At 38.8% G+C, this 288,358-nt stretch overlaps 2 protein-coding genes across 42 annotated transcripts in view; both read left to right on the forward strand.

The window, feature by feature from the left end:
* Nucleotides 1-811: 811 nt before the first annotated feature.
* map2 (microtubule associated protein 2) lies at nucleotides 812-150,270 on the forward strand. 17 transcript variants are annotated; one of them, XM_031892776.1, is made up of 19 exons: nucleotides 820-873; nucleotides 16,030-16,074; nucleotides 66,654-66,712; nucleotides 66,840-66,902; nucleotides 86,969-87,029; nucleotides 95,341-95,624; nucleotides 112,535-112,648; nucleotides 116,309-116,386; nucleotides 119,037-119,264; nucleotides 121,488-125,015; nucleotides 130,281-130,487; nucleotides 130,673-130,807; nucleotides 134,194-134,249; nucleotides 136,354-136,498; nucleotides 137,034-137,374; nucleotides 138,850-138,942; nucleotides 140,773-140,854; nucleotides 143,058-143,170; nucleotides 146,496-150,270. In XM_031892776.1, the coding sequence occupies exons 6-19, from the start codon at nucleotides 95,363-95,365 to the stop codon at nucleotides 146,709-146,711; spliced, it is 5,598 nt and encodes a 1,865-aa protein (XP_031748636.1). In that variant the 5' UTR covers nucleotides 820-873; nucleotides 16,030-16,074; nucleotides 66,654-66,712; nucleotides 66,840-66,902; nucleotides 86,969-87,029; nucleotides 95,341-95,362; the 3' UTR covers nucleotides 146,712-150,270. The 17 variants fall into 17 exon arrangements, 16 of the variants coding, with proteins under 16 accessions (XP_031748637.1, XP_031748642.1, XP_031748641.1 ...); XM_031892777.1 differs by lacking the exon at nucleotides 66,654-66,712 and having other exon boundaries at nucleotides 812-873; XM_031892782.1 differs by lacking the exons at nucleotides 66,654-66,712; nucleotides 119,037-119,264 and having other exon boundaries at nucleotides 813-873; nucleotides 121,500-125,015.
* A 9,664-nt stretch (nucleotides 150,271-159,934) lies between these two features.
* The window catches only part of unc80 (unc-80 homolog, NALCN channel complex subunit), a 139,955-nt gene continuing 11,531 nt past the window's right edge, over nucleotides 159,935-288,358 (forward strand). For 2 of the 25 annotated variants that reach the window (XM_031893907.1, XM_031893912.1), the window contains exons 1-61: nucleotides 159,936-160,136; nucleotides 162,914-162,962; nucleotides 174,265-174,421; nucleotides 174,540-174,799; nucleotides 174,891-175,014; nucleotides 176,247-176,320; nucleotides 177,353-177,492; nucleotides 178,324-178,585; nucleotides 179,731-179,856; nucleotides 180,436-180,652; nucleotides 182,628-182,768; nucleotides 183,367-183,635; nucleotides 193,145-193,501; nucleotides 196,124-196,255; nucleotides 197,857-198,004; nucleotides 198,394-198,542; nucleotides 198,921-199,087; nucleotides 200,465-200,563; nucleotides 205,281-205,522; nucleotides 207,509-207,615; nucleotides 208,814-208,970; nucleotides 212,336-212,508; nucleotides 223,777-223,989; nucleotides 224,315-224,486; nucleotides 231,291-231,424; nucleotides 231,881-232,046; nucleotides 239,572-239,775; nucleotides 240,930-241,030; nucleotides 241,597-241,797; nucleotides 243,355-243,462; nucleotides 244,277-244,415; nucleotides 248,223-248,404; nucleotides 249,152-249,304; nucleotides 253,832-254,018; nucleotides 256,331-256,462; nucleotides 257,002-257,145; nucleotides 259,264-259,364; nucleotides 259,569-259,655; nucleotides 260,573-260,756; nucleotides 260,841-260,935; nucleotides 261,029-261,118; nucleotides 262,173-262,274; nucleotides 262,407-262,587; nucleotides 263,141-263,409; nucleotides 263,616-263,750; nucleotides 264,044-264,185; nucleotides 264,785-264,881; nucleotides 264,959-265,129; nucleotides 265,535-265,627; nucleotides 265,723-265,941; nucleotides 266,156-266,356; nucleotides 267,671-267,794; nucleotides 269,980-270,105; nucleotides 270,679-270,802; nucleotides 270,981-271,187; nucleotides 272,019-272,203; nucleotides 276,341-276,506; nucleotides 278,272-278,451; nucleotides 278,735-278,873; nucleotides 280,246-280,302; nucleotides 287,798-287,879. In XM_031893907.1, coding sequence (XP_031749767.1) covers nucleotides 160,045-160,136; nucleotides 162,914-162,962; nucleotides 174,265-174,421; nucleotides 174,540-174,799; nucleotides 174,891-175,014; nucleotides 176,247-176,320; nucleotides 177,353-177,492; nucleotides 178,324-178,585; nucleotides 179,731-179,856; nucleotides 180,436-180,652; nucleotides 182,628-182,768; nucleotides 183,367-183,635; nucleotides 193,145-193,501; nucleotides 196,124-196,255; nucleotides 197,857-198,004; nucleotides 198,394-198,542; nucleotides 198,921-199,087; nucleotides 200,465-200,563; nucleotides 205,281-205,522; nucleotides 207,509-207,615; nucleotides 208,814-208,970; nucleotides 212,336-212,508; nucleotides 223,777-223,989; nucleotides 224,315-224,486; nucleotides 231,291-231,424; nucleotides 231,881-232,046; nucleotides 239,572-239,775; nucleotides 240,930-241,030; nucleotides 241,597-241,797; nucleotides 243,355-243,462; nucleotides 244,277-244,415; nucleotides 248,223-248,404; nucleotides 249,152-249,304; nucleotides 253,832-254,018; nucleotides 256,331-256,462; nucleotides 257,002-257,145; nucleotides 259,264-259,364; nucleotides 259,569-259,655; nucleotides 260,573-260,756; nucleotides 260,841-260,935; nucleotides 261,029-261,118; nucleotides 262,173-262,274; nucleotides 262,407-262,587; nucleotides 263,141-263,409; nucleotides 263,616-263,750; nucleotides 264,044-264,185; nucleotides 264,785-264,881; nucleotides 264,959-265,129; nucleotides 265,535-265,627; nucleotides 265,723-265,941; nucleotides 266,156-266,356; nucleotides 267,671-267,794; nucleotides 269,980-270,105; nucleotides 270,679-270,802; nucleotides 270,981-271,187; nucleotides 272,019-272,203; nucleotides 276,341-276,506; nucleotides 278,272-278,451; nucleotides 278,735-278,873; nucleotides 280,246-280,302; nucleotides 287,798-287,879 — 9,435 coding nt within the window. In that variant the 5' untranslated portion in view covers nucleotides 159,936-160,044. Of the gene's footprint in view, nucleotides 160,137-162,913; nucleotides 162,963-174,264; nucleotides 174,422-174,539; nucleotides 174,800-174,890; nucleotides 175,015-176,246; nucleotides 176,321-177,352; nucleotides 177,493-178,323; nucleotides 178,586-179,730; nucleotides 179,857-180,435; nucleotides 180,653-182,627; nucleotides 182,769-183,366; nucleotides 183,636-193,144; nucleotides 193,502-196,123; nucleotides 196,256-197,856; nucleotides 198,005-198,393; nucleotides 198,543-198,920; nucleotides 199,088-200,464; nucleotides 200,564-205,280; nucleotides 205,523-207,508; nucleotides 207,616-208,813; nucleotides 208,971-212,335; nucleotides 212,509-223,776; nucleotides 223,990-224,314; nucleotides 224,487-231,290; nucleotides 231,425-231,880; nucleotides 232,047-239,571; nucleotides 239,776-240,929; nucleotides 241,031-241,596; nucleotides 241,798-243,354; nucleotides 243,463-244,276; nucleotides 244,416-248,222; nucleotides 248,405-249,151; nucleotides 249,305-253,831; nucleotides 254,019-256,330; nucleotides 256,463-257,001; nucleotides 257,146-259,263; nucleotides 259,365-259,568; nucleotides 259,656-260,572; nucleotides 260,757-260,840; nucleotides 260,936-261,028; nucleotides 261,119-262,172; nucleotides 262,275-262,406; nucleotides 262,588-263,140; nucleotides 263,410-263,615; nucleotides 263,751-264,043; nucleotides 264,186-264,784; nucleotides 264,882-264,958; nucleotides 265,130-265,534; nucleotides 265,628-265,722; nucleotides 265,942-266,155; nucleotides 266,357-267,670; nucleotides 267,795-269,979; nucleotides 270,106-270,678; nucleotides 270,803-270,980; nucleotides 271,188-272,018; nucleotides 272,204-276,340; nucleotides 276,507-278,271; nucleotides 278,452-278,734; nucleotides 278,874-280,245; nucleotides 280,303-287,797; nucleotides 287,880-288,358 lie in introns of all 25 variants that reach the window. The other 23 variants (XM_031893920.1, XM_031893926.1, XM_031893921.1 and 20 more) reach the window with 19 other exon arrangements.

Consider the following 288,358-nt stretch of genomic DNA (forward strand, 5'->3'; position numbering starts at 1 on the left):
TGGAATTCCAAGTTGTGGCAATGCAGTCAAGTTCAAGGCCAATAGGTAAAGCCATTTAAACTGTAAGTTAGCCAAATCTCCACAGAAGAACTTAGAGTGATAAAGATCTACAAAGAAGGCATTTAACAGTTGTTGTGTAACAATTGTCATAATGTACAAGAAAAAAGGCAGAGTTTCAGTCTCAGCAGGATTGTAATAGGCACTAATAGTAATAATGAAAAACTCTCTGCATCTGATAAAACCAGCCCCCTACTAGCAATCTGCTGATCATCATTTAAAGCAATAACAGTTTTCCAGAATAGTAAGGTGACAGCAGCCCATTAAAACATGATTAAAAATAATACATACAATAGATCAACACCATTTAGAGTTCCTTAATTTTCTTTGCAGCCGTTTATTTAATAACGGAACTATGAAAATATCTATTATAATAATTTCAATCCCCATTACTTTACCGCACATTTATCAAAGCGCATAATTGTAGCTCACTACAGAGGAACCCAACCACTTTATGTTCTTTTAGAAGCGTATTTATCAAAGGGTAAATGTTAGAGTTCACCATTTGATAAATACGCTACACCTAGATAAAACTACCCTATATTGAAGTACATAAAGCCAGCACTATGTGAAACTACCTCAGCTTAATGGTCACAGACACACACACACACACACTCACACACACACACTGAGACCACACCCAAGTACAGAGTCAGGGACAGCACTTGACAGAGAGAAAAGAGCCGACTCAACAGCACTGGGCGGGGTTATGGTAATTGCGGGCGTGTCCTGTTTCTACTCGGACTTCTCTGGAGCTACATGTGATCAAAGCGATCTGAGCATCCCTGGTGCTGCAGCCGGAGAGTGACTGATCCGGTGAGTAGAGCGATACAGTCGCTGACTGACGCTGGTACAGAGCATTTCATAAACAGCCTGTAAGGATCATCTGCACTTCCTAACACTCCTTTTGTACCATACGATCCAGTTGCTCTGTTGCAGCCATACATATACTCTCGTACTAACCTTGAACCGCCTCTTGTACCTAATATCCGAAGCCGGTATCCTTAACCATATCCTACTTTATCTAACCTCTACCTTCCGACCACTTATTCTATCCGCTCTACTACTGCCAAGCAGTTCTTCTTACGGCTGCCTGAATCTTTTTGTGTAACTCATCTGCTCAACCTTTTAACCAGCTAAGGTAGTTTATATCTAGTTATCTAGTCAATTTTAATCAACTTTGTCATTTCAGCCCTTTTAACATAATTACCTCACCTTCCAATCACCCCTGCCCTCCAGCCAAATAACCATATTATCGATACAAGCAGTCTTCCAACTGCCCCTTTATTTTATATATACTCCCATCCAGATCCCTGCCCTGCATACATGCCAATGACACCTGCAGTGTTTTTCATTCATTTATCTGTAACTTTGCATTTCAACAGGTCCATCTGTTTTACACTTACATAAGTCTTTCCATTTGACTCATGTATATCATATATTTTGCATCATTGATGCTAGCTACACCTAGAAACCAAGCAGTTCTGTACAAATACTCCTCTTCCCCGCCCTATATGTTTGATCATTTTTGGTTGTGGCACTGATCTAATCACATTCCTGTTACTGAATACACTCCCCTATCCAGCCTAAACTTTACATGTTTCAGATCTTTGTTCCTTTATGATATTTTATAATTGTTTAAAATAATTATCTTTTTATAAATATGTATTTCACACTAGAATAAGTTGACCGCATGAGCTTGTAGATTGCTATATACCAATAGATTGATATATACCAATAGGTACTTGGTTGCCTTCACCTATATCTGGCTGAGCACTGCAGTCTGCATTGCAGTGTGGGATTTAGCAGCATTCGCATTACAATAGTGACTTTATAATCTGCATTTAGCACTTGTATATAGCACCACTATAGCTCTTGTACCTGGACTCTTTTCATTTACTTCCCTTTAGTGCAATGTATCTGTATATCCACCCCAACCCAGGGTGCATCATGCCTGCAGTGCAGCAGTGCTACACACTGACAGACCAGAGAAATGATTGCTTATACCAGTTTGTAAGGCCAGGAACAGTAGCTGTCATGATGGCAAATGGAAACTTTACAATATATGCAGTCTGCAGTAGAATACCTGTATGTCATTATGAGTTATGGCAACAGATCAAAAAGCTTGGAGGGTGCAGCCTATACAGTATAGAATATGAAAGAATGAATTGAGGAGTTTTATGTGGCCGATGAAATGCAGTGGGAGGATGCAGCTAGCCTCCCTTTGTTTAATGCATATGCTGATAGGACATTTATATGAAGTAATGCATGGTCTGTGCCCCAGCTCAATTCATAGCAACCCTGGCAGCAAAATTATGTGCTCAGCATTTGATTTAAAATGCTGGATGAGATGGTTTAATATAATACTGGTACTATGGAAAAATGCCAGGGATATACAGAAGATAAAATGCTCCCTGGCACTCGCTTCTTGGAGATTTATAGCCATTAGTGTAGAAAGCTAGGGGTTATTTTTAAAACAAATCTCTTTTCATTAGGCTTGTGCATGTAAAAGCCAGTGACCCATACAACATCCATGTCTGATTTTCCAAAACAGTGATGATAAAATGGAGCGGTGTGTAACTGTGCAATATCCTTTCTTTAGTTAAAAGGAGCATGTGTAGTTAAAAGGTTTAGCATGCATTTTGGTGGCGGAAAAGGTTTTTTCTAAACACAAATATTGTTATTGACATTTACAGTACTACAGTTATCCATTCATTCTGAACTATCAGTTCAATCTTCCTGTGGTTAGGTAATTAATATTAGAAAATACTATCTGCCATGTATGTCTGATTGAAATTTACAGTTGCTTATTCATTTCACCACCAAAATGGGCTATATGAACTGATGGCTGCTGTGATTGTACTAACAGAATATTCTAGACTGGAGTTCTTGCTACAAAACAATCAAAGCAAAGGATGTGTTTATACAAAATACATGATCTGTAATGTCTAATACAGCTCCCATCCAGTCTCTGAAGTGGCCCATCCCACTGTTTTTTTATGCTACTTGAAAGTGTGGGGGTGTCTGAATGACGTTCCAGTTATTCAGTGTTGCATGTATGACGCTTTGACAAATGATTTGTTTTGTGCCTTTACAAATATGCATGAACTGCCTTTAGACTAAGGCTTTCTGATGTACTCATAGGTGCTTCCCTTTTGTGGCTGGGTGTTACGGATGAATATTGTATGTAGTAAAGAATAGAAATTACAGATTATGTTTGTATGAGCTGCTGCAAGTAGTTATTCTTTACCAGAGCGGAAACAAATCATTTCATGTGTAATGCGCCTTTAGCTTATCCCTGGCTCTGTTGCAAAGCAGAAACCAAAATGTTTATCCAGTGCTAAGTCCAGAAATATTTTCACCTTTCTAAATAACCATTTCTAAGCAATGTTTCATTTAGTTTTCACCATTTATTTGGGCTGGTTTTTGAACTAATAGCATTCCTATTCTAACTATTTTAAGTATGTAAGTGAAAATGCTATCTAATTGTTGTGGTCAAAATAAAAACATTGTTGTAATTTCAGGACCTCCCTATAGGTCTTCCATTTTATCTTCCAACCTGATGCCTGGTGTGTAGTGTAGCCCTAGCAACTGGGTAGCAACCCCCCCCCCCCCCCCGTGTTTACACTGGTGGATAGATGTTTTCTAAACTGGCAGAAAAAGCTCCATCAGTGCCTTTACCCTAAATGTTGTAGGACAAAAAAATTGAAAAAAATTAAAAAATGAAGACTAATTGCACATTGTCTTAGAGAACTAAATCATGCTAAAGGTTAATTTTAAGGTGAACGCCCCCTTTAAATGTTGGAATGTTCAACGTCCAATCTAGAGAATGTAAAACTCACAGGAATTTTTACCTGAGGAACTTAAACAAATACCCACGTTTACACATACAGTATATTCTGTGATAAATCACTTTTTATTTTCTACTTTAGAATAATTAAGGGGTAAATAAATACATATTTTTGTCATCCCTTAGGCTAGGGGTCCCCAACCTTTCTTACTTGTGAGCCACAGTCAAATGTAAAAAGACTTGGAGAACAAAACAATCATCATAAAATTTTGTGGTGCCAAATAAGGGCTGTTATTGGCTATTAGGCAGCCTCTATGCACACTATCAGCTTACAGGGGGCTATATTTGGTAGTAAATCTTGTTTTTATTCTCTAACTAAAACTTGCCACCAGGTCAGGAATTTTAAATGTAACTACTTGGTTTGGGGGCACTGAGAGCAACATCCAAGGGTTTGGTGAGCAACATGTGGTTGGGGATCACTGCCCTTTAGACTGATTTGGCAGCTTATTGTCCCATGTATGGGCACTAACGACGGGCCTTCCAGACCAACATCTGGCCTGAAATCGGGCAGGTTTGATTTTTCGTCGGATTGGGACCGGATCGGCTCGTTGATGCAACTCTTGAACCAATGGGCGCCTATACCTGCAGTTCCAATTTGATCGTTTGGCCCCAGGGCCAAACGACTGAATCAGCTCAATATCGTCCACCCATAGGACGATTGGATGAAGATCCACTTGTTTGGCGACGTCGCCAAGTGAGTGGATCTTACAGTGTATGGCCATCTTTAGATGCTACTAGTAGCAGCTACTTCTCAGGGCTAATAAAACAGACAATGTTGATTGTTTACTGATAATTGTCTCTACATGTGTTTTAGCAGAGGCAATTCTCAATATTGTATATGGCAAGGTATTTTCTGAAGTTTAGTAGCCGTAAAAAAGTAGCTGCTACTAGTAGCTCAGTGTGTCTTCACCCTTGGGCATGTGCAGCTCTTTTTATAGATGGGGGTCTTATTTTCTGTGGCATCCTACCCAGGCTTTCGATAACCTTTGCTATCAGTGATCACTTATCTGCTATAAGTTGTATACAGCAATGAGAAAAATACATACTGAGGTTCTCAGATAGATAAGTACCTTTAAAGCTCTGTTGTTTAAATTGGTAAGAGTACAGGTATTGGTTCAGTGATATATAGTAGATAAAGATGTAAAAAACATGGTTCTGTATAAGAACACCAATGGACTTCACACTTTTTGGATTTCACATATTGACTTACATTAAACTCAATCAACACTAAAGACTCTGTACTCTAGAAAAGAGTTCTCTATGGCAGACGAAAAGTAGAAGGCTGCTTTGCACCTGCTCCTACTGCAATATACACCTAGTGGCAGATTTCCAAAATAATGAATGCTTTTTTGCACACTTTTGGGCTCTAGAACTTATACTGCATTTTTTATAGAGGCCGAAGCATAATTGCAGTTTAGTTTGCTGTAGGTTCCTCAAGGCAGTATAAATGAAAGTGTTTTTGTTTAAATATAAGGATAGGAAAACTGCAGCCTGAGGATGAGATATGATCCCAGTCTAACTTAATTGTATTAGGAAACATTTTGTGGCTTGCAATAATTATAATCTCTATTCACATACCTGTATATCTTGTTCTAGTGCACTCTCGCTATGTTAATTTCTGTATAGCAAAGTTAGAAAGAGACAGGGCACTTTCTGCAAAACACTTTGCTAGCAGTGGTGTAACCACAGGAAAACCTGGAGGTACAGGGGGTCTGGCGGGGTTCTACTTTTTCTGTAGTCACTGCGATTTTGTGCAGGATGGTTGAGGATAACCCGCTATGGGAACAAAATCATGGGTCACTCATTAACTGCCCCCCCCAAAATATTAAATGGGCCCAGTTTTTTTTGTGTGTGTGTAAGCGGGCCCCTGTTTGCAAGGTCACATGTCATGTGAAGAGACACCTTAGAACCTCACTGCTTACCACATGGATAGTTTATTGCATAAATCAAGAACATACAATTAGTCACACTTTTCCAGTCCCAACCTAGGCTAACCACTGCTACTAAAATTAAGTGTTAATTTGCTGCAGTGTTTTCCTGCACGCATAATTTATTTTGTGAGTCTCTAAGTTGTTGGGTAAACAAAGTTGCAGACGCTGCACATCTGCAAATGATATGTGCCCTGACATATGCAAGAAAGTTTGTCTACTCAAAGCAGCAGTCCTTTCATAATTTACTGCTCAAATTCTAGCTATTTTTATGGCAAATTATTTAGGCCACACTGGCTTAACCCTTTCACTGCCAGCCGTTTTGGTCAAAGCGGAACTTGTATTGCCAGACAGTTTTTGAACATTTTGCACAGTTTCACTTTAGGGGCCTTTCCTCTGGGGTACTTTTAGTTTACCCAGGAAAACAATATATTGTTTTTTTCAGGACAAACTAAGCTTTCAAAATATGGTAGAATTTTGGTGTAATTCCAATTCTGTAACAAGATATAGGCTTCTAAATGTCTACATTTTTAAAAAAAATCATATTTTCCATAATATAAACACATATACCAGAAACAAAAATTATTTTATGCACAAAAATACAACTGATTTGGAATGTCCCATGTCTCCTGAACGTGCCAATACCAAATATATATAGTTTTATGGAGATTTCTCACTTGTATAGGTCAAAAACTCCCAGCAGTACATTACCAAATTTCCAAAGCACTGCTTCACATAGCTGCATATTTTAGATTTCAAGGCCAAAACTTCCACTCACAGAAGGTTTATCCCAGAAAATTACACATTTCTGGAAAGAACAGATTCTGGGGAATCCAGAATAGGCGCAATTGTCTGTCTACTCCAAACTATCAAGTCACAATGCTTTCCTAAAGTTATAGGTTTTTATCAAAATTTGTGAAGTTTTTAAAAAATCGCTTCAAAGCTTCGAGTCTATAGTATCTTATCTCCTACAGGTCATAAAGTAACCAAATAAAACACCCTAAATATGAACGCCAGGGGTCCACTGAACAGTTTGATGCCCAATATGTATAGGTTTACATAAGTATGTGGCATGTAGGGGCCCCAATGTGAACATACCCCCATATGATCTATCATTTCTGTCATTTCAGCTCCTGCAAAATCAACACATTTACATCATTATATGTGGGATAAAGCTAGTAAAAAGTATGCTCACCCCAGAAAGTCATATATTTTTGGAAAGTACACATTCCCCCGAATCTAAAATGGGTACCCGTGTCTTTCTACTCCAAAGTACCAAGCCGCAAAGCATTTCTAAAGTTTGCAATTTTGATGAAATTTCCAAAAATCCCTTCAAAGCTTCCAGTTTCCAGCACCTTATCTCCCACATAGCATTAGGTATCAAGATAAAACACCCTAAATTTGAACTCCAGGGGTCCACTGAACAGTTTGATGCCCAATATGTATAGGTTTACCTAAGTATGTGGCATGTAGGGGCCCCAATGTGAACATACCCTATAATGATCTATCATTTTTGTAATTTCAGCTCCTGCAAAATCAACACAATTACATACTTTATGTGGGATAATGCTACAAAAAAGTATGCTCACCCCAGAAAGCCATATATTTTTGGAAAGTACACATTCCCCCGAATCTAAAATGGGTACCCATGTCTTTCCACTCCAAAGTACCAAACCGCAAAGCATTTCTAAATTTAGCAATTTTGATGACATTTCCAAAAATCCGCTCAAAGCTTCCATTTTGCAGCATCTTATCTCCCACATAGCATTAGGTACCAAGATAAAACACCCTGATTTTGAATGCCAGTGGTCCACTGAACAGTTTGATGCCCAGTTTGTATAGGTTTACCTAAGTATGTGGCATGTAGGGGCCCCAATGGGAACATACCCCCATATGATGCGTCATTTCAGAAAATCAACACATTTACATCCTTTATGTGGGATAATGCTACAAAAAAGTACGCTCACCCCAGAAAGCCATATATTTTTGGAAAGTACACATTCCCCCAAATCTAAAATGGGTACCCATGTCTTTCTACACCAAAGTACCAATCCGCAAAGCAGTTCTAAAGTTAGCAATTTTGATGACATTTCCAAAAATCCGCTCAAAGCTTCCACTTTGCAGCATCTTATCTCCCACATAGCATTAGGTACCAAGATAAAACATCCTGATTTTGAATGCCAGTGGTCCACTGAACAGTTTGATGCCCAGTTTGTATAGGTTTACCTAAGTATGTGGCATGTAGGGGCCCCAATGGGAACATACCCCCATATGATGCGTCATTTCAGAAAATCAACACATTTACATCCTTTATGTGGGATAATGCTACAAAAAAGTACACTCACCCCAGAAAGCCATATATTTTTGTAAAGTACACATTCCCTCGACTCTATAATGGATACCCATGTCTTTCTACTCCAAAGTACCAAGCCGCAAAGGTTTCCTAAGTTTGCTGATTTTTGTGATATTTCAGAAAATCGCCTAAAAATGTTGCAGTTTGCCGCATTTATCTCACACAATATCTTGCGTACAATGGCAAATCACCCCCAATAGGAACACCAGAGGTCTACTGAACAGTTTGATGCCCAATATGCATAGATATACCAAAGTCTGTGGTATGTACTGACCCAAAAATGAAAATAGCGTATATGGATTTCTCGCCTGCCAACCCAGCTTTTGCACACAGAGCCCCCTGTCAGTGTATTATGTGCAGTAACACCCTCAAACTATACAGAAAAACCCAGAAAACCATATATTTTTGGAAATTACACATTCTGACAAATCCAACATGGATAAAGAGTCCTTTCTACACCAAAGTACCAAGCCGCAAAGCTTTTCTAAAGTTAGTGGTTTTTATGATATTTCAGAAAATCGCCTAAAAATGTTACAGTTTACCGCATTTATCTCACACAATATCTTGAGTACAATGGCAAATCACCCCCAATAGGAACACCAGAGGTCTACTGAACAGTTTGATGCCCAATATGCATAGATATACCAAAGTCTGTGGTGTGTACTGACCCCAAAATGAAAATAGCGCATATGGATTTCTTGCCTGCCAACCCAGCTTTTGCATAAGAGCCCCCTCTCAGCATATTATCTGCTGTAACACCCCCAATCTATACAGAGACCCCCAGGAAACCATATAGTTTTGGAAAGTACACATTCTGATATATCCAACAAGGGTAAAGAGTCCTTTCTACACCAAAGTACCAATCTGCAAAGCTTTCCTACAGTTATTGGTTTTTATGACATTTCAGAAAATCGCCTAAAAATGTTGCAGTTTGCCGCATTTATCTCACACAATTTTTTGCGTACAAAGGCAAGTCACCCCAAATAGGAACACCTATGGTCTACTGAACAGTTTGATGCCCAATATGCATAGATATACCAAAGTCTGTGGTCTTCACTGACCCCAAAATGAAAATAGCGCACATGCATTTCTCGCCTGCCAACTCAGATTTTGCATACAGAGCCCCCTGTCAACGCATTATGTGTCGTAAAACCCCCAAACTATACAGAGACCCCCAGAAAGCCATATATTTTTAGAACGTACACATTCTGAGGAATTCAAAATAGGTAAAGTTATTTTTCTACACCAAAGTTACACGTGGCAAAGCTACGCTAAAAACAGATCAGGAATACTAATACAGGGATAAAAATGCAATAAAACCACAAAAATTGTGCAAATTAGTGAAACAACAAAATAAGTCACACAACAGTGTAATTAGTGGTCAGAATATCTGATCCAGTAGTCACGCTGTCATAATAAACAGTTTTTAAGAAAAAGAAACTAAAAACAAAGTGGTAAAAAAATAAATAAATAAATAAATAAATAAAAAAAAAATATTTGTGTATACATGTGTGTACATGTGTAAAAGTTGTGTGACAGTGTGTAAGTGTGTATATTAGTGTGTATAGGTGTATAAAAGTCTATATAGGTGTATATGTGTGCAAAAGAAAAAAAAAAAACCAAAAAAAAAATAAATGCAAAATTGTGTGCTGTATGTGTGTGTAAATGTATGTAAGTGTGTATAAATGTGTATAAATGCAAAGAAAAATCACCCTTACCTGTCCTGAAGCTTGCCTGGTCCTGGTGCTGCAGTCCGGTCCTCCATCTCGCGTGAACACGCGTGGGCGTGAGAGCAGGAAGCAGGAAGCAGAAGGGAGCCGGCAGGTAAGAGCAGCAGACGCGATGCGTCTGCTGCTTGGGGGGGGGGGGGCCCTGCGACGATCGCGTTGCAGGGCCGGCCTGACAGCCCCCCTGGCTCGTTGCCCAGGGGGCTGTCATGCTTAAAAGCTCTCTGCCGAAGCGGCAAATGCCGCTTCTGCAGAGAGAATGCTTATCTGCCAAACAACGTACGGCGCACGTTGTTGGCAGATAAGCTCTTTCCCTGCAACAACGTACGCCGTACGTTGTTGGCAGGGAAAGGGTTAAAGGGTAGTCCACCTTTAACTTTAAGTAGGATGTAGACATTGCAATTTTAAGACAATTTGCAGTGTGTCTTCTTTTTCATTTTTTTTTTTTTTACTTATTTAGCTTTTTCTTCAGCTGCTTTCCAGTTTGGAATTTCAGTAGTTATCTGGTGGCTATGCTCAGATTTACCCTTGCCAGCAGGCAGTGGTGTGAATTATACATGAATAAGAGAGGGTCTGAATGAAAAAATAAATAATACAAAAAGCCACAATACCAATAAAACTATAAATAAAGCTTTAGCCATAACAGAAAAGTAATTTTTTGCTGCCATGGTCAGTGACCCCCATTACAATGCTGGAAGAGGACAACTATAAATAATATAACATTAGGATCAATTTAAAAGATGCTAAGAATAGGACATTCTCTAACATAATAAATGTTAAGGTGAACTACCCCTTTGAGATCAAATCTGAAGCTCGCTGTTTACATAACTCGAATTTTAAGCCATTAAAATGGGATTACTAAGAGAAAAAGGTTAAACATGCAAAAGAAACGATTCCACTACATTTCATGAAACATAATATATGTAGTACCACAGCTGAACAAAACTAAAGGTGGCCATACACGGGCAGATTTCAGCTGCTGATTCAGGTCCTTCAGAGCGATTCAACAGCTTATCTGCCTGTGTATGGGCACCCCCGATGGGCCTACCTGACTGATATCTGGCCTGAAATTGGCCAGATCTTTTAGATCAGGAACTACATTGGCTTATAGATGTGGCCCTTGGTCCGACAGCGCCTATGCCCACTGACTTGATCCTTTGGCCCTAGGGCATGATGCATTTGTAGAAGAAATATTTTAGAAAAATTACTACTGAGAATAAGCCTATGGTGTAACTGAGATAGGTAGAGGACGGATGGAGAACAGTAGTCGAGTTTACATAATTAATGGTGTTCTTTCTTTTTCATTGCAAAAAATGCAGAAGCATTTGGATTGTAGCAATCCAACAGTGATTAAAGAGCAATTGAATGCCAAATCTGTCTTTATTTTTACACCATTGTGATACACCGCATCTGGCTTTGGTTTTCTTACTATTCATTGTACATAAATCTGAATCTTACTGCACATAGGAATAGAGCATTTGGGAGGAGGGGGGATCTAGTGTCTAGACAGTGCAGCTCATTGGTAATGCAGCTATTACACTTTCCTACAGCTGCAAACTCTGCTTGCAGTTGAAGAGTATTATAACTGATGTAGTGGATGGATGTTTCTTCATTCTGCAGTGTGTTTCAGAATAATATTGGATGTGACTTAGGGATACCGTCCTTGTTTTACAAGAAAATGGCATGATGGCCTTTAGGAAAACCTCTGAACATTCTAGACAGTCTCTGTTACCTATTAGAGATGCCATAAAGTTCTAAAGGGGTCATTAAAATCTTACTTAATGAGGACTGCAGAATGTATGTACATATGCATTATTGTTGGACAAGCTTGATGTGTCCTGATATTAGTTACCGTTATAATTAACTTGACACTTTTTCTAACAATACATTTTTGCAATTAACAAAGCAAGTCAGTGAAATCAAAGTTAGTACACTTTTGATTCTTCTAATGTTGAAATGTTGCATTAAGACAGAGGTTTCTGTTTTCTCTCATAAAATGTTATCAATAAAATAGGTACAATAATGGTTTTAGTTCAAAAGACTGTAGTGTTTAGAAAAAGGTTTTAAATGTAAATAAGATTTTTAAATAATTATATCATTTAAGTTTCTAGCATATAAGCAAAAGGTATTATTATATACAATTATATGGTTTTAATTTAGGAATGTATTTCATTGCTTTCTTTTAAACCTTAATGGTGATTTGCAGATTATATCCCAGCATGTCTATTATGTGCAATCTATTAAGGATTACTTACTCTTTTATTTCAGTAAACAGCATTGGCCTGTTATACGTTTGTCATTGCAAACGACTCAAACATTGAGTCCTGGCGCAGTAGATTAGAGCGTCTCTCTCAGGGTGTATGCTGTGAACAGTGTGATTCACACTTCTGAATCATCTACTGTCTTCTGGGTACTAAGGCACAGAACATGCTAATGTGCAGTATAAATCAGCACCAAGAAATAATACAGCAGTGCTTTGTTTGAAGGAGAGCAGTATCCTCCAGTGTTATTTAAATAATAAAAAAAAGAATTAGGGCTTTGATAAGTCATGCTTTGGCAACCCTCTTAGACATCCTCAATATGGGATTTGGACTGACACAGAAAGAGTTTTGTTAAATTCCCAATTAAAGTTAAATGGACTTTTTCATCAAGTGGGTCTGAGAAAAAAAGTCATTACAGCTGGCCATACATGCACCGATATTATCGCACAAAATAAGGTTTCATGTGTGAATGGTGGATCGACGAGACGACTGATCGGTCGTCTCAACGATTGGGTGGGACAAAAGATTTTGATTGGGTGCTGTTGAAGGCGCGCAAGCAACAGCTGCTTTTAGGGCTCAGTCCGCCATATAGGGGTAGACCAATGGTCGCAGGAAAGATTGCAATTGTTATGTGTATGGCAACCTTCAGTCAAGTTAAACCTGCATTTTAGTAGTCTAGTTCTTGTTTTGAAATGATGTCCTGTCTAGTCATATGTCATTAGGGCCTTGCTAAGCAACTACCTGGATAGTTTGGCAAGGTTTTACTGTACTACTGGCTGGATCTTTCTGTTTCTGAGTCTATTCTGCATAGACATTGAATTATATTCAAACTCCAATAAGGCAACAGAATCACAGAAATTATCATTATTGTAAAAAGAATCATTGGGACTATGGTCCTTGCAATCAATTACCAATATTCCTTGGCTTCACATTTTCTATAATAGGATGGATCACAATTCCTAGTTTTGCTGCATTTTGGGCCAGATTTAAATAAAAGAAAAAGCTTATCTTCTTAATCAATTCCAGATTTTCCCACAGAGCCAGATGCAATTCAGTGAAAAAACTTATCACTATTGAAGTCTATGGGAAAAAAAAAAACTATAGCAAAAAGTTTATACACAAAAGTTTTTTCTCCTCAAATTGAAACTCATCCATAAGTTTTCACGTGATAACCCACAAAATAATCAATTCTCATGGAACTGAATCAGGCCCACTGTCTCTAATGTCTTAAGAACTCCACTTGAGTGATTAATTTAGCAAATCATTCTGTTGTTTGTATCAATTATATTATCATATAACTTTTTCAGTGTAATAGCCCAGTTATCTGAAAGGGTTATTATGTACTGTACTGTTATAATTCATACAGAGACTATTAAACCAGTGGGTAGGCTGAGGCCATTAGTTGGCCTTCAGTGGGACAGCCATGTATTTAAACATATTCAGTTGTATGGTAGAGCTTAAAAGAGCTATTCCATGAAAATGCTAGCCAAAACATAGAATGTAAATGAAAATGATTTTCATTATTTATTTAAAAAACTGTTAAAATTACACTTGTTCTGAAACAAAAGTGGCTTTTACATACTAAAGCATACTTAAAGTTAAAATATGTGCTTAGGCAGCTCTTTATTGCTCAAACAAATCTGAAAGGAGAGGAAAGTGTTGATGCTTAGTTTATTGTACTCATTCTTCGTTCTGTCTCAGGTTAAAGCTTTTTTTGAGCCAGATACAAGAAATACTGCCTGGCACAACTACCAACCATTTTAACAACCCCTTACCTTTAGTCATATGAAGAAAAGATAAGCAGTATTAAATATGTTCAAAGGAACCTTTTAAAATACATCTATTTTTATGTAAAGCAAATAGACTAGGACAAACAAACCTCATAAAAAAAGAATTATTATGCAATTATCTTTCCAGGGACAGACCTGTAACCTGCATATACAACCTAAGGTTATCAATTACCTGTTGCGAACTGGTACCTGAACTGCTGAGTTGAAATACAGAGTTTTACATATAAAGTAAATAATGCTTAACCCATTTATTGTCCCCAGAATGTGGGGTAACAGATAATGTCGTGGGTGTAGAAGTCTTCCTTGTCCATGCGTTTATTGTTCCTATTTTCTACTCAGCACTGCATGTTTGATGGCCTGCAAGCATCTAGGGGCTACGTTTACAACCTTGTGTGCAGAAACCAGTCGTATAAGTTATCACTTTATATCTGCTCAGTTCTGCTCCCTTTTTCCCAGCACCCAATAAAAGGCCCCTTGTGATTAAGGTAATCCCTCCTATTAGATCTCTAATATACAGATTCCAGTATCAGTGCAAACAGAAACCAAAGGTTGTGTAAATATGTGGGTGGCTCAGATTCTTCTGGAAAGACAGGCTGTGTTGGACTGGAATCTTGGATCCACCTAGAAAACAGATACCAATGTATTATCCTATATTTCCTGCTTCTTCTGCCATATCCTCTGGTCATTTCTGTCACCCTTTTCTGTTCTCTGCATATCTTCCCTACTGTTCTATATCTCTTCATTTCCTGTTTTTATCCACAACTTTTCTTTCTTAATACCTTCCCTTCTTTCTTACTTTTCTAAACATCTCTTCTACTACTTTTTTCATTTTATATCCTAATTCTTTTCTTTCTTTCTTGGAAGCATATTCATGAAGCTAAATGAAACATTCCTGTTGTATGGAAGAAATTTCTAAAATGTAATTAAGCTTAAGCCAGTTGAGCACTGGACTGGCTGTTGTAGAAAAGTTTATTTTCCTGTTTTCTCCATGCCAACATACTAGTTAGATATTTGTTATTCTTTAAAGACAACAAAAAGCATCTTCTGAATGTAGCGCTGAATGAAACAGAGGGAGCATCATATTTTAAAGCTAATCGTGTGGGAAAAACTTGTGGAATTTCTGAAAACTGCACTATAATTCCCTGTGGATTTTATGGTGAGCTGAAATTGTGTAGATTCCCAGGACCTCCCACCAGCTCAGCATCCCAATCTGTTGTATAGAGAACAGTGTGCAATAAAGTGTGTTTGCACTCCCGTTTGTTCTGTTTCACAGTACTCTCATATTCTGCTGGCAGGGGAGGGGTTAACATTTCTAGCTCTGTACAACATATGTCTTCAAACAATAAATATGTGTAGATTGTTGTGTATACAACAAGCCCACATACAGTCTATTATGTTTAAATGATCCTTAGATAATACATTTTGATGAATACATACAGTACATAAGTATATATTATGAATGACATGCCTCTCCAGAAAATCTTTCAAATGTGTATTGTTGAATAAAAATGCCATGCAGCATTCTCTGTAGTAGTGTAGCATTATATGTAAATACATAGAAGAGATTTTCCTGGTGTTAGTTGACCTTTAAACTGATTGTGCAACACTTTTCCTTACATTTTGGTTACTACATCAGTTCTCAAGATGGAGCCAACCTTGCTTGCCTTGTTGGTTTACCTTGCTATAATGTGTTAAGTTGACAGGCTTTAGATGAAGCAATGTTTGCTCTTGATCACTACCCACTAAACTGAAATTAGATCCGTCAACTAAAATAAAATGTTATCATTTCTGGAATGTTAGAAATTACCACTTTTTTCCACTTTTTTGGCAGCCTTATGTCAGGCATGTGGCCCTGAAATGATTGTTGAGAATAGTTGGGGATAGTTTGCTTACAAATCTTGAAGGATGAAATATCAGACATTATGTAACACAACTAGGGACTTAATAGCCATACAATAGTTCCTTTCTTACACTCTAGAATAGGTTTTAGGCATGCAGAAAGGTAATACATCTGTAATACTGTATTTTAGCTTTTGGAATAATTATAGTTTTGTGTTTTTCAGAGGACTCCCCTGCTGGACTTTTTTCTGGAACATCACTAAGAATTGGTAAGCTCTTTATTATTTGAACATTCCCTCCATTTCAGATTAATGGGGTTTGCCATAAAAACCTTACTGCATGCACGGAAGGCAACACTTACATATGGAGCAGTGGGGAGAAGTCCCCATTGTTCCGTATGGGAACAAAAATTTTAAGATTTTGGTGCGGCAGGGCGGCATGCCGCCCTAGGCCCGGGCCTTTGTGGCCTCTCCACAAATCTGGGCCTGCCAATCCCTTGCAAACTGGTACAATACAAGGAAGCCCTGTCTCTAAAGCTGGCCAAACATTGCAAGTTGTACTATGTTGGTGATATGGGCAATATCGGACTGATCCGATCATTTGGTCCTAGAGCCAAACAATAAGATCACAGCAACTATGATACAGGCCATCAGAGCAAGGACCTTATCTAGTCTTCACTAGATTTTTAAACCTGTCCAATCGATATATGGGCGTTTTTTTAGGCGAGATATCAGTTGGGTATACCTGCCAGAAGCCAATAAGCTGCTGAATCAGCCGGAAGAAGCTGAATTGGCAGCTAAAATCTGCCCATGTGGAACAGTACCACCAACATTTTTTTAAAGTAATTAAAATATAATGTACTGTTGCCCTGCACTGGTAAAAGTTGTGTGTTTGCTTCAGAAACCCTGCTATAGTTTATATAAACAAAGCTGCTGTGTAGCCACGGGGGCAGCAACTCAACTTGGAAAAATAGGCTCTATAGAATACAATGGGAATCTATACAACTTATCTGTTATCTGTATTGTAACCTGCACCTTTTCTCCTTTTTTAAATTTGAAAAGCTGTAGTAGGGTTTCTAAAGCAAACACACAACTTTTACCAGTACAAGGGAATAGTAAATAATATATTAATTATTTTGATACACTTTCATTTTTTTGGTGTTACTGTTCCTGTAACTCTTGCTGAGTCAGCGGCAAGTACAGGGCTCTGGAACACCGTGCAGCCCCAGGTTCCCTGCACCTGGAATTTGCACTTTCTCAATGCCTCTCCTTTGATAAATGTGCCATGCAAATGTGCCATTTTGTGAAAGGCCAGAAATTGTCTGCATGATGCTAATATATACATGATATGTTTGGAAGACAGTGAAAGTGTAATTGACATCTCATAGTACAACATACACTAGTTCCTGTGATATCCCAGTGCTTTCATAATAAAGGGGTAGATCACTTTCACAGAACTTAAAGGGGTGGGTCACCTTCAGGTTAACTTTTAGTATGTTATAGAATGGCCTATTTTTAGCAACTTTTCATTTGGTCTTCATTTTGTATTTGTTATAGCATTTGAATTATTTGCCTTTCTCTACTGACTCTTTCCAGCTTTCAGATGGGGGGTCACTGACCCTGGCAGTAAAAAAAACCTGCTCCATGAGGCTACAATTTTATTGCTATTGAACCTTTTTTATTGCTTATCGTTCTATTTAGGCCCTCCCCTAGTCATAATCCTGTCTCTCTTTAAAACCACTGCCTGGTAGATAGCTCCTTAAGTTCCACACTGGAGAGGTAAAGAAATAAAAAAACTGCAAATAATGAAAAAAATGAAGACCAACTGCAAATTCTCTGAAAATAGCCCTCCCTACATCATACTTTGTGAACTCACAAATGAACCCCCCCCCCCCCACAAAACTCTAAAAGACACAAATTAAATACCGATTGTTACAATTTGCCTAAGAAAGCTTTCATTGACTTCTACAAGACCTCAACAGCATTTAGATGACAACATTTTTTTATGCTTAATAAATCACAAAAAAAATTGATTTTGTTTTACACAAACAAATTAAATTTAATGCAAAAAAATACATCCTGCGGAAAAAAAAGAAATATGAGCTGCTGCTGAGAAATGTATGACTAATGTATTAAACTGTAAAGTTTACGCTGCACATGGCTTACTGGGCTGGTACTGAGAAATAAGAGGCGGAGAGTGAAAATGAGGCTGATTTAAAAAAAAATTTAAATAAAAATAGTTAAAAATTGTGAAGGTGAACTGCTTCTTACGTGAAAGCACTGAACATAAAACAGGCATCCTAGGCACATGAGAAAGTTGTGCTATGAGGTACCAGTAACTGTCATCAAAACTCTCAGTTTCAGTTCACTGATATCAATCTGTATCAGATGGCTTTTCAATACAATCATGCCACTATATCTTTTTGGGAGCCTCACAGTTAAAGGTGCATAAACTCTTATGTGGACATTGTTTATTTACTGCATATGGTATACAATAAGAGTGATCAAAATAAACAAATGTTTTTACTACTCCGGAGATCTTAAAATTCTAAAAATATATTTTTGTAAAACTTGGTTCCTCGTTAATAGACATTGGCTATACTGTTGTTATGTTTTTAAGTCATATGAAAGTTATTGTTTGTCTTAAACCATTCCCACTTACTCTAGTTCCACCTTAGGACACAACCCCCTTAAGTTTCAACCTCGTAAAGCTGCATTTAGCCATTTTTGTGTGCTCATTGATGCCAGTTGGATTATTAATTCTGGTACCTTGTCCTGCTAGTGAAAATACTGTGCGAAAGCTGTACTGGAACTGGTCAAAGACCCATTTAGTGTTTGTGCTGTAAACCAATAAGGAGTCAAAGAGCCCAATTTTTAAAATCTGGGTCATATGGTGCAGCACAGAGATTTAGTACAGCTTTGTTAATGATGAGTAATGTAGTTTTAATTTATCATTTCTATAGCATCACAGGGGGATAGTTACCTGGAAGTTATTAATTATACTTAGCTGCAAGCAATTAACAGTTTAAATCAGGGCAGCAAAATACTTTGTTGTGAAATGAGATTTATTAGTAATGGGACTAAAAACTGATTAAAAAAGCAACATGACTGTCTAAACCGTTTCCTCTGGCCGTAGGGCTGCCTCCTTAGAAGGCTCAAACAGTGGCAAGGGGTTCAGCCTGAAGGCAAATTAGCGAAAGATTTGGAGTAAATACCTGTAAGATGATTTTTATGTGGTTTCCTCTACTCCTCTTGAATGGTTGGTTGTACATATCTCTGATTTCTTATACAAAAAGAAGAGCTTGGCAAAATGTGGTCAGATTCCTGAAGGAAATAAGAATCTGTTGGGTATATGTTAATATAAAGAAGCATAAAGCATAGTACTTTATTTTATTGTCAATTCAAGCATAAACTTCTTACTATCACTTACAGGAAATAAAATGAGGGTAAATTAGACTTTAAAGGCACATACATAAATGTAACCAATAACTGAATAGTTACAGTATACTGGTAAAAAGGACAACTAGCATTGATTTTTACTCATCATTGCTAGGTATATTCATTGATCTAGTAACCTCAGCAGTTACCTTGAACAATGCTTATTTAAACATAGTTTTGCACTGTTTTAAACAGCATGATTTGCTTAGACAAAGGGGTGGGGGAATGAGCAGACAAGAAGAAAAACAGAGGGCTCATCTGTCAGAGTTGTTGCTTTGTGTTGCCATGCACCTGATTTTAAATATCTGAGATCTAGGAGGTTTCCTGCTATTGGGCAATGAAGATCTTACATTTTGGAACACTGGCTGTGATGCGTAAAAGAGCAATAAAACTATGCACCTCCCAAGATGAAGACAGACAGGTTGGATGAGATTTATAAATAGAATGCAGGAAGATGCAGACAGGACTGTGCTGTAATTCAAGCCCTACCTTACTCCTGTCTGAGAATATACAGTTTTGCAGATGTATTTGGGAAATTGCCAACTATAATGATGAAAGAAAATTGATTTTTACCTTTAGTGCTACAGTTGTTGCTAAATTACAACTCCTGGCATCCCCTTAAACATCTGCTGGAAGTTCTTTGTAAGGAATATCAATGGTTGTCTGTTCTGGTGGAAAGCTTGAACGTGTGTTGCTTAAAGGAAAAGTGTTCTAGTTCTGGTTTTACAGAGGATGGGTGTCCATGTTTGGAGTCTTTGGGTACTTTATGTTTCATGGCTGGTATTTTTATTACACTTTCTTTACATTTTTTAACACCTATATTTTCCTGTCAGCCCATTCAAACACAACTGTAATCCCTGGGTTCTATAATTGATTAGGCATTAAATACCCCTATGATGAATACAGTTTTGTGTAGATGTACTCCCTGCTATTTGTGGTCAACAGCCTTTGTGTGCAACTGCATTCTTTCTCTCTATTAGATTATGACCAGCTGGGTCACCCAGCTGGCCCTATGAGATATGTCTTGCTCCAGGTGGGAGCTGGATGCATCAAAATCTGATATGGCTGCTATGTTTATATAAAGATGATTGGCTGCACTGCGAATAATCACATTTAAGCACCAATGTGCTCCTATGTCCAGTACTGGACATATACATAAATTCTTTCAAGCTAATATTATCATGTAAATCTAAGCCATCTGTCTATAACTATGGAGGAATGCTGAAGGACACATCAAAACGTTTGCTGTTTTAAGCTGCATACATAAATGGCCCCAGCCTTACATTAAATTCCTGACAGCTTATGATAATTGTCTGTTCATCATCAGCTCTTTCCTTTCTTGCCTTCTTTCAGCTCACCATAATACTCTGCCCAATATTGTACCTACTTCTTGTCCTCTACTCCCTGTTAGGATAAGCTTTTTAGGGTTTACCATGATGCCCTTATTGTACATCACTTACATATTGTGCAGCTCTTTACAGAGCTTATACTCACATCAGTGACTGCCCCAATGGTGCTTACAAATTCTCTGTATCGCTTTCACACACATTATGGTCAGTTTTATCAGAAGCTATTTAACCTGCCTGTACATTTTAGGAGTGCATGTGAGAAAACAGGTGTACATAGAAGAAACCCACTAAAACACAGTATTTTATCTGCCTTGTACCACAGCTTTTATTTCCTCACATGTCAAAACTATTTTCCTTTATATTTTCTCATTTATCCTTTACTCTATTTAATCCATTTATATATTTCTGTCCCCTCTCCATTAAGGTCACATATTTTAATTTAAACTCATTCTTTCTGTCTCTCCTGACATTTATTCTGCCCCCTGCATCCACTCCCCTGTTCCCCATTCACAACCAAGCAAGGACCAGGAGTCTCTTTATTGTTTCAAATTTAATTGAATCACAGACTGACCATGTTTGCAGCATTTTGTGCTAGATCTGCTCTTCTGCTATTGCGTTGTTACCGATATACAGAGCATAGAAAATGATGTGAGGATTGCTGAGTAAGTGTGCCTGCTGGCTGCTTAAAGATAAATACCAGGTTGTTAAAGTAGAGTCCTAGGGGGTTAGAGAGTTCAAGAGTGATGCAAAAGAAAGTACTCACAGAAAATGTTCTGTGCTTAAAAATCTGTTCATTTGGTATGCTTCCTATGCTGATTATGTAACTGTCTTTAAATATATTTTTTTTTTAAAAAAAGCCTAGGTTCTTAATGTAAAAGAAAGAAAACAAATGACTCAAACACTAATGTTTATTGTCATTTTCACCAATTGTTGAGCAACCTGGCATCAAGGTCCTTAACAAGACTAAACATTGTCCTGACAATATTCAGGCAGTAAGTAAACAATCTAGACATGATACCAGTGGGTTTTTATACCCATCTGGTAAGTCTTTTGTTGATTAAGAAAATGTTTATGGAAACATTAAATTGTAAATTGTACGTTTTTCTTTCTCATTTGCAAACAGTTTCTGTACCAAATACTAGTTCAGAAGTTTGGAGTTTCAGTAGTCAAACAGGACAGGGTTTCCCTATCATGCTATGCTGTTCTGTGACTTTTTGTTTGCTGATAGCAAGCACCATTTCTCACTAACTGCATTGCCCTTGGGCTTCCACTTGTTTTATTTGTTGTACCAAAAGATCCATATCTGGGACACACTAGTAATTTATATCAGCTTTTGACAAAATGATTCTTAATCCCTGTGGTCTGTTCCTGTGATTTGTTTTCTGCATACTCATACAACTTACAAAAATAACACACCTCTACCTGGAGTCATTTTTATCAGCATTCTGATTTTTGTGGTGTTAGAGGTTTCTAAAACCAGAAATAAACTAATTTCCACTAAAAGCATGAATGTCTAGTCATTTTTTAAAACAGCAGAATTGAAAAAGCATGAACGAATTAAATTGCGGAATGAAAACGAACAACGAATGTTGTTTTACATTTTCCTACAAATATTCAGTTACAAACAGAACCCCCCCAAACCTCAAACACTACAAATTAAATAAAGATTGTTACAATTTGCCTAGAACAACTCTCACTGATTTCTGCACGACCTCTACAGCAGTTAGATAGTATTTGTAACCTATAAAAAATGGCAAAAAAACATAAATCGTGGAAAAAAAGATGTAACATTTTAATAGTTATAGATTTGCATTGCCTTTGTGGGCCTTTGTAGCTGATTTTTTTCCGATGTGGAATGTGCAAAGCAGATTCTTGAGCAAGCACAGTTTCAGTGAACACACCACTTGCTATCATAGAGGGCATTTTCCCAAGCAACCATTACAAGACAAAGGATCAACAGTAAACATTTACCTCCATGTTGTGTGTAAGCTAGTGATCTAGGTTTAGTTTTGCAAAGTAACTTTATCTTTAAACCATGTGTGAAGTTCAACTGTTCTGGATAATTATATGTAATAATAAAGCTAACTAATCTTTCCTCCCAGTGGGAAAATAAATATTCCATGAAGAGCAGACAAACATAAAAATACAGTAGAAAACATATGGTATTCATGACCATGCTTTGAAAGAAACCCACCATTTCATATGGATTCCTTAAAGCTGAATTGTTTCCTTATGTGCTATGAAATAGTACACTGGCTTGATTGTCTTAAATAACATAACATTGCCAAATACAGATAATAAAAGCAGAAGTCAGACCTCTTAAAATGACAGCACTCATAGAAAACAAAATGCTACTGCAGCTCAAGCATTTTATTGTAGGGTTTTGCGTATTCTGAGTGGGAGACTCTCTATCCCAAGTGATAGCTTACAGGAACATTTCTGGAGTAAACCTCCATGCACACACAATTGGAGTCCAGTAGCAATAGAGACCAATATCAGAATATATGTCTTGTACATTCCTACTATAGCAAATAGAAACTCAATAAAAATGATTGAGACAGATATGGCTGTAATGTATTGTAATGTCCTGTAATTCGCAGTTGCAATAATAGTTCAAGTTTTAAAAAATGCAGTCATGTTGTGCTTTTATATGGCATCAAAACAAAATCATTTACATGCATAGGGCCATTGATACTCATGATCATAACACTCATCATATTTGAATATCCTATCATGTATCTTATCTGAATATCCATAACAGTACATACTAATACACTAATACACATGAAATAGGTAAAAGGATTTCTTCTAGTTGTGGTGAATTTAAAATACTTGTTGGCTGTAGAAGGATGGGTAGTTGTTAGGTTGCAATAGATTAGCGATAACTGTGTGCTACTATCGTCAATAGATGAATGTTATCATTTATTTCTAGGCTAATTTCTCAGCAGAACTTTTTGTGTCTAGTTTAGTGTCAGCATAGATATTATCAGTACGTTCCCTACAGCATACTTAATGAAAGGGGTAGTTACCTTAACTTTTGGTATGAGGTAGTTAATGTTATTCAATGACATGCAATTAGTTTGGACTTTTAAAGGCTGTCTGGTTGCAAGGGTTTCAAATAGACTAGTAACCAAGCAACAGTTTATCATTTAAAGTAGAAGGATGGAGTCCAAGGTTAAAAATAAAAATTCAAAATACGGGGCAGATTTAACAAAAAGTTAGATTAGAGTTTACCATGGAAAAACTCACCCACTTTATATTCATTCCCATGGGATTTTTAGAAGTGAATTTATAAAATGGTGGACTATCATTTTTACCCATGAATAAGCAGTTAGCAGTTCTGTAGTAGAAGGGGCGCCCAACGTAACTAATAATAACGATAGGAAAAAATTGCTGTCTTAATTAAAATGCAATGTCTGAGGCAAAAATAAATTTAATCTAAATGGTTGCACACATTAAATATGTGGTAGAGAATATATGGCGCTAACGATCAATGGTCAATGCATTTACGGTGCAAGAGGAAGAAAAGACCAGTTTCAGTTAGTGCACCCTTTCTTTTCTGCCCACCACCTATAAAAATACATATGGCATTTTACTTTCAGTTTATTAAAAATAAACTTATTATTTAATCTAAAAAAATCATTGCAATAGATTTAAAAAATATATATACAAGACTGAATAACATTTAAAAAATGTTTGCAAGGAGTGGTGGAAATTTGTTCCATATGCTAACCAAAACCATGGTCCTTAGAATATGGTAACATATGTGGGTTTAGAAGTAGGTTTCAGTCAAGTAAGCCCAGCTTGGAGGAGGGGCAGCATGACCCAGGCTCAGCCCATGCCGGAGCCCAATAGGTGGGTTTAAGTGAGTGGGCAGGGTTAATACTGGGGGGAGGAATACGTGGCCATTTCACCGCGTGGCAAGGTTAAAGCTGGCCATACACGTGGCGATCTGACGATGTTTCGTGCGACCATCTGTCGCCACACACCATCGGTCGCCACAAACCATTCAGGGCTGAATCGGCAGGTAAGGAGGTAGAATCAATAGGATTTCTACCTCCTTCTGCTGATTCAGCGCTGAAGGGAGATTTTGGTCAGACGCCTTCTATGGCGCTCGATCAAAATTTTCAAACTGGTCTGATCGGCGAGTCGGCTGATATCAGCAGCTTCCTGCGATATCGGTCGGCTCGCCGACATACCATACACGCACCGAATATTGTACGAAACTAGGTTTCGTACAATATTATCGGTGCGTGTATGGCCACCTTAACTTGCCACCATTTTATGGTAGCAGGTAGGAAAGTAAAGTTCCCTACCCGCCCTCCCTAGATGGGGGTGGTATTTACGATCGGGTTTGTTGTTTTCTTAGTTGTCACAAATGTGGACAAGGAGGGTGTGAGGAGTGCCGGGAGACCGGCGCGCGTTCTTACCTTCAGGCGCGCCGGTCCCCGGTCTCCTTCTGTACAGCACGCTCCTGCGCGCACCTCTCCTCGGCGCGTTCCGACGTGCAATGGCAAGGGGAGCGCGCGCGCATGTGCAATAGCTTTAGGCTATCTGGGCACTGCGCGATGACGTCAGCGGACGCGCTGACGTCACTATGGCGCCAAATTCAAACCTTAAAAGCGTCTTCCTTGCTAGTTTTCCTTGCCCAAGCTGGTCCTGTATTCCTGGTGCCTTGCTAAGCTGTCTTGTATCTGTTTCTCTGGGTTTTGACTTCCTGCCTGACTTTTTGACTACGATCCTTGCCGCCTGCCACCGACCTTTGCCTGACTTTCCACTACGATCCTTGCCGCCTGCCACAGACCCTTGCCTGACCACGACTCCGATTTCGTCTTAACCCTTGGTACCGCATTTGAATAACCTTGGCCGTAAGTAGGATCCCCGCTTCTCCCGCCGCAGAAAGTCCGGGGCCCCAAAAGGGCGTCGGTGAACACCGGGGTCAGCAGGGCTCTCCTACTTACCTAAGGGGTTATTCCAGGCAGTTACCGGGCTCCTAAGCATACAGACTGTAACAGTTAGCTTGGGCCTACATGGAGCCCTCTCATGCTGCCCCTACTGGTTCCCTGGAGAATGTCCTGGAAGCACTCCTCAAGCGCTTGGAATTTCAAGAGGCTCAACAGGCTCATCTCTCCCAGTCCCTCCAAGGGGCGCAAGGTGGTTCTGCTTCGCCTCCACAGGTTCCTGTCTCAGTTGCTCCTTCGGCTGTGGTACAGCACTTCGAGCCTAAGATTCCTGCTCCTATGCGCTACGCAGGGGATCCTGAGGTTTGCCGTGGTTTCTTGAACCAGTGCCTCATTCAGTTTGAACTGTCTCCCCTCAGGTTCCCCTCTGAGAAATCCAAGGTGGCATACATCATTGCATTGCTCCAGGGTAAAGCACTGGCCTGGGCATCACCTCTGTGGGAACGAGACGACCCTTTAGTCCACAACTCCTCGGCTTTTATTGCTACGTTTCGCGAGATCTTTGATGCCCCTGGCCGAAAGATCAATGCCTCTACCCGCCTTCTAAAGATAACTCAGGGCACTTTGTCTGCTGCAGAATATGCCATTGACTTCCGTACCTTGGCGGCCGAAGTTGCTTGGAACAATGATGCCCTGGTTGCAGCTTTCTGGCAAAGGTCTGAATGAAGGCATCAAGGATGAATTGGCCGCTAGAGATTTGCCCACACAGTTTGAGCAGTTGGTGTCTCTCGTCATTCGCATTGACTCCAGAATCAAGGAAAGACAGTCTCAGAAGTCACAGGTCCGCAGATCACCAGCTTCTTCTGTGTTGCTTCCTGAATCCTCGTCTTCTCCAAGTCTTCAGGCTGAGGAACCCATGCAGCTAGGGGCCACTCGTTTGTCTCCAGAGGAAAGAACCCGAAAAAGATCTGCCGGTCTCTGCTTCTATTGCGGTCAAAGTGGTCATCTACTCAAAGCTTGTCCCGTAAAGCCACAACGTCAGGGAAACGCACCCGCCTAGGTTCGAGTGGGGAGTCTACCCTAGGCAGAATCATTTCTCTCCCAGATGCTCAAGCTACTAGAGTCTTCGTCCCTGCTACTCTGTCTTATGGCGCCGAGTCTTTCCTGTGTCAAGCATTCCTGGACTCCGGGGCAGCAGGAAACTTCATTGATTCTTCCTTCGTCAAGAAGTCTCGCTTCCCTATTGTGTCTCTTCAGGTGCCACTCTCTGCTTAAGCGGTTGACGGTCGCCTGGTGTCTCCTGGGTTACTAACTTCCTCCACTGAGCTGTTGCAACTTCGAGTGGGTTGGTTACACTCTGAAGAAATTTCTTTCCTAATTATTGAGTGTCCTAATACCCCACTTATCCTTGGTCTTCCGTGGCTCAGGCTACACAATCCTACTATCAATTGGGCCACCGGTGAACTCACTGCTTGGGGTTCCTCCTGCCGTTCTAAGTGTTTGCCAGCTCCAGTCGTGCCACTCCATGTCTCTTCTGTCGTGCCTGACCCTTCTCCTTTGCCTAAATGCTATGAAGACTTCTGTGATGTCTTTGAGAAAAAGAATGCTGAAACTCTCCCTCCACATAGGCCTTATGATTGCCCCGTTGAACTGATCCCTGGCACTATGCCTCGGAGGGGCAGAACGTATCCATTATCTGTCCCGGAAACTCAGGCCATGAAGGAATATATCCAGGAGAATCTCTCCAGGGGCTTCATCAGGAAATCCAGTTCTCTTGCGGGCGCTGGCTTTTTCTTCATCCAAAAGAAGGATGGGAGTCTCAGACCATGCATCGACTACCGGGGTCTTAACAAAATCACTGTCAAAAACCGTTATCCTCTCCCCTTAATTCCCGAACTCTTTGACAGATTAAAAAACGCAAAGGTTTTCTCCAAACTTGATCTTCGAGGTGCTTACAACCTGATCCGCATCCGCCAGGGGGATGAGCGGAAAACTGCATTTAATACCCGTGATGGCCACTATGAGTATCTTGTCATGCCCTTTGGCCTATGCAATGCTCCTGCTGTCTTCCAAGACTTCATCAATGACATCTTTCGTGATATGCTGCAATCCTGTGTCGTGGTTTACCTTGATGACATCCTGGTGTTCTCTTCTTCGTGGTCGGAACACATTCCTCAAGTCAAATCTGTACTACAACGTCTCAGAGAAAATAATCTCTACGCTAAGCTGGAAAAGTGCGAATTCCATTAGACTAAGATTTCCTTCCTTGGGTATATTGTCTCTTCCTCCGGTTTTGAGATGGATCCTGCCAAGGTTTCTGCAGTGACTGAGTGGCCTACCCCTGTAGGCCTAAAGGCCATTCAACGTTTTCTAGGCTTTGCCAACTTTTACAGAAGGTTTATTAGAAATTTTTCCCAGATCGTTGCTCCCATCACTGCCCTCACTCATAAGGACTCCAAGTCACTTTGGTCTCCTGTGGCCCAGAAGGCCTTTGCATCTCTAAAGTCGGCTTTCGTCTCTGCTGCGGTCCTGATCCATCCGGATACTTCTCGGCCGTTCACCTTGGAGGTTGATGCCTCTGATACTGGGGTAGGTGCTATTTTATTCCAGCGAGTGGATTTCCAAGGCCCTCTTCACCCCTGTGCCTTTTTCTCCCGGAAGTTATCATCAGCCGAGAGAAATTACGATATTGGCAACTGTGAACTATTGGCCATTAAACTAGCCTTGGAGGAATGGCGTCATCTCCTAGAAGGTGCTTCTCAGCCAGTCACAATTCTTACTGACCATAAGAACCTTGAATATATTTCTTCCGCTAAGAGACTGAATCCACGACAAGCCAGATGGGCGTTATTCTTTTCTAGGTTCAACTTCTTTATTTCTTACAGACCTGGCTCCAAGAATGTCAAAGCTGATGCCCTATCCAGATCCCTGTCTCCAGAAGAGGCTCCTTCTGTTCCTACTTGTTCTATTATTCCCCCTGAACGAGTGGTGGCCCCGGTATCCTTAGCTCTGCCGGCTACTGAAGCTACACCAGTGTGCCCACCTGGTAAGACTTTCGTCCCTCAGGCTAAGATTTCTCAAATTCTCTGGTGGGGTCATTCCTCTAAGATTGCTGGTCACCCAGGGGTAAAAAAGACACTTGATCTAATTTCCAGATACTTCTGGTGGCCTTCTCTTGTTAAAGATGTTTACCAGTATGTTTCCGCATGTTCTGTCTGTGCCCAGCAGAAGATTCCTCTGTGTCTCCCCTGTGGTCTTCTTCATCCACTACCTGTTCCAAGCCAACCCTGGACAGATATATCAATGGACTTCATTGTAGATTTACCAAGATCGGCAGAGTTTACTACTATCCTGGTTTTTGTAGATCGATTTTCCAAAATGGCCCACTTCATTCCTCAAAGGAAGCTCCCGTCTGCAGTTCTCCTGGCAAGTATCTTTATTAAGGAGATTTTCCGACTCCATGGTTTCCCGTCATCTGTTGTATCTGATCGTGGGGTCCAATTTGTCTCCCGCTTTTGGCGGGCCTTTTGCAAATTGTTAGGAATTGGACAAAATTTTTCTTCTGCATACCATCCTCAGAGTAATGGTCAAACTGAAAGAACCAACCAAGTCCTCGAGCAGTTTCTTCGCTGTTTTATTTCGCAAAACCATGACAACTGGGCCGAACTTCTCCCTTGGGCTGAATTCGCTCATAACAATCTCCAGCATGAAGCCTTAGGTTACTCTCCATTTGCTTGTGTTTATGGACGGAATCCTCTGTCCCTACCTCCTTCCGTACTCAAGGTGGATGTGCCTGCTGCTGAGGCTGCCGTTCATGACTTCAAGTCCGTTTGGTCATCTGCTCATCAAGCTCTGGTAAATGCATCTCTCCGTCAAAAGAAGGCAGCAGATAAACGTTGTAGACCTGCCGCTTGTTTCACAGTTGGAGATTCCGTCTGGCTGTCTTCTAAGAATATCAAGCTTCGTGTTCCTTGTCCTAAGTTAGGTCCTCGTTACATTGGTCCTTTCAAAGTCAAGGAGGTCATCAATCCTGTTTGTGTCAAGCTCGAGCTCCCTCCCAGTATGAATATTTCGAACTCCTTCCATGTCTCCCTCCTCAAGCCTGTGGTTTGTAATGCCTTTTCTTCTACTTCTCCTTCCCCTACTCCGGTTTTGGTTGGTTCTTACCTTCAGGCGCGCTGGTCCCCGGTCTCCTTCTGTACAGCGCGCTCCTGCGTGCACCTCTCCTCGGCGCGTTCCGACGCGCAATGGCAAGGGGCGCGCACGCGCATGCGCAATAGCTTTAGGCTATCTGGGCGCTGCGCGATGACGTCAGCGGACGCGCTGACGTCACTATGGCGCCAAATTCAAACCTTAAAAGCGTCTTCCTTGCTAGTTTTCCTTGCCCAAGCTGGTCCTGTATTCTTGGTGCCTTGCTAAGCTGTCTTGTATCTGTTTCTCTGGGTTTTGACTTCCTGCCTGACTTTTTGACTACGATCCTTGCCACCTGCCACCGACCTTTGCCTGACTTTCCACTACGATCCTTGCTGCCCGCCACAGACCCTTGCCTGACCATGACTCCGATTTCGTCTTAACCCTTGGTACCGCGTTTGAATAACCTTGGCCGTAAGTAGGATCCCCGCTTCTCCCGCCACAGAAAGTCCAGGGCCCCAACAGGGCGTCGGTTAACACCGGGGTCGGCAGGGCTCTCCTGCTTACCTAAGGGGTTATTCCAGGCAGTTACCGGGCTCCTAAGCATACAGACTGTAACAGAGGGCAGGGGTATACGAGTTTATAGTTAAACATAGGCAAATTGGTTGGCCTGAAGTTTGAAGGATATTTGTCACAGCGGTGAGCGGGCCCTTGTCAGTCTGCCGGGAAAATATTTGGGCTGGTAAGAGAGGCTTACCTTGGTGGGATGGTTTAATCCCTAAGGTGGGTGGCCATTGTTGCAGATGCATTACAGGGGAATAAATTAAAAGGTGATGGTGGAGGGCTCCAGGTAAGGTGGAGTAAGTATGGTTTGGCGGCCTATCCTGTGGGCTTGGAGGCTTTACGGCTGGAGGATAGTGCTTCAGGTAAGGAGGGGCAGACTGACAGGGATTCAAGTTATATGGATGTTATATGATGTTATATGTTTATATAATATTTATAATGTTTAAGATGTTTGATATTATAAATGATGTAATGAGAAGATATTATAAATTACTAAATTGTAATGTTTGGAATTGTACTGCTGAAATTAAGAAAGCTGGGGCCAGTATCATTCCAAGATGATACGCATTTTATTGGTTAGTGAGTTTAGCGTGAGGATGTTGTGTATGATGCCTGGGTCATGATTGCTATATATCCAGAGGAGGGGATTTACCCCTTATTAATGCTTAAATGGCCCTGTTCATAACTGGGTTTTTTCCCCGATCCCCAATCTCTTTTGTTAAATGGGTTAATTGCTAAATAACTCTTTGTAGCCTTGTCAGGAACCCCTGCTTTTATCCTATTTTATGTATCTTCTAAGAGTTTGGCATGGAAGATGTATGTAAGAAATAGCAAAGGTCAGTTTTGTAATCATGAATCATTTTCATAACTGTAGAACCTGATAGAAAAATAAATAGGCCATGTGAAGCGATGCCACTCAGGAAGGTGTGGAGATGCATGGAGGAAGGGTGAGGCTCACTAATAGAGCATTACAGCTTTATGTCATCTAAGCATCTGTATTGTTGCTTTAATCCTTCCTCACCTTGTAAATATATCACTGACTCAACCAGCACTACAAGGGGTCTAGAATAGTCTAGGTAGTTAAGATGAAAACCTTTATGCCTTTTAAGCAGTGAACTATTTATGTTAATGTTGTGCAAATATCATGGTGTATTTCCAGCAGCACAAAAGCTCTTAAGTGAGTTCATTTTTCATCACATTTTCTTAATCATTATTTAAAATTCTTTGTGGTGAATGGGACTGACTGTAACACGGAACTAATGTCAACAAGCAGACACTTCTCATATAAACCTCCTTTCTACAGATAAACCTCTGAAATGTTTCTGTTATTCTAGAGTAAATAGAAAAAAGATTAGAAATTTTAAAACCTATTACATTGTTCTCTTCTATTTTCTGCTTGATTGCATATTTTTATGTTAGGTAATTATGTCTAGACCCTACAGAAAAAAGGAAGGAACAAAAAAAAACTGTTGTCTGGGGATGTTTTGTGACAGGAATTTTAATGTTTTTACCCACAGGCTCATATTGACCTTGGGGTCAGTGAATGGTCTGGTTTCTGAATAGTAACACCCTACTGTAGCCTCATAATTATTTTTTATTGGGAAACACTGGGAATATGTACAAAAGCATGCCATAGCATTATAATATAGAGAAGATTAAATATGGTGAAACAGACCTGGAGTTTAGTTACAATGATATTGCCAACAGGGAGCTGAAAAATATACTCCTTAAGGGTAATTAAAAAAGATGATGGGAAAATGATGGGTCTACCACTAACAACCATTGCCCTTAGGTAGAGACCCTTGAGAAATGGAATCAGGTTTTTCCACCCCCCCAAGGCACAGGCCTGTTTATAGTTTTGCTCTTAGTGCAGTTAAATGTATTTATGTAACATGGTGATATTGCTCCTTTCTTTTAAAAAAGATGTTTTCTGTTCAGTTTGCAGGCGTGATTGAAATTCTCTCCTCCCTCCCCCTTCTTTTTCCTGAGGAGCTTTTAGGTTTTCAGATGCGCTCCGTTAAGGCACGGTAACCGTTTCTATGGCAACTGACAGGGAGGTAATTTGGATGACGGCGAGTTAAGCGCTGTTTACCCTTTGAATGCCAGGGATGCTTTATTACTATTATCTGATCGCAGAAACAGTATTTTGTGCTGCCTGGAGATTATACATCATTCACATTGGTTGCTTCCCAGTAGCACTACAATGCCCCACATCTGGTAGATATGGCCGCTGCTACATCCTTACTGGCAATCAATTCTAGTCATAGGAATATCAATCCTTAGGGACGCAGTTTTTTGCCCTGTGATCCCAGGCCCAGTTAGTAGAATTAAAAAAGGGTTATTATGATTGCTACATAAATGCTGCTAGGGCATTTATTACCATATACTGTACTTGTGGAATTAGGTCTGTCTTATGCTATTTTTATTCTGCAACCCTTATTCTAAACCCCTGTTTATTATATATTAATGTAAAACAATGTGTAACTTGCTGGTGTCATATAAATTAATGATAATGATGAAAATTATGTACTTGAAAATACCAGGGCCTCACTTCTACAGTATATCTGGCTTGGGCACTGAAGTGGGACATGTGTATGAAGGAATTTGGGGCATTTTAAGGGTGCAGCCCCAGGAATTATCTGTTGTCTGGGGCCATTGATTCAGAAACTTACATATATTATACACAAACAGGTTCCCTTCTATCCCTACATAACTTTATTTCACTCATTGAGCTGATAGAAACCATCCCAGGCAAGCAAATATAAAATCACACTAGGGATACTTACATTGATAGACATATGCTTAATTTGTGTGCTGCATATCTGAAAGGCAAAAACATATTTTCATTTATATTTTTAAAGCTTAATTAAAAATGTTTTTGCTTTAAACTTTCTCTTCTCCTGAACAGAATGCTGCCCCTGGCATAGTACTGTCTCAATATTTGCAAGATATAATTATACTATAGATCAAGCAGTTCCACCACATAGTTTAGAAATATGTTTAATTATGCAAAACAGGAATTTTAGCTGTGCTTACCTTTAGGTATAATGCAGTGTGAAGTTTGACGCATTCTGATCTAGCCTAGCAAACAAGATATACTGAAGCAATGTGTTTTTGTGACTAGAAGTCAACTCAGCAGCTTGTGTTGGGGTGTTTTGTCTATTATCATCACACGTTTATATACATTACTGCATAGGGAAGATGAAAAGTAATCTGGTGCAATAATATTTAATAATGTTCGATTCTTGGCTCACACAGAACCTCTTGGGAATCTGTTTGGTCACAATATTCAAGAAGCAGGAAGGTGATTAACAGTGTTAAAGCAGGATCTTGTTCATCCTTAATTACTGCAGCTTTGATTTCTGTATACAAACATCCTCCTACAGTCACTTAAGAAAATCAAACTCTCACCAGGGAAATATAACCTCTCTGATACCAACCGTAACCTGCCCCCACCTTTTGAAATACTGGCTAGGAAACATGAAGAGCAGGAATGCCTGAGCAGAAGGATATTTGTTTGCTGGAAGGCTTATCCGCAGCAAGCAAGAGAGCACAAGTGACATATTTTTTAAGAGCTGTGTCTGTTTTAGAAAAGAAGTTTGGCAGATCTCCCACGAACATATGCACTTCTTTTCTACCACGTGTTGCTGTGCCATATGCTGCTATAATTTATACAGCTAATCACTAGTTATGATTTGCTTAGGATAGGGGTTGTATTTAGGCTTGTAATAAAATGCATATGCATCATTCCTTTTTAATGCATTGGGTACACCTTAGCATTCGATACAGTCCATTGGGAACTACACATGACATCCAGTCTGGCATAACCTGTATCACCTGCTTGTGTGTGCCAATGCTTAATCTTAAATGGCCTTTTAAGGTAGACTTTTTACAGAGGCTTTTTGTGGAATTCAGCAGTTTTGCTTAGTGGCTTCAGCTGGTGCCTGATGGTTATTTTTGTATTTTGTTATTAGTTTGTTTTAATGAAGTCTGTGCTATGCAATTATGCAGGACATTTGGATAGATTGGCAATTTATAAGTGAAAATAATATGATGCTTTCAGCACTGATGTTTTAGATTCAGAACTTTCTGCTGAGTAAGATAAAACCAATATAATTGGCTTACATAACAGTAAGGCATGCCATAGAAAGTGATGTGGTTTTGTGTTTTAGTTGTACTCTGTAATAGCTGCTGTAACAATAACCAAACTACCCTGGTATTCAGCTAGGTTTCATAGTTTCTTGGGCTAGGGACACCCTAGATTTAATAGCACCCTTAGCTAATACCATCTCCCATAGAATTAATTTTTATCAAATAATTCAAATTTTTAAAAATAATTTCCTTTTTCTCTGTAATAATGTAGTTGATACTAACTAAGATATAATTCATCCTTGTTGGAGGCATAACAATGGGATGGAGATCCAAATTAAGCAAACACCCCTTATCTGGAAAACCCTAGGTCTTGCATATTCTAGATAACAGGTCCCCTACCTGTATAAGGCTAGCCTGAGTATTCCTTCAACACCACTAGGTGGAATGGGCATTGGCTCGAGTACCCATAAAAGTCATTAAAATTAATTGTGTGCCCAGTCTGTTTTAATGTACAACACGTTCAGCATTTAATAGATGGGGGTCTTAATTTCATACCACATTAATTTATTTACACACATAGGAAGATCATTCTGCCAAAATATTATTTTAAATGTATCTAATTTATTTAAATGCATATGTAAAGAATTCTGCCAAAATATTTGCCCAAACCTCTTTCTTTTCATGTATTAATATCGAGAATGGTCCTATATAATCTTGTCCAAGCAAAGAAGGGACAACTTGGAAAATAACCCCAGGGTCTCAAATTTCTAATTATTGCAGTCACTACAGCAGCAGTCGAAATGATGGAATCAGTAGCAGGGGAAGTGACCCAGGATCAGACATAGCTTCCACCATGAGAAGGCATACTGGGATATCTGTCTGGCTGCGTGTGTCATTTTGTCAACATAATTAAAGGCAACTTACTGAGTCAGGGAAATAATAATGCAAACTGTGTACCCACATACAGAAATCTGAAAAGGATAATGTGTAGCTGACACTGAATATTTGGCTCCAGTTTCCTTTCTCTGCCTCTATGTAATTATCTCTGTCTTTTCTACAAAGAGGAAGCATGCTACTGTACAAAAAAAACTTAGATATATTTAACAACTCTGTCGTTACTAGAACTGGCACCTGTCTCGTTGGCTGAACATTTAAGCGACAGGCAAAATCTTCAGGGGAGGATATGTCCCTAGGTCGTTGCTAAGGCATGGGGTAATTTTAAGTAATATAAGCAAATAAAATGCCTGCTTTTTGATGCACTGCACAGTTTGCCCCTGGCTCTATGGCAGATTAAATCCTGAAACACAAGTGGAATTAAAAACCAGGGCTTATTTTACTCTTTCATCTCAAACAGAACAAGGTCACATTCTGGTTCCCACCACCAGGTAGTGTCCTCCAAAGATCTTTAGAAATGTAAGCTTCAAGGACAAGAGAATACCCCTGTTACATTGCTGCTACAAAACTAACTTGTATACAACACTGTTTAATCACCTTAAAACATATATTTATATAGTGAAAAATCTACCCCTGTTGTAAAAGACAAGGATATTATAAGTCAGCCATCGAGGGGTTCCATGACCATATATCCTTCTGCCTTGTATTTCATGCTTTTGTACAGGTCATGGAATTCCGAGGTGACTTCTAATATCATCATATTGTACAACAGGGGTACATTATTTATTATAATACACACATTTTAGTTAGTTGTGACAGAAATTACAGCACTGATTATAACTGATCCTATCATTAAGCACCATTTATAAGGGTATAATTTATAGGATATAATATATATATTTATGTACATCTTTATCTCTAACTTTATATATATATATAAATATTTTCCAATCATTGGTCTAATATGATTTTGCACAATACATTGTTTTTTCCATTCACTTATGGTGAAATGTAGGCACCCAATGAGTTTTGCAGTAAAGTATTTCTAAGCTGATTTGTGTTACCTAATGCTACAAAGTGTGGAATGCATGCAGCCATATGACATGAGTATTTCTTCCTGGACAGCTGCGGTAGCTCTGATAAACAGCTTGCATTTACTGCCCATTTTTCTTCCATATTAAAAGGTAATTAATGGAATAATCTCTTAACAGTAACTCAGCCCTCCTTGCTACAATACTGATGTCAGCTTTGCATCTGGTGTATAAACAAGTGCCTGTGCAACTTACCAGATGTCACAAGAAGCTAACACGGGACCCTAACTCTGGATTCCTCAGGGTGCTCAATTATTGCATAATAAAATCAAGTAAGCATAGTAGTATGTACTATGATAATTTGGCAGCAGGGCCACTGTTTCATTATAGCCTATGGCTCATATAGTATTTTACCTGTGCAGATGAATGTATCTGCCAGCTGGAACTCATCCATAAATAAATTAGGTTCTCTAAACAAAATCTATTTCTATAGACATGAATGGGAAAATAATAAGAAACTATGGATATGTATGGGAAAATAAAGGGGAACTGTAAATAAATATATATAAAGATATAAAACAGTTTTTTACAATAAACTTTTTTTTGGAAAATTAAGGACTAGTAATATGTAAACTCCAGCAGGAAGAATATTGATTTTGAATGGAATTGTTCAGTCAGTTAGATTAGAGAGAGAGTCACCAAGCAAAGTTGGTTCATGGCATATCTATGCAAAATGTATTATGAAAAGAATTCTTTACCTTCAACCCCTTCGGACAGATGTGATGGCCATATCCTTATTGCTATAAAGTATGGTTAGTTTTATGCATGGCCTTAGAAAGAATTTCTCAACCGTAAGGGGTTCTTCCATGCAGGAACTACAGTACAATATTTTTTCATGTCCTAAAGGAAATGGTAACAGTTGATTGAAGTTCCCACTAACATAAAAAACAATTTGCTCCACTATGCATTCATGAAAAAATATTAATAGGAGTATAATAAAAAAAAAAAACACCTGTGAGATTGTGCTAGATGGGTGTACATTATTTATGCCCCAGGAACCTGAAATTACAATGCTTTTTGATTTTCCTGTCATAATCAGTTCTGTGATAAGCCTTAGAGTATTCATGAAGCAGCTTTGTCTAGGTAATATATTATACACATAAAATTGACTGTATAATACAAAGCAACTCATCGGGTGTTTTGATTAAGTATATAAAACCAGAAATGAACTCCTGTGTTGGACCCTGATGGCTATGAACAGGTACAGCAGTTCAAGTATCTGACTGGCGGGATTACAAAAGACGGAAAAGTGCCAGTGGCTGCAGGAAACTGGCGCTACTTCTGCTTACAAAAGTTGTCCTCAGTTGTGAAGAGACCTGTTAAGTTGTTCGGCTTCAGACTATAGGTAAACTTGTAGTAATATACAATGCTTACACCAGTGAAAGACGGAGCTTTCCATAATAATAACAGCTGGAGGATATGGATGAATACAGAGTTGGAGGGGCTTTATGAAGGGTCACTAATGGCCATGGACAGGGCCGCCATCAGGGGGGCACAGGGGGTACAATTGTCCCGGGCCCGGATGATTTTAACTTTAAAAGGGGGCCCGGCCGTGCTAAAGTTTTCTTAGTCGTTCAGGCCCCCTTTAATCAATTCCGGGCCCTGTCATTGGTGGCCAGCGGGTAATCCTATTGGCTGCGCCCCGTGCGTACATGTACGTCAGTACGCACGGGGCGCAACCTTATAAAAGGGCCTGTCTTCTGTCGGCTCTCAGAAGCGCTGCGGTGTCATCCAGGAAGGACCTTGCCGGAAGGAGTCAGAAGCCATCGCGAAGGAGCCGCTGCCGCATAAGACGCCGGAGGTGCTGAACAAGACGCTGGCTACCAATGTACTGAGGGAAGGGGGGCACAGCTGGCTAAAAATGTACTGGGGGAAGGGGGGCACTGTTGGCTACCAATGTACTAGTGGGGCACTGCTGGCTACCAATGTACTAGGGGGGCCCTGCTGGCTACCAATGTATTAGGGGGGCCCTGCTGGCTACCAATGTACTAGGGGGGGCCCTGCTGGCTACCAATGTATTAGGGGGGCCCTGCTGGCTACCAATGTATTAGGGGGGGCCTGCTGGCTACCAATGTATTAGGGGGGGCCTGCTGGCTACCAATGTATTAGGGGGGGCCTGCTGGCTACCAATGTATTAGGGGGGGCCTGCTGGCTACCAATGTATTAGGGGGGGCCTGCTGGCTACCAATGTATTAGGGGGGGCCTGCTGGCTACCAATGTATTAGGGGGGGCCTGCTGACTACCAATGTACTAGGGCGGGCCTGCTGGCTACCAATGTATTAGGGGGGGCCTGCTGGCTACCAATGTATTAGGGGGGGCCTGCTGGCTACCAATGTATTAGGGGGGGCCTGCTGGCTACCAATGTCTGATGTCTGTGAGTCCTTTGTACTGGTGGGAGGGGGGCCCAGAAATTTTTTTGGTGAGGGGCCCCGTGATTTCTGATGGCGGCCCTGGCCATGGACATCAATGTTACTATGCTTGGGCATGTTAAGGTGGCTCGGGCACATTGAGGAGATGATGACCACATTAAAAGAATGTCTGCCATCACTGGCAGAAGGTCACCTCACAGTGGGATGTCCTAGAAAAAGGTGGCTGGATGACATTGAGGTATAACTGAGAAAGTTCAGACTATAGAGTTGGAGGCAGCTGGTAGTATCACAAGAAGACTTGGCCAGACCTGGATATTGGACAGGACTAAGTTCTTGCATAGGCTGTAGTGCTAGGAGAGATAATAAGCCAAATTTATTTGCAGTATTCTTCTTGTCTTAACTTGGTCATTCAAGCAACACTAAAGTTTTTTGTTCTAATAGGTCATAAATCATTCTAATTAACCCTTATTTACAAAGTGCTAAAAGTATGCATCACTATTGAATATTTTAATCAGTCCCTGATGATTTTATCTTAGATTACCTAGCATTCATACTTACACAAGGGACCACATTTATGTATGTGTGTGTATATTTTAGGGTCTGGCATATGGAGTAGGGCAGTTAGTGGCAGGAGAGGCAGACCTGGAGGATGGGTACTATGTTCTGCAGCGCACCATGCACCAACCAGGTGGGAGATATTTGCACAGTCCCTATACAGTGCTCCCGCTTCCCTGTAGCTTGGCGGAATGGCAGGGCCAATGGGAGAGTCCGAATTTCTGTGACTATAGCACCTTTGTGGGTAACCCAGAGGGGGAATTCCATACCCTCTATGCACAGCGCTTCTTTTATATAGGAATGAATGATACAGAGGAACGGAGGGACTGGCTTGCTGACCTTGTGTATCAGGAACTGGAATTGATAAAAGAGTATGGAAGTATCCAGGAATTGGAAAACCAACGCAAGGAAGCACTGAGGGTATGTGCACCATCTTTGTGTAGTTTTCAGCAGGCACAGCCATTCCTTGGTACTGCAGGTCCAAAAGACTTTCAGTTACCCCCCAGTACAGTCAGTGCTGGGGTGGGGGAGGAACAAAAAGCTTCCCAAACAACTTTATTTTGGTCCCCAAGTGAAATCCCTGTTTGTTTAGAGTTCAGTGGTTGTGTTGCCCCTGAGCTGGCAGAACCGGAGAGTGGGTGCTGCCATGTTAAAGGCTTGGCAGAGGCTGAGGCCTCCCCAAGTGAAAACCCTGTTTGTATGGAGTCCAGTAGTTGCGTTGCCCCTGGGCTGGTAGAACCAGAGAGTGGGTGCTGCTATTTTAAGGGCTTGGCAGAGGCTGAGGCCTCCCCAAGCCAAATCCCTAACTGTGTGGAGCCTGGAGTTGCTCAGTTTGAAAAAAGCTTCAAGGAGGGAAGAGATGAGGATTCCCCACTACCTGAGTTGTTGCTGGCTGGAGAGGCCCAGGAACAGGACCAAGAGGAAAGCATTGCTCAGGATTCCCCAATGTCTATCAGAGCAGTCAGTTCTGGGAATGGAGTAAGGGGTACCCCAAAAGCACAACGTGTAACCAGGGCAGTTGTTCCGGAAACCCCCTCTGGCAGACAACAAGGCCAGAGAATTACCCCACAGAGAAATACAATATTGGTGAGTCCCTGTGCTGTCCCTACAATATTTCCCAGATGGAGGGGTCCCCCATTGTGTAATGTTACAGGGACCGGGGCCTTGAGAAAGGTTGGGTGGAACTTAGAATTAAAGGAAAAGCAGGGGGGTAAAAACTTTGGGAATACTCTTTGGGGTCCACTGGTCATTGGGGTCACTTGAAGATGAGTCACCTTGGCCTGACTGCTTGGGGAGGGGAATACAGACTGTACCACCTGTGATTGTTCCCTTCTCCCTGGAAGGCCCCTTTATTGTCCTGGAGGCCAGAACTGTGACATTTACAGGGTCGCCCATATGGAGGAGAGAGGGTTAATGATGGCCACCCGGAAATATCCCTCTTAGATCCTGTGGGTTCTGTTTACACCTCATCTTGTTATTCCTGTTTTGCCAATATGCACCCCCCCAAGGAACTAAAGACTTTTGCTTTATGGGAATTGGCTAGTGAGGCTGCTGGGAACCTGTGTAGGCCCCCAGCAGGCTCACTATTTGGGAAGGGGGAGAAATGTGACATAACAAACTGTATAAGTTGGATGAAACTATTAGATATTTCTGTTTATGCTGAAATGTACCCCCTGCCCCCTCCTACCTGTTATAGCAAATGCATTGTGTAGGTTAATCTCATCTAGGTGTGTATTGTGTGTAGCCAGCCAGCTCTGTCTGGCCCTTCTAATGTAATTGCCCCTATTGTGAGGGCACACAAAGCCAGACCCCATAGTGACACAATACACATAGTTACCCCTTGTGAGAGCAGTGCTCTGTCTGGTGGATACAATGGACTGAACTGGGCATGCTCACTAGGTGGCTTCCCATAGGCCCAGTGGGATTAGCTATGATTGGCCCCTCTGGAAGCAGCCTTTGGGTTGGCAGAAGGGATCAAACCCTGTTCTGCATTTATGACAGGGGCTGCTCCCTTTCTGGCTACAAAGGTGGCTGCCAAGAGTTCCAAGGGGTTCTGGGGTGTAACCTCGCTGCGGCTGGACACCCTCCCCTGTGTTTCCCTGGAATCTACCTTAGCTGCGGCAAGAAGATTCCCCCCAACTGTGTGTATTTCCCTATTCCCCTAAGGAACAAGAGTGCAGGCTGGCTACCACCTACTGGCTTATGGAAACCTGCTGATGGCTACTTGCCATTTCTCCAATAAACGCCTCATCCTGTGACACCAACTGTTTGCTCTTTGGGTCCTGCCCTATGTCTGGGAACTCACGGCCCTGAGGTTGTGACATGTGGGATGAAACTGAAGTGCCTGGAAGAAACCAATACAGATACAGGATGAACATACAAATGGCTGGCAGATTGTGCCCTGGTGTGTATCAGTGGTGTAAGATAGTGGGAGAAGAGAGCATAGTAAAGACATTGAAGCTACAAAATTTGGCCTCTTTTTCTGCTCTCACAGGATTAAATCCAGAGCCCCAGCACTGCAATATCTGGGAATTGAAACAACAGTGCCGCCATGCTGGCCATATATATTAACGGAGGTAATACTTCATGGAAATAAGTCATGTACTGCTAGGTTGTTGAAATATGAAATATGTATTGCGCTGAACAAATACATGTATATTAAAAAATGTGATAAAATGTTGGATTTTGGGTGAATAATGTAGGCATGTGTTAGTCAAAAAAAGCATGCAAACATTGCTAAAGAAGCAAAGCAATTATAACATTGAATCATTTCTCCTTTGCCTTTTTTTCGCAGTTCTGGTTACAATACAGGCAATGGCAGAAGTAGGAGGCAAGTGGTGGTGAAATGCATTATGGGTATTGTGTAGGCTGTTAAAGTACTTATAGTTTTATTTTTAAAAACAAAGTAATTATTCTTAACCTCGAAAATTTTCTGAGTCTTTTGGTTTGGAAAATATGAGAGCAATTACTTTACTCTGCCTTATCCAAGATAGGAACAAATAAAGGTGCATTTACTTACCAGGCACAGTTTGTAAACTGCAATTTTTGGATACAATGTGTATGTTTTTTTAACCACAGTGCAGCTGTTTGCCCGTGTACTTTATATGCATATTTGTGGTTAAAATTTTCAGGGTTGGCATAATAAATCTATTGGGAAATTTGGGTCAGAAATTGGCACAAAACTGAAATTGCATTGAAATGAATCACAGGTTCAATAACTTTATACAAAGTCAAAGACAATGGTCACTGACACCTTAAGTGCATACCGCCCAACATTTGAAAAATAGAAAGAGGGACAAAAAGAAATGGCCCGCATAATGTGGCAAATTTTTTTTGACCTTGCCCATTTTGTGACCACTAAAATACCACTCTCATTGTAAAAAATTTGGCAGGTTATTTAAAGTTTGAACACATTTTTGGGGGGTTGGGGTCTTGTTTTCTGTGTTATTACAGTTTTGCTAATGCAGGTGAAATTGCCCTTTAAGCTGCAAGTCTCAGTTCCCCCAAGAGACCTGTTTAGCTTATTAGTTACAATTGTATCTAAGTGCAGGTGTAGCTTGTTAACTTTTCTGGGCTTTCTGCCAAAGCTACTTATTTAATTAAGTCTGAGAACAATGTTTCTAGGTGCAGGTGAAGCTTGTTAAGATTTCTGGGCTCTCTGCCAAACGCTACTTTTTAATTAAGTTTGTATATTTTTTATCATTCAGTGCAGGAGATCAAAGGCAAATGACAGACTTTTCAGTAAGAATCTGGGTTGAGCTGTTACAAGAGGGACAGTTGGGAGGCATGTAAGAGCACTATGTACAGTGAGAGGTAGTGCATATTCGTACCCCAAAGAGACTCTAGGTACAATAGGAAGGTGGGTACTGGCACCCCAATCTGCAGTCTACACCAATCTATATTGTTTATTTTATACAGTGAGAGGCAGTGAGTACTGGCACCCTAAGCACTGCCTGGCTCCCTTCCACTATAAAGAGCAAAATTTTAGACCTTGGAGGCCTGGATCGCAGTAGGTAAAGTCATGCAGTGACTGGATTTTTTAATGTGGGAAACAATCTCCTGATGGTTAAACAGAAATGTTGGATTATAATGGTGTGGTTCCACAAGCACAAGCAATCAAAGACATTGCTAAGTACTAAAAACAGCTAGGGCACAGGCTCTAGCTTTTTACTTTAGCTCTACCTTGCCAAAATGCCAAACATTGGAATCGGCATAAGGCTGGCCTGAATAAGAAAGAACTTCACATGCAATGTGAATTGGCATAAGCAATAGATACAAAGGTGTATGAATAGTGGGAGGAATTGCTTTAGGGATTGGGCAACAAGCAGCTCTCCTGTCAAATTAACCAGACTTTAAATGGCCCATTTAGTAATGGTAGATCCAGAAGGGCCCATCCACTGACATTCCACCTCTACAGTTGCTTGTAACCCTTTTCTGTTTATGGAAGATTTATAGCTAATTCTTGCCAGGTGGCTTTAGAAAGATCAGGTTTACCGATCCGCAAATGTGAAGTCTTTTGAGTAAGAAGTCACATGCTAAACAATTATCTTGGGGGTGGCCAAGTCTCCATTCTGTTATACACAAAAAGTATCCTTGTTCATGAACCCTGCACTACACTGTGACACTTAAAAATGGAATTCTATTCACAAAATACTTTATATCAGGATGGACTTTTCTTGTTGTTGCTGGATAGTATTCTGTCCATGTGGGACTATTAAAAAACTGGATCTTGCAAATTATCACTACAAAATAATGAGGATTTTTTTTAATGGAATTAAACAGGCCTCGGAGATGCTTATTCTTAGGCTTACAGATTCTGTCTCTTTAAAACAAAAACTGTTTCCACCATTAATTCTAGATCATTGTAAGAAAGGTTGCAAGAGTAGCCTGAGAGTATAATATGTGTTACTTTTTCAGTGGAAGGTATTTATAAGTATTAATATAAGTAGCATTTTCCTGAGGCATAATCCTCTGTAGTGTCCCCATGAAATTCTGAAAGTAATGACTGGTTTGTGTTCCTCAGTATAGATTAAACCCTCAAGGTGTTGTGGTGGTAATCTCTGCCCTGCTCTTAAAAGATTAGCATCAGTGGATGTACTATTTGTATTATACTTCAGCAAAAGTGGACTTTTTTTAAACATGTCCCTAATGTAGCATGTACCAAATATATTAAAATCAGTTATATTTTCTGGTTCACACAGTTCTGCAACAAATGCATTTATTGCTTCCTACATGTGTTAAAAAAAATAATTTATGGTTATTAGCAAATACAGGGAAATGTATATGTGGTGATAAAACAAGCCTATTAAATATATAGGCAACATAGCAATAAATTGTATTTAATGTATGTATTTTATAGTACTGTATTTCAAGCATGGTAAGCCCCTATTTGAAGCATAGGGAATTAGTGACTTTACTAATTCAGAGTCAGCTTTGATGGACAGTTATCTTCAATACATCATTGGTTTGTGCTTTCTTTGCCTACAGGAAGTATTTGAGCTAACCGTCTTTCAGAAAAACAGACTCTAAGACAAAACCATGATGCAGACAGACAGTCAGAAAGAATGCTGAGAGAGGGACTATATGGGCTATTTAAAACACCATACCTAATTTTAACTGAATATCTATGTTTGCATAATAGCAACAAATCAGCAAAACTGGCCACCTCTTGGTGGTACTTCAAATAATCATGGAGGGCCAAAGTTGCAACCCCAGAGCTAATCTTTTCTAATACCATGAGGTGAATATTATCAGGTTATGGTCCTTTCTTTCAGTGAATCTAGTTTTTTTTAAATTTCCTTCTGACAACTTGTTTTCTATACTTGGGATGGGGGGTTATTAACATTCAGATTTTCATGGTGTTATATATTATTTTAAAACCATGACTAAGCTTATTTCCATGAATGTTAATCATTTATCAAAAAATCTGAATTGAAAAAGCAGGAACAAAAAAAAGTAATAGGAGAAACACAAATACAGTGATTTTTTTTTCAATTTGTTGTCATATTGACGCTCAAAAGCCAGTGTAAAAAGAACCTGAAAACCTCCATTTGTAAAAGGAATATCTGCCATTGACTTCTACATGATCTTGACAGCTTTTAGCTGGTTTATTTTTGCATTTGGAATTGTTGTGGTGTTGTCGCATAATAAATCAGGACAATCACTTATTCCACTCTTGCTATGAATGTGGAAAAAATTACAGAAGACCCTTCTCTTAGGAGATTATAAACTAAAGGTTACAGTATCTCCTTCTAGTTCAGTCAGCTTTTCACTCTCACCTCTTTACAATATAGATTGTGATGGCTAAGAAGAGATTGAATTTAAAGAAACACTGTGAAATAAATATACTGTAACTAATGAAGGCTAAAGAATGATTGTATATATAATTTTCACTGATATTGCTGTTCAGTTGAATTGTAGTTTGAGTAATATGGACCAGACCTAAAGGTGCTCTACAGTGTTATACAATTTTATCAAGGCATTTGATGACTAAGAAAAGAAGAGAACTTTGCTCTTCAATATCAGTTGCTGTCTGAGCTTTATTTATTTGCACCTATAGATGACCCAAACAACTTGTTAGAATAGCCATGCCAGCTGCAGACAGTCCTGCTCAATATATTGTTTTTGCTCCCTGGTTTTCCAGCACTACAGCAACAACACAAGCTTATTTAAATGCTAATACACTGCCATCTGCTACTTTAACATGACTGTGCACTGTGCCATGTGACATCAATTAATATAATTGTGAGCTTTTCATCAGCTCAGCCAGTATGTCACATAGGCAGGCTAGCATCTGCTCTGCTTTACCATCAGTATCCTCCTCAGCATCACATCATAAAGTCAGCAGGGTCTGGCCTTTAATGAATGGTCTCTGTCAATCAAACCCTTCTGTTAAGGTTAAACAGCAAATCCTCGCTTCCTAGTTTTTAGGGATGTGCACAGGTAGCTAGGATACTGCATTGCCCATTGTTGGCTAGCACAGATGGATAGGCATGTTATTAACAACAGCCACTAAATACAGTAGCACAACATGTTCAGCACTAAAAGGTGCTAAGGTGGTGTTTTAAAAGTTGGAACACTGAAGAAAATTAGAAGAAAAAACACACTATTGCTGGTGCTATGTTTTTTAAATCCCCTGCTTAACCTTTATTATGCAATCTGGGTTTGCACAAATTGCAGACTGGCTACAAACCACTCTTTGTATTCATAATACGGAAGCTTAAAGGAGAAAGAAAGGTAAAAACTAAGTAAGCTGCCATAAGCACTCACAGAAACGCTGCACTGACTTCTCTGTGAAAAGATTTCTTGTGTCTGCAATTCCTCTGCCAAAGACACACAACTCTCTGTTGTCTCCTCTCTACTGCTCCCCCCTCCCTCATGAATGCTAAGAACTCACTCCCCCCCCCTTAGGAATGTGGATCTGAGCCAATCAGCTGGAAGCTGACTCATGGTCTAACTAATTGAGCATGTTCTCTTGGTCTGGGTCTCGGTGCAGGAGTGAGGCATTATGGGAACTTTCTTTACACAGCTCAGCGTTTTTTCTTCCTGTTTGGCTTCTGATCTGATCTGAACAGGTGAAATATGGGGAGATTTAATGGCACTATTGAGAACTGAAGGTATGCCTGTAGCTTGAGATTAACTCTTTATTAGCCTTTCCTTCTCCTTTAATGGCAAATAAATGCACAAGTAATAAAGAAATACTGCACTCCTTCATTAATTTCAAAGTGCCCTTGATTTATAATTGGCTATTGCTACCCATTGAAATTATTTCCTTGTGGCAGATATATATAAGTGGATTGCTGTAAACTTAGGTCAGTTTAATATTTTCAGAATCCCAAGGTCAGCTCAGTATAATACTAGATGGACACATATTAAAAGCTACAATGTAATCAGTGCATATTGTATTGATATTTTTTAAATTAAAATGTAAAATCTGTGGGATGATGTTGCATATAAATGAAAGGAGGGAATGAATGGAGGAAAGCTGTATGGACACATTGGTATTGCCAATTTTGAACAGCTGAAAAAAAATTGTAATTGCCCAAAATGGGAAGTGATCTCCAGCAATTCCTTTTTCTTAAGAAAAGTAACCACAACAAAATGGTGTGACATTAACCTTAATGTAATTTACAGCAGAGCTGTGCTGCTAATTAGCTTTTTATAGACTCACCATCCCAATTTGAAGTGTTAGCAGAATAAATAAAAATGCTCAGAATTAATTTATGCTTTTTGGCCCATGGATGGATTGTCCACTGCTGCCATCTGGCAGGCAAACAGTAGTGGACAAAATGCCTTTTGTATAACCCCTGATAGGAGTCAATGAAATGTTAGCTACTGAGCACAAACAAAACAGTGAATTTTAGCACAGAGGTTGGCCTGCCTGCATGCATTTATTAAGATGCTTTACATTCAGTGCTATCAGGAGCAGTGATGGGAATGTTTGGACGACGGAGGGCAGTTGTGGTCATGACACCTGTGTGTCATTTGCCTTAGTCTGTACTTTTGACAATGCTGTATCCTTTTGAAGATGTGATGTAACTACTACCATAACTACTAGGGGAGCAGACCCTGTGACTGCAGTGGGTCCCAAGAAGAAAGGAAGACCAGTAAAGCAGAGTCTTTGTCCTTGGGTCATGCACACATAAGGTGCGGGTGGGGCACCAAGCCATGACAAAAGGTAGAGGGGCCCAGTTATGTGCTTTTTGCTGGGATCCAAGGCCAGGAAGTTAATCTCCTGCATGTAAATATCTTTAAACAGGGCTTTCAGTGAACAGCGGCCATGAATATAAATATCTAAAGGCACACTTACAACTTTAGCTGCAGCTCAGGTCGCAGGAAAATGGATGGACATTTCAAGGACAGTTGCACAGAATTCATGTCAAAATGCAAAATTCATGTCAAAAGTTTTAATATATCAGTTGTGGTCATATGCTATTCCCCTTTACTGCATCAATTACATTGGAACTGGGAGGGGAAAATGCATTCTGGGTAAAAACATGACTTCCTAAATCACACTTTACAAACTGCACTTTCTTTCATAAATAAGCCCTGTAGTATCTAAGGTTATGCTTAACACAATAGCACAAGGAATGTGCATGGACAAGAGGAAAATGATGCAATGACAGGAGATAACAGCAGTGTTGCTGCAATAAAAAGAGGACTCCTGCTTAAAAGAATATATTTTACATATACAGATAGAAATAACTGGTGTATAAGTTGAAATGACTGTATTCATTTTTGTTGGTAAAGTAGACTTTGATAATAAATAATTCTCTTCAGCTGACTCCTTCAGGCCTGGACTTGCTGAATTTCAGTGGAGATCCCTTGGAGAGCATCATGCTATGCATCATTGTTTTTTTCAGAACAGTCATCATGAGATTATTCACTGATTACAGTACTGTTGCTACTGGGTGTAAGCTATGCTCATACACTGTTCTAATCTGTTTCAGCACAGTTGCACATTTAACAAGTAGAGCAGCCTTTTTTTAGATCCTGTCACATTTATAGAATTGTGTGATAAGAATTAGAGTAATAGTGACTGTGAGATTTTCTTAGGAGTGTGGGACATGCCCTGCGTGCCTTAGAGATTCTCTGGTCATTAGGGAGGAATTAACCATAATTGAAATGACAAATCAGAATGTGCTGTCTACAGCAAAACCAGCAGGGGACCAGAAAGGCACAGAAACTCCCCCTCTAAATGGACATTCCTGAGAGAACTACACTGGGTACAGACAGTTTTTTTCACCTATAGCTGAATTTCAGCATTTTATCAGAGATTTGGAAGTTATAGTTTAGCAAAGAAACAAAAGTACAGCCATTTTGGACAAAGCAGAACTTCTACTGCCAAACAGTTTTTGAACATTTTGCACTGTTTCACTTTAGGGGCCTTTCCTCGGGGGACTTTTAGTTTTCCTGGGTAAACTAAAAGTCCAATTCTGTAACAAGATATAGGCTTATAAATGTGTAAAAAATGAAAAAATATATATTTTCCATAATATAAACACATACACCAGAAACAAAAATTATTTTATGTATGAAAATACAACTGATTTGGAAAGTCCCATGTCTCCTGAACATGCCAATACCAAATATATATAGTTTTATGGAGATTTCTCACTTGTATAGGTCAAAAACTCCCAGCAGTACACTACCAAATTTCCAAAGCACTGCTCCAGAATGCTGCATACTTTAGATTTTAAGGCCAAAAATTCCACTAACAGAAGGTTTATACCAGAAAATTACACATTTTTAGAAAGAACAGATTCCAGGGAATACAGAATAGGCACAACTGTCTGTCTACTCCAAACTACCAAGTTGCAATGCTTTCCTAAAATTATTGGTTTTTATCAAAATTTGTGAAATTTTTTAAAAATCGCTTCAAAGCTTCCAGTCTATAGTATCTTATCTCCTAAAAGTCATAAAGTAACCAGATAAAACACCCTAAATATGAACGCCAGGGGTCCACTGAACAGTTTGATGCTCAATATGTATAGGTTTACCAAAGTATGTGGCATGTAGGGGCCCGAATGTGAACATACCCCCATATGATCTATCATTTCTGTCATTTCAGCTTCTGCAAAATCAACATTTACATTATTATATGTGGGATAACGCTAGCACCCTATAGACTTAGTGCTACTTTAACCCTTTCACTGCCAGCCGTTTTGGACAAAGCGGAACTTCTACTGCCAGACAGTTTTTGAACATTTTGCACTGTTTCAATTTAGGGGCCTTTCCTTAGGGGGACTTTTAGTTTTCCTGGGTAAACTAAAAGTCCAATTTTGTAACAAGATATAGGCTTCTAAATGTCTAATGGCTAGTAAAAAGTACATTCACCCCAGAAAGTCATATATTTTTGGAAAGTACACATTCCCCCGAATCTAAAATGGGTACCCAAGTCTTTCTACTCCAAAGTACCAAGCTGCAAAGCTTTCCTAAAGTTGGCAATTTTGATAACATTTCCAAAAATCCACCCAAAGCTTCCAGTTTCCAGCATCTTATCTCCCACGTATCATTAGGTACCAAGATAAAACACCCTAAATGTGAATGCCAGGGATCCACTGAACAGTTTGATGCCCAATATGTATAGGTTTACCTAAGTATGTGGCATGTAGGGCCCCCATTGTGAACATACCCCCATATGATCTATCATTTCTGTCTTTTAGCTTCTGCAAAATCAACACAGTACTTTCTGCAAAAGTACATTCACCCCAGAAAGTCATATATTTTTGGAAAGGACACATTCCCCCTAATCTAAAATGGGTATCCATGTCTTTCTAGTCCAAAGTACCAAGCCGCAAGGCTTTCCTAAGTTTGACGATTTTTATGGCATTTCCAAAAATCACCTCAAAACTTCCACTATGCAGCATCTTATTTTCTACAGGTCATTAGGTACCAAGATAAAACACCCTAAATATGAACCCCAGAGGTCTACTGAACAGTTTGATACCCACTGTACATAGGTTTATCAAAGCACATGGCACTTAGAGACCCCCCAAATATACCTTGTGCACACTAATTTCATGGCTTATCTTTACCTAATTCATAAACACATGGCAGTTTTATGAGGGGTAGAAGCTGCAGAAATATAGGGTGACCCCTAAAAACCCTATATTTTTGGAAAGTACACATTCTGACAAATCCAACATGGGTAAAGAGTCCTTTCTACACCAAAGTACCAATCTGCAAAGCTTTCCTAAAGTTAGTGGTTTTTATGACATCACATAAAAATTTTGCCTGCATGTTTGCTGCATTTATCTCACACAATTTTGTGCATATAATGGCAAATCACCCCAAATAGGAACACCAGAGGTCTACTGAACAGTTTAATGCCTAATATGTATAGATATACCAAAGTCTGTGGTGTGTACTAAACCCAAAATAAAAATAGCGCATATGGATTTCTCGCCAACTCAGCTTTTGCTCACAGAGCCCCCTGACAGTGTATTATGTGCCGTAACACCCCCAAACTATACAGAGACCCCCAAAAAACGATATATTTTTGGAAAGTACACATTCTGACAAATCTAACATGGGTAAAGAGTCCTTTCTACACCAAAGTACCAATCTGCAAAGCTTTCCTAAACTTAGTGGTTTTTATGACGTGAAATGTTGCAGTTTGCCGCATTTATCTCACACAATTTCTTGCATACAAAGGCAAATCACCCCTAAATAGGAACACCAGGGGCCTACTGAACAGTTTGATGCCCAATATGCATAGATATACCAAAGTCTGTGGTGAGTACTGATCCCAAAATTAAAATAGCGCATATGGATTTCTCGCCTGCCAACTCAGCTTTTGCACACAGAGCCCCCTGACAGCGTATTATGTGCTGTAACCCCCCTAACTATACAGAGACCCCCAGAAAACATATATTTTTGGAAAGTACACATTCTGATGAATTCAAAATAGGTAAAGTTATTTTTCTACACCAAAGTTACACATGGCAAAGCTATGCTAAAATCAGTTTAGGAACACTAATATAGGGATAAAAATGCAATAAAACCACAAAAATTGTGCAAATCAATGAAACAACAAAATAAGTCACATTTAGTGGTCAGACTATCTGATCCAATAGTCACGCTGTCAAAATAAACAGTTTTTAGGGGAAAAAACAAACAAAAAAAAGAAGTAAAATGAAAAAAAAACAGAACAGTTTTTGTGAGTTTGTGTATACATGTGCACATGTAAAAGTTGTGTGACAGTGTGTATATGAGTGTATATGAGTGTATATAAGTGTATATAAGTATGCAAAGTTGAAAAAAAAAACCTGTGCTAAATTGTGTGTTGTATGTGTTTGTAAATGTATGTAAGTGTGTGTAAAAGTGTGTATAAATGAAAATAAAATTGCACTTACCTGTTCTGAAGATCAGATCACTTGCCTGGTCCTCCATGCTGCAGTCCTTGGGAGGAAGTAGGTGTTAGGCGGCGCTGGGGGGGGGAAGGAGGAAGCAGTTTGCCGCCGGTGCAGAGAGAATCGCTTAGGTACCAATAATGTAGGTACTATGTTGTTGGCACTTAACTGCTTTTTTTAAAACAACGTAGTACCTACATTGTTGGCAGTGAAAGGGTTAAACTAGATGTTTTTACCTTTTAATTGTTCTTGGGGGTGGCAATAAAAAAAAGGTTTTAATTGTAAAAAAAAGGCTCCCCCCCAATCTTTGATCCCTCACCCCTTACTTGATAGAGGTCTGGTTGGCTAAGTATTGAAGTCTGGTGGCCTAAGTATTTTTCAGCTATTCATTCATAAATGACCAGCATAATTACTTTGCAGAGACTCTCAGTTTGTTATGCACAGATAAAGGATCTATTATCCAGAATACTTGGGACCTATCCGTTATATGGATCTCCATACCTAAAGTCTGCTAAAAAAAAAACACATTTAAACATAAAATAATCCCAATAGGATTGCTTTGCCACCAATATAGTTTCATGCAGCTTAGTTACTATCCAGTACAAGGCACTGTTTGGTGTTTACAGCAAAATAGGAAACAATTTTTAAACATTTCTGTAATTCTAAACTTTCTTTATAATTATATACTTCTGGATACTTACCTTAAGTATGAAACATAATATATGCCTGTACATTCCTGTATTGGAACTGGAGACTTTTTTATTATCTCAACCCCATTTGGACATATTCAAGATGGTGTTTACTATTATAATAGAAATTGGAGCCACACAAAGATTCATGAAACGTTGTGATGGATGCGTTGAACTACCAGAGCACTACATATTCAAACACGCATATTGGTTGATATCCCAATATACATAATTTTGGTGTTCTGTCTCAATATGTATAATTGACATCTAAAGGCAAAATTGGATGTCTTAGGTACTTAATGTAGTTACGCATGGGATTTTGGTAACTTTATCTGGTCACAATTACACGTATGTACAAATAAGGGGTCCCTCACCATATGGTAGTCTATCTGTGCTTTTATTGGTTAGGTTTTTTTAATTGTGCTGGCAGAAATGGACAATAAAGAATGGTGTTTTTACTGGTATCCCATTTTCATGATTGTGTATTATTGCCATTGAGGTTACTAAGTCCTTTATGTCTTTATGTTGGAGAATATTGTTTTTATTTACTATATATTATGCCACAGTACTTTCATGCTGGTTTAAGGAAAAACATATATTACGTTAAGCATACATCAAAGGCAAGTTTTCCCTGCAAGAGGGGGAAATGTAAAAAAATCACATAAATATGGACTAGAATTTGCATTTTGCAAGGTATTATTCTTCATTTGACAGTTGTTATAACATATTATTACTTAAGGCTTGCATCTTTTGAGTCAATATAATACATTTTTGTAAGAATATTTTTTTCATTATTTCTATTAGTTTTTACAAGTTGTGAAGGAAGGTATGTCTTCACAATAGCTAAAGGCTCATCTTACTGAACTAAAATGTAAAAGGTTATTTTCATAGTTGTGCTGGAAATAAGGAGAAAGAGAATGAAGAGATTTAATCTAATTAGAGTTTAGGAGACAGGGAGCCAATAAATGTATATGTGAAGTAGAGTGGGCAATCTGCATCTCTAATAGGGTCAGGCTTGAAAGCAGCTTGTATAACAACATTTTCATAGATTGCAGGGGACCCAGAGGACAGTATTCACCCCCTCAGATTTATGTTTGATCGCAGCGCTAGCAAGATGTGTTTCTTGGGGTTTAATCATCTTCTGTGTGGGTAGCATTGAGTGGCGATTAATGTTGCACTACATTTTATTGCGATGCTTACCAGAAAAATCTGTTTTTTAAGGACTGGAATCAAGTTCACTAGAGCTGTTTTTAAAGCTTAGAGTTTGGGTTTTATGGCTGCACATTCTAATCTCAAAACTCAGGATGCTCACACACTGTGTTGGTGTCTCTCAAAGGGAGCCTCACATGACAGCACGAGGAGAGTAAACCTTACGCTGAGCCATCTGCTGTAAGCCAGTAGGGCCGAGCTTCTACTGACAAGGAATTAGGGATGCTACCCAACTCTATTGACTTCCAGTCTCCTCCAGTGACTTCTCTTGAATTTCCAGTGCTGAAATTGGTATTCTGTACTTGTGAGTAGACAACTACAGTAGCCCAGCAGGGCTGAGCATGTACTGACAACAAGGAATTAGGGATGTTACTCAACTCTATTGACTTTCAGTCTCCTGCATCAACTTCTCTTGGTATATTGAGTGCTGAAATTGGTATTCTGTACTTGTGAGTAGATATCTACAGTAACCCAGTAGGGCTGAGATTGTACAGACAACAAGGGATTAGGGTTGCTACCCCACTAATAATAACAAAGATAGAAAGGCCGATACTTTGTTTTGTTTTTTTAATTCATTCAATTCAAGTCAAAGCTTTGATTATGCTTATGGTTTACTAGATTGTAACATACCATTTGCATTTTGTCATATTACCATAAATCTTTCACATAATTTTTATTTATACACTTTGGGCATCTTCTTACTAGTGTTGTTCATAGTAAATGTACTGTTAAAATATCCGTTATGATGGGTGACCCCTTTGATGTTACCAAGCCAGTTGAAAAATATAGGAAAACTGAACATGGTGTGCAGCAGTACATTAAACTTCAAATAATAGGAGCCAAAATGCTTACTCACTGAAGCTTGCCAACTGCGTTTAAAGGGATATAATCAACTATAATTGGGTCATAAAGTGTTGAATTGACATAATAATATACACAGGCTATTCAGCCTTAACTATTGTTGATTTGATTTGCAAAAATTGTGTGTCCAATCAACATCTGTCATCAACATCTTTACAGAACAGAAGCCAGGTGACCTAGGATTAAGTCTTACAATAATGTTATATATACTGTATGGGAGAGACTGTGATATATAGGACCTTATTTATAAATGTCACACTCATCATTAAACAGTAAAGTGTACGGTATTAATTATCATAGTATATTTACAGATTTCACTATCTTTAATGGTGTTTGGCTGTAATCTTCAATTGTGAGTATCTTTCCCTACAGTATTACAGTGTGTATAAAGGGGAAAGACAAAAACATTAATATGAACTCACTGAAAAGTCCATTAAAAATACAGCTTTTACTCAAGCAACAATTGTCTCACTCCATCATCAAGTCATGCTTCTTTTGTTTTAACACCATACTAAATGGAGTTTCCCTGGATTTACTGTGTTCCAGTCTACCCTGTTCCAGCTGCCTGATTATTTGGTTCACCATCTGGTTCCCTTCTGTCACCAAAATGTTGTTAGCAGCCCTATGTTACCTTACAACAATTTTAAAGCATTTCATTAAACACTTGAAAATTTGGGGGGAAGAACTGGCATAAACTTACAGAAGTATTGAAAGATACAGTGCTTCCATTAAGTTCATAAAATGTTATCAAATCATTTAAAAACAAAGCAAAAGCGCAACCCTTGCAATGGGCAAGAGCATGATTAAAGGAGAAGGAAAGGTAAAACCGCTGGGTGTGCCAAATAGTAGGCTCCCCGATTGATTATAATCACTGAGACTCTGGAACGGTGCTCCTTAAAACAGACATACCCAGAGTACTTCTGAGAGAGCACCATGTAGCTATCATTTTCTTCAGTTCTTTCGTTCTTCAATGGCAATGGGCTAGTGCATGCGCATTTGAGTAAACAAGAAGGAAGAAGCAGGAAGATTATCATAACGTGGTGCTTGCCCAGGAGAACTGGGGCAGTATTCTTCTAACCGGAGCAGGTAATTTATTATAATTACTGGATGGTGCCTAAAATGTGCCCTTCTTCTTTAACAGGTTTTATGGCAAATGGTAACCCTCCCAAAAACACAACTTAAAAAATTTGTAACACCAACCAAGTCTGTAATTACAATATGATGTACTGTTGCTCTACACTGGTAAAACTGGTTTGTTTGCTTTAGAAATATTACTATAGTTTACATAACAAGCTGTTGTGTAGCCATGGGGGGGGGGCAGCCATTCAGTCTAAAAAAAAGGAGAAAAGGCATAGGTTATATACCGGTAGTAGATAAAAGAAAAAGTTCTGTAGAATGCCATTGTATTCTACAGAGCTTATCTGTTATCTACTTTGTAAACCTGTGCCTTTTCTCTTTTTTCAGATTTGAATGGCTGTGCCCATGGCGACACAGCAGCTTGCTAATATAAACTTTAATAGGGTTTCTGAAGCAAACACAAATTTTTACTAGTGCATGACAACAGTACACAGTACAACAGTACTGTTCCTTTAAAGTTTCCATATAATAATTCGGTATGCAGAAACATCCAAAGGATGACCATGAAATGACAATATTAAGTCATGCAATAGGAAAAATATTTACACCAGCACACCCTTACCTCCTCCAGAGAATTACTACTTGGTGCACACGAAAGTTTCAGGGTAGACTGTAACTGGTATACATAGGTAGGACAGAGTGTTTGCAGTACATTAGGAAACTTTTAAATATTGCTGGGTAATTTCCTTTTAGTTCGTTCAATCTATGTACCATGAATCACCCCAGCTGTGTATTTTCAAGTATCATTGTTTTTTTGCTCATTCTCACTCAAAATGCCATGATTTTTGCATTTTGCATTTAGCTGTCCCCCAACTGTGCAATTTGCTGCAATTGTTGTTCCCCTTAGTTCTGTTACATTCAAGCTTTTCCTTGTATACAACTGTAAGTTAATTATTAAATAATCAACCACTCTTGTGTATGACTGAAACATCAGCCCACTGTCCTCCTACCCCCGGCGCCTGCGAAGGTTCGGCATGGACTCCAGAATACTCACAAACTTCTATCGATGCACCATTGAGAGTATTCTGTCCGGCTGTATCACCACCTGGTATGGCAGTTGTAATGCTTTGGACCGCAAAGCTCTGCAGAGGGTGGTGAGATCAGCAGAGCGCATCACCAGGACTGAACTGCCGGCCATGCAGGACCTGTACAGACAGCGCTGTAGGAGGAAGATGCAGCGGATCCTCTCTGACCCCAGCCACCCCAGCCACAGACTTTTCACGCTCCTACCATCAGGTAGGCGGTACAGGAGCATCCAGACCCACACCAGCAGATACAGAGACAGTTTCTACCCACAAGCCATCAGGCTTCTGAACTGCTGACATTCTACCCAAACCAACACACACTCCCCATAACTACTGGACTCTTCACAGTGTCACTTTAAGCAAAGCCACTTTAAATCCTCACTGCACAATTTCAAATATTGCATTGCATTTTATTATTGTAAATACTTGTACCTTTATTGCACACTTTTATTATATTTAATATTTGTATTTTTTTTTGTTTTTTGTTTTGTTTGTCTATGTAAAGTTGGGAGGAACACGGGTCAAAAAAATTTCATTACAGTAATGATGCTTCATTGTTATTTGTATATGACAATAAACTTGAAACTTGAACTTTCTCACCACCTTTCCTAATATCTGTATTATAGTTGCTGTAGGATATCTAGATAGGTGTGCTTTGAACTTGGGACATACTATAAGTAAGAATAGCCATAGAACAGCACCAAACACACTAATGCATAATAGTTTCAGAAAATGAAATGAATTAATTGCCAGCCTGCATCTGTCACTGTACCAGCTTTTCAGAGTACAAAAGTCTGAATGTGGCTTTTTTATGACATTTGTCCCTGCTTTCAAAAGACTGTTTTTTGCTGCTGCACCCAGACTGGCTGGGGTAACTTGTTTGGATATATTCACTGTACTGTAAATTTGCATTTACTTGATTTAATTTGCAGAGGTTGTTGGTGACTGAGTGAAGGACTAGCGTACACATACATGGATCTTTGAGCCCTCCAAGGTCATTCTTATGCATGTAACATCTAAACAGCGCTGATATTTGATTTCAGGTCTATCTAATATAGCAAGTGACTAGTCACATTAAATTCTCTGCTTTATGCATTGGTACAGGTCTGCTTAAACTTTTTTTTCTCGCCATGGTCAACAGCCGTATCTGCATACATACAAAAAATAACTTAATGACCAAAAAGTCTATGTGTGTAGACCTTAATGGGCCTATATGGTCTTCTGTTACATGAAAGATACAGAATATATAACAATTCAGAAGGGCCCGTACTCCAATTGTAGTGAATAAAAAAATCTTTAATTATTGCATCTGTACATGAGCTGCATCTATATATTTTTGAAACAGAGTATTGCTCATTTGTTTGATGAGCTTTTTAAAAAAGCTTTTTTATGTCAAAAAAGTCACAAAATTGGTGACTGAGCTTGAAATTATTCATATGTCAAAATGCAGTAACCTAAATCAACAAATGAGCAATTAATGCAAATAACTTTTCTACCGTCGGTAGAATAATAACAGTTGATCTGATTGGTTACTATGGGGAACTGCAACCTGGCAGATTTGCCTAGCATAAGTGAATAAGCCCCAACATGTATTTTTAAGCAGAAGCTGAAAATGTCACTAACCAAACATCTTAGCCTTATTCAGATTCAGTTGGGGAAAAATATAAAAGCAGCAGTACACCATCTGTTACTGACATTTTTGTAGAGAAATTAAAATGATGTAGCAGTGTTTAAAAACAAGCTAAAAGGCCAGGTACATTATGACAATGAAAGCAGATCTTACACAGCTCTGATTTTCTGCATTAGGCATATTAATGGGCAAATAGGCATCTGGGCAGTTACCTTTGGCACCATCTGCCCTCTTATAGATAGCAGGATGTTCTAAGCTGCTGATGTTAAATTGTAGGCTCCATCTGATTATAGGCACTTTGCTCCTAACTCATCCTTGCTGGACACACTCAGCCTTGGTCTGTTACTATCCTGTTTTTTCTATAGAGGTCTTTCATTTTGGGGCACAAAAAGGCTGTAAGTTAAAAGTAAATTACTAAGATGACAAGGTAGATGTGTACAGGAACTAATAAAATGATGGCTGCTCAAACAATGTAGGATTCAACAAGAGTTGGAAAGTTTGCATTTGTGAATATTACTAGATGCATGTTCATATTTGACAAACCTTTGTTTTTAGAATTTTGACCCCATAAAAGAACAGATGAAAAAATCAGGGATGTAAGTCAATACTGATATATGTTTTTTAAAGGACATATGTTGAGGACTTCCCATACAAGTCAGTTGAACTGAAGAAGCTGCTCGGATGAGTAGTGAAACGTCTTCAATGATTACTTAAAAAGTCCAATTGCATTAGATTTATTTTTACTAGATATACCATGACCTGGATGAATGAAAATCTTCATAGTTTTTTAAAGGAAAAACTATGCACATATGTTAAAAAAAATGAATCCTTCTGAGCAAATCAGAGAATCACTACAAGTGTATCTAAATTTAATGGCCAATAATAAGAGCTTTTTTTTGTTTTTTAACTTTTAACAAACACTTATGGCACTCAAACAGCAGTTCTGTTAGCAGCATCTTAAAGACTGTTTGCTGAGTAACAGTTATACTTGGAAACATTTGCTCTTCAGTCCTCAAATAACAATTACTTTTTTTTGTGGACCGATTATGGCACATCGTCTATGGTTGTTTGAAGTAGTTAGCATCAAGGTAAAGCTAGGGTAGAACAGTAGCTTTATATGTTACAGCTATCCAAACCCACAGGAATGACACTTAGGACCTGGACAACAAATACACACTAAAGTATGATAATACAAGTTATTATGATGTTTTTCAACTTAAGACAGTCCTTGGTCAAGTTATGGGCTATGGAAAACCCTGAAAAGCAGCATCTGACCCAAGGGCTTTCAGATTAACAACTCTGAATTTGTTTGTTCTGCTTCTGGACCTTCCTGGTATTAGCACATGCTCAGATGTTAATTTAAACACGTTTAACACAGATAAGCCAAGGGGGCTCGGTTGGCGATTTCACATCTCCAGAAATATACTTTGGGCTGCAGCTATGGGGAAGATGTCACTGACTGCTGTTACTAAAAGGATTTTCAACTCAATTTGAGTTGAAAAATTTTGTACAGAGATTCAGCTGCTGTTTAACATCCAAAAGGTCTTCATGACCTATCTGCATTTAGAGGAATCGGCATTAATGTGCTGTGATTAGCCTGACCAACAAAAGTATATCTGGGAAGTGAAATGTTACCAAACATGCACCTGATAATAAATCTGCAGCAAATGTTGAGGCAAGAAACAACTGATCCACGAAACGGCAATAAATTCCTTGTTGGGTAAAGTGTCAATCTTAATGTTTAAAGAAAAAAACCAAAAGCTAGAATATCTTAGCCTACAGACATCTCTACACTAGAAATTATTTAATTATTCACATATCCTGTACAAGTAAAAATATTTTCTTTGACGGGAAAGTTGTGTTTTTATTTAGTAATGTGTTTATATTTCTTTGCTGCTGTGCAAAAAAATCTGGGATCTTATTCAGTCTTATGTCCAGCCTTTTCTGTGGAGTTTTAGATACTAAATATTTATGAAGTGGGCCCAAGTGACCTTTGAAGTAAACATAACGATATTATTAATATATATTATTTATCTAATCAAAACAATAATCTGGCCTAAACTAAAAGTACAATCCCAATATCAATAGGTATCTTTTCCTTATAAATCACAATTCATAAACTTTAACTCTTTCAGGACTGGCTTGGCAGAATTAACATTTTTGCTATATTATACATCTGCCAGGTTTGTTGCATCATGGTAATGGTCACTATCCTCATCCAAACCTGTAGCTACATCTTCTCTACAGTGGATGAAAACATATGAAGAAAGGGAGAAAGGCAGAAATAAATCTGTTTCACAGGCCCAAGAATCAATGTTCCTGATATGCCCCTTTATGGCACAACTCCTGTCTGCAACATCTACAGTATCTTCCATACCAATTCTACAAATATGGGCAAAATATAACATTAAATATATTAGTGCCATCTATGACCAATAAAATCCTCACTTTCTTGAGGATATGTTTTATGTACCCTAAAAATGTTATTTTATTTCCTCTCCTACCATAGGAGGTACAGGACATGACCTTCTATACAGCTTTTATACCCAACTAATTCTATGCTACTTCCCTGCCTACTTTAAATTTCTAATGGATCCAAACCAATTAGATGGTTATTCTCTACAAATTAGTGTAAATAATACAGGGTTGCCCAGACACATTTGAAATAGGGTGAAAACTCGATTTGCCCCAAGCAGTGCTGAACAATAGCAACACCTGTCTAAGGCATGAGAATGTGGACTGTAATATCCTTATCAATGGTGTATTGGCTCCAATATATGAACCATTACATCATATTTTTATATCAACCTTTCTGAAGTTGCCAGCTGAAGCGTTTGAGTCTTATATTAATTTTTAAAATCAGTAGAGGCACTAAAACAAAACACTGACTTCCTCTTATTCCACAGACAATAGAGAAACATCCCAAAAGTCAATTCCGCTGCTCTTTTCCTCTTTGACCTTTTCAGTAAAAGATGAATGACAAAGTTGAAAAGAGGCAAATGATGAGGCATGCAACATAAGGGTGAAGACACACGGAGCTACTAGTAGCAGCTACTTGTCACGGCTACTAAAACAGACAATGCTGATCTTTTACTGATAATTGTCTTAACGTGTTTTAGCAGAGGCTATTTTCAGTATTGTCTATGGCAGGGTATTTTCTGGCGTTTTAATAGCCGCGACAAGTAGCTGCTACTAAATAGCTTCATGTGTCTTTAGCCTAAACTTTAAACTTAATTAAATTTAAACTCAACTCAGATATAGATAAGTACAAGTGCATATGTCAAGGAAATAAAACTCTTTTTCTTGTTTACATCAGATTTGAGAATGATTTTTCACGTCTACTCTTCAGTGCTTTTCAGGGCCCTGCTGTCTGTGACATAACTTGCCTGTCTATTCTTGCTTTTGCTTAAAGAGACAAGCAAGCTCTTGTGCATACCTGTCATTTTTACCAGGCATTCAATAATAGGCTCAAGGACACAAGAGAGAAAGTAATTGATGAAACGCTGACAGTAGGACTGAGAAAGACAAAAGCTGCTGGCATAAAATGGCATTTGGAAGAGCAACATAAAATAATCAGAAACAACCGTTGCATACATTTCTCACTCAAGATAATGGCGATTCATTGGCTTTTTTTAATTATTTTAATTAATGTAGAATTCCAAGCATTGTAAGATGGTAGTAACTACTGCTTGCAGTTCCAAGACCCTTATCTGTAATGGGTAGCTCTAAAAGAATATAAGAAGCAAATCAGAATACCATTGACACTACCCAAATATCTTAGCAGGCATTTTATGCAGTTGTTGAATCATCATGATAGAGGTTTGCTTAATAGATAAGTGCTAGAAATGTGAGGACTTGCAGAGAGGTCTAGAATGTAGGTAATTATGATTGTGAAATCCTGTGTTGCTGCTATACCATAGTAAACCATAACAAATAATAATGTGATGATTATTCTGCAAGGCTACAATTTTATTGGTTATTACTTACCTTTCTTGCTATTAGAAGTATAAAACTGTCAAAAACTGCTAATACCCCAAAATTGACTTACAATTAATGTAAATTGCAAAGGTTTTCAGAGGAATACTTTTAGCAAGTTTACACCTTTGTGTTTCCAGGTACCGTAAGAGTGGAACAACTTTCCAGCAATCCCTTACAAACGGATCATATTACATATGTAAATCTTCCTCCTTATAGCCACTCTTCAGCGAATACATGAACATGCACTCTGTGTTTGCTTTTACTATGGTATAGAGTAACCAGCTCTTAGCAACTTTTCAATTTGTCTTCATTTTCTATTTTTTTTTTTTTATCACTTTTGCATTTTTTGCTTTCCCAGGGTAGGACTGGGCTGCTGGGACACCAGGAAAAATCCCGGTGGGCCCTGGTTCTAGTGGGCCCGGCGGCCCAGACCCGACCCTTGCCAGCACTCCTCCTGCCCAACCGCTCCTGCCCTGACGTGCTATATTTACACGCTCGGGGAGGACGTCGGGTGGGGGGGCCTGTGAGGGGGGGTTAGGGGGGCCACTCGGGGGGGTGCGGGCACCTGCAGGGCCCCTGGGGTGGGAGCCTCGGTGGGCCCTTCACCCCCAAGCCCGACCCTGTGCTTTCCTCTTCTAAATCTTTTCAGCTCCGTGAGGCTACAATTTAATTGTTATTGTTACCTTTTATTGCGTATCTTTCTATTCAGATCCACTCCTATTTATATTCCAGTTTCCCATGTAAACCACTGCCTGATTTGGACCCTAGCAACCATATAACTGTTAAAATTCCAAACTGGATAGCTGCTAAATAAAAAGCTAAATAATTATAAAAACCACAGATAAAGAAAGATGAAGACCAAATGCTAATTGTTTCAGAATAGCACTCTCTGCAGCATACTAACAATCAATTTAAGGCTCAGTTATGCAATAATTTACTATTCTATAAAAAGTTAATTCATATGACATGATTATGTTCATCGCTCTTTCTCTTTAGCAAGGATGATATTTGTAAAGACAAATTATAACCTGTATAGTAGTAGATTGACTGTCTTTTTAATTACATAGGTCAGGGATCCTCAAACTACAGCCCATGGGCTGGATCCTGGCAGTGAGGGAGCTGGGAGAGGCAGGATGGAGCAGGGAGCGGGAAATAGCGGGGAGCGGGGGTGCTGGGAGAGGGAGGACGGAGCGGGAGTACAGAGCGGGGGAGCAGGGAGGACACAGGAAGGGGATGGGGGCCGTGTTTGAGGACTATCTGAGAGATCATGAACTGGCCCCCTGTTTAAAAAGTTTGAGGACCCCTGATGTAGCTTGTAAATTATGGATAAATTATATATTATTTAATCGTTGAATTACTTTTTGTAAAGACCATGCAGATATTCATGGAACACCCCCATAGGAATTTTTTCTGCAATACAGTGGAGGTATTTTGACTGAAAGCTTGTGACCTTGGGTGTATGAGGGTATCTCTACCCTAAGCACACTAATTGATTGACCCACCAAAGAGATTACACACTAGGAAACAGGCTTGGCGGAAAAGGTCACAGTATATTTATTGAAAACTCTGTTAACAGAATTAACTTGGTTGTCAATAGAAGGAGGGGAAGATGCATGGCTTCATTACCCAGTCCATGGCTCCTATGCTCAAATGCTGTCTACTGTTCAGGGTCAAAATTAGTCTGCAATTTGATCCTTAAGGGAAAAACAACATGTGGTGATTTGTTAATGTGTATTGCCTCGGTTAAAACTGTGAGGATATGATGCCTAGAATTTCTGCAGATTATGGTGCATCAAAATGCCATGTATACCATGTATACCATTGTGCTGAAGAATATTTCCATATCCCCACTTCCTTCCATTCTGGAATTACAGCTTTGATTTTGACAAAGGCATGCTTTGACACCCCATGCCAAATTATATGCATAGCAGTGTCTTTCTATCACTTTTTTGTTCCCTGCACTGCTGGACCTGACTATTGAAATGATGTAGAAGGAGTCAGCTGTGTAGAAGCATGCAAGGCATTGTGGGGTTTAGTCACTCCAAGAGACAGACTGGCTTCTGCAGCATTGTTTAAGACTCAGAACCAGCATCGCAAAAAGGGGCACAAACACCCACATGTAATAAAAGACACAAACTTTGCCCAGGAGCAGTAATCCATAGCAACCCATAAGATGTTTTTGCTTTTGAACAGGAGTAGAGTAAAGAGTAAATTCTACCTGCTGATTGTTGCTATGGGTTACTGCTCCTGGACAAACTTTTTACATAACCCCTAAAGTGCAATTACATTTACTAGTAACTCATTTACAAATTATGTATATTGGAAAGCTATTTCAAAATATATTTTGGTTGCCTAATGAATGACATACTACCCCTTCTTAGACCAGGTCACTAGCACAGCCCTGCTCTTTTATTCTTAAAAACGTTTGATAATTAAGTGGATAGCACTCCAAGCCCCCACTGTCCCTGCTTGGGTATGAATGGTTAATAAGACTCTTCCCTTGATCAGACTAATCTACGAAGCCAGAGGGTGTCCCGAGAAATTCAACAAAGTCTGGACCCCCTGGTTAGACACCAACCCAAAGGCCCAGATCATCTGATAATCTATAAGCCATATATACCTGCTATTCTCTTTACCCATAGGGAACCAAAGGACAAATGGTTAATATATACAAACTGTACCAGTGTATAATCATAACTCTGTATCTGAAGGTATGCATTCTGTGTTGCATATATGTATACCCGCTGTTCTCTACTCTTTTTCCTACTTCCTTGTATTATAGATGAAAATGCATAAATAAAAACTATTACAAAGCTGGCATTTTATTCATTTGCATTTTCTGTTCCTGATTTTTCAGTTTTTATAGTTAAAAAAGCTATTACTTACTGTAAAGCTTTCTTTCACAAATCGGCATGGATTTTTACCCACAATGCAGCATTTTTCTAACTTTTTTTGACATCTGGTCAAAATTGAGTGTAAGTTGTGCTTAACATTTTCAAAGTGGGGTTGCGTCTTTCTTGATATATAATTAGCTGCATATCCAAATATAACTACATATCTAAGCAAAAGGCCCTAATAATATGTGTTTTGTACTTTTATCATGGAGAGTTCATTGACAAATATCTTAAGGCAAGAGGGCCCAGGGCTTATGTGCTTTAGTAAAATTGGCTAAGTGATATGCATTTTTCATAGAGATCAGGAGCATGCACACATCTTTATCTTTGCACAGGGTCATTCTGGCTGATCCATTGGGATTCTTCTTCTGCTAGATAATATTTGAGTGGTACAGCTATTTTTTGCTATAAGGTCAAAAAGACAAAACCCAACATTTATTTCCTGAAGAAGAATAGATGAGTCAGTATTACCTTTTGCTACCTATCTAGAGGTGTTTGCATGAGTATATTTCAAACACTGCAGTCTTTACTTTTATTTATCGGACTAAAAAGGGGTCTAGGTGCTGCAATGTTGTACTAATCACTGTGGCATTGATGGCAACATTTACTATAAGAGAAAGGATGGATGGTCTTTGCAGCATTTGATACGATGACACATCTCTAGTTTCTGCTACTGTATCTTCTGGAAAATTCTAGTGGTAGGCTCAGAATAATGTTTCTTTTACTCTCTTCTCCCTATCGTTGTAATTATTTTTTTATCTGGGCATTGTATCCTTTGCACACTGTCTATCACATGCCATTCTCATTTTCCCCTATGCTTTGTTGCCTTGTTCCACTTCCTTCCATCATACCACCTGGTTGCTCATTCCTCATCTCTTTCTGTGCCTTTATTTCTTTCTCTCCTTCTTTGTCTCTCTTGCTTTCCCCTCCCTCCTCCTCGCCAAATAATTTTTCTTCTCTCTCCTCCAGCCTTTCTCCCCCCAACTCCCCACCTCTTTTTTCGCTGCCCTCCCTCTCCCCCTTCTCTTCAGTACCACTGCAGGCTTCATAGTGACTGGCTGGTGGGTGACACAGTCCTGGGCAGAGAGCTGGTGTAAGGAAGGGAGGGGGTGAATAAAGCAGATCTCAGCTTCTGTATTTCACAGCCTGCGTGATATTAACCACTTCGAATTTTACCTTCTTCCTAAGCACGAGCTTCATCTGAATTAAAACAAAGAGCATTATGCTGCAGTGCCAGGCAACAGAAGGTGCGTTAAATCTTCTTTGCTGCTGTCTGCAGAGCACGCCTCAGCTCGGCGAGTGCATCTTCCCAATCCTTTGTACAAAAACCTAATGCATCGCTTCTCTTCTCCCCCCTTTTCTTTATCTCGCCAGTTCCTGCCTGATCTGTGTGTTTGCTCCTGTGTCCCCTTCCTGGTGCACCATCTGGATTAAAAGGTAACAAAATATTGAAAAGTGCGTAATTGACGTGTATATTGCACATTGCAGTTTATGTCATTTTATGCTTGGTAGATCTCAGATGTTCTTTTAAGGTGGTTACCCGAGCCCATAAAGGTGATAGAGATAGGGACATGCAGTGCTCTGCATTAACCCTATTATTTTGGAAGAAAAGACAAGGAGAGGAAATTAACATCTACATCAAATCCATTTGTTTTAGTCGCTCTCTAGCTGCAAGGGCCACAGGCACGTCACAGGCCATTGTAAATGTATCTAGGATTAACCTATTATGCGTTCCACCATGTAGCTTTATTCTTCACTTGTTCTTTGGAATCAAGTGGTTAATGAGGGGGTGGAGGGGGAGGCAAGTGTTATCACTATTGTTTGTGGTTTTTTGTTGGTGGTGTTTTTTTTCGCTGCATCATCAGTATGTTGCAGGATTGGGAAGGTGCAGACAAATCTGATTTAGCATCTCCCAGAGGGCCTTAATCTCAAGAAAAGCTTCCTCATTGTATATGATCACAAAAGTCATCAGTGGTGCGTACCGCAGTTCATAAATACATAGTTATAACAATTAGAGGGGCAGAAGGTGCAAATATGCCTAGTAACCATCACATCTGTAATATAAACTGGTTAATCCCTGATAGTGGGGGGGTTTCGGCTTTGGAAAACAGTTGTTGTGTGCAGATATGAGTCAATACATTTTACAGAGTCCATCAGTTACTCAGTAAAGATGCAGTATTGTCACAGTGTAGGCTATTACTCAATGGTTTCAGCCATAAAACACTGTGCAACCTGTAAGCAGCAGTGGAGATAGTGTGGCTTTGTCATGCTAATGTAGAAGGAAAGGATGAGAGGCATGTAAGTACCATGGATCTGCAAAGCAAGTAATAATACTGAATTCAGCAAAACAGATTTGTGGCAAGATTTGTACAAGAATGGATATAGTATACATCCTTTCTTTGTTTAATAGCTAAATGAAGCCTAAACAACATGTTTTATATTGATGAGAAGTAATGCAATTGTGCTTCAGGGCTGTGCTTTTAAAGATTTCCTGCTCTTCCCTCCCCATGATGTCAGAGACGCAAGCAGTGGGCTGGCTTAGATACCCAGAATACTCAGACTCAGCTCATAGGGGGTGGGAGGCTTTAATAAATATTAACTGAAATCAGTGCGTCTTTGGAGCATGAGGCACAGTCTCATAAATATAGTACATTATGCGGCATCAAAATATTTAACTGACTAACAATGGGTACAAATGTTTGCCCATTAAAACCCCTGACTCAAAGTACAAGTTCAAATGTGCACGGATAACATGCAACTATTTTGGGGCATGAGGCACAGGGCAAAAATGCTCCAGTGCATGGGATCCTTGAGAAGGTGGTAAGTACAGTGCCATTTTGTATGTTATACCAATAGGAGTCAATTTATCGTCCACCAATTGAAAGTCATATATCTGTGGCACCAAATTCTATCCACCTACTGCCTCTTGTAGGTGCAAACTGCAGCCATTTGTGCCCGATTTTCTAACATGTCTTTCTGTGCGCAACTGTGGCAGGCACTATTGCTCTGGAATTCCAGGACAGAATACAACAAGCTAAAGAGAGCCCAAGTGACTCGTATTGTTGCAGTGATACAAAGGCCATTTGCAGACAAAATGAATCAACAACAGAGTAAAGCAGCAGTATCACAAGGGCTTGTAAATATTAAACACGTAATGCTTCACTGCTGGCATATTTCAGCAGCTGGACAAATGGCAAGATACTTTTCTGTCTTTTAGGTGAACTGAAAACACTAAAGGCTCCAAAAATGCATAATTGCATGTTTTTGCAAAAACATCACAAGGGGACAACAACGGCAAGGAAGACTGTACTTTCTGCCTGCTAAAGGCACATGTACTGTATTCCCCTTTATTTAGCCCATAGCATCCTGATAGAATCAGTATAATATAGGTACCCTATGTGACTTGCTATCAGAATTTAATGCCAAGCTTTATGGTGACAGGGAAAATAAAAATTAAAAAAAAACAGATGTAGCCTTTTTCAATTGATAGTTATACACACAACACGCCCCCCCCCCCCCAATTCCTCATTTAAAGTTCATTATATCTAACTAATTGGCTAGCTTATCACTTCCATGTTAAGCATATTACAGGACATGTAAAGCCTACATTTGCCTACAATCTATATCAGTTGGGCATGTCTCCCCCACCCAAATGGCATCATTTGTAATGTATATATCCCCTGCGCTTGCCAGCACCATCACATTTTCCTAAAGCAAATAGCAGCTTTCACCCGGTGGCCATTTTCCCTCTGATACATAATCAGTTACATTTAAATTTACAAGCAGCATACACACACAGACCCTTATTCAGCATACATTTCATCAAGAATACAGGCTCACACAGGCAGAATTGTCTCTGATAAAAGTTGTGCTTTGTTTGAGCTGAGCTCAGGAGAGAAGGTTAGGAGAAAAAAATTGAAGCAGACAGCTAGAGCTGAGTTTCTATGGGAACCAGCAATACCATCTCTTTACTGGCTGCTAGACTGGGGGGCGTGTTTAATAATCTGAGCATGCCCACAAGCCAGAAATGGGGCCGAGTGGGTTACAGGAGGAGAAGGAAATCTAAGTGATTAAGGAGATGTTGCAGCCTTACTATTAATCTGGAAAACCAGTGTAGCAGGTATTGAAAGATTTCAAAGCGGCTGGTCACTGATTACATTTTTGTGTGTGGGGTTTACATGTCCTTTAAGCTCCAAAATCAGGAATTATTTATCAAACGATGATATCAGGGCTTGCCAGTCTGCCAGAGTGAAGCCACTGATTTAGCAGAATATAAACACCTCGTGTAACACTTATATGAAAAAGATACTTGTATCTGAAATCCCTGTTTACTTTATAAATATCATAAGCGTTTGCCCAGCAGTAAGTATGGCTTTAATAAAATGGGTAGTTATGTTATAGAATAGTGTATTCTTAGCAGATTTTCCATTTTTATAATTTTTGAACTATTTGCTATTTCTGCCTGTTTCCAATCCTTAAATGGGTGGTGGGGGGGGGGGGGGGGGGGGGGGCACTGACACTGGTTGCTATGATTAATTGGGCCCTAGCAACCAGATATCAGCTAAAATTCCAAACTAGAGAGCAGCAGAAAAAAAACAAAACAGGAAAACCAATTTCAACTTGTGTCAGAATACCACTGTCTACAACATATTAAACCTCAAGTTAAATTAGACCTTGCCCTTTAAGACATGGAATTTTCCTGTACTTCACACAGAAAGGTGAACCAGCTATAATGAAAATATACTTCTTCATGTCCATTATAGGCTGTAATATATAAAAAAATTAATAAAAACAGTATTCTGTTGCTTAAAATGTCTAGTAAGGTTAAAAGGCCACTTTAACCTTAAAGGAGAAGGAAAGATAAAAACTAAGTAAGCTTTATCAGATAGGTCTTTGTAAATACAGCCATAAGCACTCACAGAAACGCTGCACTGAGTCCTCTATGAAAAATGAAACACAGGATATCTTTTCTCTTTTTTTGTAAACATGTTTTTGGGTGTCTGACTGTCTGACTTCCTCTCTCAGAAAAATCCTTCATTCCCAGGGCCAGAGTCTGGGCAGCTCTCTCCTCTCTCCCCTCTTCTGTTCCCCCCTCCCAAAAGAATTCATAAAACTCACTCCCCCCTACCCTTAGGAATGTGTAATCTGAGCTACCAAGGGCTAGAGCTTCAGCAGGAAGCTATTTAAAATGGCAGCTGCTATCTTAAGCAAACAGAGAAAGCTTCTGGGGCTCTTTAATCAGGTATGGTAATGCTTTCTGCAGAATAAATAGTGTTCTAGGTGGCACTGATGTGGTGAATCTATTGGCAGTAAAATGCCAAAATTACTTTTCTTCTCCTTTAACCATTTTTATACACCTCTCTTTACTATATGTCAGGACCTGCCTGTACCAGAACTCTGGACTCTATGTTAGGCAGGTTCTGCATTACCTCACTGAGCCACTGGAGACCTTGGGCATCCAGCCCTGTACATTCTGTTAACCCCTCTTCTTTGCTTCTGTGTTTATGTTCACCTTCTCCTCCCTTAAATAGCCCAGGTGGTTGCAATCAGTCAATTAACGGGCTTTATAAGCCTGTCACAAGCAACCCCTGGTTGCTTGATCATTGAGCCTTTTACGTTCCAGTGACCTTACCTGCTTGTTCCAGTCCCTTTTCCTGCTTGACTCCTGCCCGCATACCTGCCTGATTACGTTACCTTACCCTGTTCCACAACTCCTGTTACTGACCTCTGTTTGATCTCCCGGTATTGACCTCGGCCTGATTATTGGACTCTCCCTGCCTTCAGCCTGCCTTTGACCACTGCCTGTTATTCCGGACCCTCCTTGTTTGCTGCCAGTCCAGACCCTCTGCCTGTTTTACGGATTTGTTTTGTCTTCTGCCTGCCTCTGACCACTGGCCTGTTGTAAGGACTTCCATATTCTTATTACTCAATTTTCATTAATAAATCATGTTTCAGCAACATAACTTGTTTCCTGGCTATCCACAAGCGCAGTACCCCCTGTACCTATATTACACGGCATATAAGCTCCTACCTGCCAGCCACCCACCTGTGGCTGCGCCTGACACTATAATGGAATCTTTATGTTGGGTCAGTTTTAAGGTATCTCTCTATATAATCTGTAAGAACAAAGAGATGCTTCAGCTATTGAGGGTCTCTATGGCCCTGTTTGTTCAGTAAAATCATGCCTTCTCCCTTAGTTACTAGTTTATTCCCCCTACTTGGTTTCTTTTGTTTGTTAAATATACCTCAGCAGGAAAAACTTGTGAGCACCTGGCCTTGGAGACAATTGCAAGCAAAAATAAACCTTAAAATTTTCACAAGGAGAAAAGTACATACAATTTTTAATATTTCAATTAGACAACTATAAAGAGAATAAAACACATGTATAGTGTCTCTTTAACATCTAGAATGTGGGCATTTAACTGCAAATCATTTGTGAGTTCTCCTGGTCTTTCACAATGTGTTTTGTGCTATAACCAAGGCTGGAAAACAGTGTATCAGCTAATCATTTGCATTAGATCTCATTCCTCTGCTGTTAGCACCTCTTGGTAGCAGGACTAACAAAACAACAAGTATCACAGTGCATAAATTCACTATAGGGAAAACACAAGCACAACAGGTGCTAATTACACTGAGATCAAGACTGTATGCTTAAACCAGAATAAAAGGAAAATTACTAATTTCTAGATTCCCGAGACAAATGCTATAGGTGAGTAAAATAAGTAAACGTTGGGTCCTCATTTTTACATCTTAAAGGGATAATGAAATTTTAATTATCATAAACCGAACATTTCCTGCAGCACAGAAATCCAAGCTGTTAAAATAGCTGCCTGAATTCAGCACAATGTATCCTGGCTTCCACTGCAAGAGTCAGCCTGGAAGATTGGGTTGTCCCTGCCATAGAAAATGCTGAATATGTAAAGAAGAGGTGTCTTCTGGGCATGTAATGAATATAAATGATGATATGGAGGTTTTGTTTCATTTTGTTTTGCATCTTTTAGATATCTGCATGCACTTAGCTGCTGATTTATGTCGTTTATGTATAGGTGCATAAACCAGGTTGCCACCTATCTGAGTTTGGCAGGTGCTGTGTTTTTCTGGAGAGACTGAAAATGGACAGAATGAAGATATAAGGGCTCATTTGCAAAGCTAAACACAGTTGGCCAATTTTTTCACTTTTCATGCTGCATCGGTGTATGCACAGATAGCTTCCCCTGTTAGTGAGGGGCGGGTGGGTGGAGACATATATATGTCAATCTAAGGTAGGAGTGGTATAGGAGTGGAGCACAGGTTTGAAGGGCCACAAGTGCATAGGAAATGAGCACTTGCACCCCTTAGGGCTCTTGCGCACCTAGGTGTCATAAGTGAACCCTATAGTCATTCAGATTTTGTGTGCCTCAGTAGAGATGTAGCGAACCTCACAAAAAAAGTTCGCGAACCCGTTCGCGAACTTTTGCGAACTCCATAGACTTCAATGGGAAGGCGAACGTTAAAACCTAGAAAAGCCATTTCTGGCCAGAAAACTGATTTGAAAGTTGTTTAAAGGGTGCCACGACCTGGACAGTGACATGCCAGAGGGGGATCAAGGGCAACAATGTCTCTGAAAAATACGTTGTTGACACAGCGTTGCGTTTTGTGCTGTAAAGGGCAGAAATCACACTACATTTCTACATGCTCCTTGCACTCCTTTGCTGGCCTTTTCTAAAGAATAGTGCACAAGTGCATGCAGTGGCTTTTGGGAATTTTGGAATTACTGCCAGCCTGGACAGGGCAGTAGTTAAGGGTGCCACTGTAGTAGTACAGGTATGGGACCCATTATCCAGAATGCTCGGATACCAAGGGTATTCTGGATAAGGGGTCTTTCCGCAATTTGGATCTATATACCTTAAATCTACTAAAAAAAACAATAAAACATTAATTAAACCCAATAGGATTGTTTTGCATCCCGTAAGGATTATTTATATCTTAGTTGGGATATAATACAAGGTACTGTTTTATTTTTACAGAGAAAAAGGAAATCAATTTTAAAAATCTGAATTATTTGATTAAAATGGAGTCTATGGGAGACAGGCTTTCCGTAGTTCGGAGCTTTCTGGATAATGGGTTTCTGGATAACGGATCCCATACCTGTATAGTGTATGGCAGAGTGTAGTTCACCTGATGTAGTTTTGTCCATTTTCTAAAACTCATGCAACGGCATGTGCGATTCGCCACAAATTGGGGGCAGTTGTGGTGAATATTTTTGGAGTTTGTCTGGCAATTTCTGATGGCATATGAGTAATTTGAGCTCTATTCTTTTGGTGCAACTGAACAGGGCACTAAGGGAACGCTGGAGCTGATGCCTGGTCTGCAGGTGGCATTAGCTCCAGGGTCCCTGTGAATCAGTAGGTGCAGCAGCAGTACTCAATTTGGAACAGAATGCAGGAAGGACTAAAGCCATACACGGGCAGATCCGCTCGTTAGGCGATGTTGCCAAGCAAGCGGATCTTCCCCCGATATCCCCACCTACGAGTGGCGATATCGGGGAGGCATGTAGGCATGTTGGGGCCAAACGATCGAATTCTGCACGTGGCAATGGGGCAGTCGGTTCGGGGACCGCATCAACGAGCCGATGCGGTCCCCGATCCGACTGGATTTTCTAACCTGGCCGATCGATATCTGGCCAATTTCAGGCCAGATATCTGTCGGCCAGGCCCCTCGTTTCTTCCCCTACACGGGCCGATAAGCTGCCGAGTCGGTCCAAGGGACCGATATCGGCAGCTTCTATCGGCCCGTGTATGGGGGCCTTAAGTGGTACTGAGCCCAACTAAGTGGAAGTGCAAGTACCTTTAATAAAAGTGGTTTTATGCACAACTGACTGAAGGAGAATTGTGGGGCCACAACTGCACTTGGGGATGTACTTGAGCCTTCTAGCCCTTGACATGGAACTAGATGCCTGTTGGCTTAAAACCAAGGTGCAGCACACTAAAACCTAAAATATTGCTAAAACAGTGAAAAATAGTTTTGTTTGAAAGTATTTAGAAAACACTGAGAGACAATTTACTTGAACCATAGACAGAATAGTTATATGCCAGATCTGTTAACCACCCCCCCCCCCCCAATTGTCACAGGGGGTTACCAGATTTACAGCCACTCAAGTGCAGTTAATACTGTCAATTTTAACGCAAAAAATTGTGATAAAACTTATTGACCTTTAGTGAATCAGCCCAAATATGTGCAGAAATGGGTAGGGAGCTATATGTGCATGCACAATGGGTGTCTAGAGGCTTTAGAAGCATTTGTGCTAGTTTGCCTGTCACGTAAGTTGAAAGCTCTGGATATAAACATAGTAAAAAAAAATCTAACTACCCATGGAAGGGACAGACCACTTCATCTGAATAAAGAACATAAATCTCTTGTAAATAGTCACCATCATCACTTTACAGTGAGCAATTAGGAGCCATAGGCACTTGGGTCACTTAAACAGCAGGTGAGGTGAGTTGGTGATAAATGGCAGATCAGAGCACCATTATTCTCTTGCTGCTAGAAGACTACAGCATCTCTGAGAAGTGAAACCTTCCTGTCCTTTAACTGCAGAGAGCAAGTGTCTCCAGCTCCCACAGGAGGAAGTGAGGGCTGCAATTTCATAGCCTGGGTTCCCTACTATAATAGCTGAATGGCCTATAGCTCTGGGTATTATTTGAAAGGTGTTTATGCCTCTAGCAAGATATCTAATTATCATTCCACACACATGTTGTGTGACAATAAAGAGAATCCAGGAGCTTAGGCTGAGTTTAGGCCAACAATTATGGTAACAGAAAAGGTCTGTGCACTTCTCCATTGCAAAATAAACAGTTGTTTCCCTACATCCCTTATACTAAATAAATGGCTGTTTCTCCACTGTGCTGAAACATTTCTAGTAATAAGCTAAAGCCAAAAACTGTATAGCTAGCCATAGGGCTTATTTAGTAACCTCTGCAACACATGGCATCCAGTCAGTGAAGTAAATGAGTCAAGCTTGAGACATTAAAAAGCTTAACTGATGTTCATCTATGTTTACAACGTTTTTGAGAAGCATAAACCCTTTACATTTCTGACTTAAGGCCCAACACTCGTCTATACAACTAAACCTCATCATGTTTGTTTAATTGTACCTCTAACCAAATATAAATGTAAGAAATGATAAAAATATTACATAGTTCTTCTAAAATAATGTAAGAAAAATGCTGTTACAGGTCTTCAGAATGCTCATAACTTTATTTGGACAGCTAAGAAAGTCACTCAACTATACTGCTTATTTGTTCTCTCGGATGTTCAGTAGAGGTCACTGCATTATTAAAAAGATGGAAGGAGATAAGAAAAGTATGATTTTCTGGTTAGGTCAGGAATATTAAAAACAAAAGACTGCATATTTTATTATAGAAAGAATTATAGGATATCCACTGTGTACAATCTATGGACCCATGAGGAAGGAGTACCCTAGTGGTTCTTTTGTTAATGTGTACTGGAATACTTTTGGGGTAATTTACAAATTTAGTGAACAAAGTGCAATTTTGAGCACAATCACCATGCTTTTCTCCAAAATGCAGTGTCAGCTACCACCTGATCCGAAGGTGGCAGTTGCTCTAGGGTTTCTCTGCGTCAACAGGTGCAACTGTGCTCCATTAGGAACAGAAGGCAGGAAGGACTGAGTGGAACTGAGCACAACTTTACAGAAGTGTTTTGACACAAGCACTGCAGGGAAATTTGTGGGATTACAACTGCACTTGCTGTCGTAAATGACACCTATATTGTGACAGATATACAGATAGAGTGAATGCAATTGCATAAGAGAATATACAAAATTCCTTATCAGACTACCAATTTTTCACTACCCCTAATGATTGCTCCTCATTCTGCAGAGTTAGCCAGTAGAACACAGGTAGGAGCAATCTGAGAAAAATATCTGTATTATAGGACAGACATATCTTTAGACAAATGTTCACTTGGACTGCTCTAGGGTTATAATGGTGAATATTTGCCTAAGAAAGTGAACACATATTAATACAAATGTACCTTCAGGATTTTAGAGTACTACAACGTTTGTTTGAAATACTACAAGGGTGCTTCTGCAACTTTGAAACCTTGTAGTCTTGGTAATCCATCACTGTGCTCTAGAAGGTTCTGCAGATCATCCCCCACACCTTTATCTTAAGCACTCTGAGCCAGAGCAATTCAATTATAACTGTTTGGCACCCATACTTTATATCCTGGGTTATGTCCTTAAAGCAATTTCAAGATGCTTTTATGCAGTTCTGCTTATGCAGCATAAAATGTACCAATTTAATGAAAGTGAACAGTAATATAGAGTATTTCATCCCATTCTGTAAATACAGATGGTACCCTTTTTAAGTGAGCGCATATATTGCTCAGTTTTTGGTGATAATGCAATTAAGGAACTAAAAATTATTTTCCCACATATAGACTTTTTACTATTTTGTTTCCCTGTGGGCTATCTCTACCCAAAGCAAGATATCATATTACTTTATTTAAAGTGATAGTGACCCTTCACAGAGTTGTATTCTTCATCAAAATATGCCTATATGTCCTTTAAACTATCATCTTCAATTTGACCTCAATTTCACATCTTGATTATCACAGTGCTGGCTCTTTCTTTCATGTCCAGGTATGTGACTATACAATAATGATCCTCCACTGCACTACAAAACTTTTCTCCTGTCCTTATTTATGTGTGGCCCTTGCCTGACTGCTTGCTTTTTCTAAACTAATCTGTGCTAGAATTGCTTTTAAGATTAACCCTTCAACCCCCAGTGCTGGAGTCAGGGTTGGACTGGGTTTTTTTACAGCAACATATTTTACTATTTTGGCGGGTTTATGTCAAGGATAGTGATTAATACTTATTACCGCTATTAAAGAAAATATCTAATCATAAAACTATTGGTGTCACTATCTCTTTAACCTTACTACATATTACTTAATATTGCCTTTATCAGGTAACATACTTAGCTGAAGGCTGTTCTAAAGTTTGTATCCTCTCATATAACCCTTAGGCTATAGTTACCATGGCAATTTGAACATTACCGAGTGATAGTGCAGCATGAATGGGATACTCGTATCTGATAAAGAAATATGCTGCTAGTATAGCTTCTTTTTGTATGGTTGTGTGTACCATAGGGGTTGGACCACTGGGGCCACAGCACAAAAATGCATTAAAATCTGCAGGCATTTTCTATTAAATTAAAAAGGAGGCATTTTCTATTAAATTAAAAAGGAGGCATTTTCAGACGCTTCTTTGCCTGCTGAAATACACCAACATAGTATATAGATAGTTCAAATCTTGGGCAAAGGTAAGGGTATCACTTGCATTTCATCTTGTGAAGCCTGGGGAAGGTTTCGCATTTTCTGGAGATTTTGAAAATTTCCTTTCTCTTAGATACAACAACCCCTTCAAATATCCCCAATTTTCTCCCTTTGTTCTTTTGCTCACAATTCGACCTGTATGTGTTATAACCTTCTGTTTAATGCCCCTTTTTAAGACTGTAAGTTTGCCTAATTTTAAGAAATCTACAATAATCCATAAATGGCCAAGGCTGATATTTATTTAAGCCACCTATGACTATGGTTGCATTATTCTGACTTGAGACTTTTATTGAGAGAGAAAAAAGATTTGAAACCTGCCGTTCCTTAATTCTCTTGGGTATATCAACCATGCGTTATGGATTGTCGGCATTTGCAACTATCTGATATCAGATAAGCTATTGCTTTCTTTTGCTCTCTTCAGCCAAGAAATGCTCTTCACAAGCAATTGCCCACTCAAAGTCAGACTGCCGAAAGCAGAACCAGACTGTAACAAATTCTGTTCAGCCCTATGAGGATCACAAAATGACTTAAATATATGTGTGGAGCTCTACTCCCAAGGTTACTGCTAAAAACAGTTTTATTTTCCTATAATTTTGTTATTATAATATTTAAAAGTTAAAATGTAATACTTTACTTTTATGACTTGAATGACTACATATTCACCTTGCACTCATTTTGGTGCATATACCGGTTTCTTTATGTCCTCTCCAATGAGCCTTTCAAAATAATAACAGTTTAATCTCAGTGTAGCTTTTGGTAATTACTTTCCAAAAGATCTGCAGTTAGTATGTTCTTCATTGTAAAAGGCTGTTAGAACAGTATAATTGTCCATTCCCAATCAAAACAATTTTCTGCTGTCCTGAGAAAAATATTGCAATAACATCTCCACGTCATTGTGGCAGAAAACTTAACCTACTATAATAAATACTAAAGGATTTCACATGCAAACATCTATATCTACAGTAAATATATATATATATATATATATATTGTGACACTTGAACCTACAGGGGGATCTGGTTCAGTGTCTTAGGGCCGCTTCCCACAGTCTTTTAGGGTAAACATAGCAGTCACAGAGGTTGCTCTCTTAAAGGCAAGTGCCAGCAGTTTATTTTGTTACAAAACTTCAGTAACAAACACAAAATAAGAAACAGGAAAATAAACCCTTGCACCAGAGCGCTGGCTAAACACAATTGGCAGCCTAACTACAGTTGGGTGGCTTTTCCAACTCCAACTTAATAGAAGCAAACAAAATCAGAAATCATAAGTACCTTTCCCATGCAGCGCAGCTCCTGCTACCTGTGTAGTGGGGAAGAGACTCTCCCTCCCCCCACTGGAGTCTTTTTAAAAGGCTCTCAGCTGCAGCAATCACCTTGCTGCTAAGGTCTGTATTAAAGGGCTGGGTTTGTGATTAATTATTCCATGTTCCAGGGTACCAACTATGCAAAACCCTGGGAGAAACATATCGTCCATCTACAACTAACCCAGCCATTTTATTACAATATATATATATACATATTTATATTTTAGCTTGCCCTACTTCCAGGGACACAGATGTCTGGTGTTTCCATAGACTTTTACAGGTTAAATGTTGTGAAGGCAAGTGGGTGTGGGTTTGCTTATGTGACACACAGCTAGTAATTATACAACTGGAGAAGAAAATGGGTGTAATTACATAGCATAGCACATTGTCATTAAACATGGCAGGTGGCCACTGTAAAGACTACATGGAGTGCAGACTAATACTGTTTAGCACCCAGAGAGGAGGAAGGAGCTGTCCACTCAGAGCTGCTGAAACCACACAGTAGTTCAGTTGTAAAGTACAGTACTTTAATTATTATAGAATCATCATTTTAAAAAAAACCTTTATGTGGCTTTTATTATGGTATCACTGCCCCCTTAGCCCAAAAGATTCTGTCGTAAGTAGTATTCTATGTTAGTGCTGTTTCCACTGATCTGCAACTGAACTGTTTATAGAACATCTCATTCATGTTACAGCATGCTTATAAGACCTGTAAGGCCTGCATATAGAAAACAAAAAAAAGGGTGGGTATTCCAGTGGGGTTGCCACTTGTCCTGTTTTGACTGGTTTTCGGAAGGGCTGTCCAGGTCAAAACCGGGCAGAACTCACTTACATCGACGCGGCAATCAGTCTCATAGCCCCACCCCCATGATGGCACAACCCCACCGCTTCCCCGCCCCACAATGTTGCGGCCCCACCTCTTTCCTCTCCATCTTCCCGGCTAAGAAAGCCGGCAGAGGTGGCAACCCTATATTTAGGTACTCAATTTATTCCATAATCATTGGAGACAAAGATCACTGGTGATGTTGCCCATAGCAACCAATCAGCAATTAGAATTGTCACCTAAAAGTTAAGGTGGCCTACCTATGGTTGGGCGATATCGGGCTAATTGGATGTTTTGGCCCTAGGGCAAAACAATCAAATTAACATTGTGGCCATAGGTGCCATCAGTCCGGGGGCCGCATCTATGAGCCGATCGCTGATTTCAGGTCAGATGTTGGTTGGGAGGCCATCATTGCTGCCCGTACATGGGCAGATGAACTGACCGATATCGGCAGCTGAAATAATTTTGCTTTTCTGAAAAATTTGTGAAACTGCTGAAAAATTCACGAAATGGCAAAAAAATTGAGAAATTCAGTCAATAGGCAACACATTTTTTTATGTGCCACAATTTTTTCTTACATGCAACAATATTTTCTTACGTGCAACAATTTTTCCTTATTTTTTTTTTTTTCAAATTTTTTTATGCGTGCAACTTTTTTTTACTCCAAACTTATGCTCCAAAAATGCGCAATTTTGCTGCTGATCCATGCCTGGTGAAAAAAATCACTCATTACTACCAATTATTTATTAAGATGTTAAATGGCACATTCCTTATATAATCTAGTGACTTTGTATTATAACTACATGTGTTACATGTTCTACTGTATCCTATACTGGGTGCTTCCAGCACCCTGGACAGTGATCCTCTCTTATACTCATCAACTGTTTATGGAAAACTATACCCCAGAATGAATACTTAACCAACATATAGTTTATATCATACTATGTGGCCTATTAAAGAATCTCGCCAAACTCTGACTGTAACAGGAAGATATATGGAAGCAGGAGCAGGCAGAAGTCTGACCATTAATTGGCTCATGGGGCCTAGCATGTACAGTGGTGTGAAAAACTATTTGCCCCCTTCCTGATTTCTTATTCTTTTGCATGTTTGTCACACTTAAATGTTTCTGCTCATCAAAAACCGTTAACTATTAGTCAAAGATAACATAATTGAACACAAAATGCAGTTTTAAAATGAAGGTTTACGTTATTAAGGGAGAAAAAAAACTCCAAATCTACATGGCCCTGTGTGAAAAAGTTATTGCCCCCCTTGTTAAAAAATAACTTAACTGTGGTTTATCAATTTCAATTTTCAATTTCAATATCAATTTCTGTAGTCACCCCCAGGCCTGATTACTGCCACACCTGTTTCAATCAAGAAATCACTTAAATAGGAGCTACCTGACACAGAGAAGTTGACCAAAAGCACCTCAAAAGCTAGACATCATGCCAAGATCCAAAGAAATTCAGGAACAAATGAGAACAAAAGTAATTGAGATCTATCAGTCTGGTAAAGGTTATAAAGCCATTTCTAAAGCTTTGGGACTCCAGCGAACCACAGTGAGAGCCATTATCCACAAATGGCAAAAACATGGAACAGTGGTGAACCTTCCCAGGAGTGGCCGGCCGACCAAAATTACCCCAAGAGCGCAGAGACAACTCATCCGAGAGGCCACAAAAGACCCCAGGACAACATCTAAAGAACTGCAGGCCTCACTTGCCTCAATTAAGGTCAGTGTTCACGACTCCACCATAAGAAAGAGACTGGGCAAAAACGGCCTGCATGGCAGATTTCCAAGGCGCAAACCACTTTTAAGCAAAAAGAACATTATGGCTTGTCTCAATTTTGCTAAAAAACATCTCAATGATTGCCAAGACTTTTGAGAAAATACCTTGTGGACCGACGAGACAAAAGTTGAACTTTTTGGAAGGTGCGTATCCCGTTACATCTGGCGTAAAAGTAACACAGCATTTCAGAAAAAGAACATCATACCAACAGTAAAATATGGTGGTGGTAGTGTGATGGTCTGGGGTTGTTTTGCTGCTTCAGGACCTGGAAGGCTTGCTGTGATAGATAGAACCATGAATTCTACTGTCTACCAAAAAATCCTGAAGGAGAATGTCCGGCCATCTGTTCGTCAACTCAAGCTGAAGCGATCTTGGGTGCTGCTGCAGGACAATGACCCAAAACACACCAGCAAATCCACCTCTGAATGGCTGAAGAAAAACAAAATGAAGACTTTGGAGTGGCCTAGTCAAAGTCCTGACCTGAATCCTATTGAGATGTTGTGGCATGACCTTAAAAAGGCGGTTCATGCTAGAAAACCCTCAAATAAAGCTGAATTACAACAATTCTGCAAAGATGAGTGGGCCAAAATTCCTCCAGAGCGCTGTAAAAGACTCGTTGCAAGTTATCGCAAACGCTTGATTGCAGTTATTGCTGCTAAGGGTGGCCCAACCAGTTATTAGGATCAGGGGGCAATTACTTTTTCACACAGGGCCATGTAGGTTTGGATTTTTTTTCTCCCTAAATAATAAAAACCCTCATTTAAAAAATGCATTTTGTGTTTACTTGTGTTATCTTTGACTAATAGTTAAATGTGTTTGATGATCAGAAATATTTTGTGTGACAAACATGCAAAAGAATAAGAAATCAGGAAGGGGGCAAATAGTTTTTCACACCACTGTATGTGTGCCTTGGCTTGTTTGTGTACACAGTGGATCCTATGATCCCAGGAGGGATGGCAATTTTCTATTTAGAAGTAGTCAATAGTACTTACTACATATATATATGTAGTAAGTACTATTATATATATATATATATATATATATATATATAGAAAATAATCATCTGTGGCCAGCACACCCTTCAATGTTTCATCAAAATTTTTTATTGTAGATATATTGTTAAAACCAACGTTTCCGTCCTTATTAGGACCTTTCTCAAAAAAAACTTTTTATCCTTGAGAAAGGTCCTAATAAGGACCGAAACGTTGGTTTTAACAATATATCTACAATAAAAAAATTTTGATGAAACATTGAAGGGTGTGCTGGCCACAGATGATTATTTTCTATACAGACATAATTTTGGCTAGCACCCCGCAGAATATTGAGCCTTGGAGTGCGGACACCATTTGGATTGATATATATATATATATATATTTCATTTTTTTTTTATTAAAATGGATTATTTAGATGAATAAGGGTTTACATAAGAGCTTGTTTATGCAATATATTTTTATAGAGACCTACATTGTTTGGGGGTATAGTTTTCCTTTAAGTATATCTGAATAACTGCCAGTGTAAACAATTGATGTTTAAATTCCTACAGCTACTGTACTAAATGGGACTTGCTGGTATATAAATAGCAACATTGTCCACTAAAATGAGAAGTAAGCTTCATGGAGAGTCATGTGGCTTCTTACAATTTTAAGTATTAAGATTTATTTAACCAAATGTTGTTTGTTAATATATGCCTTTTGTTATAGTTTGATCCAGGGTATGTTTTTTGGTTCAAAGGCCAATTTTACCTTTTCCAAAAGGTGTACCACAAATTAAATTTTTCAACTACTTTTAGCAAGCAATGTGTCTTTTTTTACTATGACTCTTTAATAGACTGTATTAGTCTGAGAAGCAGACCCAATGGGAACCGAAACTCGTACTTCTGATCAATGTATCTATATACTTTTTTATCAGTTCAGAAAGTCACATATGTGACACACTGAGCAGCTACTGGGAGAACTAAACCAGTTTAAATAGTGATAACATCATGCTGTTAGGTTTTTATCAGTAGGGTCTGTGCATCATGTTAAAATAGAAGGAAGACTGGGTGGTGCAAAATACGGTGAATTACCAAAAGAAAACCTGTTTTAATCCACTGAAATACTCAAGCTTGGGTGTAGTTCATATTTCAGCAGGAGAATGATCCCAAGATTAAGGCCAAAGTATCTTTGGATTGACTTAAGTAAAAAAGGTAAATATCTTCAATGTCCCAATCAAACCCTTGATCTCATTCCAACTGGGAATCTACTTGAAAACTGAGGCATAAAATTGAGGCATCTGACTAACCTGAACCGCCTGGATCAAATCTATCTGGAAGAACAGGTTAAAGGAACAGTAACACCAAAAAATGAAAGTGTATAAAAGTAACTAAAATATAATGTGCTGCTGCCCTGCACTGGTAAAAGTTGTGTGTTTACTTCAGAAAGTCTACTATAATTTATATAAATAAGCTGCTATGTAGCCATGGGGGCAGCCATTCAAAGGAGAAAAGGCACAGGCACATAGCAGATAACAGATAAAAACTATTGTATTCTACAGAACTTATCTGTTATCTGCTATATAACCTGTGCCTTTTCTCCTTTTTTCCAGCTTGAATGGCTGCCCCCGTGGCTACACAGCAGCTTATTATATAAATTATATTAGTGTTACTGTAGCAAACACACCAGTTTTACCAGTGCAGGGCAACAGTGCATTATATATTTATTACTTTAAAGCTCTTTAATTTTTTAGTGTTACTGTTCCTTTAAAACCACTTCCACATCGTGTGCAAGAATTGCAAGAAGAGTGTAAATAATAGGGTGGGGGGCATACTTACTTTGATACAGAGCTTGGAACTTTTTGTTTTTAAGCTACTCCTGGTGTTTGGGATCATTGTCAGGCGGCACCGCCCCCAAAATTACCAGGGGCGACAAAAAGCCGCTCCTAGTAACTTTAAGAGCCAAGATTCCGGTTTTTAAAATGGAAATTTGTCTCTGCTAGTTTAAAGAGCTCAAATGCACTCTCTACACTAGTGATGTGGCCCCCCTTGACCCCCTACGGTGCTGTAAATGTTACTCCCTCTATATTATTTTTATTAACAGTGTATATATTAAGCTTTTTCTTTTCTGAAGATTATATATATATATATATATATATATATATATATATATATATATATATATATAAAATAATCATCTGTGGCCAGCATTTACAGTGTATATATTAAGCTTTTTCTTTTCTGAAGATTATATATATATATATATATATATATAGAAAATAATCATCTGTGGCCAGCACACCCTTCAGGGGTGTGCTGGCCACAGATGATTATTTTCTATGCATACATAATTTTGGCTAAGCACCCCGCAGAATATTGAGCCTTGGAGTGCGGACACCATTTGGATTGATATATATATATATATATATACACTATACAGGGAGGAGCACACCCTATACAAGTCCAAATGCCCTTGGTGCAGGTCAAAAAACAAAAATATAATAGAAAGAGTGCCGCACACATAGGGGCACATTTACTAACCCACGAACGGGCCGAAAGCGTCCGATTGCGTTTTTTCGTAATGATCGGTAATTTTGCGTTTTTTTCGTATTTCTTGCGATTTTTTCGGCGTCTTTACGATTTTTGCGTAAAAGCGCGAGTTTTTCGTTGCCATTACGAAAGTTGCGCAAAGTCGCGATTTTTTCGTAGCGTTAAAAGTTGCGTTAAGTTTTAACACTACGAAAAAGGCGCGACTTTGCGCGCAAGTGTTAACGCTACGAAAAAATCGCGACTTTGCGCAACTTTCGGAATGGCTACGCAAAACTCGCATTTTTACGCAAAAAATCGTAAAGACGCCGAAAAAATTTCAAAAAATACAAAAAAATCGCAAACTTACCGAAAAAGTCGCAAAATGTTCGTTTCCAATCGGAATTTTTCCAATTCGGATTCAAAATCGTGTCTTAGTAAATCAGCCCCATAGGGAGTTGATACAAAAGAAAAAGTGGTTTTATTGAAAAAATTCCAACGTTTCGAGCACAATCTGTGCTCGAAACGTTGGAATTTTTTCAATAAAACCACTTTTTCTTTTGTATCAAGTCCCTATGTGTGCGGCACTCTTTCTATTATATATATATATACACTGTATATATATATTGAGGTTTTAGTGGTTTTAACTCCAGGACCAGCACTCCCTTCGTGATAAAAAAATATATATTTTTTCACATTACACAGAAGTCTTCTGTATAATGTGAAAAAAAAATTTTATCATCATGAAGAAAGTTCTGGAATCAATAATTCCAAACCAGATATATATATATATCAATATATACCCGGGTACAGTATATCAATCGGTAACAAATGCAAATGCAAACATTGTATACATTAATCTTGTACTTCTAGACAACAATGAGAAGTATTTAATTGATCTCAGGTGATTACTTGCCTTTGTTCATGTTGTAGAGCAACTGTTAATTGGGGCCTATGTATTGAGAAAGAATTTCTGCATATGTTTTATGGTATGAGGGGATCAATATATATCTATTTTTTAATTTTAGATTTAGGAGACATGTCAGCAAAGAAATAGGAAAATGTTTTAGCTTATATTTTTTTCTTTATTTACCTACAGACTTATCTAGCCATTTTAGTATGAATTTACCTATATTAGACTGTATATTTATTAATACATGGTCATTAATGTACTTCCCTTGTTGCTAGTTTTACATTTTGTTTCCTCTGATCAGGTTATTGTATTATTAATCCTTAAGGAACAATAATAAAGGGAGGATTTGTATAGTCGTGTCCACATTGAGCCCTCCCATTGGATACACCTCATGATTCCAAATGCCCTGATTGATCCGAATTGAGAGTCATTAAGGCAGGTAGAAGGTGTCCAGGTTATATCTAGCCTCACCAATTGTGTGCCCAAAAAGAAAGCATAAGTAAACATTGTTTCTCCACGAAAAGAAAAATGTTAGTTCTTTTGAACACAATTTATTGTTCTTAATTAATTATACTCAACGTTATTAGCTCTGTAAAATGTAAAAATGCCCAAAAATCAATAAAATGAATAAGAAAAACATATTTGGCAATATTTACGATATTTATGATGCAACATAATAAGCAAGATTTACTGGTTCTGCTTTGACAATAGCAACCATCCAGTTCAAAAATAAAAGGCAGACCTGTATTTTCTGGATACTTATAAGGTCACTGAGAATTAAAGTTAGCAAATCAGTAAAGAGAAGGGTACTAAACCATACTGTTATCCTTTATTTTCTGCAGGTGATATTTCTTTGACCTCTGATATTAACAGAGCTTACTAAAAGAAGTAGACAGTTGCCAGGTAAGCCTTTCACATTCAGACCATTGGTCATAATAATGTTTTATTTTAATAATTCGATGTTGATCTTGTGTTTTATGTATTGATGGAAAAGTGGGAATATCAAGCATTGAAGAGACAAAGGAAATAAAGTTTATGTTTTTGTATGCAGGTAGAGGATCCGGAATACATGAGATTTGGGACATTTTGGAGAAGGCTTTTTTTATTAATGTTGCGTACTATGCCTTAGGCTAATGCCACATGTACCGTATGGCGTATATTTTCGACAAGCCGAAAAAAGGTTGCCGAAAATAATGCCATACGCTCCTACCTGTTCCTGCACCAGAATGAATGGAATACGCTTGGGTGCAGGCACAAGTACGTGATATCGAGCATATTCCATTCATTCGGGTGCAGGCACAAGGTAGGATAAATTTACAGTAGCGGGGCGTATTTTCAGCAATCGTTTTCTGGCTTGCTGAGAATACGCCTATATGGCATTAGCCTTAGAGCTACAATAAAATAAATATAATAAAATATATGGATTTATGCTAACTTTGTTATTGCCAAGGTACTGTCATATTATACACAAATCTGTAAAAAATAAAGTTGTTTTTCTCAGGACTGAGAAATGGCAAAGCTGTATTCCTCACCCATTATCAATATACATATATAAATATATATATATATATATATATATATACAACATTCTATGCATTAAACTACTAGGAAATGTCCTTCCCTTTAAACAAAAAAGTTCCAAAATATATAGTCCCTATATTGCAATATATTCAAGCTGGCCTACTACATCAGTATTACCCCTGCTCTGGCCAGTTCTACACTCTCTGATTCATTAAGAATTCTACTGCTTTATTATACATTTTATGCAGGGACTGAGTTTTACCTGCAACTTGCTTGCTTTCAAGGTTAAAACTCAGTATATGAAAAACTTGATCATCCCATAAGAAGGAACAACACCAGACAACTTGCCTTGAATAAATGGACCAGATCGGATCATTTGCTCTTATAAATGAATGCAATTATACATCAGACAACTTCCCATATGAAAAAGTCCAGTCACACAGTTTACATGAATGATGGAACCAGAACAGAGAACCTAACCAAATTATACACATGTCTATATACTACTTTCCCCTATGAAGGAATCCAATCATATACTTTGTCTGTATAAAGGAATATGATTAGACAGTGTGCAAATTGAAACCTCTTTAATTAGTATATTAGTTCTGCTATTCCTTCATGCTGACACTGAAAACATTCTGCAGCAGTACAAGTACCTACACAGACTTTATGGTAATAAAAACTGGTTTGTATATGCTGTAGTGTATTTCTGATCTATCTTTATGTTCGAGGCAGTTTTTTCCTCCTGTCAAAATCCAGGAATGATTTTCAGTCTCTCTGAAAATGTCAATTCCAAATGTCATCATTACTAGTCTTCAGGCTACTCCCATCCACTGCACTGAGCTGCCAAATAGGGGCCAGGCCTGCAGTGTGGGCACCATTGGACCACTGTTATTCTTCTTGCACCTTGGTTCTCAGCTGGTAAATTTACCCTCTTTATCATGATAGTGAAATTAATATGCACAATGCCTGCCCAGGGTGAGTAAAGAGTTGTAATACTGGTTCCTTTTGTTGTTATCCAGTTGCTGCATTTAACAAGAGAAAGGTCTCACTGCAGAACTGAAATACTGCATTGCAGTTATCGTGCCAAGCCTTAACCATTTATCTCTTATTATCAAGGTACAAATTAGAGTTCTAAACCCACATCATGGTTTGGTTATAGAAGATCACATAGTTAAATTGTTAATAATAAACATGAGTCACCCAGTCTTTCCTGCTACATTAATGCATTAGTAATCATATTTGTCACTTTGTTAATGTGTTAATGTAAATTAATGTTAAAATGTTCCAGGTATTAGCCATATTGGCCTAAAAATGATCTTAGCTTAATATGTATTAAGGTGTGTTTTTGTGTTCATTAAGAGAGTGAACTTCATATGAACTGTGGAACATTGCATTAAAGATATGCCAGGCCATTTTACATTACAGGTATAGGATCTATTATCCAGAATGCTTGGGACCTTGCCTTAAGCTGACTAAAAAACATTTAAACAATAAATAAATTCCTCAGAATTGTTTTACCATAAATATGGCTTTAATACTTGTTTTGTAGAACAGAAATTCAAAAGTGCAGGGCTCTTTTCTAAATAGAACTGATTTCTTCTAAGGAATGTCTAATTAGTCAAATTGTTGATCAGCGGCAACACTAAGCCATCCCAGCCCGATGTTGCCAAAGGGGGCAAGAAGGAACTGGGGATATCAGGCTGGCCCATACACTGCTACAAATGCAGTTTTACCCATTTCCATTTCTGTGAAGTTGAGATTTTTTTGTACTATATATATGTTTTGTATTGTGTTTGTATAATGATATAGTCTTTGACCCCTACTAAGTAAATTCATACTATTTTCATAGTACTTGGCCAAGACGCTGGTAATTCCAAGTGTAGGCTCTTTATTTTTCGTTTCTGATTGAGCGCCTAATTGTTGCCATTATAGTATTGCTTTAAATGCCTCACTATTAGCAATACACACACCTCTTTAGATTCTCATTTAATGAAATAGAATGTTTTTGTCCATGCCCCCATCCCACCAAATCCATTCCCAGTTTTGCTTAGCCAAATTCCCAAACTGACTAGTGGGTGAAACTGTTATATATATTGTTAGTGCCTTTTAGCAGCAAATGGGCTTTTTTTTGTTGTACTGTACATTACCGGGAGCTGATTCGGTTACCCACATCTGCATGAGAGGCTTTTGCTGAGTGGTCTGTGTATTTAGTTCATGTAAAAGAAATAGGCCCAGCACCAGTGTTCCTTCTAAGCTATGCATTCGCACACACATTTTGAGGCCAGTGCGCACAACAAATTGTGGCATGCACAAAGAATGTTTTTAAAAAATGCGCAGATGGGTTTAAACCGTGTGTTCAGCTCCCTGAGGTTGATTGGAGCATTTATTCACAGGCTGAGAAGCATCCTTGTGTGGTTGTAGCAAGTTGCAAATGAAACAAACCCAAGAATAAGGTGCAAACTAGTGATGGGTGAAATGTTTCGCCAGGCATGGATTCGCGGCGAATTTCCACATTTCGCCATTGGCGGATTGTTGCGTGAAACGGATGAAAAAATTTGCCGCGGAAAAATTCGCCGCACAACCAAAAATTGTCGCCGGCTTAAAAAAAGAATTGCTGCGGGCGTCAAAAGAATAGCTGCGCGACGAAATAATAGCCGTGTGCGAAGAAACAATAGCCGCGCGACAAAATAATAGCCGCGTGCGACGAAACAATAGCCGCGCGACAAAACAATAGCCGCGCGACAAAATAATAGCCGCGGGCGTCGAAACAATAGCCGCGCGACAAAATAATAGCTGCGGGCGACGAAACAATAGCCGTTTCGCGAATTTTTCGCCGTTTCGCGGATCTTTTTAAAGATTCGCTAATTTTTCGGCAAAGCGAAACGGAACAGATTCGCTCATCACTAGTGCAAACTGACCATTCCTAGATATCAGGTGAAATGGGTACCTATGTCTAAGTTTATTGTTCTAAACTTCTGTCTCCACATAACTGCTGAATTTGCCATTTGCTGTGGAAGCTGCCAGATACACATAGATTTAAAGGGAAAGTAGAACTTACCAAAGCTATTTTGGTTCCTTTCTTTTTAACTTTTCACAATGAAAGTATTTTTTTTTTTTTTTAAACTTATTGTACCCACTTTACTCCTACATTTATTTCCACCTGCAGGCTTTTTCCTTGTTCATCTGTAGGGTTGAGCAAATTTTTTCACCTGATGCAAATTTGTGTTGAAATTTTGCGGTTTTTGCAAGTGGTGAAGTTTCATGAATCTGTGCTAGAATTTTGCTGTATATTTTGTTTTACCAGGAAACACATCATGTTTTTTTCACGATTAAAAGAGAATGCAAGAAAAAATAGTAATTTGCTCCAATGCATAGGGTGCAAGAAAAAACTCAATTTACAACACCTATAGACGTTAATGTATTTGGCACAACTACTTAATGATCCCTGTCTGTAGTTGGGACCTGTCACCCACACATAAAAAGTTGTATAGTAAAACTCCCTTAAAAATTAAACATGAAACCATAATTCTTTTTTTATTTACATCATCTATACCTGTTATAAATGCATTTAAAAATCTGAGCTGTCAATCATATCTTGCCTGCCCCGCCTCTGTGTCTGAGGCATAAAGGTGGGTCAGACAACATATGATTGACAGCTCAGATTTTTAATTACAATTACTTTAATTACTTTTCATTCATCATTTCCTAGATGTCACCTAGATGTCAAAAGCATATGATTTTGGGGTGATACAAAGGTTGCCTTAATAACTGTGTACATAAAATGGCGCCTGCCTTCTGGATGTGACTGTAGATTCCAGACTAAAGGAAAAAACTATTTATATAGTGTAAATAAAGTTCATTTTGCTCAACTCACATGATAGAAAAGGATCTGGAATTATTTCTTAAGGTGATAGGTCCCCTTTAAACCTCTGTACTTTTATATTATCAAAGCTTTAGATGATACATGTTTTCATGAACTACCCCTAAAGCCCTGCTAGTTAGACTGCAGGTCTTTCTAAATTAAATAACATGCTGTCTAGAAACAATTTGAAATATAAATAATTCAGTCTAACATTAAAAGGCTGAACATTATGTGTACATGCATTTATAACATTTTCATTGCCTGGTGTTACTGGCCCTTAAATACTTGATCACATTGAGACTGTATTGCAGAATCTGAATCACTGAGCTATGAAATAAGCTGCATTTTGTAGCCAGTTGGAGTAAACTGATATAATTATAACAGATAACATTTTCCAACAAACACCTGTATTCTGCAATGATGATTTGTATAAATGAAAGGAAATCAGAATATTTCAGGTATGAAATGTTATTAAAGGCCTACTTAACGCTAGGCTGGGTACATTTTCACAAAACAAGTTATAAAATAATATTTTGCTCACTTTACAACAAATACAAAGTTTCAGCTCTCTGAGACATTGAGATTTTAGTGCAATTATTTTCATAATGACCATTGGCAGTAAATGTGCAGGCACCAACAGGTGTGTAGTAGAACCCTTAGATGCCATTGGTCATAAAATAGAATATATATTTGAGATTGTTTGTAAAGCAAAAAGGAGCTCAAGAACGTAATCTTTAGTTTAAGTCTAATGTCACACCAGGCATAGGGCGCTTGCCGAAAATACTGCCATACGCTTCCTACCTGTGCCTGCACCTGAATGAATGAGATACGCTCAGGTGCAGGCACATGTAGCTGAAATACGCATAAAAACACGAGAGAATGCAAAGTCTTGCGTTTTTATGCGGATATCGGCTACATGTTCCTTCACCCAAGCGTACCTCATTCATTTGGGTGAAGGCACAGGTTTTTTCGTTTGCTGAAAATATATGCCCTACGCCTGGTGTGACATTAGCCTAAAGGTATCACATTCTGCCTCACATTTATATGGTATAGTATATTTGTTTTGTGTTGCTTGGATGAATAGGAGATCATGAAAGAGAGCTTTCTGGAGGTTCTGGAGATAAAGAGTGTGATTTACTACCCCAAATACCGTACACATATTGTACGATGCCCTCCCATTCTCCGCTGAGCATGCATACCTTGTACTTAACTTCACCCCATTTGGGCGAGGCAGGTGTGCAGAGGGACCACTTGCCCAGTCCAACCCTCAACGGACATGTTCGGATTCAAGTACCTTTATTGTATGGGACTGATTTACATAACTAATGCATACGTTTTAGCACAACCACAACTGTTGTTGTAAATGAACCTTATAATGTATTGTACATTATAGATATTCTTACATTTTGTTGCCTATATTCTCCAAATCTGTGCCCCTTAGAGTGACCAGATTATCTACCATCTGTAATAGGTCATATTCTTCCTGGTATAAGTTAGATACATTTAAATAAGGGCAGGGTTTGTTAATCGTTATATAGATTGTGTCTCAGTAGCCTTCCGGGATGGACACAGACTTGTGACATAGTTGATTTCTGGCAAAAGATGATTAATTTACTGTCCAGCTAAAAGTATTACATCCTTCCTGTGTAAATTCAGACCTTTACAGCAGCTGGTGTTGTCAGCTATGATTTCTGAAAACACAAGATCTGCCTTTACTAATTATTAAGGTACACTGTGGCCATTTTATTTTTCAATATTAATAACTAAATCCATGTTTTTTTCAAGTATATTTTGCTAGAACACATTCAGTTGAAATCAGAAAGGATGCTGATCCTTATAGTTTTTCATTATCACAGACAGTAGCCTTGGCAAGACAGAATGAATCCAATGATGTGTAGCCTACTGTATCATTCCAGAAAGATCATCCCTGCAGGTGTCATATGCTCAGCAGAAGCAAGTAGTCAGCAGTAGCGATTAAACAGAATGTAAAAATTGACCTGATTTCTGTAAATGTGCTTTTCTATCGCACCAGACTGTTATATAATGACCTAGCCCTGTCTAGCCTTAGGTTACTGTAAGCATATTCATTTCCACCATTATATGTTGAATAGGAGTTTGAATTAGAACCAGACAACCATCAGGGCAGTGGGCTAAGTGCAAAAAAACAGGGGCAAATGCAGCTGCAGAATTGGCGCAGGTTTCTGCACTCTGTTTTGGAGCCAAGACACCTGCGGCTCCCCCCTTGATTAGAGCGAAGGCAAGGGAGCTGGGTAGGGTTTGTTACTCTACATCGGACACCTTCAAAGGTTTTTTGCAGGGGAACTACCCCAGAGTATGCCACTGCAGCTAATATTCAGAACAATTATTTTTATCATGTAGTTTTTACATGTAGCTTTTAATTTTGTGTTAACCTAGAAAGGTCATTATGGCAGTTCAGCAGGACATGAAGCAAAATATCTGACTCTTCTGCAGATCTTTTTAGTGCTTATCACAAAGGGCATTTACTGAGTTCAAAAGGCTTCTTTTTGAACTGTAATAAATCTATAGGCAGTTTGTTTACCATAACTTGTTAAAAGTGGTCACACTGTCTTAATTGTTATCCATTTTATTGAAAGTCATAAAATAATGTATAATGAAAGACTCTGACTTCAAGCTATTTTCTAGTCTATAATTAAAGGACCATTTAATATTGTTTAAGCATAGGTCGCAGAGGTTAAATTCCCTTAATGGGGTAATAAAGAGCAAACCTAATTTGAGCAACTTTCATTCTTATTTCCTCCACAGTACTGCTTTCTCTTATTTTGTCACACAATAGCGCTCTTTCACCAGATCACCAGCCCAGTTTTTCGACTGATTGCAGGCTGTTTATCAAAGATGGGAACGTTTACTACTTATAAAACAGTCTGTAAGGAGCAAATTACAGTGGAACAAAAATAGCCGGACTGGGACTGGGACACCAAGGGCCTTCTCGTTTATTACGAGAAAAAACATACATGGACTTCAATGTATTTGGAATGAGAAAAAAAGGCCAAACTTGCAAACTTGTTGCACGTAATAAAAATAAAATAAATAAAATATCTGAAAAAACCCAGATCTCAGAAACAATTATTTTTAGTTACAAGTGCAACTACAACCAGTTGATTTGTAAAATATTTCTGTGTTGCCACTTGGCAATAATACAAGATTGTAACCTATAACCATATTTTGTTAGTGTCATTTGGATTACTCGGTTTCACTGCATGTATTGCATTGTGAGGAGTTCTTTGGCTCCTTAATACTTCTCACTCTCTGCTTTAATGTTCTCCAAGCCCTACCCCTCAGAAACCATGTTCCAATATCTTGTATTCAGTTGCAGTAAGGAGATTGAAATAGGCTGTCTACAAGTTTGTATATATGGCTATAAAGTTGTAAATAGTTGACCACAGGGATATTAGGAAGCCATTTCTATATCTCCACACATAAGTCGATTACCTCAGTATTATAAATAGAATATTATTTCTCAGTCCTCCATACTGTAGCACCCAAGCAGATCTGGACTTGGATTTAAAATAGGCCCTGGCATTCCAAGTACACAAAGACCTAAACTGCTCCCACAGGCCTAATAAATAGTGACTGGCTATGGCATCTTACAGCAGCCCCTCTGGCATTTGCCAGAACCAACAGTTTGCCAGTCCTGGCCTGCATCCAGGGAGCAGACTGAAGCGGCCTTGACAGCCCTGACATCATTTTTGGCAAAAATATAATCACTCTGACAAAAGGTTTTTATGTTAAAGTCTTAAACAGCCGTAACAGTATTCTCCTTACCTTGCCTTTTTCTTACTTTTTCAGGTCTTTTGGTGGACAAGGAAGTATGACCGACAATAGGCAGGATGAGCCCAAGGCCACCCACTGGGCACCTGGGCAGCTTAGTGAGGCCTCACCTCTCCCACATGCCACAGATATGAAGGAACAAGGGGGAGCAGGGGAGGGACTGGTCCACAGCTCCAATGGAATTCCTTTCCGAGAGGCTGAGGAAAGAGCATATGGGGAACGGGATCTGCAGGCCTCTCATTCCACTGGTAAAGAGAATGGCATCAATGGAGAAATGCCATCAGCAGACTCAGAAACTGCAGGTAATAACTTTTATCCCACTGGGATACTATATATATATTCCCAGATGAAAGTATTACTTATGTAAATGCTCTAAAACATTATCATTGTTAAATGGAAGTTTACCTTTTAATTAATTTTTAGTATGTTGTAAATGGACCTACCCTATAAAATGATAGTAGTTGATCTTCTTAAAATAGATCTTCATATTTTATTTCAGATAGTTTTTGATTTATTAGCTTTCATATTCTTTTCTGCAACTCAAAATGCTAGCTGTGTTTTTAACAATTATTCTTACTTTACTTGTATTCTTTATTTTTTTATTCTGGCCCTAACATATACCTCTTCCAAACTGCTGCCATCCCACCGGCAGCTTACATTCTAGCCGGTGGGATGGCATATCAAGGAGATTAGTGGCCCGTGACAAGGGAGATTTGTCACGCGGCGACTAATCTCCCGTGTGTCACAGCCCTTAGGATCACAAACACATATGGTATCAGGGAAAAAAACTACTTAAAATGAAGACTGTAATTGCCCAGCCATATAAAACAGCTCATAAATGTAAAATTTAGCAGTACAATAGTATGGAACTTAATAGCTATATGATATATGATCTATGATATATGATCTATGATATATGACAGGGGTCTCAAACTCGCGGCCCGTGGGCCATTTGCGGCCCTCTGTACAGTATTTTGTGGCCCGCACCAACGCCTTCTCAAAAGCAATGAATGGATCGCGATTTTTATTGCGATTCAAGGGATAATGCAAAGCACGGCGGGCGGGAGCTGCTGATTGCGGAAATGACGTTATGCCATCAAAACAGTTATTATGGGAAGACGTTCTGTGTGCACAATTAGCTGCTAAGGAGCTAATTTCTGCACACAGAACGTCTTCCCATAATAACTGTTATGATGGCATAACGTCATTTCCGCAATCAGCAGCTCCCGCCTGCCGTGCCTTGCATTATTCCTTGAAAGCCAATTTTTTGTGAAATCCCTTATGCGGCCCAGCCTCATCCTGACTTTGCCTCCTGCGGCCCCCAGGTAAATTGAGTTTGAGCCCCCTGATATATGATATTATATATGATATATGATCAGTGCAAAAATTGTGCCAACAAAATAATATGTTTTGCTATAGTAGTGTAGCTTGGTGGAAACCATGTTTTGGTTTAGAAATAAATAATAGTAATATTTAGTGTTTTCATAGGAGATTGTTATAGTATATTTAAAATACTACCTCTACTTCCCTCTGGCTAAAAATTCCTGGGTTATAGCTCATAATTGCCTTACTAGACCCTAAGCAATATTTCATTTAGACATGTAAATCCACTACCTCTTGCCTCCTGGCAAAAAAACAAAACAAAACTTTTTAGGACTGGCACTTTTCCATCACAACACACAGAACCCCCACTCCCCCTCCTTAATTTTTGCATATACATATGATGGACCATGGTTCCAGGCCCTCCACCAGGTCTTCCCCACTCCCATTATGCCACTTAATGAATTTACACAATTGCAACAGTAAATGTCTTTAAAGGATGTGCAAGCAGAATAATAACATTTTAGATAAACCAGAACAAACATTTGAATTAAGTTTTAACAGGTAATTTTGTCATAACACTCCTCCACTAGAAACAGATGCAAAATATTTATGTATTCTTTAAGAAAAACATGGCCATTAAAACACTATTGGAGCCATTTACTATGCACCACGCAGTATTCACAGTGCAAAAAAAATCAATTTTTTTACATACATTGCATACTGGAAAGTACATTTGAGGAATGGCCACATGTCTCTGCACTCCTTTCCAAAGTATAGAGACCTTTGGTTTGCCCTTTAAATCAAGTGCTTCCTGTGTTAGGCAGTGCTCGATCCAAGAGGTATGCACTCCTGCCCCATAGCACTCTAGCACTTGTGTCCTGGGATATAGTAAATGACCCCTCTTGATGTGTCGTGGGAGCCTCATGGAGGTATTTAAAAATCTATATTTACTCTCTATGTACAGTATACACTCTAATTTAGACACAGCTGCCTAATTCTCCGGTGCTACCATATTATGAAGCTCACTGAGACTGCAGTAGATGAATTGTTCAAATGAGTTCACTGCCAGAGGCTTTAAACTACATTGCTGGAATTCTCTGAAGTATGAAAAGGTCACCATTGGTGCTCTTATACATTTTCTTCAAATATTTGGCTGGAGGGGTTGCAATATGCTAGGTGCAAGGATGTTAGGGTACCGTTTGGTAATTTGAAATTTGTTGGTGGCAATTGTCGTATCAGTTCAGGGTGACTGGTAAGAAAAAGGATTTTTTCACAAAATGGGTAATGTAGCTCAGAGTCAGTCTTAAATATTGTCCTGATCTCCAGGAACACAATTTAAAATGCTGCCTTTTATGACAATTTACATCAAAACATTTACAGATACAAGCATTTACTTTTGAAACAGAATTAGAGATTTAAAGAGGAATATGCAATATTTATTATAGTTTGCAATATAGTGTTTGATAATGTTTGCCCTCTACCTAACCATTTTTCCCCTATGGGCTCATACTCACAAATTGAAATATTTGAGGCTCTTGCTTTATAATTTAGTTGGGAAAGTTTCTTTGTATGTGGCTTTGAAAAATTGCTTTTATTTTCTATTTTTTTATTTTCTTTATTTTTGCTATTAAACAATTTTTTGGTGGGCAAAGCAATTTTTACTTTTTATATTTAATTTATAATATTAATATTATATAAACAGCTGTAACATAAATAATAAAAGCTACTTTTTAGGTAAATGTTGCATAATTATACACAACAGGGTGTTTTTAGCTTCACTACTGGCATTTTTAAGCAAACTCCTGTTCAGTGCCGAGAGGGAAGGTAGGGGTGATTTTGTGTTTTTGAATGCCCAGTGGGCATGTGCATTGTGGGCAAAAACATGATGAAAAGGGGGGTTGGGAAGGGGAGGGAGAAATACAGTGATAATGCAATATAATAGTAACAATATTACAATTTGCTGCACAATTAAAGCAGCAATATTGTGTCACCCCAAACAGCCCATCTTGTTTAAATTCTAGTATTCTATTTTTATTTATTTTCTTAACTTAAAAGTGGAGAGATCCTACCAATGTTCTGTGTGGGAAATAAGTCATCAACATACTTTGAAGGATTAGTATAAATTGCCTGGATGCCGTGAAGTAGTTCAGCAATTGCTAGTGTGCCAGCTCTCACAGGATGTCAGAAAAATCCAGCTGGCTTTTCTCTGATGTCCTCTGAGTGCTGGTCCTTTGCATAATAGAGGGATAGATAGACATAGATAGATATATAGATATAAAGAATTAGGAACCTATTCAGAAATAAAAAGATTAACTTAGGTACCTTTTTTTTTATTAAGGATTAATAATAATTTAATCCCTATTGTTGACTATAAGAACTGATAACAATTTAGAAGCTAAACGAGGGAGAGACAGCAAAAAATACATTCAAAGTGTTGTCTACAAACAAAATAAATAAACCAAGGGGAATGTTTTGTCATTGTACTGGGAAAAGCTTCTTGTGTTTAAAAAAACATTTTTACACCAATATTGCTCTCATTACTGTTCATATTTTGCAAGTGTACCTAACTACCATATTACATAGGTATCTTCTCTATTTGTTTTCTGATGACTGGTTAGTTTCAGGTAAAATCTTCAAGTAGTGGTCTGTGGGATAATGTATAAGTCAGAAATGATCAGGTTTCTAGAGAAAAGGCATTTGTTTGCAGATTTTGGTGGGACTGGCTACACATCTGGTGATCAAATTGAGTATAATGTGTTCTTTGGTTACCAAAATCACTCACGGAATAACTAGATCTGTGTGAGTATGGACCCAATAACATGTGCATGGTCACATACTATATAAAAATTGTATTTATACAGGTATGTGATAACATTAAATGATTGTACCTAGTAACAGCTAGCATAAATTCAAATTGGTGGTAGTATAATCTTATTAGTTTGTTTGTATTTAAATGCACATTTTCTAGGTCTCACATTAATGGATACAAATAGTGCACTCTGGCAAATAGTGCACTCTGGCATTCACATGGTTAATCATAATTTTAGAAAACCCAATTTTTGTGTTTTTTTTAAGCACAAACAACAAGAAGGGTTGCAGTGAAATAGCAATGCAATAGTATTTCAATGAACACAGAGTTCAGGTTGGCATAGGAACAAGAGATTGGAGGTATATCTAGATGTCGCCTGGGAAATCTATTCTTTTTATGTTCACAAAAGCTGTGCGTGCTTATAATGCAAGTGAATTTTGCTCATATAATAAATGTGGTTGTATGTCCAACCCCTGTTTTCTTTTCTCTTTTCTACTCTTCTCTTCTGCTTTGTCCTTTCCCCTTTTCCCCATGCAGAGTAGAGCAAAGCTTCTGTTTTGAAGCACTCTGCCCAGTCTTTTCTTTTGGCACTATAAATTTTTGGTTTTTAATGTCTGAACCCATATCGCATGCATTCAGTCTGGGATGATTGAGCACTCACCCAGCACCTGATCTGGGAACTGGCACTTATATTGTAGTGTCACCCACTGTGACCTACAGCACTTACATTTGCCCATTTGTGTCTGTTAGTTACCCCTCCCATATAGATTGTAAGCTCTACGGGGCAGGGACCTCCTTCATCTTGTGTTTCTGACTCTTATTGCAACTGTACCTTGTATTTATTTGTATTTATTGTTGTACTTTGTATTTATCCATTATCTTTAACCCCCTGTTTGTATTAATGTATTCTACTGTACAGCGCTGCATACATAAGTAGCGCTTTATAAATAAAGATATACATACATATACATACATACATACACTAATTCTATAAACCATTTAATAACATTTTTGATTCTTTTGCATCATAAAACAATTTAGGTTTTTAACAAGCTAGACCTGCCTGTATTCGTAATTAAACCATTTCCTGCAGTGTTAGTGGGAAATTGATTGAGGATGAAGCAATAAGATTAAGGTCTGATTTGTTGCCCAAACCCAGATGCTTTGCTGATCTGTTGTCATGACAACCTTCTGCAGAGCAGTGGTCTTTTCTTGCAGTAGGAGTATAATAATGGGACGCGGGCTCAGCTGGACAGTTAAGCACATTATAACAATGTCTCTGTTGCATCAGAGAAAGAGACGATGAGCAAGGCTCACAAAGCTTCATAATTAACTGGACCAGTGCTGCTAAGTCTTTCTCCCGAATAGAGGGCACATACTTCACACAAGTGACAACATAATAGTAGACAATCATGTGCCTCATCTTCCCTATAAAATTGCTTTCCTTTTCAAGCGAGTTCTCAACCCCCTAGAATATATTGTTTGGGGTGCTGTCATATACTGCATGAAGTTTTTTCCAAAGGATCTGTGAATTCACTGTCTCCATTGCTGTGTGACATATTGCGGTTTTAAGCACATGGTGTTCAATGACTGATGCCTGTATTCAATCTGTGCAAAATGTGGAAGGTGCTGAAGAATTACAAAATGCCAGAATGCATTACTGTTGCCACATGAGATAAAGAAACATACATTATGGGTTGCTGCTGTTCACTGCAGTATATGGTTTTAATAATTATACATGCCGTATATATTTATCTCTGATTCCCTAATATTCTAGACTCATTGTTGATTTAGTAGGGCTTTCAAATAATACCATTCTTTTGGTCATGCACTGTATATTTTGCCAGATCAGTTGAACTGAAGAAGCTGCTCAGATGAGTAGTAAAACCATCTTCAATGATTACTTAGCAAGTCCAGTTGCTCTAGTTTTACTTATACAAGATATACCATGACCTGGATGAATGAAAATCTTGATAGTCATACAGTATATATGTATACAGCAGTATATACTACTATGCATACCTCTTCCACTATGGAGCGGGTCCTGGGGGGCCGCATGGCTAGTGCAGAGAGCGTCATTACGTTCATCGCATAGAAGAGACAAATTTCCATTTCAAAAAATGAAAATTCGGCTCTTAAAGTTACCAGAGGGGATTTTTGGTGCCCCCAGTAACTATCTGCTCCTTGTTGCCTGAGGCAAGGCTCTCACCTTTCCTCATGGCAGGAGCGGCCCTGGTTTGAAGCATTCTTGGCATGACTAGCAGAAAAGAAGGTGACTTTTGAATACATATTGGTGCAAAAGGTAAAAAGGCAGTTATTATTAATGCATTAGGGGAAAATATACAATAAAAAGTACAGAGCAGAAGCTATTGCAATTTATTTTGTGTGTCATGAGATGCTGTTCATAGCAATCTGAGGTAATTGAGTGAAGCCTATATTATAGTGAAGGTGTGTTGTATTCCATGATACAATATGTACTGTATATAAAACTTATTCATTTGTTTTTTTTTCTCAGAGATGGTGCTAAATTAATTTTCTTTAAGTTCAGTAAATTATTTTTTGTATATGACGCTTTAGACTTTACCATGCTAAAATCAGCAGAATACATAGGAATAAATATAAAATAAGGTCAGTGTTTATTTCCACTTCCATTATTTGCAATATGGGAGCAGTGGTGCAGCAAAATATATTTAGGAATAATTTAAAATATAAAGCTTATTTAATTGATAATAGATATAACTTGTCCATTATCTTTAATTTCTAAATAACAATGCCCCCACCTCCCCTCAACTCGGCTGCTAGATTTAGTCATAAGTATCCAGCAGCAGGCTTGGGGGATTCATTTATTGGTGCATTTATTTTTTATTTATCATCTGTGCCTTCCTATACAGTATATACAACTGTTTTGATAGAAAAAAACATGTAATAAGTAAAGCAAATGGAAGACTAAGTTGATTAACTTTGAAAGGTGTATTTATTAATGCATAAAAAACTGTGTGAAATATTGCATTCCAAATAACATCATATTTGTCAATGTTGTGAACCAGCAGTCTGCATCACAACCACAAATATAATCCATTACAAGGAGATAACAAAATTAGAAAGGTCTGTATTTCTGTATTTTTTTTTTTTTTTTGTATATAATTTTTTACCCAGACTAAGGGGGAGTCCATTCTAGATTTAGCATATTCCAATAATGTTGTGACAAGTGTAAAATGATGTGTATAAAACTTAATGTTTCAACACCACAGGAAGTGTGGTTGGAACAGTATCATCACAGTCATATTTTGCTCTTACTAAGGCCATCTTGGTTATTTCTGATGCTTGACTTCTTTACAGTATATCAAATTCATTTTGGTTTGGAATCCAGTTCAATAAGGATTCGTTTATTTTGTGTACAAAAAAAATGGACTTCTGCAGATCTGGTTTGCCTGGGTGAGGGCCAGCTTGGAACCAGTTGCGCAGTTGCCTTGGAAACATACTGCACCCTGCTTGCCAAAACTAGGCATGTTTTGACTGTGCAGCTCTGATGATAATTATATCCTTGGACTTACATTTGCAAGTGCCGTTTTTATATTTTTATATCCAAAGCAGCCCCACTTGTAACTGCTGTAAAAACGCTAAATCACAGCATGACATAAACATTACCTATCATCATTATTTATTTATGTGTTTTAAAATAGAGTTTAGCATCAGCTATTTAATGCTTGGGGATTTATTGCATCAAATTCAAATCATCACTTTTCAGCATTTAATTGGATTAGAGCATTAATTCTTAATCTACAGCCTCCCTGCTGTTGTTTTAGACCAAAATAGAATTTATTTACAAATGGGTAACACTCTCTCCTTCAGCACTTTCTTAAACTAAAACTAAGCTGATAGGTAAAGGCTAAAGTTAAGTATCTGCTGTGTGACTGAGCTGAACTGCTTGTACAATGGCAGGTTTAGGCTATTAGCTTTGTAACATTTTATATAACAGGAGGGTAGAAGTGTAGCTGTAGCCCCACAGGTCCCACCACAAGCCACGCTCACACTCGTACCATCATGTAATTACGTAAAGGATCTCACACCTACTTTCCCACCATTCCCCCTCACTCCTCACTATATGTAATCTTACATAGCCTGTGCTTTGGAACCTGTGTCAGGTCCTTCTTTCTGGTGCACACGTGAGATTAAGGGGAAGCTTTCCTTGATAATAATGTCTACAAAACGGAACCTGCCTGTTTGCAATGATTTTGGGTAGAAAGCAAGCTTTGATGCATTTATTTGGTGGCAGTAATGTTTGTTCTGCTTGATTAACATGACAGATGTATCTTTTTAGTTATTTCATAGAGTGACGGATTCTCTTTTAGTTCCCCTTTGAAGTGACACTCATAAATCTGAATTCACACACTCACTTTACCAATGCACTCACTTTACTAATGCTAGTGAATAAAATAGCACATGTTCAGGCTTGGTCCCAATAATAAAAGCAAGTTTTTACTGTTAATTTTGTTACCTAATTATTTTAATTCTAAAAACTTTTCCCAGTTATTACGCTAGTTCTAACGCAAGGCATGCTGAGAATTGTCAGCAGCTGCTATAAAAAAGCCACACAGGCATAACCAGATCAGATGATGCTGAGGGTACTTATTATAAACACAATTAGCTGGGAGTTCACTGATTGCAAAATGACTGCATTTAAACTGCTCTATTTCACACATGGCATGCTTGCTTGCAATATATGTTCCATAACTCCTAGCATTTTCCCTTTAAATGTTTATACTTCCAAAAATATGGTAGCAAAGACTGTTTGAGCTGAAACAGTCTGAGGGTCCAAACCATGTATTTGTTAATCTCTAGGATACCCAACTTAAAGGCCTCTGACCCCCCCCCCCACCCATGTTACTTTTACAACCAACAAACTACCCAAGGGCCACACAAGTGTTGTTATATAACATTAACAATTTAGCATGTTCAGCATTGGTCCAATGCATTGGGCTCATAGGGACTTTTCTTCTTTTGTTGGAATTGGTATAATTCTTGTATATGCAGTTATGTGTATATTTTAGCTAAAAATATCAGGAGCTGAAACCAGTCATACCAATGGGCACATCAAATCTAGTTTGGATGAAAGTCTTTCAGTTCCATTTTCAAGAGTTCTGAATTCTGAATTTGCTTTGACACTATTCAATGTAGTTGCAATACAATGTAGAATGCAAGAAAAACATTTCTTGGGAGCTTTCATTCTTTCATTCAAATTCATATGATACATACCCAAGTCCAAAAAAGTTGGAAAATTGCTGCAACTTTTCCTTTAAGAAAATCAATGAGAACAACATTTTGCTAAGCCTGCTCTTAATGTTTAAAAAAAGGTTTAAAAAGGTGCTTTCCTTAAAATAAAAAAAAAAGGTCTCAGATCACTGATTTAATAAAGTCCAAGAAAATAACTGGTGAGAGAATGCTAAAACCTTATTTCTCAGCCCATTTTTGTATATTATTCTTGATTCTTTTGTTCAAAAATGCAAGAAAAGACATGGCTTTGACTAATGTTGGATTGTATAGTATATAGCAATAAACTAAACACTTTATTTACTTCCTGGTAATCTCTTTATTTTATGAAAATACATCATTACAATGATTTGTCCATGAAGTTGCTTTGTTTCTGTTTACAAACTTTATGATCATTTTTGCATCTTTTGCCTATGACAAGTTTGAGATGCATCAAATTGGCATTGGGTTGTTAAAACCTGTAAAGAAGATGTGCACCCAAAAATAGTGCTTTACATAATTAAAGAAAATGTAATTGCATTCAACTTTCCAATATACACTGATTAAAATGAGTAGTTAAAAGTTACTTTTAAATGTATTAGTATGCAAAAATACAATTTTTGTGTGGATATTCCCTTTATAGATTATGCCTCATTAGAAACTGGGGCTTACAAATACAGGTGCTAAATTCTTTGCTTTAATTTTCTAACTTGTAGCAGACTGTTTAAAGCCATTTGCCTATAGCTGTTTGCCGCAGCACTCCTGTAACTTAGCACCAATGTTACTGCATGAGCCCTATTTTAAACAGGGTCGGACTGGGGGGTGCAGGGCCCACTGGGGCTCCCGCCCCAGGGGCCCTGCAGGTGCCCCAGCCGCGTCCCCTAACCCCCCCCAGGGGCCCCCCTAACCCCCCCGCAGGGCGTAGGGGGAGCACCGGCAAAGCTCGGACTGTGCCGCTGGGCCGGCGCTGGGCCGGCGGCCCAGTCCGACCCTGATTTTAAAGGTAATCAAAATACTTATTGCTTAAAAATGTGTTCCTGCATAATATGGGCCATAATCACCCCAGCACATCCTTTTAGGCTGATGTCTCACTGAAAGATTAATCGCCAGTGATAAATCTCTTAAAGTCATTGGTGGAATTTTAATAAAGCTAAGGGATGCTAAAGCTCCCCAAACCTGGGTGACAAAAAATAATAATGAGAAGGGTATAAAAAAAAGAGAGAAAAAAGTTGCTTTTACTGTAGGTTTTTTCCCTGAAGGTGTACGTCCCTGTTCTACCTTAATGGAATTGCCTAGGCTGTAGAGGAAGAAGTGTGTACTTTCCTCCAGCCTAGACAATCACCTAGCGGCAGGACTGGGACTTTAACCTTCAGGGGGAAAAAAGCTGAAGTTCCTGAATATTCTTTTCCATTAAGTCCCCAGCTGCTGACGTGAACAGTTAAACGCATCTGCAATAGGGACACCACCCAGGTACTCAGCTTTCTTTTTGCTTTGGCTTTGAATTCCTTTCTATCCCTTTTCCCATCAGCCAGGAAGCAATAGAATAGATTAGACATTCCTAGTTAGGAAAACATAAAGTTAGAGTGCAGAAACATGGGGAAAAGGGGCACCGAAATGCAAAGTTAGTAGAAAGGAAACTACAAGGGGACTAGAAAGTGATAGAAGGGAAGATTGATAGAACTGGAATGCATAAGTAATGGTGGAAAGCAGAATAAATATAGAGAAAGTGGATATCAAAGAATATGAGAAGTAGAGGCAAGAGGGAAAAAAGCAGGATAGCATGGAGAGCAAAATGTTCCTGAGATAATGGAAGTATCTGTTCTGCAGCTGCTGTCTGCTAATCTGCAGTGCGCATGGATTGCCAAGCGAAAAACTGCATACAATAAATTCAACAAATTAATTACAGGTACCCCTGCTCTTTGAAGTTACTCTCATATTGATAACATTCTATCATACTTTTTTTTTAAGTATCCAAGTGTCAAATCCACTTCCCCTGTGCTTTAAACACTGTCTCTTATGGTATATAATTTACTTGGAATGTCAGTACCCACAGTTTTCACTGATTATTATGGGTTTGACATGCCTAAACCCAATGTTTTTCATTACATGATGTTCCTAGGAAGTCATTACCCACACTGCACCTGAGATGCCTTAACTCATTGTCTCTCACTATATGATATACTTGGGATGGACCCACCTTGTGCTTGCGGTGCCTGTATCCGGTACCTACTGTTGAATAGTGTATAGAAATGCTAACTGATCTCATATTATAAAGTGGTGGGGTGCTATGTCACTACACAGTTCTCCACTTTAACTGCTTCCAGGGTTTATCCTCCAGCCCCAAGCTGGTGTTGAACTACACCTCTTAAAGGAAATGTAACACTAAAAATTTTTAACAAAAAAAAATCTATTCTACCCTCCCCCCAATAATTGCCCTATCCTGAAAACCATTTGTTATTTTGAATGCTTTAGAAGAAAATACCTGTTAAACTTGACTTCCTGTCATTTGAACAAAGGCGATACAGCGATGCCGGGGAAAGTATCAGAAGATGCATCAACTATGCGCCGATCGATTGATCGAGCCTAGCCTGACTCCTTCCTATACAAAAGGAAGGCTAGGCTTGATCAATCAATCGCCGCATAGTTGATGCATCTCCTGATACTTTCAGGCAAAGGCAAATAGTAAGTTTTGTCTGAGAATAATGGGAGATGAACTCAAACAGTGAAACAGAAGCTGCTCCATGTTTGTTCCTTCTGTACAATGTCCTTTCTTTACATTTTGTCAGCAGCAGTCTATTATGCAGGGATAATTTACATTTTTCTTATCTCTGACATGCCCTATGTTTATGGGACATATGAAGATGGCCAAGACCAAAATGTCCTGGCAAGAAAGGAGTTAAGTAACCTTACTAAATACAAACGTCACCCTCCTCCCATGATCATACTAATCAAAGTACATGATTAAAGCCATTACCCTTATAGATACACTTAAAGGAGAACTAAAGGTATAATTATTGGGGGTGCCCAAATGTTATAATCACTTACCTGGTACCAAGGGCAGGTACTCCTTTTAGCAGAAAACTGCACTGGGCCTTCTGTAATGTTTTCTCTGGACCTGGGCAGGCACGTACACACATGCACCTGTCCAGAAGGAAGAAGCAGAGGAAGAGGGCGATAAGAAACTTCTACAGAAATACCCTGAGCCAGTGCAGTTTTTAGCTAACAGAAGCACCATTCCAGGCTATCAGGTAAGCAGTTATAATTAGTGGGGGTGCATTTTGGTGCCCTACAAAAATTATACCTTTAATTCTCCTTTAAAAAGACAGCAAACTAAATAAATAATATTTTGTTTAATTTTTTCAAGAGCAAATTTATTTCCAAAAATTTGTCAAGGCATTCCTCAGTAAGAGAATTTGCTCAGCAATCTGCTTGATGTAAGAAGGATTGGGAATTGAGCTGTAAAAAAGTTAGTGACAGAATGTCAGCACATTTCCAGTATTACATTGCTGATATATATTCCCACTGACAGATTGAGAACACAGGGGTAAATTTGTGATTCCCAAGAAAAACTGTGCAAGTGACTTGGAGCTTAATGTTCTCATGCTTATTTTTGCACTTAGAATCTTACAATATTGATTTATTGACTTCAGAAGCTTTAATATGGAAGGTTTGATCCTACAAAGCAATAATGAAAAGTCGCACTTTTTTGCCATTTTCCTCTTAACGACTTGAGGTTATTTAAAATGGATAAATATTATATTAGGCTTTCGTCTTTTAATTTCATTTATTTTAATAAATGTATCCAAATGTCTGTAAAGTAGAATGGTACTGGATACCAATACAAATCCTTGATGATAGAAGACCTTGCTTGATGGCCACAAAAGGGCTTTGTACCAAAATAATCCCAAGTCTCCGCTTGTCAGTGTCTTTACTCTAATTAGAGTGGAGTTTTATAGGACAAGCAAGAAATATAAAGATGTGTGTCCTATATAACCACAGGGGAAAGTCTGGTCTGATTGAATAATCATGCAAATGTGAGCTCCAAAATAATGACTTATTTCAAGCTAAACGCTGAAATATCACTTAATAGATAGCCATTCTTTATTGTTATGGATTCCTTGAATCGTATGGTTAACTGAAGCAACTGCAACTAAAAATCAAACTAATTTGGAAGTAATGCAATTAGACTGAATGAGAGGAGAAGGGATACAGGCAAGCATGAACTTTTAAAAAACATTGTTTTTTGGGTAGATTTAATGTTCTTGTGGTACAGACTTTTCTTTTCCTTGAACTTTTCATGAACCCAAGGAAAACTTAAAAGAAAGTAAAAATTGAGCCTTGGAGCTTCAGCCTGAGTTTCTCGTTCTGCTATTTATACATCTTATCCATTAGTAGAGAAGTATTTGTCCCTTTTTGAAAGTCATTAATAGTAAATTACAGTTTCTATCCCAGTGCTCTTTTCTCTTGTCTGATGAAATGAACATCAAAGTGATATAACTGAAGTATTGTTGCTTTTTAGGAAACTACTAAATGGTGTCTGGGTACTTTTGCCTCTTGTTAAAGGAACAGTAACACTAAAAAATAAAAATGTTTTAAAATAATTAAAATATAATGTACTGTTGCCCTGCACTGGTAAAAGTTGTGTGTTTGCTTCAGAAAGACTACTGTAGTTAATAGAAATAGCTGCTGTGTAGCCATGGGGGCAGCCATTTAAATTGAAAAAAGGAGAAAAGGCACTGGTTACATAAGAAGATACCAGATAAACTGTGTAGAATACAATGGGAATCTGCTACGTATCTGTTATCTGCTTAGTAACCTGTGCCTTTTCTCCTTTTTTCAATTTAAATGGCTGCCCCCATGGCTACACAGCAGGGTATTTATATAAACTGCAGTAGTGTTTATGAAGAAAACACACAACTTTTACTAGTGCAGAGCAATAGTATATAATATATTAATTATTTTTATACACTTTCATTTTTTGGTGTTACTGTTCCTTTAAGCCCTTTATTTTTCCTGCTATTGTATAGCGTGGTTCATATACAAGTGTCACTAAAGAATGTGTTCATTATATGGCTAAATATATCTGTACAACCCTTGAAAATGTACATGTCGTTTTCTGGAACAATACTGATGAGTTCTTCACTGTCCTTGGAACCATCACTTTTAAAAAAAATTGTTAGGAATATGGCTTATTTTATAGGGGAACAGCTGCACACTGGCCGAACATTACAATGCAAAGTGTCACTAAAAGGTAGAGGTCACCATCACTGGACAATGGAAGTGTGGAAAGGAATGACCAACTGCCTGTCTGGCAGGAGAACACAATCTTTGTGAATGTAAAATGCCTATAACTTTACAAAATTGTGAGATGAATTGGTATCAGGCCTAGTCACCCATCATCTGTAGCCAAGCTCCTGTGGTTGAATACAAGTGAATCTCAGCAACAACATTCCCATATCTAATGAAAAGCCTCCCCTGATGAGTAAATATAGCATATATATATATAGCAGCACCACCCTTGGTTTCAGAAGGAGATGTTTGACAGACAGGTGTAAGCACCGGAATTATGATCTGTATTTTATATTTAAAAAGATATTTTCACGTCTAGGTAAAAATTGACGAATAAACTCTCTTATAAGCTTTTCATGCTTTGCAACATAGTGGCAATTTATTTGCATTTCTCTTGGTAAGATAACTGCCATGAAGGTTGCCAAGGAGAATGTACTAAATGTATTTAGTCCTAGAACATTTTGTGTATGGTCTCCTTTGTGTAACTCCCTGTGGACAGCCTCCTTTTTTCCGCTATGATGGATATACTATTTTTGTCAAGGGAGAGCTTTTGGACATAGCACTCCTACACAAATATTACTCAAATTGCTTTGGCAGATTTAGCTGTTGTTATAGCTCAGTTTGCCCCCAAGTTGTAAATGCAAAGCTAGTGTGTATCGATGGTGCAAACTAAACAGAGACTTTGGAAGGCAACTGGACAGTCCACCTTTAGAACTACTGGTGAGGCATTTGTGGAACATGCTTTGTTCCGTGTAAAGTGTTATTATCAGGAGTATGGTTGCTTTCTTAAAACTTTGTGTCCCTTATTATTGTATTATGGCTGGATATAATGGGCTAGACTTTGTTCAGAGGGACTTACTACCTGTCTGGTTTTTGGACAACAAGCTATTTCTAGTCACAGAGAAAAATACAATACAGTAAATTTAGCTTGGAGAAATCACCCGGTATGAAAAGGGAAATACTCATTTATTAGCTTGGCACACCTTCTCCCTTACTGTAATAGCTTGGCATTCCTTCACCTTTATTTGAGCGTCGCTGCTGATCTGTCACAGAGACAAACAGATATATATGAGCAGAGCTAGTTATTACCATAAGACCTTTCAGCAGTGTTGAGACTTGCCTAGAAAGAACAACTGCCAAATTCCTTATGGAACTGTACTTTCAATTAAGTACTGTATTTTGTATCCACTATAGCAATGTCACTGTGGAGCACAAAGGGCTGAGGCTGTTCTTGAAAGTTCTTAAAAGTACAGGGCAGGGTACAATGGTTTAAAAAACATGGAGGCATGTGTCTGTTTTTTTTTTTTTTTGTAAAATCTGTAAAAAGTCTTTAATGTGTTTACACATCTCTGATATCATCTGAGATCCAAGTAGCATGCATTTAGGGGTCTGTTGCATTATTTATGAAGCAACTTCTAAGAATCATGTATATCCCAGGATAAACAAACAGTTTGCTGGAAGAGAACTCTATTCTATTAAATGATTAGAGCTGGAGAGTTTTGCTGTCACAAACTGTCTGCCCTAATATACAGCTAAGTAAGAAGTGGGCCTACATATTTCTGTCTGTGTTGCTTTCTGTCTCTCTGTCTGCCAATATCACTGATTAGAGATTTGTGTGTCCTTATTAGCCCAGATATTAGCATACAGTATGCCCAGTTGGTGATTGCCCTGGATTGTCTGCCCTCATAATTGCCACATCCCAACTCTACTGCAAAAGTAATTATATCCAGTTTATGCATTGCTTATCTACATTACTGGATGATAATCAGGTCTCTTATAAGTATACATGGGAACCCTATGCATGGCTAATGCCACCCAAGCACAGCTTCTTATCCGCTGCCCCTCATTTTCTTACCAACTTATCAGATCAACAATAAAAAGAACTTAATAAAGGACAAATATTAAAATAATCTGGAGGGCCTGTGCATTTTTTATGAAAAGGCTTGTTTACCATGGGGTGAACAGACAAGAAGCGAACTATAAAAATCATGTAAAAGTGAAAAAAAAACTGGGATTTCTAGACTGTTGACTTGTTAATAAATATGCCACTAAGCCTATAACCCTCCCTCAATAGCATTTTATACCCTGCAAATCAAGGCCTGGCTCAATATCTGTGGTAAAATTGCATATCCAGTCATATAGAACATTGAAATTCCACCAAGAAAGCACATCTAAGTTAAATCAAATATGTAGAAATATATGTAGGCTCAAGAGGTCACGTACAGTATGTTTCATTACTTAAAATACAGTGTAAATACTACAAATAATGCATTCCTTTGTTAATACCTTTGCCTCTTGTATACTTTTTCCCCCAGTTAAATCACAATACATAAGAATTCTGGCTGGTGGGGAACAACTTGCTCACCTCATAAAGATGCTAAATTCTGATAGTTCCTCGAAATAGAGAATATAGATTAATGCCCCAAGCTGTGTTTTTCAGTCTAAGCGAGCGCTTCAGTATATAAAGCCCCAACCCTTGCATATTAACATATTCTGTATTGTTTGCTTGTCTTGTTTTGCCCCTTTTTGATGCTTCGGCAGAGGAGGTATCTGCACGAATAGTCCAAGTAGTAACTGCTGATGCTGTAGCGGTCCTGAGAGGTGAACAGGAGAAGGAAGCCCAGCTCAGAGGCCCGCCAGGAGATCTTCCTTTAGGTAACACAGGGAGTAGTTGGGGTTGTGCGGGTGTGACTGTGCTGTGCTATAGAATCTTTGTACCCTACTTCGATGTCATCTCCTTAGACATATTGACAGTGGCTTTGTTTATACAACTGGACCTTTTCTGTTTTAAAAAGTAGTTTTTCAATTTAGTGCATATTAGACAATTGGAATGTAACTGAATGGTTACATGCATGGGTTTATATATGCAGCAGAAAGGAAGCCAGATCTGTTGTAGTTCAAGTGGAGGAGTCTGCAGACTGCTACTACAAGTCTGCATTTTTTATTTAATATCATTGCTTGCAGACCCCTATATGTTTAAGAGTTAAATGCTAAGTAGCATTAATTCTCAATAAAGAATGCTCTTCATTCTTTATTTATGGTGTACTGAATATAAATGTACTTAAGTTGCCATCCTATACCTTTAATCGGTTATGCTTATTAAACATGTGGTGTGCAGAGTTACATTAAAACCATGCTGTACCTTAAATGGTATTCATTGTATTTAATTAGCATCAGTAATTAAGTTGAACAGTTGACAACACTGTCAGTACATTTTACTGACAACACTGACTTAATATTTGCCTAAAGAAATTGGAAACACTGACACCTTGTGACATTGTTGAAGAATGCACACGCTCACTAAATAAATATTGGGTCCTACAAGAAGAGGAATGTGCTGATACTGTGAACTTGTAACTGCTTAGCAAACGTTATAATATAAATGAGTTAGAATAGGTAGTCTGCATTGTCCACTACTTCATCTGTAGATAGAAATAACATGAGTGTGCTCATTTGTATAAATAAGTGTTGGTTGTTTTTGTTGCCATAAGTCAAGAATAAGTATTGCCAGCGGTGGCTATTCATTTCATGTATTCTCCTTCTTTGCATTCTGGTTTTCTGACTATGATACAGAGACACTTCAGTTTTATAAGTAACATTTAATTGTGTGTTAATATGACAAGGGGACACCTTAATTGACCCTTCTGAGCTTTGCAGTATATAAATAAGTATATATAAGTATATATATAAATACAAGTTTATACTGTATAAAGATACCAAAGAAGATATAAAGAAAGCCTTTAAAGAAACCCCAATATAACAATGCATTCAGGAAAACACCTACATTCAGTTATTAATAGATTATATAATAAAATATACAAAAAGGGGGGCAGGCGGGATGTTTCTACCTGCTCAGAAGATAAGGAAGTGAATGCTTCTTTCCCTGCCATCACATTCTCACATCCCATTCTCTCTCTGCCCCCTGGCCCAGCTTTCTCCTGCCTTAACTGTTCTCTTCTCACCTAATTACAACTACATCTGATTCTGCTAATCTCTAAACTCTTGCTGCTGGTCATTCGGATCCCTTGTCATGCAGCCCCTGTGCTTATAGCTCCAGGGCTTTCCTTGACTAACAGTTGGTCAACTTTAAAGTGTCAAGTGGTAATGTCATTGGTTAAAGAGGAGGAACTGCTCTTTCTTTACTTGTCAGTTTAGGCAAGCAATTTCAGATAATTATGTTTTTAAATTTAGCATCTAAATCTGAAGTTTGCATACTAACATTTTTCATAATGGCAAAAAAGTCAAGTAAATTATCTGTTCTGGATTTGTTAACTGGAATTCTCACTTGTGTGTGTGAAAGAATATGCCCTATATTTATCATGCAGTTGATAGAACATAAATATATATATATATATTTTTTTTTTTTACAAATTATAAGAAAAAAGAAGCTCTGTGGTATACAATGGGGAGAATTTTGTTTTGAAATTAATTTGGATAGTATTTCATATTTTTGGCTTGATTTAAGTGAAGATACTCTATATGGTGAGAAGATTGTGAATAAAGAAATGGCAATGGAAAAGCAGATAATGTTTGACTTAATCAAAGTAAAGTGACTTCACTTGTTGAGCCTAATGTACACTGTTAGCAAATACTCAATGGTAAAAGATTTGATGTTTTAAATCAGTGCTTATATTAAACATTGCTCATATGAGATACTTATGGGGCAGTTGGTATGTAAGTTTCAGTTACTTATAAGATGGTAATTGGATTTGTCGTTGAATCCCCTGTAATAACAATATAGTGTTGTCTTAATATGTCTTACTCCTTTATTGCCTTGTTTTACAACTAGTGATGAGCAAATCTGTCCTGTTTTACTTTAAAATATGTGAAACTGCTGAAAAATTTGCAAAATGGCGAAAAATTTGTGAAAGTCATTGGGTGACAATTTTTTTTAAGCGCAACCATTGTATCTTATGCACGACAATTTATTCTTACATGCATTATTTTTTTTCTCACTCCAAATGCATTAAAGTCAATGGACATTTTTTCTCAAGCCTACAGTGTGACTTTTTGGGCAACAAATTTTTCTTATGTGCGACAATTTTTTCATACATGCACTACTTTTTTTTCACTCCACATACATAAAAGTCAATGGCCATTTTTCTTGCCAAATCTTTTGTAGTGCAAATTTTTGACACCAATGGCAAAATGCAGAGCTTTGCCACAAATCCGTGCCTGCCTAAAAATTACGTTATCGCTATTTATAACCAGAGTATGGGATTTTTTATTATTTTGTAATAATAATTAGTCTTATGTAGTTTTGCTTTTATTCTACAGACATATGTGTTTACCACAACAATGTAATGATTTCAAACATTATATCCTGGAAAATAAATGTTGACGTTAAAGTAGAAATTTCATTAAAATAACAGGACTGTACTGGGATTCCGTTATGGTATCTTTTAAATATCTTCAACAAAATTGTCTTTCTAACAATTTGCTTTGGAAACTTTTCAGCCTTCCGTAGGAAATATTGGATTTTCACCCAATATGAGGTGGACAGGGTGTCAATAGTCTTCATAGTTGGGAAAAAAACTTTGAAATAGAAATGTGTTGAATGAAGTTGAAAAAAAAGTAATGACCTTCTCCTTTTATATTATGACATTGGTTATACTGAAGGGGAGAAAGAATGTAAAAACAAAACTGTGATCCAACAGTGATGGAGTTTTGGATGAATTTTTGTAGAGAGTATATGCCTGTTTGATTTGCACACTTGACTTGACTCCTCCAATGGCATTGTAAGCATTAAATAATTCAGGTGCACTTTCTTTGTTTTACAAAATGCAGAGATGCTTTAATAATGCAGAATGAATTGTTTACTCTCTCCAATTCATCTTCAAGTCTGTTCGACCATGAAATGTTTTCTAAATGGGATAACTGATATACAGTATATGGCTCCTGTTGGTTTTTATTAAAACATTATAATTCTTCTATGTTTTATTTACTTATATTTCTGTAGCCTTAGATCAAAATGGCTTTGCATACTGACCAGATAGATAGGCAGATAGATAGATTATCAACAACTCTGCCTACCAGGCTATTAAAGAACTACAAAATACTGTAAATGAGAACTGTTTGCTATATTTTTGGTATATAATATACTGTGAGGACTATATGAAACTTGTGGCACAAAAGAGTATAACATTTGTGGATGAAGACTTAGTGGGCTGTTTCAGTTGTCTGTCTTTGAGAAACAGGTCATCCTCTGCAAGGTTTAAGGGCCCCAAAAATATATTTCTGTGGGGCCCTGGAACCTGCTTGGGGAAATTATTGATTTTGATTTCCCTCATGTCTTTTTTTTGTTTCTGCCTTTAGCTGTTGAAGATACAACCAACCTCCCTCCTTCTCCTCCACCATCTCCAGCTTCGGAACAGATGGGTACAGTGGAGGAAGGTAAGAACTTACTGTTAGGCCTCTTGTTGCTATATATACATGTAGTAGAAGAACTGTAATAAGGAAACCTTCAGAGCTGATGTGGATGTTCAAATTGCAGTTAAGGTTTGGGTTCCAACAGTTGCTGCTCATCATGCCCAAGCTACATGTTACTTTACCAAGCTATATGATTGTTAGCTTGAAGGCATAATATATCTACACTGACTCTATCTCTCGTTAAAACAGATTTCCCACTCTAGTTGAGATTTACCTATGGCTTTTAAAACAACCTATGAGAATGTGCTGTTACTTCTAATATACACATTTAAAAACCACATCAATCTTTATTTGTTAGGAGGCAACCGTTGCTGTTGCGCTGGTGCAGGGTGGCAGAGGGAAATCTTGGAATATCACAAGTACTAAATATCAGGAAACTGTATTTTTTTAGGCTCAAATAATCATTTAAAAAATAGTGTCTTACTGAAATTGTTACTAAAAGGTAAAAACAAGGAAAGAAGGATACGCTGCATCTCCTACAACACACAGAGATTAGTGAAAATTTTTTAGCTTCTGCTAGTGCATAAAACCTTGATGATGCAGGAAAAACAGAGAAGGGAAACCCGTTCAACACTTTACCATATATCTATTTCTTCTTACAACCTTCACTTTGTCCATAAATTAGGCTTGTTGCTTATATGATGGAGGGAATTGAAGAAGTAAAACCTGAGAAAATGGGAAACACTGCATTTACCTGCAACTTTCAAAATATTTTAAGGAAAGAAGGTGAAGGACCAGTAACACACAAAATCAACTATTTTCACTTTATGGGTTACTGGTTCTTTGGTGTGCAATTTTTAAGCTGTGTTCCAAACACAATTCCAGCTAAGTACATAATGGCATGTTACCTATTTTATCTTTATTAGATCTAGCCTTTAGTTAACTTCAGTAAGGAGAAACACTAGCAGGGAAAAAGAATATGTCAGTGTCCTTATTGCATTCTATGTTCCTAGTTCTTTGCTGTGTCTGTTCCCATTCATACTTTTATGTCTGCATCTTCTGCAAAGAGAATATATCAATTGAATTCATATTGAGAAGAGAAAATTCATCCAAAATATGTTCTAGTAAACTGTTTTGAATTAGCATTCTTTTTTTATGTTTTGAGAAATATCCACCTAAAGAACCCAATACGAGAACAAATTAGGTCCATAAAGAGGGAGAAGAATGTGTTTTTAATGTTAAATCCATTTACTTCAGAATGACTATGCTGTAAATAGTAAAACAACCTTTTAATGTAAAAAATACTTCAACCCCTAAAAGGTGACCCTATCAGAGTAATGCAGTAAAAATACTTTATATTGCTCTATAAAAGATATCCCTATTAGAATGTTAGAATGTTTTAGATCTGGAAACTTTTCAATATATTGAAGGCTTTGAAGGCTTTCTTCATCTGTTTAATTGTTCTAAATAGTCATTATTTGTAATTGATCTTCATTTTCTTTTTCAATTAATATTTTATTGTTCTGTGACTCTCTACTGTAAGTTGAAATTTGTTATTAGAGAAACCCATGCCTCTATCCTAATTCCCCAATGTATCCTAATTACCCTAGCAACAAGTTTTAGAGTAATTTAGAGTGGAATATAAATAAGGCAATCCACAATACCATATAACAAGTATGAAAATTTAGTCTTAAGAATACATTTTTTTTGGTGTGGGTTTTAAGAAGCTGTCAGTGACTCCCTCTTGACAAACTACCAAAAATGTAATTCAGCAAATAGGGAGAAACAGGGTTGGACTGGGCCGCTGGGGCACTGGGAAAAAATCCGGTGGGGCCCGGCAGTCCAGACCCAATGCTTTCGCTGCTCCCCCAATTGCCGTTGTCCCTTCCCTGACGTATTGAAAGTAAAATTCTCAGGGGAGGTTGTCGGGCAGGTGGCGGGGGCCCCTGCGAGGGTTTAGCTGGCATGACAGGGGTCCCTTTGGGGAATGTAGGGGACATGGCAGGGCACTTTGGGGGGTGCTGAGCCCCTGGGGATGTAGCCCTGGTGAGCCCTGCACCCTCCAGTCTGACCCTGGGGAGAAATATCAAGGCAAATAATAAAATTTAGTACCAGTTGATAAAATAAGTCCAATCTCTAATGTACTTAAAGATAAAATCTGACTTGCAACTCACACACACTGCATATAATTTATTTAAGTAAGCAAAAGGGTAGGACGTATTCATATGTCAGATGTCTAAAATATGCTTTGTCATCCATATTTTATATGGTTTCCTATGAATAACTATGGACCCACTGAAAAACAGCACTGTCATATAGCCAATAAGAATTATATCTTTTATAACTCTATATGAGACCAGTAGGCCAGAGACAATATGAGTATAGGAACAATTTTGAATTAATATTCTGCCTAATGCCTTTCACAAACAATTGCACATTTAATCATAGGCATTATTTCTTACAGTTATTTGCTAAGCACATTTTAGCAGTAACCTTTCCTAGGAAGGGATCACTTTTGATCCAGTTTTTTGTGTGCTAAACCTCGTGTTACTAGAGTTACAGTAGAATCTGGGACTTACCTCATTTCACTTGTCCTGTTGAAATCACCGTGCATAACATTCCTGTGGGTGTCTTGTCTGTTCTCTTCATGTCACCTTGTTTTTTAACCCCAAAGAAGAGAGAGTTAAGGGACCTATTCATGAGGAGGAAGAAGAGACAAATCAGGGCGCAGAAGGCAGTGAGACCTCAGTCTTGGGACTCAGAGAGAACCAAGCAGATTCAGGCTGTGATGTCAAAAAACAACATGAAGACAGTGTTGTAGATGAAACATCTGATGACAAAAGCATATCAAAAAGCACTACAGAATCAACAACTGTGGTATTGCCTTCCTTACCAGAGGAAGGTGTGTTCTGCATGCAATAATGGCACAGACCTGCTTCTGTTCAGTGTTGCCATAAGGCTGTTCCATTCTTACTTGTTGTCATTATGATTGGCTTTGTCGTTCTGCTGAGCTGAATGCAATCCTTTAATTGTCACAGCGCAACAATAACATGGTTGTTAACACTGCTGTAGCTGGATATGAAAGTTACTTTGCCATGATACAATTATGCTTTGCTGCTAAGCCAATGCTTCATGTGAGCCTTCCTTTGCCATGTGAGATGTGTTTGCCAGTCACATTGCTGATAACCGTATTCTCTATTTATTTTCATTCATTTATTTTTAATGCTGAAATTGTTTTTAACTCTTTTCCAATAGAAGCGCAATCTATTTTATTTTATTTCTGTTGTCCTGTGAGTTTATTTTTTGCTCCAGTACTTTCTGATTTTTTTTTTAACTAGCAATATACTATTTACTTCCTCTGGCATGTTCTTTCGCCAAACCATTGCAGTCTGCAGCTGCCCATTATCAAGCTATATGTTTGCATTTTTTTCTTGCCTATATAATTGTTTTTTTCCTCTTTGTACTGTATGTGTGATGTGGATAATGAATGTTAATATTGCCATTTCAAATTTTGTTCCAGTAAAAACTAAAATTTGGACGTAAAAATAAAATAATGCAACATACACTTTCTAGTATAAAAATATCTACTAATTCAGTTAGAAAATTCCCCGTAGAATTCAGTTGAGTTTCCATGAGATAAACAATTTTTTCTCACTAAACTGGATCAGACCCAAAACGTTAATTTGTCAAACGGTGTTATTGAAGACACTTACATTGCCAGTAAAATACAAAAGATCAGGCAATGGTTGAAAGACCATAAAAGTTCTGCCAAATGTTATGTTCATTTTGTTACTGTAACTAGACATAGCAACTGTATGGTCACCTGTTCTTGTCAGTTCAATGTATATCCTGCCAGTCCGTCTACTATAGGTACCTTTAGTTGCTTGCCTAGTCTCCTTTCTCCTAGACTTGTCATACAATCCAGGTCAGTTCTACAAATGCACAGAACCTGCAAATCAAAGCTCATTGCACAGGTGATTGAATAAGGGCTAACTAAGGGAATGGACAAGGGAATGGACCAGACAAGTTGCACACTGGCTGAGAGCTGGGGGAGGCTGGAGTATCATGTTTTTGGCAGCATATGGATTGTTGCACCTAAACTGGTACAGCAGACATATATATATATATTATTAATAATGGACATAACATTTATTGGGGTATTGGATGCCCTTTATTAGCGCACAGTTTTTTTGGGTAAGCATATATTTGAGGAGGCATATTCTAGAGTGCATTTATACCTGACTGCCTTATGGCAGCTTTTTATATCTTAAACATTTAACATAGCTATAATGCTGCCAGGTATTTTGCACTGGACATCCCTATTTCCAGTGCCGTTTCAGTCATATATGGATCATTACACTTAACTTAATTTGTTCTATTTTTCCTGTTATATTGATAGTCATTCATTTTGACTTCTGAAGCATACATTGAAATGTGTAAGATAAAGTCATAGCATAAAATGTCATAGTTTGTTAAACTGAAATGCACTGTAACCTGTTTAATGAGAACAAAAAGTACTTTGACCTACCAATGCATAGTTGAGTTTGTGTTTTTCAGGTGGGCAAAGCAATTTATATTAAAAAGTACAACATATCACTTTTCTATTACTTGCCTTGTTATAATCTCGACTCTACAAAAATATATAGAGAATAATGTACCCCCTATTGTAAATATAAGGATATTACAAGTCACCAAGGAGTTAGATGGCCAAGTGCTTTTATACAAGTCTTGGAACTCCAAGGTGAACTCTAATACCCTCATTTTTAATAACAGGGGGTACATTATTTATTATAATACACAAGTTTTAGTGAATCTTGTGACAGAAATGAAATCACTAAGCGATGATTGTAACTAATGATATCACTAAACACAATTTATAAGGATATCATTTACAGGATATTCATATCTCTTGTGAATTATATAATAATATATACATGGTTTAAAAAAACATCTTTCATTAACCAGGGATTCGGTGTATTCTTTTGCAGCTTTTTGTACTGATTTGCAAACATGCTGCTTTTTAATTTGTGCTTCTTTTTCATTAATTTACAATGCAGAGTTTCTAAGCATGCTGTCAGTATTTTTTTCTGATTAAATTCTGTGACAAAAAAACAAATTGCTTTAGATCTGCTTACAGCCTCGAAGATGGGAGCACAAGAAACATCAGAATCTACTCCTTTCTGTGTTGAAGCCATACATACTGCTGAAGATGCATCACCAACTAAAACTAGGAAAGATATAAAGCAAAACACTCTGGATCTGCATGCACCTGAGATTGAAGATAAGAGACTGCCTTCACTACCTTTAGAGGAAATTACAAGTGGGCAGATAGGATTTGAACCCCACCACGTTCATACTTTCTCTATTGAGCCATGTACCCCAACATCACCTAATGTCCCCAAACATAACTTGTATGAAATACCAGATGACAGCTCAACACTGGAGTGGAGTACAGCGCAAGATACAAGCAAAGATTCATTTATGAGAGGCAAAGAGGACTTTTCAGCTGTTGCAAAAAATATAGAAGCTGACATTCCAGTATCTACTGTAGCTTCAAAAAGTGAAATCCCTTCTATGCCACTAGATAAAGATGAGGGTCAGTATATTGAAGATGAGTTTTCCTTACATTCGTCGTTGCCTGTTACAGATTCAGTTTTGAAAGATAATTCAAACATAGCTAAGACAGAGGTGTCTAGTATTACCTCAACCAAGGACAGTACCATGGATATATACAAAAGTGTAAATGTTCTTTCAGATGAGCAAGAAGTGATTTCTGAAAAGACTAGTTCGGAAGAAATACCTTCAGCATTGGTTTCAAGTGATCTAAGCAGTAAAGCTTGTCATCCAGAAGCGAAAGATGATGAAGATGTTAAGTCAGATGTTCTTAAATCCCATCCAACAGATGCCATAGCAGTTCCACCAAAACAGGATAAAACAGATACTTCCACATCTAGTGACAATGCAGAGCAAAACAAAGATACATTAACTAAAGAATCTGACAAAACATCATTGGGCAGTGGAATGGAGGGTACAATAAGCCCAAAGGAATCTGCCAAAGTAGATGAGGAGCTTGTTACAGATAGTTTTAATGTGACTTATGATTCAGCAAGTAAAAGTTGTGAAGTCCCATCAGAAGCTCCTGGTATGAAAGGTGAAATGTCTGAGCTCCCTCTTGAAAAGTTAATGTCTCAACTGAAAGATGAAAAGGACAGTGAAGAACAAAAATCTCCTGTAGCTGAGGATAAATCAGGAATGTCCACATATTTTGAAACATCTGCTTTAAAGGAGGAAATCGAAAGAGATATTCAGCAAAGCAGTGATTATTATGAACTTACTGATGTCAAAGAACCAGAATATGAGGCTTGCTCTATCCCTCACATAGCTAAAGATGAGGAAGATGAAGAGAACGATGACTTAGAGCAAGCGATTGAAGAGAAGGTCAGTACTCCTGCTCATGAAGTAGGCTACAGCACCCTCACTTCTGTAAAGCTACAAGCAAGCATTTTACCAGGGGATCGGTTGTTCACTATAGATCCAAATATCTATGCAGATAAATCAGAGTTCCTAAGTAAAAACAAGGATGATCTAACACTCAGTCGCAGTTTAGGACTTGGAGGAAGATCAGCCATTGAACAAAGAAGCATGTCCATAAATCTGCCTATGTCCTGCCTTGATTCCATAGCACTGGGATTTAGCTATGCTCGTGCGCATGATCTTTCTCCCCTAGCTACAGATATTTTGTCTAACACAAGTGGGAGCATGGATGAGGGGGATGAACCTGAGTTACCTGCCACAACACCAGCTCTAGAAAAAACTATTTCTTTCCCAGAAGAGCAAGAGCAGGAGCAGGAAGAAGAGGAGGAGGAGGAAAACAATGATGCAGAGAAATCCACAGAAAAGGAAACATTTGAGTTAGAACCACTATGTGAGTCAGATTATCAGGCTAAAGAATATTACAAAAATGGTACCATCATGGCACCTGACTTGCCTGAAATGCTAGATTTAACTGGATCACGATCCAGGCTAGATTCAGCTAATGCAGATTCTGAGGCAACAAGAAGAAAATCTGGACCTTCTGAAATTGTTATTGATGAAAGTTTTGTACTTCAGTCAACTGAAATTGCGGGAAGTAGCCTTTTGGTAAAGACAGATAGTCAGCAAGAAGAATTGGGCTACTGTGTTTTCAATAAGTACACTGTTCCATTGCCTTCCCCTGTACAAGACAGTGAGAGTCTTGGTGGAGGGATGTCTACCCTTTATGAAGGCCTTGCTGTAGATCCTTTCATTATTGAGGTTAAACTGGCAGCTGCTGAAAAGTTTGTAATAGAGGGACAAGATATATCCAGTGAAGAAGTTTGTTGGGAGTCAGAGTTGGAGAAGAAAGTCAGTGAGATTAAGCTTGACACACTTGTAGAAAAAAGCGAGGAGCAAAGTGATGTAAAAGAGGTATCTGAAAACACAGATAACCTTTTAAAAGAAAATGTAGGGAGTCCAGAAGAAGAATTTTCCATAGCACAGTTTGACAAAAAATCAGTAGAAGAATCAGGAGAACAGTTTCCACAAGAAACTGAAGAAAGCAAAGTCTCCCTTGCAGATATAGCTGGGACAGAAACAGAGGAACCATCTGAAAAAGCAAAGGTTTCTGCTGAAGAGTCACAAAGTATTCTTGAGACTTCAGAACTAATTGAAGATATGTCACATCTCAAGAATGAGATTCAAGAAAAAATTGGCATAGCAGAGCAAGATAATGCAATAGAACTTGATTCTAGTTTGGTCAAAGATGTCAAAGAAACAGCTGATGATGAAGAGTTTGCAGTTTCTAAAGATGGGACAAAGCTTCTTGAAAGTGACTTGAAAGAGAAGGGTGCAAAGCCTGACTTGGTGCATCAAGAAGCAATGGATAAGGAAGAATCCTATGAATCTAGTGGTGAACATGAGCAGTCTCAGGAACCAGCAGGGGACGTGTCTAAGGATACATCTCTTGTAAGTACAGATGTGCAGAAGAAAGACAAAGAAGATACAGCACCAGAACCCCAAGGGGAACTTACCCAAACAGTCATTTATTCTAAGGATGATCTTAAACAAGAGGAGGCAGATGAAATGCAAATTATTCAAGATGAGCAAGTGGTAGAGGTCAGTGTTGAGAAGGAAATACCAAAGGAACATGAGACACAAAAGCAATTAGATGAGGAATATGATGAAGAGAAAGAGGAGACTGATGAAACAGAAGAAGGAGACATTGAGACAACATCAGATGCTCCAGAACAAGAAATAGAAGCAAAGATACCTGATGAAGAACCAGCTGTAGGTTTCACAGATGATGTAGCAGGAGTAATTGAGTCTGTAGTCACAGTTGATGAGGACTTCATTCAAGTAGTACAGACTGCTGTAGATGATAGTGAAATTATGGCTCATAGTGTGCATTTTGCAACTTCAGCACCTGTAGAGAGTGAAGAAAAACTTGAACTGGATGAAGACATTGAAGAAGTAAAGGACGAACCAAGAGAAGGCTCACCTTGTGCACCAGCCTCACCACAGAAAGAGGACACACAGTTTACAGACTACAAGACAGAGACACAGGATGATTATAGAGATGAAACAACCATTGACGATTCAGTGTTAGACACAGACAGCATCTGGGTGGATACACAAGGTAGGCATTATTTTGTTTATTCTGTTTTTTCTTATTTCTTGCTGTTATAAAATTACCATATTTATAATTTATAAGTACATTTTAACACTGTTTGGAAAGGAAAGATGGAGAGACTGCTTTACAAAATTAAATTAAATTACCATGCTGCAACAATCATTGTGCCATTTGGCTGGTGACTAAATGCAGCTTTGTAAAAGGCATATATAAAATATCTGTAATACATTTTTTCCATCTGGGTACTTTATATAACTGCTTTATGTGAAATATGTTACTGGACTGTACAGTAGGACTGTGAGACATCCCATTAGAACAGGCCCCCTTCTTTACATCATAGGTGTAGCATTAGCTAAGATGTATAATTCTATTGGTTATATCTCCAAGTAACTTAACTCATCATGGTACCTGCAAGTACTTGCTTTCTGCTGGTTACATTTTTCATTCTCCTACAACATGGATTTTTTAAAAGTGTATGCATTGTCCATTGTCAGTCAGAACGTGACAAGTTATATTTTAAATCCTAAAATGCCATATCTTACTGATCTACTGAAGATCTTACTGAAAATCTTATGAAGCCTTAGTGCAGAAGCCAAACAGATAGCACTGGTTCTAAAAGGGCAACATATCACTCAAGTGCAATGATGTTAGTTGTCTGTAGGCTTATGTAGTAACAATGCATTAAACTGCAAACACTTACAAAATAAAATGTGTTATTAGCTACTATAGACTACAGCATGCTACTACATAATCCTGTAATGCTTTCCTTTTGTGCACTTACCTACACATGGCACATTCCTTTTAATAGAGATTGATGGAATATGGATGTATTAATAGTTAAGAAGACATTCTTCTTTATTATTTACAAACCCCCACTAATCCTTCCTCAAGAATCCATGGTAGCATTGTAATCCTTTAGTAGACTGGGGTTATGTTTACATACAGTATCTACTCCAGTCAATAAAGTCATCAGACCACTCCCAGCGCAATGTGACTGATGGAACATGTTTCTCCTTGGCAGTCTCAGGAGTTTTAAATTCCACTGGGCTGAGGGTGACTTTGTGAGTCTTGTTAAAGGAGAAGGAAAGGCTAATAAAGAGTTAATCTCAAGCTGCAGGCATACCTTCAGTTCTCTCAATAGTGCCCTTAAGTCTCCCTATATTTTGCCTGTTCAGATGATCAGAAGCCTCATAGGAAAAAAAAACACTGAGCTCTGTAAATAAAATTCCCATAATGCCTCGCTCCTGCACCGAGACCCAGACCGGTGTACACGCTCAGTTTGTAACACTATGAGGGAGCTTCCTGCTGATTGGCTCAGATCCACATTCCTAAATTACCAGCAAGAAAAAATGCTGCTTACATTGGCATTTTTCACAGGTGAGGATGAAGTTTGTATAGCAACTCTTTACATGCTGTAGTGGAGGCAGAACTCCTGTGGGGCAAGATAGATTGCAGACAATAAAACATGGCTTTGCTCCTGTTTTTACAATTTGCCCAAGATAGTAATAGAGCTCTATAGTCTTTAATGTAGTGCTATAATTTACTGTATCCTGTGTTCATAGATTACCTTTTTCTAATCTATGATATACTGTAGCCTTTGGCTGTTTTGCATGTTCAGTTACATTTAATCACTTTCCTTGTTATCAGGCTGTGAATAATCTATTTAATGAGGAAACTGATGAGTAAAGATAGAGACAATATGCTTGCACATATTTTTTTCCATTGAGCTTTTAAAATTAATTAGACAGCAGCATAAATAATGTGGTATGGCACCCCATTAATTGTAGTGGTATGGTAGGGAGAACAATGTAAAAAAATTATTTTTATAGGAATGATTCTAAGCTGAAATTCATTTCTTATAAAAAACATTTGGCAGAAAAGCTCACTAAACTCGTTATAGAGGGGACTGTAAAATAGTTGCTGTATTGCAAACCACTTGAGGCCTTGCCTGTTATACAACGGTACAATGCTGTTATTTATCATATTCAGTTAAGGAACTATGAAGTGGAGAGAAGCAACTGTTTAAATTGGTTTTGTACACCCACTGATTTATCTTAGATTAAAATATGCACAACAAACAATAAATGGAAGGTACATTTATCAGTCTAGAAGGTAAGGGTGTTATATCATTAGAGTACAGTAAAGGTTGTGTGTTTGTTATTGCAGTATTTGCAATAAACTGCTAATTCACCCCAGTGACAAATATTCCAATAAGGGCCAGAAGCAATTTTTCACAGCAAATGCCCTGTACAACCCTGTGTACATAGAAAAGCTCAAGGAAAAACAGATTTGGGTTTGTTAGGCATATTAACCTATCTTTAAAAAATTGCAGCATGAAACAATATAGTTATGCAAAGTAATACTTGTTATGTTTCTAAATTCAGCAAATTAAAGTGATGCACACTAAATTCTTCACATTTTTAAAGCAGTCATACTGTACATTGAGTTTTAGGATATTAAACAGAAATTGCAAATGTTCACGTATTTCAGTGTGCATTTGATACATGCTTAGTAGTGTGTGGAGTCAACTGCTATAGAAATTTTATAGTTTAGGGGAGAGTTTTAGGGTCACAAATAGAGCAAAGTTGCCGCTGTTGTGCAGAATCTCTTAGCATATGGCAAACTTTATGCTTAGGTGAGCTTTCCCTTGCCTTAATGTCCCAATGTACTGGGAGTGAAGGGGGGGGGGGGGGGTCTAGCTAAATATATTGCAAGAACAGAGTGGACATGGCAGGCTAAGGCAAAACAGTCAGTCTGGACATGGTAGTCTCTGGCATTCAGTCTCTGGCAGGAACATGACTAGGAAGCAAGGTCAAAGAGGAAAAATTTGGGAAGCAAGGGGAAAAACTTGAATCAGATTACAAATTGGAACAAGGCATCTGAGTGGCTGGTAATGAAACAAGACACTTGGCAGAACTGGAACAGGAATAACTCTTGAAGGACTAAGACAGATCGAACAGAGAGCATTATATATGTTTGTAATGTATGCAAAAAAAAGCTTTTACATCCTGTGCAACAGTTGTTCCTGGCTGTCAGTTTAAGGATATATAAATCCATGCACTGGCATAATTAGATATTACTGGGTCCCACGGCAAATTCAAATTAAGGATCCAAAACATGAGTGAGCTGACCTGTTCTGCCAAGATATATTGAAATTGCTCAAAAGTTAGGGCCTTAGTGTGCCCTCTACACTCCTGGGCTCCTTGCAATCACAGGTTCTGCATTCTCTGTAGTTACTCCGCTGCATCTGTGAAGAATTTAGTGTGCTCCCATAAAAGTCTAACTTGACCTTTTCATAAATTTGGTTAATTATATGTTGTTCAGTGGTCGACATGTTTTTTAATGTCATAAAGTACATCATCTAAAATATATTCCCTGTTATATTCACCTTTGGGAGGGGTAGGAAATGTCACCTACATTAGGGGGCACATTTACTAATCCACGAACGTCCGAAAAGTGTCGAATGCGTTTTTTTCGTAATGATCGGTATTTTGCGACTTCTTCGCGAGTTCGAGCGCTCAATATGAAAAAGTCGCGACAATTCGCGAAAGTCGTAATGGCTATGAAAAAGTTGCGACAATTCACGAAAGTCATAATGGCTATGAAAAAGTCGCGACAAATCACGAAAGTCATAATGGCTATGAAAAAGTTGCGACAATCACGAAAGTCATAATGGCTATGAAAAAGTCGCGACAATTTACGAAAAAGTTGTAACGGCGACGAAAAAAATCTCAAAAAATATGAAAAAGTCGCAAAATGTTCGTTTTCCAATCCGAATTTTTTTTCTCATTCGGATTCGGATTCGTGGATTAGTAAATCAGCCCCTTAGCCCCGTAGTCTTTTTTCTTCATGCAATTTTTAGTAGAAATGTACAGCATAGCAGGAAAACAGTAAAACAAATGGTACTCAGCGCTATTACTGGTCTGTAAATAGTCTGTATGCTTGCAGCTTCCTCTCAATAAACCCCCTGTGAGCAGGTCTCAAAAATATCTGTAAGCATAGAAATAAGAAAAAATATCAAATTATAGTCCAGTATGTTTTTAAAACCACATAAAATCCATAAGTGCACTTAAATACAATGTGAGTGACTTGTAATGTGCAAAATAAGTGTCCTCCACCTCCTCAGTTTGGTGAGACAGAAAACTCACCAGACTACACAATGTAGCATGCCAAATGGCACTTATGGATTTTATGTGGTTTTAAAAACGTACTGCACTATATTTTGATATTTCTATGCACTTCCACTATTTGCTTTACGGATAGCAAGAAAACAGAACTGCAGAATTTTAATTCTATCTCTGTGGTGAAATAAACATGTTAACAAAACTAAGGGGCAGATTTATCAAATTGTGAGTTTAGAGCTTAATAAATAAAAACTCACCAACGTTCTATTTATTCCTATGGAATTTTTAGAGCACATTTATCAGTGGGTGAAAGTTAGAACTCACCATTTCATAACTATGCTTCTAAAAAATCCCATAGGAATAAATAAAACATAGATGAGTTTTTATTCACCTAAAACTCACATTTTGATAAATCTTCCCCTTTAAGAGTTAACTAATGTGTGCTTTTATCTGGAATATAGAACTGGCACCCATACAAAGATTTAGAAATCGCTTCAACACTTCCTTAACAGGGACACTGACAGTATGTAGGTTCTTGCATATACATTAGAACAGCTAGAGTGATGATTTAAACAACTGGCAACAGTTTAGTTATTTCACAACAATGAACAACTGTCAGCTTGTTGAGTAGATGACAATGTCATAATTTGTAGTTTGGTAAGAAGAGAGGATGTATATGATTAGGCAGCAGCAACAAAATAATTACTGCTTTTTATGTATTTTAGCATTTAAACAAAGATGCAGAATTAGCAGAAACATGAAATGTAAACTGGTGGCCTGAGAATTTTAAAGACATTCTTACAGCTAGGGATCCATAGCTTTAAAGCGATTGGAAATCCTTAGCTCTTTAGGGAAATAAGTAACTAAATATCACAAGGATATCATTAAGTTGAACATAATATTATTTTTTTTATATAGCCAGTTTTCAAAGTACCGTAATTAAACCCTTTGCATTTTCTGTTGTCTTCTTGAAGACCCTTTAGGTCATGAATCTTAAAATAAAATTAATAATACGTGAACTTGCTTGACTTTTTGGAAGGACGTAACCGTTTTTGTGATTATTTTATACGGTGTTATACTCATGGGGTTTGTAGGGTGGCTCTGGTGAGAATCTGTTCTGCTCTCCTAATTGTCTCTGACTGTGCAGATGATGACAGGAGCATTATGACTGAAGCAATAGAAGCCATCCCTAAGGAGGACAAGGCAGAAAGGGAGTTGCAGAGGACGTACATCGACAAACATAGAAAGGAAAAACCTTTAAAATCTGGGCGTGCTCGAATTTCTACTCCTGAGAGGAAAATGGCTAAAAGGGAACCAAGTGCAACCTGCAGAGATGAAGTGAGAAGGAAAAAAGGTCCATCACTTATTGATCATATCTATCAATAAATATTGGTTTAACTAGCAAACAATGGCTAATTGTTCTGTTCCTGCGAATATTGTATATAAAAATATATGTCCATAATATATCAAAATGTTTTTCCCCCTGACCATGTCCTCTTTTTCTCTCCCTGTTTGTTTTCTTCTTTTCCCTGGCTGTAGCAGTACTTAAGAAAGCTGAAACCACTAAAAAAGCAGATGTTCAGCCCCACTCCCCTTCAAGGAAAATAATTTTAAAACCCGCTGTCAGACAGTCTAGACCCACTCATCAGTCCTGCGTGCGGAGGAAGCCGGCAGGTGACTGCTCCGTTCATGATTATTTTTGCAAATGTGGCTGGCAAACATGTTTTGGTTGGTTCTCATGTTGCGTTGCTTCCAAACCTCATCTCTGCAGATTTATTCCTCTTTTTTCTCATTTTTTTTTTATTGGAAATTTTTTTCAGGCTTCCAAAAAATAACTATCCCATGTCAGAGCCTTGCAACATTATTTTCATCTTATCTCTTTTTATTTTCCTGTGCTATTTATTTGTTTGTTTATTTATGGATTCTTGTTCATTTCTTTGCAGACATCATGATCACATTCGCTTGCGAGAGCCATAAGATTGCATTGGTTGTATCTTGGCATAGTGACTTAGTGCTTTCTTAGAAGTTTGTATATCCATGTCTCTGTTCTGGTGGAAACATCATGATCGATTGCAGCCATGGTACACATTTCCATTGAATTGCTTCTGTCTCATGCATTTTTATAAACATTCAATTTCAATCTACATTTGGTCATTGAAGGGGGTCAGTAATGTTTCCTCTGTTGTACTTTTGAGCAACTACATTTCTTAATTCTTTTATTCTCACTTCAGTTTCAGGTGACAGTCCTGTTCAGTGCTAGGCACTTCTGTATTTAAATAGATCTCTTTAGAAATGATATGCTTGGTTTTATCTAAAATTATTGGTAGTGTTGTATTGTTGATCATTGTGATCCGCCAAGAGTAATTAGCGCTAGGTGCTATTTTGATCTTGAAATGGAGGGGCAAATACCATAGTCCTGCCTTAAGGGTAACTTAATAAGCACCTTGCAACATAGGAAGTTTAATTTTGATGACCCTTTCCAAAGAAAAGCTAAAACCTTTCACACTATAACTTCTGTTTTTACTTGCACGGAATGCTTATATGTTGTAAAGTCAGCAGGATAGCAAAGATACCTTATTTATCTATGCAAGACATCAACATTCCCACTAAATCTATTTATATACTAACTTAGTTTGTGTTCCCAGCCATGACTCAGTATGTGTCCTGCTAAGGAATTGGTTACTATACTGGGTAGCTACTATCCCTCGAGGTGCAGCAAGCAGTAAATGAAGGCACATTAGCCAAACCTGTAGACCATTTGAAATTACATTTATGATGTATGCTTATTTGCTGTCTTGGATGCTTCTGATATATATATCATATAACCATGTAATGAGCGTCATTATGCATCATGACTCTATAAGGTGAAACATGGGCATCACAGTTATAAAAAACTAAAGGTGTCATTTGGCACCAAGTCTAGGCAATTGCACCAATAATGCCTTTACCATCTGCATGGAGCCAACAAATGCCAAACCCAGGCAGGTCTATACAAGCATTTGATTGCCCATTACTGTTAAGACTTAGAATAAATAAACCTTTGGTGGTGTGGGTCCATGACATGACAAGTAGAGATAGCTGATATACAATGTATTTATGTGGAGGCAAGGGTAATATACTATGCTGATATTATGGTATAGAAAACTATATTTTACTGAGAAATGCAAATTTGCCCAGGTGTAGTAACCCATAAGAAATAAAGTAACATTTACATTTTGAATATGGAAAGCCAACATGTCATTGGTTTTGTTGGAATATTATATCTGGACAAACTTTGTCAGTATTCTGCAGTTAACCTGTAATTGGTACCCAAATGAGTGGATATGAATGTTCACGCATGTCTTGGAAATATTCATATTTCTGTATTATTTGGATAAATGGCCATGCAGTAGTACTGGACGTCACAACAGAGCTATGGCAGTTCCTTTACTTATTTGATCAGAGACATCTTTTCTCTCTCTTTTCTTAAAATAGATCAATTTTTATTAATTGTAAATTGCAACCTTCACTTACTGTAAATACAATCTAGACAGTGTCGGACTGGCCCACCAGGACACCAGGAAAACTCCCAGTGGGCCCAGGTATAAGTGGGCCCTTCTGCTCCTTACCATTTGGCTTGTTTCATGGTCATTCCCTATTTGTGAATGGGAAGAAAGAGGAGAAATAGATGCTAGCATGTAAATAAAAGAAACTAAGAGAATAAAGAGGTTGGGTGAGGAAAGGAGGAAAAATAGTTTGGAAAGCTGGCCTAGGGTCTAAGGTTGTCTGTGGGCCCCTGGGTTCCCAGTCCGACACTGAAGCTAGAAGATAGTGTGTTGGATAAAGTGTGTTTGGTGCTTCACTTTTATTATTTTTATACTGTAGAATAGTGATGGTCAATCTGCAACTCCCAGTATACTTCTTATAATACCTGGTGAGCCAAATGGGGGTATGTCAGAACATACGTATGCCTGCTACTAAATTGGAATAGAGTTATAACAGAGGGCATATAATAGCATTACATTTAGAATAATGCTCATATTGTGTGCATTTGCTTTGATTGTAAGTGTAGAAATAGATCCAGTTATCATATATATTGTTTAAATAATGGAATGGGTCTTCTCACATACAGTTTGCAATCTGCTTTATAAATCAAATTTTTTTCCGATATAATGAAACAGAATTAGAACCCTTTGCCTACACAAAACATTGCAGGTGTTTTGGAGTGCATCGCTAGTCTGTATGAGAAATATTCTGCTAATTTTCATATATGGAGTAGAGTTCATTCCACGTTAAAGATTGCAGGACTTGTATGAACAATGTAATTTAGAAACAGAGCAGAAAACAGCAGTACTTCAGTCTACTCAGGACTATAAAGCCATTTGGCATGTTTGTACCAGGTCATATTAATAAAATATATACATATGTACACAACAAATAATTTGAAATAGTGTTTAATTGAAACCAAGATAAAATAGTGTGATACAATAGGATAATTGTATATGCACACTAAAAGCAATGTCTGGTAACACATAACTGGCCATCTGTTTTGATGATAACACATACAGTGATTAATCACGTTGTCCAGTAATTGTCTGAAATGGAATCCAAAGGTCGGTGGTGTCTGATTTGTGCAGTGATTATGGAATCCTTATGTGTACATTTTGTGTTGCTTTTCCTGTTCTTTAACCCTTAATGAGTGACTTACATTGCGTATTAGTGACCAGAGCAATTTGGAGTGAAATTACATGTCAAGGTGCAAAAATGATCACTTATCAATTGGTCGCCAAGGGGCAAAAAAAAAAAAAAGAATTTAATTAGGAAAACAAGTTAGGCAAAAGAAGAACCTAAGTGACCAAGATCAGGTAATGTTTAGTAATACAAGAATGAAGTCTGGAAGAAACAAAACCTTATTAGAAGTCCTAACACATAACACGCCCAAATCTGTTATTGTTGGTCAGTGCGGTGTAAATAGGAGGAAAGGTCTGTCTATTTCTTACAGGAGCAGTGCATGGCTCTTAGTCACTGGATATACCCATTCAGTTTTTCCTTTCTTTTTTTTCCTGGATGCGTACCTATAGGGGGAGAATCACAACAGACCCCCAGTGCCCACCGACAACCTAGAGACCGAGTTATGGTGAGTATCAGCTAAGTAAAGAGCTGTGTGTTTACTTTAGGGGCACATTTATCAAACTTTAATTAACTCAGTTAATTCTCCAGGGGGTTGGTACTTATACAGGTAAAGTTCACCTTTATCCGGAATGCATGCACCCTGGAGTTTTCTGGATAAGGATCACTATACTTAAATGGGGGAATGTAATTTTGTAAATGGAAAAAAATGCGCACAAATAAGAATAAAAAGTTGCATTTTGCAATGTAATATTGTTCATTAGACTGTTATTGAATTGCAAATTTTAATTGCGAATCGTGAACTTTTAAGGCATGCTTGAAGGTGGCGTAATCTTTTGGAGCAAATTTAACAACTTTTATTGCATACACTGTGCACTGTTGCAAACAATAACATTTGCAAACTTTCTTCCACTGTCGGAAGTGGTCGCCAGGCAAAGGCAAATCTGTTCGCACAGAGGTAGTGATGAGCAAAATTTTTCGCCATTCATGGATTTGCTGTGAATTTACGCGTTTCGCCATTGGCGGATTTTTTCGAGAAAAAAAACCTGCAAAAATTGTGCAGAAAAAATTAGCTATGTGACAAAAAAAAGTTGCAGGGGTCAAAAAATAATTACACGCATAAATTTTTTTTTTTGCCTAATCAACTACTTTATATGGACCAATGATAGTAAGTTGTAAATTGTATCTATGTAAGTAAATACAAAATGTTGCAACTTGGTGCTAAAAGGAATTCAACATGTGTAAAGTAAACTTTTTTGTTTTCTGAAAAAAATTTTTGTTTACTTTGGCCCAGATTGGCAACCTGTAGATTCTGTCAAATGCAAGAGAGGGTACTGTAAGATGCCATAGACAGTCACTATTTATTGGGCCTCTTTGGTGCTGTTTGGGCCTCTGTCTACGAAAAATGACAAGGCCTATTGTAAATTCAAGTATGGACCTGAACACGTGTTTAATGGGGCAAACAAAAATAAAAAATGCCCCAATACTGCAAAAAGAAAAATGAATTTACTAAACATTGTATGTATCTTTTATATATAGAATGAAAATGGCCTAAAATAATTATGGTGAATTTAACAAGAAGAGAGGCCTAATTTTCTTGAAGGTAGAAATTGGCAGTCAAGAGACCTTAAAGACTACTACACAGTACATAAGTATAGACCATCAAACACAAGAGCAACTATTTCTTGTGACAATCCGTTGTCAGTATTTGCTATAGTTGCGGCAGCTAAAACTACCAGAATTATTGAATAGTCCTCCCTAAATAAACAGGCTGGAAAACCTAAAAAACAAATGCCGAAGGAAATATAACTAAAATAGATGCCATGCATTTTAGCTTCCAAAAAACCCAGAATTTAGAAATGGACAAGCGCTCAGTACTAGTGATGAGGGAATCTGTCCCATTTTGTGAAAAATTAGCAAAACCACAGAAAAATTTGCAGAAAATTTACAAAATGTGGGTGTCGCGACGGCGCCTATTTTGACACATCTGTGCCCATTTCGACACAATCATGCCCAGTTTGCCACGGGTGCACTTATTTTGCAGTGACCGCACCCAAATTGCCAGTCGCGTCAAATTGGGCACGTTCATATCAAAATAGGCTTGGCCACGTTGAAATGAGTGGTAAAATGGGCACTGTCTTGTCAAAATAGGCACAGTCCCGACACCCGCGTTTCGTGAATTTTTCTGTAGTCTCAAAATATTTTCAGGGAAACAAAATGGCCTATTTTGAGGCAACCGCACCTGATTTGATGCGGCCGCCAAATTTTTTTGATGCATGGCAAGTTTTTTTGCAACAAATTTTTGCTGACATTTTGCAAAACAACTACTCAGTACATACCAAGGGGTAAGCTGCAAAATTAAACACAGCCCATTAACCTTAAATATCAGATAAGTACCCTTTCCATCTTTGTTTTCTCACAGGCTCCATCAGATACAGATATTCATTATATACTGAGCACTAATATAATGACTATACATAGACTTCTATAAAAGAGAAAAGGAATAGCAACTATTCCAGATGTTGCCTAATAATCTCTTAGATTTTATCACAGCTAATTCATGCAAATGGATTTTTATCACTTAACCTTGAGCTTTGTAATTTATTGTGTAGGATGGGGTTTCCAGAAGCCCAGAAAAACGATCATCCTTGCCAAGACCTTCCTCTATTCATCCAATCAGGAAAGTGTATGCAGACAAAGAAGACAACTCCTTATCTACCAGCACATCTGTCTCCTCCTCAGTGCGACGCACCACAAGTAGGTTCCAGACAGAAGTTGTGAAGTGGCTTCAGGCCTTTACTATATACAAGAAACATTAAGAATGAAGACACACAGATCTACTAGTAGCAGCTGCTTGTCATGGCTACTAAAATAGACAGTGCTGATCATTTACTGATAATTGTCTCTACATGTGTTTTAGCCAAGGCAATTCTCAGTATTTTCTATGGCAGGGTATTTTCTGGCGTTTAGTAGCCATGAAAAAGTAGCTGCCCCTAGTTGTTCTGTGTGTCTTCACGCCTATTCAGATACTTCCAAGCAGGCATTGAGTCCAGATGCCCAAACACATACAATGGACAGCTTTATTAGGAAAATATCAGACATGGGAAACATACAAACTTCTAGTAGGTCAGGTCAAGCTACAATTTAAGACACCAGGTTAAAATCCTAAATTATTTTTTTTTTTTTTTTTTTTTTTTTTAATGTGGAAATTCTGGCAGTGAATCCCCCAGCATACAGGACTTGCTTAAATCCTAGTACCTGTTTAGTAATTTAATTTCTCATTTGTGTTCAGGGTCTGAGCCTATCTGGAGTCGAACAGGAAAGAGTGGCACCTCAACGCCAACAACACCAGGATCTACTGCTATTACGCCTGGGACACCACCCAGTTATGCCTCTAGAACTCCTGGCACTCCAGGCACACCCAGTTACTCACGCACGCCACGTACACCTGGAACACCCAAATCTGCCATGTTGTACTCTGAAAAGAAAGTGGCCATGCTTCGCACTCCTCCAAAATCTCCAGCAACGCCAAAACAAATTCGAATTTTTCACCAACCTCTGCCAGACCTAAAGAATATTAGGTCCAAAATCGGTTCAACAGACAACATGAAATACCAGCCGAAGGGTGGTCAGGTGAGTACTTGCTATTGCTTATGTCATATTACAAACAAGTCATGTCTATTGTGTTGCATGGTAACTTGTAAAAACTACTTCTATTTGTTATCTTGAATTTTTTATAGAGATGTCATTGACACTGTACATGTACCATGTTCTCTGGGAAGTTGTTAAGATTCTAAGCTTAGGGGTTGTCACAAATTATCAAACAGAAAATGAGGTTTGCCTGTCATAGCAGCTGATGCCCAAAACATAATGTACAACATTTCTGCCCCACTTCTTTAGTTCTTTTTTAAGTAATTTGACTTTACTGCTCAGCTGCAAGTTGGAGTGGTATCCCCCCCCCCCCTCCCAGCAGCCGATCAGCAGAACAATGGGAAGGGAGCAAGATAGCAGCTCCCAGTAGGTATCAGAATAGCACTCAATAGTAAGAAATCCAAGTCTGGCTTGGGACTCCTCCAGTTACATGAGAGTAGGAGAAATAATAGGTTACCTGAAAGCTCAGACTTGGGCACTGCACTGAGATGGCACCTACAAAAAATACATTTGTTGGTTCAAAAATAAAATTTTAAATGCTAGAGTGAATTATTTGCTATGTAAACAGTGTAATTTAGAAATAAAAAGTACACCATAAAAATCATGACAGAATCCCTTTATGATGAAGACACCTGACTTTTACCTTTTTTTTCTTAAAACTTTTTTCTCATCTCATTTGAAGATGACACATCTTATCAGAAGCAAAATGGGAACAGCCTTGAAAGGGTCCCATAGGTGTGAAAAGGTCTAGTTTTTGTAAAAAAAATCAAACTTGACAATATGTGAAGTTTAACCATGAGACATTACTTCTTATAACATGAAACTGTGGTTTTTGGTAACCAGTAAAGGGCTTCTTCTGTAATGAGGCAAGATGAGATCTCAGGTGGCAGTTCATGAAAAACTGCCCCTCTGTGATAACTTTCATATCTTAATTGTTACTTTATTTAACCTGAAATATCACTTTTAGCTTAGGAGGGCCTAAAGTGCCCCTTTAATAATGTACATCATGTATTTCAGAATCCTTGTCCTAATAATTTAGCAAGTTTCCCCTTCAAACTTTTTTAAAGGGGTTTTCCACCCATAAACTTTTGCATAATAAAAGAACATGTAATTCGACACCACTTTTATTGGAAAGTACATTATTTACAAATTGCAATGGTTATAAATGTATTAAAATTTTATTTAGGGGTGAAATCAGTGTTTATCTCTTTCTGTTCTTAAAATAATGTGACAGGACTGTTCTGGTCAGCTGGCTTGCAGCATTGTTTCAGAGGTCAGAGCCAGGGGGGCAGAGAATATAAACACTAAATTACTTTGAAACCATTGGACATTTGTAATTAGTGTATGTAATAGTTGTCTAGGACTGCTATTGTCTTTTACTAGGCAGATTTTTGGGTGGAGGATTCTTCAAGTGAATGTAATAGAGTATGACTTACTCTGCCTCCCATTCCTTTAAGGTTAAAATATTAAATGAGAAGATTGATTATAGTGATGTTCAGTCTCGTTGTGGTTCCAAGGATAACATCAGTCATAATGCAGGGGGAGGACAAGTAAGTAAGAGCACACCTCTGTTTTGGGACCTCCTCCCCCAGTTCCTTGATACTCCCTCAAACATTCCTTCCAGGTTTCACCCTTTGTAGCTGCATTTTATATGTCAGCTCTGTCTTTAGTGTTTGTCTTGTTTTCACTCCCCTGTGAACTTCCAAACCTTTTCTGTTGACCTGAGCAAATTTTGTACAAACATTACCAAGGGAACAATATGAAACCTATTATGAACTTTAACAATATGAAGCATCTCCATTTACATCAGTAGTTGACTAGCTTTAATAGCATCCCTCACAAGCTGGTTAACGAAGGGCTTATTAATTAAAGCACGATTGACCACGAATGAGAAAAATACGTATTTTTTCCAATTGTTCATACGACTTTTTCGTGGTTTTCGTTATTTCCACTAAAAAGTCATATTTTTGGCATTCAAGCTTTGGTATCGTGACTTTTTATTTTGGCCAAGCTGTTGCTGCAGAGTGCCATTGAGTCCTATGAAAGGCTTCCAAAATCATGCTTTGAAGTTTCAAAGCCAGACCAAGAAAAGAATTTTCACGTAATTTTCGTGCAATCGGAAATTATCATGGTTACTCCAGATTTTTTCCAATCGTGCTTTTAATAGGCGAAAATTCGTGCTTTAATGAATGGGTCCCAAAAGGCAAATTTTATATGAAAAAACTCACCTGCATTAAGCCAAAAAAACTCAATCACAATGGAAATCACAATGTTTGATTCATTTTTAACCTTTTGGCTGTTTAAACAAATTTGAAAAATAAAATAGCTCAAATGTACAAACACACCTCCCACTGACTTCTATTCCAAGCTCAGCAGGTTTTATTTGCCAAGTTTTGCCATTCAAGATTGCAATTTTTGATTGATAAATCTCAATATCTAGATATCTCGTTGGAAAATATTTTTATTGAGATTTTCTCAAACTGCAGATAAAAAGTGATCTTGAATTTTAAAAAGGCCTAAAACGAAAAATAATTTACAGAATTTCCATTAGTGCTCATTAGTTCTACAACACCTGTCTGTAGTCAGTGCAATGGGTGAGACTTTAAAAAAAAAAAAAAAACTGGCAAAAATTTCTCCCATCACTACTCAGCAACACAGCAAAAGGATTCTCTGCAATTGTCAGACATGCTGGGCTGGAGGCCCTGGGCATTACCTTTACAGTGCTGAAGGGGGTATTGCAGGGGCCGCATCGCTAGTGTAGAGAACACAATTGCACTCTTTGCACTAGCAGAGACGAATTTCTGTTTTAAAAAACAAAAATTCGGCTCTTGCCAGGAGCGGCTTTTTGGATCCATCCCAAATTAATGGAATAATGTGATTTTGGCAAAAACTTTTGCTCCCACAAATTGGCGTGATCACGTTTTTTTGCAAATATGCTAGCGATCAATAAAAACAAATTCCATTTGTGGAAAAAAAATGATCGAGTTAAAAAACTCATATTAAAAATCAGACTAAACTGATTGATGTTTATGGGGGTGCTGCCCTTGGAAAATAAAAATAATCCAAGTATGATATTATTTGAGCTTCTTAATCATCAATGTTTGCTTAAGGTCAAGGTGCTGGGAATTCTTAAGACTGATCCTTTTGAACCTTTTTACTAATGCTTTCAAGATAAAGACTTCTTAGGTCTCCTCTTAATTCAAAGCTATTTGCACAGTCCTAATGCTTAGTGGAAGCTTGCTGCACTGGAGTCTTGTACTTTCACTCCCTCAATAAAACAATACTAACACTTTTTTGCAGATACTTCACCAGTTTCACAACTTTTTTTCAGTATCTGTCGCTTTTGCATTTATCTAATGCTATCCTTCTGTGTATGTCAGGTCCAGATTGTAAGCAAGAAGATAAACCTTAGCCATGTTACATCCAAATGTGGGTCACTGAAGAATATACGCCACAAGCCAGGTAAGACATGGGTATTAGCACCAAAATTGTCAAAAATAGTGTGTTTGGAAACAGACAAAACAGTTTCAGTCCGAACAACTTTTGAATATAGTTTTAAACAATGTCTTATCTAAGGCAGTATTATAGTTTCTGCTCCTGTTCTCCTCCCTATCCATCATGCAATCTTGTATTGTCTAATAAAAGAAATGGCACATTTCAATAAGCTCAGAAGGGAGCAATGTGTTGTGGGGGAAGTGGCGTTGTTGCCGCAGAGATGAGTCATTAGTAGCTTTTGCTGCTAGTAAAGATCTGCCTGATCCCTCCTACGCTGCTGGAGGATCAGACTGCTAAGTCTTTAAAGGACACGTCAACCCAAAATATATTGTTTTTTGCCTAATAAAATAGAACCTAATTCTAAGCAATGGTTTGACTTATTTGTATATATAATTGTATTAGACGTAGACTTTGGCAGTCATTTTCTGTTGTGGCTTTGACATTTGTAACAACAAGCTACCAGATTGACATAGTTACATATAGTTACATAAAGTTGAAAAAAGACCCATTAAGTTTAACCCTTCCAATTGAACCCAGCACACACAAACCTATACTTTGTACCTATCTATACACTCACATACATAAACCAACATCATACATATCCAACATCAATACTAACTGTATTCATTTAGTGTATAACTTGCATTTATGTTATTTCTACCAAAGTGCATAACTTTGCACTTTTCAACATTGAACCTCATTTTCATTTTGCTGCCCAGTTTTCCAATTTTGGAATGGAATGGGATCCCTTTTTGAATAACGGCACCGCATTAGCAATTCACTAGTCTCTCGGCACCATGCCAGACCTCAATGAATCCTGAAAAATTAAGTGAAGAGGCTTGGCAATCACAGCGCTCAGCTCATTTAATACCCTGGGATGAATCCCATCCGGTCCTGGACCTTTGTTTACCTTTATATGTTCAAGTCTCTTTTGAATTTCCTCCTGAATGACCCATGTGTCAGTAGCTATATTACTAGAATTGGGTCTATTTAAAGGGAAGTCTTCATTAGCTGGCTCCTCAGATGTATAGACAGATGAAAAATAAGAGTTCAAAATTTCTGCTTTTTTCTCATCAACCAACTTGCTAAGCAATGTTTTAAAGATATTCCATTTTCCTTCTGTGTCTAACCCTATGAAAAGCCTTTCCCAGTTGACACATTGCAGAGATGCCCTTATACTGGCAAAGTCTGCACGTCTAAAATTGAGTGTTTTAGTTACTCCCTTATAGCGCTGTCTCTGCAGCATTATCTCAAAGGAGACCATTTTGTGGTTACTGGTCCCTAAATGCTCACCCACACAAATGTTAGAGATGAGTTCATTATTATTAGATATCACCAGGTCCAAAATAGAATCATTCCTAGTAGGTTCTTGAACCGCCTGAAATAAAAAGTTGTCATTTAGCATATTTACAAACCTACTAGCTTTTTCAGACTTGGCCATCCCATTACTCCAGTCAGTGTCTGGATACTTAAAGACAGACCTGCCTTGCTGGAGGAGACTGACCTTTGCAACATTGTTTAAAAAGTAACAACCAGGAGTTCAGCAAATGTTGCTTTCAATAGCAATTACATTTACAAATAACTTTTAAACCACTAAAAATTTTCAATAAACTCACATTCGAAAGGTGCTTGGAATTATGTTTTCTTTTATTTGGCAAAAAGTTATTTTTGGGGTTAAGAGACTATTTTCTCGAAGGGAAAAAAGTCAGTATAATTAAAATTTATCAAAAAAGTAGATGTTATCATAGAAAGTTGGTTGGATTGATAGATATTTTCTTATTTCCTATATGAATGAAAATGTTTATTTGCTGCAAGCGAGGGAAGAAGAATCTATATTTTATTACCAGGTGATAAACTAGTCATTAAAAGCCCACTGATCAGTTTTCTATCACTGCGTTAATAACTATTTAACTTTTTTGCGACTTTTAGGTGGTAGATATTTGGTGATAAGAGATATTTGGTACCGTACACAATACAGAGCCACAAAACTGTGTGAAACATCTCCCACGTCAGTGTTAGATATATTACCTTAGCAATTTACATTGTTATAATATGGCAAATTATATACTACTTTAGGATTATTATTACATAATAATCTGAGGGACATTCTTTGTTTCATGGGGCCAGTTGTGTCTTACTGAGAAGCCTGAATTTCATGTTATTTGCACAGGTGGTGGACATGTGAGGATTGAAAGCGTAAAACTTGACTTCAAGGAGAAAGCGCATGCTAAAATTGGCTCTTTAGATAATGCCCATCATACGCCAGGGGGAGGCAACATCAAGGTAAGAAAACGTTTCAGTAAAGAAAGTAATACTTGTGAAGGGAAATGACAGGATTTTGTGACAGTGTTCTGTAAGTCATAGTAATGGGCCTATTTACTAATATTTTTTGTTTTCAAGAATAATGGTTTTTAGCACTATAAATCATATTAATTACACAACAACACATTGGGGGTCATTTATCAACACTGGGCAAAATTGCCCATGGGCAGTAACCCATGGCAACCAATCAAACCATTGCATTCATTGTTCTACCTGCAGCTGGCTTCGATAAGTCACTGATTGGTTGCTATTGATTACTGCCTATGGGCTACTTTGTGTTTTTGTGTTCTTTTCGTTTTTGTTTCTTTTGTTCATGCCTTTTCAATTTGGATCTTTTAATAAATGACATTTGTGGTTTTAGTGGAGATGAAAACCATTAAACCACTAATATCAGAATTTTGAAAATGAGTCTCTAAGTCATAAGAATATGTTTTTTTGTGGTGCCGTTTATAAAAATGCAATGACTTTCTTTGTGTGTGTCTACAAAGAATTTCCCAGAGGGGGCAAAGTCATCAAAAACCACCTGTTTTTCTAAGACAACAACTAAGTGCCAAGTTTGTAGGAAATGCATTTATTGCCAAAGCCCATACAGTCACGCACAACTTACATAACTGTATAACTAGGGGGGCCGTTTAAGTAGAGAGTATAATAAAAGACAAACCCCCATATGTAATTAAAGTTTGCGTAGGTGCAGAAATCTGTAGCAACCAATAATATTTTTGCTTTAAGACTAGTGCTCCCTGGTGATTGGTTGCTATGGGTTACTGCATCTGGGCTAAATTAGGGTCTTTTAGTTGATAATCCCAAAAGGTGATCATATAATAAAAGGTGCAAAGTTTTTTTTTCAACACTCTAATTATCTCTATAAATATATGTATATACATATGGAGTGTTCTATAAATGTATAGAAATCATTTTTCATTTTCTTTACTTTCTATGCAAACTGTCATTATCCACAAGCACAGTTAGAAGTAGGTAGCCAGTCACCGCTCAGCTTTCACACAGGAGAAAGCAGACAGCACTCGTGTTCATCTAGTTGCTGAACGGCTATTATAGGTTTTGCTATGCCCCTGGCGATATTTATCTGTCATGGTGATGCTGGGACCATGGGTGTCCACAGAGAATAACCTACGGGGAGGGCAAAGATAGCAAAGTTATGGGGCAAACAGGAACAGAACTGCCAATCACTGGAAGAGCCAGAACATAAGAGACTTTGGGGCATATTTATTTTAGTGTGTAAGCCAACATCATCTGTGTTGTTGCCCATAGCAACCAGTTAGTAATTAGATTTGAACATTCACCTACAAGTTGGAAAACAAAAGCTTGGCTTACACACTATAATAAATATACTCCTAATGGGAAAATACACACAGAATAAATAGAGGGGCTCAGACAGGGATTTGGTGGGTTTCTTTGGTGCAGCAGCTACAAATAACCATGCTCCCCCCCCTTACTTATGACACAATAATGCACACATGCATGCATGTCAGCCAACTCACACATATTTAGCAAAATGTGAGATTAGATTTACCACAGAAAAACTCACCCACCTTCTTTTCATTCCTATGGAATTTTCAGAAACGCATTTATCAAATGGCGAATTATGACTTTCATCTATTGATAAATACACTACTGAAAATCTCATAGGAATGAATAGAAAGTGGGTGAGTTTTTCTGTGATGCAGAACCATATTCTAACACAGTGTCATGCAGTGTCTCACACAGAAACCCCAGGGAACCACCATACACATAAGTGCACCTGTTGCTGCAACCGCCACTAGCACCCCTTACAGGTTTTGCTGCCCCCATTTCCCACTATGTACATGGATCAGCATGGATGAGGCTGTCTCAACAAAATGTGGGACCTACTGTACGTTGCCTGAGATACCCCCAAAACTGCATTGTGCTTTGCCCCACCCTTTAGCCATAATTACCCATACCAGTAAGATCACTGCTGAAGAAATGCATTATAAGCACATGAACTACATCCACACACGGCAGAAAGATCCCTGCAAACAACTGACAACATACCCCACATAACATAGCCCCAAATACACCAGGGAGAGCTCTGCTAAAAATGAATAGATTAAAAGCATTGCCTAGCATGACTACTGTTGCTTGTCTGGCTCTGCCTCCTGCATAGCTGAAACTTCCTTAATGGCTAAAGATGGCCAGGCATTGTACAGTCAAACGAGCGGCCATCTTTACATTTTTTCTTGCTTAAAAAGAAAGAGTTTTCGGGCAGTGAGCTGCCAGCAGGGCCCAGAAGAGAGGTAAGGGGGCTGTCAGCTATCATGTAGGGTAGCTAGTAAATGGGGCCACTGGCCCTGTTTGAATCCATACCTCCCAACATATAAAAACAGAAAGAGAAAAAAAAAGATCAGCTACATCCAGCGCTGTGAAAAAATTTTGGCCCCAAAATACCACACCAATTTTACAAAAACATACCCCAGATTTGCCAATATAATTATTATATAAAGTAGATAACAAGCATATTAACCCCAGTCCGTATAATCACTAAATTAAAAAATCTAACTAAAATATTATCCTTAGATATGCCAGTATAATTACTACAGAAAATAGAATATCTGCATATTTACTGCAGACATGCCAGTATCACTGTAGAAATGGCCAATGAACACTCCATTAACTCCGGCCATGCCAGTAAGATGAATGCGTAAATCAATCGATTGAAAACATTCCCTCATCTACACTTGCAGAGGCAGAATTTCAACAACAAAGTTCTTTCGTGCTTTTGCCACATTTCTTGTCTTTCTCACACTCTCTCTGCCTGGCTTCCGTAAAAGATCCAAGATTGCTATGTGTTCCACAGTGTAATATATGGCCATCTTGTATTTTTTCTTGAGGCGCAAGAAGCTTAGCGGAACCAAAGACAAGCAGAGCAACATGGGACATTTAAACAGCTGGGAACAGTGGGCTGTGAGCTGTAAAACAGCTGAGAGTTATGCAAAATTCCAGGGGGAAGTTTATTATCTACAAGGACTCCAAGGTCTTTCTCCATTATGGATTTGCCTAGTGCAGTCCCATTAAGGATATACGGGGCTTGCATATTTTTACATCCCAGGTGCATGACCTTACATTTATCCACATTAAATCTCATCATCTGCCACTTAGCCGCCCAGATTGCCAGTTTGTCAAGATCCTGCTGGAAGGATCCCACATCCTGGTTAGAATTGACTGGTCTGCAGAGTTTTGTGTCATCTGCAAATATACAATTATTTAGTAAGTCTGATTTTGATGTATCTTCATTTTTTCTCCACTGCAGATTGACAGCCAGAAGCTGCATTTCAGAGAGCAAGCAAAAGCCCGCGTAGACCACGGAGCTGAAATCGTCAGCCAATCCCCAGGCCGTTCAAGTGCTGCCTCTCCTCGACGTCTTAGCAATGTGTCCTCTTCTGGAAGCATCAATCTCTTAGAATCTCCACAGCTTGCTACTTTAGCAGAAGATGTCACTGCAGCCCTGGCGAAACAGGGCTTATGAATGTTCCACTTTAGCAGTGAATGAAATTAAATAATTATAAGAATATTATGAATATTAATGATTATATTTAAAGCATGAGCTCTTGGCAGGATTTGGGCTCAGAGCAGGTGTCATCCATTTCTTACCAGATCCCTATAAAAAATAAACCAAACACTAAACCTAAATAATTGTAGGGTTTTTACATGATATTCATAATGATCTCTCATATGCTACTCACAGAGTAGAGTTCCTGGCAAAATAATTAAAGGTATTTTCACAGTAGTTTATCATCAGTAATTGGAAGAATAGCAAGCTTGGAAGACAATATTAGGAGAATCCCAAAGCATAACCTAAATCACTGCTCTTGACTATACTTGCATGGAGCCCTACATTTCTTGTTGTAAGTTCAACATGTGCCTGCCAACCATCTGAACAAAGTTTGCATAAGAGCCATGTATAGTCAGAAAGGCTGCTCATCTCCCTGTTCAGTTTGATACTGGTCCAGCTCTTGCACCATTGAAACAGTCCCAGTAGGAAAATGATCCTATTAATGCTTTCTGCTTTTGAGGCTGAGAGGAGAATAGGTACACAGACACACACACGTTCAAATAAAGATGGCCGTTTCACTGTGGTGAAAAAGGTACCACCAACATGGAAAATGTGCATCAAAGGAAATAGGGAGCCAGTGTTGTAAGGGGAGACACTGCCAACATAAAAGCACTTGTTTTAAGACTGGAAACTATATATATTAGGTAGCCTCTTGGCTGCTCAAAAGGCCTGTGCTGCGTTTCAAGGCAATAAAGTGCAAGCCCTTTCAAGCAGAAGAGCTCATCAAAAATAACAATTAGCTTTGTGCATAGGCAAACATTTCCACCAATTTTTTTCCTTCCTGTTTGATACAGTATTATTATTATAGATGTATATATAGTTCTCTGTGGCCATATTTTCATTCACTCTCCCAAACCTTTCATAAACTTGAAACCTTTCATTTCTTACTCACAGTATCTGTGTCTGTTGCACCATTTGGTAAAGCAATTTTAGGTAGGCATAATTTAATGTTAGGAAGCTTCTCTTTTTTCCTATGTAAAAATGAACAAAAAAAAAACCTACAAAAATATATATACGTATAAAAAAAAAAGAAAAAAAGTAAAAACTAAAACAGAAAAAATCGCAGAGCTCTTTAGCATGAAATTGCTTTATGGGGTGCTGGGGAGCGTTGGCTGTCTTGGTTCAACTTCTTTGCTAGGATAGTACAAAAACAAAGTGACTTTGCTTTCCTCGAGCGCCTCATTTTTAAAGGGCTGCAGTGTGAGTCAATTCTGGATTTCACCCCTATAATTTGTCTTATTCCTTATTCCCTCTAAGAGAGAATCACAAACAAGGCTGTGCCTGTTTTATGTTCCCCATTTGTTAAAGCTGAAATTGCATCAAGATTGCACTTTTGTAAGCAGGTTGACATATTAGTATTAGGGGAGAGTGATTACAAGACTTGTTTGTAAAAGTTTTAGGCTCTGGAATAATTTAGAGTAAGTAGTAGCCAAGTTTCAGCTGTATTACATTGTATCAAACTGTGGACAGTTTTGCATCTATATCAGTGAATGTTTGATTGTACTCTTTATGTCAAAGTAGCTTGCCTCTTAATGGGTAGCAGGCTTTCCGCACCAGAACTGGTCTGAGTTAATGTTCTGCAAATGCCTCTTAAGTTTATCAAAGGATTCATAGATTCAGCGAGGGGACATATGCTGTGTCATTTCAGTTTTTCTAACCAGTATATTGCTAAAGGTTTAGATGGCATTTTTAAAAAGCTGCACTTCCTCAGTGAACAGACTGAGCTTGCATGCCAACCCACATTACTGGCATATTTAGTGTCATATAACATATCAGTATCTCTGGTCTGTGGCTTTGCAACTGTTGCTACACAGTTCCCAGCAATAAAAAAGGTATAACTGACAGATTAGGCTTGTCGGGCAGAGAGACAGAGCCACACCCTTTATAGTGATTGATTTCCCATTTATGACCATACCAGTGTGTTTGAGCAGAGCAGATGTGAGGTACATTCAACTCTGCACAAAGAGGGCAGGAGCATATGTTATATTAGAGACCAAGACTTTTTAGCCTATGAAAATGGCCTGTTAAAAAGTTTTTTAGTATGAAGGTGCCTTGAAAGTAGACCATTTATATTAGCATATATCAGTAGAAGCCACCAACAGGCAACGTTTCATATTCCTTTTTGTCACATCCTGATCAGATCAATAAAAGTGTCTGGTACCAGTTTGAACTAGAGCAGAAATATAGCCCTAGTGACTATAAGTCACTGAAATTCAGAATAGATAATACTAAATTGTAATTGGTACAATAGTAAATTTTGTTGAAGGGCCATTTAAAACAGGACCTTGCAGGAACCAAATGCCTAGAACCACACATCATTAATCACTGCAATAGCCTGAGGTGCTTGCACTTTCTCACACTGTCATCAAATATATATCAATATATATATTTATATGCACTGCAGATACATCGATACATCACAGTATTGCCCACAAATAGGCAAATTAATTATCAGAGACATATAATGTGCATCCAGTTTCTATCTTTTAATATTAATTTACAGAGGGAGCATAGCCTTCATTAATGGGCAAGCATTGGTTATGTTAGTGAAGGAACAACTAGTCTCCTTTTGTCTATACAGAAACCTAGTTATAAAATGCAAGCACCTGGCCAAGTTTGAAGAATGTTGTTCCTTCTTAATCTGAATGGAAGAATATTCCCATCTATATACTTGTGTTGCTAAGAGCAAGGTACCCAGCAACAACTTTATCGAGCAAAGTGGCTATTTTATCCAGCATAGAGAGAACAAAATGATTTTCCACTCCACTTTAATATCCTTATGAATTACAACTATGCTTTGCTTCTGTACTTCTACTATCCAGTGCAGTTAATCGCCCATATTTCCTAAGCATTTTAGGTTATATATATATATATAGATGGCATTTACACATCAACAGAATATAGAAGCAGTGGAGTTAATTCAAGTAGGTTCTAGGTGAAATGGCCCTTTGCACCCAACGCTTATTCAAGTGAGGATCTCCTGGCGCAAAGTCAGATACCAACCCTTCTGTTTTACTGTAAAAATACAATGCTAGTTGCTACAGTGTTCTAACTACATATGCATGAAGGCAAACGTGCAGCACAGGAGCAAATCGGCTGCAGTATATCATAGTGAATACATTTTTGATTGATATGTATATTTTGAGAGTTTTGCTCTAGAGCTGCCTTTTTTACATTGTGATCTATCACTCCTCATTAAGTAAAAAATGCTGACCATGGCAATTTTGATATTGGTGGCAATCATTTACAGTATATTTAATGCACTGGCTAAGCAGCAGGGTCATCGGTGGCTGTGCCGTTTCTCATTGTAAGATAACGATAAATGCACATCATTTACTAAAACATTTTTGGACAGTGTTCATTTAAGGGTAAACAATTGCCCCTTATAGTGTTTAAATACATTCAGCCCAGCTTCACTGTGTACCAATTCTGCTTATAATTGCAATACAATAAAGTAAATATTTTTATTTTATTTAAATTGGGCCTGCAAGTATGTAAAGAACCCATTTTCTACTGGGGAAATGGGTTGGGATTTTAAGGTTCCAGGGTATTGCAGACTCTACTATGAAAACCAGCTGTATTTACTTTTTTATTCAAATGGATTAGTACTTTCTAGGGTGTGCAAAATGCACTCAGTAATGTAACCTTCAAAGACCAGTGAAATCCACCTCTCAACTTTAGCAAATGGGAAAAATACTGCATCGCCCCCTGTGCTCTGTTTCCAGGGGTGCATAATCCTGACCCCCTGCCCAGTAACTATATACCCCTGGGGTATAACCCCCTGCCCAGTAACTATATATCCCTGGGGTATAACCCCCTGCCCAGTAACTATATATCCCTGGGGTATAACCCCCTGCCCAGTAACTATATATCCCTGGGGTATAACCCCCTGCCCAGTAACTATATACCCCTGGGGTATAACCCCCTGCCCAGTAACTATATATCCCTGGGGTATAACCCCCTGCCCAGTAACTATATACCCCTGGGGTATAACCCCCTGCCCAGTAACTATATACCCCTGGGGTATAACCCCCTGCCCAGTAACTATATACCCCTGGGGTATAACCCCCTGCCCAGTAACTATATATCCCTGGGGTATAACCCCCTGCCCAGTAACTATATATCCCTGGGGTATAACCCCTGCCCAGTAACTATATACCCCTGGGGTATAACCCCCTGCCCAGTAACTATATACCCCTGGGGTATAACCCCCTGCCCAGTAACTATATATCCCTGGGGTATAACCCCCTGCCCAGTAACTATATATCCCTGGGGTATAACCCCCTGCCCAGTAACTATATATCCCTGGGGTATAACCCCCTGCCCAGTAACTATATATCCCTGGGGTATAACCCCCTGCCCAGTAACTATATATCCCTGGGGTACAGATAAAGAGGTGTTCAACGAATGGCTGGTGGTAGTTAGTTTATGTTTTTCAATCCAATTTGCAGATGTACTTGTTGCTGTATAGTGATCGTTTTGCAAAATAAAACTGCTTGTCATGGTCTGAATTCATTTCTTTATTTCCACCTTCTTATACACAATTTGGTTTGTGCTCTTGGCAGGGGCGGACCAAGTCAACCGGGGCCCCAGGCAATCCGGTCGGCCACCTTACCTGCATATTAAAAGGTCACTACTGCCTACAGAAAAAGGCCTTGTATATCTTCAGGTGCCTACAGGCACAGGCATTTTGGCCCCTTAAGCCACCACACTGCTAATTATGCCCACAATATGCCACACCCATTCTCCACCCCCTGAATGTTCCCAGAATGCCTGGATACTAAATGTGTGGTTCAGTGCTAACTTCATGTTCAATACCACTAGAAAGCACAGCAGTATAAATGCAGTGCCAGGTTCTGTAAGTTTGGGCCTGGTGAATTTGGGTCCTTGGACATGAGGAAAGCTTCTTCAGCACCTACTGCTGCAGAAGGATTAAGGACAATGACCAAATCAGGGAACTGTGCAAGAGCAGGAAAAATTCAATATCGTATTACAAAGAAATCCAGTGTAATAAAGTAAAAAATATGTGCACATGGCCCAGACCTTCAGCATAGGGAGCAAATACAGGAAAATTACTGGAAAAATGTAAACTGTTGTCAAAGCTTATCCTGATTCAACTCCCTAATCTGTGGTTCATGCCCCCTGATAAATTTAGGCTAGTGCAACATGTGCACCTTGGCTAGAATGTAAATCGCCTGTGGGATGGCATACGTGGTGCCGCAATTTGCCGAAATCGCCCCTTAGGTACATGCCTAACACCCCTTATTAATCTGTCTGTACGTACATTTAAAGGTACTTTATATATTTGTTTATGTAAACAAGTTGTATGCAGCAGTGGGTGCAACCTCCAACAGGGTGGTAGAACACAACATTGCATAGCAAGAGAAGAGCTATATAGTACAATATCCCCCATGTGTAATAAAAGCATATGTTTGCCCAGGAGCAGTAATCCACAGCAACCAATCAGTAGTTTGTTTTTAAACAGGTGACAAGTAAATGCTACCTGCTGATTGGTTACTATGGGTTAATGCTCCTGGGCAAACTTAGTGCCTTTTATTACATGACCCCCTAATGATTTTAGTGAATTGCTGACAAACAGGAATCAGCTGTTATTAATATTTCTTTTTCACAAATAAATGATCAAAGACACGTCTTTCAAAGGCATGGTCAGACCAATATAGTCTACGAGTATACATTAAGTATTTAATATTTTTTATACATTTTAGACCAATGGTACACATGTAAAAAATCTTGACACTCACGAAAGTGATTAATAACTCCCAGGGCAGCCAACAAAATGCTCAGATTCTCTCCCCAGTCAATTTTAACAGCCTTCATCTATAATTGTGGTTGATTGGAACAAAATATTCGTTATCAGGTTTTTGAGCAACAAAAGCCTGACGTGGGTGCACCTGCAGGCCATTGGCTTTTAAATAAATTGGAAGTGATTCTAAGTGCTTTATCACCTGCCCATGGGAGTTATTTAAGCCTTAGCTTCCACTGGATGCAGGGAGTTCTCATGGGACAATGACAATTTATTTAGATCCTACACAATCTATTCAATCTGGCAGCTCCCAGTGGTGCCATTTTGCTCAGCACGGTACAAGCCAATAAGGAAACACTCTCCAAAATGAGCATTCTCTAAAGATCAGGACAGGGTAGAAGAAAGGCAGTGATAACATCTAATTGAATGTACTCACTTGATGTGGGGACAGCTGGGTTTGCAGTAGATGTTGGAAACCAAATTATACACTTCATAAAAATTAAAGGTGAGGATGGTGACATGAAGCATGTGGAAAAGAAGAATAATATGGGAGCCAAAATTTCTTTTGAACAAACACAATGCCATGTTACTATGTATTTAATATTTTGAAAACAAGTCCAGTAAAACCAGATTCTAGCAATGACAAAGAACAGACAAATGTATGAAATTGGAAGCGTCAAGCAAAGTTTTCCTTCATAAAGCTCTTACCAATTCTAATTTCTTGGTCAAGCAGGGTCAAGAAGAGCTGACAAGTAGGATTATTTTAAAGCAGCAAATAACAGCTTTCTATAGACATGTTGTACACGTGACCACTACACTTTTAATAATATAAGCAACTCTGTTTAGCATTGGACCCTTTGTGATACTCTCTTCTTTGTATTTTCATTGGGGCACAAACTAGAGCTTAGGCCAATTATGAGGAGATATGGACTACCTAAACAGCTTGAAAGTAGAAACCAATATTATCATTACTGTTTTGTAACATGAGAGTCCAGCAGCTAAGAGGCTGTCGTGCAGGGGCTTTACATATAATTATTGTGAAAGGCCTCCAAATCTGCTAGTGGATTTCCAACCTACAGTATTTCTAGGTCTATATAATAAAAACAGAGGATTTACTTAACTGTATTTTCTTTGCTAAATGTGATTGATAAATACACTTAATTTGTTTTTTGTAGCTTTATAACAGAAAAGACATAAGGGCTCATTTACGTATGGGTGGGCCCAAGAGATGGAGAGGTAAGGCACACATAATGGTTCCCTTAAGCATCATATGCTTGCTCCTACCCATAGCATATTGCTTATTGTGCTCTGCACCTTGTACTGAACTGAAAAGTGTGCCAAAGAGGGCAGTGATGAGTGGGGTTAGGGAGCCCTGTATTTAAGCATGAATTAACAGTCCGGCACAAGTCATTCATCTATTTTATTTTATTTTATACAGAAGAGAAAGAAGTAAATGATCTGCTGCCCACTAACTTTCTTCAAAACCTATAATTATATCTTTTCAAAACAGTAACATAAATAGCAAAGCTTGTAGATGTCACACAAGTGATAAAACACCCCAGTGCAGCACTGAATAGAGTGTCCTGCTTGAAAGGAATATAACCTAGAGTAGTGATACCAGTTCTGTGAGGTTATTTAGCGCTCTCAGGATGAAAGGCATTATTTTCATGTTTCTGAGGATTATTTCTCATAATCCATTGTTCTTCCCTCTCTATGTATGTTTTTCACTGTAATCACTCTTTTTCTCGCTGCCCCATCCTCCCCCTTACAGGCTCTTTCTGTGCTGCTCTTAATATGACTACAGCCAGTGGCAGCTCAGCCCTAGCAACCCGTCTCTCTCACAAGCAGCCACACTCTGCTCTATGGCTTTTATTTTTAATTAAATATCAGGCTGATGAATCGTAAGGCTTTTCATCCCACATATGCCACTTACTGACTGCAGGGAGAAAAGGTGTTTTCTTTATATTTTTTTATTACTCGAGATTTAATAGTAAATATATATTCTGGTTTCGAAAACACATCAGTGAGAATAACATATATAAAGTTCCCATTCTTATTTTCAGTAAAACATTTGAATGTGTCATAAAAGCAAAAATGACAGAGCTCATTTTATAACTGTACAGTTCACTCTAACGTAACACCGGAACCCACAAGCATTTCAGCGTTGCACCTTGTTAAATAATGTGTTTATATATTACTGTGTTAACAGGCTTAATCTTCATAAAGTGGCAATGTACATAGCAGGAAACTCCCCCTTAGGGAACTCCTCCTACCAATTTTTAGAGCAACCCCCCCCCCGCTAAAACTGCCAGGGATTATCATATCTCCACCCATAGTTTGCAATGAGTTGATTTTATGATCTATGATCAATGAGCTTCTGTAAATAGTATATATCCCTGCTACATAATAGCAACTTGTATTTTTACAAAGGGGTGCCAAATTCCCACCCCTGGGAACACTGCATGCAGAGTATGTCTTATGGTTCTTTCAGTTATAAAATACTGAGCAATATTGTCACTAGAGGGTGTAAGACTAGGTTAACCTATTCTTGGTACTGTCTCTGAGTGGATTTCATTTATACTAGACCTTTCTTTTATAACAATTCTTCCTGAGACCTTTGCAATAGTTGAGGTTTTTTTTAAACAATAGAATCAGATATCCTGTACTATGTGACACTATTTGTGATTTGAAATGCAGTCCCGTTGCCCTAAGAGGCCAAGATTTAGGTCTAAATGCTCAGCTTTGGGGTCAGCCTCTGAAATTAAAAGCTCACAGTTTGTTCCAAAATCCTGAAAATCAACCCGTGGCAAAGCAATGTGGAATTCAGTTACAGAACTGACCACTCAGTGCATGCAGCTAATTTATTCTGGAGCTGGTCTGGAGATGTAACTATGGCAACTCTGTGAGTCAGACACAGGCAGTCAGTTAGTAGAAGGCAGCCTTGTTCCCATGGGCACAGATAAAGATGCAGAAAATGGCTACAGGTTGAATATAAAAGAGCAAATCAGAAGGAAAACATTTTGGATGGAATGAAATAATGTATTATTCTCTTTATTTAACCCAGACTTTGCTTTTTTCATGATTACATGCTGGGAAGAGACTGCTAGTGGAAATTAGTTTAGTGACAGTACAATGTACTGACTGTAGAATCAAGTCTTTCCCACTTACTGAAAAATGTTGTACTGTATGTCTCTCATTGCAGAAACCAGGGTAAATGAGAAGTAGTTGCCTCAGGAGCCCTCCTTACATGTGGTTAGGGGCCTTAAATATGAATATAAAAATAATTCCCTGTAGAGTCTGTAGAGGGACAAAACTTGTCTTTTCATATGGTATCCCATAGCAGGGCCACAACTTTATATTCTGAGTTCTTCTTGGAGTTACTGTAGGTGCTACTTACCTTGAAGAGTGTGATCCAGACAGAGCTTGGTCTTTTCAGTCCATATATATGGATATATATGACGATCCTATACGGATCGAAACGCGTAGACCTTTTGATGTAATAAATTGTTCTATTTTTATATTTTTTCCGTGAGTGCTTTCTATGAGATTATTTTTATATATATATATATATATATATATATATATATATGTATACTGTATATATAGATATATACCATAGTAAAAAAGGGGCACACACCATAAAAATCCGTAAATGCTTGGGTGCCAAGTATGGATATCAAAACATAACCGAGGAATGGACACAGCACTCACAGAACTTCGTAATGAAACAAAAATAATACTTTATTAGTGCAGAATTGTCGGTCACATAACCTGGACCTTTCTCAAGATGCCTCAACAGTGTACAGCCCCCATTTAAATACCCTGGATTAAAAAACTGGTGCCAATTCCAACATATTCCTCAACATTTTACAGATATTATACATCAATCCCATCAGTCCCTACCCAAGTAAAGTTTACAATCTAAGGTTCCTATCACACCATTTCCACAATGCTGGGTATTGCGCTACATCTCTCAGACACCACCATAGTGTGTATTGTAGGTTAATAATACTTGATTCAGGGCTATTTTCCATTTGTTTTCTCAATTTGTGAAGTGGGTCCTCTTGTTTCATGCCAGCCCTGTCTATTGAACCACATCACTTTTTCTTGCTATGCTTATAACCTTTCCAGCTGCAACACCACATTTTTTTTATAATAGCCAAATGTTATTCTTTAACTGGTATGTATTTCCTTTATCTGCTTTAATCTTTGTGATTATGACAGGGACTAATTGCATGAGTGGCACCAAATGTTTTGGGAAAGTGCCATATATCACATGGATATTTAAGGCATTAACCCCTTCATTAACAGTTGAAACTGAGACTCTAATATCTAACTGCCTCCTAGCTATCTCCAATTGGATGAATCAACGCCACCTCAAACTAAACCTAACAAAAACTGGACTAATGATCTTTCCGACTAAGCCTGGTCCTACTCCCCCCTTTTCTATCTCTATTGATGGCATACTCATCAACCCTGTTGGCTCGGCACTTTGTTTGGCAGTGATCTTTGATGCTTGTCTCTCCTTCTCTGACCATATTAACACCACTTTCAAAACCTGTCACTTTTACTTACGCAATATTGCCAAAATCCGTCCCTTTCTTTCTACTGCAACAGCTAGGCTGCTCATGCATGCTCTCATCCTATCCCGACTTGACTACTGTAACCTTCTACTAACCGGCCTCCCTAACTTCCATCTTTCCCCCCTACAGTCTATATTAAATACTGCTGCCAGAATTCTCCTCCTCTCATCCAGGAGAGTTCAGGCCATTTCACTGCTAAAGTCCTTATTGTGGCTTCCTATTAACAATATCTTACAAATTCCTTCTCTTAACCTTTAAAGCCCTCCATTCCCCTGCCCCTCACTACATCTCTACCCTTGTGTCTCCATACATTCCTGGCCGACTCCATCGTTCCTCGCAGAGCAGCCACTTGGTTGCGCCCCCCCACTACTACTACTGCTTCCTGCCTTAAACCTTTCTGCCTTGCTGCCCCTTACATTTGGAATGCCCTCCCTGATTTCCTCCGTAGGGAATCCTCCCTCATTTTTTTTAAACTTGATCTGGGAACTAGCACTTTTTTTGCAGTGTCACCCACCGTGACCTACAGCACTTATATTTGCCTATTTGTGTCTGTAAGTTACCCTCCCATCTAGACTGCAAGCTCTACAGAGCAGGGACCTCCATCCATCCTCTTGTTTCTTTGACTCTTAACTTATTGCAACTGTACCTTGTATTTATTTGTATTTATTGTTATACTTTGTATTTATTTCTTATTATTTTAATAACCCCGTTTGTATTAATCTATTCTACTTTACAGCACTGTTTACATAAGTAGCACTTTATAAATAAAGATATTTGTATATACAGGGCATATAAAAAAGCTGTGTATTTATTATACCTGAGCCAGCAAGTGTGGGGTGTTGTTGTTATGCATTTATTGGTATGTGGCAATCCGGTTTAATGTCTTTGCTGCTAGAACAGCAGATCCAATATCCACTGAGAATACCCAAGATGAATTACACTCCTTTCTGAATGTCTGTTGGGTCTAGTGAATTCCTTATTTATAGACAGAGATGCATTATGTTTCCCTTAGTATTATATTTGACTTTGTCACCAACCACTGTGATAAATAGGTCCCTGAGCTAGTTACAGTGTATGTGTTCTTGCTTTTAAGCACATCACTAACCCCCTATTAGATTTAATGGGATAAATAATTTTTCCTTTTAATTAATAATCATATTCCTAATTCAGTTATTACTGTGCAAAATTCTATAACAAGAGTTGTTTCACACTACTAGCAGACAATAAATTTGACTCAACAAAAGTGAAGGCAAATAACTGGCCTTGGGCACAATCATGTAGGGAGAGTACAGATATTGACCAAGACTCTGACATCTGAATATATGCAGTGACGTGACTCTATTGGAGGCTGAAACCCCAAATGGTTTCTATTGCCTTTCCTGGCTATGATTTAAGTCCTTACTGAGTTTCCATAAAAAGGGACATTTTAACCCAACTATAATGCCGGCAGCAGAATTTCAATAATGTAATAGTGTAAGCTATTAAGATTTCCTTGCAAATGAATGATTTGACATGAAATATGACTGTAGAGCTGTCTCTAAAGGCAAGGTCAACAGGACAGGGTAACTTGTAATTGTCTAGATATTAACTACAATTTCCAGCACATTGCTGATGGCTGGTAAGCATAATAAGATTAAAGCAGGTGAGGCAAAGCAGAGTTGATTGGGATGGCAAAAAGAATATTATATAAAATGTATCTTCTGCAACTGTGACTTTTTTTAAGCATTATAAGTAAATGAAAACAGTGTTAGATCTGCAAGAGAGAAAGGCATCGCAGTACCCTAAATATCAAGCAATTAGTGAAGTGCGCTCACACCTGTATTGCTTCTGTTTGTGTGAATTGGGGGCCGGAGTGTTAATGGAAATATCTTAGATTATGTCTCTCCTGGGAGTCACACCTCTCAGTGCAGATTTGCTTCCAAGGCCTTATCCTTATATGTGTGACATTTATATCTGGAGCCCGAGCACATGATACATAAGTAAAGAGGCTTCTTAAAACTGAGTATATTATGCCCCTTGGTTTTCTATAAAAATTAAAAACAACAAGAATAAGAGAAAACGATTTCTGCAAGCTGAATGCTTTATTACTTTCTTGCTCAAACATTTGCCTTAGTAATAGGGCAGACAAGAGAACTGTCAGTGATCCTCCTACAGCCTGTATGTGTTAGAATAGTTCTTACTAATCAGTATTCTGATACGATAAAGCAGGGAGAAAGAAATTAATATTCGGTTATGGAAAATAAAAGTCTTTTTACACAATGTGGCTCCCTATAAACTTAGGCTACTAAAACAAATCAGAGACAGGGATGGCCAATATAAATAGAGGGCACTCACTGATGAGGGCTGCTGAGGCTTGTATGGCATTGAAGTATTGGCACCTAGGCAATGCTTGGTGTGGGAATACAGGTTGATCCAGCCCCTTTGGTTCCCCATTATATTTAGTTTTTTTTTTTTTTTCATGTGATAGCTTTCACTAATAGCACAATAAGTGGCAGGCATCCTAAGAATCCTTAATAAAATCATATTTTTATTTTAATAAACGTGGAAAGGGTGCAAAACAGCAGTGATTTCTATAAGCAGTGTAGGTTTGCGCCTGTACAAAGGGTATTTGCATAGTTTATTTACCCAGTATGCCAGACTTGTACAAAGCCAATGATGTATCCGGCCGTGCGTGTAATGAGTAGGGCAATGATGTGAGTGGCCAGACTGCTCGCCCGGTAGCCAATTCCTGCTGCAGTACCGGCCTCGGCCGCCGCTGCTGGGGCGCTGTCCACAAGAGGTGGTGCTGAAAGGGAAAGCGACTGCCAGGAGCAGACATCTTCCCGAGCAGGATCCAGGCAGCGAGCAGTGCCGGCGGTACGGGGGGCAGCGGGGCAACAGGGGAGCCCCAACTCCCGAGATGGTGAAGCGCAAGAGCTCCGAGGGGCAGGAGCAGGAGCGGCCAAGAGGGATCCCCCTCGCAATCCAGATCTTTTTGTGGAGACAAACCAGGTACGTTAGTTCCATCTCTCTCATCGAAATCTTGATTCTCAGATTCTCCATACTGAGTAGAGGCAAGAGGTAACAAGAACACATCATCCCTGCCCTGAAGAGCTTACAGTCTAGTGTAGGATAGACAGCCTGTGGCACTCCGGCTGTGGTTGAAACATAGCAACCAATATCCGTATGAGATGGATACTGGGAGTCTGCAACAGCTGCAGCCAAAGGCTGCCTATCCTATCCCCAGCCCAATATTGGCTGATCGATGCACAGATAGATCCATCCCTGTTCTCTTTATGCAGAGCCCCTGCTTCTCTTTCTCAGTCACTCATTCTAGCCTCACTTCACACCACTATTCTGCTCCCCTACATCAGCTGTTGATATATTAACATTATTTACCCCTTTTAATCCTCATAATTTCTGCTTTCTGCAATCTCATCTCCATGACTACTTCTGATTTCAGTGATATTTTCTTTCTCCTATGCTCCATTCATAACAATCTCTGGCTGATATTTGCTCGCCCACCCCTTCCCACGCCCCTATGTGCCATTATAAAATCTTTCTGCAAGCTCTTTTCCTTATATATATGATTTCACCACAATAATATCCACAAATGCACACATTTTTATTTATTTCATTCTACCCATAAACACAATATAAACCATATGTCCAATACTGACATTGTTTTTTCCCTCCTTACATGACACATGATTGAACATTTAGTTGATGGGCTCATCCTTTTGCTTTATAGCGGCAGCATAAAGTAGATGACTAGCTTTAAATGTTTTTGAAAGGATTAAAGATGGTGCCTTTTCTTACAGTTACGTATTATATTTGAAACTATTACTAAATGAATTCCAGAACAAAACACATAAAGCAAATGTTGCCTGCTATTACTCTGGAATTATGGGGACACATTGTTCTTTGTGGGTAAGCCATATCATGACTTAGAGCATATGATCCCTAACATGTCACATGCAATTCTAAAACCTTTACACTGAAATAGTGTTTGGGTGCTATTCTAAAGCATGTACCCTTACTTATGTTAAGAGAAGGCTAATCATTTCCATATATTGCTATGTAAGCTAAAGAAGATATAAGCGGTGTAAGAAGTTCAAAAGTGAAGTCCAAAAGACAGGTGAAATCCACTTTTTAATTTTTTTTCTGGTTCCCTGCACTGTGCACCTTGTATGTGGCAGTACTGTATTCATGATAGATGGGTGGGTGTCCTATATCCCATGGCCTAAGTTTTGTGCCATTAGATTGTGTTGGCAGGAACCTTGTCCTTTCCACCAGCCCACTAGTGCTGCTGCTCTCTGTACCTCACATCTCAATTCTTTATCTGGCATGACATGCTGAGCACAGGAATGCCTCAGATGCAAGGTCTTACTGCTCAAACTCTTGTGTCCCAGAAATAGGGACTGTATACCCCTATACCTTTCATATCAATGTTACATTACAGTGTATCAAACTAATACAAATATATTGTACTGTTGCCTTGCATGTTAAAAGTTATGTGTTGGCTTCAGAAACACTACTATAGCTGCTGCTTCGTAGCCATTCAAATTGATAAAAAGCTTAATCGCACAGGTTACATAGCAGATAACAGATACACTCTGTAAGACACCATTGCATTTTACAGAGTATAACTGTTATCTGCTATGTAACCTGTTCCTTTTCTTCTTCTTTACAGCTTGAATGGCTGCCCCTGTGCTACATAGCAGCATATTTATATAAACTATAGTAGTCTTTGTGAAGCAAACACACAATGTGTACCAGTGCAGAGCAACAATACATAATATTTTAATTACTTTAAAACATTTTTATTTTTGGTGTAACTGCTGCTTTAAAATAACACAGTTTTATAAGTCATTTTCCCAGCTCTCTGAGGTTCCTTGTTCTTCATTTATGACATCATTGCTGGAGGCATTAAACAAATTTACCCCTAGCACTCTCCCGATGATTGATTACAGTGTAATGGCATGGGCACATGGGGCAGATTGACAACCTGCAAGGAGAGGTTGCAAATAAGAAACCTTCTTGTTATCTAACATTGTATTAGGGAAAGGGCACACAGGGTGGATTGTCAGCCTGCAGATTAGTGCAGGCTGACAATCTGCCCCTCCACTTAAAAAATCTTTTAGTTGTGTCTGCACCCGGAAGCACTGAATCCTCCCAGGTGCTGATAAGCACAGGCTGACAATCTGCCCCTCCACTTAAAAAATATTCTAGTTGTGTCTGCACCCGGAAGCACAGAATCAACATGGGTGCAGACACATATCCGCCAAAAAATGCGAGACTTGGCATTAGTTAGAGGATATTAGCTGTGTGTGCCCTTACCCTAATACAAAAAAAGGCTTCTTATTGCAACCTCTCCTTGCATCTTTAATTTGTTTTGGGCTGACTTTAGAGACTTGGTGAGTGTTATTTTTTAGTATTCCAAGGCTTAGGACCTTATATATAAATATTTAAAAATAATAAAAATACTTTTTTTTATGTTAGATTTGCCTGTTTTTGAGGTGTAGTGGCACTTTAAGAGTCAAATTTCAAGCACAGTTAATTATCGGAATATTTTGGAAATTACTACAGTATATCTAAATACGCATTTGAGCAAACCCTCTATGTTAAAATATTTTATTTACCTATATTATGTTTATATTATTATTTGGATTCCTTTATTTTATTTTGGAGAACTACAGCAAAAGGGAAACCAAGACTGCCTTTAGTTCTTTATACTTGGCTCATCTACATTACCTGCTTCATAACAAATCTCTGTTATTTCCCCACAGTGCGTTTCTGAGACCAAAGCTGGGGAAACAGTATGAAGCCTCTTGCGTGGTAGGTAGTTTGTGTCTTTATTTTGGGATTCCTAATTCCATGTGCTCTTTAATATATAAGATAAAGGCTGTCCGCCTGGAAGTTTGTGGGGCCTTAAAGGAGAACTAAACCCCGCCCCCAGGTACAAAAGCCCCCTTAACTGCCTTCCATCGACCCCCCCCCCATCCGCTTCCTTCTCATATATTCTATTACACTGATAAGTGGCCCTATTTAAAAACCTGACCTAAAAAAGCAGAGCAGCACAGCAGAGTACCTAGGCGCCATCTTCCATCTATTAGAAAATGCTTCGGATCTCACCACTGATATGGACCCTGCATGCGAAGCTGAAGCTGATTCCCGACTAGCCCCAACTGTGCATGCTCACGCAGGGTCAGTGTCGGCGGTGAGACCTGAAGCATTTTCTAATGAACGTAAAATGGTGCCTAGGTTCTCTGCTGCACTGCTCTGCTTTTTTAGGCATCTCTCCAGGGCCTAGCCATTCTGGGAAAGTGGGTAAGGCATCGCTTTTTTAAAAATGGTTATTGTTGTATATTTATCCCAGTCCAGTGAACAATCATTAACTCCTGAACAGCTCCTAGTCTTTCTTCTCATGTCCTGTAAACTGGCCTGTGTCTGCCACTAACTCTTCCAGACAGTGGGTATTAGTGTGGTAGTACAACTGGGTGCAAAGATCCAACGTACCTTGGCTGTCAAGGCTTCTTGGTGTGGTTTTATCTAATATCCTGTATTTTAAAACAGAGAACATTATTCCCTATATACAGTACATGGTACTCTGTGATGAATGCTTTATATATAAACATATAATTTACAATATATTAATAATGAAAAGGGCAGGCACACAGCTTCATACTGGGAACTGATCTCACTGTGCCACACATTGTTGCCTTATAGCACTCCATTTGGCACCAACATGGTCAGTGGTGTAAATCGAGTGAAAGCAAACCCTGCGGCTGCAGGGAGCCCTGGGTCTGCTTCCTTTATATAGGGGGCCATCAATTTTGCACAAATCATGGGTGACCTTCAATCATGTTTGCTGGCTGCAGGCATGCCAGGGGCCTGAAAAATAATCTTTTGTGGGGGATCCCAGACATGTTATGCCACTAAACATGGCCATGCTGCCAGTGCATCATCCATGGTAACACTGGCAGACAGTAATATAAACGTGTTGCCAAAGCAGGAGCAAGATTTGCTTCTATGCTTCTTCATGACACATTGCTGTTTTTTTGCTATAGATAGAATGCCAGTAACGAAGCTGAAAGGATCTAATATGGCCTGCAGATTAGATTTATAAGTGTCATAGACGTATTGTAGGTGGTACTATATGCTTTATTTATTATCATCTAAAAGCACTACTGAGTGATCACAGTAATTCCTCTATTTCTTTCATGTTCATTACATCAGATACAGACTAGTGAATACCTTTCATGTGAGTTTTGTTTGCATCAGAAATGTTTAGCCGCTATGGGTCTTTTTGTTGAAGTGTCATAAATCATCATTATGAAATTAAACAACTTAATTATCTGTACGTTGTGCTGCAATTTATTCCATTTTGTGGGATTTTTTAAAATTAAATTTACTTTACTGATAAATGCTACATTTAAGTGATGCCAGGAAATAGGCGATAATTTACAACGTAGGGAGCACTCACCGGGTAGTTCCGCATCAGTAGCGTCCCGTGCTGGCACATCCAAAAAACGCCGCCGATCAGGCGTAGTTATTGGCAAAAAATTATTAGGTAGGATGGAGCACGCCAGGAACACTTAATAAATAAAAATATCCTTTATTATAAACTTAAATTAAAACCATATTGTGTAACTCAGACCCCCCAGCTTAACGCGTTTCATGGCTCAAGCGCCACTTCATCAGAAGCTTCTGAGTATTTGACCCTCTTATAATCACTTCTATGAAACAGTAGATTTTTTCATGTAGCTTTTGCTGTGTTTTTTTATCTACTGACACAAACTTTGTAACACATTGGTCCAAATAGTGTTACTCTAACATACAGTGTAGGGGCTGCCATGAGCATTATGAGCATGTTTTAAGTGGTGCAAGTTCATGTGATTATAAAGTCAGTCCTGTACTTCCTGTGCCGGCCCTTGTTTAATGTGCATGTGTATTTAGGCAGCACTAGTATACCTTATTAATGCACATACATCAAAGTAAACTCTGGAGTTAATGCACTGTGATATGTATGTAGGTAAATAAATGATGACTTTTGTTGGTCATTTTCTTTCTATTTAATTATTAGGTCAAGTGGAACCCTGAGAGCTCCCATCTGTGGAGAAATAACGATATTCCCACATGGCCATTGCTATCTCACTTATTTTGACAGATGCTGAAAGCACAAGCATTTGTGGTTTGTGAGGGCTGGAGCTGAGAGTATTGTGTTACAATGCCATTGATATAATCATATCCCCAGTGGGAAAATAAAGGAGATATAAACATGTATTTAGACTGTATCTTTTGTTACAGAAAAGCCCTGTTCAGACAAGTATATTAGAGAAAGTTTAGATCTGAAGTGGCCATTTGTGTGGTTACTAATAGCTTTCTATGGACCAGTGTTTATTTTTTCAAAAAGCTTTTATCTTTGTAATGCTATCTTTAAATGGAACATTATGTGACATCACATACTCTTAATAGAGCACATGTCATATCTTAAATGATAGCTCAAAATATAATAAGCATTCGGTGTGACCTTAGCTGCTGCTGAAATACTGGTACTCACAACTACCCTAACCAGTCCAGCTTGTGCTCGAGTGATGATAGTTGCTAGGTGTAGCAGCATGAGCCAAAGATACACTCGTGGTAAGATTTTTTTTTTACTTTATTTTTATTGAAAGTTTTCATATTTTACAATATATTTTAACGTTACAAACTTATGTGAAAAATAGGCAATAAAAATGGGAAGGGTCAAAATCTTATCATCCTCTCTTTCTGGGTATCATTGAGCTAAAGAAGCACATAGAGTTTTCAAAATTAACAACGAGTCCCTCCATCAAGGACCCTAAGTCACATGGGACCTGCTTAAGTTCCAGATATTCCAGACACTGTCAAAGAGTTCCACTGTGTCGTCCACTTGGGCTTTTACTTGTTTTTTTAATTTAATATAGTCAATTTTTCATATCACCTTTGAGTATGAGAAAGTGTTCTTTTTTTCAGCTGGCAGTAATATGTATTTTAATAGCCTTACAAATGTGTTGAATCAGTCTCTGTGCAGAGTTTGGAATCCTTTCAGTGTGTGTCAGAGTGTCCTAAAAGCATGACTTGTGGGGGGGCGTGGCCAACCGTGATGGTGTGAGCACGCAACACTCAGGAGCTCCGTTCAGCAAGGTCATAAAAACGTCCTGAACATAAGCATTAAGGAGCGCTTTTTATTAAATCAGGAAGGAAACTGCAACGGAAGGCACCAGCTATCGAATGATGGGCAAACGGAAGCCTAAAGAGCAGCGGACCACGATGTCCCCATATCTGCACAAGACTCCAGGAGAGAAGCGCGCTGATAGCCAAGATGGCGGCGGCAGCGTGACCCTTGAAACGCTTCCAGAATTACACTCCCCGCCACACTCTCCAGCCTCACTATATAGCGAGGACGACCCAGCGATACAGCATGAAACAGGTCAGTCAGCTGAAAGGGGCACATCTTACACAAATGCGGACACGCTAGATAACTCCCCGGTAACAGCACAGACACTGGCCCACCAACTCTCTCTGCTTAAAGAAGGCCTCTCAGCCACACTCTCTAAAGCTGTAGCGGATGCGGTAGCCACAGCAATTAAAGACATTCACACCGAAATTAGAGAGCTGGGAGACCGTACTGACAAACTAGAATACCTCACTGACGAAGTATTACAGAGGCACACCAACCTGGAAGATGAAAATATGGCGCTTAGGGAAGAAATCTCCCAACTCAAAAACACTTGTGAGGATCTTGAAAACAGATCCCGAAGGCAAAATTTACGCATCAGAGGGGTACCAGAGGAGGTAGGAGCAGCGGAAATCCCGCAATACCTGAAAGGACTGTTTACTAAAATCTGCCCAGATTTCTCACCCGACAAATGGGAATTTGATAGAGCACACCGCTCTCTGGGCCCAAAACCACCTCCAACTAAACCCTCTAGAGACATTGTGGTCTGTTTCCACTATTATGCACAAAAAGAAATGGTACTAACAAACGCTAGAACAGCATCTTCACTAGAGTACCTTAACCACAGGATCCAAATATTTGCGGATCTTTCCCCAACCACTCTAGCTAAAAGGAGAGAGTTCAGACCACTGACACAGCTTCTCAGGGATAATAAAATTCCCTATCGATGGGGCTACCCCTTCAGACTTATAGTTCAACACCGCGGGCAAAGCTACACTCTGCACAGCCTGGAAAAACGCCAGCAATTACTGCAAACACTTGGCCTCACTAGCCCAAGACAAAGCAGCCCAACCAAACACTCCCCACTTAAAAGGAGGATAAGCCCACAATGGCACAAAGTACCCGGATCTCCCTCACCCCAAAAGCTGGCCCTAAGCTCATCCGCATCGTCAGGATCCCCAGCCCAAACTACCTGAGATAATGGTATGAATCCACCTTACCGGACCCTGATTTTGAGATGAGAAATACACAAGACAACTACACAGATTGCCTTCTGTAAAACAACCATACAAACCTGCAAGGACGCGAGACGACAACTCACTCTTCACCGGTTCGACTTCTACCATATTTTGATACTTAACTTTTAAGGTGCATTTTACACCCCCCCTTGGAGAGCTGGAAACCTCTCATTAAGTTCAATAATCACTGAACTTACTTTATTCTACGCTGAAATTTAGCAAGCATTATGCCTACATCACACAGTTTGATTTCAGTTATTGTTCAAGACTATTATTTACAAGTTATTTTACTATATATTTCTTTTCTACTTTACTCTATATTCCTACGAATGTTACATTTACAGTATTATACCTGCTGGTTAATTTATGTTATAATATGTTTTGGCCTGGGTGGTCATGTCCCGGATGGGGTGGATCTCCTGCAGGGCGCAGAATCAATAATAGGCAGAATCTATTTCCTTAAACATGGTAAATTTTATATCCTTAAACTGTAAAGGCCTAAATTCAATTACAAAACGTTATCTCGCTGTTAAGGAACTTAGAAACCTAAAAGCAGATGTTGCGCTACTGCAGGAAACTCACTTCTCCAGACTTACTGCATGTAAAGTATACTCCAAATACTACCCTGTGGGTTATTACGCATCTTCTGACACTAAAAAGGCAGGGGTCGCCATAGTTGTACATAAAGATTGTCCCCTACAAGTAACAAAAGAAATCAGCGACCCTAAGGGCCACTACCTTATATTAGAAGGCACCCTGGCTGGCCAACCCCTACTTATAGCAAACATTTATGCTCCAAACAAAGGGCAAATTAAATTTATCAGAAAAGTGCTAAATAAAGTAGCCACCTACCCTACACCCTATGTAATAATCGGCGGGGACTTTAATACCCCTCTATCACAGATAGAAGACAGGTCATACCCCTCCCCAGATACTAGCTCCCATACAATCTCCCGAGAGGTACGGCACTTAGTTAATAAGGCCTCTTTATTTGATGTATGGCGCATAGACCACCCAAGGGCCAGGCAATACTCTTTCTACTCCACAGTGCATAAAGTTCATACTCGCCTGGACTACTTTTTGGTATCCCAACCATGTCTCAGCATACAATACTCAACTGAGATCGCACCAATAACATGGTCTGATCATGCCCCAATACAGCTTACACTTAACTTAACAAACTGCCCAAAACGAACATCACACTGGAGATTAAACGAGACCCTCTTACATGAACAAGACACTTACAAAACAATAGAACAAGCTATAAAGGAGTACTTTACACTAAATGAAGGCACAGTATCATCCCTTCCCACCTTGTGGGAAGCCCATAAGGCTACCATAAGAGGCTCTCTTATCGCTATAACTTCAGCAAAGAAAAAAACACAGAAACAACAACTTAATACTCTACTAAACCAATTAAAGGCACTTGAAGCCCAATATAACCAAAACAACTCAGATACCCTGCTCAAAGAGTTACTATCTCTCCGGGCAGATTTGAAAACTTTGCAATTAAAAGAGGTCGAGAAAGCCCTCGTCTGGACTAGACAAAAATTCTATCAGAATGGCGACAAACATCACACAATACTTGCCAGAAAACTAAAAGATCAGACACTAACATCTACAATAAAAACAATAAAAAATAACTCAGGCCAGTCAATATATAACCCAGACCAGATTGCGGAACAGTTTTATAACTACTACACAGAACTGTACAACATCAGAAAAGATAACACCTTACCCTCACCCGACTTGGAGAATTTTTTTCAAAAAGCCAATCTACCTGTATTTCAAGATAGGGACTTAGAATTACTAAATCAGGAAATAACACTAGAAGAAATCACAGCTACCATTAAACACCTACCAAACGGCAAAACACCAGGCCCAGATGGATTTCCATACCAATATTACAAATTATATCAGCAAATCCTTGCCCCATACCTGGTCAAACTTTATAACCAATACTTACAAGGGGAGCCTATCCCCTCCTCAGACCTCACATCATACTTATCCCTTATCCCAAAGGAGGGCAAAGACCACACACTATGTGCAAACTACAGGCCGATAGCTCTTTTAAATTCGGACCTAAAAATATTTTCTAAAATATTAGCAAACCGACTGGCCCCATTACTCCCAACATTGATCAACTCGGACCAAGTGGGCTTTATACAAGGACGCCAGGCAGGAGACAATACAAGACGAGTCATAAACACTGTAGAAATAATGCAACGTCAAGGGCACCCAGCTATTGTGTTGAGTTTGGATGCAGAAAAGGCCTTTGACCGCCTTGACTGGCCCTATATGTTTAACCTGTTACGACACCTAAAGCTACAAGGTCCATATCTGACAGCACTTAAAGCTCTCTACTCTACACCTAGTACCTACTTGAAACTACCTGGGAAAACTAATGCCTCTATCAAAATATCTAACGGGACCAGGCAGGGATGCCCCCTCTCTCCCCTTCTATACGCGCTAAGTATAGAACCACTGGCAGCTAGCATAAGAAATGACCCCCAAATTAAAGGAGTCACGATGGGAACAGCAGAATTTAAGATTGCACTGTACGCAGACGATGTAATCCTGACTATCACCTCCCCACATACCTCCTTGCCGGCATTACATAACTTACTAGAACAATATGGCCTATTGTCAGGCTACAAGGTAAATATTACCAAAACAGAAGCATTAATTATACATATGCCGGACCCAACAGCCCAAACCCTTAGAGCTAAATATAAATACAAATGGAAAACAGACTACATCTCATACCTAGGAACCAAAATCACCCCCAAATATGAAGACTTATTTACTCAAAACTTCATCCCACTAGCCAAAATGACTAAAGCAAACTTTCGCAAATGGGACACATTAAGTATATCCTGGTTTGGCAAAATAGCCTCAATAAAAATGAATATATTACCCAAATTTTTATACCTTTTCGAAACTTTGCCTATAGAAATCCCACTAAGATTCTTTAAAGAAATGCAAACCGCTTTTAATGATTTTGTATGGGGTCACAAATATCATAGGATCAATAAAAAGGTACTCAACACCTCCAATTCCCAAGGAGGCCTAGGGCTTCCAGCCCTCCAAAGGTACTATGAAGCAACGCATACCCGACAAATCTTAGCCTGGTCATCATGGTCTTCTGAAATAACATGGGTAAAAATGGAAAATACACAATTTAACCCATACCACCCCAACATATGGTTCTGGTCACACCAAAACCACGCATTACCTAAGGTTAATATGCTAAAAGCAACTGCGTTTACACTCAAAATATGGGGAAAGGTCAGATCAAAGTATAAACTCAGCTCTTTATACTCCCCTATGACTGCAGTTCTGGGCAACCCAATGTTTCAACCCCTGGCCACAGCCTTACCCACTCAGGCCAGAGAAAGAGTCTCCTTGTTTACGGTTAAAGACCTGCTTAACCCCAACTTAACATCCATTTTACCTCTTGAAACCTTACAACAAAAGATCCCAAGCTTCCGACTCCACTGGTATATATATTTCCAATTAAGACATTTCCTAGAACCATTTATAAAGCACTTTAGGGATAATCCACATACCCTATTTGAATCTTTGGCACATAGAGGTCTTCCTCAAAAGGGTTTGATATCTAGAATATATGCTCTGATTAATAACCCATTTCTTGAACAGGGCTACAAACATTCATATATGCTGAAATGGGAAGAGGTAATAGGAGGAGAAATCACAATGGAGGACTGGAACCTCATTTGGGAGAATGCAAAAATAAGCGTAACTTGCACCAAACAAAAAGAGAATTTGTATAAAATACTAATGTTTTGGTACCTCACCCCAATGAGATTGAACAAAATATACCCAGAATGCCCACGGACATGCTGGAGATGTGGGGGGGCCACAGGAGATCTACCACATATATTTTGGTTCTGTCCGCTTCTGCAAACTCTATGGGATGAGACCCGAGAACTGCTGACATCCCTTATGCATCAAACAATCCCAAAAAGCATAACCACTTTCCTACTAGGCAGACCAATAACTGGTCTTACCAGATCACAACAAAAACTCGCCAACCACATCCTAACTGCAATACGCATATCCATAGCATCTAAATGGAAAACAGCAACTCTCCCAACTTGGAAAGAACTCTGCCAAAGAATTGAAAGCAATAGAAACTTCGAATCTAGGATTGCCCACCTCCACAATCAGACCCCAATGTACCTAAAAGTCTGGTCCACATGGGAGCTCCGAACACCCATACAAGGAGAATAAAGACATGCTGAGATAACAACGAAAAACTACCAACACCCCAGGATCATCACAGCCAGCAGAACTTTGGCTCACTATCATTAATATATTTACCATGCCTTTTCCTGTTCTCTTTCCTTTTCTTTCCCTTTTCCCTTTTTTTCTCTTTATCCCTGTTTAATACTCTTTATTTGCTGTATAAACAGTTATATGCAAAAAAAAACCAATAAAAATATAAGTAACAAAAAAAAAAAAAAAGCATGACTTGTGGAGTTGCTTGAATATTGGAATGTAAATGATGGAAGAGCAAATCAGCAATTTTTTTTTCACAATTCTATGGCTATTGTTCATGTCCACCAGAAATGCCATGTGTTTTCCCATATTATTACAATTCCGGAAATATAGCGGGGATACTGAAAGAAATAGTTGATGTAGTTTTGCAGGCAGTTAGTAGGTATGGTGAAATAGCTTAAAGGAGAAGGATAGTCATTTTGGCATTTTACTGCCAATAAATTAGCCACATTAGTGCCACCTAGAACACTATATTTATTCTGCAGAAAGCTTTACCATACATAACTAAAGAGCCCTAGAAGAATCCTCCATTTGTTTAAGATAGCAGCTCCCATTTTAGCTTGGTCTCCTAGCTTACTGCTGCAGCTCTAGCTGTTGGTAGCTCAGATAAAATATTTTAATGGGAGGGGGAGTAAATTCTTATGGGAGCAAGAGAAGGGAGAGAGAAGAGAGCTGCACAGACTCCGGCCTGGGAATTAAGGATTTTTCTGAGAGAGAAAGTCTCATACTAAAGAACATGTTTACAAAAAAGGAGACAAGAAATCCTGTGTTTTTTTTGAGGACTCAGTGCAGCGTTTCTGTGAATGCTTATGGCTGTATTTACATAGACCTTTCTGATAAAACTTACTTAGTTTTTATCTTTATTTGGGCACATTTGGCTGCCCTATAGTAATGCAAAAGACAGGGTATTGAATGCCCTCTTTCTTTTTTGTGCAGAAACATGATTTTTCTACTGATACATGGTTATTTATGACTCCACATAACAACAATAGTGGAACCTCAATGGGGAGAACACAATAGTAAAGTATTTGGTGCAGTAATACCATTTTAATGCAGCTAATTCTTCTTATCCAAGTTATTCATTATTTGTTCTGATCTCTTAAATTAGCATTAGGTCTTTAATAAATTGAGGGTAGTTATTGGCATTTGCACTGTGTATGTTTGGGGTAAGACGAATACCTAGGTATGGGAGATACTTGTCTTTAATCTGAAAATCAAAATTTATCTTGTTTGATTGCTGCAAATTTTTCTAGTCTTTTTGGAGATTTTCTTCAATGTAGAAGCTAATTTTATTAGCTGTCCATGGATCATCGCTTTATGGGCTGCCCATAAAATGCCTGGATTCATTTCAGGGTAGTCATTCTTAGTAAAGTAGTTCCTTATGAAGATTTTTATCTCAATTATGTTCTGGGGATCATTTAGTAGATGGTTGTTTAGTCTCCAATTGGTTGGGTATGATTTAGATTTCAGTTCAATTTCCCTATGGTCAATGATGATAGGCTTAGATTTATGAAAAAACTGTGCAAGCCCTCTATGTTTTTTCCCACTAGTAGATGCCAGGTAATTTCTATGGTACAACTGATGGAAGTATTTCGGAGAGGATAGGTTTTAGCAAAATGGTTCTCCTGCACACATACGATGTCCAGGTGCAAGAAAGTCAAAAGTCCAGAGAGCAGATGACAAAATACCAAAACATAGTAAAGCATGCAAAAAACATTAACAAAAAAACAGTAAGTACAGACATTTACCTGTACAAGTTTAACCTGTATCCTGGGTTTACCAATCCAGGTTGATCTCTAAGTTGCAGGAAATTAGGGCAGCATTTATTCTCAGCTTCCATGTGGTTCAAGTGATTGTTGCTGTATAGCTCTTAATGGCTAGAGTGGTTGACAACAGGCTATATACTTCCTTGTCATTTTGGATGTCTCTAAAGGTTAAATTTTAGGGAAAGTCTGAGGATGTGGTGGCGAACGTTGTGATATACCATATGCCATTCCCTTGTGGGTCGAGGGCTGCTAGTGGGTAAAGTCACAACAACTTTTCCAGTAGAAAAAGCGGCCTGGGTTTCTTTGTTCTGCTTTCAATAACAATTACATTTACAAATAACTTTTAAAGCACTACAAATTTCAATAAACTAGTATTGAAAAGTTGTTTGGAATTATATTTTTTTTTAATAGGCAAAAAATTATTCTTGGGGTTGAAATGTCCTTTAATCTAAGGGGGTGGCCTTTGGTGCACTGATCATTTAAATGGAAAAAAAGAACATCCCCATCTTTCTAAAATCCCCTCTAAGGTATTTATGGTTTGTGTAGGGTACTTTGCATTGTTGATATATTTAAATATATGCAATTATGTTTGGCTTCAATCTAATTATCCTTATATTTGTATCACTGCATAGTCTTTTGAGAGAGTTCTGGTTGAGAACAAGTTGCATGGCCTGTCTCCTGCCCTGTCTGAAGCTATACAGAGCATCTCTCGCTGGGAACTGGTCCAAGCTGCACTCCCACATGTATTACATTGCACAGCCACTCTTCTCTCCAACAGGAACAAGCTAGGTCAGTACACCGGACTTACCCTTTGCAACTCCGCAGGAATCAGTTAATGCATTTATTTCTATACTTCTATTATTATTGTGAATTTGCTGTCAACATGTGTGATACTTATTCATTGTAGGGCATCAGGATAAGCTTGGTGTTGCAGAGACCAAGCTTCTTCACACTCTTCACTGGATGCTTCTAGAAGCTCCCCAAGATTGCTCTCATGATAGATTTAGTGCTTTTATTCACCAAGAAAACCAGGGATCACCAGGACACTCAAGGCAAAGCAACACTAACGAGGAAGATGAAAATAACCGAAGGAAGTTCCTACAAAATTCCATGGCAACTGTGGAGCTGTTTGTGTTTCTGTTTGCACCTCTGGTTCATAGGATTAAGGTAACCTTATATTACATGATATTTTTTTCAAGATCTCTAATTACTCATAAACTGCTAAATGAATTTTAACCATTTCACTTCTTCTCTATAGGAATCAGACTTGACTTTTCGCTTGGCCAGTGGGTTGGTCATCTGGCAACCAATGTGGGAATATAGACAGCCTGAGGTTCCAGCTTTTACAGCCCTAGTAAAACCCATTCGCAACATCATTACAGGTGTTGAAATTTAATATAGTTTGCTCCTATGTGAATTGAGTTGTTTGTATAGTAACTATGCTAATGAATTCCTGCATGCATGCGCCAGCACCACTAACTGGTAAATACATGCTGAGAAGGATACAGCTTACAGCAGGGCTCCCCAACCTTTTTTACTCGTGAGCCACAGTCAAATGTAAAAAGACTTGGAGAGCAACACAAGCATCATACAAGTTCATGGAGGTGCCAAATAAGGGCTAAGATTGGCTATTAGGCAGCCTCTATGCACACTATCAGCTTACAGGGGGTTTATTTGGTAGCAAATCTTGTTTTTATTCAACCAAAACTTGCCCCCAAGTCAGGAATTCAAAAATAACTCCCTGGTTTGGGTCACTGAGAGCAACATCCAAGGGGTTGGGGAGCAACATGTTGCCCCTGAGCCACTGGTTGGGGATCACTGGCTTATAGTATCTGAGTGTAGGGAGAGAACTACATAAGTTTAGTAGGTAATGTTTAAGAGGCAAGTGCCCCCTACTGGAGAACATGCAAGTGAGTAATAAATAACAGATAATAGGGCTTATTTATGTTTGCAGCTGCAGTATGCAACTTGCACTTTTCTCGTAGTCAGTTGTGAGTAAAACCACTTTCATTAGTACTTGTGTCAAAGTGTGCTCCTTGCTTCTCACTATAGTTGTGCTTGGTGCCTTTTACTCTGAATTTGGTGCTGCTGTACCTGTTGACATAATAGAACTTTGTTCTGAAGGTGGTGGTAGCACAGTGTTTTCTTAGTTACATAGGGTCGAAAAAAGACCCATGAAGTTCAACCCTTCCAAGTAAACCCAGCACACACAACCCCGTACTGGCCTATCTATACACTCACATACATAAACTATATATATATACCAACATTAATACTAACTGTAGATTTTAGTATCACAATAGCCTTGGATACTATGCTTGTTCAAGAACTCATACAGGCCCCTCTTAAAGGCATTAACAAAATCTGCCATCACAACAGCAGTGAAATTGTGTAAAGAGAATGATGCCGGAGTTCTGGGCAAAAAGGTGCATTGTGGGGAAAAACCATGCCGATTGCGTTTGTAATTGCATTTTGCTCACTGCCCTCATGGACATAAATGAACCCTAAGATTTCTCTAGAAGAAGTTGAGACATGATTTTAGTCACATGATAGTGCTGCAGTATAATGTCAGTCAGTCTAAAGACATTGCTTAATGAAACATCTGTCTTTTTAGCCAAAAGAAACTCCCCTTGCAACAGTCTGACCCAAGTACCAGATTCTCCAAAACTAGACATGGGGCCAACACAGGTATGCATCCTGACTCTTGTTATTATTAGACTCAAACTTTTCAAAATCTGTTTTGATGGTAACACTTTTGTATATGAGTAACCTAAAAGGATTTTCAGTGTAAAAAAAATAGACACCAATACCTCAGTAAGGAATAACTATATAACTTGTTGTACATTTAGGGGGCCATTTATTAACCGTCAGATTTTTTTCCCCGATTTGGATTTTTAGCGCAGAAAAAAAGGCTGCAACTTTTCAGAGATTTAGGGGCAGATTTACTAAAACTCTAACATTTCTCATTTTTTTTATTTTAAAATTCAAATAAACTTGTTTCCACAAGTTTATGTCTGGAATTTACTAAAAAATCTGTAATGAAAAAGTCTGTGTGGCAAAAGTCGCAGAAAAATTGCAAAAATTCCAAATTTTTTGACTTGTTGCATTTGTAGAGTTTTAGTAAATCAGCCCCTCAGCAGTCTTTATTTCTTGGTTGTTGTACCTGGAAAATATGTACATAAATAGTTGTAGCCTCCTTGTTTGAGTCAGGGCTGTCTTCTTAGTAGCCTAATGCACTGCTGCTTTGCAGTGCTGGGGACTGGTGTTTGAGTCCAGCAAGGGCACATCTACAAGTAGTTTGTACAGTACGTTCTCCATGTGACTGCATGGGTTTTTCTCTGGGTACTCCCATTTCCTCCCACACTCAAAAACATACAGGCAGGTTAACTGACAACTGATTGGCCTTACTGTGTGTGAATGTGATAAGAACCTTAGATTGTAAGCTCATGTGGAACAAGGACTGATGTGAATGATGTAAAATTTCTATAAAGTGCTTTAAAAATGTGTCAGTGCTATATAAATACCAGGAAATAAATATCATCAAGGTCTCCCTTATCTACATTCTTCTGCAGCAATGCCATTTTGAAAGGAACTTTTCACAGAATCTGTTTAATCTGTTAATTTGTATAAAATCTCCTACGTTACCTGTATTAGAGTATAACCTGTAGCCATTGTTCCTATGTGCTTATGTTATTTTTACCTGTTTTCTTAACTTTGAAGGGATTTGAGGTGGTATCAGAACTGACTCAACCAGACTCCCTCTCTCCCAGAGCTACTGCCTCAAGTTGCCAAAGAGCCAATTCATTTGATGGTTGTGCCACATCCAACACATCACAGGAGAGAGGGCCTCCCCTACCAAGGTACTCACCTGGGGACTGAATAATACTGGGATCAGAATAACATAACATTCCAGTGAATTTCTCATTACAAATCTTTTTTTGCAAAAAAAGAGTGGAAGGGTTTGAGTGGAGGGGTTGTACATAGAGCAGCTGGATTTATCGTCACCCTTGAAATGGGTGCATCATGGAAAAATGTCATTTCATAGTTTATTTTCTATAGGCCTATTTAAGTAGCTGGGAGACATTTGTGTGGACATTTATAGGAAGAAAATTGTTCTAAATTTTGTAAATGCATTTAGAAAGAATGCTCCTAGACAATAAAGTACATACCCAGGCTGGTCTCCAGAATATCTCCCAACCCCATCATATTTCTCAAGTGGTATAAAAAGGCAACAGGGAAGCTAAGGCCCCAGCTGAATGATACTTTTTTTGGGAGTTAACTGATTGCTGTGAGCATTTGGGAGAAATTAAAAGCTATCAGGAGACCGGGCACTGGGATGGATTTTTGTGAGATTCCCGGTTAATCTGAGAAACCTGACAAGTCTGTATTTGAGATAAAACTCCAATATCTTAACTAGTGATGAGTGAATTTTTTTTTGTAGCAACAAGGGTTTCTCCCTAGCAGGTATTATACGCCTTCCCTTTAATTTGTCCCTAATCTTGGGTCCCTAGCTGCAGTTACATTTTCATAATACTTACTCACTAGTTGTCTAGTTTAAACACCTACCTACCCCTCTATGAGCTTATGGCTTATGCTGTATTGGTTTTATAAGAAACTATTGTACGACCATCTAATAAAAATACCAAACTGCATAAAAATGATCATTTAGCCCCTGTCTATTCTATTTTCAGAACATCTTTGGTGATTCCACCATGTCAGAAGTCTCGCTATGCTACTTACTTTGATGTTGCTGTACTAAGATGCTTGCTGCAGCCCTACTGGTCAGAGGAGGGCACACAGTGGTCTCTTATGTATTATCTGCATCGGCTCAGGCACATGTTGGAAGAAAAGCCAGAGAAATCCCCTGAGTCAGAAGAACTGCCAATTCCACGGCCTCGTAGTAGCTCAATGGTGGCAGCTGCTCCTTCCCTTGTGAACACCCATAAAACCCAGGTGAGAAATTAAATGCAAAAAAAAGTACAATTTATCCACCTTATTTAATTGAGTCAGTCACTAATAAAGAATCAGTTAAGTACAGACCAGTCTTACAAAAAACAATATTACAAAAAACAGTATAAGAGTGGTGTGACATTAATATTAAAACACAGCAATGTCAGCTATTGTTTATAGAAAGAAATAAGTGATTTAATTAAGTTAAATAAATTCACCAATAAATCAAAGGTGCTGCAGTTATGCTGTAAAATCATCTTATATCTGTCAAGTCATCCCAAAAAATGATTACCTACATATTAGTGAAATTTGGCTATAAACCAGGGTAGCAAAAATACAGAAGAGATTTGCTCCCAGGTCAGTCAGTTGGATAACTGGGCAGAGGTGCAGGGTGTATGGGGCAGTGTAGTCCTGGGGAGCAGAATCAGGTCAGGCTCCATTTTTTGTTTCAGTTGCTTAGTACTGCAGTACAGGCTGATTCGGCAAAGTGGTTGTTTTAAAGGTTTAACACATGCAGTATAGTCAGAAACTGACTATATTGTACAAAATACTTTTTCTGTGCAACCAACTTAAGAGAGTTTACTTTTTACCAGTTACTGGAAGCTTTATACAGTGCATGTTACTTACGTTTGTCTTCCTTTTCTTTGATTTTTTTAATTTGCATCTAGATGCATTTAATGAATCTGTGTTGTGTTGCAACCTAAAGCCCTAGACAGGTGCAAAAGACCTGGTTTTAGCATATGCCTATAAGAATCACCTAGGCTGCAACCATTCAGATGGGAACAGGCTTGAACAGCACTGGATGCTATTTCGTCCCAGAGGGGCAAGCAAGGCTGCTAAAAAGACATGAAGGCTGAGTCTGTGAGGACGTAGCCAGATATGCAGGGTCAGCAAAAGATTAAGTGAAGTTGTACAGAATTATTAGGTCACAAACAACTAACCAAGGCAGGCAGAAAGCCGATGTCATATAATGTATGGGCCGGGGGCCACAAACAGATAATCAGATATTAGAGGGCAGGCAAGGTGTAGGGAAAGATTAGCAAAGGAAACACAATTATAATAAGAATGGGCTGGATTTGGATTTCCTTACTACATTTGTGAGTTCTTACAGATCATTAATAAAACAGTTTAATTCTTGCATTTTCAAGGACCTTACTAAGTGTAATGAGGAAGACAGAGGTTCAGAGCCCTATGCCAAGGTCTCATTGACCAACCTGAGAAGACCTGCAATTCCTGACCTTTCCTCTGACCTTGGCATTAACATCTTTAAAAAGGTGAGAGAAATTGCTTTATGAGATTTTATTTTCTAGAATTTTCATAGGTACATAATTATGTTGGGTTAAAAATTTTTTGTCGCCCGCGACTATTTTTTTGATGCAGGACTATTCTTTTGTCACCTGCGACTATTCTTTTCATGCCCGCGACTATTCTTTTGATCAACTGCTCAGTTTTATAATTAGTAGGAGCTGGCATGCAGTTTCCTGCAGGCTTCACATTGCAGACAAGAGTACACATACTTTATTTTAAATACAGTACTTTTAGCAGTAATAAACAAGGGTACATGTTATTGATGACTTCCATCAATAGTGGGGGCTTAGAGCAATGCGGGATGGTTCCCCTCAGCTAGAGAAAAGAAAACTACATAAAAATAAAGTAGCAAATTAGCCCCCAGCTATTGCTGAACATATAGAACCTGAAAATTGTAGGGGATGCTTGTAAATAATAATCTTATTAAGGGCATGGTCTATCCTTGTCTGCTTTTAAGACAGTACTGTAAAACCAACCCTGTATATATACAATACAGGTATACAGTTTAAATCTGCCCATTAACTCAAATGTTTATATTTCTCCAGTTTAAGAGTCGCAGGGAGGATCGAGAGCGCAAGAGTTCTATCCCATACCATCATCAGGGCAAGAAACGCCAGCGTAGGATTGGGGTGCCATTTTTATTGCACGAGGATCATTTGGATGTTTCCCCAACCCGCAGTACGTTTTCATTCGGTAGCTTTTCAGGAGTTGGAGAAGAGAGGCGGGCCATTGAAAAAGGAGGATGGCAGACAACAATACTTGGTAAAATCAATCTCTATTTCCAAATTCGTGTAACGTTGCTAAAACTGCTGTTACCTTGTACCTAGTGCCCATGTACCTGTTGTGTCAAAGTAAATGAGGTACAAGGTAAAATACACAGAGGCTTGAGGGTCATTGACCAGACTTAAGTATGTGGCAGTGCACTGTGACCTTGAAACCTGAGCAACTGATAAGTGAAAAGGTATAAAGCAATCATATTGGCATTCCAGTAGAAAACAAGGTACTTTGCCCATTTTAGGAATGAGGTCCTTTGTATGAATATGGCCCTGACAATGTCTCTCCATTGGAGCCAAAATGCATGATGCACTAAGTATCATATTGATTTCTACGTCCTATCTATCAGATGCAAAGATGAGTAAAAGGTGCTGTTGGTGGGAAGCAGGTTCTGTAGGAGATAATTTAACTGAGAAGCAGTTTAGAATTCTAAGGCCAATAGTGGCAGCCTAAACAAAAACCTAAACTCCCAAAATGCAAAGCTCAAGATGGATTGAAACAAACCTACTTTATCTTGGGGCTCTCTGAAGACACATGAGGATTCAGTGGCAGAGTGGGCCAGTAGGATACCAGGAAAAAATCTGGTGGGCTTTGCTGACCCAGTCCTGCTCCCAGGGCCACCATCTTGATTAGCTAGCTTTCAGAAGTGAGGGTGGGAGCTCAGTTGCCTTCTTTCCTCCTTATCTAGTTAAAGCTGCAAGGGGATTGGATGGGCTGGAGAGGAAGATCAAACTTCACCCATCCAATCATTGTGTGGCTTTACAAGGATCTAAACTAAAATGACAAATGAGAATCCAGAAAGCTTTGTAGTAGAACGAAGATGTAGGCACTAGAGCTTCTGCCCCCGTCCCTTCACAAGTCTGCAGCTCACTGACAGCAGCTAATCAAGTAAGTGTAGCACTGCAAGGTTCATGACTAGGGTGGGGCCCCTGCGGTGACAGCCCCAGTGCGCCCCAGGCACTCCAGTGTGACACCGTGTGGATTGATAAGTTTGCAAATGTATCTCTACCTTCAAAGGAAGGTGACATTATGAAAAGCCCACTGCCTTAATCTCAGCATACAGCAAAGTGCAAGACTTCAACAGAAATCTTAATTCTTTACAATCAGGGACTAAGTGACACATTTATCAAAGGGTGAAAAGACAGCTTGTCACAGGATGATAAATAGCAACTCCACAGCTCTATATTCATCTGTATTGGATTGGATTGGAGTGTCTTTATTCTGCAAAAATACCTTGTAAGCCTATATGTTAGTACAGACTTACAATACAATGCATGGCAGGGAATGCAAAAATAAAAGTCATATTGTAACATGTCATGTTTGGGCACCATTGTATTGTCACTTATACCTACACAAATTATTTTGACATTATTATATGCCACCTTATAAATGAAAAACTAGCTTCAAAAGAAATGCAGAAAAAAGTGTATACAAACTACTGGTACAATAAGTTCAGCACTCACTACAGTGCATTAAATTTATTGTTCACCTTTAAATTAAATTTTAGTATGATGCTATTTTGAGACAGTTTGCAATTAGTCTTCATTTTTATATGGTTGTTAGGGTCCAATTTAACTTAGCAACCAGGCAGTGGTTTGAAAGAGAGATATGAATATGAAGGAAAAAGGAGGGCCAACACAGAAAGATTAGTAATATAATGTAATTATACAATTGTAGCATCACAGAGCAATACAATTGTAGCCTCACAGAGCAACAGTCGGCTGCTGGGGTCAGTGACCCACATTTAAAACTGGAAAGAGACGAGTGGAAGAGTAAGGCAGATCCATCTGAAAAGTTGCTAAGAATAGGCCATTCTATTTCCAAATGTGCATGGAAATCTTATATATAAAAGCAATTTTTAGCAATTCCATCTGAAAAAGCAGATTATATTCTGAACAAAAACTATGCAGAGGTTGATTTCACAGCCCTGCAAACTTACTATAACACCATAACTATCTTACAGGTAAATTTACTCGGCGAGGGAGCTCCGATGCAGCCACAGAGATGGAAAGTTTAAGTGCGCGACATTCCCACTCCCACCACACTCTGCTGACTGATGTACCTGACCACTCTAATAGCCATGGGGAAAACACAGTCAAAGAGGGTATGATTGGTGAACTTTCTGTGTATATATATACTAAATAATGTGTTAATTATGTTTTTGTGTGTAATATATGAGGGGGATCAAGGCCACAACTAGGGGTAGGCAGAGTAGGCAGCTGTTGGGTGGATGCACTTCTGATTATTATTATTATTATTATCTCAACTCACACTCGTGGCTGATACTGATGGGGATATAGAGCATAGAAATGACTATGATGTGGGTAAAGTGTCTGGAAGAAAATTACAATGAAAGCAGGGTGGATGGCAAAGACTATCATGAGTATATACTGCATGGCATGTAATCTGAATGGAACATAAATCTTGGCAGTGATTATGATATGGATAGTGGATGGTAGGCAATATGATGGGGTAAAATGTCTGACAAATTACAAGATGAGTGAAATGGCTTGGTAGGGAATGGAAACAGGTAGAATTCATGGCAGAGGATGTGGTGGGGTAAAGTGTGCATGGCAGAGAACATTAAATGGTATAGTGCATAGCAGGAATTATGATAATATAGGTGGGGACATGGTGCTTGACAAGTATGATAGGGGTTGAGTTCACAAAAATATTTATCCTTCATGTCATTTTTTTTTCAGTGAGATCCCAAATCTCCACTATAACAGTGGCCACTTTCAATACAACATTGGCCTCTTTCAATGTCGGCTATGCTGACTTTTTCACTGAACACATGAGAAAGCTTTGCAATCAAGTGCCAATTCCTGAGATGCCACACGAGCCCTTGGCCTGTGCTAATCTACCACGGAGCCTCACAGATTCCTGTATTAACTACAGCAGCTTGGAGGACACCGATCACATTGATGGGACTAATAATTTTGTTCATAAAAATGGAATGCTGGATCTCACGGTAAGAGTTTTAGTGTGATCAGACCGATTTCTGAATAATCTGGATGAAATAGAAAACAATAAAGGGATTCATTTCCCCTTAAAAATGTGTGAAATAGAAAATAATGAAGGAATTAACTTCCCCTTGAAAGTGTGTGAAATATAAAACAAAGAAGGGATTAACTTCCCCTTGAAATTGGGTGGAATGGAAACAATAATGGGATTAACTTCCCCTTGAAAGTGTGTAGCAAAAGGACAGATTGACAATGAATGTCTATGAAGATTTTCATTCATCCAGGTCATGGTATATCTAGTATAAATAAATTTAAAGCAACTGGACTTTTATGTAAATATATCTTATTACTTAACAAGTCCAGTTGCTTTAAATTTATTTATACTAGATATTGACAATGAATATTTAAACTGAAACATTTCTAGTATTTGAAGCCTTCCATAGGACTCAAAGGTACTCGACAGATCAAACCTGACGATTTTATTTTTCTGAGAAAATAGTAACCTAAACATTAATAAATCTCTATTATTTGAGTTATGTTCGAAAACTTAAATTTATCAAGTAAATTTTCCAAAAATGTCGAGAAGCAATATCAGAAAAATCGGGTATTGGCGAAAGCCCATTCGTAATTCGCGAAAATATCTACAATGACGGCTATAGTTACATAGTTAGTTACATAGTTACATAGGGTTGAAAAAAGACCAGTGTCCATCAAGTTCAACCCATCCAAGTAAACCCAGCACACCTAACCCACACCTACCAATCTATACACTCACATACATAAACTATAAATACAACCACTAGTACTAACTGTAGATATTAGTATCACAGTAGCCTTGGATATTCTGATTGATCAAGAACTCATCCAGGCCCCTCTTAAAGGCATTAACAGTTATCAACAAAAACCCCTAGATCCATCTCCATTAAGGATACCCCCAACACACTACCATTCAGTAGATAGTTTGCGTTTATATTATTTCTACCAAAGTGCATAACTTTGCACTTATCAACATTGAACCTCATTTTACAGTTTGCTGCCCAGTTTTCCAATTTTGTCAAATCGCTCTGCAAAGCTGCAGCATCCTGCATGGAACTTATAGTTTTGCACAATTTTGTGTCATCAGCAAAAATAGAAATAGTACTGTCTATGCCCACCTCCAGGTCATTAATAAACAAGTTAAAAAGCAAAGGACCAAGGACTGACCCCTGCGGTACTCCACTAACCACACTGGTCCAATTAGAAAATGTTCCATTTACCACCACTCTTTGTACTCTATCCTTCAGCCAGTTCTCTATCCAATTACAAATATTATGTTCTTGGCCAATATTCCTTAATTTGATCATTAACCTTCTGTGAGGTACTGTATCAAACGCTTTAGCAAAGTCCAAGTAGATGACATCAACTGCCATTCCAGCATCGAGGTTCCTACTCACCTCCTCATAAAAGGCGACTAAATTAGTCTGGCAAGATCTGTTACGCATAAAACCATGCTGGCACAAACTAATAGTATTGTGAACTGCAATGTATTCAAGTACCCTATCCCTTATTACCCCTTCCAAAAGTTTTCCTACTACTGATGTCAGACTAACAGGCCTATAGTTTTCAGGCTGAGAACGGGATCCCTTTTTAAATAATGGCACCACATTAGCAATCCGCCAGTCTCTCGGCACCATGCCAGACCTCAATGAATCCTGAAAAATTAAGTGAAGAGGTTTGGCAATCACAGCGCTCAGCTAATTTAATACCCTGGGATGAATCCCATCCGGCCCTGGACCTTTGTTTACCTTTACATGTTCAAGTCTCTTTTGAATTTCCTCCCGAGTGACCCACGCGTCAGTAGCTAAATTACTAGAACTGGGCATATTACAAGGGAAGCCTTCATTAACTGGCTCCTCAGATGTATAGACAGATGAAAAATAAGAGTTCAAAATTTCAGCTTTTTCCCCGTTCTCATCAACCAACTTACCCCCCCGTGATAATAAAGTTCCCACCCCTTCTTGCTTCATTTTTTTACTATTCACATAATTAAAAAATAATTTTGGATTCTTTTTACTCCTAGCTGCAATATCCCTTTCCATCTCTATTTTAGCTTGCCTGATAGCTTTTTTGCTGCTTTATTTGCTTCCTTGTACCTGATGAAAGTTTCTGCTGTCCCAGCTAACTTGAATGCCCTAAAAGCACGTTTTTTCTTACCAACCTCGACAATAACACTTCACATTCAGCCATAAAGGTTTTGCTTTGCGATGCCTCTCCCTGCTTACAAGGGGGATAGGAGAAAATTGTTTCATACTTACCGTAATTTTCCTTTCCTGGTCATCCCCACGGCAGCATGAAAAACACAAATGGGTAGGCTCCCCTGTCAGTATGCAGAAGAAAACACACCTCCTTATTAAGTTTAAATACCTCCCCCCAATGGTACCTCCCTGTCTTAGTTTTCAAGCTGTAAATAAAGCAGAAAGGTTAATAGGGTGGGCATGCTGCCGTGGGTAAGTATGAAACAATTTTCTCCTTTCCTGGTCATCCCCAGGCAGCATGAAAAACACAAATGGGTAAATACCATAGCAATAAACAAGGGAGGGAGACAAAACCTGATGCGTGTAATTTATTTTCTAAGTGCGGACAAGACTGAACGCCCAAACTGGGTTTCAGCCGAAGAAATTAAATCTAGCTTGTAATGCTTAATAAATGTATTTGAAGATGCCCAAGTAGCAGCTCTGCACACGGACTCTGACGACACACCTGCCTCCACTGCCCAAGAGGCCGCAACACTTCTGGTGGAATGCGCCCTGATACCTTTAGGTGATGATCTGCCCTGTTCCTTATAGGCTCCTACGATAGCTTTAACTATCCAGCTACTTAGGGTGCTCCTGGAAGCTGCTTCTCCTTTTCTTGATCCGGCAGGAATTATAAACAGCCTTTCAGACTTCCTAAAAGGTTCTGTTCTTTTAATATATATTTCCAAGGTTCTCTTCACATCCAGAGCACTTGGTTCGCCATCTGTTGGAAAGGCAGGTAAAATAATAGGTTCATCCAAATGGAATTTTGAAACAACTTTTGGTAAAAAGGAAGGCACAGGTCTCAAGACAACTTTTCCTTCGTGAAAAACAGTGTATGGTTGTTCCACTGACAAGGCTTGCAACTCACAAATTCTCCTGGCAGATGTCAGAGCCACGAGAAGGATAGTCTTAAGGGATAGATACCATAATGAGATCTGATCAACTGGCTCGAAGGGTGGAGAAGATAAAGCTTTGAGGACCAATGGTAAGTCCCATGGTGGGGCTGATTTCCTGACTGGCGGGTTAATTCTTAATACCGCTTTGAAAAACTGTTCAATCAATGGCTCCTCAGCCCATCTCTTCCCTAGAACTGCGGACAAAGCTGAAACTTGTACCTTCAGTGAACTTATACTCAAGCCATAGTCCAAACCGGATTGAAGAAAATCCAGAATGATTGGTGTTGAGGGATTCAAAGGATCATAGCCTTTCTCCTGCGCCCAGGAGACAAATCGATCCCAGATCCTGTCGTATGTGTTGACTGTACATCCTTTCCTTGAATGGACTAGGGTTTGTATGACCTGATCAGAATAGCCTTGTGATCTTAATCTGGACTTTTCAATCTCCAAGCCGCCAAGTTGAGCTTGGAAAGGTTCGGATAAAGATAAGGGCCTTGACTTATCAGATCCTCCACTAGAGGCAATGTCAGAGGTTTCTGGATTGAAAGACTTTTGAGTAACGGGTACCATGGTCTGCGAGACCAGTTCGGGATTATTGCTATCACATCCATGTGGGATACTAGAATCTTCCTCAACACTCTGAAGATCAGAGGGAACGGAGGAAATACATAGGCCCAAAGGCTCTCCCAGTTCTGTGAGAATGCATCCGTCCCCATCGCCCGAGGGGATGGGATTCTGGAGAAGAAACGACTGATTTTGTGGTTCCTCTCCGAGGCCATTAAATCTATCCATGGGGTGCCCCATCTGGAGGTTATCCAACTGAAGATCTCCTTCTTCAGTTCCCACTCCCCTCTGTCTATTAAGATCCTGCTCAAGGCATCCGCTTGCTGATTCTTGACTCCAGCTATGTGAACTGCTGTAATATCCACTAGGTAGGTTTGAGCCCAATCCATGATTGGCTTGACCTCTCTCATCAGCCTGGTACTGCCTGTCCCACCTTGCTTTCTGATGTAGGAAACCGCCGACATGTTGTCTGACCTTATCTTCACAGCAGTACCCCACAAATATGGCCTGAGGTGCTTCAGGGCCTCCATAATTGCCCTCAGCTCCAACACATTCGAGGGGAGATGGGATAGATCTGAATTCCATGAACCCTGGACTAACACTTCCATTGTATGAGCTCCCCAGCCATGACCTGATGCGTCCGAAAATACTTCTACCCAGTTGGGTTCTGCCAATGGATAACCCTGGCGAAGATTGTCTGGTTTCTGCCACCAACGAAGCTGTACTTTCATCTTCCGAGAAAGAAGAATAATCTGCGACCAGTCCTGAGATTCCGATCTCCATTGGGAGAGAAAACATCTCTGGATGATTCTCATCTTCCACCTCGCCCACTTTACCAGGCCTATGGTCGATTGTTAACAGACCCAACAAGGCCATAAACTCTGACAAGACATCAACTGCTTGGTCTTTGCTGAAATCGACATGATCTTGTGATGGGGAAGAGAAACCATCCCTATCTTCGTATTGAAGAAGGCACCTAGGTAAATGATGGTCTGGGAAGGCTCCAGTTGGCTCTTGCCCTCGTTTATGATCCATCCATAGCATTCTAAGATCTTCCTGACTTGTGCTACATGATGAAGGAGTATCGACCTGCTCCTTGCCACTACGAGCAGATCGTCCAAATAATGGTAGATTTCTATGCCCTCCTTTCTCAATTTCGCTATTAGGACAACCAAGACCTTCGTAAATGTTCTTGGGGATGTAGAGAGCCCGAACGGCAGACACCGGAACTGCAGGTGCTGGTTCTTCCATGCAAACCTGAGATATTTTTGATGTTCCACTGCCACTGGAACGTGTAAGTAGGCATCCTTTAAGTCTAGGGATGCCAGCCAATCTCCTGGTTGCACCGCTGCCTTTATCAGGCTCAGGCATTCCATCTTGAAACGCTGAGGCTTTATGAATTCGTTTAACTCCCTTAAATCTAAAATCGGTCGCAACTCTCCCGATGCCTTTGTTACTAGAAACAGAGGTGAGTAGAATCCTTGCCCCCTTTGCTCTGGGGGAACCGGTTGGACTGCCTCCTTTATCAGCAGCTGCGCAATGTAATCCTGCAGGATTAAATGGTTTTCTGGCTTTGCTTTTGTAGCCACAAAATGATTTCTTACAGGTTTCCTTGTAAACTCCAGACGATACCCCCTTGAAATAATTGAAAGTACCCATTCGTCTTTTATGTCTTCGGCCCAGACCTGCTGAAACTTCAATAATCTCGCACCCACAGCCGACTGGACTGGCCTCATCTCATTGGGGCTTAGGTTGATGCTTGGGGGATCTGGAGACTTTAGGTTTGTTGGAACGAAAAAAGGCCGAGCGACCAGTGCGCCATGGAGCCCTAGACTCCTTACCAGGTCTGTAGGATCTAGCTTCTTCTTCTGAGATTCCGATCTCCATTGGGAGAGAAAACATCTCTGGATGATTCTCATCTTCCACCTCGCCCACTTTACCAGGCCTATGGTCGATTGTTAACAGACCCAACAAGGCCATAAACTCTGACAAGACATCAACTGCTTGGTCTTTGCTGAAATCGACATGATCTTGTGATGGGGAAGAGAAACCATCCCTATCTTCGTATTGAAGAAGGCACCTAGGTAAATGATGGTCTGGGAAGGCTCCAGTTGGCTCTTGCCCTCGTTTATGATCCATCCATAGCATTCTAAGATCTTCCTGACTTGTGCTACATGATGAAGGAGTATCGACCTGCTCCTTGCCACTACGAGCAGATCGTCCAAATAATGGTAGATTTCTATGCCCTCCTTTCTCAATTTCGCTATTAGGACAACCAAGACCTTCGTAAATGTTCTTGGGGATGTAGAGAGCCCGAACGGCAGACACCGGAACTGCAGGTGCTGGTTCTTCCATGCAAACCTGAGATATTTTTGATGTTCCACTGCCACTGGAACGTGTAAGTAGGCATCCTTTAAGTCTAGGGATGCCAGCCAATCTCCTGGTTGCACCGCTGCCTTTATCAGGCTCAGGCATTCCATCTTGAAACGCTGAGGCTTTATGAATTCGTTTAACTCCCTTAAATCTAAAATCGGTCGCAACTCTCCCGATGCCTTTGTTACTAGAAACAGAGGTGAGTAGAATCCTTGCCCCCTTTGCTCTGGGGGAACCGGTTGGACTGCCTCCTTTATCAGCAGCTGCGCAATGTAATCCTGCAGGATTAAATGGTTTTCTGGCTTTGCTTTTGTAGCCACAAAATGATTTCTTACAGGTTTCCTTGTAAACTCCAGACGATACCCCCTTGAAATAATTGAAAGTACCCATTCGTCTTTTATGTCTTCGGCCCAGACCTGCTGAAACTTCAATAATCTCGCACCCACAGCCGACTGGACTGGCCTCATCTCATTGGGGCTTAGGTTGATGCTTGGGGGATCTGGAGACTTTAGGTTTGTTGGAACGAAAAAAGGCCGAGCGACCAGTGCGCCATGGAGCCCTAGACTCCTTACCAGGTCTGTAGGATCTAGCTTCTTCCCTACGCCTATAAGGGTATCTATCTAACTGCTTCTTAGGTTCTTGAAAACGTCTTGTTTGAGGCAAAAAGGTACTTTTACCTCCTGTTGACTTAGAGATGATCTCATCCAAATTCTTTCCGAAAAGACGTTTCCCTTCATATGGCAACCTACAGAGAGTATTCTTTGAGGCTGTATCAGCATACCAAACACGCAGCCACAAGGCGCGACGAGCGGCAACAACATACATCATATTCCGGGCAGCCAGCTTAGAGAGATCCACTGATGCCTCTAGACAGAAATCTGCCGCTTTCTTGAGATCTAAAAGTGCCTCAGCTAGCTTGTCTTTGGGAGAATCTTCCAAAACTGCTTGCTCAATATTCTCTGCCCAGATAGACATAGCCTTGGCTACCGACACAACTGAAACCGCCGGCTTGCAGGCTGCCCCTGCTGTTAAATATGCTTTCTTCAACTCCGTCTCCAATCTCCTATCCATCGGATGTTTTAAAGCCGAGATGTCATCTATAGGGAGAGCGGTCTTTTTGGACAGGCGGGCAACCGGGGCATCAACTGTGGGAGTATTCTCCCAAACCTCAGAATCCTCTGCCGCAAAGGGGTACAATTGTGCAAACTTAGCTTCCACAGGCGACTTTTTAGAGCCTTTACTCCACTCCTGATTAATCAGCTCCTTGATCTCTGGGTGAATGGGGAAAGAAGGCTTCTTCCTTTTAGTAAAGAGAGAAGTAGATGCTGTCTTCGCCATGCGGAATTTCCAAACTTAAGGTCCGTCTGACCGCTTTAATCAAAGAAGGGATGAATCTAGCCTCAAAACACTGAATATCCTCCTGACTCTCCTCCTCAGACCAAGAACATTCACCCTCATCCTCTGAAGACATCAGGACCTGGGAGGCAACAGGGGCTTTATTAGCAGAAACGTTAACAGTTTCAGATACGGCTTGTTTAATCCATTTCATAATGGTAGATTGATATACCGGCATGCTAGAAGAAGTGGAAGGTTTATCCAGACAAGTATCATGAACCATAGCAGGAGTGGCAGAAAGATCAGTAAGGTCTCTGGCAGCATAATCATCAAAACAGGCCTGACATAACTTCTTATTCTTGATTGCAGGACTATCACAAGCCTTACAAGTCCTAGTACTGGATTTGCTCTCTTTACTGTGATGCTTGTCCCTTTTAGAAGAAGGTTCTTCAACAGGGGCAGAATCACTAATGCACACATGGAAAAAATAATACTAAGTAGATTTGGCAGTTCTTTTCGCAGTTAGTAGAAAAAACCCAGGGGGGAAAAAAAAAAAAAAAAAAACTGAAGCAGATCAACACTCACCCAGGCATACGAGAGGCGGCACGTTTAGGGGCAGCTGGATCCATGTTGCCTCGCAGAACGCCGAAAAACCGCAGAGAACCGCTACTAAGGGCAGGATCTGCCTACACGCTGAGGTTTTTTAAACCTCGCGCGCACCCCGATGACGTCACTTCCGGGTAGCCGGCATGAAGGGAGCGCAGTAGCGCTGGACGGAGCCAAAAAGGCACAGAAACCTGCCGCAGAGGTTCCCTGCTCACACAGCCGCAGCTGATAACGGCAGGGCTTCGGGTGGAGAGACACTGCCAAAAAAAACTGCACCCGGTAATCTGATCCTAACGGACCTGTGAGTGTGACCTGCTCTGACTGTGTTACTGACAGAAGAAAACAAAGACAGGGAGGTACCATTGGGGGGAGGTATTTAAACTTAATAAGGAGGTGTGTTTTCTTCTGCATACTGACAGGGGAGCCTACCCATTTGTGTTTTTCATGCTGCCTGGGGATGACCAGGAAATACTGTTGTGTATACCTACAAATACCTATAAATAGCAAATATGTCATAGTATAAAAGCTTCTAAAGCCAAGACAAAATTTGTCTAAATATGGATTACATAGTGGTAAATTTGTTTAAAGGAATGGCATTAAAATAAACCAAACAGTAGTGCACCATTTAAAATCACATGTAGTTATAAAGCTTTTATGTAAATATATCTTAACAATAGCACCCAACTGACAGGTTGCATTAACTGTTCTTTTTCTTTATGCCTGTCTCCTCTTCCAAATAGATTGTAAGCTCTCAGGGGAAGGGATCTCTTCTTAACAGTGTATTGAAATGTTTAGTGCTGAAAGAAGCAGTTCAGTGTAAAAATAAAACTGGGTAAATAGGCTGTGCAAAATAAAAAATATTTTCTATTCATAATAAATTTTTATCTATAAAGGCTGGAGTGGACAGATGTCTAACATAATAGCCTGAACACTACTTCCTGCTTTCAGCTCTCTAAACTCTAAGTTAGTCAGTGACTTTAGTGGGGGGGGGGCACATGGGACAAAACTGTTCAGTTAGTTTGCTTTTGATACTGAGAACACAGGTCAGATTCAAAAGCAAACAGTTATGTCCCATATCGCCCCCCTCAAGTCACTGATTGGTTACTGACAAAGTAACCAAAGGAGGAAATAGAGTTCTGACTATAACATATTGACTATAACTATATTGAAAACGATTTATTTTGCACAGCCAATCTATTTAATTAGTTTCATATTACATTAAACTGTTCCTTTAAACATAGATAATTTATTTCCTCTGTCTAAGTGATTATAAAAAGGCAAACATCTAAATGGCAGCCACGGACTATTAGACCTGGAAGAAACTGCCCATTATTACACTGCTGAAAGTCTATGTGAAAAAAGCTTGGCTGCCAGTAACACTCATATAACATTAACATTATAAGAACTTTTTTGTCATACATGACAATGACAGATCTGAGGGAATTAACATGGCTATTTCGTTTTTAGGTTGTTCTTAAGGCTGTGTACCTGGTTCTGAACCATGATATCAGCTCTCGAATCTGTGATGTGGCTCTGAATATTGTAGACTGCCTGCTGCAGCTAGGCGTAGTGCCATGTGTAGAGAAGAAGAGAAAAAAGAGTGACAATAAGGAGAACGAATCCGCCTCGGTTTCAGGATCCGGCTCTGCTTGCGGAGACAAGAGGCAAAGTGAAGGGAACTTCCAGATGAAGGGGTCAGCAAGAGGATCAAACTGTGGATTTGGGGGAACATCCGGTGGTGGAGCCAGTGGCGGAGGTGGAGGAGGGGATGGTGGAAGTGGTGGAAATGGATATTTTGATAAGAACGATAAAAACTCAGAAAAGGTAACAAGAGTTTCAAACTAAAATAGATGGAGGTTAGAATGAGGGTCATTTTGTCACACAGGCTTGATTTCCTTCTCTGTGTTTTTTTTTTTTATTTTATAACTCAGGCTAAAAGCTGAAAATAAACAAAATGTTATACTGAAGAAACTGAAAAATGTATGGCTGCTGTTGTCAATATCCAATACAGTCAATGTTTAAATCATACTAGGGGCCAGCATCATCAGGGGACCTAACTTTAACCTTTTTACTACCAGTGGCCACAGCTAATATGGAACTGTGCATTGCTAGGCAATTTGCAGAATGCGGAAATGTAACATATCTGTCATGACGTAATTTCCCTGACAATGATATAGTACGTCATTTACTGGGAAAGTGTTAAGGAAGAGAGGTCAATGCGTTTATCATACTCAGAGCTATGCTACACTACACCTTTAATATGAGCAGTTCTGTCTCTGCATAGCCTGACTTGGCTGCTACAGAATCAGCAGGTATCAATTACTCTCTCATCAGTGTAAAAGCTCTTTCATTTATCCTTCACAAATATTGGTCTTCTTGAAGGTTTAGTGCATATAGATTCTTTCTCATCAGAAATATGCAATGCAGTTTTTGGCCCTGGGGCAAGGAGAAAAACTTAATGCATGTGGTACTGAACTGGGGCAGCAACAAGTCAAGTGTTTTAACTGTATCCCATTTGTAGCATAGAAAGCTCAGTTGTAGTAGTGATTCTGCCTCCAATTCCCACCCCCCAATTATGTGTAATTGTTATTCTGATTTATTTTGGAGCTTTGATTACTTTGTGATTACTTTGTGACTTGCTTTAAAATGTCCCAGCTTGCTCAGTTCTGTTAATTGCCATTCTTGTATGGAAAGATTCAGCACAGATTACCATACAAATTTTACATTAAAAGGGTTATTCACCTTTGCGTTAACATTTAGTATGATGTAGAGAGTAATATTCTGAGACAATTTGCAATTGGTCTACAGTTTTAATTATTTGTAGTTTTATAGCTATTTCATTTTCAGTTTAGGAGCTCTCCAGTTTGGCGTTTCAGCAGTTATTTGGTTACTAGGGTCCAAGTTACCTTAGAAACCAGGGAGTGGTTTGGATGAGAGACTGTTCTATAAATAGGAGAGGGCCTGAATAGAAAAAAAAAAGTAACTAAAAGTAACAATAACAATAAAACTGTAGCCTCACAGAGCAATAGTTTTTTGGCTGCTGGGCTTAGTAACCCCCAATTAAAAATTGTAAAAGTATTGGAAGAAGAAGGCAAATAAATAAAACACTATAACAAATAAATAATGAAGACCGATCTAAAAGTTGCTTAGAATAGGTTATTCTATAACAGTGCTGTCACACTTCTACGGTGCCAAGGGCTGGAATTTCTCGCACATACATGGTGGAGGGCTGCTAATGGAAGCCAGTTTTGACCATTCCCCCCTTTCAACCACACCCACTTCAAACCACACCCATTTTATCACAATGGTGGTAGTGCATCAAAACCCCAAATGCTTGGTCCTCACTGCAGGGATATCAACCATCATTCATATGTGAAAGAATTATATTATGTCATATTAAGACATACTCTAAACTCCATATGACTACTCCTCCCCTGTGGATAGCACAGCAACACACAGCATATAATTACACACCTTAGGGACCATTTAATGGCTATTTCCAACTGCTAACAAACTCCTTGAACAAACCCCTGCCAGGTTCACCTCCCACAGGCACCTACTTGTGTGTGCCATACTCTGCTTGCCCTATGATGCCTGTGTCTGCCATATGCTGCCTGTGTGTGCCATACTCTGCCTGCCCAATGATGCCTGTGTGTGCCATACTCTGCCTGCCCTATGATGCCTGTGTCTGCCATATGCTGCCTGTGTTTGCCATACTCTGCCCTACCCTGCCTGTGTGTGCCATACTCTCCCGTCCCTATGCTGCCTGTGTGTTCAATACCCTCCCTGTCCTATGCTGCCTGTTTGTGCCATACCCTCCCTGCCCTATGCTGCCTGTGTGTGCCATGCTCTGCCTGCCCTATGCTGCCTGTTTGTGCCATACCCTCCCTGCCCTATGCTGCCTATGTGCCATACTCTGCCTACCCTATGCTGCCTACACACAGACAGTATAGTCCAGGCAGTAGATACAATGTCTGAGGTGTGAACAGACAAACAATGTGGGTGATTACAGCCTGAGCATGAGGTGTGAACACTGCAGGGGGTGAACAATGCATAGATTAAAATGTGTGAACAGTACAGGGGATTACATATTTAAACAATACAGAGGGATTACAGGCTGAATCTGAAGTGAGAACCAAGCAGGGGGTACACAAGGGTAAACCATCAAAGCAGCCAGACAGGTGGGGGGCCACACAGAGGGGGGGCCCGCTGGCCGCCAGTTGGACAGCACTGTTCTATAACATACTAAAAGTTTATTAGTAAGTTCATGACATAGGCTATGCAATGAACATACACTATGTAGGTGAGATTTTATTCACAAAATTATTTGCATTGCCAGAGTGTGTTAAATATATGAAAATGTTTTTTAAAGGTTCTCTGAACATCGCCTTATTTATTTTGTCTTTTTCCTCTTCCTGTGTATTGGCTTCTGTTGCTGAGAATCAGGATGAGACTGTCCCAGTTACTACACACAAGCTGGCTCTGACCATGCTCATCAAGTTGGTAAAGTCTTTGGGCTGTGCGTATGGCTGTGGAGAAGGTCACCGGGGACTGTCAGGGGATCGCTTAAGGAATCAGGTAAATGCACTTAGTATTAGTAATAGTGGATTATTTGTATTTCCAATTTGCTGCTTTGTGTAGTTACATAGTACATAGTTACATAGGGTTAAAAAAAGACCAGAGTCCATCAAGTTCAACCCATCCAAGTAAACCCAGCACACACAACCTATACTTACCTATCTATACACTCACATACAGTGCTGCACTGTTTTTTCCTGGAATTCCTATTTTCATGCTATCAGAATGTCCCTGTGTTTTTCACCTATTGACTAATCTTTTCAATAATTCCTCATAATAGAATTTTATGTTCTGTAGTTCTGAAAAAAAGCAGATACACTAATGCAGAAACTGTGCTGCTGAACATTTAAGTAGTCAAGCTATGGCTCTTTCTCAAGTGTTATACAATAAATGAAACAAGCTACAGATTTTTAACCCCATCCCATATTACTCTATAGGTGAGAGACAAGATCCTGGCAGCTTCTGCAACATTTTTGCTGTTAGTAAAACCCTAAAATAGAAGAATTATTCTGTATAATGTTACTTTTCTTGATGGCAGTGTTTCTATTTCTGCCTACTATTCTCTAGCAAATGTACAGCTATCTATAAGGAGTGTAGACAATCACTCCACTCATTGGAATATTGACTTAAATATGGGGGTGGGGGGGGGGCAAAGTCATTAATCAAAAACAACCTGTTTTTCTAGACCAAGTCTGTATATAATAATCAGATGCCTAGTTTGTAGGAAATTAATTTATTGGCAAAGCCTATAAAGTCTTGCACAACGTACTGTATTTAACAAAACTGGAGGGACTGTTTAAGTAGACAGTTTAAATCATAATAAATATGACATATGCAGCACTGCAAAACAATTTTCACCAAGTGCCCTCTGTGAACACACCCCTAAATACAACACATATTTTACCAAAACATACCCCAGGCGTGCCACTATAATTACTAAAGAAAATGTATAACAAGAAAATTAACCGCAGACAAGTCAACATAATTACTTAATAAAGTAGACGATGGACATTTTCACCCAGACATTCCAGTATAATTTCTGCAGAAAATAGAAAATCTGCATATTAACCCTAGACAAGCCAGCATAATTACTAAGTAAATGCATGCAGTAAGCTGAATGCAGAAATGCATAAGTTGAAAGCATTCCCTTACACTTTCACAGGCAGAATACCAATGCCAAAGTTATTATTTTATGCTGTGTTCACACTTATGGAGAAGTATGTAGTCTAAACAGCAGATTTTACACAACAAAGCCTGTCTCTCCATCTATGCCCAGCCTCTTTAAAAGGTCCACAATGGCCACTTGTTCCAGAGTGGAACACATGGCCATCTTGGATTTTTTTCACAAGGAGCAGGGTGCTGAGAAAAACAAAGGACAAGCAGAGCAACGTTGGACATTTAAATAGCAATCTGGAATAATAGGCTGTGAGTTGTACTAAATTCCAGGGGGGCAAGTGCCACTATTTGTGGATGCCCATGGCTATACCTTTTCTTATTCAAAATATGTGTTTCAGTAGAACTGCTGTTATCATATTTGATCTAATGCATCATTACTTATTATCCCAGAGACAAAAAAAATCCTTTTTAATTCTTTTCTGCAGGCACAAAGCTGTCTCACCAAACTCTATAAACTGGACAAAGTGCAGTTCCGGCAAACAATGAGAGACTATGTTAACAAAGATTCCCTCAATAATGTTGTGGACTTTCTGCATGCACTTCTAGGATTTTGCATGGAGCCAGTAACTGACAGTAAGTGGGATTTTGGTGATGCATGGCAAACCAAATCCACACATGTGGATGACTAACATTTTGAACAGAAGCAGTGTTTGTCAAACTTCAGTTTCAAGCCCCACTTGAAGATAAAACCTTGAAGCTGGGAAAGATACTGCAGTTCCACCCTAATTCTCAGCTTTCCCCACCTCACCGAAATAAGCAAGATATTTCTATAGACTGTATATGAATTGAAAACATGTTGTTGGTTGTCTATTTATTGTAAAGCTGATTGATATAGAGCCATTAATTCCATGTCCTAAATGCAAAATATTGCACTTATTATTATTGCATTTCTCTTTTCAATAGAGATCAACCACTCTGCCATAGATTTTCTTTAACTCTGTTTTTATGTATTTTACTCTTAGACAGGGCTGGGTTTGGAAACAATTTCACGACAATGGACAACAAATCTACAGCACAAAGTGTGGAAGGGATCATTGTAAGTTCTATGTTCAAGTCCTTGATTACTCGGTGTGCTTCAACTACTCATGAACTACACAGCCCTGAGAACCTGGTGAGCATTGTTCCATTTTTACCAATATTGTTTGAGAATATCTAAGCAATATCGAAGAATTTTGCTGCTTTTTGCTTAAATTAAAAAATGCAAGCATTGTATTCAAAATGCTTCTCATCAGGATAAAATTGTGAGAAGTCTTTTGAATGGGTTTAATGGGGCTGCAAATACAGGATTTGCATAGCAGGGCCAGTAACTCTATATAAGGGTTGTTGAATATGCACCCCTAGAATAGTAGTTTAGTAAAACAGGTTTCTTTATAATAAGCAGGTCCCCTATGAACAGCAGTAGGTATTCTTCCATGCTTGTTCTAATTTGCCTAATAAGATGCAATAAGCTTTTTTCTTTACTCACATTCATATTCTGTTATTTTCACAGGGCTTATACTGTGATATCCGGCAGCTAGTGCAGTTTATCAAAGAAGCTCATGGAAATGTCTTCCGCAGGGTGGCACTCAGTGCCCTGCTGGATAGTGCCGAGAAATTAACACCAGGAAAAAAATCAGAGGATGGAGAGCAAGAGCCAAGACCTTCAGGAAGCAAAAGGTTTGCATTAAAACAAGGAAACAGTAGGCCCCTAAGGAGCTTTTACTGATTAGTTTGCTTTTTGCTTTTGGCTGTTCTTTAGTTGGCTGCTCTGTACTTCATACTGCCTTTGCTGTTTTTTCTGATATTTTATATATTTTTCCCCATAAACGCTGCATGTTCCTGCCCAATGCATATATCACAGTAGTTGCATCCTAGTAAGCCTTTATATACTGCTAGAGAAGCCTCTCTCCTATGTCATGCTTTCTGCTTTCCTTACCTACAAACACTTGCTTGTCTTGCCTTAATGAGCTTCACTGGGCTTTGCTGCCTCAAACCAGTACTTGCTGCCTGTTGTGTGCTAGCAGCTTTATATTAGACAGAGCTATTCTTTGCAATTGACTTGATATTGCTTAGTATTAGCATAGGAAGAATTAGAAGCAGAGCCTGATCTGTTTGGTTCTTGAGCACTGCTTGTTCTTGTTAGATTTTAACAGTGTGATAACACGTTGAAGTGATACTGACACCTCTAACCTAAAGATAGTATTGGCCCTGACATATAAGTATTAGCTCACCACTCATTTGGTTGGAATTCTATTTGTCAGAGCTGAGTATAATCCACAAGCAAAGCACAAAAGGAATCCGGCCCCCAGCAGACATAAAGATCATAATCATTAATCAAAAAATAATATTTTTTTTAATGTATATATAGGTTCACTTTATGAATATATTCCTATAGGGACTCAATGTATTTTATATGTGGCACAAAGACTTCAAAGACTACATTGTATCCACACAAAAAATTACCCTTTCCTCATTTTTTTGCCAAGAGGGTTTTGAATGCACAGCCATTGCAGTTGTTGATCACAGCACAACTGAAATCTGTAGTTTGGATCTGATCAGCAATTATCCTAGCTGTAACCTTTAGCCTATAGGGTTTTCTATAAAAATTTTAGTGAGACATGAGTTCATTCCAAGGATTAATTCTGCTCTGGCGAGCTAAGAAATGTACCGCTCAAGGGATTCTTATTCAGATGACCAATATTGTTTGTATGAATTCTAGCTGATCTTGAGTCCTACTGCTTATATAATGGGACATGTAACACTTGAAATATGCCCAAGTAGTCTTTTTTTATGTTGCTCCTTGACAGTTTCTCACTACTGCTCATTAGACAATCTTAAACAATACCACTGCTGGCTCCAAAGGAGACATTATCAAATTCCTGTGGCAATGCTATAGCTGCTGCTGTTAGCTGTAACAGATATCAGATAAATGATACAAGTGCAGTCAGATACTTTCGTTCAATTGATGATGTTCCACAGCGATGCAAGTCATTTTAAAGGGACAGGTCATTGGTTGACTTTTCTTTCCTCTGGTGCGCCCTATTGTCCCCTTAGACCTGAAGAGGGGAGCGCTCCTGAAAAGGGCCGTGTGTCCTATGCGCCCGAGGAGTGCCGAAGTTACATCTCTAGCCACCCCCCACAGACTCCAGAGCAGTAAGTAGGCTAAAATACTGTACCTGCACTGTCTACTGGCATCAGCTTACATGCTACCATCTTCTGCCAAGAAATCCCAGGACCCTTTGGCTGCACTTATTTATTTAAGCTCAGTACTCTCTTGAACAAGTGATTCTTTTTAGTGGACACATTATACTTTTCCTTACAAATAAATTACTTACATTTAATATACTTGTGGGCAGTGTTCTAGCAATTGTTCAACTACTGTTTCCATTGACAAAGTCTTTCCAGGGATTGTACTTCAACAATTACTTGGGTGTGGGGGTTACAGTTTGGACATTTCAGCACTAAATGGAATCACATATATATCTCCATCTTGCTTCTCTCCTGAAACAAAATGGCAACCCTTCCTTTTTTAGACATATCTAATTTGCTTGAACTCTTATTTTGCCAACATTTAGTTGATCCAGGTTTTTTGTTATGTGTTGCACTTTATTGGGCTCATCTTTGCTGACCATATATTTCTTTTTAATAAAGCTGGTGATTGGTGATTTTGCTTTTAAGTAACCAGGTGAAAGTCAATGTTGTGTTGTGAAATCTGTTTATTTTGCTATTTAACTTTGCCTGGGTTCTTACTCCAGTAGAGTGCCGCTCTATTCAAAATGTTCTAGAACCAGACCAGCCAAATAGCTTACAGTCCTGACCCTTTTAGAAGTGCTGAGCTCAACCCAGCACATTGGTGAGCAAGCAAATAATCATTGGTAGAAAGTAGGTAAGTAGTGATTTATTGGAAGCAGCTATTTACATAACCTAATTAATATGATTCTATAGTTGCTAAAACAAGCCCATTTGAAAAAAAATATAAGTTAACTCAAAGGTGAACAACCTCTTTAAGGAATTACATATTGGTGCTCAAGTATCCACTTTTATACATCCTTAAATATCTTGGTGATCTGCAATGTTGTCTTCCAAATAGTACAGCCAGTTATTTATAACTGAATATGCCATATTGATTCTATCTTGACTTCCTTCCTGTCCAGTACTGGTATGAGCCATTTGTTTGACTAGCTTTAGCAGCTCATATTATTTGCATTAGTTTAGTCATTTTTCATTGTAAATTTTGCAGTTTTATGTTATTTTTGCCTAAATACCATTACTTATGAACTATATGTTATGTGCATTTTTACCAGCTTACTTTTGTTTTTTCTACATACTATCATTTTTGTTGTATTAATCATTGTGCCATTGTGCATTTTTGTGTTTTCAAAAACAGCATTGATTCTTTTCAGAAGGCTCCCTGTGTCCTGACCTACCATAAATTTGCAGAGTTTCCCAGCAAAGTTCAAAGGTGCCATCTTCCCCTGTCTTCTAATCCTCTTCTGTTAGAGTGCCAACATGCATCAGGGCGTGGATTCAGCTGAGAATGCACAGTTAAATCCATGCCCTGAATCAACTTTAAAAGAGAATGAAAGGTAAAAACTAAGTAAACTTTATCAGAAAGGTCTATGCAAATACAGCCATAAGCACTCACAGAAACGCTGCACTGAGTTCTCTGTCAAAAAATTTCTTGTGTCTGTTTTCCTGTGCCAGAGACACACAGCTCTCTGCTCTCTCCCCTCTCCTCCTCCTCCCTCCCTCAAGAATGCTAAGAACTCACTACCCCCCTTAGGAATGTGGATCTGAGCCAATCAGCAGGAAGCTGACTCATAGTCTTACTAACTGAGCATGTTAGAGACATTATGGGAACTTTCTTTACACAGATCAGCATTTTTTCTTCCTGTTTGGCTTCTGATCATCCGAACAGGTGAAATTTAGGCAGACTTAAGGGCACTATTGAGACAACTGAAGGTATGCCTGTAGCTTGAGATTAACTCTTTATTAGCCTTTCCTTCTCCTTTAACTGCGTATGCCCGTACTGACAATGAAGAGAATCAGAAGACAGACAGAAGATGGCGGTATTAAACTCTGAACTCTGTAGATTTATAGCAGGTTAGCACAAAAGGAGACTGCTAAACAGAACAACTCTTGAAGGGAGGGAGCTTGGGGGGGGGGGGGTAGAGTGGAGGCTGGGTTTAGTTCTCTTTAAGCAGCCATAATTTTACTTGCAGCTGGCTCTGCAGTGTTTAGCATTTAATTTATTATTTTATTGTCATTTTGTTTTTATTTAACATTTTAAAATACATTTTAAATGTTAAATTGTATTTTAAATTAATTTACATTTGAATAATTTTTTGTTTAACTTTAATTGTAATTTTGATTTCATTTTCCATGAATGTTTTTGCATAGTAGCTGAACACTATTATTGTTCAAATTTACCAAATTATGCTATAAAATTTGTGGCCAGCAAGTGGTGGGGTTATCGGTGTGGTTAATTAGCTCGGGATCTGGAACCTTTTTGGCTGAGAGAGCCATAAACACCACATATTTTAAAATGTAATTCAGTGAGAGCCATACAATATGTTTGCCTGCGGATGTTGCGGGGCAAGGTACGGTGGGTCCCAAGGATGCCGGATGCGGATGCGATGCAGAGGAGGGCGTGGCCTGCGCTCGGCGGATAGAAGACGTGTTCTAAGGCTTAGGACACGTCTTCTATCCGCTGAGCGCAGGGCCAAGGTAGGGCGGGTCCCAAGGATGCCGTATGCGATGAGGAGGGCGTGGCCTGCGCTTGGCAGATAGAAGACGTGTTCTAAGGCGCAGGCCATGGCCCCTGTTATTTTTTTTTATTAAAGATTTGGCAGCGAGCCAGAAGCAGCCATCAAAAGAGCCACATCTGGCTCCCGAGCCATAGGTTCCCTACCCCTGATTTAGCTGTTGCTGAAACTCTTATCCAGTGGGGAAAGCAGGGAGCATCTTACATTGCTGTCCCTACCTAGGAGTCCAAGAACCTTTATTTTGCCTTTGGATGGGATGTTTTTCACTCTTTACTATTTCCTCCTTTAAAGAAAATTTGTATCTCAACAACTGCATTTCTTACATGAGGATATTTAAAAAAAATGTATTTCTTTTTTTTTGCACTAGTTTTTTATCTTTCCTAAATTATGCTTTAAATGCATAGAGAAAACACTGACAATAAGAAAGAAGACAAACAAAATACTAACAAAACATTTCCGAAGGTTAATAAATATGTACCTTTATATGTTAGTTTTCATGTACTAGATATTTTTAAACTGAAGAAACTACAGGTATATAAGGAGAAGGAAAAGTAAAAACTAAGTAAGCTTTATCAGAAAGGTCTCTGTAAATAAAGTCATAAGCGTAAGGATTTATTTTCTTCTATTCTGTACACATCTTCAGTATCAGACTTCCTTCTCTTAGAAAAATCCTTTAGGGAAGTCTGCTCAGATTGCTCTTCTCTCCCCCCTCCCAACTGCTGTAATCTGAGCTACCAGCAGCTAGAGCTGCAGCACAGAAGCTACTGAGACTAAGCTACAATGGCAGCTGCTATCTTAAACAAATAGAAGGAGCTTTTAGGGCTGTTTACTCAGGTATGGTAAAGCTTTCTGCAGAATAAACATAGCATTCTAGCTCACACTATTGTGACTAATCTATTGGCAATAAAATGCCAGAATGCCGTTATTCTCTTTTAAGATTTCCCCTATAACTTGGTGCCATTTTTTGTGAAAATTACACATGGAGCAATATGGGTTGGTACAGCACCATCTGATCCATTCAGTGTCCATATAGCATTTGTGTGGATGGCACAGAATAAATGTTGGTTGTTGTAGACCATGATTAAGTGCCCCTATAGCATGAAACACCTAGGGTATTTTAAGGTAGCTTTGACTGCTTTTTACTGTTTAATTTTGCGACCCCTGTGTAGATCCTTGAGTAACTGTATGCCCATATACATGTTGTCACAGGTTAAATGTTGTCAGTGTGCTCTACTGGTAATATGAGCAGTAAATGAGTATATGATTTCACATCTTTTTTTTCCCCCCTTTTTAATACTTTGACAATATCATATATACAGCGCTGCGGAATATGTTGGCGCTTTATAAATAAAAGTTAACAATAATATAGAATTAACAATTGTAATAGTTCCTCAGTTGCCTGTAGAGTATTAGTAGGTATAGTTTAGAAAAGATTTGATTAGGACCTGATGTTTATCTACACTGTATCATTATTAAAAGCAAAGTGGCAGCAGCATTGAGTCTTGGGTTTGTTTTATGCCCATAAGGTCCTTTAGCTGGTAAAAAAACTGTTGTTGGTTTAAATATGCCTCCATATCACTCAGGGAACATGGGCTGCAAGCTCTGGTTATACACTATTCACTGGACACCTGTCACTTAGGGGCACTTTTACTAAAACTCTTAACATTTTAAAAATGTAAATAAGCAATAAATGAGCAAATTTTATCTGGCAAATTGTCGGATTTGGATTTTCAGCCGTTTTGTCCCATAGTAAATTTAAAAAAAGCTGCAGTTTTATTTACTGCAACTTTTAGTGCTAAATATCCAAATCTGAAAGAAATCATATGGTTAGTAAATGGCCCCCTTAGTGTTGGTGCTGGGGATAAGCATGAGTTTCCATGGAAGCCTCACAGCAATTAGCTGCACTGCTGAGTAACAGGTTGCAGCATTCCATTAAATGATTTCATTATTTGGCTCACATTAGTAATTTTTGCTGAAAATAAACCACTCTTTCCATATTCTCTAGGGTCATACAGTATTTTCCCACAAGGGGTGCAAAGAATGCAGAAGCCCATCTCACAGTTAAATCACATATTTATGAATGCATTACTCTCTCTATTTCACAGCAATGCAGAGAATCTAAACGTTCACCCTGATCTGTCTCGCAGTGATGAGCAAATGCAAGGTGCTGGACGCAAGGACTTCTGGCGTAAGATGTTTAAATCACAGAGCGCAGCCAGTGACACCAGCAGCCAGTCAGAGCCAGACACATCTGAATGCACAACAGCTCACTCTGGAAACACAGAAAGGCGCTCTCGTTCCAGATCTCGTCGGATCTCACTCCGTAAAAAGCTCAAACTGCCACTTGGTGAGTTCCTATCCTTTCAGTATTGAGGCAGCTCTTCTTTAAGGATTTATCAACATGTGAGATTAGAGCTCACCGCTAGTGATGAGCGAATCTGTCCCGCATAAAAAAAAATTGTCGCCCGCGGCTATTCTTTTGTCTCCCGCGGCTATTATTTTGTTGCCCGCAGCTATTCTTTTGTCGTGCAGCTATTCTTTTGACGCTCGCAACAATTTTTGGACGCACTGCAAATTTTTTTCATCCGTTTCGAGAAACAATCCGCCAATGGCGAAACACGGAAATTCCCTGCGGATCCATGCCTGGTGAAACATTTCGCCCATCACTACTCACCACAGAAAAATTCACCCAATATCTATGCATTTCTATAGGATTTTCAGAAGCATATATCAAATGGTGAACACTAACTTTACCCATTAATAAATATGCTTAATAAGGCACTAGTCTAGGCTGTAGTTACAGTGCTCTGGGCTGGAGAACTACTGCAGTTGGTGCAATAGTTTGCAGTACTAAGACAGCTTTTGCCCTGCATAATGTGATTAAATGATCATATAAGGAACGTATAGTGTAAATCAATTATGAATTATCTTGCCACTATGTTCTGATAAAATAATTTGCTTTGTGTATATCTGCCCCCCATTCAAATTTTTAATAATATTGTAATGTATGTATATACTGTAGGTATGGGATCTGTTATCTGGGATGATTAAAGGAAACCTATACCCCCAGAATGAATACTTAAGACAACAGATATTTTATAATATATTAAGTGATCTATTAAAGAATCCAAACTGTAATATATATATAAGTAAATATTGCCCTTTTACATCCTTTCCTTTGATCCACCATTTAGTGATGGGCTGTGTGCTCCCTCAGAGATCACATGACCAGTGTGGGAGCAAAGGCAGAACTCTGTCCATTAATTGGCTGATGAGGCCTAGCATGTATGTGTGCCTTGGCTTGTTTGAGTGCACTGTGAATCCTATGATCCCAGGAGGCGGCCCTTAATTCTTTCTATTAATTTTCTATTTAGGATTACCCAATAGCACATACTACTAAAAAAGTATATTTTTATGAAAGAGTTTATTTAGATAAAGCAGGGTTTTACATATGAGCTTGTTTATGCAATATATGTAGAGACCTACATTGTTTGGGGATATAGTTTTCCTTTAGTACCTAGGGTTATAAAAGTTTTTGCTGTGCCACCCAGCCTACCTTTTCTGTAAGATAGTTATTAATGTAAATAGCTTGCATTTAATGCCTTTGCCTAAAACATGTTTTAATGGCCCATTGAGGGTATTAGTCTAGGAAATTACTTTTCCAGGAGTTGCCACAGATATCATTTGTTTAAATTGCTGCTACCAAGCAAATGTAAAATACCTAAGATTTAATGAGCCAGTTGTTTTTACATAGTTACATAGTTACATAGTTACATAGGGTTGAAAAAAGACCAGTGTCCATCAAGTTCAACCCATCCAAGTAAACCCAGCACACTTAACCCACACCTACCAATCTATACACTCACATACATACACTATATATACAACCACTAGTACTAACTGTAGATATTAGTATCACAATAGCCTTGGATATTCTGATTGATCAAGAACTCATCCAGGCCCCTCTTAAAGGCATTAACAGAATCTGCCATTACCACATCACTAGGAAGGGCATTCCATAACCTCACTGCCCTCACCGTGAAAAACCACCTACGCTGCTTCAAATGGAAGCTCCTTTCCTCTAATCTAAAGGGGTGACCTCTGGTGCGCTGATTGTTTTTATGGGAAAAAAGAACATCCCCCAACTGCCTATAATCCCCTCTAATGTTTTTGCATAAATTCTGCAGCCAGATTTAAGTCTAACGTTCTTAACATCTTATCTTCTATATTTTCTATATTTCTATTTGTCTATAATTTTTATTAACCAGTTTGTGCTTAATTATAACAGCAAAATATACATGGTCATAAATCACTGGCTTAACTTCTGTTCTAGGCAACTGGTTAAAACGTTCTTCACTGTCTGGGCTGACTGATGGTGTTGAAGATCTTCTGGACATCAGTTCAGTGGACCGACTTTCATTTATCAGGCAGAGCTCCAAGGTAGTCTGCAATGTCAGTGGAATTGTTTATGTAGCCTGCTTTAGACAGTCTTTGTAGAATGTCATTCCTTTTAGAGGAGACATTTCAAGACCCAGCATATTCTTCTTCTCTTGCATATTAAATATGAGAAGGAATTAAAATGCCCTTGTTGCCTTTTTTGTAGCTATGGGATAAAGGAATACAAGAGTTATATTAGAACACAAATAAGTGGTTTTTATTTATTTATTTTTTTCATTTTTAGGCAGAGAACTTTAATTGTAAATCCATATTATAATATAAATGGCTGGTTAGTTAAGTATTGATAAGGATACCCACCTTAAAAAAAAATAATGCACATCTTATTCATTTAAACTAAGAATGTAAAATGATAAAGAGGAAAAGATATAAAAATGTTGAAGAGTTTGAGGAGGAACAACAGTGTAACATAAAAGTACTGCTGTTTATTTTATTTCAGGAAAACTTTTAATGAAGTAGTTAGGAATGTTGTAAAGTAGGTACCCATAGATACAATGTATACTTAAGTTACTACTTCACTAGTTATTGTTTTCTTAATGTGTCTAGCACAATGTGAGGTTACTCTTGCTAGGAGAAATAAATAAAGAATGGAGATTTTTTGGACCAGGGATAAATCTAAAGTATGCTGTCAAAGTGCAAAAAGAAAAATAACATTAAGGCCAGACCTAACCAGCATGCATGGCATGTCAAGTACCCAGCAGCCCAAACAGTCTCCTACCAGCCCAATAAATAGTGACTGTCTACGGCATCTTACAGCAGCCCCTCTGGCATTCGCCAGAACCCACAGATTGCCAGTCTGGGCCTAATTTTGCCTATGATTCCTGTAATGCTGTCATGGGAAGTTTGCCTAAAAAGCTGATATTATATTGATACAATTGACACTTAGAATTTACTTTACTATTTGTACAGAAACTATAAATTCCCTGTCAGTACTACAAGATACAAGAAGAATAATAAGAACAAGTTAAATTAGTTTTCTGACCCATACAGAAATGTACAAGATATAAATAAAATCATATATCAACTTTAAAGAGTTGAAAGAAGACTGGAGAGGGCTATTAAATGAACATCTCGTTTTGTGGGATTTTTATAATAAGTTCTTGTAACCTTTGTGCCTTTAATTTGCTCATGTTAGAGACACAATTGTTATCTTCCATATTTTTCCATGGGCTTTTTTTACCAGGTGAAGTTCACTAGTGCTGTAAAACTGTCAGAGGCTGGACCAGGAGCAGGACTCGACAGCGGGAGAGATGAAGAAGAGAATTTTTTCAAGCGTCTTGGTAAATGGCGCTCAAGCAGAAGGAACACATCCAAGCTTCATCACACAGAAGAAAAAGATGGTTAGATATCAGGGTTCTCTTTTTCTGTTATGTTATGGTTACTTTACCCCTTATTATTATTTTGAAATGTTTTTGCTGCTGGAGGGTCTTGCAACAGATTGCTGACCAGTTCACTGCAACCCCTTTTTTAGCAAAACAGTTACCCATCAACCTTCCTTTCTATAATTGAACCATCTGGTCCAGCAGCGAGTTTTTCTTGATCTGCATGCCCTTTATTTTGCATGGTTCCAATCACAGATTCTGTTTTACAGGGTCTCACATTTATCAATTTCACTACACAAAAATGTATCCCTAAAATGAATAATATTTAATCTTGGTCTTTCAAGAATAGTTGCATGTTACAGCATGAAGTACCCCGCCATTTCCCAGCATGTTTCAGTCTGCCATATGCCTCCAAACTTTCATCCTTTTATTTATATTACATGAGGACAAGACTGAGCTTAAAACCCCTCACTTTATTTCTACAATGGATAATTTTCCCATGTTTAATTTTATTTTTATTTTTCACAATCTCAAAACATTAATGAAATGACAAAAAATCCCACCCAGATACCTTGTTTCAATTATCTCTTTTCTTCTGTGTTTGCAATGATCAGCATGTTCATAACCATTTCCAAACAAGACACTGTCCTTTATGACTCAGCAAGACAAGGGTAGCAATGAAGTACTGATGATGTGGGGGAGTGGCTGTTGTGTTCTACAAATGTGCATTCAAGACAGCATTTTTCCCTGTCATTTAGTATAGTCAACTTATGTAATTGTTAAAATAATTTACAGTATAGTAGGGAAATTGTAGTCCATCCCTTGATCTGTCTTGATGTTTAGATGGTAACAGTTGTCATTTATGTCAACATCCTCTGGATGTGATTTCTGTATATAGTCTGAACTATTAGCGCCACCCTTATCCATCATTCACTACCCTGATGGAGCAAATGTGTATGTCCCATTAAATTCAGCCATTTGCAAATAAAAGTTCTGCACAATGGTTTTTTCATTTGCCATCTGCCACACCTGAAAGGTGTGCTAAAATAAATCGCACAACATTAAAGCTAAGCAGGATATCATAATTAAAAGGCCACTTATTATAAAGCCCCCCCAACTTTAATTTATAATGTAAATAATATCAGTATCCTGGAAAACCCTGGTGTTTAAGTAACTGAAAAACATTTTGATATGTAATGTTTAGGGTTTAATTGGCACTACAACATATGCGTGCTTGTCTGGGGTAGATAATCAACTGCATGTGTCTGATGGCATTGTTTACAGTTTAGAAAGGGTTAGTTTAAGGCTATAATAATGCTCATAGAGGGGTATAAGCAGAGGAGAATTGTGATGGAGCTGACCTCAGGACACTGCCTTTGGCTGTATTCCATCTCTGTCTCTCTGCTCTTGTGGTGCCGTGATTTGTGAAGTGCTTGTATTATGCTGTGCATTTGTTTTTTGTCATGCCTAACTGTGTGATGTTAACAAAAGGAACACAAGATAGAGTTAGGCTTCTGCCCATGGAAATCCATTACAAAGTTATATTAATCCTTTACAGCGCTTTTATTGCTTCCTTCTAAAGTAAAGCTGTAGATTAGTAGTCTTTGGCCCTTATGAGTTCTTTTGCTTGGTAGGCAAGTGGTAATTGACTAAAAACCTGAGAAACTCTGCTTTAGATAACATTACATTAATGCCACAAGGACTATTTTAAAAGGATACTGTCATGGGAGACAATTGGTAATTTTCAAAAAGTGAATCATTTTTAATATTTAATTTAAAAACTGACCAACTGATTTGAACAGAGTCTTGTCTATTCAGCCTGGCCTCAGAACTATAGTAACAAGATAACAGCTTTTTATAAAACCTCCCCTAAAGGACTCATCTGCCATGTTTCTATGCTGCTAATAGAATGTACTGTTGGAGAAACCATCCTGTATTTTAGTGAGTGGAGAAATAGCCAAAACCACCCATGTTGTCACTCCATGTTATTCACTTTCGTGGCTTGAAGTACTGCTGTCCAGAGAAAAAGAGCAATGGTCAGAATTAGTGATGAAAGAATCTGTCCCATTTTGCTTCACTGAAAAATTTGCTGAAAAACAGTGAAACATTTACAAAATGCCTTGACGTTAATAGGTGATATTAATTTTTAAGCATGTGACTTTTTTTCTCACTCAAAATGCATTAAATTCTATGGGCATTTTTTTCACTCCTACCGTGCAACTTAGTGGCTAATGCAGTGAGAGTAGTGACAAATAGACCTCCATGGCAATGCTTGTGTGGGACTTTTTGCAGCAGAGGGCCTTTCATTGCTCCATGTAAATAACTCAGGGTCCCTTTGATTCAATGCAGATTCCAGAATAGCACCAGCAGATGAATATGAATGAAATAAGTGTGGCAGTAGCTGCCTGAAAAACGCGATTCTGTGCTGTTTCTGAAAAAACAAGACCATGCATAATAAAATGAGATAGCTGTTACACACCATTATTAAATTCTATGAAAACATTTTACATTGTAGAAAATAAAATCGCACTAGAAAAATCATGACAGTATTCCTTTAATTTACCAATGGTGTTTTTTTCTTGAAATTATAGTAGAGCAAAGTATGATGTTAGGAGGGTTAGAATTAATACCATGCCAGACCTCAATCCTGCAGGTTTCCCTCTAGAAATTCCCTCTAGTTCTTCTTAAGAAATTCTTCCTAGAAATTCCTAGAAATTTCTTAGTTCTTCTTAAGAATATGATTTCCAAGACCTTTATGGATTCCAAATGAAGCTGCTGACTGCTTGCCATCACGGCACTCAATATTTATACACAAATTATGCCGTACTTCTACCCTTGACAATCATTCATTAGAAATAGCAAAAAAAGAACACTATATATACTTGGTACATTAAATATATTTGCATTATAAAAGTATTTCTTCTATTTCAATAATCAGAAAATGAGGGTTAGCGTTCTGGTGGGATGGGAGGAAAAATGTGATTTACTTAAGATATTCCACAGCCCTGGCGTGTTAGGTTCTCAATTATAAATTTTGTTTCATATATTGCAATGGTTTCTATTAAAACGTTTACCTATTTTCATGTTTGTGTAATCTTTACAAACATAAGCTGTGCTGTAAATCCAAACATTGAACATCTGGAATGTTTTGTAGCAGACTTGCTAAATCCCGAGGTTGTGGAATATCTTGAATATCTTGAAAAATCATTGTCTGTAAATCGCTGGGTGTTGTGGTTGATGCCACCATGTGTGCTAAGCTTCAGATCATGCATTAGATTAGAAATGCTGGGATTAAACAATGTGATGGGGTTCTGGAATGGCTGTTTTATTTGTGAGACCTTGTGTCCTTCCCCCTCTCTTTGCCCAACCTTTGCTTCCTACAGGATGTCAGAGTTTTGATGACCACATTACAACCAATCACGAGACTGGAAAAAGTAAAAATGTTGTCAACTTGGGTGCTATAAGGCAAGGAATGAAGCGCTTCCAGTTTCTTCTCAACTGCTGCGAACCAGGAACTATTCCAGATGCTTCTATTCTGGCCGCAGCTCTAGATCTGGTGAGCTAAAAACTTATATAGCATTTGGATAAGATTAAATATTTATACATTACAACATCACTACTTAATTCCTTTTAGATTCATATACCTGTAGGCGCATAAATGCTGTGAGGGTCAAGAAACTAGACATTTTTATTTAAAATTAGTATTAAAGGGACAGTAACACCAAAAAATGAAAATGTATAAAAGTAATTACTATATAATGTAATGCTGCCCTGTACTGGTACAACTGGTGTGTTTTCCTTAGAAAGACTACTATAGTTTATATAATAAAGCTTCTGTGTAGCCATGGGGGCAGCCATTTACAGGAGAAAAGGCACAGGTTACTTAGCAGATAACAGATAAAACCCCATTATATACTACAAAGCTTATCTGTTATCTGCTATGTAACCTGTGCCTTTTCTCCTTTTTCCCAGCTTCAATGGCTGCCCTCGTGTTGACATAGCAGCTCATTTATATAAATTATAGTAGTGTTTCTGTTGCAAACTTACCAGTTTTACCAGCGCAGGGCAACTGTACATTATATTTTAATTACTTTAAAAGACTTTCATTTTTTGGTGTTACTGTTCCTTTAAGTCTCTAGTTTTCCATGTTTTATTGAGCTATAAAGCTGCACTCTTCTACCAAAAATGTAGAAAATGAAATGCCTACCCAAGATCATTGGTCTTTTCAGAATAGTAAATATAAGCATATTATCACTTACCTGAGATTAAGTTCAACTGGATTTATATAATATTATCACATATAAGTCAAGTAATTATAGCTATATAACAAGTGAGGCAAGCTTGGGAATATATAATTCCCATGGGGGGGTAAGTTGGTTGATGAGAACGGGGAAAAAGCAGAAATTTTGAACTCTTATTTTTCATCTGTCTATACATCTGAGGAGCCAGATAATGAAGGCTTCCCTTTTAATATGCCCAGTTCTAGTAATTTAGCTACTGACGCATGGGTCACTCGGGAGGAAATTCAAAAGAGACTTGAACATGTAAAGGTAAACAAAGGTCCAGGACCAGATGGGATTCATCCCAGGGTATTAAATGAGCTGAGCGCTGTGATTGCCAAGCCTCTTCACTTAATTTTTCAGGATTCGTTGAGGTTTGGCATGGTGCCGAGAGACTGGCGAATTGCTAATGTGGTGCCGTTATTTAAAAAGGGATCCCGTTCTCAGCCTGAAAACTATAGGCCTGTTAGTCTGACATCAGTAGTAGGAAAACTTTTGGAAGGGATAATAATAAGGGATAGGGTACTTGAATACATTGCAGTTCACAATACTATTAGTTTGTGCCAGCGTGGTTTTATGCGTAACAGATCTTGCCAGACTAATTTAGTCGCCTTTTATGAGGAGGTGAGTAGGAACCTCGATGCTGGAATGGCAGTTGATGTCATCTACTTGGACTTTGCTAAAGCGTTTGATACAGTACCTCACAGAAGGTTAATAATCAAATTAAGGAATATTGGCCTAGAACATAATATTTGTAATTGGATAGAAAACTGGCTGAAGGATAGATTACAAAGAGTGGTGGTAAATGGAACATTTTCTAATTGATCCAGTGTGGTTAGTGGAGTACCGCAGGGGTCAGTCCTTGGTCCTTTGCTGTTTAACTTGTTTATTAATGACCTGGAGGTGGGCATAGACAGTACTGTTTCTATTTTTTGCTGATGACACTAAATTATGCAAAACTATAAGTTCCATGCAGGATGCTGCCGCTTTGCAGAGCGATTTGACAAAATTGGAAAACTGGGCAGCAAACTGGAAAATGAGGTTCAATGTTGATAAGTGCAAAGTTATGCATTTTAGTAGAAATAATATAAACGCGAACTATCTACTGAATGGTAGTGTGTTGGGGGTATCCTTAATGGAGAAGGATTTAGGTGTTTTTGCTGATAACAAGGTGTCTAATTCCAGGCAGTGTCATTCTGTGGCTACTAAAGCAAATAAAGTGCTGTCTTGTATAAAAAAGGGCATTGACTCAAGGGATGAGAACATAATTTTGCCCCTTTATAGGTCCCTGGTAAGGCCTCACCTTGAGTATGCGGTGCAGTTTTGGGCTCCAGTCCTTAAGAGGGATATTAATGAGCTGGAGAGAGTGCAGAGACGTGCAACTAAACTGGTAAAGGGGATGGAAGATTTAAGCTATGAGGTTAGACTGTCGAGGTTGAGGTTGTTTTCTCTGGAAAAGAGGCGCTTGCGAGGGGACATGATTACTCTGTACAAGTACATTAGAGGGGATTATAGGCAGTTGGGGGATGTTCTTTTTTCCCATAAAAACAATCAACGCACCAGAGGTCACCCCTTTAGATTAGAGGAACGGAGCTTCCATTTGAAGCAGTGTAGGTGGTTTTTCACGGTGAGGGCAGTGAGGTTGTGGAATGCCCTTCCTAGTGATGTGGTAATGGCAGATTCTGTTAATGCCTTTAAGAGGGGCCTGGATGAGTTCTTGAACAATCAGAATATCCAAGGCTATTGTGATACTAATATCTACAGTTAGTATTAGTGGTTGTATTTATAGTTTATGTATGTGAGTGTATAGATTGGTAGGTGTGGGTTGGGTGTGCTGGGTTTACTTGGATGGGTTGAACTTGATGGACTCTGGTCTTTTTCAACCCTATGTAACTATGTAACTATGTGTGTCAAAGTTTTCACCCTACCTCTGCTTCAGAGATGATTTTCTTGGCCTCCTATATAAAAATGCTTTAGCAATAATAGAGTTAATAATGTGTCAAGGTCAGCAAATTTACATTTGTAATATACTATAAGCTAAAGGAAAATAGAGGAAAAATACAGATTAAGAACCATCCACCTGTTATTTTAAATGAACATAATATGAGATAAAAGGAGACCCGAGAGGAAAAGATACTGATTGGGGAGCTAAGTCCTAAAATATCATTACATATCCTTACATTACATTACAAAATAGGACTCAGGAAAAATTATATTTAAATAACTGAGGTAGAATAGGTAAATGAACAGTATTATATAGCAGATGTGTTGATTTTTACTGCTGATCTGACAAATGAAAACATATTTGTGGTTTATTGAATGGGAGTAGAGGCAGAGAATAGCTACTGGTGTCTTCGTGCTAACTCATGTCATCTAACTGGGCCAATAGTTGTACTTGTAATAGAAATTGTGGGATTATAGTCTATGTACTGGCTAGTCATACAAAATGCTTGCAGGGATTTAAAGGAGAAGGAAATTCATTTTGGCATTTTACTGCCAATATATTTGCCACATTAGTGCCACCTAGAGCAGTATATTTATTCTGCAGAAAACTTTATTATACCTGAGTAAAGAGCCCTAGAAGCTTTCTCTGATTGCAGCTGCCATTTTAGCTTAGTGTTAATAGATTCCTGTTTGCAGTCTAGCCCTTATAGCTCAGATCACACATTCATAAGGGAGAGGGGAGTGAGTTTTATGAATTCTTATGGGAGGGGGAGCAGGAAAGGGGAGAGAGCTGCGCAGACTCTGGCCCCAGGAATGAAGGATTTTTCTGAGAGAGGAAGTCAGACACCCTGACAACATGTTTACAAAAAAGGAGACAAAAAATCCTGTATTTATTTTCAAAGAGGACTCAGTGTAGCGTTTCTGTGAGTGCTTATGGCTGTATTTACATAGACCTTTCTGATAAAGCTTACTTAGTTTTTACCTTTCCTTCTCCTTTAAGCCATAAGTTGTCTTTCTCATGTAAGACATCCAGTCGTCTGCCATTCATTCCATTATGCAGTTATGAATCAGAGGGAAATGCCTGTAATCCCTTTTCAGAAAGCATTACTTGCAACTGCATCTTGCAGTTCCCAATTGTCACGGTCGGCACCCAATACCAGAGCTAGTGCCAAGCACCCTGGTCTCAGCTCGTGCTTCACCAGTAGCGTGACCGCCTTTGGCTTCGGGAGGAGCCCTCAGCTACTCGGATGCCACCTGGACTTATACGAGAGGTGCAAAGCAGGAGCTCTGGCTAGCAATGGGGCACGACTGTAAAAAGTCAGTTAGGCCAAAGATCACGGTACGAATTGGGTTAAACAAGGTCGTCGTCAGGCAGGCTAGGTCGGGGCGGGCAGCAATCAAGGGTAGTTAGACAGGCAAGGGTCAAAACCGGGTAATCAATACAGCAGGATGAGACGAAATCATAGTCAAAGTACAAGCCGGGGTCAGATATGGATAATCAGAATAGTCAGGAGCAAGCCGGGTCAAAACACAGGAAGGCAACAAGGCAGGATACAGAAACGAAGTGTACAAGGCTCAGAAAAGCACCAGGATCAAATCCTATCACGGGCAACAAAATGTAAACAACCGTCCCTTTAAATACCTTTGAATTTCGCGCCATTGCGCGCTGACGTCATCACGCCAGCGCGCATGCGCCTTTAAATGCGGAAGCGCGCACGCGCGCGCCCACTATAAGGAAGCCGGCGCATGAAGAGGACGGCGCGGCGGGCGTCCCCGCCGTGCCGGTAAGGCACATTTTGTTACATTACCCCCCTCTCTAGGGGGGGCCACTGGACCCCCAGGCTTCTCAGGAAACCTTGAATGGAATTGCTTCCTGAGGCGATCAGCCTTGATGTCATCAACTGAAACCCAGGAGTTCTCCTCAGGACCGAAGCCCTTCCACCTGGTGAGATATTGTAACCTACCTCTCACCAGGCGGGAGTCGAGGAACTCCTGGATCTCGTACTCAGGCTGACCTTCAACCAACACTGGGGGAGGAACAGGCATACCACGAGTATTAGAAGCAGGTTTTAGGAGAGAAACATGAAAGGTATTAGTAATCTTGAAATTAGGAGGTAACTGAAGACGGACAGAAGATGAGTTAATTATTGCAATGATGGGATATGGACCAATGAACCTGGGACCCAGTTTGGGAGAGGGGACCTTCAACTTAATATTTTTGGTAGATAACCATACCAAATCCCCCACCTTGTACGGGATTTGTCAGCAGCTTTTTTCTGGGCTAGGGAAGCTGCCGACAATGAATCATGAACTGACGACCATATTTCAGAACATTTTAAGACAGAGGAATTGGCAGAGGGTACCGGGGAATTAGAACCAGAAAAAGAAAATGCTTTGGGGTGCAACCCATAAACGACAAAAAAAGGAGACCTCCCTGAGGAGGAATGGGTAGCATTATTGTAAGCAAATTCTGCCCAAGGAAGCAGTTCAGACCATGTGGACTGGTTATCGGATACATAGCACCTGAGATACTGCTCAAGGGACTGATTCACCCTTTCGGTTTGACCATTCGTTTGGGGGTGATAGGCAGAGGAAAAAGACAATTCTGTACCAACCAAAGAACAGAAAGCACGCCAAAATTTAGAAACAAACTGAACCCCCCTGTCAGAAATAATATTTTCAGGAAACCCATGAAACTTAAAAATGTGTGTGATGAATAAGTCAGCCAGGACCTTAGCAGAAGGGAGTTGTGGTAAAGACATAAAGTGAGCCATCTTACTGAACCTATCGACCACCACCCAAATCACTGTCTTACCCTGGGAAGGAGGCAATTCCACAATAAAATCCATAGAAATGTGAGACCATGGTTTCACTGGGATGGGTAAGGGATTTAAGAGACCCTGGGACAGATGATGAGATGGCTTAGAGCGTTGGCAGACTGCACAGGAATTGACAAAAGTTTTAGCGTCCTGTTTAAAGGAAGGCCACCAAACATGACGGGACAATAAAGAAACAGTTTTTGCAATACCTGGATGGCCTGCTATTTTAGAATCATGGACCTCTCTTAAAACTTGTTCCCTAAGCTCTTCAGGAACAAACCATTTACCTGATGGGGTTTCAACAGGGGCAGAAGATTGTAAAGGAGACAATAAGGAAGAGAGATCGGACTCCAAGGTTGCAACAACAATCTCCCTGGGAATGATGGGAGTACATTCACTAGAGTCGGAGGAAACAGAATTGAAACTCCTAGAGAGTGCATCTGCCTTGGTATTTTTTGAACCAGGCCTAAAAGTTAAAACAAAATTGAACCTTGAAAAAAATAAAGCCCATCTGGCTTGTCTTGGGTTCAAGCGCTTAGCGGACTCAATGTAAAGTAAATTTTTATGGTCCGTATAGACCGTCACCGGATGCTTAGCCCCCTCTAAGAGATGACGCCATTCCTCAAAGGCCAATTTGACCGCCAACAACTCCCTGTTCCCTATATCGTAATATACCTCCGCGGGTAAAAACTTCTTGGAAAAAAAAGCACAGGGATGCAATTTGTTGGTCATCGGGTGTCTTTGAGAAAGGACTGCCCCAGCTCCTACCTCAGATGCATCTACTTCTACAATGAAAGGGAGTGCAGAATCGGGGTATTTAAGGAAAGAGGCAGAACTGAACTCTTTCTTAAGAGTTTCAAAAGCTTGAACAGCCTCAGGGGACCACATACTGGGATCAGCGCCCTTCTTAGTTAGATTCGTGATGGGGGCTACAATAAGGGAAAAATTCTTAATAAATTGACGATAATAATTGGCAAACCCAAGAAACCTTTGTACAGCACGTAAAGAAAGAGGTTGTGCCCAGTCCAGGACCGCTTTCACCTTACCAGGATCCATCTCTAGACCTTTGCTGGTAATAATAAACCCCAAAAACTGGACCGAAGAGACCTCAAAGATACATTTTTCAAGTTTCGCATACAGGTTATTCTCCCTTAGCCTTTTTAAGACTTCACAAACATGGATACGATGTTCATTGAGATTAGACGAGAAAATAAGAATATCGTCTAGGTAGACCACTACAAATACCCCTAGTAAATCACGGAAAATGTCATTGACAAATTCCTGAAAAACTGCGGGGGCGTTACAAAGCCCGAAGGGCATTACTAAATATTCGTAGTGGCCGTCTCGGGTGTTAAAAGCAGTTTTCCACTCATCCCCTTCTCTAATACGAATGAGATTGTATGCCCCTCTCAGATCGAGCTTGGTATAGATTTTAGCCCCCTTGACCTGGTCGAACAACTCTGAAATTAGAGGAAGGGGGTAGCGGTTTTTAACTGTGACCTTATTTAAACCTCTGTAGTCAATACAAGGGCGAAGACTACCATCCTTCTTACCCACAAAGAAAAAGCCTGCACCTGCAGGGGAACTAGAGGGCCGAATAAAACCCCTTTCGAGGTTTTCCTGGATATATTCCCTCATAGACCGAGATTCAGGTAGGGAAAGAGGATATGTGCGACCCCGAGGAAGTGAGGCGCCTGAAACCAGGTCAATGGGACAGTCATACTGTCTGTGCGGAGGTAAGGTCTCGGCAGCCCTTTTGGAAAAAACATCAGCGAAAGCCGAATAGGCTGCAGGTAAACCCTCTAGTAAGGTGTTCGCAAAAACAGGAGGAATACAAACACCCCTACAACCATCACCCCATTGAGTGACCTCCCCCGTAACCCAGTTAATCAGGGGATTATGAGCCTGGAGCCAGGGTAACCCCAAAATGAGAGGAGAAGAAGCACCTTCGATGAGGAAAAAGGCTATCTCCTCACTATGAACATCATTCGTACTTAATGATAAGAAGATGGTTTTCTTATTTACCACCCCTGAGCCTAGGGGTCTTCTGTCCACCGCTAAAAGTCTCATGGGAACATCTAGAGGAACCACAGGAATGCCGTGTCTGGCTGCAAACGTGGCATCTAAAAAGTTACCCTCGGCCCCAGAGTCCACAAAAGCGGACAAGTTAATAGAGCCCGAAGGCCAGGTCAATTTGACTGGTAGCTGAACCTTGGAGGCAAATTGGGGAGAGGAAACGCCTGCACCCAAATGAAGCTCCCCTTCTTCATTTAGGCTGGGGCGTTTCCCGGCCTCTTAGTGCATTGCTTCAGAAAATGACCCTTGTCTCCGCAATATATACATAACCCAAGGGTCCGCCTGCGTGTCTTTTCCTCAGGAGAGAGATGGAATAGGCCTAGTTGCATAGGCTCCTCCTGAGGTGGAGACACAGGGGAAACCAAAGACTTGACATTGGGCACCAAGTCAGGTCCCATATAAGAAACCCCAGAAAAATTAGCATGACCCCTCTCACTCCTTCTCTCCCTCTGTCTCCTATCGATCTGGATGACTAGGGACATGAGATCATCTAGACTGGATGACAAGGGGTAATTCACCAGACTATCTTTAATAGAGTCAGATAACCCGACACGGAACTGACTGCGCAGGGCCGCATCGTTCCACTCAGTTTCTCCTGCCCACCGGCGGAACTCTGTGCAGTATACCTCTACCTCCCGCCTCCCTTGGCGCAGTTTACGAATTGCTGAATCGGCTGATGATGCACGATCTGGGTCATCGTAAAGAACTGCCATAGTATCAAAGAATACATCAAGGGAAAAACGGGCAGGATCAGAGGGAAGCAGTCTAAGGGCCCAAACTTGGGGATCCCCCACTAGAAGGGTCATAACAAATTTTACTTTTTCCACACCAGAAGGGAAAGAATGAGGGAAAAAGCTAAGATATAGTTTACATGCCTCTTTGAAGACGAAAAATTTGGACCTGTCCCCAGAGAATTTCTCAGGAAATGCAATTTTGGGCTCCTGGGGCCTATAGGTGTTACCTCCCATAGCAGATGCCCCCACAGAAGGGGAAAAACTAGGAACAGGTTGCTGCTGCGGAGATTGCGTAGTCTCCAGCTGGCGGGTTAGGTTGTGAAAACCCTGCAGGAGATAATTCTGTTTTTACTCCTGATCCTCCAAGCGCTGTAGCAGGGTAGTAAGAAGCGCTTCAGTAGTAGCAGATGGAGTGGGAGGAGCAGCAGCGGACTCAACGTGATCTTGGTCCTCCATGGCCCGTGATAATGTCACGGTCGGCACCCAATACCAGAGCTAGTGCCAAGCACCCTGGTCTCAGCTCGTGCTTCACCAGTAGCGTGACCGCCTTTGGCTTCGGGAGGAGCCCTCAGCTACTCGGATGCCACCTGGACTTATACGAGAGGTGCAAAGCAGGAGCTCTGGCTAGCAATGGGGCACGACTGTAAAAAGTCAGTTAGGCCAAAGATCACGGTACGAATTGGGTTAAACAAGGTCGTCGTCAGGCAGGCTAGGTCGGGGCGGGCAGCAATCAAGGGTAGTTAGACAGGCAAGGGTCAAAACCGGGTAATCAATACAGCAGGATGAGACGAAATCGTAGTCAAAGTACAAGCCGGGGTCAGATATGGATAATCAGAATAGTCAGGAGCAAGCCGGGTCAAAACACAGGAAGGCAACAAGGCAGGATACAGAAACGAAGTGTACAAGGCTCAGAAAAGCACCAGGATCAAATCCTATCACGGGCAACAAAATGTAAACAACCGTCCCTTTAAATACCTTTGAATTTCGCACCATTGCGTGCTGACGTCATCACGCCAGCGCGCATGCGCCTTTAAATGCGGAAGCGCGCACGCGCGCGCCCACTATAAGGAAGCCGGCGCATGAAGAGGACGGCGCGGCGGGCGTCCCCGCTGACGGCGGCGCGGCGGGCGTCCCCGCCGTGCCGGTAAGGCACATTTTGTTACACCAATATTAACCAAATGTTTATGATTTACTTAAAGCGGTGATTGTTGCAATTTGTGGTTCTTTACAGCTTTGCATCATCTGGTTCATTCCTCTCCATTTGTGGTGTGTTTCCCTGTGCTGTGATTTCATCTCTTTCCATTTCATTCTAATATTATTTCCTCTTCCGGTGTCAGGTATACAGTACTTTAAAATATAAAAATCTTAGTGGGTTCTAGGAAGCCTGTGACTGCTGGAAGTTACATTTAACAAATGAAATGGAGCATCTGTAGTTCATAGACAACATGCAGTCCTCTAGGGTTTAAGAAAGTATGGTATCTCCTCCATTATTAGTTCTTTTTAGTTTGCCTAGGTTACCACTGGTCCAGATCATCTGCAGACACCAAAAAAAATAAAAGAACATGAGTAGTTCACAGAGATGGCAATAATCTTTTGTGAACATTTCAAAAAGTCATTCAAACAGCAGATGATCTCTATAGACCATGTACACTCTCTTTTAACATACTGGATTCATACCTGATAGCTAGCCTATATTCCTAAACTAATGGATTGGCAGTTCCCAGTGTTTTTCTGTCTGTTGAGCAAAAAATCAAGCCGGTGTTAAAATGCCCATCTTCCATTGTCCTAGCTCTAGCCCTCTATTTGTCACCACCCTAGAATTAATATATGTGACAGTTATGAAGTTTACAATTGGCAAATGTTTATCCTTGTGTGCCAGATGTTTGTCTCATCTGATCTTCTTTGGAACATATATTGAAGGGTATTATATGCAACACGACAGAGACCCAGCCTTGGTCTTTTCTTTTACATTGACTTCATTAATACAGTTCTGTTGGTGCCATTGTGGTGTGGATAAATGGATTAGAGAGGCTTGGATGATTTCTTGAACAAGCATAATATCCAAGGCTATTGTGATGCTAAAATCTACTGTTAGTATTGATGTTGGTATATATGGTTTATGTATGTGAGTGTATAGATAGGTCAGTATAGGTTGTGTGTGCTGGGCTTACTTGGAAGGGTTGAACTTAATGGACTCTGGTCTTTTTTCAACCCTATGTAACTATATGTAACTATGTAACTATGTACTGTAAATGCTCATATATTGATTAGTTATATTTAGTCCCTTTTCTGGCTCTCCTGTATAGAAACTTTTGCTTTCCTTCCTTTATTTTATCCTCCCACCTCATCTTGATTCTATACTGCTCCATGAAACATATATTGTTCTTTCGCCCTTAAAAATAAGCAGCGGTGATTAAAGAAAAATAATTTTATATATTTTGAAAAATGTTAAAACTTAGGCAAATAAAACTAGAGCAAAACCCAGTTACTGTACAAAAGTTTCGGATTCATTCAAGCTTCAGTATCGTGACTTTCCTTGGGCCAGGTTGGAGCTGCAGAGTGCCATTGAGTCCTATGGGAGGCTTCCAAAATCATGCAAAGTCTGAAAGTCTTGCCCGCCGTTTACGAACGCTCAATACGAAAAAGTTGCGACAATATACGAGCAAATCGTAACGGATACGGAAAAGTTGTGACTTTTCGCGCAAGTCGGAACAGGTACGATAAAGTCGTGACAATTTACGATAAAGTTGTAACGGCGATGAAAAAATCGCAAAAAATACGAAAAAGTCGCAAACTGTTCGTTTCCAATCCGAATTTTTCCCATTCGAATTCGTGGATTAGTAAATCAGTCCCTTAGAGTTGTAAGTATAGAGCACATGAACAGTAGCTTTCTACAGCTTAGAAATCATATAATGTATTCTATTGTTACGAAATTCGGTTGAAATTATTTTTTTCCCTGTCAATTTAATAGGAAGCCCCTGTGGTAGCCAGAGCTGCCCTTTTCCTTGAATGTGCACGATTTGTGCATCGCTGTAACCGTGGAAACTGGCCAGAGTGGATGAAGGGACATCATGTGAATATTGCCAAAAAAGGTCTTTCTCGAGGTCGTTCCCCTATTGTTGGCAACAAGCGCAACCAGAAACTGCAATGGAATGCAGCCAAGCTTTTCTACCAATGGGGAGATGTAAATATACATTTTTTTATTAAGGTTTTTGTGGGAGGATGCATCATTTGCACTCAATATTAACAGCTAAGATCTTAAACAGTGCTTCAGTCTGCACAAACTTTTATCATAAAGAGTAAATAATGGTTTAAATTCTTCATGGCAATGAAATGATAAATATTCTGCCATAATGACATGATGACATTAAAGAAAGTGCTGGTTTAGTAGATTATAGGTGTGATGAGCTGGTCTAGATAGTCAACTATAAATTGATGTGCAAAAACTATAAAGCACCATCTGTCTTTAAAAAGATTTAGTACAAAGGATTTTCCATCTTTTCAATCAGGTCATTGGTGCTCGCCTCAACGAGATCTGTCACAGTGAGAGTGAAAGCCCAGCAAACCTGCTGGGACTTATCTATGATGAAGAAACCAAAAGAAGGCTGAGAAAAGAGGATGAGGAAGAAGACTTTTTAGATGACAGTAAGGAGACTCCCTTTACTACAAGAAACCCTGCTTGTAAGGAACTCTGCTTTAGGATCACTATATTTCTTTCTACTTTATCTTGATTATTCTTGCTTTGTTATGCAGGCGGGTTTATCACCTGCTCCTTGTTAGCCCGATCAGATTCAACCAACCATGGTAATTAGCACTGGGTCGGAAAATATAAAACCTGGGAGCACTATTTAAAAATATTGTAAAGCAAACAAAGAACCTAATCCGATGAAAATAAGGTGTATAAAATCTGGCCTGGTTGAAAACATTGTATGGTTAAGTCATATCGGGTTCTCAGGAGCCAGGTGGCAATCCTACACACAGGCTGCACACACAGAACATGCACATGCCTTTGGTAGACAGAGTAATAAAGGCGGCCCAATAGCCTGCTCTTGGATTGTCAGCTGAGATCAAGTTCAACTGGATTTAAATAATATCAAAACTGAGTTTTGCACATCTGGGACCTAATTTTTAAACTGGGAGTTATGCCTATCAGGGTGAGCCCAATATAAAATCCACAGTTGTGGAAAATGGACACATTAGTAGCACAGCATGACTATCATGCAGTTGTCAAGATAAAACTTCTATGCACAATCATTTGTTTGATCTTTAAGGAACAGGTTGAGGATGGTTTGTCAGTTAAAATGGATGAAGAAGATGGATTAATATTTTTGCATTGGTGGCCAGCCTGGAGTTAGGCTGAATATTTTTTGGTTGGCCAAGAACATTTACTTTTTTGAAATTTACATCATTAATGTTTCCAGGTAGGAATATTTTGCCTGCCAAAATGCATTTTTAAGATGCATTCAAGTAAATCTGAAGAAAAGGTTTATATTGGCTGGTAACCATTATTTATTGCCTAGACACTCTCTACATTTAAATTAATTCCAGTTTTCTTTATTGTCCCAGACATAGCATCTGTTTGTGTCCAGATGGGTCTATAATGTGTGCCTTATTGCTCTGTGAAAAATATTGTTATCTGTCCCAATGCTCCTACTCCTGTGCAGTCTGTCTCATGTATTTACCAAGGCATTATTCCTGGAAAGCTTGGTACTAGATTTGTGACTATAAGCATGTTTGAAAATACATCATACTATTTAAAATATATTTCTAAATATCAATAATTCTGTATATTTCGTGCTATATTAAGATACATAATTAAAAGGCAATTGGGGAAATGCAACCACTGCCCCAGAATCCAAATTATTGCAATTATTTGCACAGCTCTAATACATTTATTTAACGCTATAGTCATTCAGGTAACAACCTTTCTTCGTAGAAAATGCTTCGGTGCAGAGCATTTTCTAACTGGTTATGTTTTATTTTTAAATATATGATAAATGATATACAGCAGAAGTAATGTTTCTGCTTACTTTAACTTGCAAAAGATCTCCTACTCCTTAAAACAGGGGTGCACAAAAGTGTGATCTAACAGTAGATCCTGAACTTGCATGCAGTAGGTCACCACAACCCAGCATGGTCAGTTTCATTAGATCAGCCTACTTGGGACATGCCATGTCCCTTGATAGCTTGGGACATGAGTGGTGTTGTGCTGTAAAATACAAAAATACACATCTGTGTAATGCAATGCAGCTACAGTTTTCATAGCAGTGTAACATGAGGTGGTCAGTTTACTAAATTCATATTGGTAATGTCTAAGCACCCCTGTCTTAAAATGAATAGGAAATCTTAACAGCAAACAATTCTATTTAAGAATATTTGGGCTATGTATCAATAGATTTACATAGATTTACATAGTATAGCTCAAGTATCATGACCAAAGAGGATTTTATGCTTACTGTTAAAAAATTAGAAACATATGTGCACAACATATCTCCTAGGGGATTTATACTGGTGAAAGAACAACAGTTGCTAGAAGAGTCTCTGAAGGTACTAGGCTGGGGATGGTACAAGGATACAGGATATAGGGAATGTAGGATATCTGGCTCTTCAGCAGGAGTTATTTGTGTTCTTTTTGTGGTATTAGCAGGGCCGGAACTAGGGGTAGGCAGAAGAGGCAGCTGCCTAGGGCGCAACGATGGAGGGGCGCCAGGCAGGAACCTCTCCTGCCTACCCCTAGCGCTACTTAGTCATTGCCTCCGCCACTTGTCATTAGCGGCGGAGGCAATGACTGAACTAACTGCGCGCCTCCTCCTGTGCATTGGCGCGCACGTGCCGTTCAGGGGGCGGGGAGGTGGGCGGAGTTTGCCGACCGGGTTGCCTAGGGCGCCCGGTCGGCTTGGCCCGCCCCTGGGTATTAGGGTGTCTAGCATATAGAACTACGTAAAGGTTTGTTATTATCTAAGAAATCCCATATGGACAGTACTTATGTCTGGCAGCTACAATATGGTGATGTTATGGCAGTTCAAGTATCTAAGGCATTCAAGGCAAATTAACATGACAGAAAGTCTCTGCTACCTTTGCACACCACTTTTGCAATTTATATGGTGGTGATTTAACAATTCCTTATACAACTGACTTACTGTCTGCAAGACTTACAATAAAAAAAAATAGGAAGGGCCCCACCAAATGAATATGCCTCTTGACAGCTACAGATGTGATAGATTCAATGTTTAGGGGGGTGGGGTGAACCCTCGCATCACAAAATTATTGTGTGGTTTAAACCACTATAATAACCTATACTTTTTATGCCTTGTCATACTGGCTGATAAGTAACCAAATAAACGTGTATAAAATACCGACCAACTGCTCAGAATTGTAGGCAAGTGAAACAGATTAGGGAACCCATAAACCAGTAACTAGTGGCCAGTTTGACAATAAAGTTTGGTCATGCCACTTTTTAGTTGACATGATAAAATAAGCCTGACATAAAAAAATTAGTAACTGAAAATAGCACATTTAAAGCCAAAATATTTTTATGCAAAAGACCTACAGGCACGTGATTGAATCAAATGCCTGTAGGTGAAAAATCTGTTTATACATAGCCACAAAATTCCCATGTTTATTCAGATATGCAGACCTACAAATGGGACATGTTTGTTTGGAGCCTTCATTGTGCTTTCTGCTAAATAATGCACCATTTTTGTAACTTGTCCTAGTGTGCCAATAAGGGAATGCTCATCCCTGACTGATTGTTTCATCCATCTTAAATAAAGTATGTGCTTTATGGCCATGGTCTCTCCACTCAAACCTGTCCCATTTCTCTTTTAATGTGGAAACCTTTGTATTTTTGTCCAAGTTAAAGTACAGTAATCATTATTGGCTGGTTATGTTGTCCTTGTGAAAGCTGTCTATGTATTTCTAACCATTTCGTTGATTGGAAGGTATATGTCTAAAGTGCAACCAGACTGGTTACTTTCTCCTACTTCCATCCTATTAACGAGAGCAAGCAACGTACTTTTTTTACACTTTTAACCTTACTCAAATTGCTATTGGTATGAAAGATGATTTCAGTAAGAGATTTCAAAAATATCTGATCTGGTTGCACCACTCCTGGTTGACAGTGTCACAGTTTTTAGTGTTAGAATAATGCATGTATATAAAGATGTCTCTGCATGTGCATTAATTGAATTGAGCATATTGAGAAATCAAGGTATTATCTTATTGCATAATTTAATGTCCGTCTGAAAGTTACAGTAGAAAATGATTGTTTAACTATTAGCTGAAAAAATTCCATGTACGCTTTAAATGCCCAGATCAATATAGTGACAAATCAATTATTGTATAAAATTGTGCATATTTGATCCAGAGTATGTTTCAGCTTGCAGAATAACAATATGTTATGTAAGAGCCTTTGAGAACCTTCCATACTTTTTTTTTTCATTTTTTATTGGTGAAGAAAATTAACAACAGCATTTTTGCAATTAGACAGAAACATGTCTAAAGTTCAGTAGAGATGGTACAACAATAAAAAAAAAGATCATGCATTATGACTTATGCTGGAGTTTTAAATCGGTTGTGGCTTCACCAATTTTATAACTATCAAATAACCAATATTGGTAACAGAGAGATAGAAAATGCAAACAAAACAACTAGAGAAAGGGAAAAGAAAAAAAGAAAAGAAAATGTTGAGCACTACTGGCTCCATAACTGTATAAAGACCAGGATATAAAGGGACAATAGGGGTAATAAGATATGGTAAAAAAAGAGAGAGAAATTGCGGGTAGAGAACAGCTGTATTGCCTTGTTTTGCTACCAAATTAAAGGGCCCAGAGACAAGTTGTGGGTTTGTCTAATATCCTAATAAGTCGTGGGCTTAAACGAGGTCCAATGATATAGCAGAGATGAATTTATCTGCGTATTTGCTGGCGTTCCATGGGTCCCATTTAGCGTGATATTTGTGCAAAAGGTGATTATTCCTAGCATTGTAGTATTCCATGATATTGTTGTTATTAATTAAGACTGAACTCTCCTCTGGTGTTGGGATCCATGTTGATTTCCAGTTTCTTGCAATAATATTCAGGATGCCGCTAGAGTATGAATTATCAAGCACTTTTTGTTCCAGGGGATATGATTCAGATCTAAGTTAAGGAGAGCAGTTCTAGAAGGAAGTGCAATAGACGTTTGGAGTATTTCTGTCTAGCTGTGTTCCAGTCAATGGGGTCAATTATGGTGTTCATTTCAGATTCCCATTTTAGGGTAAAAGGTTCCTTTTCTTGTAGATTTATGTCCAGCAAAATACCATAGTACTGGGAGATTTTATACGTTGGTAACATTTTTTACTTGGGTGCTGAGATAATACTCCCAAAATGTGCCTTACTGAAACAAAAAAACATTATTGAATTTTAAAAAAGCTAAAAACAAGTTTGAATAAATGAAGGCTAAAGAACCTTCTTAAATTCTTCTTTAAATCTTTATTTCAAAATGTGAGACCTTTTGAGACTTGTGCCAGATTAAAAAGAACTGAAATCAAAGAAACATTTTCTGCACAGAATTGTAATTTAGGTATCCATCAAATCAATACACTGGGCAGCGGATTTTAGTCAGTAAAAACTTTAGGCTTAGCAGTCTTTAGAAATATTGTTTTGGTCTATTGAAGCAATAGATTGAAGGGGCTGTTCACCTTTGAATTCACATTTAGCATGATATAGAGGGTGATATTCTGGGACAATTTTTTTTTTATGTTTTTAAATTATGTAGCTTTTTTTTCAGCAGCTCTCCAGTTTGGAATTTCGGCAGCTATCTGGTTGCTAGGGCCTAAATTACGCAGGCTGTGGCTTCACTGAAAGACTAGAATATGAACAGGAGAGCACACCTGAATAGAAAGATATGTATTTAAAAAATGACAATAACAATAAAGTTGTAGCCTCAACAGCTTATTGGATGCTGGGGTCAGTAAGCCTCATTTTGAAGTTTGAAAGTAATGAAAATAATTCAGGTTGCCAAGAATTGGCCATTCTACAATGTACTAAAAGTTAACTTGAAGGCAAACAGCCCCTTTAAATGAATTGGTTTCTCAATATGACAAATGTGCAAGGGCATACCTGGAGGCTGTGCCATTGGGGTTACAAATTCTGAATTTCTGACGTTCCAGTCTGCATAATTATACAGCCTAGGGTGTCTTGTACACTGAATATATAGATAATTGTTCAGTGTTTGCTAATTTATTTCTCTTTTCTTTCCATGTAATTCTTTGTTTTTATACATTCACATCTTACACCTGTCGCTTCTTCTTTTTCTGTTTGCCATTTCTCCCTTCATCTGAGTAGTCAACATGCTTTCCTCTTTCTCATATATTCCATAATCCAACAATGACTCATTATCAGACTGATACCTCACATATGAAACTGGGCTAGTGCATCAACAAGACACCTTCTGATGACAGAATGTAAAACTGGATAATAACTGAACCCTTCACACTGGAGTTCTATCTGTAGAGTTGTTCAAGATGTGACGGGTATTAAATCTAGTTCTGACATCTTGCTGTAAGACAGGAACATAATCAGCGCCTATGTACTGTACCAGGGATCATTTATCATTAGTTCCAGAGCTGGAGCAAAGATGTTCCCCAGAGATTCCATTACATCATTTTAACTACAGGTGTGTGATAGGTAACCCAAACTGTGTGTATAGGATAATATTCTACCTTATATCTAGATACATTACATCCCATGCTTCTGGCATCTGTCCCTGCTGACTTAGTAGTAAAAGGAATTTCTCTAGGCACAAAAGACCCCTGTCCTCTTTGAGTAAGGGGTAAAAAGTGTAGCCAAGTATGAGATTTCTCAGGCAATCAAGAGTGGTCAAGGGACCACATATTGTTGCTTTGAAAAATGTCCATTTTTTACAAACTTCACTAATTTTTTGTTCCCAACCAGTTCCACAAACATGCACAATATATATATGCTTTTTAATAAATTGTATAAAAAAATTACACTTTTCAGCATTAGAGCATAACAGTCTTGAGTACTGTTTAATCTGTCTTGCCCTTAACCAAATAGACTTCTGTTTATGTTAAAAGGACCTTAAGCCGATTGAATTTTTGAATTTTTCGAGTTTTTGAATTATTTAGCTTTTTGTTCAGCAGTTCGGAAGTTTGGAATTTATTTACCTTTTGTGATTATTTTATATATCAACATTTGGAGCAACTGTTATCTATGTAGGGGACTCAGTTTCATCTAGCCTCCCACTCTGGTTCTTGATGATTGATTCCTGGTGTTTATTGCCTTATTATTGCAGGGAAAGCCAATCTGGGCCTCTCCAGTTGATGCTGAATCACTGCTCTTGGTAGCCTCTGAATATATGGGGGATTGCAGTTTCATTATAGCTGGAGAGCACCATATTGGCAATCACTGGGTTTGGCAAGCTCTTTGGTCAGTTCAAGATCTGAGCATCCTGTGCTCTCCTTACTAGAATCTAACTTCCTAGGTTCCGTAAACCCAACAAAATGTGGGTGTCCTTTTGCTCTGAAGATGTCTGCCTGCCAGCTGCTCTTGGAAATCACTACATTTTTACGGGAAACCTTCCCTTGTCTGCCTAGACCACGTGCTGAGCCTCTTGTGGTATGTCTATTATTCATTTACAAATTTAGTAGTGCATAAATCTGTCCTCTTTATACAAACAATTTTGTTCAAATACTTATATACTTATTTATACGGGAGGTGCACACATTTAAAGTGACCCACTACTAGATGGCTACTTTACAGTTGGTGTTAGCACATGATGCAGCCTAGTGGGGCCAACACAAAACAAATGGATGTCATTCTAGTATTGTATAGGTTTATATATATATATATATATATATATATTATACAGCACTATTTAAATTCTTTAATGCAGTATTTCTATATCATGTAAAGATATCTTTTTTTCAAGTCATTGAGTAGACTGGGGCCATAAATACACCACCAGTGGCCAGTGGGTTTCTATTTGGACAATCCTGCTGTAGACAGTGAAGGGTCATCACAGTTACAGTTACTCTTATCATAAATAAGCTTTTTGCTTAATAACTTTTTTAGGATCTGGAAACCTGTCGTCTTCGCTTAGACCCAGAGATGGACCGTCATAGATATGAGAGGAAGATCAGCTTTGCTGGGATACTGGATGAGAATGAAGATTCTAAAGACTCTCTGCATAGCAGCAGTCATACCCTTAAATCAGACACTGGCGGTGAGGAGAAGAAAGGTAGGAAGCCCATGACCAGACAAACATTAAGATGAAAGGATTTTATACTACTTTTTGCTTAACTAGATAGCAAGTTTCTAATTTAGTACCTATTTACAAAATTGTTTAGCATATCCTGGCACTAAAATTGATTAATATGATGTTTATAATATAATATAATAATATATATAATAATATAATATAATTATTGATACATTTATTGTTTATATTTTAGGATTTCTTATAGCAGATAGTAGCATAGAAGAGAGATCACAATAACTAAATCAAATTTAGTTTGAGCAGGCCATTCTAATTTACTAGGCAATAACTTTTTAATGTTTTTAGTTGTGCCTGAAAATGTTTTGAAAGTTCACTGTGGATTTTTGTAATAGGTTCACATTTATAACAGATGGAATTCATTGTCTGATATTTCTGTTTTCTCTCAGTTTTGCAGTGGTGCAAAGGTTAACTATGAAAGAGTGTCTTTGTCAGTCTTTAGAGATAATAATCTCATTACATATACTTAAATTGGTCTTCCACCCAAAACTGTTTTTGCATAATGAAATGAAATGTAATTCTAAGCAACTTTCCAATATACATTCATTAAACTTTTGTAAATTATTTTTAATGTAGTTCTTTGTCAGTGTAGCTAATAGTCAGCTCTTCTCCAGACAAGACTCTGATTCCCAAAATAGTTATTAATTAATTTGGGTTGAAAAAAAGGCAAAAGTCCATCAAGTCCATCAAACAAACCCCAGTGCACATATATACACACATATATACATATACAGACCTATCTATATATTCACATATATATCTGTAGTTCTTAAGATCACAATAGCCTTGGATATTATGTTTGTTCAATTAATCATCCAAGCCCTCCTAAAGGTATTAATAGAATCTGCCACCACAACATAACTTGACAGGGCATCACTTGGAGGGCATCCTCACGTCCCTCCCCGCAAAGTACCACTTTCCCTGTTTCAAATGAAAGTTCAGTTTCTCTAGTCTAGACATGCAAGTTAGGAAGCTGCAGAGGGTGCAGGCAGCAGTGGAGCCCTGTTCTTACCTCTTGCCCTACAGCAGGCATTAATGCCAGAGCTGACAACTCCTAATGCTTTTCTCTCTACCGAATGCTGAACTTCTCTTTGTAATAAAAAACAAAATATACCATATGACATCTTTAAAATAAAAGTAACATTTTCTCAAACAATATCACGTTGCAGGTTTCCCATAGTTACACATTGTTTTCAGGCATTGTTGCTGTTTTGTCATTCTCATGATGTAATTGTTTTTATTCAGAAATGTATCTCTGTTTATTTTATTCAAGCCTTTGTTTGTAATTACTTAATTTTGATCATGAAAAATGCTATGGGTTAGAATAAAATGTAATATTAATGACAGTATGTAGGTAGGCAGCTTTGTGGCTTAAAAGACTGTTAATGTAGAGTAGATTGTTGGACTACACTCTACACTCTAGCATGGAGTAGAAGATATTGTTTAAGCTGTCGGAAACAATACTTAGTGAAGAGATAGCGGTTGTAACAGGTCACAGGAATAGGCAGATTGAAGAAAACTTGTACTGTAGTAGTATTAAGCAGGAGACATAATCATAACAAAACTAGAAATAGAACCAAAGGCAGTCAGCAAGGCAGGGAAATAAGCTTAGGGGGAGAAGAAAGAGCCAAGGTAAAGGGCTGAGTAGAAACATGGAGATACTGAAACCAAGTTTTCTTTAAAAGAAAACCGAAAATTTTACCATTACGAAAAAATTTCGATACAATAAAAATATAGTCATTATTTTGCTTTTGCATTTAGGAATTAATTTTGAGCTTATCACAGAGAATATTGTAGATTCTAATAAATATACACATAAAAAGTTAAGTATTGAGTTTTGGAGTTAATCTGACTTCAGGAACAATTCAACTAAATATCAAGTAAAGCACCAGTGGTTCTAATGTACAACTCTTACAGACAATCCTTTATAAGCTATTATAGGCCAACAGTAGCTTAAACACCTTAGGGTAATATCCCGGTATAAGATGTTAAATACAAAAGAAGACATCAGTCTACATCAGGTACATCAGGATCTGTTTTTCATGACACTTTATGTCCATTTTGGCTTAGTGGTGTCATTAATTGTTGCTTTTGTGGTGTCATCATCAATAAATTCCCAGTTTTGTGTAGGTTTTTTAACATGTATATCCTTTTGCACTGCTTTCAAGTCATATTAAATAAGCTTTTTTTTTTGTAAAACTTGAAAAACAATTAAAACTATAGGTACCATTTCATTTGCCACATAAAACAAATGTTTGGTGGCCAGCTATTATTTGTAACTTTAACATTAGGGGGGAGATTTACTAATCCACATAATGATCGGTATTTTTTACGACTTTTTCAGCGCTGTCGTGACTTTTTCGTATGTCGTATATTTTCTGCGACTTTTTCGTCGCTGTTGCGGAAAAATCGGATTGGTTTTTCCGCCGTTCACTATCTCTCGATACGAAAAAATCATGACGCTGAAGAAATAGTCACGCAAAATATGATAAAGTTGCAACGGCAGCGAAAAAGTGTGACAAATACAAAGAAACCCCAACGGCGACGAAAAAGTCGCAAAGTTTTCGTTTCCAATACGATTTTTTCCCTTTCGGGATTCGGATTCGTGGATTAGTTAATCTGCCCCTAGGTGCGAGATTAAGCTGCTAACCATTAGTAACATTTTATAGGTTCTGTCTCTAGATATAGGTTCTATCTTCTGTCTCTAGAACGCTAATCTACTGGCCTTTACCAATGTACAAAAAAGCTCAGTAAAATACATGTGGAAAGTTACTAAATTTCACCTTAAACATTTGGTTCATAAAGCTGCTGGCCTTTACTAGTACAGCATTATGCCCAAACATGATAATACATATCTAGATTATGGAGCTTCTGGCCTCTGGTGCAATATGGACCATACTGAAGCTCTTATTTGGTGAAGATTTAATACAGACGTAAAAGCAGTGTCAGGCTTAAAGGGAAACTATACATCTGAAGGGCACAATATATATTGTATAAAACAGCCCAAATCTAAAACATTACTTCATCTAAAAATATACTTTTCTAGCAGTCTATGCCATTGGACAATCCTATACAGAAAAATATCCATTTTAAGTGCCAAGGGCTGCCCTGGGGCTTGTATGATTCACAGGTCATGCAAACAAACCAAGGGCAAAAAGGTGCTACTGTAGGTCACATTACCCAATAAAATTACACAACTCTGTCTTTTACTCTCAAACGTCCTGATACAGTTAGGGGCTGATTTACTAACCCACGAATCCGACCCGAATTGGAAAAGTTCCGACTTGAAAACGAACATTTTGCGACTTTTTCGTATGTTTTGCGATTTTTTCGGATTCTTTACGAATTTTTCGTTACCAATACGATTTTTGCGTAAAAACGCGAGTTTTTCGTATCTATTACGAAAGTTGCGTAAAAAGTTGCGCATTTTTCGTAGCGTTAAAACTTACGCGAAAAGTTGCGCATTTTTCGTAGCGTTAAAACTTAACGCTACGAAAAATGCGCAACTTTTCGCGTAAGTTTTAACGCTACGCAAAATGCGCAACTTTTTACGCAACTTTCGTAATGGATAGGAAAACTCGCGTTTTTACGCAAAAATCGTATTGGTAACGAAAAATTCGTAAAGAATCCGAAAAAATCGCAAAACATACGAAAAAATCGCAAAATACCGATCATTACGAAAAAAACGCAATCGGACTCCATTCGACCCGTTCGTGGGTAAGTAAATCAGCCCCTTAGAGTTGCATTATTTCCTGTCAGGTGATCTCTGAGGGAAAGTGGTTGCTAAAAAAATGGAGTGAAGAGGTCAAGGGGAAAAAGGGAAAAGTGCAACATTTATATCTTTCTATCTATCTTTTCATTTTCAATAGGTCACTTTTTAGGATATAAATTATCTGTTGGCCAAGTATTTAATCTGGGGGTATAGTTTTCCTTTAATGACGATCTTAAGATTTTGGTTCAATAAGTTTCTGCACTAGTACAGTATTGGCCAGTTAATAACACCATTCCTCTAATTTACAAGATTTCTAAAATTTAGCAATAAGTGCAATAAATCTTAAAGGGACAGTAACACCAAAAAATGAAAGTGTATAAAAGTAATTACTATATAATGTAATGCTGCCCTGTACTGGAACAACTGTTGTGTTTTCCTTAGAAAGGATACTATAGTTTATGTAAATAAAGCTTCTGTGTAGCCACGGGGCAGCCATTTACAGGAGAAAAGGCACAGGTTACTTAGCAGATAACAGATAAAACCCCATTATATTCTACAAAGCTTATCTGTTATCTGCTATGTGCCTGTGCCTTTTCTCCTTTTTCCCAGCTTCAATGGCTACCCCCGTGTTGACATAGCAGCTCATTTATATAAACTATAGTAGCGTTTCTGTTGCAAAATTACCAGTTTTACCAGTGCAGGGCAACTGTACATTATATTTTAATTACTTTAAAACACTTTCATTTTTTGGTGTTACTGTTCCTTTAAACCTCTAGTAGTTCAATAAGGTCTTAATAATCTATTCTATATTCTATAATCAACTGGCCTTTTCAAAAGAATTCAACAGAATTAAGCAAAAATATATACTTTGCATTTTCTTAAAAATGACGGTTATTTTTTACTTGAACAATCACTTGATTTCACACGTGGTGGTACAGTACAAAATTTGGAGGTTTTTGGGGGGTTTTAAAGTTACTTAACAATTTATATGCATATTAGTGAAAGGCTAAGAAGGAAATATAGCGCAAAAGGATATACCATGTGCTTTTTTAAATATATATTTGTATATATATCTATATATATACATATATGGAGAACCAATTCATATGCTTAGATTGATGCAGACCTTTCACAATATTTTGCTGAATTTTATTAAAATTGAAGGTTTCTCTTTCAACCAAAGCATTGCTTTATAAATGTAGTGTTTTATACTCAGAATGTATACATTGAAAACTGAAAGTCGTTAATATAGTACCTCCTTGTTTGAAATAAAGCAAAAGAAACAAAAATACAGGCTGAGCTCTTAATATTTCCATTAGAAATAACTATATGGATTATGTGAGGAGATCCCATGCAACGCCCGTAATCGTGAGTCACTACCAAGGTCTGCTTCCTCAGTAGTTGCGGTGAGGTGGAGCTAGAAAATTCATTTGGCTGATGATTATTTTGTGGACAGATTTACCAACATGTTCAGATTTGCTTCCTGATCCTGTTGGTAGATTTGTCCACAAAATTATCATCAGCCAAATTAATTTTCCAGCTCCACCAGTTGAGTCCACCAGTGGGCCCGTCCTCTGTACTATATTAGTCAATGAATCAATAGTATCATATGATTCATTTCTTAAAAACAACAATGAAATGGATAGAAATCCAGCATGGATATTCTGCCCTCTGTCAGCTTTTGGGCCTTAAGAGATACTGATACCAGAAATGAAATTATTTTTACATCTGTCATAACAATGTCTTAGCATGCTATTTATAATTTTGCCATAAAGGTATTTGTCTGATGCTTTGACATTACCTGTCTGATCCCCCATGTTCCTCTGTGAGGGGGCTGACATATTTGTGCAGCAGTAGGCCGTTAGCATTAGAAGCTGTAACTCACAGGCAGAGAAGGGACAGTCAGGTTGGCAAAACAGTCAGGTTTAGGGACTTCAAGTAACAATTACTTACAGAAGCAGCCCTATCAGCAAAGAATGGTCAACGTGACCTATAGATAACTTTTTATGTAGATTCATATTTTATATTCATATTTTTATTTTTTCGGATCAGTATCACTTTAGGTGGACCATGGAAAGATTTAAGGGCTGATTTTGCACATTTTAAACTACAGAAGACTTAAGGATTCTGAGTAGTTTGATATTTTCTGAATTTGAAAATGTTTCTGACAGGCAGGGATGTTTTAATTTATCAAAGCTGACACCCGCTTTGAGCAGTCAAACTATCACCTACAAGAATTCAGCCATTTACATTTCTCCCTTTGACAGAAATGCCACTACCATTTAAATGGCAATTGGTATATTAGAGGAATGATTTAGATCAGTGCTGTCCAACTTCTACGGTGCCGTGGGCCGGAATTTCTCTAGCGTACATGGTGGAGGGCCGCTAATGGAAGCCAGTTTTGACCACTCCCCTTTTTGAAACCACACCCACTTCAAACCACACCTATTTTATCACAATGGTGGTAGCACAGCAAAATCCCAAATGCTTGGTCCTTACTGTGGGGATAACAACCATCATTCATATGTGAAAGAATTATGTCATATTAAGATATACCCTTAAATTCCATATGCCTCCTCCTCCCCTGTGGATAGCAGAGCAACCCCCAGTACATAATTACACACCTTAGGGACCATCCAACTGCTAACAAACTCCCACAACAAACCCCTGCCAGGTTCACCTCCCACAAGCAGCATAGGGCAAGCAGAGTATGGCACACACAGGCAGCACTCTGCCTGTCCTATGCTGTCTGTGTGTGCCATACTCTGCCTGCCCTACCCTGACTGTGTGTGCCATACTCTGCCTGCACTACCCTTCCTGTGTGTGCCATACTCTGCCTGCCCTATGCTGGATGTATGTGCCATACTCTGCCTACAGTACCTATGTCTGAGGTGTGAAGAAGTGAACAATGGGGGTGATTACAGCCTGAGCCTGAGGTGTGAACACTGCAGGGGGTGAACAATGCAGGTATTAAAAGGTGTGAACAGTACAGGGGATTACATTTTTAAACAATACAGAGGAATTACAGCCTGAATCTGAGGTGAGAACCATGCAGGGGGCCAGTTAATCTCAGTACTGATAATATTTAAAGCTTACTCAAAGGTAAGTCATCAAAGCAGCCAGACAGGTGGGGGGCCACACAGAGGGGGGTCGCGGGCCGCCAGTTGGACAGCACTGATTTAGATAATAGATTGGTAGGTAGGGCAACAATTCCATGGGTTAATAGATTCTGTACAATGCATGGATTTGCCTGCTCAGAACAAGTATTGTGAGCTAACACCCAATAACAAAAATATTACATTTAGTAAGGAAAGAAGCAAACTATACATAGAACATAACATAAAAAGATCACAGCATACTTTTTAAACACAGGATACATCAGTATGAACTGTTCTCTTCTGAAATTCACAGATCAAATAGAATAACTGACCAGTTGCTTACTGTTATTACAAATATTTTTTGTGACATGTAAATGACCACCAAATAACTGAGGTTTTAGGTAAAAGATGTGGCTAATATGGACCAATTCACAGTTTTAAATTCATACAGGCTTAGTTTGACAGTAGTTGCACATACATTTCAATTTACATAAAACGTACTTTCAGCAGCAACTAAATTATAATGATATATATAGATAGAAATTGTGTTAGATGAGCATGTGAAATAGATATGAGTGGAATTAGTAAATTCACTGAGGTCATAGAGCAATATCACTAATATCTAAACTGGTATACATTGTAGAAGAGGGAGAATTCTTCATTTGTTCTTTCAATGCAGTTCCCAGCAGGAAGATCAGGATAGGAGGCTCCCGTCTGCTCCAGATTAAAGGAACACGCAGTTTCCGAGTGAAGAAAGGGGGCTCCCTGTCCAGCATTCGCCGGGCCGGCAGCCTAAAGAGCGCCAAGCTAACACGACAGGACTCAGGGTCCGAGAATGAGGAGATCCAGCTTTCACAGAGCAGGGACACTGTTACTGACATAGGTAATTCAGTGGAGAGGCTCTTAGAAGGATATATGTTAGGAAGCACTGTAATAAACACCTAGAAGCTAATACATATTTCACTATTGTTCACTTTAACAAACGGGTGATAAGAAGAAGGCATTAATCATTAATATAAAATAATTCGGGAATATATTATCTTGATATAAATTCCTTTTAGCAGTGCAACCTTCATAACCTTGTATTGACTCTCCATAGTCTGCATTTGGCAAAAGTGAAATGAATCACATAAGTAAGCAAAAATAAAAGGTTATGTTGAGAAATAACAGACACTAGTTCTATAGATTCTAGGGTAATTAGCTACAATATTAGGCTAATGCTAGACATGGCGTAGGGCGGATATTTTCGACAAGCGGAAAAATGCTTGCTGAAAATTCCGCCCTACGCCTCCTACATGTGCCTGCACCTGAATGAATGAGACTTTGCATTGTCTCGTGTTTTTATGCATATTTCGGCTACATGTACTGCACCCGAGCGTATCTCATTCATTCGGGTGCAGGCACATGTAGGAGGCGTAGGGCGGAATTTTCAGCAAGCGGAAAAAATATCTGCTTGTCAAAAATATCCGCCCTACGCCTCGTCTGGCATTAGCCTCAAATTCTACTTTTTGCTGAATATCTTTAAGTTGCTGCTTAACTCCATCTGCCATTTTTTTTCAATGAAATTGGGAATATATAAGGCGACTTTGTCCCAAAATAAATATTTCACATCGTATCACTTAAATTAAATTGATACATATGCCTAAAGCTTTCAAACTATACAGATAACATTTAGCTCCCTTCCATTCATACAGTATATGCTTTAAAAAAATTTTTGGAGAATGCATCTAGTTAAAAACATAATCATTTTATTCTGTTTAAGGCAGATCACTCCAATGGTTTGCAGCATTGTCAATAGGCAGGGAATTTGTTCTCCGCTCTTTTGTCCCATCCCCTTTAAAAGGGGATTTGTGCTATTAACTGTGCTTGTCTTTGCTAGTCAGTCTAATAGCTAGATGGGTTGGAAGTCAGTGTACGCCTTTGTGGTGTGCTGTTGTATGCTGTTGTAAAACCATCTTTCCATGGTTAGGACCACTAATAAGCCATAAGATTACAGAGGTCTTTAACCATTTGGCATTTTTGTTTCTTGCCTCTGAGAAGAAGGAAGTCCATGGAGCACAAGTGAGCCCAGTATTGAGCCAGAAGGAGGAAACATTAGCAGTGAAGAAAGCTACCACCATAACATGTCATGGTTACATGTGAGTACAGTAGTGTATTGGCATATTGCACACACAAATGTCACATATATAACTTTCCTCTTACTGCGAGGACTCTGAAAGCAAACTTGCATATTGAATATCTACAGAGTAGTAATTGCTAAGGCTCATTAAATTGTAAAACCAACTAAAACCAGGACCTTCTTGGTCCAAAACTGTTAAAGCATCTTAAACCAGGGCCACCTTTCTAGTTTTTATTAATTTAATAAAAGTTACCTTTTACTTTAGAAAAGCACCTCAAATGAGTAGTAGGTTTTTGCCCTAAGGGTTTCAAATATGAATATGTGGGGAAGCATTTCTTATTAGCTGTTGCTGCAGCCTACCGAACATGCTGTCAGAGCCTTCATAGCCTTCACATTCTATAAATTGATGCTTATTTTATTCATGATGTTAAAGTTGATTCATTATTAAACAATGCCAGTCTTGCTAAACATGGCTTGCATGATGTCTATATGTAATCCATTAGCCTGCTTCAGAAATGGAAGATGTATTTTTTGAAGAATTGTTAGAATATGCCAGCTGACTATAGAGTTATTTTATGTTGTCAGGTAATGATCCTTTTATGCAACCAGCAAAGCTTTATTTGCACTCATGTGGATTATTGCCACCCACACTGCTACCTTCACCACAGTCGTTCTTGTGCTCGGTTGGTCAGAGCCATCAAGCTGCTGTATGGAGACACAGTGGATTCAATTAAAGAAGATGGTCTGACTAGCAGTTCTGGCTTTAGAGGCAAAAAGATGAAAGAGGTATGTATGTCAAACTTTTGGAAATGCAACGAATCACGGACCAAAGAGTAACAATGTCAGCCTAAGTGTAGTCAGAAAAAGTCCTCCAAAAGCATCAGCACTATTTGAATATACAAATGGCTCTTATTTCCTACAACTTTAACAGCTCAATTCTAGTCATGAGTGAACTTTTTTCATAGGCAAGGATTCACAGCGAAATTCTGCACTTCACCATGGGAATTTTTTTAGCGAAACTGCTGTAAAAAAAAATTTTGGAGTAAGAAAAAATGCCCACTGACTTTAATGTGCTTGGAGTAAGAAACAACATTATTCGTAAATGCTGCACACAAAAACATTTGTCACGCGGAAAAATGGTTGTTGAGTTACAGTCATCAAATAAATCTGAACTCAAAAACATTTAGTTAAATCATACAGAGGAAACCTCTGCCAGTTTAGGGGGTCATTATTATGCAGGGTGATTATTCATTAAATATAATGATTATATACAGTCTTTCAGTAAACATCTAAACAAATTACTTTCCAGCCCCTCAACATGCAGATCTATTCAAATAATTGGTTTAAAAAAAAAAAAAAAATAGGCTTGTAGAAATATGCCCTAAAACTATTCACTTATAAAAGCACATGGTAAATAGGGTCGGATGTGTTGAAATGTGGATTTACATTACAGAAATAATATTTTTTTTATTATAACACACTGTTAAACTAGAGGAAGTTACACATGGAACCAAATCATTTGGTTCCGTCAGAACATTTTTGGTTCAATAGAAACTAACCTCTTTTCCTGTTGCTCTGCTTGGAGTTCATTTCCATGTTAAACAATGTTTTCTTGTAGGATGGACTGTTGAGGGGTATTTATGAGGGGTGAATAATAATAATAATATATTTTTATTCATTTTAAATATGAATCCATTAATTGTGTTTGCTTAGCTCCTTTTTAAAGATTCATGCACATGAATTATGACCTGTTTCTTACATATGAACTGATTTCTCAAGATGGAGGTTGTAGAATCTGGGACTTACTAACAAAGCACATGTGTTTGTCTGCCCCATATACCTCTCTTTTATTGGGGGTGGCCAGCCTTTAAGCCTGTAGTTTATTAATAATGTAGAACTGCTAATTAAGAACTATACATGTACATTGTTGATGACACATGATATAGAGTCATAATATAGAGCAATTTTATAGTTATCCAAATTACGTTTTGAGACACATAACAGTACATAAGAGAGCTGTGGTACTTGCATGACCCACGATAAGTCCTTTAGCAAACACCCTATAGCAGACATCCTTCTCTACCTCTCCTAGGAGCATACCTTTCCAAAGAGATGGAAATACTGTGTACAGCCTCTTGCATGAGGTGACTAAAAGTAGGTACAGAAATACATACAGTATACTGTAATAATACTAATAGGAGGGTTGCCATATAAAAGTGACACTCCTGCCAAAAATGGTGTATTCATTTGCTATATGTTTCCTCTAATATTTATTCTTCAGAAAATGGAATTAGGAAATACATTTTCTCATCATAATAAATCTGGCCAATTGTCTTCCTGCAGTGTTCAGACAAATCTTGCCTGCGAACTCCTTCTCTGAAAAAGAGAGTTACAGAGGCTAACTTAGAGGGGAAAAAGGACAGTGGGATGCTGAAATATATAAGGCATCAGGTAAGTTGGTGTAAGGCTGAAAAGGACAATGACAATCTAAAATGCGTGGACATTTTTACTGTTTCATAACTTTCAAATCAAGCTAAAACCTTGATATAAAATAAACCTGAAGGCTTGAGGTCTGAAGTGAGCAGCTCTTGCCTAATAATTAGTGATCTGGATCTCTCACCTTGGCAGCTGCTATGCTTTGTATTTCATCTTGTATTTCTAGGCTTTATCTCTCACAGCTCCCAGTGCATTTACTGCACCAACATGCCCATACACTATTGTTATGAAGTGTGTTCAATACTGTGCATACTATATGTTAAATTGAAAGCAGGGGAGGAGGGAAGTAGTTGATTACAGAAACCAGAAAAACCAGACAAAGAACATGGCAGATCAGAACAGAAATGTAAGATAACCGTGATTTACATAGCACACGTATCAGAGAGAGGAATATTTGCAAACCTAAAAGAACTAGTATTACGTATATGTGGTAATGTGGTATATTAACAATAAAAAAAGGAAAGAAGGCCTCACTCCTTCTCCAAAGTTAAAAACAGTCCTTTATTGGTTAATTAAAGCAATGGGTGGTTGCTGAGGTACATAGGCTAGGTTTCAGGTATAGACCCTTTATCATATGCATGTGGTATATCAGAATAAAGAAAATAAAATTTTACTGAGGTTTCAAAACACTGAGATTCCCTATTTATTCCTAAACAATTCCTCCAAAAAGTATTTTTTGGCAGATTAAAACATTTTTAAAAAAGTAAAGGTTCATTGTAAATAAGAATAAAAAATAAATAGTAAAATAAAATCTCTCTTTGCTCTTCAGGTGATGAGCTTGTCCCCTGCGCCTCTGTCCTTGCTGATTAAAGCAGCCCCAATACTAACAGAGGAAATGTACAGTGACATCCAGCCTGCTGCGTGGGAGTTGCTACTGAGTGTGGATGAGCACATGGCGGGAGCTGCAGGTAAGTTAGTTCCTGCTCCACTGTCTGATGATCACTTCATACCTTCACCCTGTGACTACTGTACAGCATTGACTGTGTGACCATGGTATGTTGGTGTATATGACATTGCCATTTAAATACACAATACATAGCATTTTGTCCTGACCTACAAACATGCTAAAGTAATAAACAAATTCACACTTGCACTTGTTACATGCACTAAATATACCAGGATATTTTATCCTTTAAGAGATAAAAGTGGTAGATGCATTACGTTACTGACTGTTAAAGGTATTTTGCGGAGAGCTATCTATGGCTGCCTTGTAAATGATGTAGTGAATCAGCAGAAAAAAAGATGGGGAGCTGCTGGGGCATCTTTGGAGGCACAGATCTTCCCTGCTAAAGGGCTGTGGTTGCCTTGGGCTGGTTCAGATTCCCCCAAAAAATGTACAGGTCATGTACATTGAAGCCATTACTTATACAATGTATAAGTCATGGATGAGTCCTGTTATTTAACACTGATGTACAGTATGTTACTATAAAATACCAAGGGACCATTGAGCTTAGTGAACCCCCAACACTTTTGCTTTGTAGGCTAAAATAAAGTCTGACCTTGCAGTGCATTTTAATTTAAATGAGTTTGCAGTATAATATTTACACAAACTATGGATATTTTATATGATTTCCTGTGTGGATAAAATCATAAACTTTATGGATTTTAGTAGTACCGTATTTTTCGGACCATAAGACGCACTTTTTTTCCCCCAGAAGTGGGGGGAAAAAGTCCCTGCATCTTATGGTCCAAAGATAGCCTACAGCTATACTTTAAAAAAAGGTTTTTTACTTGCCCATGTTGTGGTCTCTGTGTAGGGCCCTCCTCTATATACCGGCGCTTGCCCGTGTGGTCTCTGTGCGTGTGGAGGGCCCTCCTCTATAAACCGGCGCTTGCCGGTGTGGTCTCTGTGCGTGTGGAGGGCCCTCCTCTATATACCGGCGCTTGCCGGTGTGGTCTCTGTGCGTGTGGAGGGCCCTCCTCTATACTCTGGCGCTGTGCGCATGCACAATGACGCGCATGCGTATGGGCATGCGCGTCATCGTGCATGCGCACAGCGCCAGAGTCATTCAAACTCATTCAAAGGCAGTTTCTGCACTGTTTCTGCACAGAGGGACAGAGGCGCTGTGGTGCGGCGAAAACCTGAGCAGGTAGGCTGCTTTTACATGAAATGGGGGCAATTCTTGTTGGGTGCTGCTGGTACAGGTGGGGGGCAATATGTTGGGTGCTGCTGGTACAGGTGGGGGGCTATATGTTGGGTGCTGCTGGTACAGGTGGGGGGCAATATGTTGGGTGCTGCTGGTACAGGTGGGGGGCAATATGTTGGGTGCTGCTGGTACAGGTGGGGGGGCAATATGTTGGGTGCTGCTGGTACAGGTGGGGGCAATATGTTGGGTGCTGCTGGTACAGGTGGGGGGCAATATGTTGGGTGCTGCTGGTACAGGTGGGGGGCAATATGTTGGGTGCTGCTGGTACAGGTGGGGGGCAATATGTTGTGTGCTGCTGGTACAGGTGGGGGGGGCAATATGTTGGGTGCTGCTGGTACAGGTGGGGGGCAATATGTTGGGTGCTGCTGGTACAGGTGGGGGGCAATATGTTGGGTGCTGCTGGTACAGGTGGGGGGGGCAATATGTTGGGTGCTGGATGCCCTGATTGATAATGCCGCTACGTCAGAATTTCTCTTCATACTATTATACCGGTAACATACAGTGTTTAGGCCTGAGGGCCCTTTCACACATATGCAGCTGTGTTGTTGCGTTAAAATCTCTGTTGCATGTACGTGTTTTCTATGCATTTTCTGTTCTTTATTTACGGTACTGTTTTGCAGAAATACGGTACCAGTACCGCCCCCTCACTAAGATGTCCAAGCAGAAGAGATGCACATATAAAGTTGGTTTCAAACTGGAAGTTATAAAATATGCAAAGGAGCATGGCAACAGGGCAGCAGAGAGACACTTTGGACCACCTCCCTCTGAAAAGATGATAAGAGAGTGGAGGAAACAGGAGGATCAGCTGCAAAAGTTGGAGAAAAGTAAGCACACTTTACGTGGGCATGCTGCAAAGTGGCCAGAGTTGGAGGTGGACATAAAGGAGTGGATCACACATCACCGTGAAAATGACTTCTTGGTCTCCACAAAAATGATCATAAATAAAGCAAAACTCATTGCTGTGGAAAAAGGAATTCAAAATTTCACTAGCTCACCATCATGGTGCTACAGATTCATGAAGCGATCTGGCCTTGCTATGCGCACCAAAACAAAAATTGCTCAAAAAATGCCCAAAGAATACGAGGAAAAGATCTTGTCTTTTCACAAATTCGTCATTGATGCCAGAAAGAAGAATCAATTTGAACTAAGCCAGATTGGAAATATGGATGAAGTCCCACTTACTTTTGATGTGCCATCCAATAGAACAGTAGACCACAAAGGAGCAAAAACTATAACAGTTAAAACTTCAGGGTATGAGAAAACCCATTACACGCTTGTGTTGTCCTGCTGTGCAGATGGTACTAAATTGCCACCAATGCTCATCTTCAAAAGGAAAACTTTTCCAAAAGAAGCGATTCCTCGGGGAGTCGTGGTGCATGTCCATGACAAAGGATGGATGGACGAAAAGGGAATGAGGCTCTGGATTGAAAAAGTGTGGTCCAAGCGTCCAGGCGGGCTTTTAAAAAAACCATCCTTGTTAGTGCTTGACCAGTTCAGAGCACATATCACCGACACTACAAAAAAGAACTTTAGAGAAGTCAAAACCCATTTAGCTGTAATTCCCGGTGGTCTTACCAGCCAGCTGCAACCTCTGGACGTGTCCATCAACAAACCATTTAAAGTGTTTATGAGGGAAGAGTGGAACAAATGGATGGCTGCTGGTAATCATGATCTTACACCTACTGGAAAAATAAAAAGGCCCACTATTACCCAAGTTTGTGAGTGGGTGAAAACCTCATGGGACTCAGTTAAGGATGAGATCATTGTACATTCCTTCAAAAAATGTGGCATCAGCAATACCTTAGATGGGACTGAAGATGATATGTTATATGAAAATACTGGTACCAGCACCAGTAGTGACGAAAGTCCTGTTAGTGATTGTGAGGATCTGAGCTTTCTAGATTCTGACTCTAGCGATGAGGAGTTCTTGGGGTTCTCATAAAACAAGCAGAACCTTTACCATAAATCTTCAACTTAATTCTAATTTATTACTGAAGTCTCTTGTTATTGTGTTTTACAGTACATTTTGTCTTTTGCTGACTGTATTTGTTAATAATGGTTCTAAATGGTTCTAAATGCTGCTGTTTATTTACAGGGTTGATTGCATGTGTTTATGACTGTGATGTTGGGTTTTAATGCACATAAAATATTTTAGGACACTATTTGTTTCAGAATCTTTTTTTCTTCATTTCCCTTCTCTAAAAACTGGTGCGTCTTATGGTCCGGTGCGTCTTATGGTCCGAAAAATACGGTATATTGTGTGTAAATTTTGAGAAAAACTTGAAATCATGCCATTAAAAAGCAAAAAAATGGATATGGGAAGTTTTCCTATCTGGACTCAGACCACTTTGTGGGTATTGTGTGGGTACCTGACCTCTAGCATACACTCACATCCCTGGAGGTAGGGGAGGACTAACGCAGCACAAATACAAATATAAGCTGTCAAAGCTAAAATGCCTTCATTGTGCTCAGCACAAGACACACTTTAAAAATGTCTAAACAAATGTCATGACAAAACACTTGAGTCCTTGACCATGTAATTCTATCTAAATCTTACTCCCTCTGCAGCTGCCATGTTCTTACTTTGTGCTGTGAAGGTGCCTGATGCCGTTTCGGACATGTTGACCTCTGAGTTTCAACATCCTGAGACAGTTCAGCGAATTAATGCTATACTAAAATTCCATACACTCTGGAGGTTCCGTTATCAGGTTTGGCCTCGGATGGAAGAAGGAGCACAGCAGATTTATAAGGTGGGGAAAGGGACCAAACACTTCAAGGCTAATTTATGAATGCAATGTGCAAGTCAACATGTTTTTTATCCTCAATGCAGCATTTTAACCAAGAATTCCAGTGTAATAATGGAAGCCCGCTAAATAACTTCCACTGCAACTTATGTCAAATGTCGCAATATGAATGCTAATTAGTATCCATTTTGATAAATTGCATACATGCCTAGGCTCATATTTTTTTCACCTGCAGTTCTCAGTGTGGCAACAATAACGGCTCTGGCACACGGGGAGATTAGTCGCCCGCGGCAAAACTCCCTGTTCGCGGGCGACTAATCTCCACGAGTTGCCTTCCCCCTGCCATCCCACCGGCGAACATGTAAGTCGCCGGTGGGATGGCAGACGCGGCGGGGCGATTTCGGGAAATCGCCGAAAAAGACTCGCGCGTCTTTTTCTGTTTTAATGCTTTCAACTTAAGCTTGTGTTCATAAAACAGCCCATACAACTGATGTTTTATATATTGAAAGGATGCATAAAATCCAATTTAAAACCCAAATATGCACATTATCATATAATGATATAGTGTCTGGAAAATTGCAATGTTGATAATTGATCATAGTTACCTGTTACCACTCTGAAGGAGGTTTGTAATAAAAAAGTAAAAAAATAAGAATTGATTATATACTATTCTGGATTGAAATCTATATGTTATAATACAATGTTTGCGGTACTTGGACCTCTGTTAATAATAGTTTTATCATATTGTTCTAGATCCCTCCTCCCAGCATTAACTTTACTCTTCCATCACCCATTCTGGGGATGCCATCTGTTCCTATGTTTGACCCTCCTTGGGTACCACAGAGCAGTGGAAGTGTGCAAGACCCAATCAACGAGGACCAGTCTGTGAGTAGGAGTGTGAAACATGTACGAATATCAAAGGATAAAGATTTATTCTTCTGGTTTGCTTATGGATTCTCTTTGCTTGCACTTGGATGCGCATTGGCATGCATTTAGCTCGCTGACTTGAAAAACTAGATTTTAACACCAAGGGGAATATATTTACACTCCTTTAAACTGCTGCTGCTGGAACCATACAATAAATAATTCACAGCAAGCATAATTAGACCTGACTGTGCATGCCAAGCCCAGCCTTAGACTGACATTATGGATTAGCTTTTGCCTGTATAGAACTTCAACCACTTTCACTCAGTGTGCATGCCAAGCATTTTAATCAAGCATTGTGGTGCATAACTCCTGGCATGCTCTGACAGACCTGTATAATAAGCAATAAATCAGGTTTAGACAGTAGCAGTTAAATGTAATATTTATAATATTTATAATTCCAATTTGCTCTTTCAAATGGGCTTTGACAGTAAAAAATTTCAAGCATGATTAGAACTCCACATGCATGCAAATAATGTTGCACTTGGAAATTTCTCCAAAGACAAATACTCTTTGGGCCAAGAAGTTACTCTAATCTGAGAGGATCATTGGTTGCCAGTAATATCCTGGAAACACTTGCAAGTTAATGGGAAGGACTTGAGTTCAGTGTGTATGTTGACTGTGAGTCCATAATTAAGACAAGGAGCCCTTGTTTATAAAGTGTATTAACGTTTGCCATGCATTTTTGCTGTTTCAGTGGATGTTAAAAATGGCAATTAAATATTTGGTGTTTGTAATAGCTTGCTTCAGGTTGATAAGAACTTTATGAATAGGTGGAAGAGAAGAAAAACTGCTGAAGTCATATTAGTGTCAAAACAGTAAACAAGAAATTTGATAAAAAGTCTTTTATGTTATACTTTGACTTTTTTTCAGTGCAGAACTGTGTTGAGAAGGATTTGAGGGGCTATTGTGGATAACAAACTAACGCTCTTGACAATGTCTGTCAGAGTCTGTTTATCCAGCCCATTTTAGGATGACTGTGTGTAATAATATAAGGTATGGTGTGAATATATGCTGTGATGTATGTGAATACAATAGCATTATTATTTAAATAATTTTCCACAAAAACTTTTCTTTAAAAAAAGTTCAAAGTCAGTAACTTTGGCGATGACTATAGATCTGTGCAACGCCTTATTCTGAAAATGCTTTGCATTTTTCCAATCCACAAAAAGAATATTGATGGGTTTGAAAGGGTGGAAATGCATGCAGTTGGCCTGGAACTAAACTTCCCCTGCTTTCTTTGCAATTAACACTTGATATTCCACTGCCCCCTCTTTGTTTACCATTTTTTCATTTGCTCAAGCAAAGCTGTGACGTTTCCTCTAAGACTAGTACTGCACATGTGAATCATCAGTGATTGTGGCACTGAGAATGGAAAGGGGGAAACCCTGATGTCATGTTGCAAAAAAAACTTTTGAGCAAAGAATGAAGGCTGCAAGCAGTGATTTTATGGTACAAGCTGTGCAATTTGTATTGTTTTCTGTAATCGGCAGTAATATTTACTGACTTTACTTTGCATTTATGTCATGAGACCTGGAGAAGGGGTTTTTAAAAGGAGACATTGTAATTGCTTTATAAATTACATTGTTTTTAGAGTGTATTATATACATATTTTGGGGGCCACTTTAAACTGATGGAAAGTATTTTCATCTGATGAAAACCATCCTTCAGAATGGAAAAAATATGTTCATATTTCTCTATAGTTGGGATCTCCAACCTTTTTTTACTCATAACCCACAATCAGATGGTTAGCAAGAAAAGCATGAAAAAAGTTTTTTAGGGATGCCAAATAAGGGCTGTGATTGGCTATTTGGTACCAAATGTGGACGGCTAGTTTGCAGGGGGCTCTGCTTGGAGTAAAACAGTGTCTGTGCTTCCAAAATTTGCCTCAAAGCCAGGAATTTAATAATTGGCACCTACTTTCAGGCGACTGGGGGCAACATGAAAGGGGGCGGTGAGCAACCTATTGCTCACATGCCACTGGTTGGGGATCACTGTTAGTAATTAAGGTTGAGGTTTGAAAACTTTTGCTTGGCTTTGGTTTGATTCACAGGATTTTGGTAGTTGTGTTGTCTTTTTTTAACCTATTACTTATCAACATTTTGTCACATTTACATTTAATGTCCTATTTAGTGTCTTTTTTAGCTGAATTGGGAATTTTGTGTGTTGCACTAACATATACAGCTGATAATTAATGCCATATGCCAGAAGAGGTGCCATTCAGCAGGGCTGGAACTAGGGGAAGGCAGAAGAGGCATGTGCCTAGGGCCCAATGGTGGTGGGGGCACTAGACATGTACCTCTTTTGCCTAATCCTACTCTGGACCCTTCTCCCCCAACTGCCAGCATGTCTCCTCCACCACCAGCATTACCTCTCATCCCCCTGTCTTCAGTGTGGACACACACGTGCATGGGGAGGGGCCAACTTGGTCTGGCGCTGCCATGCCGAAATTCTGTTATATGGACTATTATTTGCTTTTATATCGACAAATTGCTAGAAGTTGCAGTGCATTATATACAGTAGTCAGACTCTGTATATAATAGTGGAAAAAACACTTATAGTGGAAAAACACTGCATTGTAGGTAAACAATCATGGTAAAGCTGCATTAGTATGAGTCTTTTTAGTACATTGCTTAAAGGCATAATTTAATATCTATGAAATAGGCTGTAGTTAGCACCTTTATACCATTGCCTTTTTCATATACAGAAATGGTTCCAAAATCAATGTAGGGTGATTATGGGATATCCTGAGAAATCATTTTGTAGAGCCAGGGTTTTATCTGTGTGAATGATTCCTCTTTTGATTAACATACTAACATAGAAATATGGATATGGAGATTAGAAAACCTAAATATTATTGATCAGAAAGTGTAAAGTTCTGTTTTCTCTCTTTTTAAGTGCAACATAAATGTTAGAAATAAAGGTAACTTATTAGTAATGATCTCTACTTATCCTGTGCCTGCTGCAGTGGTGCATGCCATTTTGAACATGCATGTTATTCTCTTCTAATTACTGTATGTGCTCTAGAATAGTTCTAGGTATCCTTTAGAACACCACTAGGTAAATGTCATAAAAATTGTGCCTAAATAACAACAAACATTAGCATTTTACAATGTAATAATTGTGTATCTCGCATTTTGTAAAACCCTTTCAAAGTGGTATATTTTTTGGGCACAAAAACAATGACTTTTCCTGTAATATTATCTGCACTGGTGCAACCTATACATTTTTTTCCACTGAAAGTTGAGTTGCTATATACTCGTGGGTTCAGAATTCCTTGCCCATTTACAAATCTCAGTGGTTACGCAAAAGTCCCAATAAATGACTTGATCAATCATTTAGTAATAAATGCCCAGGGTGTAATTCATCACTGCAAAATTAATCACTGAAATATAAAAAATATAACATTATTATTGACAGTAAAGTGACAAGTGATGTCAAAGTGCTGCAGTCCAGTCACTGCATCCACAGGAATTATTAAAAATCACCCCCTTCAATTCATCACTACAAAGTTTATCACTGACGGATCAAATGCTTATTAATCAATTAACAATAAAGTGAATAGTGCTGAGTTAAAATGCCCGTGCCACAATTTGATCACTGGATTTACCTAAATGAATTACAAAGTAAGTGAAAAAATATAATCTCTTTGAAAAACCACCATGATTACAACCTTGTTATGCGGCAAGATTAGAAAATGGAAATACAGAGAATCTGGAGACATTCCCAAAGAAAGCTACTATCTCACATTGGCTATCTAGGCCCTGGGAATACCACAAAGAGAAGGCAGGAACCCAGGGGCTGTGGTCTCAATTTTTACCTTGCCTAACCTGATTGTGAGAACTGAATAACCTAGCAAAACCGCAAACCTCTAGGACCTTAATGAGAAAACAGATGTAAGTAAAAGGATCAAGGGGAGCAAGGAGGATGATTGAAGGCTACTTAGTTTCCCGTTGTGAAACAGAAACTATACCCCCGACACATAATCATGACAACTAATCAGAATTAAAAAAGGGAGAATGGATATAAAAAGGGAATTTGATTACATTCAGTTGCTAATGATAATTTTGTAACCTCACGCAAAGTCCAAGCCATTGTATATGTTCAGTAATCAAAGTGCAAATGAATGCCAGAGGTGTTGACACAGATCATAGCATAGGTGTAAACTCGAAAATTGATACATCAGCCCATAAGAATCAGTTCCATTTGTTTCAGAAAGGGAAATCAGTATCCAAAAACTGCTCAAGCTGAAGATTAAAGGACTGATGGGAACAGAATCCCAGGTCTGAACGCAAAAGGCTTAAATAAAGCAATGACTTAAAAAATGCTTCACAGATAAATAAAAGGCACTCACTGCATTAGTTTAATATCCAGTAACTAATATGTGCAGAATAGACAACACAATATGTATGCATGTTTTAGCTTTAACTAAGACTGAGGCTCATCATGTGTACACCTACATCATATGTACACCTAATTTACTCTTTTTCTCCAACCATGGCTGCACAGAAATCCTTCTCAGCTCGGGCAGTGTCTCGTTCCCACCAGAGGGCTGAGCACATTCTCAAGAACCTTCAGCAGGAGGAGGAGAAGAAAAGGCTGGGCCGAGAGGCCAGTTTAATCACTGCAATCCCTGTCACACAGGAGGCCTGTTATGAACCCACATGTTCCCCTAATTCTGAACAGGAGGAAGAAGGTGTGCTGTAGGATCAGTAAACAACTTGCCACAGTTATTTTATGACTATCACTATTAGTGATTTCACTTTTAACACTAATTCCATCTCTCTAAATAATAGTTTTACATATACAGGTATGGGATCCGTTATCCGGAGACCCATTATCCAGAAAGTTCCGAATCTCTCATAGACCCCACTATAAGAAAATAATTTCCGTTTTTAAAAATAATTTCCCTTTCTCTGTAATTATAAAACAGTACCTTGTACTTGATCCCAACTAAGATCTAATTAATCCTTATTGGAGGCAAAACAATCCTATTGGGATCAATTAACGAAAATGAGATATAAATTACGGAAAGACCCCTTATCCAGAAAACCCCAGGTCCAAGGCATTCTTGATAACAGGTCCCATACCTGTACTTATTATTGTGCCATATACAAACATTCGTCCTCGTCATTAGAGCATATCATGCATTATTGGTTCCCAGTTATGAGCTTTCATAATTTCAGGATACAAAAAATTCGCGAAATGCGGCTACCTCACAATTTGACATGCCTGCCTCTTTTTTGATGCTACTGCGACTTTTTCCTCTCTTGGTAAATTTCTGTAAATTTTTATGGCAGTTTCAAGAAAAAAATCACTAATGGCGAAATGGTGAATTGTTACTCTGTGAAAGTGTTTTGGGGGTCATCAGAACCATCAAAAATGCCCAAGACCATTATTCAGGCCAGTCTTTTCAGGTGGCATTACGAGTTCAAGAAATAGCAATAAGAGGAGATTTAATATGTAACATAGTGTTCATTATGATTATTAAATCTCAACCCCAAAGATCCCTAAATTCATTGAGGGGTGATTTCAAATAATCTACACTATGGGCCTGATTCACTAAAGGGCGATAAAACGTGCGCTATTTTTATTGTGCGCTAAAATTTTTACCGCGTCTTAATTTTGGCGATTTTTCGCACAATTCACTATAAGCATACTCGCGCTTTTTTACGCGCGATATTGCATGCGTTATTTAACTCGCGAAAAGACTATTTCAATGCGGTATTTGCCGGAACATGCGCTAAATTACGCGAATAATCGCCGCATATGAATGGTAGCATAGAAATAGTGTATAAAAATTGTTGCCGCATATAAATGATGTATATAAATATTAGCCACATATAAATGGTATCATATAAATAGTAGATGCTTATAAATAGTAGCCACTAGTGATGAGTAAATGTGTTCTGGTTCTTTAGTGAAAAATTAGCAAATCTTTCGAAAGATCCACGAAACGGCAAAAATGTTGTGCGGGCAAAAAAATTGTTGCTGTGACTATTATTTTTTGACACTTGTATAAATTTTTGGATGTGCGGTGAATTTTTGCGTGGCAAATTTTTTCATGCGTTTTGCCATTGGCGGAATGTTTTGAGAAACGCATGAAAAAATCCGCTGCGAAAAAAATTCAACGCACGTCCAAAAATTCGCTGCGAATCCATGCCTGGCGAAACATTTCATCACTTGTAGCCAAATAGAAATAGTCGCGCAAATGAACGCACGCCATGTTAGCCATACACGCCAATACTTGCAGAAAATTACTGTATTAAAAATGAACATTTCGCTGCAAACTGGCGGCTGCGTCACTCTAGGGGAAACACATACTTGAATAAATAACACTGTAAGTCCATATTTTATTGCAAAAAATCATTTACTGTACTTTTGTATAATTTTTCGCCTGCCTGTAGTAGGTGTTAATTTTCGCATAGCCGAATGCGATATTTAGCGCGCAAAAGTTATAGTGAATCATGCGATCGTATTCTTTTCAGCGCGGAAATTAACGCAAAACGGTAAAACTAGTGCGAGAAATAACCCATGCGAAAATGGCGATTTTTCGCACACGATAATACTATGGTGAATCACGCACAAATTATTTTGCGTTTTTTAATGCGAAAAAGCGTGTGATAATTTTTATCGCCCTTTAGTGAATCAGGCCCCATTTGTGGTGGAAATATCCTGCAGGAAAATCATGGCTCCACTGTCAGATAAACTTACCAGAGATTCAGAGGTCAATGTACTCTAAGCACAAAGTATGCAAAGTATGCTACAAGCCTAGTAACCCAATGTACTTTATTTTTTAGGAAAGTTTAAAAATGTTAAATATATAAATACAGTATATTCTTAATTTGCTATTTATTGTGGTTGGATAAGATATGAACTAGAGCAAACAAATGGATAGATACGTTTGCATCTTTTTACTATCTGCTATTCCCTCTGTATCATAATATGGAGTCTGTACCAGTTTGGGTATGCTAGAGCAGGTTTCACCTGTTTCATTGTGTTTGCCAGTAGAAGAACCCACCAATCTGAATTCCAGACGCCTTTCAGTAAGTCCATCCTGTACCTCCAGTACTTCACACCGTAACTACTCCTTCCGCCGAGGGTCTGTGTGGTCTATACGCTCTGCTGTGAGTGCTGAAGGTGAGTCAAAAAGTCAAGGTACCCTTGGTTTATGCACTGTATTCATTTGTTTTACTGACAGGAAGGGAATCCACAATCATTATTCAGAGAAGCAAACGCCATAACATCAAGTGATGAGCAATGGACTCTATAATTACAATCAATAATGCAGTTCAGAGTGAATCAAAGGACGTTACATCAGTCATTCTATGTAATGCTAAAAAATTTAGTTATTACAAAAACATCAAAAGAAGAGCCAGATATGTCAAGAAGCAAGGAAACTTAGATCTTCTCAGGAGAAACTACTGACATCATTGGGACTTAAGCAAATACTTTGTGTACTTTACCTGTCTGGTTATAACATACTTTTTACAATTCTCATAGCAAATTCTCAAGTCAGGTCATAAATCCAGTTCTTTTCTAGTTATTTCTTAGTTATTTTCAGTCTATATATTTCCAATAGCTCCTCCAATAAAACTTGTGTATTTCACAAGCAGGGTTAGAATCCATCCTTTATTTAGTTATTCTTCATTTTAATTTATTCTTCATCTGTTTTACAGATGAGGAGCATGCAACAGAACACACTGGAAATCATCATGTCTCCCAACCACCCCAGCCAGTTTTCCCAGCCTGCATTTGTGCTGCAGTGCTGCCCATTGTTCACTTGATGGAGGATGGGGATGTGCGTGAAGATGGAGTAGCAGGTATGATGAGTTTTATTGGTAAAGTTTAATTTGGTAAAATCAATTGCATTCTTACTGCTTGCAAAAATACTGAAAAATGTACAGGTAGCTTACACAAAATTGTATGGGCCAGAAAGAGAGCATTTCCTAAGGAATTTACTTTTCTGGTTAAGCCTTTAATTTTGCAAAAAGCTTCTCTTTGCTCTTTGTCCCAAACTGAATCCTAAAAATTAGGGTAAGGAAGGGTTAAAGACAACTGCACGTTTTAAAAAATATTTCAACTTCTGTGTTTATGTGACAAAAAGCCACGTGATTTTAAGGATTTGGATTTGGTTCAGCCAGGGGCATAGACTCAATTGAATCTGAATCCTGCTGGAAAAGGCAGAATCTTGGCCAAATCCCAATTTGAATCCTGGATTCGGTGCATCCCTACTAACAAATGCAGGTAATCCCACACATACACACAAGACAAACAAAACAACACATGAAACTAAGAAACTAAACTGGCAAAATTGCATTTAATTTTGTGTTTAATCAAATTTTCTATAAATAATTATGAATTATGAAGACTATATCTATTGTCTCCTAATGTAAACATTTGCCTATAACAAGGTTCTTGAACATGTACTTTTTTTTCTTTTTAAATTAAACAATTATTTTTAATTCAGTAATCACTATGAATTAAATATAATTCCAGACAAATAATGACAATAGAATGAACAGATTTACTTTTTGACTAGTATCTTATCTGGGGTCCTAAAAAAGTGAACCCTACAAAGCAACAATTTTTTTTCATTACTAAACTATAAAGAGAAAATATCCTAATCCCTCAATTTCCTTATTTATCTAGGTTTAGAGAATTTATGTCCTTATTTGCTCCAGTAGAAGTGATTTTCAGCTTCAGCCTCAAATTACTCAATTACTCAAATTATTATATTTACACTATTTACAATTACAAATGAATTATACAGTCTAAATTATTTTTATCATCTGTGTAAAAGAATAAAGGCCAGCTTGTCTTCCCATCTTGGCTGTACTCTGTCCTCCAGCACCTCTGGTCTGCAGTCCACATGCTGCCCCAGGTCAATCCAGATACTGTTCTCCCTTCACTACTGTCCAGTCTACATTTATACACCTTTTCAGTCACTGCCCCCACATGCCAACTGATTAGATGGGGTTGATAAAAACCACACTTTGCCTTTGTTCAGGAACTATTGAGAAGATTTCTTGCATTCTCTGCTCCTGTAGCAGATGTGCTGTCCCAACAACATTCACAGAAAACCCTTTGATATGTAAGCTTCCTGGACATCTGTAATCAGTACAACTCCCCAATACACAGTGTATAACATATAAAAATGTATAAGGCCACTATATATATATATATATATATTTATATATAGACAACAACAAGAGATCCTCTGCACTCACCCATTATCAATATATATAGGACATTAAGACATTCTGTGCATTAAGCTACCAAGAAATGCTCTCCCCTTTAAACAAAACGGGGATTGTTTGCCCATATATTGCAATATACTTCAAGCATTTCTTCGTAGCTTAATGCACAGAATGTCTTAATGTCCTATATATATTGGTAATGGGTGAGTGCAGAGGATCTCTTGTTGTTGTCAATATGTATTTGGGGTCACAACCTCATTGCACCTCCGCCCAATGGTTTAAAATTTAGTGGTTGAGCACAACTTCCCTCTTTTTTGCTATATATATATATATATATATATCTCAAAAATAATGACACCCAAGATGAGCAATTTCGTACACAACCAGCAACAGACCAGATTATACATATTGATGCAGCCCTGAGTGATCCAGCCCTGATTGCTCCTTCAGTGCATTGCATTCTGGAAGCTGTAGCAATGAGATAATTGTATGTTGTGGGTAATGAAGTGAAATGCTTTCCAAAATGATGATTAATGGAACTGAAATTGCCTTTAGAAACACAGCTGTCTATTTAATAAAGGAAGCAGAAAAGGACTAACAGAAAGAGAGTTCACAGCACTCTATAAAGACAGCACAAAGTGAATTTGCTTTTTAAATAAGAGATAGTACATTGTAGGAATTAGTCTGCAGTCAATATTTTTGTAACCCTGTTCCCATAATGATCTTTTATTAATCCCTTAGTAAGTGCAGTGGCACAGCAAGTTCTGTGGAATTGCCTGATTGAGGACCCATCCACAGTTCTTAGACATTTCCTGGAAAAACTCACCATTAGTAACAGACAGGTACAGTGTCTTCATCACTTTATTATTACCAATTAAATCAAAATATTTTTGAGGCAAATAGTCCTTCTTGAAGTGCATACTGCTTGATATTGGTGTTATATAAATAACAAGATTTTTTTTAAAAAAAAAGCCACATGTGCCATTTAGTTTTGATGTATGTACAAGCAATGTAACTCTTTACAGTCAGTGCTATATCTGTTTCAGGATGAACTGATCTACATGCTGAGAAAACTGCTTCTTAACATTGGTGATTTCCCTGCTCAGACATCACATATTCTGTTTAACTACTTGGTAAGTTTAACAAGGACTCTACAACATTTAGTACAGGTATGGGACCTGTTATCCAGAATGCTCGGAACCTGGGGTTTTCTGTAATTTAGTTCTCCATACCTTAAGTCTACTAAAAAAATAATTTAAATATTAATTAAATGCAATAGGATTGTTTACCTCCAATAAGGATTAATTATATCTTAGTTGGGATCAAGTACAAGGTACTGTTTTATACTGTAATTACAGAGAAAGGGAAATCGTTTTTAAAAACGTGAATTATTTGCTTATAATGGAGTCTATGGGAGATGGTCTTTCCATAATTTGGAACTTTCTGGATAACGGGTTTCCAGATAACAGATCCCATACCTGTAACTTGAGGGTAACATTGTGTATCCAAAATATAAGCATTTGGAAAATATACATCCAAAGATGAAGGTTTAAGTGCCATTAAAAATATCTGTTTTCCAAAAAGGAGATTTCCTTTTTTTATTTGTATAGTCTTGACTGTTTTATATTTGTAGATTATGGTTTTCTGACACATTTCCAGATATCTCTTTACAGAACCACCTATCCACAGTAATCTGCCAAACCACATACACAAATGCACTATATTTATATATTAATTGTTAATCAATTCTTCTATTCTGTTACCTCTCTCAAAAACATCCTATCTGTATCCTATCTGTATAAAAAAACAAACCTCAAACCTTGAAGTAGATGTACCATGCCTGCCTTTTTACTTAATTTAATAGCACATCCATAGCCTTCAGGCTCACAAATTTCCCACACTTCAGTGTGTTTATAGTACTCACTAACATGGGAACCCAAAATGAAGGTTTCAAAAACAGGAAAAAATTGCAAGTTGCATTTTTATGAATGAACTTATTTCATTACATTAAATGTTTTTAAATGATCTGTTATGGCTTTTTTATATGTAGGTGGGCTTGATCATGTACTTTGTGCGCACTCCCTGTGAATGGGGAATGGATGCCATCTCAGCTACACTGACTTTCCTCTGGGAAGTGGTTGGCTATGTTGAGGGCCTCTTTTTCAAGGATCTCAAGCAAACTATGAAAAAGGAACAGTGTGAGGTTAAGCTCCTTGTGACAGCATCTATGCCTGGTGAGCAGTAGCCCACTGTTACCTTTAGCAATTAGAACTGGGTTTTAGAGAAAGAGATGCTAATTTTTCCTTTATTGACAATAGGCACAAAGACTCTAGTGGTGCACGGACAGAATGAGTGTGATATCCCAACTCAGTTACCAGTGCATGAAGATACACAGTTTGAGGCTCTTCTAAAGGTGTGTGTACCTTTAAACCATGGGGATTTATGTATAAAGTGATGGTGTCATTTTGAGAGATAAGTAATTTAGTAGCTGTTTTCTCATTTTTAGGAATGCCTGGAGTTTTTTAATATTGCAGACTCTCAGTCTGCAAATTACTTTCTGATGGATAAACGCTGGAATTTAATTCATTATAACAAGGTAAAATAAAAGATATTGCCCACACTTAGGGAGTTATTTATCAACGGTCATTTTTTCCGTAGATAAAGTTTTTTGTGTTAAAAACATGAAATTTTATATATTTATTGAGTAAAAAAAAATTCATGTAAAACTGCCATCTAAAAGCTTGCAAGGTCATGTAAATGTCAATGGTACCTGTTCTAGTTAACATTTCAACTATTTAGTTAATTCCAGTTTTTCTCGTTTTTTTTTGAGCTTTGTGACCTATTACACACTACACAACAAATAAGAATTTGAGGTGTTCACATTTTATTTTATTCAATCACATTTTTATAGTTGGATTTCTTATTAAATATGGTAACATTTGCAATTACTGTATATACTTGAGTATAAGCCTAGTTTATCAGCACCCAAAATGTGCTGAAAAAAGTCACCCTCGGCTTATACTCGAGTCGGTTGCCATGGGTCCCTCCAGACCGGCACCGTCTGTCCTTTGTGTGCAAATTAGGTAACCCGCAACCAGACCCTCCAGTGCCCTGGCCCACCCCAAATTCATCTTCATCTACCATCCTCACCTGTTCCATTCTGACTAGACATTGCACTTTAGGATTTTAACTCTTTGTATTTTAGCTTGGATGCTGATTGAGCTAGTTTACTATATTTCTTTTAAATAAATATTTAAAAATATATACCCCACTGATGCAATGTAATTGCAATTGCAAATGTAATTTTATTGGTATTTATTTTGACTATTGAAACTTAGCAGTAACTGCTGCATTTCCCACCCTAGGCTTATACTCGAGTCAATAAGTTTTTCCAGTATTGACTCGGCTACCTCGGCTTATATTCGGATCGGCTTATACTCGAGTATATATGGTAGTTGAAGTAGCTCACCAAAACTTTTGATCAAACTGCTTCGCCATTTAAGGGTGTGACTTCTTTATTTAGAGTTTTGGTATATGTATTTAATGCAATGGTAGAATAACAGACTAAATGAAAAAAAATTGCTTAGTATTCACTTGGTCAGAGAATATACAGTATGGCGCATATAATATATGTACTTTTTTCGTTTCAGACATATGTACGGGATATTTATCCTTTCCGGAGGTCAGTTTCACCACAGCTTAACTTGGTTCATATGCCACCTGAGAAGGGCCAGGAGCTGATCCAGAAACAAGTATGGGAGAGACTGTGCATGCACCCTAATGAGATGACTATATATTATATAGCTTAAGTTATTTAAAAAAAAAGTACTTTAGATACCATTGGTTCTGTTCCTTCTGTTTAGAGGTTGTATTTTGGTTATTAGGTTTTCACCCGGAAGTTGGAAGAGGTTGGAAGAGTTTTGTTCCTTATATCACTGACCCAGAAGATTCCACCTGCCCATAAGCAATCTCATGTTTCCATGCTGCAAGAAGACCTTCTACGTTTGCCCTCATTTCCCCGAAGTGCTGTTGATGCAGAGTTTTCTCTCTTTAATGATCCCCAAGGTACTCAAATCAAACTTCTCTGAATAGATAGCAAGGAAGCCAGGGTTATTACAATACAGATAAAAAAGCAGGCATTTGCATGGGTATATGGGAGTAAAAGAACTTGGGAAAATGCCCGACTGATACAGTTATTATTACTGTTTATATAGTCTTTGGGACATACAGGGACCTTAATAATGTTGCAGGGGTCTAGCAACATCTAGAACCATCTCTGAAGACACAATAGAAATGTACCTCCTTGACATAAAATAACTACGTACAAAACAGGCAGACTCCTTTAAGAACACTGACAATTTTGAACATGTGCAATAACCCATACCAACCAACCAACCAACCAACCAGCAACCAGGCCATTGTGTCTCTTAGCAGCAAAATCTAGTGCAAATTTCACGTAATTTTGCATTAGATCTTAAATATGTAGGTTAAATGTGTTATAAGTTTTCAGTGCATAGAATTTGGCTTTGTCATAGAATCTAAAGTACTTGATTTTTACACAATAGAAAAGATATAGAACGTGTCGCAACTGTTAAATATATATATATTTTCTCTTCAGCAGGAAAAGAATTGTTTGGCCTGGACACCCTACAGAAAAGCCTATGGATCAAACTTCTAGAGGAAATGTTCCTGGGAATGCCCAGTGAATTCCCTTGGGGTGATGAAATGATGCTTTTCCTCAGTGTTTTTAATGGAGCTCTTATCCTGCACCCAGAGGACAGTGCCCTGCTCAGGCAATATGCTGCTACTGCCATTAACACAGCTGTACATTTTAACCACCTTTTTTCACTCAGTGGTTATCAATGGATTCTGCCCACAATGCTACAGGCAAGTGTCAGAGGGGTAAAATGCAAACTCATATGTCTGTGACGTGACACTTAGCAGGCTTTTGGTCATATCAGTCAAACTGACCAGAGCTGGATTTGTATCGCTAACTTTACTTGGTCGACATAAATTCCAGCTGATCTAAGTGTACTGTATGAGCATTACTATTCCTGCTACGGAGACATTCTTAAGCTTATCATTCTTTTTAGGTGTATGCTGACTATGAAAGTAACCCGCAACTTCGCCAGGCTATTGAATTTACCTGCCGTCAGTTTTATGTTCTTCACCGCAAACCCTTTGTGCTTCAGTTGTTTGCAAGTGTTGCTCCTCTTCTAGACCTTCCAGTAAGCCCTGAACTCTGTTAACAGTCTTTATTCTTTACCAATGAAAAAGATACTAAATGTGAAAATACAGTATTTTCTCTTTGGGATAAGAGTCTCGGTGCATAACTGCCAGTGGTCCCTGCTGAAACATGACAGCCATGATTTGTGTAGCTGAAAAAAAGTGGGAAATATGTTAACATACATAAAGAGTTGGATGGATCATAGCATGGGTGGACATATCTTGGTGGGGTACATGCAATTGTGACTGCAATCAGTCAGACATACTGTGGGTAAATTGACATTTTGTCCCACAGGATGGGGTAAGCAGTGGCTCCTCCAGTAAGGGGGTATCAGCCCAGTGCCTGTTTGATCTGTTGCAATCCTTAGAAGGAGAAACAGCTGACATTCTGGATATCCTGGAGCTTGTGAAAGCTGAACGGCCCTTGAAGTCATTAGGTAAAAGCTTTTTATTAAGGTGAAGTTTATATTATTATTATTATTATTACCACTACATATTTATTAAGCACCAACATAAACGAGTGTATACATTGAACCTACAAGATTACATACATAAAACAACAACCAGATACAAGATATTCAATTTAAATTTTGCTATATTGTAGACAGCAATATTGTAAGGCGATTTGAAATTGGCCTTCTTTTTTAACTAAATCAAGTAACACAAAGTAAATAGTATTAGACCAGTTTAAATTGTATTCACAATGGTAACACTGACTCTCACTCTGATCTTTCAGTCTGTCCACCGAGCAGGGGGAAATAAAGGCAAATCTGGTCCCTAACCATACCCCACCTGCATTTAGCTACAGGTATCAGGTCATAAAAAACCCTGACTTATCTTGTGTCTGTTGTCCCACCCAGCAAAAAGACAAGAGAGAGGTGCAAGTGAGTGCATATGGGTCCAAGTGTTCCTCAAGCAGGAGACTTGCTCAGATTGCTAGATTTTTCTTTAAAAAATTACTCACTTGAAGATCTACAGCAACTTTTGTATCATTTGTTTTTTATCTAAGTATCTGAATATTTTAATCATATTTCAGATTTTTGCTATGGAAATGAAGATATGGCGTTTTCCATCAGTGAATGCATCAAGTTGTGCGTGACTGTGGTAGCATATGCTCCTGAGTCCTTTAGAAGGTAACTCAAATTTTTTCTGACTCAACCAAGAAGTTGAAAAGATTAGTAATACTGATAGACAACCTACCTTTGTTCAGCCTGCAGATGCTTATGGTACTAGAAGCTCTTGTTCCCTGCTACCTGCAAAAGCTGAAGCGCCAGACTTCTCAGTTGGAGACAGTGTCAGCTGCACGTGAGGAAATTGCTGCCACTGCTGCCCTTGCCACCTCTCTGCAGGCTCTTCTCTACAGTGTGGAAGCTCTCACCAGGTCAGATATATTGCTTCTAAATTACCTCTTGTGAGTTATAAAGCAAAGGCAATTTAGAAGGTAATAACTGCTGTACCTTTGCACCAGGTCTGGAATACAATAGCAACCAATCTTTGTACCCTAACTCTTCACTTTTAATAGCTGATATTCATACACTGGCTTACATTTACAGTACTTTGACCCCTCATTTTGAATAAAAATTGCAGACCGGTTGAAATATAACTCTCTTTTTTCATTTCGACTGCATATATTAAGAATTCTTTGTGAATAATAAATCATTATGCTTTAAACTAGGAACCAATTCTATTTTGTCTCAGTATATTTAAATATCATATCTATATCAGCCTTCTGATAATGAAGTCTGAAGATTGACACAAGTATTATTGCTAATGATATCTCTTGTAGGCCAATGACTGCTCCACAGATGAGTAGGGGAGACCAAGGTCACAAAGGAGCAACAACAGCCAATCACACAATGTCAGCTGGTGCAAATCTTAGGTATGGTCTTTTCTGACCAGCACAAGTCTGCAGAATAACAACCATTAAATAAAATACTAGCATTAGAGCTTATTTTTGTATGGCTCTCACTTCAGAGATAACCTGCACTTGTTGGAAGAAGGTCAAGGCCTTCCTAGAGAGGAACTGGATGAAAGGATTGCAAGGGAAGAGTTTAGGAGACCGCGGGAATCACTGCTGAACATCTGTACAGAGTTCTACAAGCATTGCGGCCCCAGGCTAAAGATTCTCCAGAATTTGGCAGGGGAACCAAGAGTTACTTCCTTGGAGCTCCTGGATGTCAAATCACACATGAGGTATATCTAGTGCCAAAAGTCTCCAAACCAAATCAAATTTGTATTGTATTAATAAGAATATTTAACATATAATGGATATAATAGTATTTTGTAAAACATAGTTCTCTGCTTGAAAAAAAAATGATCACACAAGTATTACTTATATAGTAAGATAGATTGGGTATCTCTCAGCAGAGTTCAAGGAAAGCATTCCAATTTCATTATTTTGCTATAGGTTGGCAGAGATTGCACATTCTCTCTTGAAGCTGGCACCCTATGACACACAGACTATGGAGAGCAGAGGACTAAAACGGTATATTATGGAGATGCTGCCCATCACAGACTGGACATCTGAGGCAGTACGTCCAGCCCTTATCCTCATCCTGAAGAGACTGGATCGTATGTTCAATAAAATTCACAAAATGCCAACTTTGAGGTGAGCAGATGCTACAGAAACATGGATTGTGTTTCTGATGTTGCAAACCTTGAAGTAAGGGCATCACCAATAAAAAAAAATTTCCTCTGCCGCTGCCCAAAAAACCTATCTCTGGAAGGTTCCTGGGACAGCAGCAGAGAAAATAGATATTGAAAAACCCAGGTAGGTAAAACCTTGTCATCTGATATATGTGGCTTCTGAGTATATGGATCTTGATTCAGAATCAGATCTTGATGTCAGAGTCTACGGCTAATATTTTGATTAGATTACGATGATGTCACAGGCAAGGTGAAAGAAGATTATGTTTATTGAACCAATGTACTTGCTAACTTTTACTTGGAGATTGACGTTGTAATATTCCTCAAGTTTCCATTCTTATTAGTTCAGACATTAGGTGGTATTAGATATACTTGCAGTGGAGACTATTCTGTACTCTACTGGAAGATGCAGTATATTCTTATGTAATACTAGTTCATTTTGGGAACCTTAAAAAGCTGCATAAACAACTGCAGCTATGTATTTAAAAGGGAGGTTATGATGGCAAATGGGCTCATATTCGATCCGCGGTAGCACAAATTTCTGTAAGGTTAAAATAAGTCTACAAGGCAATTTCATGTTGCACACATTTTAATATAGGGACTGATTTATTCATGATTGATGAAGGAGGACTAACGTTCAACGAAGAATTAGGCTAGAAACGTTTTTTGTGCCCTTGAGTAGTGAAGATCTGTGCCTCCAAAATGCCCCCACTAGCTCCCCATGTTCTTAAGTTGCTACTTCTACTGATGGAGCATGTGCAGTGCCAATAACAACCGAAAGATTGCCTCACTAGGCCATAAATGGGGAGTATGGATCATTTCTGTTATAGGTAGGGATGCATTAGCTAAATCTACGGTCCTGGCCGAACCAAATCCTGTGACTATTTGTCACGTAAACACGGAAGTTGCATGCGGCGACATTTAACCCTTCCAAAACCTAATAAGCATAAGCTAACTATGATTTGGTTCGGTATTTGGCCAAATGCTTGAATCCATGAATGATTCAGAGGTACGGCCAAATCTGAAAAAGTGGATTTGGTGCATCCCTAGTTAAAGGGCAGATGAACATCTGAGCTGGTTCAGTTGCTTAGTATATAAAATAAGGGATTAGCTATATCTGTTTGTAGTTTATTTCTAACTTAATTTCAGTTTTTTATTTGCCCCGTCACAAAATAGCATCTTTGCTTCAAAGATACCACCTTAAATTCATTTTTTGGATCATCATTTAAATGCTAACATATTCTTTCCTCTAATGCATCCTACTATTGTGTTACAGGCGACAGGTTGAGTGGGAACCTGCCAGCAATTTAATAGAAGGGGTTTGTTTGACACTTCAGAGGCAACCAATCATATCCTTCTTGCCTCACCTTAGGTCATTGATCAATGTTTGTGTCAACCTGGTGAGTAAGGGAAAACAAAGGGTTTCAGTTATGTGTCACAAGGTTGCTGTTTGACTCCTGCGTCTGTGCTTATCCTGCATGCTGCCTGGAGCTACATCTGAAGATATCCCCAGATATGTGTTGTCTTGTATTTACAGTTGTTTGTCTCTTTTCAGTCCATATCAAAATGTGATTACTCCATTCTATGGAATGCAGAATTGTATAGTAAATATATAGGATATAATAACAGGGCAAATTAAAGAAATTTAAAATAATGGGGCAAATTATTGGACTCCAAAAAACCAAGGTGAAGAAATCATGTACAGGTATGGTATCCCTTATCCGAAAACCCATTCTGAAAGCTCTAAATTACATGAAAGCCATCTCCAATAGAGTACATTTTAAGTAAGCAATACTAATTTTTAAAAATAATTTCCTTTCTTTCTGTAATTATAAAAGAGTACTTTGTACTTAACGCTAACAAGGCAACCTCAATCCTTATTGGTGTTAAAAAAAATCCTGTTTGGTTGATTTAATATTTCAGTGATATTTAGAAGACATCCTACAAGGTCCTAAGCATTCTAGATAATAGATCCTATACCTGTATTTAAAAAGCTTTGTGTGATTACAAAGAGCAACCTAACTTCCTATGTTAGTTACGTTTGCTATGTTATGTTCATTTTTGGAACCAAAAAACAAACTCATTAACAGTTACCAAGGCAAATATTTGCGGTGTTTAAGAATCAAAGTCGCAGACAGACAGTTACATGCCTTTTTCAAGCTAACACTGTTTTACACCTCAGCTACCTGTTTGCATAAAATAACCATATAGCTTTCTATATGTCTGATTTTACATGGAGTACTAGGACATAACAAAATATCATGTGAATATAAACTTTATTACTAAAAAAACTTTTTGACATAGCTATGCCCCAATTCCTTCCACTACAACTGTTATAAGTTATAGTGTATAGTATAACTGTTAAGTTACTAAATTTAAGGTTTTCTATGAGTATGTAACATCAGGTAGCTCTACAATTTAGATTCTTATATTAAAAAAGCATATTTGTAAATCTTTAGAGTTGCAATATGCTAATGGCAATTACCCAGTATATCTCAATTGCTGTATTAAAGTGATACTGACAGACACTTAATTTTTGTTTTACATCTGCTGTTGTGTTTTAATTTGTATCAGCTTTAAATTCCTTATAAACTAAAACTGCAAAGTTTTTTTTGCTTCATAATTATGGTAGCACGAATTACAGACCCATGGAGCAGCCATGTTTGTTCCCCTATTCCGGGTTTTAATTGAAATGCCTCCCAAGTGAATAAATATGCCCAATCACAAACCTGCAATGCCCTTTCTGCTTTCAGCCGGTGTGTGACAAGCTCAGCTCCGTTGTTGATGTGTAATGGTGGCAGGGAGAGCCCTTAGAAGCAGGCAGGCACAGGAAAGCTTAAGCTGGCCAGCTATTTAATTCTTTGTGAGAAGAGCAGAGAGGGGGGGGGCACAGCCCTTTGAAGTAGGCAGGCAATGGAAAGATCAAGCCTGCCTGCTATCTAGTTCACAATGCCATGTGATGCTATGCGAGGCAAAAGGCAAGCTGAATCCTCCCAGTTTATGACGTAGCCCTTTTGACAGATTGAGAAGCTACAGGGTTGGTCGGGTCGGGTTGCCAGATAGTCAGGTTCAGGATCTTCAGTAGGATTTATGAAGAGAAACAGGACTTTTAGGAAAAAACAGTCAACATGACCTATAGGTAGGTTTGGAAGCAGGTTCATATTTTTATAAGAATTTTTTTGGTTTCAGTATCACTTTATGGTTTCTCATTGTTTCATTTAAACCACTGCAGTCTGTGAATATATCAGTAGATGTGTGGGAGTGAGTATAAAAGCCAAAGCAATGAAAAAAACATATATACTGCTATACAGATTGTAAGCCAGCACTAATGAAGAGATTGTATAAAAAAAACTATAGAAAGACTATAATGTTAGCTGTGGTGTAGAATTGGGTTATTAGATGCAATGAACATAGTTAGAGATCTAAAATAACACATACATACACATTAAAATAAGGCCTGTATAACTTCTTGGACAGGCATAATATTTTTAGAGATATGTTGTTAAATTGCACCATAGCACTGCTCATGAAGTTGCTGCAAGAGTCATTGTTGTTTCTGAGTCACAGTTCTATGTGTATTTGCAGGTGATGGGTGTGGTTGGACCTTCGAGTGTTGCAGATGGGCTGCCTCTCCTCCACCTTAGTCCATATCTTTCTCCACCTCTACCATTCAGCACTGCTGTTGTCAGGCTGGTAGCATTACAGATTCAGGTTGGTATTTCTGGACTATAGATCAGTTGGAGATGTCCATTCTTATTTGCTGCACTCTAGAGTTTATTACCTCTATATGTCAAAATCAGTGGAAGAATAAACATAACATGCTTTCTTCTTTACATTACTGTACTTCAGTGATCCCCAACCAGTGGCTTGTGAGCAACCTGTTGCTCACCTCCCCCTTTGGTGCTGCTTCCAGTGGCATCAAAGTAGGTGCCCATTTTTACATTTCTAGCTTGGGGGCAAGTTTTGAAAGCACAGAGAATTTTACTCCAAACCAAACCTCCTGCAGGCTAACAGTCCACTTTGGACTACCAAAAAGCCAATCACAATGCTTATTTAGCATTCCCAAAATCCTTTTTTTTCATGCTTGTGTAGCTCTTGAACACTTTTTACATCTGAGTGTGGCTCACATGCAAAAAAGGCTGGGAATCTCCGCTGTATTGTTTCGATGTGCTATGTGTGATCCTTATCCGCTGATCTAGCTAAAGCTTGTTTTTCTGTAAAAAACTGTTTTATAGATATATGATGTTAAAATATGTTTCTGAAAAGTCTTGCTCTAACCCACAGGCATTAAAAGAAGACTTCCCCCTGAGTCATGTAATCTCACCTTTCACCAATCAGGAGAGACGAGAAGGGATGCTCCTCAATCTGCTTATTCCCTTTGTTCTGACCGTGGGTTCGGGAAGCAAAGGTCAGATTGATGTTGTATGCAGACAGCAGTGTCTTTGTGTTGTTGGTCATTAGTTGCTTCATATATATGTATATATATATATATATATATGTAAACTACCATTAACTTATTTTTAGTCATTAAATCTTCCACAAGGCATTAAGTAATTATTACTGTTTTTCTGTCCTCATAAACTCAGATAGTCCATGGCTGGAGCAACCTGAGGTCTTTCTGCTGCTACAGACTGTGATAAACATTCTTCTGCCCCCACGAATTATCAGTACCTCACGTAGTAAGAACTTCATGCTGGAAAGTTCCCCGGCTCACTGCTCTACACCAGGAGATGCTGGGAAGGATTTGCGCAGAGAAGGGCTTGCTGAATCCACCAGCCAGGCTGCATATCTTGGTGAGAATTTAGTATTTTAAAGAAAAAGGAAAGTCATTTTGGCATTTTATAATAGTGCCACCTAGAACACTATATTTAGTCTGCAGAAATCATTATCATACAGTAAAGAGCCCTAGAAGCTCTCTCTGTTTTTTAAGATAGTAGCTGCCATTTTAAGTAGCTTCCTGTTTGCAGCTCTAGCCCTGGGTAGCTCAGATCACACATTCCTAAGGGGCGGGGGAGTGATTTTTATGAATTCTTATGGGAGCAGGGAGCAGAAGGGAGAGAACTGCAGACTCTGGCCCCAGGAATGAAGGATTTTTTTGAGAGAGGAGGTCAGATACCGAAGAACAGATTTACAGATAAAAGGTGGCAAGAAATCCTGTGTTTCTTTTGATAGAGGACTCAGTGCAGCTTTTCTGTGAGTGCTTATGGCTGTATTTACGTAGACCTTTCTGATAAAGCTTTTTATCGTTTTTACCTTTCCTTCTCCTTTAATGAACTATATCCTTTGCATTTTTACACAGCGTTTAACAAGTTTATATATATATATATACTAATTACACTAATGCTGTCTTTGATTGTTGAGCATGTGCAGAGCTGTATCCAGTTGCCATTCATTTAGGATGTAATTGGAGCCAGCGCTCAAACCATCTACTTTTGTGCATCCTTACCAGCGATCCATGTTATAGCACTAAAGATCAAATGGTCACTGTGGTTTAAGGTTCAGTCAAGGAATAGAATGTTGGATTGCCAGATGCTTTATTAGCAATTTGATGGTGAACAATGGAGAACACTGGTGGTGTATCAGTAAATGTCTTAATTTGACTCATTTTCCTCTTTTCTCTCCAGCATTGAAGGTCATCCTGGTGTGCTTTGAGAGGCAGTTGGGAAGTCAGTGGTACCGGCTGAGTTTGCAAGTCAAAGAAATGGCAATACGTAAGGTGGGCGGCTTGGCCCTTTGGGACTTCATCGATTTCATTGTCAGAACTCGTATCCCTATATTTATACTTTTGAGACCTTTTATACAGTGTAAGGTAAGTCTTTAAATGCAATACAGACATGTTTGTTTTGTACCAAAACACTTTAATAATACTATTTTTTTCTATATAATAGTACTGCAGTACCTGTGTACAGTATTTGATCTACTGCTTGTGCATTAAATAAAACCAGTGCAGTTTATTTATATTAATGGTGTGTCCCCAGTTTTAATAATGATGCTGTTCATATTCACAGCTTAATGAAAAGTTTTGGAACATATTCAGGATTACTTTGAATAATCAGTATGTTCACCATAAATACTGTACATTTCTAAATGCACCATCTTTGCAAACATTGATTGATTATTCTACAGGTATGGAAATAAACCAGTAAAAGTACCATTATTTTTCCTATATACAGTGGAGGAAATAATTATTTGACCCCTCACTGATTTTGTAAGTTTGTCCAATGACAAAGAAATGAAAAGTCTCAGAACAGTATCATTTCAATGGTAGGTTTATTTTAACAGTGGCAGATAGCACATCAAAAGGAAAATCGAAAAAATAACTTTAAATAAAAGATAGCAACTGATTTGCATTTCATTGAGTGAAATAAGTTTTTGAACCCCTACCAACCATTAAGAGTTCTGGCTCCCACAGAGTGGTTAGACACTTCTACTCAATTAGTCAACCTCATTAAGGACACCTGTCTTAACTAGTCACCTGTATAAAAGACACCTGTCCACAGAATCAATCAATCAAGCAGACTCCAAACTCTCCAACATGGGAAAGACCAAAGAGCTGTCCAAGGATGTCAGAGACAAAATTGTAGACCTGCACAAGGCTGGAATGGGCTACAAAACCATTAGCAAGAAGCTGGGAGAGAAGGTGACAACTGTTGGTGCAATTGTTCAAAAATGGAAGGAGCACAAAATGACCATCAATCGACCTCGCTCTGGGGCTCCACGCAAGATCTCACCTCGTGGGCTGTCAATGATTCTGAGAAAGGTGAAAAAGCATCCTAGAACTACACGGGAGGAGTTAGTTAATGACCTCAAATTTGCAGGGACCACAGTCACCAAGAAAACCATTGGAAACACATTACACCGCAATGGATTACAATCCTGCAGGGCTCGCAAGGTCCCCCTGCTCAAGAAGGCACATGTGCAGGCCCGTCTGAAGTTTGCCAATGAACACCTGAATGATTCTGTGAGTGACTGGGAGAAGGTGCTGTGGTCTGATGAGACCAAAATAGAGCTCTTTGGCATTAACTCAACTCACTGTGTTTGGAGGAAGAAAAATGCTGCCTATGACCCCCAAAACACCGTCCCCACCGTCAAGCATGGGGGTGGAAACATTTTGCTTTGGGGGTGTTTTTCTGCTAAGGGCACAGGACAACTTATTCGCATTAACGGGAAAATGGACGGAGCCATGTATCGTGAAATCCTTAACGACAACCTCCTTCCCTCTGCCAGGAAACTGAAAATGGGTCGTGGATGGGTGTTCCAGCACGACAATGACCCAAAACATACAGCAAAGGCAACAAAGGAGTGGCTCAAGAAGAAGCACGTTAAGGTCATGGAGTGGCCTAGTCAGTCTCCGGACCTTAATCCAATAGAAAACCTATGGAGGGAGCTCAAGCTCAGAGTTGCACAGAGACAGCCTCGAAACCTTAGAGATGATCTGCAAAGAGGAGTGGACCAACATTCCTCCTAAAATGTGCGCAAACTTGGTCATCAATTACAAGAAACGTTTGACCTCTGTGCTTGCAAACAAGGGTTTTTCCACTAAGTATTAAGTCTTTTTTTGTTAGAGGGTTCAAAAACTTATTTCACTCAATGAAATGCAAATCAGTTGCTATCTTTTATTTAAAGTTATTTTTTCGATTTTCCTTTTGATGTGCTATCTGCCACTGTTAAAATAAACCTACCATTGAAATGATACTGTTCTGAGACTTTTCATTTCTTTGTCATTGGACAAACTTACAAAATCAGTGAGGGGTCAAATAATTATTTCCTCCACTGTATATATATATATATATATATATATATATAAGAAGAAAAAGAAGCCGCTCTCTCAGGACTTAGGTGCAAAAATAAAAAGTAATTTATTGAGTAGACGAACTGACGTTTCGGCTGAACACCTCAGCCTTTCTCAAAGTCAAAAACACATTGTGAATGCTAACATTAAATACAGTGACTGGCGGGAAAATACAAACAGAAACTGGGTGTGACGTCACAGTTGCACGTAGTCCAATACACATCAAGCGTGAAATACTCATTAGCATAATAAACAAATGCGTGTCTCATTGTTTATGTATAAACAAATGCTTTGTACATCCGCAATAAACATAACACCTAAAGAAAGAACCGATACCAGTGGACAGAAAGAGTGAAACTAAAAGTATCACGTATAAACAAACAATGTATCAGATATTGAGTTGAAAGGAAATTATCCAACATGTAACAAGTAGTGAGAGACAAAGTGACACAGGGGTGAGGTTACAGTTAACACGACCAGAGGGAAGCAGTATATGTAAGGAGCAGAGAGTATAAGTAGCCACAAGAGTATATATACCTGCTTGTTAAGGTAGCGGGAGCTGTTAGCTATGAGTGAGAGACAAAGTGACACAGGGGTGAGGTTACAGTTAGCACGGCAAGGGGGGAGCAGTATATGTAAAGAACAAAGAGTATAAGTGGCCGAAAGGGTATATATACCTGCTTGTTAAGGTAGTGGGAGCCGTTAGTAAAGAGGCAAAATGTCAGAGGCACCGATGGGACCACATAGTGCCCTGAACAAATGCTATCTTAGAGTGCAGCAGTCCTTGGGCCAACATTAGGTAGTAAATTGGGTTCAGGGTTACCACTCACTTTGCCAGTTGTAGGCATAATCATAGAAGGCTTGTCTTTCAAAGTTCTACTTTGAAAGACAAGCCTTCTATGATTATGCCTACAACTGGCAAAGTGAGTGGTAACCCTGAACCCAATTTACTACCTAATGTTGGCCCAAGGACTGCTGCACTCTAAGATAGCATTTGTTCAGGGCACTATGTGGTCCCATCGGTGCCTCTGACATTTTGCCTCTTTACTAACGGCTCCCACTACCTTAACAAGCAGGTATATATACCCTTTCGGCCACTTATACTCTTTGTTCTTTACATATACTGCTCCCCCCTTGCCGTGCTAACTGTAACCTCACCCCTGTGTCACTTTGTCTCTCACTCATAGCTAACAGCTCCCGCTACCTTAACAAGCAGGTATATATACTCTTGTGGCTACTTATACTCTCTGCTCCTTACATATACTGCTTCCCTCTGGTCGTGTTAACTGTAACCTCACCCCTGTGTCACTTTGTCTCTCACTACTTGTTACATGTTGGATAATTTCCTTTCAACTCAATATCTGATACATTGTTTGTTTATACGTGATACTTTTAGTTTCACTCTTTCTGTCCACTGGTATCGGTTCTTTCTGTAGGTGTTATGTTTATTGCGGATGTACAAAGCATTTGTTTATACATAAACAATGAGACACGCATTTGTTTATTATGCTAATGAGTATTTCACGCTTGATGTGTATTGGACTACGTGAAACTGTGACGTCACACCCAGTTTCTGTTTGTATTTTCCCGCCAGTCACTGTATTTAATGTTAGCATTCACAATGTGTTTTTGACTTTGAGAAAGGCTGAGGTGTTCAGCCGAAACGTCAGTTCGTCTACTCAATAAATTACTTTTTATTTTTGCACCTAAGTCCTGAGAGAGCGGCTTCTTTTTCTTCTTATCTCGGTTTCACTGTGAAGACTGCACCCAGGCGGATTTGAGATTTATACGTGAGTGCCAGTATTGCATTTTGACTATATATATATTGATATATATTGATATATATATATTGATATACTGATCCCTATGAAACTATATTTCTTGGATGCACAAGTTTTCCAAAAGGCTTGGTTTATTTTAAGAGCAGTTAAGCAAGTTGAAACTGTGACACTCTATATTCTAGAGAGATCCCATTGTACATCCCATTTTTATTTATCCTGGTCATTATGAATTGTTGTTTAACCCCTTGCAAATTTAAGGCATGCAACAGATTAATCACATACATACTGTTGACTTTTTATACTTACCAAAACCCAGATTCTACCAATTTGATCTTTTTCTGGAAAACAATTGCTTTTGGGTCTCTCCCTCTAGTTACTGGTCCAGCCTCCAGAGACTCAGGATGAGCTGAGCGCACGGCAGCACATAGCAGACCAGCTGGAACGACGATTTATCCCACGGCCACTGTGCAAGAGCTCTCTGATCAATGAGTTTAATAGTGAATTGAAAATTTTAAAGGAAGCTGTGCACAGTGGGTCAGGTGAGAGCATATTCAGTACCAAATGCACAGTTTAATACCTATTCACTTCAAGACACAAATTATTCTGACTCCAATTGCTGTGATAATGGCTGAGTTTCCCCTGAGACCTCTCTCCCTGGGCACAACCACCGTGGGCAATCTTTGCCAGATAACAGAACTCACCAGACACTTGGAATCCACAAAGGGTTCTTTATTTGTTGTGGGTTAACAAATGTTGGGGTGGATGGACAAATGCTTGAGGTCAAAAGGAATATTGCTTTCCCAACCCCTGGAGTAGCTCCTCACACATAGAAAGCAGGAACATGAATGGCATGATGGGAGGAACTGACGTCACATATAAGGAAGGGGATGGGAGGGTATACAGACTTAGAATTAAACAAGTTGTAATGCGACCTTGGTCACTAGGTGGCAATGAAACAATGAGAATACATATAAACCATTAACTTAAACCTAATACAGAAATATTAACTGCTGGGGCAGCACACAAATATTTAACTTTTTTTGGCAAGAAATAAGTAAAAAGTGAAAAATCTTGTCCCAGTCTGCTATATACACTGCTCAAAAAAATAAAGGGAACACAAAAATAAGACATCCTAGATCTGGATGAATGAAATATTCTTATTAAATACTTTGTCCTTAACATAGTTGAATGTGCTGACAACAAAAATCACACAAAAATTATCAATGGAAATCAAATTTATCAACCCATGGAGGTCTGGATTTGGAGTCACACTCAAAATTAAAGTGGAAAAAAACACTACAGGCTGATCCAACTTTGATGTAATGTCCTTAAAACAAGTCAAAATGAGACCTCCATGATGTGTGTGTGTGTGGCCTCCACGTGCCTGTATGACCTCCCTACAATGCCTGGGCATGCTCCTGATGAGGTGGCAGATGGTCTCCTGAGGGATCTCCTCCCAGACCTGGACTAAAGCATCCACCAACTCCTGGACAGTCTGTGGTGCAAAGTGGCGTTGGTGGATGGAGTGAGAAATGATATCCCAGATGTGCTCAATTGGATTCAGGTCTGGGAAACGGGCAGGCCAGTCCATAGCATCAATGCCTTTATCTTGCAGGAACTGCTGACACACTCCAGCCACATGAGGTCTAGCATTGTCTTGCATTAGGAGGAACCCAGGGCCAACCGCACCAGCATATGGTCATCTCGGTACCTAATGGCAGTCAGTCGCCTCCATGTTCTGGACACTACGCTGACAGACACAGCAAACCCTCTTGCCACAGCTCGCATTGATGTGCCATCCTGGATGAGCTGCACTACCTGAGCCATTTGTGTGGGTTGTAGACTCCGTCTCATGCTACCACTAGAGTGAAAGCACCGCCAGCATTCAAAAGTGACAAAACATCAGCCAGAAAGCATAGGAACTGAGAAGTGGTCTGTGGTCACCACCTGCAGAACCACTCCTTTATTGGGCATGTCTTGCTAATTGCCTATAATTCCCACCTGTTGTCTATTCCATTTGCACAACAGTATGTGAAATTAATTGTCAATTAGTGTTGCTACCTAAGTGGACAGTTTCACAGAAGTGTGATTGACTTGGCATTACATTGTGTTGTTTAAGTGTTCCCTTTATTTTTTTGAGCAGTGTATATATATATAACAGAAAAATGGCACAGCAAGACATAACATTTTAGAGAAAATATATTTCAGTATATTACCTTTAAGCAGTTTATTTTCTAATAGCCATATTGTATAGTGACCATATTTAACATTTTAACATTTAACATTTTTGTTTTGGGATTGTAGCCTACCAAGGAAAGACCTCCATAAGCACAGTGGGAACATCCACTTCTGCCTATCGATTAAGCCTGGCAACAATGTCACGCTCCAACACAGGTACAGGAACAGTCTGGGAGCAGGACAGTGAGCACTCCCACCAAGCCTCCCAGGATACACTCAGTCGTACAGATGAGGAGGAAGAAGAAAGTGAGTATACCACTTCATTTATGCGCAGGATGGTAGTGAGAAAGCATGGAGACAAACATGAAACACTTGGCCTCTTCCCTTGTCTGGGAAGGAAAGCCATAAGCCCACAATAATTACACATCTTTAGAGTCATAAGCAAAAAATCTTAATGGGAAGAAAATTTGTATAGATTTGCAGTTACAATAACCTTAGACATAAGGGCCTGAAAGCAAAACTAGATGGAGGTAATATAAGATTAAAATGACAGTGGGTTAAGCTGTTTATCTGTTTACTCTATTTTTAGATGACTCTGTGAGCATGCCCAGTGTGGTAAGTGAACAAGATGCATACCTCTTGAGTGCCATTGGGAGAAGACGCTTTTCCAGCCATACATCCACTATGTCCGTCCCTCAGGCTGAAGGGGGCATGCTTCCCAGCCAAAGGTAAGATTATAATACATTTTTTGGTGAGTTGGGCCCATGTCTAAGGGAAGATAATATAATTCTTATATTCTACCAGTAATGGATACCACAGAGAATTTTGAGCTGGGTTGGATAACTCACCCAATGATTCCTTTACATAAACAATTGCTTTTTATTACTCAGGTTCTAAAATGAAGCTATGATCTCTGTATTGTAAATTTTTATTAGTTCCACACCTCACTGCTTTAATTTTTAGTAGAAGATAATGCTAAAGAGAGCCCAGAAGGCAAACAAACTATTCAGTTCTTAGGCATTCTTATCCAAATCGTTTGATAATTTCCAAGTCAGTTTAAAGGGGCCGTGCATCACGTAATAGAACTCTATTGGATATTTGCCTTTTTGTCATCCATGACCACATATTGCTTAAAAAAAGAATTCTGGAAGATGCTAAGAAGGCTCTCGATGTCCTTAATATCAATGTAAAGGGTGGTTAAGATACTTAATTGTGTTGAGTGGAGACAAAATATGTACAATGCTTGATAGGCACTCAAGGTGCAGAAATTTTTAATAACAAGTTGGTCCTATATTAACTATATGTATTAAATCAATTATTATCTTTAGAAATCTAGGAGTTCTCCTAATTTGCTGCTTTCTCTTTTGGGCAGAAGAAGGGTGATATTAACGTCCTAAATCTTATCTGTTTACAATTTACTAATCTGCTAACTAGTGCCAGAATTTAACACAGTTTAATAAAAAAGCAGACTGTGCTGAAGAAAGGTGTTACTATGCACTTTATTTTGAGAACAACTTGTTTTTAAGCATTACTGGCCCTTTCCATATGGCTTATTCTGGGTTGATTACCATAGTATCTAGGTGACTTCTAAGAGAAAAGTTCTGCCATGAGAACTCCAATTACTGTATATTTAAAGCAGCACAACTAGCTATACAATATCATACAGAACATACAAATGATCAGAAAATAGTTAAAATATATTCAATAAAGTTCTCAGAAGTACAATGGCATGGCTTTTTATTAGTTATTGACAAAAATCTAAAAATCTTGTTACTTTTTCACTAGTACTGCTGCTTTAATTCTAAATGCCTAGATTCCCAGTCTACGCTTCCTCTCCTTTCCTTTGATTTCCCTGCAGTTGCATTTTTTGCCAGTGCTTTCCTCAACCCTTCTCAGTCCTCCCCCTGTATCATACATAACAACAGAATGGCCAGAGCCAAGATGATTTGCTCTCTTATTGTATTTGAGTTCTGTTCTTTACTTTGTATTTTTATGTTTCTTGGTAGACGTTTGCATGCGTATATTTTTGTTTTTGTTTGTTTTTTGTTTGTTTGCTTTTTTCTTTCCCTTCAATGCTTCATCTCCCTCCCCCTCCTGCAGCGAACCTAATGTTCTTGACGACTCCCATGGGCGTGAAGGCGAGATGGGCCTGTCTAGGTACGAATGCAACCTGTCTGTCATTGTGCTTTGTAAGGGAGTGAGGAGCTAAAGGCCAAATATGAGCTTTTAAAAGCATCTCCTCCCTCTCGCTTTCATTCTGTTTCTTCATTGTTTTCCATATGACCCATGACAATGTAGACGTCAAAGGTGCAGTTTTATCTCTGACAAACTCCCAGTTAAAATAAGCCAATATAGTGTTTTTGTTCTTTATGCGCTCGAGTTTTAAGGAGTTTTTAAGGGGTGTTTATTTTAGTGGAGAAGAATTAATTAATAGCCTGTCCCAAAAGTAGTGTAAGGTTCCTCTGGTTTTCTTTGTTTCTTTTGAAGTTCATTAAACCAATAGCACCTTTGGCCAGATGATTACTAGAAAAAAGTGTAAAAAACTGATTGCAAACAATTACTATTTGTATTATGGACATCACCTAATAGGCCAGATATATTCTAGTATACAACAGATTGCAGAGTTCCAATAAATACATGAGTTATAGATTCTAGACTATTTGTTAAAGAGCTCTTGTTGTAAATGGTGACATTATAGAGTACAGATTTTAGGAAGAGATATCTTCTCAGGAATCTGTTGAGATTATTATAATTCCATGGTATAAATTACTATTGGCTTTTTAAATTGTAAATTATTCAAGATTTATTTTAGATCATTTACTTGTATCATACCCCTTTGTTTGGAAGATCTTTCTGAAAAATATAGAGGCATTGAAAAATATACTAGTAGGGGACTTGCTTATGATCAAAATGCCCAAGCTGAATGTCCAAGCTGAACCGTAGAGGCAGGAAAAGGAACTCGTAGGCCTAGGAAAGTTTGCACTGATGAGCTGCGCCTGTGATGTTCAACACCCAGTCTATTGATCCACAACAGCTGTGACTGTGTAATTAGAGTTGTCCTATCTCACATCTGCTCCTTGCCAAGGGTACTTTTGATATGGACTGACAATTCCTGGGCTTACTGATATAGGGAAAATATACCCCAAATGTATTGCAGGGATTAAGTTAAGATGAACAAAATCCATCTGATACTTAATCAGGAGTTTAGAACCTGGAGTGTGACTCACAAATCCCTCAGATTAATTATTGGCTTTTATTAATCAAAACAATATCAAACAAGAGTTTGAGTTAACAATGCATAATTCTTCCCCTGAATTATTATTGATATAGTCAGTTCATTAAATGATTGAAGAAGATGCCTCTGAACTGCCATTTTGGACTGCCGGTATTTGTACATCTATAATGTCTGCTATTCTCAGTAATTCACAATCTGTATGTCAACACTGAATAACAGTCCTTCATGTGCTATTAACCCCTTACACAAGGAGAAGCTGAGAGATACTGTGTTAGTAAAGTGATCATTGTCTGTAGAACTTAGATTTTTTATGGCACACAGTCATCCTAAGAAATATTTTGGTATCTCATTTTCATAATTCCATTGTCACTGTAATTCATTCAAAATATGTATTTTTGTAAGATAATTTGAATAAAATAATGGAAAGATACAATTTTATTTTGGTCTTCTAACAATATTGTATCTGGTAGACTTTCAGGCACTGTGTACTTTATTTACTATATGGCAGAGCACACTTGGCACAGTCCAAGATACAAGTTAAGTGGAATTTGAAAGTAATGAAATTCGATAGGCACTACACCTCTGCCAAGGGGGGGGTCCAGGAAAAAAAATATTTAATTTTTTGTAAAACCATATGATATGCAAGTATCACTTTATGGTGTAATGATGTAATTAAGCAAAAATATTAAGTTGTGTGGATTTTAGTTAGTAGGCAATGCCTGGTGAACCCTGGGAATATGGAGTAAAAAGTGACCCCTCCCCCACATTCATGTACCTTGATATGTATATCATTAAAGTCTTGGGGCACATTTCATTCATCTCTTAAACAAGCTAGCACTGACTTATGATCGAAATGTTATCATAACCTAGAAATTCCCTTACTTCCAACGTTCTCCACAATACCAGTCCCTGTCTAATTAAAGCCTTAACTTGTCAATTTAATCTTTCACTGTAAATTTGTATCTTTCCCTCCCAACTAAAACATGCCCCTATTCCAGATAAACCCTTTCTTGATGCCTCCAGTCTTGGTAACCTTGGTCTCACCTCTCTTCCCTTTGTCTCTAAACTACGGAGTGCTTAGTTTACAACTGACTAACACTATTCCTGACAATAACTTGCTGGACTCCCTACAATTTCGCTTTAGGCCATAACTGCTCTAAGCCAGCTAATTAAGGACCTGTTATAAGCTAAAACCATTTATCACTGATCTCTCAGTTGCCTTTGACACTGTTGATTGCTCTCTCCTTTTCCATACTATTTGCCTTCATGACACTGCCCTATCCATATTTTTATCTTACCTCTCATATCACCACAAGGTTTGTCGTAGGCAACTCATATTTTTTTCTGTATGCTTTCTCCATTTGCAAATTAATTAATTCATATGGTTTCCCACACCTCCTCCTCTCATCTTAACCCGGAGCTTTTAACTTAGGTCTCATTTGCTTCCCTGTTATCTCTACTTGGATGTCCCAACGCTACCTTATATTACACATCTCTAACGCTGGCCATACATGCACCAATGATAACGATAAGGATAACAAGGTTTTGTACGATATTCAGTGTGTATATGGCGACCTGGTGAGGCAACCGATATTGCAAAGGCTGCGGATATTGGTTGACTCGCCTATTGGGCGGGTTAAAAGATTCTTATCGGGCGCCATTGAAGGCGCATGAGCAAAATCTACCTTCAGGGCTGAATCAGCAGAAGGGGGTAGAAATCCTATTGTTTCTACCTCCATATCTGGGAACGATATTTTGCGCAAAAGATCGAAAATTGTCACGTGTGGGATCACCTTAAGACAGAAATGATTCTTTGTTCCCTATCCAACACCCATAACCTCCCTAAAGTGTCTATCACAGTTAACACCTTTATTATCACTCCATATCCTTAGGCCCTGTGCCTTGGGTTATCCTTGATTCTGCAGTGTCCTTCACTCCTCATTGTAGGTCACTTAGTAAATCATGTCACTATTACCTAAAGATTATTTGCAAAATATGATCTTTTATCACATAAGTTGCCAATAAAATTTTAAAAGTCTCCCATTATTAGTAATAAGCAAAATTTGTCACCAGGGGCGCAAAAATTTGGCGCTGAAAACATTTGCAACATCAAAAAAGTCACGTCTCGCGAATTTTTTCAGTTTCACAAATTTTTCGCCAAGAGAAACGGGGCAGATTCGCTCACCACTACTCATCATTTCACTGATTACTGTAACTCTCTATTAATTGCCCTTTTCCCCCAAAGACTGTTACCGCTCCAATGTGTAATGAATACTCCTGCTAGACTCATACAACTCAGGAACCACTCATCCTCTGCAATGCCACTTTTCCACTTCCTGCACTGGCTTCCACTACCATACAGAATAAAATTCAAAGTAATGAGCAAGTCATCTCTCCCCCCAACATGTCTAAACACTCACATTCAAGACTTGGCAAGAGCTGCACTCCTTTTTTGGAAGAGTACCCTTATCTTTCTTAGCATAGTTCATTGTGCATTATATGCTGCTAAAGCCAGTGCTCAGTTCCACAACACTTACCTGATATTACCCATCCCCACACTTGTGTCTAACCCCCATATGTAATAAAAGGCACTAAATTTGCCCAGTAGCAGTAACCTATAGCAACCATTAAGATGTTTGCTTGGGATTTGACCAAGATTCTGCCTTTTTAAACAGGATTCGTATTCAGCCAAACCCATGTGCCTGGCCAAACCAAATCCTTAAAATCACTTGACCTTTTTGTCATATAAACACAGAAGTTGACAATTGTTAATGGCGTGCCTTTTTAATCCTTCCACAACCTTATTTGCATATTCAAATTAGGATTTGGATTCAATTCAGTATTCGGCCAGATCTTTCATGAAGGATACAGGGTTCAGCCGAATCCCAAAATAGTGGATTTGGTGCATCCCTATTTTAGATGACCACTAAATTTTACCTGCTGATTAGTTGCTATGGGTTACTGTTCCTGGGCAAACTTAGTGCCTTTTATTACATATCCCCATGAATCCCTTCTACTTTAAGACTCTCAGCTCTTTTGGGCAGGGCCCTCTTTACCTCTTGTATTGGCTATTGGTTATTTTTGTATGTTTTCTTGTATTTCAATGTATACACCTATTTATTGTATGATACCGCTGTATATGTTGGTGTTTTTTAAATACATGTTAAAGGAGAGAAAAGTCACTGGGGGGGTGCCAAATGGTAGTTGTAACCACTTACCTGATAATCCGGACTGCTGCTCCTGTTAGGAGAAAATGGCCTGGGGTAATTTTTTTTGTTAAATGCCAGCTTTTCACTTTACTGCCCATGCGCATGTGTGCAAAGAAGGGAGAAACAGGAAGAAGATTGATCCGTGGTACACGCTGAAAAGTACCCCTGGCTGATAACAGGAGAATCAGCCGGGTATCAGTTAACTTATTAGAATTACTGGGGGGTGCCCCCCAGTGACTCCCCCAGTAAGTCTCCTTTATTAATAATAATAATAATAGAAAGGAACTAAAGGGAAAGCAGATACCTTAACTAATGGATAAGGCAGATGAGACCAAGCCCTATTATAATGTCTGGATTTTCATATTCCCCTCAACTGTGAACATGAGATTTCACCCCTTTCTCCTGTTTTTCACACGTTTTCGTTTAGCATTAACTTCTCTTGATGATAGGGATGAGCATACCATTTGTTCTTTGACTGTTGTCTCACTTAGGGTGTGCAATATTTATTTACTACTACAGTATTTAGGTGACTTAAAGTGATGTAGGACAAAATGTATTTTCAAAATGACTCCTTTTTTGTGAAGTTCATTTTTTAAAATAAGGATTTATTTTAATTTGCCACTGTCGAAGGTATGATCCACAAAAGTACCTCTAGGAAAATTACTAATTCCTTTTATGATTGATTTTTTTTCAAAGAAACTGGTTTGTGCAGGTGTCCAACAGCCCACAAGTAAGGAGGACTTAACTTTATCTTTGCAGCAACCTGAAACCTATTTTGGTTTAATAACTGAAAAAAATAATTGATATAAACTTTTTCAGAGTGCTTCTCTAGGCACCTTTGTAATCATTGTTAATTTTCTATTTTAAGTGGTTTCTGAGATATTTAAACTTTTTAGACTGCTAACACGCCTCAAGCTCTATAGCTCTCCTTGAAAAGTACCAGTCCAGAGTACCCCACATATTGTAATAAGTTGTGCTCCATCTGTAGTTTAAAGGAAATAGAGGATTTATCACAGTGTTGTCTTATGAGATGGCCAAGGCCATTTATATTATTATTATTATATTTATATTATTATTATTTATATAAATATTCATATTTAGATAAGTTGGTAAGAGACAGCAACCATTTTCCTTGGTTTTCAACCTCATAGAGAGCCATTTCATTTGGAAATGTTCTTGGTAAAAGAAAAAAGACAAGGCATGCCCACCAACAGTTGTAAATTTCATCACAGACAGATCATAAACATATATCATAAACAGATTTGGCTGCAGGGCTAAAAATTAGTTATATTTTTTTGGAGAGTGGTTGTGACCCCAGTCTGTTTGTATTGCTGGGATCAGTCCTTTCTAATGCAGCTGTGGAGCATTGGAGCATTGGAGCTGTGGAGCATTTTAGAGAGAAAAATAAACAAGTTCTTCACTGTTATTTTGGCATGAAATGGTTGGTGCATGGAGTTAACAAGTATTTTTTCAAGCAGATGAATACTGAAAATTCATGGCACTGTCCACATGTATGCAAGAAAATATATTTACAGAAGAAATACAAAATGTTGGCGTTTGACTTTCTTGGGGGCCTGTGGATTGTTGTATGTATGGCCAGTAATCAGAGGAACAATATCAAAGAAGAGACCTCATCCTGGTTTCTATTTATAAATCAAATCCACAATGGATTCTAAATAGAATTGTTTGCCATTCTCTGTAAAATCGCTGGAGTTCAGCTCCACCAACTATATGAGCCATAATTTGCCTAATTCACCTGATCTGTATTGAAATGTACAGTACTATATACTGTAAACTGTATGATGGTTTGTATTTATAGAAATACATTTCTTTTTGGGGGGAAAATTGAATTACGGAGCTAATATATATTCTTGTACCAAGGACTGGCACTCCAATAGCTCTGAGTTCTTACATACAAGTACCAGAAGGACTAAAATGCAGAGACACTGAAAAGTTTGAAATTATTAGAGTGTATAAAATATGTAATATAATTTTTCTTATTTCTTCCTACACATGGAATTGTATGTAATTGTTGATGACTTTGTATGAAGTAACCCTAATGAAACTGGCTGCACACGGTCCAAGAATTCTAATATACACCAATGAAAATTCTAAAATGAACTCACAAACTGTTGATAGCAGAATAGCGATGGTCACATAGAAGAAAAAAGTCAACTACTTCAGTTGATAATCCAAAACCATTCAACTTATCTTAAATCTACATGTAAACTTGTTTTATCTCTAACAGGAGTGGATTTTAAACATTTCTTTGGTCCTCCATCTATTCTTTTACTCTCAACAAATGCACAGTCTGATTAGTTGATATCTAGACAAATTTGTTAAAGAGACAATAACATCAAAAGTCTGCTAGAATACAGACACTTTCATCTAATATTTGTGAAATCTCTGTTTCAAAAACCAGTTCTATTTCTCAAGATAACTTATAAAGAAATAACATATCATTAATAACTTCATTACTGGATTCTTTTAATAATTAATGGGAATCATCTACAACTTTCCTTAGCACCCTTATGTGTTTTAATGCTTTTGTTTTAATGCTTTTACCAGAAGCGAGCAGGGGGGTGTTTATAGTGTACCAGGGCTATAGTCTCATGTTATTAGGAGCTGTAACTGGCCTGCTGCTTTGTGTGGGACAACTACTGAGTTTTCTAATGCCCTGTACAAAGTAATTACATAACACTGTGACCTTATAGGTAATTCCTTGAGCATTAAGTAGAGTTCTGTAGAGAAATATAATTGTATGGTAGCCTTTAAATCCAGTTAAGAAACCAAATCTTGACTAAAACTACCTGGTGTTTTATGTGTATGTGGCCCATGTATATTTTGATGCTAATGTCCTTTAATTGTAAAATATCCATGTGTGCTACCGTTAATGTTAAATTTGTGTCTAATTGTAAAAATTAAAAAAGTTGGAGTGCCTGTGGTTGAGTTTAAAATTCACTCTTAAATTTTGTTGATCATCATTCATCACTGACTAACAGGAAGTTTTCCAAAATGATGGGTATTGGTGGCATCATACCATTTCTTTCATTGGTCTAATTTCACTAAAGGCCAATGAAAACCAAGAGCTTTTTCCATGCTTCTAGTTGGTGTACTATGCAGTTTTCTCAGTTGCGACATAGCTTTCCTGTGGAAATCCCCCACACCCCCATGATTGTGTCCTGTTAATGCTGTTAACACTTAACAGGGTAGCAAGCGTGCAGAGTGAACCCGGTCATCAGAATCTTCTCGTTCAGCAACCCTTGGGAAGGAAGAGAGGCCTAAGACAGGTAATAATCAGGAGGCTTCAATGAGTAAGGATTAACAAAGACACTGTTCTACTTTTTAGCTCACAAATCACCAATGTGTTAGGCACCCCTGAGTGTCTATAATCGCTAACCCCCTACCCAGCCGTGGGATTTTTGTGCATAGCAAAGGGCATCTTCTTACCTTCTCCTAGACATCCCCTGCCTTATTGCAAGCTGGAGAACTTTGCTGAAGGACTTCTTTTCTGTGTGTGTTCCCACTGAAAGTGGTGCTGGGGATGCCTGGGAGGTTAGCGTTTATAGCCACAAGGGTATGAAACAAAATGTAAAGGCAAATATTTATTCCTAATTTTGCTACTTTGTATCCTCTTTAAGATGTTTATTTTATAAGCCCAAAGGTCTCTTGCAAAACAACCTAAGCTCCAGCACTGTACAATTTGGTGTAATTAGTGGGGAATCAATGTTAATAGGCATAAAATGATTTACCCATACACCTAACCTTT

The sequence above is a fragment of the Xenopus tropicalis genome, chromosome 9 (genome assembly GCF_000004195.4).
Source record: "Xenopus tropicalis strain Nigerian chromosome 9, UCB_Xtro_10.0, whole genome shotgun sequence".
Lineage (NCBI taxonomy): Eukaryota > Metazoa > Chordata > Amphibia > Anura > Pipidae > Xenopus > Xenopus tropicalis.

Excerpts from the sequence above, each read along its gene's own strand:
- map2 (XM_031892777.1), top strand. The coding sequence starts at position 95,363 with ATGACCGACAATAGGCAGGATGAGCCCAAGGCCACCCACTGGGCACCT. Across the intron at positions 125,016-130,280 it reads CATCTGGGTGGATACACAAG|ATGATGACAGGAGCATTATG; the intron begins GTAGGCATTATT and ends CTGACTGTGCAG. Across the intron at positions 130,808-134,193 it reads CGTGCGGAGGAAGCCGGCAG|GGGGAGAATCACAACAGACC; the intron begins GTGACTGCTCCG and ends GCGTACCTATAG.